Source organism: Empidonax traillii, unplaced genomic scaffold (assembly GCF_003031625.1).
Source record: "Empidonax traillii isolate 1590-97213 ecotype Southwest subspecies unplaced genomic scaffold, ASM303162v1 scaffold56:size2478089, whole genome shotgun sequence".
NCBI lineage: Eukaryota > Metazoa > Chordata > Aves > Passeriformes > Tyrannidae > Empidonax > Empidonax traillii.
The window spans coordinates 2,055,870-2,307,700 of NW_020955249.1; the positions used below are offsets into that span (position 1 = coordinate 2,055,870).

The 251,831-nt window shown below is 44.0% G+C and overlaps 5 protein-coding genes and 2 long non-coding RNA genes across 25 annotated transcripts in view; 2 read left to right on the forward strand and 5 right to left on the reverse strand.

The window, feature by feature from the left end:
* SMOC1 (SPARC related modular calcium binding 1) overlaps window positions 1-38,988 on the reverse strand; it is a 135,837-nt gene extending 96,849 nt beyond the window's left edge. The window contains exons 1-2 of the mRNA XM_027879729.1: window positions 38,957-38,988; window positions 38,648-38,771 (exon numbers count right to left, since the gene is read on the reverse strand). Coding sequence (XP_027735530.1) covers window positions 38,648-38,771; window positions 38,957-38,988 — 156 coding nt within the window. The remainder of the gene's footprint in view (window positions 1-38,647; window positions 38,772-38,956) is intronic.
* Window positions 38,989-39,912: 924 nt separating this feature from the next.
* On the reverse strand, window positions 39,913-76,386 carry LOC114055494. 3 transcript variants are annotated; one of them, XR_003570741.1, is made up of 9 exons: window positions 76,231-76,386; window positions 73,409-73,552; window positions 71,842-72,356; window positions 71,119-71,279; window positions 68,724-68,842; window positions 62,112-62,309; window positions 52,086-52,219; window positions 41,076-41,176; window positions 39,913-40,180 (listed from the first exon to the last, which is right to left on the reverse strand). It is a non-coding gene; the product is annotated as an uncharacterized LOC114055494 (long non-coding RNA). The 3 variants fall into 3 exon arrangements; XR_003570739.1 differs by lacking the exons at window positions 73,409-73,552; window positions 76,231-76,386 and adding an exon at window positions 60,597-60,771 and having other exon boundaries at window positions 71,842-71,937; XR_003570740.1 differs by lacking the exons at window positions 73,409-73,552; window positions 76,231-76,386 and having other exon boundaries at window positions 62,112-62,207; window positions 71,842-71,936.
* Window positions 76,387-78,030: 1,644 nt separating this feature from the next.
* Window positions 78,031-82,667, reverse strand: SRSF5 (serine and arginine rich splicing factor 5). Of its 2 annotated transcripts, none has more exons than XM_027879697.1 (8): window positions 82,510-82,667; window positions 81,954-82,108; window positions 81,695-81,765; window positions 81,387-81,482; window positions 80,939-81,008; window positions 79,573-79,646; window positions 79,090-79,200; window positions 78,031-78,934 (listed from the first exon to the last, which is right to left on the reverse strand). In XM_027879697.1, exons 2-8 carry the CDS (start codon window positions 82,077-82,079, stop codon window positions 78,685-78,687), a joined length of 798 nt encoding a protein of 265 aa, XP_027735498.1. In that variant the 5' UTR covers window positions 82,080-82,108; window positions 82,510-82,667; the 3' UTR covers window positions 78,031-78,684. The 2 variants fall into 2 exon arrangements, with proteins under 2 accessions (XP_027735498.1, XP_027735497.1); XM_027879696.1 differs by having other exon boundaries at window positions 81,954-82,111; window positions 82,510-82,625.
* Window positions 82,668-97,567: 14,900 nt separating this feature from the next.
* On the reverse strand, window positions 97,568-210,056 carry SUSD6 (sushi domain containing 6). 10 transcript variants are annotated; one of them, XM_027879709.1, is made up of 9 exons: window positions 209,896-210,056; window positions 194,599-194,744; window positions 176,121-176,213; window positions 147,292-147,473; window positions 142,757-142,786; window positions 109,506-109,703; window positions 106,469-106,607; window positions 104,880-105,301; window positions 97,568-103,079 (listed from the first exon to the last, which is right to left on the reverse strand). In XM_027879709.1, the coding sequence occupies exons 4-9, from the start codon at window positions 147,410-147,412 to the stop codon at window positions 103,054-103,056; spliced, it is 936 nt and encodes a 311-aa protein (XP_027735510.1). In that variant the 5' UTR covers window positions 147,413-147,473; window positions 176,121-176,213; window positions 194,599-194,744; window positions 209,896-210,056; the 3' UTR covers window positions 97,568-103,053. The 10 variants fall into 10 exon arrangements, with proteins under 10 accessions (XP_027735510.1, XP_027735511.1, XP_027735507.1 ...); XM_027879710.1 differs by lacking the exon at window positions 209,896-210,056 and adding an exon at window positions 196,562-196,580; XM_027879706.1 differs by lacking the exon at window positions 209,896-210,056 and adding an exon at window positions 196,425-196,531.
* LOC114055500 lies at window positions 116,981-120,694 on the forward strand. Its single transcript, XR_003570745.1, has 3 exons — window positions 116,981-117,157; window positions 119,357-119,485; window positions 119,670-120,694. It is a non-coding gene; the product is annotated as an uncharacterized LOC114055500 (long non-coding RNA).
* CCDC177 (coiled-coil domain containing 177) lies at window positions 195,795-211,413 on the forward strand. 4 transcript variants are annotated; one of them, XR_003570742.1, is made up of 3 exons: window positions 196,418-198,970; window positions 207,322-207,414; window positions 211,000-211,413. XR_003570742.1 is itself a non-coding variant. In XM_027879698.1 (2 exons), exon 2 carries the CDS (start codon window positions 196,457-196,459, stop codon window positions 198,359-198,361), a length of 1,905 nt encoding a protein of 634 aa, XP_027735499.1. In that variant the 5' UTR covers window positions 195,795-195,809; window positions 196,449-196,456; the 3' UTR covers window positions 198,362-200,333. The 4 variants fall into 4 exon arrangements, 1 of the variants encoding a protein (XP_027735499.1); XR_003570743.1 differs by lacking the exon at window positions 211,000-211,413 and adding an exon at window positions 209,798-209,815; XR_003570744.1 differs by lacking the exon at window positions 211,000-211,413 and adding an exon at window positions 208,062-208,079.
* Window positions 211,414-220,255: 8,842 nt separating this feature from the next.
* On the reverse strand, window positions 220,256-249,717 carry PLEKHD1 (pleckstrin homology and coiled-coil domain containing D1). Of its 4 annotated transcripts, none has more exons than XM_027879699.1 (14): window positions 248,391-249,717; window positions 247,642-248,281; window positions 239,913-240,006; window positions 238,900-238,989; window positions 238,296-238,372; window positions 233,724-233,815; window positions 230,865-230,917; window positions 228,696-228,790; window positions 227,678-227,771; window positions 227,072-227,250; window positions 226,211-226,343; window positions 224,107-224,251; window positions 221,993-222,142; window positions 220,256-221,400 (listed from the first exon to the last, which is right to left on the reverse strand). In XM_027879699.1, the coding sequence occupies exons 2-14, from the start codon at window positions 247,788-247,790 to the stop codon at window positions 221,240-221,242; spliced, it is 1,512 nt and encodes a 503-aa protein (XP_027735500.1). In that variant the 5' UTR covers window positions 247,791-248,281; window positions 248,391-249,717; the 3' UTR covers window positions 220,256-221,239. The 4 variants fall into 4 exon arrangements, with proteins under 4 accessions (XP_027735500.1, XP_027735501.1, XP_027735502.1 ...); XM_027879700.1 differs by having other exon boundaries at window positions 247,642-247,739; window positions 248,132-249,717; XM_027879701.1 differs by having other exon boundaries at window positions 247,642-247,770; window positions 248,132-249,717.
* Between the last annotated feature and the right edge of the window lie 2,114 nt (window positions 249,718-251,831).

Genomic DNA, 251,831 nt, shown 5'->3' on the forward strand with positions numbered 1-251,831 from the left:
CCCCTGCCCTAAAGAGCTTCCAGTTCAATGCAGCCCTCAGAGCATCCTTTTAATGTCAAGTGTTCTATCTGTATAAGGACACAAACCTTCTCCTTTAGCAAATACATTTACACAGGTGCTTGCAGAAACCACTTTCCAAACTGCTTTCTGCTTCTTCAGACTTGAAAAGAAAACGGAAAGATAAGAGGTCAGAATGAAGTTAACTTTGCCAACAAAGCATATCTGTTCTTTTTCTCCACACCTCAACACCACTGCTGACAAACAACAAACACTGATTAAAGGGTTTTTAATGCCTGTGAAAGAAAGCAGACTCCCTGCAGCTGCACAGCAGCTGGGAACACTTGTGTTATTTAGCAGAGAAAGGTCTGACCCCACAAGTGAAAATGAGCTTGGTGGTCACTCATTCTATTCACCATCTGGGTACATTATAAGCACAAACAGAACAGCACAGCCCTTTGTGACGGAGGTAACAAGAAAGGGCCAAGGCATTGTAGTACCACAGTAACATGCTTTAGCAAGGCTTCAGGGAAAAGAGGGAGGAAGGGACACAAATGACATGAACGTGAGAAAGTGGAAGTCTATTGAGAAACAAATCTAGAAGAAAAGAGTTCACTACAGATCAAAACAGAGGTGCCTCTGCTATTTAGCAGCTTTGCTTCCGATTAGTACTGAAGAGTTCTGCTGCCTAACAAAACTGAGACAGAGAAAACAGCCCATGTTTTACTCCTGGTTTGGCAGACTTCAAGTTTACAGACCCTTAGAATACATCTTGGGAAAGAGTGATTGATCTAGGTATAATCATATGGCACAGATCACCGACTCTGACTCTAAGCACTCATACTGGTCTGACTTAAGTACAAATGAGCAAGTCCTTCCCAGGGAGAATTCCCCAGGAATACCATACCACTTTATACATTAATGAAAAGTATAAACCTCTAGACATTTTTGTTGCTGTTGCAAAGAAGCATTTAACATTTTTATGCCGTAATTTCAGGCTCCAAACTGGTGCAACCAGCCATTCTGGAGGCAGAGGTGGAGCCAAGTCCCAGTTTTAATCACGTCTAGATTCTCAGCCCAATGGCAGGTTGCCCACAGGGCACAAGGACTTCAACTTTAACCATTGGTTTTGGACTTCAGCCAAGTTTCCTGCCACAGAACCATAAGCCTAGCAGGCCTCACAGTGTCAAGGATTCTGTTCTGAGCTAGAGACCCAAAACACCTGGCTTCTAGGAATACAAAGAAGACAATTTGATATCCTTAAAAACTCTGTCAGAGAAAGGACTGTAAGGGCTTGCAGTCTCACATGTACACAAAGGTATCAACCAGCCAGAGTCACAACTTGAACATCTGACCAGGCTGTGCAGCCTCTGTCCTGGAAGTGCCCACACAGCTTCAGAATCCATCAATTAAAAAAAAGGCTTTTGAAGTGAGCTTCCTGGGAACTCTTCATGTGTTTTGGGGAAGGGGAGGAAGAGATTGATCTATTTTAATATACCCTTTTTTGGAAATGCTCACAAGTTTGTACTTCATTGGCATCTGGATTACTTTGTCTTAAAATCACATTCTTAAACTAAAGTTTCTTGAAGTCCTGCATCTTAACAGGTTCCAGTCCTTGTGGGTTCTTCTAGCATCCTACAGTTTCACACTGAGACTTAAGGCATTTCCAATAGATTTTAGATGGGCACAGCACTTTTCCCAGGCAGAAGGTGCTTACAAGAACAATATTGTATGTAGTACTTTGATTCCTTCATTCATCCCTCCTGCAAATTGAGGGATCTAGCCTAAGTTAAAGCACCACATATGTTTCAACCCCAGGCCCCAGCTGTGCAAGTAAGAATGAGTTTGAAGTACACGGCCTGTGCTTGAGAATGGTAAAGACTGGGCAAACATACGGGATCGTACTGCAAAGCCAGCAAACTCTACCTTCATTTGCATTAGTTGAATTCAAGACAGCTTTGCTCTTATAGGCTAGAAACCTCATTTTTCTACCCCACACTATCCTCCCTCGATCTTTGCTTTGTGCAAGCCACTTGTATTGGGTCTGCCTGAGCTAGAGTTCATTTCCCCACAGTAACCCTCACAGTGCTATGCTTTGCATTGGTAGCTAAAAGGGTGTTGATAACATACCAGTGTTTTGGCTACTGCTGAGCACAGCAGCAACACTATAATATTCCTTCCCCAGTCAAGGGCAAGATCTTGGGAGGGGACACAGGTAGGCCAGCTGACCCAAACTGATCAAAGGGATATTCCATACCATATGACATCAGCTCAGATATAAAAGCTGAGGCAAGGAACAGAAAGGCAGGCATTCACTGTCTCCAATGGCTGCCTGCTGAGGAACCGTCACACATGCTGAAGCCCTGCTCCTCGGGAGTGGCCAGAGGTCATGGGAAGTAGAGAATAAACCGTGTTATCTTTCACTTTTGTGCGCACAAGCTTCCACTTTGCTTTTCTTTTAAATAAACTGCCTTATCCCAACCCACAAGTTGTTTTTCCACCTTACTCCCTCGCGTGTCTGGCCTGGAAGGGGAGTGATAGAGCAGCTGGGTTGGCATCTGGCATCCACCACACCACTACAGTGAAGGACAGCATTAAAGTATTGTGCTTCATCCATTAGATGACTTCTAGCTAAGAAATAATGCTTTGGTTTTCTCCGCAATCTGATCCCCCAATATGATGCAGCAGCTGTGCTCTGCTTTTAGAAGATGAGGTACTTGATCTAGAGAAGCTGCCTAATGGAATATTTGAAATGCCCACCAAGGGTTAGGAGAAACCCTTACATTTGGACCTCATCCTAGAGCAGCTCTCTGGGCTTTTTGTTGCTGTGATTTTGTTTTTCATAGGGAAAAAAAAAAAAAAGGTGTTGCAGTGAGGAAGTAAACTTTTAAAATTTTATCTTTTTGCTTTTGAGGTGCAAGTTTATGCAAGTCATTAACTACAGTTGACTTATGGGGCAGAAAATGCCAGAGACATCAAGAAAAAGAAGTTAATTTTATATTTTAAAATAATCTCTCTTCCACACAATTTTTATCCACATGCCTGTGTCACCTTTATAAAATGTAACTTCAATTTTGTAAATCTTAAGTTTAAGCATTTCATAAGTTGCACCACAGATCGGTATACCAATCATCTGAACAGAGAAGGAAACCTAAACTCAAACACAAAACTGAAATTTCATCTTAAATCTCACATTTCTAACATACAACTTCTAAACCTTTGTAGTAATTTTGGTGGTATTAAGGTAAATACTGATTTAATTACTTTGAAATAATTACTTCAGCTTCTGTCAAAGCTCACTCTCCTACTCAGATTGTTCATGCAGCCAAAGTGGCATGTAAGCCTAGAACAAACTTGAGATTAAATTTAATTTGTCAAACACATTGACAAGACAAAGAATGTTTAACTTGGACGATTTTTTCTCTTCACCTTTGCTACTATACATGTTGAACCAGATAGAAAGTCCAAATGTTAGAGCAGAGAGGCAATGAACTTCTCCCCAAGAAAAATTCCATTGATACATGTAGTAGGTCGACCTTGGCTGGACACTAAGTGCCAGTGTTGGTGCTGTGCTCAGCATTAGCCAAAACACCGGTGTGTTATCAACACCCTTCTAGCTGCCAATGCAAAGCACAGCACTGTGAGGGCTATATGGGGAAATGAACTCCAGCTCAGGTAGACTCAATGCAATACAAAATGTGGAACCTCATCTTGAATAAATTGTATTGTTTAATAACATGATCTGGTTTAAGGAGTCCTGTGATTATTCAGCATAACTCAAAAAACAAACTCAAAACATCCATCTGTATAATTTATGCAAAGGTAATCTCTGAGTAACCATAACCCCCACTTTATTTTGTTAAAATAATTGAGGTTGTGGATCTCCCCTGGCAAATTTAGCAGGATTACAACTTTGTGCTGTCACTAGGTGAGAAGTCAGCTATTCCATTGTAATGGGATATGTTTTCTCAAATGAAGCTCTTAGAAAAGCAGAAGGGTTGAAGTAATACCAGGTGTATACTTCAACAAAGGAGAGTATCTCAAGCAGGATTTCCAGAAATAGCCATCCCTGTGTTTACACAAGTGTTAGCATACTAAATGCTTTAAACCATTGCATTTTAACCCATTGCACACTATTAGCTCCAATTCTCTTGAATCATGAAGGAGACTGAAGTACATACTTTCTTACGCTCCACTCCATAAACCACAAAAAGTCATGGGAAGTCTAGTCACTTACAGAAAGTGGCTATGAAATAATACTTTCTTAAGCCTATTTTTCCCCTTGTACTACTTTTAGTAGGACTGGCTATGCAGTCAGCCTAGGAAACCTTCTTCCCCATTTACAAGAGCTTGGAGTACTGCAGACACAATGGGTAAGCTGTGGGGCCGTCACTTCTGAGCTCCTGTAGTATTGGAAGATGGAAGTTTACCTAATTAGATCTGGCTGTGTAATTCACAGTAATCATAGAACGGCTTGAGTTGAAAGGGACCTTAAAGAACCTCTAGCTCCCACTCCCCTGCCATGGGCAAGGGCACCTTGCACTAAACCAAGTTGCTCCAAGCCCCACTCAACCTGGTCCTAAACACTTCCAGAATGGGACATCCACAACTTCTATGGAAAACCTGTTCCAGTGTCTCATCACTCTCACAGTAAAAAACTTCTTCCTAATATCTAATCAAAACCTACTCTCAATTTGGATCCATTCCCCCTTGTCCTGTCACTGCATGCTCTTGTAAATAGTCTCTTCTCCCCATCTTTCTTGTAGGCTCTTTTCCACCTATATTTAGTTTCCCCTCCACCTGTATTTAGTTTCTTCCTAGTAATTCCACTAAAACCTTTCTGCAGCCTGTCTTAAATTTGTCTTAAAATTTCTACTAGTGCAAGTTTGCCAATATTGCAGTAATACTGTTCATTATGCTGTAATGAACAGTGTAACACTCCCTTGTTCCAAAGGGCAGAAGAGTCTTGATATAAGCTTTCACATGAGTCTTTGCTATGTACTGTGGGGATGCACATAAACTGTAAGCATGTCTGATGACAACCAAGTTTTGCTGAAGTATTCTTAAGTGAGTAATCTGTTTGATGAAGTATAAATTCTGTTGATTTTCCATCACTAGCCTGAGAGGTATGAAGTGCTTCCTTTTAAATCCAAACCCCCTAAAATCTGTCATCATCACCTGACATCAATTCATTCAGACCTCCTTCTCATGTTGACTTTCAAGAATTCAAACATTTGCTCTTTATTTCCACAGCATTACGCTGAAGAGCTCCTACTTTAAATGGAGCTTCCAAGTCAGTTGATAAGCTTTCCAAACACCCCAAATCGACAAGATGAAACCCACATCTTCTCCCCCATCACTCATTCTTCACAATAAGACAAAACTTCCTATACATGCCAGAGATTGCCCACCGCAAAAATGGGTATCAAGTCTTACTAAAAGCAGCCTTGTGAAAGAAACATTGTCTCTTAGGTAAGTACCATTCCCTTTAGCATGCACACAAAGCACACACAGCACAACAGTTACAACTGAGCTCACCTCAAGCCAGACACCGTTTCCCCACTTTCTAGCTAACATCACCACCAGTGTCTCCCTTCAGTCACAGCCATATATATTAGACATTATTACTGTAAGTAAAGCAGGTGCATGAAGAAGACTACCATCTCTGGAACTGCTCTATTCTGCTAGGAGAGAATTTTGTAAGGAAACATGATGATTGAACACAGCTTACAAACACAGTTTGGCCACCACACCTTCAACTTCAATGGAAATAAACCTGTACAAAGGCACTTCTCACATCACAAATGTTTTTTCCTTGTAGATCTTCCAGGATGGAGAATACCACCCATTATAACTGAATAGCTCTGCAAGTTTCAATCCTTAAATCAATTCCTTTAAAATGCTGACAGGGGCATTGAAATTGAAGCTGGCATCCAGCCTTCATTATGATTGGTGTTTCTGCTGCCAACAGCAGAACCAAGAAGTAGATATTAGAAGCAGCTGAACTCATTAGCTCAAAACCCAGCAAGGGCTGGATGCCTAATCAGTAGATGCATACTATATGAATGCAAAGTCAAATTCCATTGTGCAGGAGGGATATTAAAAACAGAGGTACTAACAACAGTCAACAGTCCTCTTTCCTTAACTGTATTTTTACCCCTACATGCTCCAAAGATAACAATTAACCAAAGATAACTCTCAGGGGAAGATGGCTACATCAGGAGCTTCTCCCCATTTAATTTGACTTTACATGTTCTATCATCAGCACTTCGCTGTCAAAGTTTCTGAAGAACTGTTATTACTTCTATCTGGGGACACAACTTTCTTGACATGTCTCCTATAGGCCTACCTTGCAATCTCCAGAGAGATGTTCAGAGTTGGGTTCTGGACCCAGCAGCTACACAGAGTAAAAGGGAGGTTGCTGCTATTATTCTGTTACTCCTCTGAAGTGTTAGAGACAGTGAAACTAAAGAAAATACTGGAATTGCACCTTGTTTAAACATATCATGTACTCTCATTAAATATAGAGTAGATCCTGTTGCAAATATCATGACAGTAGCAGCTGTCTTATATTTATTACTAATATTATTCCAATGCTGTTAACAAGAAAGGCCTTTTTCTAATACCATAGAGGATGTGTTATCTCTGAACTTCTAGTCTATAGATTAAGAGGCAATAATAAAGACACCTTCTCATTAGCAGAAGAGTATTAACTGTTCAGTTAAAATCTATGAGGTACCATTTGCTCCCTCCACAAATCACTTCAGTAGTCATGTCTATCTACCAATACATACAGTTATTTGACATGAAGATCACATGTATCTCATCTGCAGACAGGTAGTTTCAGAAAATCAACTTTAAACAAGTCAGATGATAACATACATAAACACCATTTAGAAATATGAACTCTTGCTTTAGCAGGCCAGCAGAGACTCTTCTGAATAGTCCTCCATTAGGGTGCTGTTGTCATCATACGGATCCCAGGCCTGGCTGCATAAGACTCACTGCTTCAAGTGCCAAATCCACCTTGGTCAATTGCACAGTGACCCAAACAGATACATTAAATACAAGGCAAGGTTTAATTTCAGAAGCAAATAACCCAGTCCTGCTAAGAAAAACGTGCCAGTCAGGAATTTAGACCAAGAAGGAAAGAATTGGAAAGAATGTACAAAATAGAGTGAAACTCCTGTCAAAAGCCAGAAAAAAATAAACTTTTCATATCAACTCCCTCTTTCTACTTACAGTTAAAACAAATGCTTCCCTCTGTTCTGTAGGGGTAACCAGTCAGAGTTTAATCCTCTGTTCGAAGTAAGTACTGGGCAATGTTTTCTGAGATTGTCAGGCAATTATAGCCTTCAGAGACAGCGCAGGTAGTAGCACAGAAGCTTTCCCCATCACCAGAGTCTTCCTGGATCACAAATTGAAGAAGCTGCTGCAAACAGAAGGCTCAGGAAAGAAACTTCAGTTCTGCTGGTATGAAACTAATTCTTTCCTGCTGGCACCTCATAAAAAGTCACTTAATATGACTATCTAAATATATGACAAAAATCTTTCCATAACAGACAAGACATATGCATTGGTTGCTTCATGAGTTGGAAGAGCTACAGAGGCAGCTCTAAGATAAGATGTTCGGGTGAGCCAGGAACGAAGGATCCTTGTTAGCGGCACCATGGTCAGCTCTAATGCCATCATCTGCTGTCAGACTACATTCAGAAGAGTAAATATACTTTCCCATTTCTGCAGACAGGATTTGTTTATAGTACTTACTTGTCTTTCTTCAAAACTGTACCAGTAACCTAGCTGCTAATTGCTGAACTTGGAGGGAAAATAAAAACAGGTCAAGCATCTCTACAGCATTAAAGAGTCAAACTATGCGACACCACTTCAAACTAGCAAGTTGATAGCAAGTTGTTAGTGTGCAAGGTTTTCTAGCCTATCCAAGTACAGTTCACATACCTTCCAATATCTTGGGGGTGAGATGTTGCATTTTATCACTTGCTGAATTACTCAGCAATATTAGTAGTAGTGGCCAGTCTTCGCGAACGAAGATCCAGAGACGGTCTTTGTACCTTCCAGCCTGCGCATTGGATTTTTTTTTTTTAGGTGAAACACAGTGTGCACGGAACTGAGCCCACCCTTTAATCCTGAGGTTCATCTGCCGGGGCCAAGCACGCTTGGACAGTGGCAGCGAGGTCCTCAGGACGTAGATGGATTGCCTTACAGGGCTAACGAGCTCCATCTGCCCGGGGAGTGGCCCTGACTGGGAATCGAACCCAGGCCTCAGCGGTGACAGCGCCGCATCCTTAACCACTAGACCACCAGGGGCTCCCAGCAATATTAGTATAAGCTAGAATGAAAACCTATTTTAGCCTGAAAACCTGTTTACACAGGTAAGACATATTGAATTGACAGATGTGGTTTGTATGATGTTCCCAACAGCATTCCTCCTGCTGAGATCTACAACGAAACATAGAACAGAATAATTTATTTTGGAAAAGACCTCTAAGATAAAGTCCAACCATTAACCCAGCACTACCATGGTCACCACTAAAACATGCCCCTAAGTGCCGCATCTATGCACCTTTTAAATGCCTCTAGGGATGGGGACTCAATGACTTTCTTAGGCAGTCTGTTCCAATTCTTGACAACTATTTCAGTGAATAAATTTTTCCCAATATCCAATCTAAACTTCCCTGGTGCAACTTTAAGCCATTTCCTTTTGTCCTGTCTCCTGCTATATGGGAGAAGAGGCTGACCCCACCTAACTATGACCTCCTTTCAAGTAGCTGTAGAGAGCAATAAGGTCTTATCTGAGCCTCCTTTTCTCTAGGCTAAACAAACCCAGCTCCCTCAGCTGCTCCTCAAAACTTGTGCTCTAGATCCCTCCCCAGTTTCATTGCCCTTCTCTGGACACAATTCAGCCCTTCAATGTCTTTCTTGTAGCAAGGGGAAACATCTCTAAGCTGTCAAGTTGCTGCTATGAGATCTGCAGTTTTTAATATGTGGAATGGGAAGCAAGGACAGAAATGTCTTCAAAAGAAGAAACGTTTAAAGGTATACCTTGATGCTGCCCCAGATTATTGGTATGAGCTTCCCCAACAAGATACAAAATCCCTTTCCCGTCAAAGCTCTTTGCTTCCTCTCCACTATGTTATACATACATTTATCCCCCACATCCAGGCAGAAAGGTGTTAGTGACTGATCTTCATACAGGCTGTTCACTCTTTCAGGTTGACAGCTTTTTCACAACATTTTGTATTATAGAACTGTTTATTTTAGTGTGTTTATTTTTGACTTGCAGAAAGGATAGTTCCAGCTACAGTGAACTATTTTTCACACTTTCAGTGAGGAGCTGCAGAATACTCATGCTGCTTTCTTGTTGCTAGAAGCAGATATGCTTTCCTTATTTTCCATGGAAATAAGCTTCAGAACATTCCCAGTTCTATGGTATTTCACCTTGAACACAAGTGAAGTTAACTTTCATTGTCACCAAGACCCTTGCAGTTAAAAGCTATGATATCTTTGGTTATCTTGGATATCTTTTTTGGTATCTTCATACATGAACTGTTCTGTCTAGGACTGACATCTTTCCATACAAGTAGCCATCTCCAGTCCAAATTCACACAGCACTCTCTAAGTTAGCCTTCCTCCAGTTGCATTCACTGGGGTTCTAGCAATGTTCAATTTTGTGCTGCCATTTCTATGTGTCTCTCTAGTAGAACTTCAAAACTTTCTAATATACATATCAGTCTATTTTTTGCTGTCTGCCTCCCTGAAGGGAGCCGGGTATGTCTTAATATAAGCAAATCCAAGACCTTTGCACAATAAATCTTTGACACAGATAATTGGCAAGACTATTGCAGTCTCTCATCTTCCTTTTCAGGGCATGTTATTGAGAAAGCTATGGCAAAACATCTGTGGCTTTATCTGGATTCCTCAGATTTTCTGGATCTTTTTCCATTTGGTCTAAGACCTGGCCTCAGTACAAGCACATACTCAGGCTCACTGGTCAGACTTTTCACAGTGGACAAAGACTAAACTAACATTTTTAGTTGATAGAAAGCACCTTCCACATACAGCTTTGTGACTGATTCAGGCTGTGAAGAGTAAATAGTACTTATACCACTACCACATCTAGAACAGTACAGTGAGCTTCTGCACAGGGTTAAGTAGTTTTCTTTCTTCATGCCTTCTATAGCTTAAGAGGCTACCATGGCTGATCTTATTCGAAGGAGTTTTCTGACCCAAATAATCGAGGTTCATCTTCTGACTGGAGAATACTGCCCACCTTAAAGCAGCCTGGACTATGGCCAATAAGAAAGTGATCCCAGATAGAAGTGACACCAGTAGAAAGGATCAGAGGAAGCAAGACTTCCTTTATCACTGAATAGCATAACTGAAGGGTAGGCTGCTTATTGCTCATGTGATACTATACTGCTTGAGGGGACAGCAGGCAAGCCAATGCATTGGTAGGGAATAAGGGAGATGAAGCATCAGCAGTCACTTCTCCCCATCCACCTGCAGCCACCCATGCGAGAATCACAGCACGCATTTTTCCTCATCCAAACAAGACAACAACAGTAAATTAAATACACTCACCCTGCTCAAATGCAAACCTCAGGAGAGCTCTAGTTACTATAGAGTGCTGCAGACCCCAGTTCAGGATTATTTAAAAACAGGTAGGTAGATAGCAGTGATGAAGGCCTCAACTATGGTGGTTGGCATGCACACCCAAAAAAGCACTATATAATATATAATATTAGCACTATATAAATATTAGCAAGACTAGCAACAGCAGCAGCCAGGGCAATCAGTTCTCAGTGGGCTTCTGGCTGAGGAAGAGCCTGTTCTGGTGCAAAAGGCCCTTCTTCCTCTTCCCTTCCCTGAGTTTAGCAACCTTTTCTAGGCTGAAGAGTTACCCCAGGCACTAGCTGTCTTAGCAGACATTGCTAAATCCTACTTTCACCAAAAAAAAAAAAATCTTGACATGCTGAATCTCATATCATTCCACTTCTTACAAGCCTTTTGGTCTATATCAGGAGGCAAGAGATAATTAGAGGGGTAATCTATTCTCAGAAATCTAAGGAAATTCAGTCTTACAAATAGGGAAGGAAGAGTTAGGAAACAATTATTTTATGTTCTCTCATAGGTCTCCAGCAGTTACTAACTCAGTTTAGGTCAACTGTGACCCAAAAGAAAAATATCTGTTTTTAAGAAACTGGTGTGACAGTTTAATTAAAATTGGTTTAGTAGGTGCACAACAAATGGCTGTGTGTTTGGCCTAGCTATAAGGTTTCATGGACTTTATAGCCACCAGTGGCCACCAGTAAAGATTCCAGCCTCATTCTATCTGAATCAGGTTGCTTATCCTTGTCAGTCCTGATTTTGGCATAACTGTTTGCCCCATATATTTCTCTATTGAAGTGTCCTTGTAACCAGACATTCCCAGTTTTTTCGTTCTTACCTGCTCACTCTTTGTCTTTGCTCGTTTTTAATTCCAATCCTTTTAAGATTCAGACAGGTCCTACACATTTAATCTGCTCTCTTTCAGTGCCTAATTGGAAAACAATAAAACTTTTGAGAAAAGTATTAAAGTCAAGAAGAGCCGTGTCTGCTCCTCACAGCTGAAGTTTGCCAGCTCTTTCACACAGAAAGACGACTCTGTAATTGACTTTGAAAGACATTTTTCCCTCAGCAATTACATTACCATCTTACATATACAAATATTGTTACCAGCTCCTGCACCAGGCATTTTCTCACATGCCAGGCTGCTGGTTCATTTCCGTCCTTCATCACTGTTCCAGCTCCTCCACATCCATTCTGAACTTGTCCATCTTCCTAGGCCTTTTCTGTCTTCCCAGTTAGTTACAAACCTGAACAATTTCACTAGCCATCTTCTCATTTAGGATTAAAGTAGAAGGAGGAAGTTATTAACTAGACTTTGAAAACCCCTATTATACTCAGTAATTCAGCTCTATCAGTGGATACTATTTCAATTCCCAATCCTCTGTTACTGGTTACAGCTCAAGTACCAGCATATTTCTTTGTCTTCACAGGACTCCCGACTCCAGGCTACAGAGAAATAAGTCAGTTCAGTGTTACCCTGTTTTTGCTCAATCAAGCCAGATGACAAGTTTTGTATCTTGAAATTTGATGTTTTATTCCTATCAGTTTTCAGCAACAGAGCAAGATAAGCATATCCTAGTTTCCTATCACTAACAAATCCCTGGATAACACATAGTTGTTGGCCACAGGACAGTGAGTCAGTAGCTTCGTTTCCTGCAAATACTTTTTAGAAGCACCTGGGTATCAAGACAGCACCGAGAAAGCATTAGCATTACCTAAAATAAAAGCAGAACAGAGAAGTGCATGAAAAAAATGCAAACTCAAATTATCCCTAAGAAAATACAAACCATTTGAAAACAATATTAAGTTATCCTGCAGAGACTCCACTCTCTGGATTCAGCTACCTTCCCCATGGGTCATCAGAGCCTGCTAAAAGCATAAGTATGTTAAGGCTCACACAGGACTAGGACTCATTGCAATTCTCAAGTCTTGCTGTGAAGACTCTGCCAAGGAGCTTCCTCCTTCCCCCTCTCTCCCCTCACTGGAATTTCCTCATTAGTAAGCAGAGCCCAACTCAAACTTATTAGAAAAAAGTTTGCAAGGAAATTTAGTCATCATTAACCCCTAGGTAAAAGGGAGGGAACACTTCCGTAGGTAAAACCAGAGCCAGACTCTGAACACCTGTGAGTAGGAAGTCTGAAGTTTGCACGCAAAGAGGTTGACAGCAGCATTTGCCTCCAACTGCCTCCCTTGTTTATTTCACCATTCTCCACACTCATACGCAGAAGTTGATTCTATTACAGACTATGAGGACTGCTCCAACAAGAGGCTGAGCACTGTTCTTAAAAACGGAATCACTTAAAGTCCTCTAAATGACATGAACCCTGGGTTTGAAATCAACTAATGGACAACTACTACATGGTAACTTTCATGAAAAAAACCTTGAAGCAGGACCTGCACATATTCCTGAGCATGGAAAGAGGTTTCTTCAGAAGTGCCAGAATATAAGTATGGATCCTTAAAAACCTGTCACTGAATGAATTGCTAAAGAGCAAAAAACAAAGCTGGAGTGCCTGGTCTCCCCAAATCACTGGATACTCTAATAACATTTACCCCAAACATTTTTCTTGAGGACAGTTCCCTGAACTAGCACACTCTAAAGGATGTGTAATGCTTTAGGTGATTAAGTATTCATAAAAAGAGGCTTGGTTTGATCAAACCAAAGAATGAAAACAGCATCCTGACGGAAACTCAGCATAATGTGAATTTAGAGACAAGATTTTTGTTAGAAGATTATTACTGTTGCTTTCCCAGGAAAGTTCAAGTCCACTGACCTCTTCAGCTTACTAAGCTTAAGTTCTCCTTAAGAACTCAAGGAGAGTGAAGTATTGCCTGAGAAAGACAAGTTATTTAGTCTTAATGAAATTACTCTTAATAAATCAGAAACACCTGAGAAATCCTGTAACTTTTTACTGTCCTAAGAACTGTACATGGTGATAATACATGGCACCAGCTTGGTATCCTGCCCTACATCAGGTAGGAGCTATAACTCCGCATTTAAGGAGAAAGTATGATATCTGCAATAATTTTCAATAAATAAATAACAGTGAAACATCAGAAATGCAGGTTTTGACAGGAAATTTTCAATTTACTTCAGCATAAATAGCTTATGATGTGTTTAAGAATTATCTCAAATGGTTTGCTGGAATATTAAAAAAACAAACAGCAAAGCCACATAGCACACCAGGACCATCTGCAAGGAAAACATGCAGCAAACCCAAACTGAACATCAGGAAAGATAAAGAACTTTAAGGGACAGCAGGCAGAATGGCAAAGGAAAGGATCAAATGTAAGGTCAGTACAAAAGTCACAGAATTCAACTGTGAAGATCATTCCAAAGATTATACGAGGTTTTTCCAAACAATGTCCGCCACAAAGGTTGTTTTAACAACTCATCTCTAGCCAGCCCAAATATGGTTTATCAAGAATGATCTCTATCTGTTTGAGCCTTTCAGTCCAAGACCCTTCTCCGCAGTCTTTAAAGATTTAGCTCCTTACATTTTACAATAAAGAGGAAACAATGCCAAAAATAAGCCTTTTTCCTTCTGAGATGTTTTAGAAACAGTGAAGACAGCACATCCAGTGCCAAGGCAGCTCATAGATAGTATCATTCTTCTAGCTCTTACCTCCTTCCTTCCCTAAGAATTCCAACATAGCAAGAATGTCCTTCTGCAGCAAATCAATACAGCAATTAGCATGAACTCCGTTTCAGGCACATAATGTCTATAAGTATATAGCCCAAAATAACTGAGGATTACAGAAAACAGTGAGAGACTACTGCCATCTCAGGCATTCTTAGACAACTTAGATAACTTCAGCTGGCAGCCTACAAGCTGCATCTAGTCCCAAGACAGCCAAGTAATCTCTTGCTACCCAGCACCTACTCCTTGCAATGGGGCTCTGGGGTGCAGAAACAGTGTTGAGAGGAAGGGCAAGTTCTACAGTATTAGCCTGCCCCTTGAGTTATCAGCACCTCTGAGCATTGTTGTATACTAATGCAATGGAAATACTGTTACCAGTAACACCATCCAGAAGAAAAGGGCAGAGACATCTATGCTTCCATCCCAAGGCATTGCTATTTCAGAGGCTGCAAAGCAGCCTCAAGGCACCAGGGTGGGAACTGCCTGTAGGCAATCAAAGCCTTATGGACCAGATATGCTCTCCTCCTCATTCTTTTCACCCTGTGAGAAGCCTGTCTTGATTGATGAAATGCACACCATTTCCTAATGGCCAGTGGCTTCATTAGATATTAATCCTCCAATTCTCTCACAGATGCTGGCCTTCACACCCCCTGCCATTGTTTCCAGCCTGTCCAGGCCAAAATCTTTATTTTTCTCTCTGAATTACATAGGACCATGTTTATATCAGCATCTTTATCAAGTTCAGATGTATTAGAAAGCATGAGATGCTTCTGCGATTCTGTGGAGGAACAGTCTTTTCCTATTTGAGACATTCTTGCTCTTAAATTTGAAGTGAAGACAAACAAATCTAGTGTATCCAGTTCCAAGTTTTACCAGACTGCAGGAATGAGATTGGAAGAGTTTCTTCTCTGCAGTTCCCAAGCCGACACAGACACAAAAACGTCCCAGACATTCTTTGCTCTTATTTGAGTTTTCATGCAGGAATTCTCTTAGGTGCTGTGCAACACATGAACAAGATAATTTGGTGTCTTTTTTAAGAACAGAAATGACCAGGATCCCATCAAATGCAGCAGGATACATACTTGACTGCTTCATATGAAATAAAGAAGACTTGTTTAAAAAAAATCAGTCTTAAACATCCCTCATTAACTGGAAATTGCACTAGACATTGCCAAACAGCTGTTTAATGGGGATATATTATAAGCATGCTGTGCAGCTTCAGAGGTTTTGCACTTCTAAGATTTCTTTTATCTGTGGACTACAGCGTATTTACTAGGAAAAAGGCTCTGACACATACCTGCAAGGCAGGCATTATCCCACTCTAGGTGAAAAGCTTTAGAGACGGTAACTCACTCAAATTGACAAAACAAGCCAACAGAGAAGATAAAAGAGAGCAAAAGCTACCACCGTTCTTCAGGCATTTAAAGCCTGGAAAACTATTCTCCCCCAGCCTCTGGCCATGTTCATAGATACTCATTAAAAGTACATGCCAGAAAAACAGTACAATAATGCATCACTGTGGTCAGATATAGCTCGCAGTTAACTCCTCATACGTCAGAGCTCTTTCCTGTTACCTCTGAACAATTACAGCTGTGGCTTCACTTCCATGCAGCGCTTGAACTAGAGGGAGGCTCTTGCTGATGTAGCCTGAGTATTTAACATAGGAAATGGATGAATAATGCTGGACAGCAGTGCTACTGCTTTAACCTAAACAGTACAGTGAAAACCCTTCCACAGAGAAGAGTTAAGCAAGAAGCTATCACTTATACCACTGCATGAGTACTGCATGAAGGGACAAGACAGATTACCAATATGTACTGTCCTAGATCTTTTATGTGTCAAGGAAAGGTTAATTAGAAATGTGCAAAAAAGGTAGTACCAAAGCTAGAATCAGTCCAGCTGAATGAACACTTTGCAGGCTTATTGTGGAGTTACTTGACCTGTTGAGCTTTTAAAGAGTTTACATATATAATAATCTAAGCCCAAGAGTTAAGTGGAATTTGAGACTTGGATCCATGCAGTTTAAGAATAACATGCCAATTTTCCTTATAAAACTAAGTCATAACTTAATTAGTAGCTTACTCAAAACCATAAGAGACTAACCCTCAGTAGCAAAGGGGCAAGTTATTCCTTTATTGGGCTGCAACAGCCTGCTTCCCCCTCCAACACCAGCTGGTACCTTTCTTGTCAAAGGAGACTGGTCAAAACAGTAGAAATTTGACACCATCCTGATGCTCCAAGTTTGACAAAGACTTGCAGCATCCATGTAAGACTCTGGAGCTTTCCATCATATTTGACATATTTACTCATTGTTTGAAAGACTTGAAAATCCTCCTAAGTTACCTAATCACATTCTGTAGCAAGCTGAATACTTGACATTCCTCCCTTCCCTTTCCCCACCTTTGGCGTAAACTAAGTGTAAACATGGCACCAACCTAACTACAGCAGAGCCAAGTACCATGTAGGATGTCAAAGGAGCACCCTTTAAGGTTAGCACAACAGAAGGTCCAGGCACTGTCCCTTCCCATCACCTAACTAGCCTGTGGGATAGAAAGTACTGGGAGAGGCAGTGAAGGATGAGTTTGTTTTCTGTTGCAGTATTGGCACTTCCTCTCAGCTCTAAGTCTAGAAACACATGGCAATTCCTCTGTAAAAGGAAAAAAATAAACACTCATCCACCCAACTAGGAACAGAAATAGGGTAAGGCACTGCAAAACAAGCAAGGGGGAATCACACGCAAAAAGGCAGATACCTCTTTCAAAGTCTCAATTTGGAAGGGGCAGACAAGAAGAGACACAAGAAGTACCACATCTGATGCAGCCTTTAATTCTCAAGATGGCTCCCAGCTTGCATAGATTCCTTCTGAAAATTTCAAGGGCAATTCCTTTGGATTGTCCCCACTCTGCAAATCTGTGGCAGAATATACATGCTGCTGTCAATCCAGTTTAGTAGACTTATGATAGAAGATTAAGTAGGACTACTGTTAACATCATTTCCTTTCACAGAGTAACCCGCTCAGATGCTGAGAAGCCCAAAGTTAAAAATATCACATCACAGGCATGTACCTTTGTGGGAGACCAACAGCTATATGCTTTGGCAAATGCACCCAACCCAACTGCTCAAAGAGCTACAGGAGTTGCATGACTGTTTTAGGAACTGTTTTGCCATCTCAGTATTGCTCCTCCCAGTCCAGCACAGGAATGTCCACCAAGTTCAGTGTCAAACAGGATTGAGTGGATAAATGCAGCAGCACAACTGTAATCAACTGTAGTATCCATGATAAAAATTAGAAACTGAAGAGTCTAATTCAACACTTAATTATTGGAGCAAAAATCTGCTGAAAGAGTGGTTGAGAGCCCTAAAGGGTCATCTTACCTCCTAAATAATGATTCAGTTTCTTAACCGGAACAGAAGCCTGACTAGTTTCTATCTTCACCTATTTCTTATTTGGACAAGCCTATATGGTACAAACTGAAGCGGTAGTTGTCATCTGTTTAACTCCTCTGTGCAGAACTACTACATGGCAAGATAAGTTTAGATACTTTGCAACTAGGAAATACAAAGCTGTAATAGGCTTGATAGGAAAGAGACACCACAGTGAGTTTGTCCAGCAGCTTTATTGTTTCACTACTGAAGCAAACAAACTCCTTCACTGAAAAAACAGCCCTCAGGCAAGTATTTTGGCAAATATATATCCGCTGTATTAGTATAGGACAAGGTATCTTTAAAACAAAGTTCTTACCAAGCCTGTGATTTACTTCATTGAATCCTAAATCTAGTGAATTTAAGTCTTTCAACTCTTGGTACAAAGCCTTAATACACTGGGGGAGCATCACTTCACAGAACACAATCTGAAGAGAAAATACAAGTCTTATTGCATTTCAGGCTAATTTTTTTACTGTGTTGAAGCTATTTAGGAGTTGTCCAACTTAAAACAACTTGAACAAGTTACCAGAACAGAGATTTTTCAATCCACAAGCACACTCAGATGAGACTCTCTTCAAAAGCCAGATGCATTCTGTTCATTCAGTACTATAGTCTAACTACAGCTTCCACTGTTTTTTTTTTTTAGTTGCTTCCAGAGGTAATTGCTCAATTTCCAGTTCAAAGCACTTCATAACTAAGCATGCAAGAAAGCCATCTCTGAGACACCTTATCAGTAGGCTGCACACCAGTGCATACACCTCTAAATGACACAAACAGTCAATTAATTAATTACTGGTTAGGCAGACTATTCAAGTGGAATTAAAGCATCTAATTAACTTTCACCAACAACATACTGAATGAATGTTGAACTAATACATCATTATTAGAAGCCACAGTAAATGTAAAGATTAGATTTAAAGGCAGAGTCTTGCAAGCAGTTTTGATCCTGGAAACTCAAGGTATATGCCACTTTTCCTTCTTGGCAGTAAGCAATTACAGACATCCAATTATGCAACCAAACACCTTTCAACCTTCTACAGCCACACAAACACAGAGCATCCTAGGTTTTACTCCTCAAAAGAAAATAAACAGGGTTAGAGAGTACACATACAACAACATTCAAAGCTAAGCAATTCCTTTAGGAGATTGACCTAACTATTAGGAGGCACACACATGTACAGATCTCCAACTGCTCCAAGTTATCAAGCCTGTACAGTCTTCCATAGCTCTTACATGGTCAATAAAGTGCTGTGTATTTTATCTACATGGTTTTAACTAAAACAGGTTTTACCACAGTGCTGATGCAGTTCTGCACTGTGCAATTCTGAAAGTCTGTCTTGGCTAGCTTTCAATTTTATCATTCAGGTATCTGACTCTGCTCAAAAACCCAGAAGGGAATGCTGCAACTCTTCCACAGTTGGGTCCTCTCACAAAGGGTTTATTCTCAGCCTAAAAAGGTGTAAGTACCAGATGTCAGTTCTGGAATGCTTGGCATTCCATAATATTTAAATAATTCCAGTCAGGAAGTATTTCCTGGATGTTTTCCACTGTTCCTCCTCACAGCCTTAGAGCATAGCTGTGTGCTACCCAAGGTAGGTAACAAGGCCGTCGTTCCCTGTGCAGCCAGAGCCACGAGAGGGCAGGATTCCATACAAGGGACAGGCCTTGCCCTCCATTTTATAGGGAACCCAGATTTAAGTACGAGCTTGTTTGCTCTGTTCAAAGTTTTCTCTCCACAGGAATCACATCACCACTTGGATGCTCACTCCTACAGCCACATGAAAAGCATCCCATGCTTACCGTAACTGCCTCAATGCAAGATTTTAGCATTTAGCTTACATCAGCCAATTCACCAAATCAATCCACAAATCACATCAACTCATATTTCCACCCTGGCACATCACTTTTTACATTAGTCAACTTTTGCCATCTAATTTCAATGCTTTTGGTAATTTAGACAAAAGAAAGGATTTCTAAGCATTCTCTGCTCCATCTGTAGACAGCAGTACTCTCTTCTTCCCTTCCAGGCTAAGTTCAACATTGCTACAAATTCCAGGCCTCCTTCCCTCATTCCCATCAAGTACCTTGTTCACACTTGCAGACAATGTTTTAACATATTATGTTTACAGACACTCATGGCAGATTTCCACTTTCACAGACTGCAAACCTAAACAGGAACTAAAGGCAACTGACAATCCTTCATTCAGATTTAACAAGCAACAGATGAATAGAGAAGTCCTGCACTCACCTGAATCATCTCACTGTTCTATTTCAAGCAAGTAAATATTTGAAAATGGAGAATAAAAAGCAGCTGTCAAGCGCTTTGTACAGGTTGGCCATAGGACTTAATAGCAGAAAGAATTAGATGTTAAAAGCCTAAATTAATAGCATGCCCTAGCTAGGCTAAATTTAGTTCATCACACCCATACTCGAGGGCACAGAGCTTCCTCAGCCTATTCAGAGAAAGACCATTCAGGGTATACATATGGTCAAAGCCATCCACCAAAACTTCTTGAAAATTCAGTTTTAATGAACTGCAGGTAACTTTTCCATGTTCTGAGGAGCCACATCATCCCCTCTAGTGCTGCTCTCCTTGAAACCAGCTTTGAAAGCAGCTTGCCCAGGGCATCACACAGAAGTGTCATAACCAGTGTGATACAATCATTTCATTGCAGGGGTTACTTCTTGCCATTGTGCACTTCAGTAAGTGGAAGTACAACACAAACAGGTATGCCAGTTTAGAGCATCTCCAGGGCATCAACCCTGCTCCATGAAGTCCAGGCAGTACTCTTATCAGATCACAGGCATGTCTTCTACAGCTGTTGGCAAAGGTAGGCATCCTTGCAGAGTTCAAAAGTACACGCAAACAATTTGGATCTACCCATCAACCACTACACTAGATGTGCAGGGAATGCTTTCAAACAAGTGGCCAGAGAAAACTAATTATAATGCCAAGATTGGGACATACAAGTCACCCCAGATCTCTTCTGGAGAGATGTATAGTTTTCTTTTAGCAGATGAACTCTTGCAGATAGCTCAGACGAATCCAGTATTCAATTATACCTAAACTAGGTGTAGAGTAGATAGAAAGCTCTGCCAGCACAGGATACCTGCAGAGTGTGCCTGTGATAAAAGTAGAGACATTTGCTTTCAACTAAAGTTAGCCCAGACACCCTTAACTAGGCTCACATTGAACTGGTCTTCCTCATTTCATATTAGCAAATAAATAATCTACTATTGATTTGAGATATAGACCCTAATCAAGGTGGGGGGAATAAAACCACTCCATTCACCAAGTTCTATGCAAAACCCTAGCCTACTCTAAAAGGCTGAAGAAATGGTTTGTCTTACACTTCCTTGGAAGTAAAGTTACTTCTCATGCATGTAACACTTGACTGGAACATCAAATCAGAACACTGCAACTCTCAAATCTGAGTAGACTAGGGGTCTCCTATGATTTTAGTAGACATTAAGACTTGTTCCTGTTCTCAGCTATCAATGTAGAGTGAGTACACACAAGCACACAAGCTCTGCTTTTGCTAAGGAGATAGCATGAAGAACTTTCCATTATGAACAGTTCAAATAAAATAAAAAAAAAAAAAAAAAAAAAAAAAAAAAAAAAAAAAAAAAAAAAAAAAAAAAAAAAAAAAAGAGGGACTCCTGATACTCTGAACAGAGAGTAGGAAACGTAACTAAGTTAGTATAGCTCCTGAGTATACAAGAAAGCTGAGTATACAGGAAAGCAATGTTTTATCTTTAATTTGTAGCAGAGCCTCAGAGCTATAACTCCTTTTTTCACAGGGGTTATATAATGGGACAGCATTAAAGCTCATAACTACCACTTCCAGACCTTGTCTGGCTCTTTTAAGTACAACTCTAGAATTTACAGCACATTGCGTGCCTACACAATGTTCATAAGTCATGCCATTGCCTCTTGCTCAGAGCTAAATAACAGATACTATCACTGCACCAACATCCAGTGATGTGCAAGCATATGGATGGTGGGATGAGTTAATAAACTAGTCTTTGAGAATATGGCTTCTAAAATAGAAGAAATGCACCAACTGTTACTAAGTTGAGCATCCACTCTCCAAAAGATGACAGTTGCAAGCAGCCATGGATTTTTTAACTACTGTGCTTTTCGAAGCTATTTCAAAATTTAACTTGACTTAATTCACTGGTATGTGGCAGAAAAGAAACAGCTGATGCACTTGCAATTGTCTTAAGTTGTCTGATAACTAGAAGTGTTAAGTCAACAGAGCCCATCTTCATCATGGTCCATCCCTACAGACAGGGCAGGCTGGCTAGCAGGAACTGAAGTACCAAAATAAGAGCTCGTGTAGACTAAAAGCTGTTCAACTTCCACAACATGTCAGCACTTTAACCAGGAGGCCAGAGTTGTCTAGACGGCCTTCAGTAGCTGTCCTTCATCCAGACTTGACCACCAACACAAGTGACTAAGTCCAGCTCCAGCCATACAACTAGTAGACAAAATTTGTCAGTCCAGCCACAGGAGCTGTCTGGCTGTAGCTCACAGTAGGCCAAACCAACACATTCAACACATAGCCAGGGATCAGAAAACACACTCAGACGTGAGCCTGGAAACACAGACCACAGGATGCAGCATAAATGATTGATTGTGGCGCAAAAACTGACTGGAAACAGAAAGCTGTTATAGCTCACAAGTACCAAACTAAGCTTGTCTGTTGCCCTTAACTGCCAACAATCTTAACTCAAGCAGTGATTCTTGTACAGCTAGGATAGACCTTTTTTTATCAAATTATTATATTCTCTTAAAGCTTGTACTTTCAACAAAATCCTGCCAAAAGGAAGCAAGCAATGCAAGGAAAGTAATACAGCTTTATTACTGCTTTGAAAGTGTAAGGTCAACAAGTGCTTATGAATTGCTACAGTGGCATAGTCTTCATGAGGCTTTGAGAAAGAATTTGGTAAAGGCCTAAACCCTCAGATTAAAATGCTAGAGAAGTTGTCAGATTCTGGAAGCTTAAAAAGATATATTTCTATCCTGTTTGGAGATAGTTTGTGACCAAAATTGCCAGCTGTTTGCTGTCTAGCTAAAGACAAAATTTAAAGACATCAGAAAAAAGTTTTAGCCTCAAGCAACAGTAAAGAAACTTTAAGTCAAGTTTTGATCTTTGGCATACAGCCTATTTTCAGCAGTATCCCTACAATCAGCACAGGTTGGCTATAGGGAACTGCAGTATCATAAGGAAAGCTTGTGTACTGTAAAAGCTGCTCAACTTCCACAATATGTCAGCATACAGAGTATTTAAGTAGACAACTTCAGTATTTGAACAGTAGCTTTTCTCTAAAGTCAAACGTATTTTCATCAGGGTATCAAAGCCTTGGACCTTGTCCACACACAAGGGTGCAGACCACCAGATCCGGATATTACACAGATGCTCCTGTAAGTTTCCCGAGTCAAAGCTTGCCAGGAGGTACAATAACTGGCAGTCCTTTTTCAGAATTATTCAGTACCAAGACCAGTAATGGCTTATCATTAACTGTGTGCTCTCTTCCCCTTCCAAAACGGGAAGATGAAAAGCCAGTCCCTAGGTTTGGGTGTGACAGCCCCACAGTGCCATGTCAAAATTTTTAGAGGCTCCTCATGGAGCCAGACCATACAGAAATTAATAGCCTGTAGATACTTGAATTCATGCGGGATTTAGCACTCAACTCACTGCCAAAGAACCTGCATCAATATGCCATGATCTGAAGCACCAGAAGCGTGTAAAAGCTAGAATTGCCAGAGAACTTCAAGGTGATCGGGCTTTCCCTTTCCTGACTATGGAAGTCACTTACTCCCTGTAAGTCACGGACGTGCCTGCAAAGCAGCTGTTTACAAACTGTACAGAACTGCAGTACTGCAAAAGTAAGGGTACTCGTGTGGAAAAAACAGTACACAATCAACACTGAAATCTATATTCACATGGGAACAACTTGAAAGTTACTCAGTTGATTTGAGGCTACATCTTAAAAAAATTAAATGCACAGAGCAGGATATATGTTAGACTTCATCTTCTGTGATATTGCTGAAGTGCACTGGCACCTTTTGCAGTAAAAGCCATATGCAATCTCTGTGAGACATCTACGCTGCCTTGAAAGGTATTGTAGCAGGTGACTTCAAGGCACAACCAGTTTGACTGACACATGAACTTCATGTTGGTGGTACTTCCACAGAAGTAGAGGAGAACCGTTGTTGACTCTGCTGGGAGATTCACAACTCAAGGCATCACTGCAGAAGAAGCAATGCTGACCAACAGTATAGAACCTGGTCTGACCACCTGAATTGGGTTTACACGGTAAGGAAACACGGTAGCAGCATGGTGCAGTCTCTGTGACAAGTCAGGGGCTGCCCTGTGCTGGACACGTGGCTCCACAGAACACCCACTGCAGAGCAAAAACATGCCAAAATATACTTAAAAGCCAAAATGTCACATGGTGTGGGTAGCAGGGCAGGAAGTGAGAAGCCATGGCATGATCAAGATGAGTGAAAGAGGTGCTCCAGATACCAAAGTAGAGATTCCTCTGCAGCTCACAAGAGACCACAGAGGAGCAGGTATTGCCCTGTAGCCCATGGAGAGGATGCCAGAGCAGAGATGTTGGACATTTCCTGACGAAAGCTGCAGCCCATGGAGAACCCATGATAGAGCAGATTTTTTCTGGAAGATTGCAGTCCATAAGAACAACCCATGCTGGAACAGGGGAAAGAGTGAGGAGGGGTCTGGCAGCTGGGCAAGGTCAACCAACCACACAAGAAAAGACAAAAGCAGAACCCTTTCCAGTCTGCAGATTCGAGGCATAATCCTCACACTCCACTCAAGAGCTGCCCTTGCTGCTTGGTCCTTAGGATAACTTAGTGCCAGCTTGCTTATCATAAGTGAGACTTAAGAAATACAGGGATAGCCCAAAATCTAGAACGAAAGCTTTCCCTGGCATAAGTGAATAAATCAGCAAATAATTCCCTCTTCCTTCCCTTCGTTGATTTAAGTGAATGCAAGTGATTAATTACAGTTCTGTTTAATTTTGTCACATTGTCTGACACCAAATCCATTTCTGAGCTCTCCTGTCTTTCCAGAATTGTTGACCTTTTGGACTGATAAAGAAACATCTGCCTTTTTTATTCCCTTTTCTAGCCAAAGAGCTTATATTGCAATTACTAAAATGGAATACAAGCTTCAACTGAGACAGACACTTCCCAGATACTCATTCAGCTCTCCACAACTGCCTTGTAGCTTGTAGTGTCTGTTGAATCACTGCCATTTGAGCTTTAAAGTGAGATGACTTTATAATCTTACTCTATTTCCACAAAAAATTTCCCCAAAGGGGAATCACACTTAAAGGGAAGCTTCCTACAAAGTCAAGCTCACTGTCTGAAAGCAGTAGGTCCAACTAAAACTGTTCAAGCTGAGCAGACTGAATACAGCACTAGATATAACATAGATGCTGCCCTATATCTAGAGAGATTCTCAAGAGCCAGCTGTACATTCCAATAACCACCAACTGAGAACAAGATGACACCGGGTACCATCAGCTTCCTCCCCAAAAAATACCTAAGAAAGAGGCATGTCTCTCCCTAAAGTAAGGGGAAACTTCCTGGTGCTTTCCCTTCACTTCAGGGATCTGAAGCTCTAAGGCAAGTGTTCAAGATCAATAAGAAACCAGGATAGCAGCTTGACAGGAGTTTCAATTCAAAAGATGCTGCAGCAGCTGCTTTATCAGGAAAAAAAGAAAATGGCAGAGCTAGGGGAAGTAGAAGAAAGTAATCCCTGCTCTCTGGGTAAGAAATGCTTCCTCAAACTCTGTCCCTTGCCTATTTTAAGAGGTTTCCTCTATTCAAAGCCATCATATTCTGGTTTCAATTTAGTATAGGCCATTAACTAAACAAAGCTTCATCAGTGTCAGCGTTTATAAATGCTGTCTTCAGTTAGTATCTTGTTGAATCCAGTAGTGACTTCATTAAGATGCTTTGTGTAAACAATGCCTAGCACTGGTGTCAATCACCTCACAACAAAACAGATGCCAAGAGAATCTTGTATTTTTACATCCGCATCTGCTAGTGAAATTAAAGCCACTAGCAAGTCCCAGTAAAGCAATTTTAGGTAAATATTGTTCTACCCATCTGAACACTGGCATGAGATTTAACAAGATTATCTCCTCTCATTTGATCCTAATTGGTTGCCTTAGGAAATGCATGGATATGCATGAACAGTCTACCATACATAGAAGAATTGACAAGCTTGGCTTAGGTTGTTTGTGGTAATCCCTAGGTTTGCTTTCTAATAAATACTAACCAGAGACAGGCCAAAGATAACACCCTGTTTTGTCCTCTTAATCAGAGGTGACCTCATCATGTCTATCATCAGCCTTCTGGCACTTCCTGAATACAACTGCCTGTATTCTCCACAGTTTCATGCAAGGTGAAGACAAGGAAAGAGAAGTGAAAGTGATCTTTAGCTTTTGCTCCGACATGCTGCACTTAATCATTGTTCTGAAAGGCTGGTTATATTTCTACACGTTTATCAATGCTGAACAAACTGAAGCAAAATATGTCAGGTGGAATATAGATGTACAGTTTTACTTTATTTACTTGCCCTGATGATTTCCAAAGAAAAGCATGAATTACTGAGACTGGGCACACCTTTACCAGAAGGAAAGCTTCATGCAGGGTTCATCAAAAACTATCAAGTTCAGAACTGTTCTCCCACTCCCATTGTCATGTCTGAACAAAGGCACACTAAGAGAGTATGTATCTTGGAGGGAATGAAGCAGATTTTGACAGGAGTCTAGAGACAAAGAAAAAGCTAGTCAGAAGCTTTTCTTTTATAGCTATTCTGAAGGTGGCACTATTAGTGGTCAGGTTAACTTGGAAGTAATTACAGGAGAGGTTTTCCACTTGAGGTCAGATGTGGAAATTTTCTTAAGAAAAGCAATAACGACCTAAAACACAGCATGGGTTACCCAAGAAGGAATCAAGTTTAACAGGAAGAACAGTTACTATGATGAGATACCTACCTTTTTAAACATGGCAGGATTGGGGGGGTGAGGGTGCAGAAAGATGCATTTGTAACTCAATATTCTTTGCTACAGAGAAAAGCTTGCTGAAAACTGAACTTACACTTTCTTTTTGGGACTGTCATTCACTCAGCCGCATAGTGTTGCTTGGGGGTTTTTTTTAAAGTTTCAAGTAATGTTTTTTTTAAAGTTTCTCTTTTCAAATTGCCTGGGATTTTACTACTGAACTCTTCTAATCTGTTCTGGGTCTTCAACAGGGGACAAAGGGAGAAGTCCCTGCATTACATGAAGCAATTGTGGAAGCATTTTTGGTTTTATTTACCAGCAGAACTCAAAGTAAAACTTGAAGATTTTTAGGTAAATTCTTAGAGTTCCAACAGGAAACCTAAAAACTTAGTTTACTTCTGACACCAGCTATTCAAGCTAGATCAGAGTCTCAAATCTTTGGGCTCAAAGTGTACTTTGTATGACAATAGGGCCAGATCCAGAAATGTTGGAGGACAGGTTTTAAGAATGCTCAAATTTACTCACTATGGTAGACTTTTCCCCCCCCCCTCAGACTCAGCTTCAGCACCAAAAAATCCTAGTGTTCTAGAAGACTGCATTTTTCTGAAGTTCACTCTACAGGCAAAACTCAATTTGGAAGTTGGGACTGATTTTTTTTTTTTAATTACTTTCATGCAAGAACCACATACACATGAACCAGGATAGCTTCATCCTCCTAGGATAAAAGCTAAGAGCTATACATTATACCTGTTTACACACCAACAGATTTTACAAAACAGTGCAGATGAGTTAAGGTGCTTTGTCCTATGGGTGCTTTTATATCCAGATTAGAAATCTGCAAAACATACACTGCAGTATGTTGATGAGCAACAGCTAATTTCAGCTCCAATACTGCTGCCAAAGTGCTTCAGGTGAAGAAGCACTTTTGTGGTAAAGCACAGCGCAACTTCTGTTCGCAATCCAGCTAGTTTGGAACTCCTTTAGGTACTTACTGTTCACAACAGAAATCCTGAAATTTAGATAGCCTCATTGACAACTGAGGTCAAAGACAAGAAAAGCATTAGCAGCCATACTATCACGCTGATTGCTTTTCACTCTGCATCCTATTTGCCCTCAAGAGACACATATTCCAGTGACAACATGGCAAAAGTTTAACTTTTCTAGTTATTTAAAGATCTATTAGGCACATTAAATGTAATCCTGTTTTTTCAGAGTGTACATAACTGATATGTGAGCTGTGAAGTTCAAGGGGAGTTCCTACAGTTAGATTTTAACAACTCTGCAAGTTTTAAGAAGGGTAGTAGTTTAGGTCCTTAATTTAGAACACCATCGCCAAGTTGGAGCATAAAGCACTTTTGGAGTTTGCTGTAAAGAGAACATTCAGCTCCCTGGAAGTTTCTGAAGATAAGCATCCAAAACAAAAAAAATTGGGCTGACATACTTCCCCATACTTCCAGACAATGGGTTTAACAATCATTAATATACTACCACCAGCAAAGTATGTTTATGTCCATTTTGTAATCTGTAGATATTGAAACTACTACTCCTTCTACAGTTCAAGCTTAAACTGGGAAGGTAAGTAGTTGCAAGATGAGTTACTGCCACTGAGAGAACATCCTGTCTCTGTGAAGCAGAATGTCACTGGCTCTACAGAGCACCTAACAAGCTAAAGACAGATGTGACTTTCAACCTTGGACCTAAAGGTATGGATTCCTGCTCCTAGAAATACTGTCTATACCTGTGCAATACTGTCTATACCTGTGCAATAAGGAAAGAAAGCCCACAGACACTGACAAAGTCAGAGGAATGCTGGTGTAGCAACCCTGATAAAAAAATCATAGCAAAATTCTTCAGTGCTTGCCCCCTTTATGGAAAGCATAAGACACGTGTCAGGTAGCACAGCCACCACTGAAATAGTTTATTCCACTATTAGGTATTGCCTATCCAGTTAAGCAATATTGCTTTGTCATCACTTCAGATTTTTACCCACAAAACTGCAGGACAGCATCTCTAGAATAACCTGAGGCCTTTAGGTACAGCAGCCAGAAGAACCATTCTTTTACAGTCAAGAAGTAAATCCCTGGACTCCTACATATGTGCAGTGCATTTAAGAAATCCTACCTCATGGCAACTGCTTTCAAAAGTTAAAGCTCTAGTAGAACAGATTTCTCCATCTAGCATAATTTTCAGGAATATTTCAGATGATTACAGCTAATTGAGGGCAAATAACACCACCAGCAGCAGCACTGAAAATCCAACTGGCTACAGTTGGCTACAACAGAAAGACGTGGCAGCATTTACACCCAATCCCTTACCAGACAGAACTCCAAAGCCTTGGCAGTAGATACTGGTATTGTTTTTAAGTTAAAAGGGTGGTTCAAGTTCTTCTACATTTACATACTTTTAGGTTAAAACACAGAAAGGGAAATAAGTCAAGTTAATCTCTAGAACTGTGTAGCAGAACAACAGTGTAGCAAAAAAGTCATTGCATGAACACCTCCATTCATTTTACACATACCAGTCTTACAGATTTCTACGTTAGAAGTAGTTTCCTTCCACTAAGCCTGAGAAGTGTACACATTAAAGCTCACATCTCCCTATAAGCTTTGAGTAGATAATCCTCTAGTGTTCCAGATGCATACATATTTTTAAAAGCTGCTTTTGCACACAGCTTATCTACTTTTGCAACACTTGTCTGCTCACTTTTAAGAGTAGAGGAATAAGCCAAATGCAGAAGCCAATGAGAGTTACCACCATTCGATATGGAAACTAGACCCACATCAGAAGCTGCTTCTTGGCTCAGACAAAAACCCCTTTATCTGGCTAGTATCCACAAACTCCAACTCATTTAATATCCTCCACTTGGAAATTACACCCAAGAGCTTCTGGCTTTTTAGTTCTTAACTTGCACCTAATTCTACCACATATTTGTTTAAGCCTAAGTGTAGACTGCATGTAAATCTGCTTCAAAGAAATGGGAAGGGAAATGGTTTGATGTACCAGCTAGAGTAGGTTCTTTAATCTTCATGCTACTCAAGGGAGTCTCTGCTGCAACAAATGATTACTATTCTATCTGCTTCTGACTAGAACGTGTATGGTACACACAAAAGCAAGATTTAGAGATAGTGTACATCTGGACATCTCTCCTAGGCATCTGTCCCCATATGTTGTATTTTAAAGGATGCCACTACCTTTACCAGGTGTTTTCATATGAGGATGCTTCCTTACCTATTTGATTCCTGGTTCACTCCCCCTCCATACCATAGGTGGTCACACTACTGCTTCTGCAAGCCATGGTAGCCACAGAACATAGGATAGTTACCTTGATATTAAGGCTGTATTGGATTGTTTTAATTTGCTGAAGTGTTAAACCCCAAAGTATTAGAATTACAACTGAAGGATCACACAATTTCAGGTTCTCTATACAACCAAAGAAGAAGTTCTCAACCAAGTGTTCTGGAACTCTATGAGATCATAGAACAAGCAGTATTCCATGCATCACAATCCTAAGTATAGCAGCTAAGTTAGTGGACTTTCTTAATCAGAAGGTAGAGCATTGCTTTCCTACGCAACTTAAGTGAATAATCTCTGTCATGGAAGAGAACAGGGATGGACAACATTTTCCACATTCCTTCTAGTCTGTGACCCAAGCAGTGGTAACAGAGGACTGGTGGCCAAGAGAAACTGAAACAAAATCTGCCCACTAAGTGTTTGGAACCCCTCATCCCTATTTGAGGATCAGCACTTCCCTCTGGATATGATTCCAACTATCATTAACTGGACCAGTGGCCAAGAAAAGCCTTAGAGAAGCAAGTTATTTCCTCTGTCCTATTTCCCCATCTTTCTTATCCCTACACTAAGATTCCTTCTATCAGGGGCTCTCCCATGGGAAAGCCCTCAGCTTTATCAGCCCCTCAATCCCAGTTTTAATCAGTAACTCAGTGGCACAGAAACAGCAGGCTTCTTCCACTCTGAACAGGATGGAATTACATTCTTTCACTTTGCCATGAGACTGAGAATAGAGAAAAATTATATTACACCAATGCTCTTACAGCAGTGAATCAAATTTAATTTCAGACCGACAAGGGCTGTCATGTAGCTTACAGAAGGAGTTTCAGTAGATTCATATAATAGAATCTCGATAGTCTATACCTTGCACAGAAATAATGGTGTGTGCAAACAGTCTGCTTCTTTTCCCTTAGCTATTCCAAGTCAAAGGCAAAACAACCCAGCTTACAGACCCCAGCACATGGTCTGCATCTATACTCAGGTACTGAGCACTGTGGTACTCTGCAGTGGTTACTCAGGTACTACTATCCTGCTCACACTCATCCATCTTCTTCATTCAGAGGCAGCAGTTGTTCCTTCACAACTCCAGCTCCAGCCTAGAAGGGGAGTCTGGGTGCCCATGGCAGAGTAAGTTATCTGCCTACGCACACCAGTTTCTGTATGACTTCCTCCACCTGCACGGAAGAATCTGCCAATAGCACCGGTGGGTAGCTCGTCTAGGCTTTGCTGCCAGACTCTACATGCCAAAACCCTGAGCCAACCTTTAATGATGCAGCCTCTGTTCCTATAGTAGCCAGTGTTATTTTCCTATCTCTAGGCACAGACCTTGGGGGGAAGTACCTAAGTTTGCTCTCATTTCACACCTACCACTCAGTTCCCCACTGCATAGCTACGTGCCACTCCAAATGAAAACACCTGTCAGTGCGCCCTTAAAAGCAGCTGGCTCAGCCACAAGCCAGTGGGAGGCAAAAATGCACAAACCCGATATGTAGGCATATCCTGCTGAGCAGGCTACAGCTGGAAGACCACCAGCAAAGAGTTTGACAGTGCAGGCAGCTGGAGGCTTACGGGGGTTTCTAGGCTACTGCTCTGAGGACAGAAGCACAGCAGAAACATCTGACAGAATCACAGAGTGGGTAAGGTTGGAAAGGATGACAGTGAGGTCACCTGGTCCAACCTCTCTGCTCAGGCAGGGTTATCCTAGAGCACATTGCACAGGATTGTGTCCAGACATTTCTTGAATGTCTCCAGTGAGAGAGATGGGACACTCTTCCAGCAAGGGTGTTATCCCAGGCTACTGCTGGCACCTTAGCATCATACAGTCAGTCCCAGGCCAGTCTTAAGACTGCCCTGAAAGTGTCACACAGATTAGAATAAATCCCTTCATAAGCCAAAGCCAGTTTGCTCCAACACCACTCCTGACACTATAGGGACTGCATTTCCGGCACGGAGGCCTTTCTCCTCAGATAGCATAGCCAGGCCCTCTATAGGAGGCAATGTTTGCTTCACCAAATAAGCAGATGACTTCTCTAAGCCATCTGCTTATTTGGTGAAGCAAACATTGCCTCCTATAGAGGCAACGTTGCCAACACTATATACATTGTTACTGCAGCATCCAACAGGAGCCTAAGTTGCATCACAAGGCTACTGTGATAGGGAAAAAAAACATCCAGGACATGGGACCAGAGCCTGATTTCAAGGTAAGGCCTCATCCTGAAGAAGCTGACCGTTCTCAGGCTTAAGAGCTGCTGATAGCCTACATGAAGCCAAATACAAAGAGCTCCTTTATAGGGTGTCTGGTTCTCACTGCTCTGTGCAAACTTTAAAGCCTAGTGTAACTAGCTACATTTTCCTATTTTTACTCTCCTATAGCTACAATGCTTCCTTCAACCCCAAAAAGGTGGGGGGGAAGGGGGGAGGGAAGAGAGCAGAGTTGTATTCTTGGTCAGGATTTTGATGCCAGAATACTCCCTTCTCATGCTTATAAGCAGTAAAGTCATCACACACAGAAACTTTCATATGGCTCACATGAAAGCTGCCGAACACAAGCTGTAACTGCTCACGTGAGCCAGTTAGAAGAGGGAGACAGTTACATACCACTTTCATCACGTCCTGGTAGTTTCTCTGTGTAAGCAAACAGCTCACAGTGACCTCACACCTGACCACACACAGAAAGGTCCAGTGTGGAGGCAATATAACCACAACAACGGCAGCCTTCACTGTTGGGGCAAGAACTTCACAAACAGAAGAGCTTCTCACAAACAAGTATAGGAAGCTTAAAGTCCTACCAATGCAATGACAATACTTAAGCTTGTAACATCACAAAAGAGTCGGCTTCATAGTTTAAGTCACAACAGGTGCTACTCTGCCAGAACATCACTTGAAGACCAAAGCAGTAAAATATTCCCACTGCACACCAAGCCTGACTGAAGGTTTGCTGTGACACAAAGTTCCCTGGATTAGCACCAGAGACTTCATGGCAGGTGCTGGGGGACTCCAACAGGAAGCCATCACACAGTCACACAGGACACTAAGCGTGACAGTCAGCACAGCAGCCTTGAGGGATTAGCTTCAGTTTCACCTGTACTGTTTCCATGTTTAGCTTTTAATGTGAGCATAAAGTTTATTGTGTAACACTTAACTGTACTGTCAGATGTGCCAGCCCCAGAAGAACTGGGATTCAGCAGCCAAGTAAGAGACAAATGGGGTTTTGTTTGGGTTTTTTTTGACATAGTAATGTCGCAATTAGTTTGAGATGGCAGGATAAGAACATCTAAGATATTTAAATAGCAGTATTAATATTTCAGAGCTACTGTACTACTGAAATGAGTTTACAGTCATCTTACCAATTGCTTCAGGCCATCTGGAAATGCAAGAAGCCAAGACAGCATCTGCTCCTCACTGTGAAGACTACCTTAGTACATGACTAGTGCTACAAACTGGAAAACTAGTCCAAGAGGTTATCATTGTAGGTGTTCCACCAGCTACAGAGTTTGCTGCCACCACTAGCAAAAACATATGAGCAGTTCCTTTTTCTGTACCAAAGCTTTTGGTAGCCAGAAATTTTTCATTAACAGCACAGCTCATTTACATGAGTGGAAATAGTTTTGTAGCCAACTCTGAAGCTCAAGCAGTTAAAACACCAACTCTAAGACTACACAGAACAAGTCAGATCCTACAATGTTTTTCTGTTTAGAACAGGACCTGATGTTCCAATACTAAAGTATTGGAACATAATGTTTTAATAGTTCTCTACACAACAGTTAAATCTTGTTCTTCAAAACACTTGCATAGTGTTTTAAAAAACAAGCCAGATCAGTTTCTTTGGTACATATCAAGGAATTCAGCTAACATTAAAGGTCTAAATAGGAGGAAAAAGAGGGAGAAATAATTAGTATAGCTCTATATACAATTAGAGCTTCCCCTTTGGTTAAAAATATCTCTCACCCGACCAAAATAGAGTATCTGTACTCAAAAGCTGTTTGCCATAGAGTAATAAACTTGTCCTATTAGGGGATGATTTACTAAAGGCTTGCCTTTGAGTACTTGTTTCTTCATTAAATGAATCTCTCCAACTGTAAAGAAATCTAAAACATTAAAGTGCTTCAGTTGTTATCAGTGTAGACCTTTGTAATGCAGAGTGTTGATTAAGCTCAACCAAGAAACAAAATTCAGTCACTGAAAGCCTATCTAAGTTTCACTCTTCTATTCTAGATCTCCTTTGAATGAAGCCTCTGCTTTCCATTTTTATCACATGTGCTTTTGTAACTTCTTCCCACCATAAAAAAATATAGTCTCCTTAATTTTGGTAGGGCATGTGTAAAGACATCTGCTTTGTGGAACCCTCCAGGTAGGGCCGCAGTGAACACACACCAGAACACACTCCTTGTGCTACTCCTTGGCACAAGCTGCAATGCTGCTTGCTTCTCCACAAGGAATGACAAAGCTGCGGGAGCCTTTTCAGCACTTTTTTCTTATTTGGTATTCCAACTAGTAGCCAGCTGCAGCAGGGAATTCCCATTGCTCTGTGGCACTCCAATTTATGAACTGGAATTTGTTGATATCTTCACAATTTTATTATTTACCGCCTTCCCTTTGCAATGGCACCGAACTGTAAGATCCCACCCACCATCTCCAACCAACATGCCTTTCAAGGGAGAATATGACATGTTTCCATGCATGAAGCTAGGAAGCAAGTTATAGTGACTACCTGCCCTCCCCTCCCATTTTTTAGTTCTCTGCCGTCACTGGAGGGGGTATAGATCCCCAGTCTTCCAGAAATCTAAGCCGGTTCATAGGACACCTTTTGACTGCTGCAGTCATATTCTGCACCTTCTGCAAGTTCATAATGGTCAGGAGTTATACTCAAAAAGCAGGAGGCCTATACAGATCTGTCTCTGAAGTAGAAAAAAAAAAAAGGTCACAATTAAGTGTCCAGATGAAAAAATACAGAGTTTAGTGTCACAATCTATTTAATCTGCAATGAAAGAATACTGCCTAAATGCACCACACAGTAGGAAATGTATGAGCCAGCCCAGTCAAGCTCCCCATCTATCACTTTGGAATCAAGGAGGGGGAAACAGCAAGACCTGGCTTGTCACACAACTCCAGATCTCATGCCAGCGAAGAGAAAGAGGCACACAGGAAGATATGATAGAAAGTAAAGCCTGATTATCTTTTTCCATCCTTCAGATGGACAACTTCCAAGTATAGTCAGTTGATCACATCCACAGTGTTCTTCTGCGCTATAAAAGTGACCAGGCAATTGTGTAACACAGCAGAAGCTTTTCTAGAGTCTGTCAAGTGAGGAAACAAGGGAAAGTGAGTCACACAGTAGCCTTGGGCTTCCAAGTTATTTCTAGGACAAGATGTTAGACTTAATATGGGGCTTCACTTGGGGCAGCTGCTAGTAAGTGTCAGTTGCCAACAGCATATGTGCAAAAGCCAGATGTTTCCTGCAAGTCACTGACACTTACGAAGTCTAAGAATTCATGTCACTAGCTCATAGTTTCACTATAACAAGAAACAGCAAGCTTCATACACCTTTTGAGAGCCAGAAGTTCCTCAGCAGACCTGTAGATACTAGCTGCACTTGTAATTTACCTTCATATTCAAGTAATTACCCTGAACTCACTTCATCTGAAAGTTTCATCCCTTACTGGCACAAGAGATGTAGATATACCTATTTCTCTTCAATACTCCTAGTTTTTCATCCTTTTCTGAAAACAGTAGCAAGCCATACTCTTCTGCTTATCTATTCAGTTACAATGCTGACTGCCTAGCTTAGAAGCAACACCACAGTAGCAAGAGGGAAAAGCAAGGAGGAAGATCTGGAACTTGCTTCAAGCTTTATTATTGGTCATTTAAATTCATTGAGAAGGATTAAAAAGCTGCTGTTAACTTTTAAAAGCATTTCACCTTGCAAATATTGTAGTTCTAGTGCTTACAATACAGAAAAGAAAATGTGAAAGGGTAAGTATCACTCCTAGCAACTGAACACCTACAGGGTTTGACCCCCAGAACTGCAACACTGACACCTCACCACCACCCACCCAGGGAGGTTTCCTGACAGGAATACACTCTTGATCACAAGTCAGCATGAGAAATACATACCAGTGTAACTTGGCAATAATCATTTAAGAATTAACAATAAAGAAATGTTTGCGTTCATTGGAATCTAAAGTATGGCACCCTTATGCTAATGACAACTGTACTAATCACTACAAGAGATGAAGCTCAGGGGCTTATATCAATCAACATTGCTGCAAACAAGTAAACCAAACTCCTCACCTTCACATGTACTTAATCATGCCACTTCAAAGGGCAAAAAGACAGACTTCATGAGTTAAACACCCTGGAAGTTCACAGCTTTCTATTTAAGAGCTCATAAGTTAAAACTTTAAGACACATCTTTCCCCAGAACTGTAATTGCTAGTGCTCATAATTGATATTCTCCCCCAGTCATGAAGGGAGAAATAGCAAAGTCAGTTCATTTACTTCAAGCAAAAAGTAAAGCAGGAGCCCTTTGTATTTGGTTTTCCACTCTCCTGAAGTAGCTCCCATTCCAAGAGACATAGCATAAGGAGCAATTAAACTGCCTTGTAAAGTACACTATATAAAAATGGCATATATGAAAACTGTTTGATATACAGGCTTACTATAAAATTATGCACTGCCATCAGGAATTTTTTATTTTGTTCTTTGTTTAAACTGATCTTCATTAAAGCATTAGATATCAATGCTGATGAAGGGCCCTAGTCGTCCAGTCAGACTCTTACTTATCACCTCAAAGCTCCTCTCTATTTGGAACCACTGCAATTTTGAGGCTTATGCTTGATATGGGGTAATACAGATATATGCATAAGCACCCCTGTGTTTCCTCATCTTTTAATGCAGGTCTCCAATAATGTATGGCATACACCAGTTCTGACTTAGTTCTGCTCACACTACTTCTAACAGTTGTTACACATCTGGCCATAAAAGAGGCTACACAGCACAGCTGAACACAAGGACATCAGTGCAGCCAGTAGTACACTTTCCATAGCTCAGAGAAGCACTTAGTAGCCATCATGGTCAAACAGCACTTCCATTTAAAAAACAAACAAACAAAAACAAAAAAATAACAAACCAACCAAACAAAAAAACCCCGCAGAACATTGCACTGAAGTCCCTTGTTACATTTCAGACGAGTAGGGATTCCAAAGACTCCTGGTCTTGCCTAACCATGATCTAAGTTAATTAAGTACTACATTTCACAGTATTTCAGACTGCTAGGTCAAGAATGCACATAGCCCAATGCATCCAGCATGCCTGCAGAGAGATAAGTCTTTCCACTTACCCACAGCGGTGCTTTCATTGCAGCATTGGCTGAAGAACAGCCACTGTTTTGCAGCTCTATAATTGAAAGCTCTCAGGCTACTCGGTAGTGGTGCTGCAATGGTAGCAGTCGCTCACTGGGAGAACCATATTTAGAAAAGACGTTGGGTTCTTCCCCAGAGCAATGTAATAGTTTGGTAAGTGAAATTAACAGCCCCAGTAAGAGTCAAACATTGTCAGATTAAAAAAAACAGAGCTAGACTCCTACAGGGAGAAGTCTGGGCTGAAGGCATCGAGCTTTATTGCAGGGATTCATTTAATCCCTACTCGGGAACATAAAAAAAAGTCCTAAAGCTATGTGCTAGGAACAGGGGCTACATTAAATGCAAGACAAGCAATATAAAAACACAGCCTGCCAACCTCCCCCCTCCCGTGTTTTCTGCAATAAATACCAAGAAGTTAATACCGGTGTATGAACTTCGCGCACGCAGCCGGCACCCGACTTTTAACAAGCGAGAGGGGAGGCCTTTGCGAGGGTCTGCGCCGGGGGGCGCTGCCCCGGCGGCAGAGGCTCCACCTGCGGCGCTGACAGGGCCCGGGGGCAGCGGGCCGGGGCCAGGGCAACCTGCCGCACTGGGGCGGCGGCTCACTTATTCACTTACCCGGGGCCCCGTGGCTCGGTGGCCGCGACCCTGCGGCAGATGCACCAGCAGCAGCGCCAGCAGGAACGGGCGAGCACCCGCGCTGCGACAGGCCCGCGGCACCATGGTCCCTGGGGGCGGCAGCTCTGGCAAGCGGCGGCGTGCCGGTGTCGGGCGGGTCGGCGGTGCGGAGCCGCCGCGGCAGGTTACGCGCTCCGGCCATGGGGATGCCGCTTATAAAGCCGCGGCGGGGCGGGGCCGGGCGGCACTGACCGCCCTGAGCACCAATAGCCGCGCGGCCGCCGCGGGCCGCAGCCAATGGGCGGGAGGCGGCACCGCCCGCCCCACCCCGCCCCGCGGCCCGGCGTGAGGCGGGCGGTGCAGGTTGGTCGCGGGCGGCGGCGCTGCCGGCGGGGCCCGCGGGGTGGTGGCGCCCCGGGCCCGCGGCACCCGGAGCCCTCGGCGGCACCCGGAGCCCTCGGCGGCACCTGGGCGGGTGTCAGGCAGCCCCAACGGGGCTGCGGGAGACAACCATCCGGCGCGGCTGGCGCTCTCCAGCCCAAAGCCCTGCAGGACATACCTGGCCCCATCCCCGGGCAGGGACAGCAACAGCTGAGCCGTGCAGTCAGGTCGGGCTGGTCACCAAGCAAATTTGGCGTAGGAAATCACCTCATGGTCCACAAGCCACGTTCCTTTGGTCTGGCGCTCTAGGGCGAAAACTGCTGTAGGCACAAGCTCATGTCTCAGGGTATCAGGTCCTCTTGTCACCTCCGTGCCGGGGCCCAGCGCATGGCTGACCCACAGCCACAGAGACTACCCGTCCCTGGAGATCTTTCCCCGCCTTTCCAACTGCACAAGTAGCCCTACAACCCATTTCTTTGCATTGCCCAGCCAATCCTGAAGACCTCGTTATGGAGGTGATGTGCTTGTGGTCCTTCCCTTGCACCTGGAAAACCATTCCAGCTTCAAGTTTGGTACCTCTTGAGACAACAAGCCCTTATTGACTGCATGAGCGTCCCAGTATGTACAAGCAGGCACTCAGTAATGGGAAGCTTGGGTAGAAAGTGAGCATTGTGTCATGCAACAGGAAAGTGAGTGCAGCTGTGGAGCAGAAGCAGGAGGGAAATGGAGATACGTCGACCATCAGAGCCCAGTCTCTGCAGGCATGTCTGTCTGATTATGAACTAAAGAGGGAGCAGTACCATGGCAGTGTAATGGAAGTAAGCTGTAGACTCTGAGCACTCGAGGCAGTCTAATGCCAAGCCTCTGTCTACGTGCTGACTGAGTGGTAGAGATATCTTGTGAACCAGACTGACTTGCTTTTACATTGAGTCCTTCATTTTCAAATTACCAGCATGAGTTTGATGGAGGGTATGTCAGGGCAGAGGCTCAACATTTTGAAAAATAATATGCACAGGAGGCTATTGCTATGCATGGAATACTGATAATTTTATGTAGCACTGTTTTGTGCTGCTCTTAAGGAAACATACAAGACATGATATTTCTTCATACGCTCTATTTAACTTTCTTTACTGGGTGACCTTACAAGAGGCAATGCTCACACTTGCGAAGATTCCCTACAGTGTATCCGCTAGGTATGGGGAGGGGCTGCTACGCCCACACGAAGAACCATGTTACACAGTAGAAGTCGTGTAATCCTGGCATCTTATCAGAGCAAAGCAGAGTGTTTAAGTATAGTGGTTGCTTTAATCTTTCTTAAAAAAAAAAAACAAAACAAAACAAAAAAAAAAACAACACAAGAACAACAACAAAAGCAACTAAATCCCCCCCACAAACAAAAATACACAACTGAACATATTTATTTTAAAAATGCCAGTATTTAACATTTTATCATTAGACTAGACAGGATAAGCCATTTGTTACTCACACGGAGCTCTGCAAGTGTTCATTATTTTTGGCCTCTGGGACTCCAAACACAGCACTCCATACAAGCCTACCTTAGTCCTAACCTTCACCACTCTGCCAGCTCTTCTCAAAATAAGGCCTGCAGTATCCTCTGATTTTCCATTTCAAAGTCTCTCTGATCCACACCTGAACTTATGCCATTACACATGACATGAGCAGAAAGACCTTGAGGGGAAGAGGAGGGGGAAAGCTGGGTAATCTGGATACAAGTGTCCTTGTGTACATCAGGATCAGCTCTGTTGAGTTTGGATGAGTTGTATCAGTGCACACCTGAATCTGTGAAAAGACAGGCAGAATCTAGCACAGTTTTGTTCAGGCAGTGATCCCACCACTGAAATACCACATCACCTCATAGTTAAAAGTCTTGATAAAATTCCAGTCCAGATAACAACATCACGCTTGCCTAAGTTCCCCTCTGCATCTGACATCTGCATCTGCATCTCCATTTTTGCATCTGACCTATTTCATGTGTGATGCCTTTATGTGTTCTTTATCACTTCTACTTTAAATATGAATTTCTTTCTTTGATGTATTTTTTCACAGACAAACCCATGGATATCAAGATCTCTGTGCTATATCAATGGTCATTACCACTATGAAAAAATAATTGTTTTCCTAATCCCTAAAAAGCAATACCAGCTACACGGAAAGCCTACCCTTCAATGCCTATGAGGCCCTGACACCAGCATCTGAACACCAAGTAAAAGTTCTAGAGAGGGTCAGAAATTCCCAATAACAGAACCCTTTGATCCCTTTATGGTCAAAGTTGTTCATAACCTTGCCACACATACTTCCAGTCTTGACCTATATTCCCATGGCCAGGTGTTTCTTTGTAGGAATGTACGCTTCCTTTGCAGAATCACAGAATATTCTGAATTGGAAGTGACCCACAAGGATAATCAAATCCAACTCTTTAAGTGAATGGCCTGTACAGGAATCAAATTAGTGCCTTAGTACAGAAGAGACTTCATAGCCTGGCCTATATATCACAAACATTAAATTCCACAGAGATGCTCCAAGCCCAAAAACCTTACCAAATCATCACTCAGGAGGGTGGAGGCCACCCAAGTTCATTTAAAGACACCATCAAGAGACAAAATACATAGTTTTTTTCCAGTTAATTTACAGTGGTAAATAATCCAGTTCTAGTTAATTTACAGTGGTAAATTACCTTCACAATTGAAAATGCATGCCAAACTCTTCAGCATAGTGGGCCTGGTGCTCCGGTTGGTACAGATGCACTTTCCTGGTCTGTCACCTTCAAAGGAAGATCTAGGTAAATAAAACAAACTGCTGAAACAGAAAGTTTTGTGCCACTAAATTGTCTTATTTCTCTCCAGATTGCTGGCAAGTGGGAAGTGCCTGCGCTGGGCACCAGTGGCCTTGCAGAGACGCTGATGAGCCAAGAGCAGGCTACTGACCAAATGTGAAAGGAACTGGGCTCCTAGCCTTCTCACTTGAGCTCTTCTGAAAATCCCTGCCATCACTCAGAGTGCCAAAGACTGTGCTGGCACAGTGCCACTCCAGTCACTGGTGTCTCACCAGCAAAGAAGTTGCCCAGGGTGTGTAACTGAAAACTACAAAGAGAGAGGGACACAGAACTGGAAGAGAAGTTGTTCTTCATGTCTAGGCATTTTTACACAAAGCCCAAAGTTTGGATCCTTCAGAGGAAGATGTAAACTCAGCTATAATTAATTCAACTATGCAATGCTGCTGGAAGTAGCACTGAAACTGGTACCGTTGGGGCTTGTTGTGTATACCAGATCAGCCTACGACTTGCACCTCAGAAGACTTACCCCAACATGTGCCTGTCCGTGTTGATGATTAATATCTTGTTGCTATGGTGCATGCATATCACGTGCACTACCACAAACTCATGGCACAGAACGTATATATTGGTGGTCCTGACAACTGTTCAGGGAGAACTGTTTGATTGCTCTGATTATTTGCCCCTGCATCTACTTATCTTGTCCTCAAACAAGTTTCAGAGGATCTCTGTCCTCTTTCAAACAGTACTGGCCTCCACAACAGAACCGTCATGGGATCTGTCTGCCACAGCTTCCATCAGGGCAAGTATCCCCTCTTGCACACATTTAGTAGAAATGTTTACTGACACTTTCAATACAGAATAATCTGCTGCCTCCAAATATGAGTTAATTGCTTTAGGGACCAATTTACTGTTAGAGGTCCTTTTTTAAGTCAATGGATGCTACAGTTGCTCCTGCAACAAGTTTAGATTTCACTTTTTGTCACAAAAAGAGTAAAGAATAAGATGGGGAATTTGCTAAAAGATTGGTTGTTGTAGGTTGTAACAATGCAGAAATTTGAGCTATTTTTTTTTATCATCGTGCTTATTGAATCACTTGGATCATTTTAATCAGAGAATTATCCATTGCTGCCAGGCCTTAATTGCTGAGAACCTGCAGAAGTGAAAGAGCCTTTTATACTATGCTGGCATCCCTAAATCTCCATCTAAGGTGAGTTCAGGGCAGCCCAGAATAAAGACTGGAAAGCCACAATTGAGCACACTCACGACCCAGTGCAGTTTGGAAGAGCAATGAGAGAATCTGTGCAGTCACCCTAAACTGAGATAGAATACAATTTCCCCAGCTTCCCAGACATAGGTAGAATGTGCGGGAGTGGGGAGGAGTAAATTTGACTCAGTGATTATGAAAGTAGAAATAAGGAATCATTGGGTTTGAAAGGATTCATGTCACAGCAAACAGCAATTTTACAGTGTCATCCCACTGCCAGCACAATTGCTGCTGTGTGCAAAGTATTCACACTTATTAAGCAGAGACACATTGCTATTTTGGGGTGTATTTGCTGGATTATGTCAACAAAAAGGAGTCTCAGCTTTTTATGAAAGCTAATTATATATATGCCTGAATAAAACAGAACGCCCATTAGCAATAGGAAGTGTCCTATTGGGCTTTTCATCCTGGAAGCTCTTTGAAGAATATTCACTTACACTTGAACAAAAAGCTTTGTCAAAAATATTATAGGATTTCTAGTCTTTTCCCATGAAATCCATCTAGAGTCTGCCACTTCATTCATTATACTTCATACAGAAATTCTGTGCAGACTTTTTCTCTAGATAGTATATTAAATTGTGTTGGTCCTGGCTGAACTACTTTGGTTTTCCAAAATGTTGCTAGTAGTCCTGGTTAGTTCCCATCACTGCCAAACCTTCAGCTCTCACTAGTGTCCATCTGACTCTACTACTCAATTGTACCTTCATGGTCCTGTGTTATTCCACCACAGGCCATATATGCTGGCCATACACCTTTGTTATTAGAAAACAAAACCAAAAAAAGGAATGTAGTGAAGTGCAAGATGTCGTAAAGAGGCAGTAATGCCCATTTGATCTTCAACATGTTTTTACGTGGTGCTGCGGCACGTACCTATTTTTAAGGATGGAACCTCTACAATGACATGGCTGATGTTAGTTGGTAATCTGTCAGCTCCTTGAAAACAAGGGTATTCTCCTTTTTTGCTTTTTTACTCTTACTTATATTTTGCAGATTCTAGGGTATAATGTTAAGAATCAGTATGAAGCCCAGTGCAGTGAGGATGAATGATGGGTATTTATGTGGCACTGGAAAATTAAATGACTCTTCCGAGTATCTATCTAATAGATTTCCAATGCTAATTGTACGCTCTTTTTAATTCTGCGAAGTAAATATAACATCACTCCAGGCTCTAAAAAGAATGCCAATCTACCATATCTTTAACCTTTACAATCTTTAAAAGTACTTAGGGACTTGCCAATTCTTTTTTTTTTTTTTTTTTTGAGTCAGCTATGAGTTTGAAGTTGGGTAGGACTCCATATGGACTCCAGAAAAGAGGAGCTCTGTTCCAATCTCATTTATCAATCTCATCAAGGCAAGGATTCTTTCTGCTCATACTGTCTACCTGGGTGGGATAGATGGAAAGTAGGTGGGGAAACAACTACCTCTGCACTGAAATTTTGAGAACTTGGTACTCTGGGCTGCAAATGTGAAGGAGAGCCAGTGGTGAATCTCCTATATATGAGAACTTTCTGCCCATGCGGAGTGGGCTTACCACTGAAAGCGCAAAAGAAGTGTGCATGTGTGGGAATCATGCCAGTGCACATGAAAAGCAGGGTCTCCTGCCTGATCTCCACTCCATGTGATCCTCTACTGGCACAGAAAACAGCAAAAAGGAGGAGGAAGCAGCTGGGGACCAGGCTCTATGAGCTCAACAATTCATGACATTGGGATTATATTTTGTTGCTTGAGCCCATTTACCATTTACTTTGTCTCAGAGAGATGCTCAGATGAATGCAATAAAGTATTTTGTCTCACAGGTTGGCACCCACCTCATCTGCCTCTCTCCATCAGCAGTCCATATCCTCAGGAAACTCAGAATTAGAATTGTGTTCTAAACAGCATAAAAGAGCTCATAAACATACTCCAGCAAAGAAACCCTGGCATCGTATTAGACACTCCTTGTTTTCTGAGATGGGGAGGCAAAATGATGACAAAGCAACAGACTACAAATTCTAAGGTGCCCTGACCCTGCAATTTTTCATCAGGACCAAGAGTAACACTTGATATCAGACAGGCAATATTTTTTTTTCATCCCTACTAGTTTCTTAGCACTGATTTAGGTTACACACTGACAACAGCGAAACAGCACTTAAATCACAGCCCTGAGAACCAGCTACACGTATCCAAAGCTGAGCAGAGTTCAAACCTCAGCCCTGTGCTGATACAGAGTCTTTTCTGTTTTAAATTGCCCACCCACTCACTATTCCCAGCTGCCGAGCCACATAACGTTCAAAGACCACACACAAGGTGCAAGAGCAATAGGGGCCTGTTGAAAATTAAAATGCAACAGCTTAGTCAAGAGGATAGACTCCAGCATTGCTGCCTAAAAAATGGGGACAAGGAGGAATAAGGAGAAAAGGGCAAACAGGACCATGGGAGATCCAGATGGAAAGTGATGGGAATCTACACTGGAGTGTATTTTACAGAAATCCCCTACCCTCAGCTCACAGGGACGCACAAAGCTTCCCATATGAAGGCAGGCAAGAACCAGATCAGAAAAAGGATAGCCGTTTTCCAGAAGCTAGACATGATACTAGGGTCCCAGGGTTTGTTCTCAGCTTGGCTGGAAGCACCTGGAGCAGGCCAAAAAAAGGTCTCCGTGCCTTGTTTCTTGGGCAAGTGTCAAGAAGTATAAGAGCCTCACACAAATGTTTTGCTATCTCCCACAGCCCCCAACAAACAAAAATCCTTGTTTCTTCTCTCCTGTTGAAAGGACCTTGCTCTGAAGTGCACTCGTTTGAATGCCATATAGTAGTGTCACTTACTCCTCTTCATCCCATTTAAAGAGCATGTTGCTACTGAAAACTAGAGAATGTTGCGATACCGCTCAGTGGTGACACAAAGGCAGAAGTGGGTCAGCACCATTACACATCACAGTGTGGGACACATGTCACAGCACCCCCACTTCTAGAAAAGAGTGTGATACCTTGCTGACTCCTAGACTGGGACTCTCAGGGTCTGAGGCAAACTGGTGACAATGGACATTATCCCGGACGTATCTGCTCAGTCGGCCGAGTTTGGTAAGAGTTTTTCACAGACTGTTCACCTAAAAATGTTTTTTAAACATTCTTAAGTTTTGTCCAGTTGCTTCTATACATAAAGAATGTGTATTTATATGTTTATACATCCAGATTTTGTGCTTCATCGCTAACCAAGGCTGAATATTTCAAGGCTGAGTCAAACTACTCTAAATATGGGCTATTTTATGCATCACTAAATGAACGGCTTTACTGCTGAGACAAGGCAATGTTGTAACAGCACACGGCACAACCCAGCAGTCGGAACAAGAAACAACGAAGGTGATTTCTAACAGAAAGCGCTCAGGGTGTTTGAAGAGGCAGACTGCCAGGGCTCTAGAGGTGTCATCCTACTCCCTAGTCCTCAGCTGAGACAGCAGCTCAGGAGAGATGAAAGGAGGAAAGATGAAACACAACATACCGTGAACTTTCTCACTGCAACTCTGATTACTGCTAGCAAAAGAAAGCAAGCTAAGGAGGCACTGGAAAGAAAGGCTCAGTCAAGTACCCCATACCAAATACTCTGAGATGGTGGTTTGAACCCAGAACCACGTGGTAGCATGTGTGCCTGTAAAGATCTAAACTGGAAGCACAGACACAAAAGTGCTTGCAGCGTTGTCAGTCCCTAATTTGGACTTCAAAACATGTGCAACAATGAACAGAGCAAAAGGTACTGAGACTAGAATTTTGGTAGTTAAAACTCTTGCTCTATTAGCTTCACTACCTTCTTTAAAAAAAAAAACGGAAAATGTAATAAAACATAGGTGAACATGCACACCATTTCATTCTTCTGACTTGGTGCAGAAAAAAACCTTCCAACATACAATTGTTTGCATCCAGCTTTTTGAAATATCCCACTGTGATATGTATCAACCTTTTCCTTTTGATTGATAGACTTTGCTAGGGAAACACAGCAGAACAGATGTGAGTGCATGGGTGCCATCAAATTAATTTTAACACTCTTTTTTGCTGCTCCCCCCTCCCACCCACAGGCTTATAAAGTTATTCTGAAAGACATAAGAATCTTAAATACTGGGGGAAGGGAGAGTGGGGATTAAGGGACATCTGAAGAAAGCAGTATAAAATTGCACTGAAAGCAAAAATCCTCCCACCATAACCTACTCTTGTCCACTCCTGTGTCAACAAATATGCAACCAATTAATGTAATTGCAGAGTTATTTATGGCACACAGGAAAGTGTAGTCAGGGACCCTGAGAAACAAGGTTGTAGGGATAGGAACGTCTGGGTTTCCCCCTCGCCCCCTCCTTTGCAGATGTTTAAGTTGACTTGTGGTGTCCATGTGTCTCGTAACCAACAGCCTGTCTACTTTGCAGGTGTTGCTTGCTGCATGGGGGTGGGTAAAGTGGATGAAAGGAGACCCGGAAAAAAGTTGGGGTCTTCTGATTTCAAACTGTGACCAAAAGATATTGATTGGGTTTAGATATCCCCCTACACACTTTGCAGCCTACAAAAGCCCCATACCTAATCCCTTCAGATGACCCTTTCGACAGCAGCAACAACATTTGAACACAACAGGGGAAAAAAAATTTCTTAGCTCCATGATTTGATTGTTCGTGGTGACAGTTTTGTTACTGTTCAGTGCTCTGCACAAGAGAGGTTTTAATTAGAGCTATTGAGTGGTTTGAATTGGCACAATTAGGGTCAGCATTAATGATTGCTGCATGTGTTCTTTTGAACAGTAAGGGCTTTTTTTTTGGCCCATGGACAGGAGGGGGTAGCAGCTAATGAACTAGGAGAGTGCAAATTATCTCTGCAAAGCTGGGGCAAGTGTAATACACACTGGGGATGAAGTGGAGAGCAGGAAGAGAGACTGCAGCATATGGGGCTCGTCCAGAAGACTTCCCACCAGAATGCTGAGCACCATCGATCCCCACTGCTTGTCCTTTTCTTCCTTAGGTGCTGAGGCTGTATAAAGCACTGACAGAGATGCATTTATTGTATCACAAGGGAACACCTTAGAGAGGCAAAGTATATGCAGTATTTTCATACCAAAAAAATACAAAAGGAGATAGAAAAAAGGCTGCAGTCTGCTGAGAACAGTAGTCTACCTCAAAACAAGGGCATGCTCATGCAAATTGGTACTCTCATGAGTAGGCTTGTAGGCTTTACCCACCTCTTATTCAATTCAGTGGGATATTGGATCAGTTCAAAGAAACACAGCCACATGAGAGAGAGAGAGAGAGAGAGATTTGTGTACAAGCACCTCTTCTGTGTGTGTGTAGAGATGCCTCCCAAATACACAGACCTGCCTTAACTGCACTGCAGGTGGGTGCCAGAGCCCAATGCATATGGCATCTCTGCCATAGGCTGCTCCCACTCCTGCTGAGAAAACTAGAGTCCTCACAGCACATGCCACTTGACTTAAAGAGAAGACCTCCTGGGGGACATACCTATGGTCTCCTCAGAACTTGCAAATCTCTTGAAATGTGTTCATCACATAGTCTTTTCCTGACCCATACAGTCCGTGAAGCACTGCAGAAATGCTCTTGGATTGCAGGAGGAATACGCTCCCCTGCCACTCCAGCAGAGCCAGAGGGGTCTCTCTTCCACATAGCTACTTATTGGGGAAGGTGCAAGTAGATGACAATGACAACAACCATGTGGGTACAGGGACTGACTGGGGCACAGGGCCTGCCCCACTCCTATGAAGAACTTCCGTTGCTTCTGAGCCATGCACATCCTCCCCAAAGCATGAGATATTTTTGCCTCAGGTCTGAAATAAAGCTTTCTGAGTGCTCTCAATTTACTAAAACAAGCTTTTGGTCAGGCATTATATTAGAACCACAGGCCTCTCTGCAACCTTCAGGGTATAAAAGGAGTTTGTTCATGTGCTAACTGCCCAGCAGTGGAGCTTCCCTCCACTGCAAGCAGCAAGAGACAGCCATGCCCCACTTGCATGTGCAACATATACCTTTTTACTAATGGTAGGGTGACCCTTTTATACCTGAATCAGCCTAGAAGTCCCTTCTGGGCTCCAAAATGCCTAGATAGGGCATCACTGGCAGGGGTAACTGTAGGGTTGTCTCAGGTCTGGGAGTGCCAGTTGAGTCAAATACTGGCGTTGGTCTCTTGGTGGGGCCCCTGAATATCTGTGCAAGTCATCAGGCCTGCTGTAAAATACCCTCTCTCTAACTGTCTGTAGTAGTCATGTCTCCTGAATATGACTCAAAGAATGTTGTCAGGCACCATTTGTCTAAGGAAAGGTTGATTCTTCATTAAGTTTAGTTGGTAGATTAGAAGAGAATGGCATGTATGGCATGTATGCATGTTTTCGGAAAACATTTTCAGCCAAACTTTCTGCAGCCATTCCAGAGTGTGGCCACCAACACCTAATCACTTAAATTTTTGAGGCCGAGCATTAGCACCAGCCAAGGCTGCACAGCTCACCAGTGCCTTCATTGACAAAGCAGGTAAAACTGCATGCGCAGCTGGAGCAGAGAAGCTAGGTGGAATCATGGGTGTGCAATCTCAGTTGGGAACTAGCCAAATACTTCACCTTTCATATATGCAAAGGAAGACAAAGGTGCCCAAAACATGGAGAGAATGAGACTCTTTAGTGTGGTTAAACAGAGGTTTCTGTGTATTTCTGTTAGTAGATATTTTCAGATATTTCAGTGTCTCACTCTCTCTATAAACATTATCTTCTCAAAAAAAAAAAAAATCCAATTTATCTGGCTTTTTTAATTAGGTAATATAAATTATGCTCTTCTTACTTAGGATACACAGAAGCCCAGCACATTTGGTAAATAATTACAGGCGAAAATCTTGCCATGCAAACAGAGGTCAAACAGTTTGTGCCCAAAGAGCTCTTACTCTCTAATAGGCCCAAACCAGAAGGAGTTTAGTCTGCAACATGAAGAATTAAGAAGTCATGCTGCCGCAATCCAGTTGGGGCCTATGGATCAATACAAATCCAATGGGTGTTCACAGCTAGGATAGTCTCATTTAGTTCTCAAGGTAGAAAAGAGTAGCCTAAGGTAGACCCATTATCCTCAGGTGTGGGTTACTACTCATTTGTTACATCCTTGGCCTCACAACAAGTTCTTTACCTTATTACAACTTTCTGTGGTGCTCATGCCCAAGATTCATGAAATCCCATCTAGTAAAGGATCTTTACCCAGGTGTGCCAACCTCCAGGGCACAAAGAGCCCAGCAGTGCCAGGCAGAGCTCTGCTGCTGCCAGTAGGAGCTGGAATTGAGCAGGTGGGTGGCAGGAGGGTGAGAGCAGAGCTGCAGCAGTGTGGCCCTCTTGGGAGAGAGCAGCACGGCTGCAGGTATCTTCATTTCACCCAGCACCCCTGAACAGAGAAGACATCCCCCTGCCCTCAGCTGTGGAACTGATTCCACTGGGGCTCAGCAGAGGTGCAAAACTGAAGTGCTGAGGGAAGGGCAGAGACACAGGGAACACCTCATGGCTGCTTTGACCTCCTCCCCCCAAGTCTCTCTCATAAGGACTTCAACTGTTCCCACGGCCAGTGATATGGTTTGGGCAAGCATCCAGCATTGCTTAGCAGATCCAAAATGACACCTCACACATTCTTGAAGGTGTGAAAGAAACAACCAGGCTGAATCGTTTTACCACCCTCACGGTACTAGAGGTGATACCATAGACTTGCCAAGGAACATAGAAGGACATCCACAAACATTTCACGACCACCTTCTTTGAGCCTGCTTTGTTACTGAAAAGCCATGGGTTTTGGCATTAGCTGGAAAACCGAACATACAACTGCTCAGACAGGCACTCTGCCTTGACTTTCTTATCATATATCCTCAAAAAGGTAAGACTTTTCAGTAATGATTTATATTTATGTCGTCTAATAAATATATTAATAGTCTTCATATGGATCATTTGCAAGCAAATAATAATGCCGCAGGCTGGAAGATGGGGATGGGGTAGCACTGCAGGCACCAACCTGCCAGCTGGGCCCCGGCCTGAGGTTAAGCTACCTGGAAAGAGTCTGGAAGCTAGCAGACAAGAGAGTGAATGTGACATGTGGAAAGCTGAATGTGAGAGGGAATATTGTGAGAAGCTGGCAAAAACTACAGGTGGTGCTGTGAAGGCTGGCTGGATCCCTCATGTGGTTAAGGGGAATGTGTGTGAGCAACAGCCGAACCACACAGCAGGAGTGGAGCACTGGGGACATTCTGGGAAATAGGACCAGTGAGCCTGGTAACCATACCCATAATAGCACATAAGTCTGAGATAACCTGGCTAGCAGTGTCAGAAATAACAAGTTTGGGTTAGGACTAAAGAGGGAAAAGTAATTAGGTGCAGGTTGTCTCTCTTGATTGAGGAATGGAAATGAAGACACAGGGTGGCAAAAAGAGACATCAAGAAACACAGAAATTATTATTAAGATGTGTAATTTCATTTGTCTGGGCATAATGGTCAAGCAGCCCTAACACTTGACCATCGCAGCTGGAGCCAGACAATGAACCAAACCATGCTTTGGGGCCATACCAGCAGAATCAGACCTGCTTCCACCCTAGGCAGAGGTCAGGGGTTGGCAGTGCAGTCAAGTAAACATTTGGACAGACAGATTGAACATCCCAGTATAACCACTTTGGTAACTATTCCAGATCAGATGGCATTAGCAACTGCCCACCAATGTGTAACAGATAGGATTTCAGATTTTGTTTTGGTTTGGTTTTAATTCATTTAATGCAGATAAACTACTGGCACCGAAGAAGGTGCCTTGTTTACTTTTCAAACATGGTCTACAGTCAAGGGTCTTCCAGGAAAATAATTTGCACTGAGAAATCAGCATTGCATCTCCCCTGCCTTAGTGCAGCCACTAATTAGGAAATACAAAATATTTTCTTTGAAGTGATAGTTAGCAGTTCTGCAAGCACACCAAGCAGAAGATATAAATGCAGATTTCAAAAACTTGTCAGGAAAAAGCAAGTTACTCAGAATTGATTTCATCTGAGATTTGGCTGAAGGCTTGATACTGACTTATTATACTGAAATTAGTCATCCCATCCTTAACTTAAGAGAAATATATTTTGTCTTCAAGCTCTACAACATTTCATTCACTGTACCTCAGATCACCCACTAACCAGCAACTTCTAAACTTTCCAGAGTCCTTTCTTGCTCTGATTTCTCATCAGGACTGAGAACCTCCGCACTAATTGGAGATCCTTACAAGAAAGAGCAATTTGTCACCACAGGAGCATATTTTGTGTGCAATAGCAATTTAGCATGGTATGAAGATTCTCTAGAAATTGGAGCTAGAGCTATGGTATTAAGTTTAGCACAACTGACTGGAACCCACATCCTCACCTTCTTCAGCTGTCTCATTTTCACTGCCTGCAAATTTCTTACCTTCCCTTAGCCCCATCTCCTCCATTCTTGAACTAACACAATTCAACAACGCCTTTTTTGGTTCTATAGCAGCTAGTGGCTTAAATACAGTACAAGTGAAGATCCAGTGATCCAACTGTAAGTACAAATGAAGAACAGTTGTTGGGTCCTCTGACTGAGGAGGTATTGCAGCCTTACTGAGAAGCTAGTCTTTTTAGGTCAGTTAGGGTACAGTTAGCTCCTAGTGTAGGATACAGAGAGCTTACCTGGAGACAGTCCTGCAATAGTCCCGAGATCAGGTGTTTGTGGAGCTGATCTCTTTGGCTCCTGCATCCCTCTCCCTTCCAGTGGATAAATTACCAGCTGTGTAACTGGTGAGATTTCTAGCACGTTATTCTTCCTTGAAAACCAAAATTGGAAAGCTGATCAAATATCTTTCAAAAAAATGATTAAAAAAAAAACACAAACAAAAAAAGACTTTAAAAGGATGAGCAGCAGTTGGCCCTGAGAAACAGCCATATTGCAGCAAATGCAACACCCTTTCCTGACAACTGTAGAAAGCCATTATCCTGGAATTTGTCTGGGGCAATAAGGCTAACTCACCCTGCTGGAAAACATCACATTCATCTTGGCAAGAACAGCCATTACAGAATTAACTTATTTCTGATGGTTTTAAAAAGAACTGCCTTGTACAGTTCATAGGAAGGAAGTCTTTTCAGCATGCAGTTTCCCAAGGGTAGCTGCATTCTGAGAAGGCAGATAACTTGGTGTGGGAAGGCAGGAACATTTGATGGGGGAGCAGACCAGGGGAAGAAATTCTAGTAGCACCGATCATCATTTTTGGAAACAGCAGCAGTCAAGCAGATGGCAATGAAACAACTGTTGTTCATCCCTGCTGATGGCATGTCAGATAAGTGAGGTGATGAACCCTCTAGACTCTCAGAGAGAATTGAGATGAATGGCTTCAGCTGGGTGTCCAGCTCTTGGGAAACTTGTTATGCAGGGAGACTCCCATCTCAAGAGCTGCAGGATTGCACTGCAAAAAGCCTGTTTCATTATTTCTTGTTTCTTATGAATCTAGATATCACTGGGCTTAACAGGAAACAAATTTTGCCCTTCTGCCAACATTTTAACTGAGCATACAACCTTTCCCACATAGTCATTGCTGTGATTTACCAGAGAAATCATCTACAATTGCCACAATCAGGACAAAAGGCATAACTTCCACTGCCAAAGCATGGAAATTCCCTGTGAGACCTCAGCCCCTCAATACCCCTTGTTGGCAGTGATAGCCATCATCAGACTTTCCTCAAAAGGATGCTGAACTAGTCTGTGACATATGTGTGGGCTAGTGAGCAAAATAAGTAGCTAATTTTCCAACAGTGACTAAGTGCAACTCTGAATTTGAGGTTGGATTTCTCCTGCATATACTGGCCTTCACAGTTTCTGTAATGATATTTCGTGTCCCCTTCTCACCACATATTTAATCTCTCCAAGCAGAAACAGCCTAGGAAGGGGCTGGTCCATCCTGCCTCCCACACAGATGTCTGCACTGCCAAAGCAGCACCGACAGCAATACCCTTTTTCATCACCAGGCCAGCAAGAATGCAACCTCACCTTCACATCCATAGGTATGTTTGCAGTTAGAATAACTTTTATTTTTGTTATATTACATGAAGTCCAAGCCTTTGGGCTGCAGTGGTCTAGGGACTGCAAAGCTAAGAATCTCCGCAGGCACCTACACAGCATCCCTGCCATGCTGCCCAAGTCACAAGACAGGCAGGGAAAGGATTTCCAGCAAAGAAGAAAGAGCATGACAGAGTCCAGCAGAGGCACAGGTATTCATGGTAGTCCTCATCAAGTTCTGTCCTTCCCCTTGCATCATTCTCCTGAGTGGGAAAAGACATCAGTAACCTTGTCTATTCTGCACATAACTCCCCTGTTTGGATGCAGAGGGCCAGGCTGGCACAGGGAACATAATTTAAGAGCGTCTAACCTTATGTTTGGTAAATTGGGCCCATTATACAACCCTCTATCTGTATCACTGTACATAGAGTACATATTGATGAAGTAGGATTTTGCGTGCTGAATAACATCCGTACGGTACGCAGGAGATATTTCCTGTTCTCAGTGCTGCTCTGTCATTACCTTTCCTGCTTGTTTTGACTGTTTATCTCTGAAGCTGAAGCGTCTAGAGCTGTGAAAACCACAGCTAAGAAAAAGTCATTAATACAAGCATCACTAATATTTATGACAGACACCTAGACAAAAATATTCCATGGTGCATTGCCTTGTTTTCCACATAGCTCAGTAAGGACTAGGGTGCCTTGGAGTTCTATTCTGCTTCAGCTCTCTTCCATTTTCCTCCAAGCAGCAAGGGCACCTCAGAGCAATGGAGATTTTCTGGCCCTTTAACAATACCCTTCTCTGCCAGACTTCCTCCTTTCATAGCCCCCAAGCGCTCCCTCCCCTCTCCCCCAGGGCTAGTTAATATGTGCCAAATCCTGACACCCTGAATGGTTTCCCAACGCCGACACTAATCACGTTTTCGGGAGCAGGTCAGCAGTGAAGGAGCTGAAATTCGTGTGAAAAAGTCCCCGGGATGGCCCCGGTGCCTCACACCTGCATGCCCTATTCATCTGCACTGTTTACACATTGTCATCCACAATTAATTCTTTCCAGGGACGCTCCACTGCCTGCCCTCCCGTTGCACAGGGACCCCATTCTGAGCTGTTGTGTCTGTTAAATTGAGCATGGGGTGCTGCGATTAAATTAAGTTTTGTGGCGCTCTCGCTCTCTCCCTCCCTCCCCTTCCCTTTTCTCTCTGTTAATAACGATGCCTGATGGAAGATTGCTGGCACTGGAGTAAAGAGGTAATTACAGGCACTAAAAGTAGGGAAAGAAAAATTTCTATGTGGAAATGTGAATGGGGACATCTTTTCTGGTTAGCCCTCAGTGCGAGGCGGGAACCGCAGCCCCATGCAATGTCCAGGGTACAAGGAGGAGAGGAGGGCACGGGGGTGCACACGAGGATCTCCCACAGAGCAAACGGGCAAAATTCGGAACTGTGACAGTCCTTACCCACTGGCCTGAATACGGGCTTTCTTCAGCAAGTGACGTTCTCACTTTCTATTACAGCCATGTTTGTGCATATATAGCATACACCATCCAGGCTACTCTTCTCCCAAGATACCATTCCCAAACACACCAGGAGAAATTCTCTGGCCTAAAGGGCTAGCAAGTCTCCTCATGTTGGCACACTTCTGCACTCTTGAGTAAAACATGGAATGAGAATCGCTCACTGGAGGTGAGGAGGAAAAGAAGAGAAAAGGACAGGAATTCGACCAGCTTCTGCAAAACCTCAAGGCAGCAGCTTTTTTTTTCCAAGTGTTTTGCTTGTGCATGAAGTGGACAACTGGTTTTTATTACTCAGATGTCTTCAAAGTCAACGAGCCATTTTTACTGAGAACATGCAGCTTTCTAAGCGAGAGAATTTGGGTGGATTTGGCTTTATGCCTTTTTTCAGCCATTCGCAAGACTCACTACCACAAGCAAGAAGGGCACTGCCACGGTAAGGAGGGCAGAGCTCAGACCCTTCCAGCCAACAGCCTGGACTAGAGCTACAACCAAGCTAAAGAACAGCGTCTGTTTGCTCATGTCAGACACAGAAAAAAAAAAAAAAAAAGACATGAGAGTTGCCTGAAGTCCTGAGGCCCCAATATCCAAGACACACATAACACATAACAAAATTAATTGACTACAAGCGTAGTCTTTTATGTCTTGGCAAACAGTAGCCTCTCTGATTTTTATCCTGTGCAAGAAAATTGCCCCTGCAAGACAAAAATCTTCATGTTGGCAATTATAGAAAGAGCCTTCTCATAAACACCACTGTAAAATATTGTTGCATGCATGTATGAAATGTGCTGGAAAGCACATGCTACATCCCCCTCTAGTGCTGAACTACTACAGAGTAACAACCTAATCCTGCTACTGCTTTCTTCAGGTGGAGCAGAGACTTTTCTGCAACAATCCATATTTAAAACCCAGAAACAAACCTCAAGGGTGGCTGCCACATGTAAAGGCATCTTTATGGGATGATTTTGCTCTAGAAGATGGATTCACAGGGGCTAAGAAGTCCAAGAGTCCTTAAATTGAACAAGCTTTAATACCTCCTAAATACCAGCGTGCATCCAGAGTAGATTTGTTTTGTTTTGCAAGTCTCCTTGTTCATTTTGTGCTTCCTCTTAAAAACTAGGCAGCTGCACACATCACACACCTAATCAACACCCATCCCATTGCATCACAGGTCTTTAGTGCTTCATAACAAGCATTACCTGGGGAAAGCAGCCTCTCTAAGAGCACCAGCTATAGTTATTACCCTCCCAGTCATCCACCATCGCAGCAGCCGTGGTCTTGCAGTCCTTACTCAGGTAAGGAGCCTGGCCAAGTCAGGCAGGGAGCACCAGCTTTTATCAGCTGCTTGTATCCTATTGCATTGTCCTGTCTTGCTTCCTGCACCTACAAGGACAGTCAGGCCTGACACCGAGGTCATGGCAGCCTTATGATTCTGCCAAGTGCATGACAGCTCACAGCAAAGGCATTCCGACTGCAAGCCTCAGTTCTCAAGCATGCGTGGCAGTGTGTGTTGCATGTCACGGACTCTCCCCGTGCTTGGTGACGTAGAGCACTTCAGGTGGTCAGTCTGCATTTACCTCGCATCCCACTGTGGGAAAGTCTCAGCTTATTAGGCTTAGGAGAGGAAGGAAGCCAGAGAGCAGTCAGGCACCAGGGAAAGTCAGACCCAAAGAAGGTACTGGTGAGGTTGAAGAGAGCAAAGACAGGCTTGCTTCAGCAGCTTACCTGGGTCAGGCTGGGCAGAGATCAGGATTTACAACCAGCAAATGTTGGTCTAGCTGGCATCCTCAACTGGACATGGGAACAAGGCAGCACACACAACACCAGCACCATGCTCCTCCTTCCACCCTTCCTCACCCAGACAACAGACCCTGCTTATACAGTCCTTCCAGCCTGGTGCTACGGGCACAAAGCACATAAACTTTAGCAAAAGCCTCCAAGGCCTCCTAACAAAGCCACAGTCACTCAGCAGAGAAGAGCAGCTAAGCCAGGAGGCTCCCTGTACCAACAAGCCATGCTGCACCACCAGCTGCAAGCACTCTCTGCCTCCTGTCTGTATTCAGCCTCAAGGAGAAGTAAGCTCAAACCTTTCCAGATGGGTAAAACCTGCCAAAAATCAGCTGAACATAGGTCTTTACAATGGAGGCATTTGAGTAACTTCAGTGGCAGGTGTTGGGAGCAGCCCTGCCTATGAAACGTGAAGTAAAGGCTCATACTTGAATTATTTCCCTGAAGCAGAATTACTAGTACTCTTAGTAATGTAACTATCACAAAACCTGCAAGCTGCCTACCGACTTCTCCTCCCACTGAAAACAATGAGAGTGGAGGATGTTCAGCAGATTATACCACTTGCCCAGTTAATAAACTATTCATAAAATTATGCACTGTTTTGAAGTGCTCTATAAACATATATTAATCAATCATTAAATAATTAAGATAACTCTCTGTTCTTTTTCTCTGGCACTCCCAAGTTGATGGATGTTCCTATAGCAACGAAGGAGCAGGACTGAGGGCAGGGGGAATGCAGGGCTCAGGAGGCGATGCTAGCACAGGACCTTTGCTCTCCAGCCCTCCAAAAGTCATGCAGGGCAAGCGGAAGGGGGCTGCGAGAGGTGACATGCAGGAAGGAGGCTTTCAATTTTAATGGAGATTCTTACGATGACAGTCTATGCAAATAGGTACATGAAAGAGGAGAGGAAACAGACTGGGGGAAGGGGGAGAGAAATTAACCCTGGTTCAGATTTCAAAGCAAAGCCAGGAATAATTTTTGGAGCTAAGAATAAGTTGCAATGCACCTTATTCTCCCTGGGCTTGAGCCCTGCATAATCCTTAGACTCAGAGTCTGAAATTACAGCCGGGAGGGGGAGGGAGGCCAGGCTGCACAGTCCAGGAAACGCGGCTGTCCCGGCTGCAGCTTCATCACCTTTATGGTTCTTTTGTGTCACCAAAAGGCACTATTTAACAAAGGAGCTGTCCTTTTGCTTTTGCAGGGCCATTGCAGTTGTTTTGCAAATGAGATTGCTTGATTGCTGAGCAAAATCAGAGATCTTTTGAAGCTGTTGCCCAGGAAAGGGGGAGGGCAAGGGAGTCAATTATCCCTCACAGAAAGTAGTAGGACCTGCCTGGTCCTATAGAGAGGTGTTGAGAATGAGCCAGAGCAACTTTTGAATTTACTTTTAGCTAAAATTCATGAGAAATCCCAGGAAGACCCTACAGCCACTTCCAGAAAAGAGAGGAGTCTGCCGAATTCCCAAGAGAAACTCCTGTCCCTACTGCAGCCCACTCACCTCCCTCGGGGACAGCCAAGCCATAGGCTGCCTCAGCCCCAGCCAGCCCCCAAGAGGATTAGTGGGGATCCTTAGCTGGTCGGGAAATCTGCCCAACCGACACTTAGGGGCAGCTCTGTTGCTAAGTCCAGGGGGCCAGTCTGCAAACTCCTGGGAGCTTATTGGTGTAGATCGCAACAAAATCTATGCAGGTACTCACTGGGGACCTTTCAAATCAGAGCACAGCTTCTGCAACACAAAAAGCGCCTCCAGGAATTCAGGGTTGCTGCTGACAAGAAATGGTGTTTTGTGGAGGTGATCTGGAACAGAGCGCTTTTCTTCAACTGTCCCAAAATTTTTCATTTCAATTGAGTTTAGCGTTGAAATGAATTTTCCCCAAAAGGCCTCTCTTCTTTCCTGTGCATGGGGCTTGCGGCTGAGCTGCATTCACTGAAAACAACATGGACCTGGCCCAAGCTTCATGGGAGCTGGGCAGAGCTCCCAGGGAGCACAGCCCAGAGGAGAGAATGGGACCCAAACCCAAGGAAAGGCACTGCCTACTTTAATGTTAAGCAGACTTGAAACTAAATGTTTCATGTCAGTTCAACAAATTGAAACAAAACATTCCTACCTCACAAATGTCAAAATGCTTCACTTTGATCCAAAAAATGTCAAAATGGAACATGGAAACATTTCTGAACATGACTGTTTTAATTCCAGGAAACAATTTTTCCTGTTTTTTGCCGCGGTTTGCTCTGTTCTGAAAAACAGAAATTCAAAATTTCACAAAGCTCCACTTAGAGCCATTTATCGCAGGAGGGAACAATATTAGATATACACGTTTGTGTGTGTGAACACTCTCATTTGCACACACAGCACATCCACTCTGCCTTTCCCCTGTGGCACTCCAGGACTCTCTCTGGGCTGATTTCACCACCCATATAGCTGCTAGGCCTCCAGCCCCATGACCTGAGGATGCCCTTCAGGACCTATAGGAGGTCCCACGTGCCTGGGAATACCCAGTACAACTGCACTGTCAAACACAGGCAGTGAATATCCACAAGATACCCTAAAAACAGGATGTTTAGGGCTGGCACAGCCATCGCTACCATCACCACAGGGTTCGCACACAACCCAGGTCCTTTAGAGTCCTCCTACTCTCAACCAGGGCAGACATAGGCTTTGGTCTAACTTGTTTCAGACCTCATAGTTTGGTGATGATGTGACTAACAAGAAACTGGTTTGAATAATCTCCTCATTTGAGAAGCAATGTTAAAACCAGCACTGACTTAGAGAAAAGAGGGAAGGGTTTAGAAAGTTCACAACTTTAGTATAATTTGACCAGTGATGTTAATTTACACTCTGATGATCCTGTCCACTGAGCATGGTTAAAAACATGCTAATAGGGAGAAAGGTGACATGCTCCTAATCAGGTACTGCATGCCCAAGATGGATCCACGTGTCTGTTTTTGCTTCAGTAGGTGAGATCCTAATGCTGCATCCAGTAACAGTTTGATGACTTTGTATGGACACTACGTTCAGTGTTCTTGCTATGCAGCTCAAGGCTACAAACACAGCTGGCTGTGTCACTGGCCCCTTGGAAAAAGTTCTCCCATTTTCTGTGCCAAGGAACAGCTAAACCAGGAAATAAAGTCTTCCCCTGTGCTCTCCCCATGCCTACCAAAGCTTTCTAGCTGTTCTGTTTACCCGTTTGCTTAGGATATTCCTCTTCTTTCAAAAAGCTAAAAGATATCCTAAAACATCTTTTTCCACTTATTTTTCACAGTCTTTCAGTGTTGATTTCATCTCCACCATGTGCCTCCAAAGAGGGTTCCTTGGTGCCAGGTCCTATCTTGTTTCTACAGGTGAAATGTCCGCATAGGGGTACACTATGGCTCTCTTGCACTGATGGGATAGCTGACAGGAAAAGATTAGCCACATACACACTAGCCTTCCAAACCAAACTGGCCAGGAATGTGACTTCACATTCGTCTCCTGTCAGACTCTCAGCACCTCCTGCCTAGGTTTCCCTGCTACAGACCAGTCTTTCCCTGGTACTTCCATACTGGGGAACTTTTCTGTATCTTGGTCTCTTCCTTATTGGGGGAAAAAAATCTTCTTTTAAATATTTCCCCACCAGCATTTCTGCAAAAAGCACCTTTCATCATCCCTGAACACACAATGTTGTACCAGGAGATATGTTACTCTCATTTTATATAAATAACCAATAATAATTCATTCTGCTAATTCTCAGATTCTCTCCAACTCTTCCAAACTTATTCACCCTCTAAGTATGTAAAAATAAACTGCAGGAACAATTCATATTGCATCTACAGCTAAATGCTCTCTTGGGTTCCACTGTTGCCCAAACAGTACCCTTCAGACTCATTCCGTGTGGGTTGGCAGTAGCTCAGGGCTTGCAGGCTCTCTGAGGATTGGATCTCATGCAAAATCAATCTTCTCGCTGAGACCTTACAGTTTGTTCACAAGGCTTTTGCAAAAACCTAAAAGAACATCCAGAAGACCTTACCCATCACTGGGCTGTCCTGGGCTATGAGAGAAGAGTGGATCTGAGATAGGCTCTCTTCCAGGTGATGGTTGTTGCCACCTCCTGGAAACAGCTTGCATCAGCCTTGCCAATTGCTGGGTTCATCCCTAAATATAGGAAGGCTCCAGGCTTTAAAATGTGATGCAGATGAGTAAGAGATCTTCCTTTTAGGGATACAAGTGTAGTGACACTTCGTGGAAGTAGTATATCACCTTTGAAAACCAAGGCATGCATTGTTTTAAAAATAGAAGATAATAAGATAAAATAAAGAATAACCACAGGAACAGAGAAAATCGGTGTGTGGGTTATGTTCTAAAAGACTCCCCAGTGAAGCTTCAGAAGTGCTCTGTTGCCATCATCCCCTCTGAAGATTATTTCAAGGCGATACTAATATGTGGATCTTGAGTGCAGCTGTTACCATGGGCACATATCTAATCAAAGGGGCCTAATTATGTATATTACCCAATTTGACACTTAGGGAGCACTTCAATGATGATTCTTCTGCTTGTCTGACAAATAACATGATTATTCAGTAAGCTGCATGTGTTTTAATGTTGAATTTTTGTTCTTTCATAAGTAACTGTCTAGCTAACCAAAAGTGCTTTTCGCTTGCAAAGTCATAGCCAATATTAGCAACCAGATTCAATTAATTATGTCTAATTAGCTAATAAATATATTCAAGATTCTTTGTGCTATGCTCAGTCACCTTTAGAAAACATTTCATCATTAGTCACCAAAAAATGAAGTGTTCTGTTTTTTCAAGGATGAGAGCACTTTAAAAACTTCAGTTTAACATTATAAATTAAATGCAATTTGCTTTAAAAATAGATTTTAAAATTTATGCTTGTCTTTAGCTTTAAGACTGAAAACAGATTCTCTATATATGTCTCAGATTTATGGGAGAAGCAAGGAATTTTTCAGGAATATGTCAAAAATAAGTTGGTGGTGCTCATTCTTGGGCCTCACTATGTTAAAAATGTGTAGAAGACTGCTGCTTCTCCCACCCTGCTACAATGCTCCCCGGCACAAGCAGAAAGCAAGGTTTTTCCTGTGACATCTAAAGAATGAAGGAGGCTGCCAGCAGAAGGACAGTGGGGTGGGTAGTGATGAAGGTTGCAGAGCTGAGCCATGCTTTAAAACTGTCATCTGTGACAATGGGCTGGGAGACAAGACAGGAGCCTGACAGACTTGGGTCAGGTCTCAGGGAGATGAGCAATCCTACCTGTGCATACAACAATGTGCTTTTCTTCTCTGTCTTTCTGGGTAACTTTGCTCATCTATTGTTCTCATAGGTATATTCAGAAAAAGGACTGAGAAAGGGCCCTCTAGAATTGTTGTTTTACCTTCCATCCCCATCACACCCACACAGCTGCCAGAAGGACACGTGGTTGGGAGAACCTGCCAGTTTGAGCAGCCTTTTCCTTCCTCTTGTCCATGCACTGAAAGGATAATGTGAGAAGAAAGAGACCTTGTAAGTCATCAGGTGACCAGAAGCACATCACCTTCTGTGCTTTTCTTCCCGTGACAAGGATTCCTCAAGTCTGCAAGAGAGAAATATGAGACGCATGGAGTTGGGTACAGGAATGAAGCAAACTCTCGAGCTGCAGGGGAACAGGAAACCACCCAAATTGTGAGGTGTCTAGGCAAGACTAGCAATAAAAAAGTGTCTCTACCAGAGTCAGTGATGAGTAGGTAGGACCAAGGCAAGAGGACTGAGGAAGTACTCGACAGGCTGAATTGTGTGGTGTCCAGATGAGAGATTACTGATACCAGCACAGCTTGTGGTCTATTGCCTTTGGCAAAATTTTTTTGGAAACTCATTGGCAAAACCAGCCGCTGATCGGAAGAAAAACAAGGACCCTCTTTTCCAGACCCAGTGTGGACACGTGAAAGACCCTCAAGTCAGCACCAGTTGCCCACTGTCATCAGCACAAGTACCCTGCCTCAGCCACCAAAGAGGGGGGTCTGCAAGGGCGCAACTTTGCTGGTGCTGTTTTGAGTGGTCCTGCTCCAGCTGGTCACCTAACAAGTGAGTGAGCTGATATAACTGCAGTTTGTATGGATGTCAGTATAACCCAAATATTAGATGCCCTTTATGTAAAATTGAAGCATTAATAATAAACCACATAATAGGAACTGGAATACAGGTATCCTAGTAAAAGATGGGAGTGTATCATTCAATAGTCCCCATATTGGTTGTCGTCTGATTCAACCAGCAGTCTCTGTGCAAATCAATCCTCAAGTTCCCAGCTTCAGTCACTCTGTGATACCAGGCCTCCTCTCCCTCCCCTAGCACCCCACATCATTAAAAGTAATTAAACTCTTGTCCTGTGTCCAGGTGTCACAAGACACCTGGTAAGTCTCACCTTTAACCAGACACTTGGAAGTGCTGAAATAGCACTGCAGATGCTGCCTCTGGGGCTCAGCCTGCTCCCACCAAAGCACTAGGCGAGCTGCTGGCAGGGCACCCGCAGCTCTGCTTGGCTTCCCAGGGCACAGTAGGGAGCTGCAAATTAATCAGCAGTGCCCCACTGCAGGTCAACACACCCAGCTATCTGTGTTTTCCCTTGTTTGTCAATTTCCATCAGCCTTCATTTTCCTCTAAATCTCTTTGGGGTACCAATTAATCCAGAGGGTTTTCATTTACTCTGGCTGTCCAAATCAGCAACACACGAATACCCCCCACAATCACTGCCAACAGCTCGTAATACATTTTAACTGCTCCTTGGCCTTTGATGTGTTAGCCTTCTGGGCAACATTATCATTACCCTTTATATAGCTCTGTATGTGAATGCAGCACTGCACAGCCACTTGCACGTGCTATGAGTGACTAGAGTTCGCTTGTGTCTGAAATAAAGCACACTGGCCTAAGAACCATGCAAGAATTTTGCCCTCTTTGCTAGCAAAACCCTGAACCAGCCTAAAATAAACACCAGTAATATCCCAGGTTAAGGAGTATTTATTTTCAAAGTGAATGAGCAAATACAGGTAGGAACAGGACAAACCAAAAGAGTTGTTTACCTAGGGAGAAGCCTTAGTGGGAAAAAGGAGTCAAGGTTGAGTCTGGAAGTGTGGACACCATATCAGGATAAGCAGATAGTGTGCCTTCCACACATGCTGGAAGTAAGAACACCATTCTAGCTGAAAGATCGGATAGAGCCAAACTCGCGAAAATGTAATGGGCAAAGTTTAGTGAGCCGGGCTCATTTCAGTTCCAGGCTGGGACATTCTTCACAACTTTGAAGACATTTATGGTTTCGAGGGCTCCCGTAATTGAAATAGTTACAATTGCATTTCTCAGGGAACATGAATCTGCACGGAGGGCATCGGGCTCACGGTTTGGAAGGGCGCTCAGCCCAGCTAGGAAAATGTGAAAACACTCAGAGCCCTGCATGATTAGTTGGACATGGCACAGGTTAGCTAAGGATGGTTTCAGAGGGCCCACACAATCCAGGGGTTCTTACAACAGGGGGGTGGAGAAACAAACTCCCTGTAGTAAGTATTTTTGTGGGAAATGATGGGTATACAATCTTAATATGGGTGTGCCATATTAACACACAGAGTCCCCAAGCCCAGACAGTGAGGGAGGAGATCGTGGATAGTGAGGGAAGAGATCTGGACTTTGCCCAGCCACTCTGTAGCCTCTGAAGTTTTCTACTGGTCCTGCTGTCTTCTCTGACCAAAGGTGATAAATGGCTCCCCACATCACCATGGTCATCCTCTAGCTCTGAATCAAAGTTCTGATCACTGTTGCCCTCCTCTATCCAGAGGACTGATATTTCACTTTTTATAAATTCAAATCTTTGACTGACGAGGCCAAAGCATAATTTCCCTATTGCAGGCATCATTCTGCAAAGATGCATTGGGCTGTGCCCTTGTAGAACAGAGCTTGGTGTAGCAACCATGGCCAGTCTCCAGACACTCCAGTTCTGCAAGGGACTTGTGCTGAATTAAACTAGGACTACCCCATAAAACTGTGAGGAAGGCAGAAAAAGGGGCTGCTTGCAGCACATTGCTGCATCTGTCCCTAAAATAGGAATGAGCCTAATGACACCAAACAATAGCTGCCATTTTGAAGCAGCTAGAGCTCAGGGTGCTCTTGACGATGTGGTAGAAAACACTATCGCAGGGTATGACCCTTGCTTGTGAAATAAATGGGCCCCTGAGAGTTCACTGTGCAATGGCTGCTGACGTGCAAATTCAGGGTTGAAAAATATCAACTGTGCTTTCTAAAAATATGAAAGAGCAATGCCCAAGGGAGGGCAGCTTGGGAAGGAAGAAGCAGAGAGAAGAGCCCAATGCTGTTCCTGCCTCCCTGCAGAATTTCTGGGAAGGCACCATGCCTTTCCATGCCCTTCAGACAGCAGGGTCACACTCGGGGCCTCGCTTGCAGCAGTCACCACACCATGCAAACAAGCACCTGAAGGAAAGAGCCTTTTCCCTTCTTGAGCCTTCAGGGAAGATTACATCCCTACAGCAAGCTTTGCCCACTGGAGACAATCCTCCAAGCCAAGCTATTGGCTTGCAAAGGAGGAGCCACGCACTTGGCTGCAACTGAGAGGGAAACAAGAGGTGCTGCTGTCCCAGGTGATCTCCCCGGGATCCTCCTCACCAGGAGAGCAGGTTTTAAGACCTTGGAAAGGCTTTGCTACCCAGCAAGTCTGAACCACGTGGCCAGATGCACCCATGCAGGGCAGCCTCTGGGATGATCCTGACCCCTGCCACTATCTCTATCTGCCCTTCCAAGTCCCCAGAGAGATGGAAAAGGCTTCTCATGTGCAGGAGAGGCCAGCCAAGAAAAAGGTGCAGAAACAGTTAAAGTAGCTGGTAAATAAAATTCCCAGCAGAAAAAAACATGATCAGGGCAGAGAAAAGCATCCTTTCCAGCACTGCCAACCCCACATACTCAAAAATTATGCATCAGGCTCCAAAGAATCACAGCTTTAAAATTGCAAGGGGTTTTGTTCTGTTTTTTAGAGAAAATTATAAATATTTGAGTTTTTCCTAATTGCAGTCTGGTTTCCTGAAGTTTATGGTCACATTTTCAAACTTTTCTGCAAATCCCTGAGGGCTATGAACTTCTTCTTTATTTTTTTTTTTTTTTAAATAAAATAAAATAAAATTGAGGAGCTCACCTAATGCCCATAGCTTTGGGGCAAACAGCAAAGATCAAAAGACATACTAAAATGAGGAGTATAGGAAACACTGGAGATCTCAGGAATGAACACCCTCTAGTATATGTCTCGTCATTTTTATCCAGTGTTGCACAAAAACACTTTTAGAAGATATTTTGCTGTTTTAACAAACATCACATTGCTTAAGTACTTTATTTGCCAGTATGAAGAGCAAGTCTTCAGTGGCATTTTGCTTCCAAGATAATCTTGTTTGCAGCCAAGGCCTGCAGAAAAGTTAAAACTGAGGCTGCTGTCTCTGGCTGAGGGGACCAGAGAAGCACAGTTTCCAGGAACATGTTGTGTGCTCAAGGTTGCTGCTGTTCACAGAGCAGGAAAGGTGGTGAAACATTATTCAGGGTGAAACCCAGACCGGACTTTCCATCTTTAGCCTGATCCATACAGAAATATGTTGCCCAAAAGGGGCAGGTAGCTGCCATCAACCTACTTTCTTCGTCTCCAAACTGCCACATATCTTAAAGGGACACCTGCATTACAGGGCAGATAGACTGTGGGACATATATCAGCCAGTAAAGACCTCAGTGATTCTGCAAGATTAGAGGCTGATCTGAGTGCAAGCTTGCTATCATGCCTCTTGAAAGGATTTGGCATGTAACAGCCTGATTATTGATTGCTGTCCTTAAGAGAATGTGATCCTCTTTTTGCTCTGATCCTGTTAGCTTTATTTACCATAGCACGTGTTGAAACATCCTCTTGTAGAGATAATGGCCTCCTTTGGTTGCTGTCAGAACAAACAAATGGAAACAAAAACAATGCTGCTAATAATTATGTCCTACTCTAATTAAAACAAGACAAAAACACTGCACTGCTGGGTTTGGTTTGCCATGGCCTGGGTGCTTGGACAAGCCCTGGACACAAGGGCTGACCACAGGAATGCCAATAACCAAAACACAGCAGTGCCTAATGCATGAGTGGAACTCAAAACCATGAAGCTTCCACCAGCCCAGAAACTCAGCAAAAACATTCATGAAGACAAGGAATACATTTGGTACCCAAACTGGGATCCAGCTACCCCGGAGGCTGCTCCTCTAGGCAGAGCTCAGCCCATAGGAGCTTAAGGAGCTGCCAGAGGGGTAAAGTACACAAATTACCAAAGGTTTTTTGACAGTCCCCTTGAACTTTTCATGACACCATGCAGAATAGCTCAGTTCAGGCAGAAGGCAACAGCTTTAGCAGGATGGTTGAAGAGAGGCAGAAATTGGCTTGTCTGTGTCCTACAGCAGGACATCAAGCAAGGAAATAGGTCCAGCTCCCTTCTCCTGTAAGTGAATACCATAAGCTCTGCACATGCTGCCTCTTCAGTCTGAATCAGGGTCCAGTCACAACAGGTGCAAATTGAAGAATAAGGGAACAAACTAAGTGGGGAAATAAAAGGAACAAATGCCTCCACAAATCCAAACTGAAAAGCAGTGGCACAGGCACACCACTGAGCACTCACAGAGCTTGCCCTGTAAACAAACAGCATCCAAGTACTGCTGTACACCCAAATATTTATTTAGTATTACTGCACTGATGGATTGTGAATAACAAGAGCTTGACCAATACTCCAGGATTACCCAGGGATGACCAGAATTCAAACATCCCTTGGAATATGGTTTCAGGTGCCTCACCTCAGCTATGGTGCTGACTTGTGAATTCCTGCCGTCCCCCATGCCCTCAGGCTGGCACACTTGGGACACTCCACTGGCCTGTGGGAGTCAGGCTTTCACACCAGCCTTTCTGTGGATGCTGAAAACAGAACCAGACTTAAAAGAAAACTATAGCAAAAACATGCTATGCTTATCATTTATTAAGGTCAAATTGCTTCTCCTTGTGCTTTTCCCACAAAGGAGATGGCTATAGAGCAGGACCAAGATCGAGACTGATCCAAGCCATCCCCTCAATTGCTTTTTTGATCCTCATGAAAAAGTGCAATGTGGCTGCAGCCACTTCTGCCTCTCAGGGAGCTCTTTGCTGCTAAGCAAACTAACATGTCCCCTTTTTAAAACTCCTAATACCCACAGGAGAAAGAGAAGTCTGACCTTCTAATACACACAGTCTACAGCTTCCCTGTAAAGTCCATGAGTAATCACCAGTGTAAGAAAGGAGAGAGACAAGGTCATTTCGAGGCACCAAAGTCAGTGATTCAAGGATGCTGAAGGAGCGGACAAGGACCAGGCAAAGCCAGGGGCTCCACAGTGACAGCACCATTTTACTCCTTATTAGCCCTGTAACTCTAAAAGGTCAGCTTGGTCCTACAAGGTCAGGCATGCACTTAAACATAGATCTGTTTTGGACTGGATTACTTAAATCATTTCTTCTTTTTGTTCTCCAAAAAAGATATTTTTCCACCTCATGCTTTTTAGAAGTCTTTCACACTGCCACCTGGGGACTTTTTAAGATTAACCGTGGTGGTAGTTCCAAGGCTTTTTCCTGGACATGGAAATTTCTCTCACTTTGGCTGCCCTTCATATGGGAGCCCGGGGAGCAGCAGGAGGCGAAAAACTGGGTGATTAGTCACCATTGTCATAGACCTCCTGGTTCTCCCTGAAAGTTTATATAATGGTCTTGGACTCTTTCATTAATCCTTGGTGATTCCTGATCACCTTATTTCACTTTCCACTTTCTTAACCTTTACTAAATCTTCCTATTCATTATGTAGGAAGGAGGGCTAGTTCATGTCACTAACAGAACAGTTTAAAGGTACGACATCAGAACTTGAGCACAATCTATCCAAAGAAATTATTTAAAATATAAGCTTTGATATAAACAAAGCACACTCACCTCAGCTGAAGGTGCAATTGCCCTTTGTAGATGTACAGCACCCACAGCTGGAAGCTAGGCAAGGGACAGGGCAACCTTCAGCTGCCCAGATCAGCTCTCCCAAGCTCACGTCAAAGAGTCTTCTCATGTAACCCGGAGAAAACACATCATTCTCTGTAATCACCCCACAAAGGTCAAAAGAACAGTAGACAAGGTTCATTCCTCCCATGAAGCTCAGAGCAATGGTTAGGGCTATACATATTGGAGACAGGCTTAAGGAATGCCCTGCTGTCCTCCTGACAGCATTTTATCAAAGTTGCAAGAAAAGTTAAGCTATCAGATTTTTCTGAAGCTGTCTTTGACATCTGGTCCCTTAGGAAATGAAACAGTCAAGATTAACTAGACCCACTAAATACATAGTTAACAAGTAACTACACTAGACAATAAAAAATATCTCTTTTCCTACAGAAAAAAATAAGCATCACAGACATGAACACACGTCCTTCTATAGAAATTCCTCTCAAAAAAATCTGCCTTTAAGGTGATTCTGCTCCAACACCATGCTGACACCCTTCCTGTGGCAGAAGCAGCAAAAACAGAAACACCCTCTGTATCTGGGAATATGGGGTGCCCCCAGTGCTCCCCTCAACACATCAGAGGAGGGTTTCTGCCCCAGACCTGCAGCCTGCTTCCCACCAAGGAAAAATAGAGTCTTTCCCACGTAACACGACATTGTCTGCTGCTACAGGATCCTTAGGGAAACAGAGAATGTACCACAGCAGCCAGAAATCCATGGCAACCTGTGTTTGCCTACCATAAAAATCACCCTTCTCCAGAAGCAGAGCTCTCTGTCTGGAGCAAATCCCTTAGGGGATTAACACCACTGAAAGGATGGGGCAGGACCCTTCCCTCCCGCCGAGGCCCTTTGGCAGTTTCCAGTGCTGATGGAAAGCCTCACTCTAGAAATTCTGAGGAAGATTGAGTGCACTGCTGTAATAGCGGCATTTCTTTCTCCAGAGCTTCCCGCACTGCTTGAGGTATAAACAACGCCCATCTGGCCAGGAAACTCAAATTTAAAACACCCTCCCTAACACAGAGAAGAGGCATCAGAGTAAGCTTGTTTTTCACTGCTGACCAAATGGAGTATGCTCCAGCAGACACTACTGAGTCCTCTCTGGGTCTCTGTCTGGAATGAAGCCATCAGTAAAATTACACAGGGTGCAGCATCTCCACCTCTGACTGTTTAAAATAAATGTCACTAAACCAGGCAGATGCTGGCATTGTGTCCCAGCAGGTACTAATTTAGCCCATACAGAGTGCTCTTACATCATTTGTTCTGGGCACAGCTTAATTGCTGAATTAATTACTTTCCTGTGAAACAAGATTGTACAAGAGGTAATCATGTGATTTTTAAGCCTGATGGATGCTAAATGGGATTTGAATAAATAAAAACAACTTTGACTCCTATCTACGCTCAGGATTGCTGAGAGTAGCACCACCTAGGTAGGGAGCCAGCAAGTGCCTAGCAGAGGGGAACAGAGCAAGGCTGCCACCAGGAAGGCACGGCTGCGAAGTCCCAGCCACCCTGGCATTGGGTGCCAGATGGAGCCACCATCTGTGCCAAAATGCTGCAGCAGACACAGCTGGGCAGTGAACTGCGGGTCACAGTGCTGCCCATTCCTGGTACTTCCCAGTAGCTGCAGGAAGTCTCTAGGGTATGCTCCTGGTATCATGACAGGACCTTCAGCCTTGCTGCAGGGAGCCCTGTAGGACCATCCAGAGCTGGGGGAGCCTCTCCAGCCCACCCTCCATATGTGCCCCTTCCTTGTGACATGCCAGATAGTCCCTCTCATCATGGAGCTGGTGTGGCAACACACTAGCACCCAGCATGGGGATGAGGAGAGAGGGGAGTGTGGCCATCACCATGTCATCAGGCTACAGCTGACCTTGGCCAGTGCTGCACAGCAGCTTCTGCCCAGAGTGCTCCATGTTAGGTGGTGAATGATTTGCATCTCAAGACCAGCCCATTCAACTTGTTTTCATGACTCACCCTTTTGCAGGGGGCTCAGACACCACCACTCCAAACACAGAACTTTTCCTGGGACAGGACAGAACAGACCAGGATTTTAACTGGAAGACTTCCTATTTAAATGAGACGCATCCTCAGGTGATGACAGAAGTGGAAAAAATATGGAGAAAATTGTGGTGGGAGGGAGACACAGCTGGAACAAATCATGACAAATCATGACGATCTCTGAAGAAGCTCCTTGTTCCATTCCCTGACAGTTTCTCCAGCATAGTGCCCACATGTGGGCAGGGCTGTGGTGGGCAAATTTACTCAAAATCACACCGAAATGAGCAAATTGATTATCCAAGCACATAACTGTACAGTTCTCACTGTTTTCTCAAACCTTACCTGAGCAAAATATGGACATAAGATGTTGAAGTCGTGCCTGGTATTGTGGGCCAACAGAGCGTGGAATCTGACATAAATCAAACACCACTGCTCCTGTCAGGCACATCTGATGGAACGGAGCCTCTGGGCAACCACAGGACTGAGCTCAAGTTATACAGGTTCTGTAAAAACATAGAAGAGACAATGATCGCAGCCGTAAACTAGAAAATTGGGCTTCAGCTCCCCACCACTGAAAGAAGCACATAAGCCATTTTGTATTTACCAGATTATTTTATAAAGCTGCATTGTGAAAGCATGAACCACTAACTCCTTTTTAAAAAAAGAAAGTCCACAACACAGCCTCATTTTGAGCTCCAACAGGAAGCCTGCAAACTTGTATACGTTTTCTTGTTCATTCTTTAAATACCTCCTTTAATGCCTCCGGTTTATTAAGTGGCCTGTTGTATTAAGTGCCTGTTGTATTAGGCCATTTCTCTGAATTTGGGACTATCTGACCTCATAAAGGCGCCCTAAGGAATCTAGGGTGAGACTGTTGTTTTGGGAGGTCCGTTCCCCTCGCGGAGGTTCGGGGCGCTGGGCATGCGGCCACTGCCCTCCAGCGGCAGGAGCCGGGCAGGACCCTCCGCGCAGAGCAGAGCCCTTGCGCCGGGGGCTGGCCGCTGGAGCACAGAGGAGTTGAGAGAGAAGAAGCGGACAGCGCCTGAAGAACAGCTGGAAGTTTACCTTTTAGGAACTGAGACCTTCCAGGAAGCGGCTGAAGGAAGGAAAAGGCTTGCTTTGCCTAGGGATGAAACAGGCAGCTTCTCCGAGGCCAAAGCCTCCTCTGAGCAGAGGTAGGTCAGCAGCAGCCCTGGCAGGCTACCAGCAGTATGCCCACGCAACACCCAGGCCCACTGCATGGGAGAATGCTCCTTTCTCCAGCCATGCCCTTCAGCCATCCCACCTCCCACATTGCACCAAAGGGAGCAGCAGCTCTAGAGCCGAAATCCAACTCTCTTGGCCATACCTGAATGCAAACCCCCAGCTCCAATGCCCATGTGAAACAATTGGATGTCCCAGGATGGGGCCAGGGTGAAACAATGATATTAATTTATTCTGCTTCTCTTTGCCAGTTTCTCCCTTGGCTCCCGTGGCGTTTCCTCCATTAACTACAGGGAAGCAGCAGGAATGCTTGAACAATAAACAACTAGCAGGCATTTTTTTAACTATCAGGGTAGTGGAAATATTTTTCTACAGCCCTGCAAAGACAAAGGTGAGAGCATTAGAACATTGTAATTTTTAAAAACCTGAGCTGCAGGGAGGAAGGGGCTCCGGGTGCTGCTGAGGCAGTGGGCAGTGACACTTAGTTGCTTGTCTTGACCCTTTCCTCAGCTCTTACAATACTGGGTGCACAGCTAAAAGGCAAATACAGTGAAAACCAAATAATTTCCTTAGGAAGGCTGGGGATTTGCAGGAAAGAAAAACCTGAAGGGAGGAGTATAAGGAGATAAGGAATTGCTGTGGCCTTTGCTCCCACATTTTCTCTTAATTCCTATGGTTCTTGCTCATATGCTACTTTGGCAGCCCTTGCTTATGTATAGAAATCTTGCAGATGCCCAAGGAAAAATGAAACATACAGTGCTGTAGGCGACCTCCTCCTGCTTGCTCAGCCAGGGCCCAGCAACGAGGTCAGGCAGTAGTCAGTGACACAGAAGTCTCGAGACAAAACCAGTGATTTACGGGGAAGGGCCCTTGTCTCCAAGCACGGCAGTGTGGTACTCACAAAGGTGTAGGAAAAGCCTTGGGCATGGATGTGCAGAGCTGCTGGGAGCTGCAGGCACTGCTCCTCTCCGCCTGATGAGGGATGCCGTCCTGGGCTCCTGAGCTGTTGCTGGGGCTTTTCTAGCCTGGCTGCCAGCCTGGAAAACAAAGTTCCCAACCAAAGCAAGACTGAGTGGGGAGGAACAGGGAGACCAGCTCCAACATTCCTTCCTGCTGCCAGCAGTGTTTCCAGAGCAATAGGGCTGGAGAAGCTGAGCCTACTGAGCTCCCAGATGAATAGGAGCAATGGACATGCTACTGCAGCATTATAATGCCCTTCAACAAAGGGATTAGAACTTAGCCATAGGGCAGCAAACCTCCCTGATTAAAATCCCTTCCCCAGTACTGTAACACAACTATCCTATAACAACTTCCCTATCTGTGAGGCTCTTTTAGACCCAGGTTTTATACTCTGCAAGCAGAGGACAAGATTTTACCAAAGGGGAAACTTTTTCTTGATGCAGAAGGACTGAAGAGTGCTATCACTCACCAACTTCAATCAGGAAGGGATGGAGTAGTGGGTGATTTGACTGAAGCCTCCTACAGCTGCATCCACAGGCATGTGAGGTAATGGCATTCACTTTTCTCTAGTCTAATGTGTTCAGCTCTCTGTTTTTTGAGTCTCTCCCTGGACCTAGAGACAATTTGAAGGCAATAAATGTCTTAAATGAAGGCAAAATCCGGAGGAAGAGATCAGGAAGCAGGGCACCTAAGGAGAGGGCAGGCAATGTGCCATTCCCTAGCATGGCAGGCATAGGGAAGCACATCTCCTGTGCAGCCAGGGGTGGAGCAGCAGCAGGATGATCAGCAGTCACCCTTGCAGCAGCTAGAGGATCAACTACCTTTCTAGTCCCTCTTCCTTCCTCAGCATCAGCTGCCCAGCTCCTGCTTCCCTCCATGCCAGAGCATGGAGTGCATGTCGTGCCATGCAGCCCTGTACTGATAGCACAATGCAGGTACCGCTCAGGGGTGGGTAAAAGCTGCCTATTTGGATTTGCTTGAAGAACTCAGGTGATGTCTGGAGCCCCAGCTGCATCATGATGCTGAAGGCACCATGTGCCTCAGAAAGCACTGCTGTGCCCACTGAGCACAGCCCTGCACTGCAGAGGTCAGTTGAGGCTCCTGCTATGCAGAACGTCCCCTCGTTGCTAAAGACAGAATAGTATTTTGGATATTAAGGCTTGCAGAATTAATTCCTATATACAACCAAAAAATTTCTAGACAGTGTCCGGCTTAGCACATCAGGAAAAGAGACATAAAGGCCCCTAAGAATTTACTAGAGAAATGACTCACCTGTGGAAGCAGTTTCTTCCCAGACTTCCTATCAAGATACTGATTTATGGCCAGAGGAATAAGTATTTTATAACCCTCATTAAAAACAAAGTAGTACCCTGGATGCATCATGTTTTTAAGCACTGGCCTTACCAATATCTCGTGGACAAGAGTTCTGGTTCGTTTTCCTTTGTATGAAGTGTCCATCTTCATAACTTCTGAACAGGTCTCCCTCTTGCTCCCACCAGCTATGTTCTCATTCTCATTGTGAGGGTGGTCGCCGGAGGAGGTGGGAGACCAGAGCAAAAGCTACACAAACTGCACAGCATATTTCTCAAGTGAATGGAGTTCATGGCTGATTGCTTTAAATATGTATTTGTTTCAACAGCTGCTGAATGGTAAGAGCAGTGTCCTGAGAGCTCATGTTTCCCTTGAATTAATTGGGTATTATTTGCACTTCTAGCCTTCCTTCACTTTCCCAGCCACTTACAGAAGAACGGACCTCTAAACCCTTTAGTAGAGTGAACAAAACTGAGGGAGCTTTTGAGAGCTCAGTTTTGGAGCCTGGATCGTGTGCAAAGAACCTCATCGACCAGTATGGCACCACTGTTTGCATTTGGCCAGCAGGCCACGGACAAAGCCCTGAATGCAATCCTTGTCATGGTCCTCTTCATCATCATGGTGTCTCTGAGATTTCAATGGAGATAGCTAATTAACATGTGTGAACTTTATAAGTAGTGAACATGTAAGACATTTACTGAATATGTAAGCCGAGAATGGGACACGCACAATTAGAGGAGCTATCATCCTGTGTGTCCAGTGCTGATAATAAAGGAATGCCTGCCTGCTAATGCTCACAAATTGAGTTTTAGGGGTTTCTTATTTGCTGATTTACAGAAACAAGTCTCTGAATGGTGTCACTTTTGGAGTGGGGAGAGGAAGAAGAGGACAGAAGTGCCAAGTATTGCAGCTGAAGGAAGGAAACATTTGGATCTTTTGCTAGAGAAGTACATAAAGAGCTCAAAACTTAATTTAAAAATATATACAATATTGGTATAAATGTAAGGTAGACTCTTCTCCAACTTCAGCAGGTCCATAATACCAAAGCTCAGCTGTCTATGTGCAACGATGGCTGAAAAATGCACTGCCTAATGAGATCCTCTACCAGTCACCCCTCTGATGTTTCCAGTCCAGCTTTCTGCAGTCCCTGGGAACAAGGAAGCAGCAGAGTAGCTGCTACAGAGCTGCTGCAGGATCACTTTACCACATTTCATAGCTATGCGGAAGGGTAACTGCCAATGGGGAAAAAAACCTACCCTCACTTGGATCCTCAGGTACGCCTTCAGTGCAAAGCAGTTGACGTTCAAAACAGCCGTGCAGGTGGTTATGAGACTACGATTAAAAAATAGTGGCTTTCTAGGCTCTGAATCATAAATCACTGGAAAACAACATGGCTTCAGTCTTCTGGATGGAGTTCTAAGTTCCTTCCTCTTGCTTTACATCACCCAGCAGTACCAACTGTAGCTGTGTCACAATCTTTCCATAACCTGGTTTCAGAACTGCTTATTCTCACATTTTTCTCTTTCTTCAGATGCAGCGTAAGTGATCTCTGCAGGTGTGGACACAGTTATTGCTCAAGAAACAAAACCATGTCAAGACCCTACAGAAACAGTGGGAAACCAGGGAAACAATAGATGGATTCTGCAGCAGCAGATGTTATCACAACCCTCTGAGCTCCACCTTCTGCAGCCAGCTCACAGGTCTCCAACAGTTCTGTGTAGGACTTTGATCTATATGCTCATTTTACACCAGATAAAGAGATTGCCACAGAGCTAACTGCACCCACCTTATTGTTTTCTGAGAACCTTGCTCCAGACTAAGCCTCTTCCTGCCAGACCAGAAAGGAGACATTCAGTGACTTCCAAGTTATTCTGACAACTCTTTGAGACAGTTTAGGGCCATGCTCCCAAGTGACTGCCCCTCATTTTGCCTCTATGAAAATCACTGCCCTTACCAGTTCCCTTTTTTAATTTCACTTACCTGTAACTGTCCCTCTGGCACACGCTGGAAGGGGCTGCTGAAGACATCACTGAAGATTAATGTATTTTCTCTGACAAAAAGACCCAAAACGAAGTGTGAAAGTTTCTCCGTGCAGAAACCAGCAAGATTCAGTGCACAGCCGTGCAGCCTGTGGACTGCTGGTCACTCCCATCTTCCAAACTCCACGCAGCAGAGGCCACAAAAACCATGACCATGGATGGCTGCTTTAGGGTGTTGAGTCAATGCCCAGCAAGCCGAACCTCTGAGAACAAATGACCCTTGAATGGACCTCTTTTTAACAGACTCAGTGCACTCAACACCCCGCCTGATGACACCACCACCCAGCTATGGTCACACTACACACAGCAACGCTCCTGAAGATTGGCACTAACACCTGCAATGCCCAAAGTACACATTGTAAACTCAAGTAATCCGTATAAACAGGCTCATGCCAAGAACCTACACTATATAACACAGAATCATTTCTGGCCAGAAGTCAACATAATTCCCCATAATGCAGAGCCTGTTTTAAACTGCAGAGTTTGTTTTAAAATGGAAGCTCCTCATCACAACAGCCAGCTCCCCAGGGAAAATGCAAAAATCTGCTCACACCACTTGCAAGGCAAGTAAGCAGTGCAGTTTAGAAAACAGAATTCAGAACTATTTATAGAGAAGACAGCATTTCATGTTTAGCCTGAGTGTGACATCCACCCCTTTCCCATTATCAGGTGCCTTCAGCTACTTGGGTTCCAGTTGAAACCAAGTCCCACTTGGATACAGATGCCCATCATCAACCCAAGTAAGCAGGATCAACTCACTTAAGGTCTCAACACAGCTAACCTTCCATCCCCATGTCAACACTGCCTTTATCCCCAGAAGTTAAAACCCTTTTCTTCCATACCTCTTGAGGTGATCCAGCATCTGATCGCAAGCCTCTGAGAACGAAGCCTCCCATTCTCCAAAGCTGACTAGTAACAATCCACTTAAGTATGGATCTAAGCCCCGCTCTGTGCCTGCTCCCAGCAGTCGCTGGAACACCTTAATAGATCGATCTGCAAGGCACATAAACTCCTCCCTCCATTACCTCAGTACACAAAAGACTGTGACAGCATGGAGAGAAGGTAGCAGGGCTGCAGAAGCAAGAACGCGTTCTGAAAGGAATCCCCTTGCATTTCCTATGATCGATCCAAATCCCAGCCTAGGCTACAAGGATATTTTTAAAGGCTTCAGCAGATTACTAGAATACCTTCGTAAAGCACTTTTCTATAAAGAAAACATTATTTTTAACATTACATTCTAAAGCTCTCTTGTGGGTGAGGGCTTGAGAACAGCAGGGAGTGCAGAGAACTGCTGCCCCCGAGAAGGCACAAACACTACAGTGCAAATCCTCAGGGTACCACTGCTGTACTCCCACCCCCCAACTTAAAAATGCCTCTTGCCCCAGAATGAGGACTAATGCCTAAAAATACGGTTTATCTCAATGTTCTCTTAAGCATCTGCATACATACACTAATGAAGTATGCTGCCCACATCCATCTTTAACATTCCACGCTTATTCTCCAAAGTGATTAAAAGCTAAATGACTCATCTGTTCCACTTCTAGCCATGAGCAGCGACAGCATAATTATTCTTCAGAACACAGAGACATCCAAGGACATCAAATGATGTATTTCAAAGGACACCACTTCTCCCCCACGCCCGAAACAGTCATCACTTTGCCACAGACCCATCTTTAAGAAACATTTTAGTAATGCAAGTACAAACACTTTATTAACACTAAGAACAAACCAGACACAGAAATGTTTCTTTATATTTTATTTGAGCTATTTCATTCTTAGGTATCAAGAATTAGAGTGCTTCATAGAATATTATTACCACAGGGCAGTGAAATGGGCTTTTTCTTAGTGTAGTGCAAGTCATAATAAATGAAAATATTTTAAAATAAAAGTTTTATTACCAGTACCAACCAGCACTTATCTGCTGACCTATAACTGAAACATCTCAAAAGCACAAAAAAATACCTTCTGAAATAAAGCTTTATGTACAGCACATATAGAGCTCTTGGATGCCTAAAGCTATTAGTTTAATTTGATAATTAAACTAATATTTTTGAGTTGCTATTCACAGTTGAATATACTGAGAATTGAGCGTTCAGATGACTTTTCTTGAGTACAAAAAAATTTGTCTGCTTTAGTTTTATATAAAGAGCTCTGCCAATATACACAAACTATACACTTCAGACATTCACAAAAAATGTGAGCAAGAAAAGGGTTATGAAAAAACATTTAATACAATTAGTCAATAACCCTTCCCACCATGGTCCACATCTACAAAGTTCTCCCATCCCTCCCCCCCTCCCCATCCAAACCCTTCCCTACAGAAAGTCACATACTTACCACAAGTTTTAGCAAGTATGGTTTAAAAAAGAGCCCCCAAGGCAAGTTACTTAATAGTTCAGTTGCCACTGTCAACAGATCTGGACCTTGATCTAGACCTCTGCCGATCCACAGATGATGGAGATTTTGATCTGCTGGAAGAATGACGTTTCTGGCTCTTGTCTGGCATTGGAGATCTACTAACTGACCGAGACTTGCTATGGCTCCTGCTCCGTGACCTGCTGTAAGACTTGCGGCTGCGCGAACGAGAACGGCTACGAGAGCCCGATGAGCTCCTGCTGTGCGACCGCGACCTGCTTCTAGACCTACTGAGGAAACGAAGAGAACAGTGTGAGCAACGAAACCCCACGGACCACGGCAATAACCAGGCAATTCACTGGGCTCCAGTTCGACTGCCTGGTCACTGACTTCAAATATTCTCCATGAATATATAAGCGTTATTTAAGAGAACAGAAATCCATACCTGTGCCTTTTGCTGCCTTCAATTAGTTTGATTTTCCTTCCATTAATTTCTTTACCAGAAAGCTTTTCAATAGCATTCTTTAAATCACTGTAAGAGGCGAATTCAACCACCCTACAGAAAACAGAAAAAAAAATTCCCAAACACAAAGATCACTATTATAAGTTGTATTTATAACTTATATTATAAATAAACTTGTATTTATTTATAAACCCAGGCACAATTTACAACGGTGAAAAAGCAGGGAAAGAAAAATGAACAAAAACCCAAAACCAAACGGCAAAACACACCGCTCAGTGTAAGTATCCCTTATCATCACTGAAGCATGAAAAAGTCCACTCCCTAAACACTGAATGCATTTTCAAAGGGTAGTGAAATTAAACCATGAACAGCTGCTGACACTGAAAGTAGCCACCTTCCCTCCCCCAAATATTACACATACAGGGATTACTCTACAGCTTTCAAGAGGTGACTGGAGAAGCTTACCCTTCATTTAACTTAGGTCTATGTGCATCTGCAAAGGTTACTTCCCCGGCTTGTCTCATGAAGTCTTTGAGATCCTAACACAAGATCACTTATGTTATGCACTGAAGTGAAATTATTACTTATCTATACAAAAGTAGTTTAAAACAAACAAAAGAATCTTATGACTACTGAAAGAGAAGATGTTAGGTAAATCACAAACATGGCAACTGCCATACTTGTATTCTATCAATATTGAATTATCTATATCAGGGCACGAAATAAATGAAAAAAAGCATATTGCTTTAAGCAAAATGCTAGTAAAGTGTTTTAACATTAAGGTAAATATTAGTCTACAGTGATTTTACAGATTAAGTAACAAAGAAAGAGAAAGAGAGAGAGAGAAAGAAATAGAAGAGCACATTTGTATACATACGGGACTGAGTGTGAAATACTACCCATATATTTTTGGACTATTTCAGTCTCCATTTACATTACAAATCTTATACAAATATAGAATTACATTTACATAACACCAATTATTTTGTGCCCCATATGTCATTAAAAATATAGTTTACTTTACCTTCATTAACAATTCCCTAGGCTAGCCAAGCAGCAAACTGCATTAAGCGACCGGAGATACCGTCATGACATATGCCCGACTGGCTCTTCGCCACCCACTTGACGAACACTACCCAGTCGATGGAAGCCATTAATCGCACTGCCCTCCCTATCAGGAGACTATGGATGGATCCAGACATTCTCTACGCTCGATGTCACCAAGGACCACTTTACTGCGATCAGGATTCCAACGACCACCTAATTTCGTATCTTTCAACTCTTTTCGACCAGGACCTCGTTATTCGGAAGCGTTACAGGAAGAACAGCTCTCAACTTAGGAATCAGATCTCGTTAACGCTCTGGGATCGCTGCAATGTGGCACTTTAAGGAGTGCATCGATTACGTCTAGACCGGCAAACACAGATCTAGAGGTGGCCAAGTGACATTGTAGGAGCTGACTGGAAAGTCAACCAGGCCCGACCAAGAGTGACCAAGACAGAACGATTAGGATAACCCACAGGCACTCCTCGTCATAAGGCCAACGACACAGATAGGCTGGCAAATAAAGGGTTTAATATGTGGTTAAAATGGATTTTAAAAACAAGAAAAAAGTAAATATATATCCTCAAATATATAAATTTATTATTATTATAAATTTAAATTAACTATTTTTCATTCAAAATATTTATATTACATTAAAAAATCACATTAATTACATAAACATTTTAATAAGTTAGATTTAATTTTAATTAATTATTTTACAAAGAAACTACATTACATAATATATCCTTTAAATGAAATCAAAATAGTTAATCGTGTTTCAACAAACCTGCCAGCTGACTCGGGAAGACAAATTTTCCACTATGAGACGATTTTCTGTTCTTAAAGGCGGGGCATTTCTGTTTGGAAATGAACAACTCAATATAAACAAACAACACACTGTTTGCCTTTATCAGTAAACAATATATAACCGCTTTAATATTAACTGAGGCTGCACCAAGAGCCGGTATCTGCATATCATTATTAGCACTGCAAGATGAACTACGTAATGCCCCGAGCAATCTAGGACAGGCAATAGGTACTTTCGGGAGGGAGCATAAAGATGACAAGCATACGTGAGCAATTTCGTAATATTTCACCTCCTACTGCCACATCAAATGACTGACTAAAAAGAGAAATAACACCTTTGAATAGCTCATTCCACCTCAAGTTCTTGGATGGGATGGGTCCACAGCGTGCCTATTTTTGAAACCGCCTCAGTTCAAAGCTACACGTACCTCCTGTCACTGCGTGGCCGGCGGCTACTGAAACGGTCAGAGTACCTCCCTCTGCCTCTGCCCCTCGAGCGGGCTCTGGCATGCTCAATTGTCACCCTGCGAAAAGAAAAACATGGAAAACCACGTGTTTACATTTTTTTCTTCTTACAATAATTCTTCTGTTACAGTAATTGGAGGAGCGGATGACACACGGACCAAACAAACACAAAATGGTTTGAACAGTACTGATTACACAACACAAGCTAAAATTGACTTACTGGTTATTTTCGATATACAAGATGGCACATCCATGAAATAGGATACCTCACCTCTCACTGCAAAGCTCTTTTCCGTCCAATTCATAGACAGCATCGTCTGCATCCCTTGGATCCTCAAATTCCTGCAAATCCACAACAAAAGTGTGAATGAATAGATGCTTATTTGTCACGAAGCATGGCTCCCCGGGCGCGTTAACGGTTTTTTTTTTTTTTTTAGAAGTAGCGTCGTGCCCATCAAATGCGAGTGAGCACCGAGGGCAAGAGACCCTACAGGGCTGGGGAAGGGGGAGGAGAAGGTGGGTGCACTTACCACAAACCCGAACCCCCTCTTCAGGTCGATGTCGCGGATACGGCCGTATCCTTTGAAGAACCTCTCCACATCTTTCTCCCTGGCGGCCGGGTTCAGCCTCCCGATGAAGACACGGCAGCCGCTCATGGCTGTCTGCGGTCGGTGTGTGCGCGGCGCTGCTGCGGGCAGAGAGCGTCAAACGCCGCCGGTGACTCAGCACCGCCCGCCGCTGCCGCACTGCGTCGCGCGCCGTCGCCGCCCCCGCCGCGGGCCAATGGGAGCGCGCTGGGTGGGCACCGCCTCAGCCCGCGCCAATGGGAGCGCGGAGCACCACGCGCGGCCCCGCCCCCGCCGAGCCGGGGAAGAAAAGGGAACGCCATCGCTCAGCCACAAAATGGCGGCCGTGCCGCACCCGGCTGCGCCATCCACCGCGCCGCAGCCCGCACCGAGCGAAACGGCGCGGAGAGAACGCCATGCGCCGGCCGGGCAGGCGGCAGAAGCGCCCTGCGCCGCACCCCACCCGCTGAGCTCCTCTGGCGTCCCGCTCCGCAGGGAAGCCGCAGGGGCTGTCACGAACCTGGGCTGCGGGGTCTCGGTGCGGACCAAGCCGGGCGGGTACGAGGCGCGGTGTGGTTTGGTGCGGTGCGGCGGGCGCTGGGCGGTGCGTCCTCCCTGTGCGGCGGTCAGCTCCGACTGCTGCGCAACACCGGCGCTGCGCCGGGAAATGGAGGCGGCCCCGCGCGTCACCGCCGCCCCGCGCCGCCATTGGCCCAGGCGGCGGCCACGCCCCGCGGGGAATCCAGGGCAGGGCGGGGCCGGGCCCTGCGTCACTGCGCGGGAGCCATTTTGGGTGCAGGGAAGGCACAAACAGTCCCCAGGCTGCGGTGAAGGGTAGCACGGCGCTGTCATAGAGCTGAGTTGGTGGGTTAAATACCACCATCGGGGCTCTTTTAGTCATACGGTACACAACAGTAAAAAGCTGTGCTGCGCTAGTATGCCACGTGGATGCGAGAGTAGGCGAGGTCTTGCAGAAACAGGCCCTGATGAGCAAAGAACGAGGAGAAAAATATGTGAGGTGCTCCTGATTTGCTTGCATCCTCATTTGGAACCAAGTGTGTAATCAGAAGGTAAATAGCTGAGCTTCATCTCGGTTTTACATAACTCTACAGAATTGTATCACAGCTTGGCTTCTAGGTGATTGCAGTAAAGACAGTGGATTATGCCAAGGGCTATTTGAAATGCTGAAGACAGCTGGAAGTTGAAGATAACACTTATTAGTTTTCCAATACAGACAGAGGTCTAATAGGTTGGCTCTGTGACTCTCCTTGCCAGATTTGTCAGTGGATCAGCTGCCTTTACACAAAGAGCCAGCAGTTGTAGCTGCATCGGGCTGCCCCTTTTGGTGCCTTCAGATGATGATAGTATGATCCTTTTGATAGCATTTCCTTGATTTGGCACCTGGAATCCCACGCTACCTGGAGTCCCATGCTGCCCCTAACCTTATCACCTGCCCCTTCCCGTTGTGGATCATCTTTGTTACACCCAGGGTCTGTTATTAATGACCTCTGTGAGGTGAATTTCTCTTTTTCATGCTTAGTCACGGATGCAAATTTCCCTGGAACAATATTGCATGTGATGCCGCTGACATCATAGCTTTACATGACTGCCCCCACACTCACTCCTGAAACTGCAACAGCATGCAGAGTCCCTGAACTGGGAAAGTGATTTTTGCTGCACACAGACAATGATGAGAAAGGCTACTGTGTTTGGCAAGGGCAACCGTCAGTATTGCCCATATTTCTCTTGTGTTAGAAAGATGTGTATTCCCATCCTGCAGAGCAGCTGCATCCATGAGAAAAAACAGGGTGATAATACACACACAAGAGAATCTGCAGTACAGGGAGGACTCTGAGCAATGAAAGACAATGCTTGTGATTATCCTTGTGGATCATAGCCTTTGCCTGCCGAGGAAGATACATTCAAATGTGCTGTCTAACATTCAACACTGGTAATTTCATAATAAGTTACAGTGCTTTAAGAAGTGCCACCCTGGAAACATGCAGCTCTGTTCCCGTCAACACTGATGTTCTCCCGTCTGCATGGTGAGCTTGTGCACAAAGCTAAACCAGCAAAAACTAGTACTGGAAAAGACAGCAAGCAGATTTCTGAAGGTTTAACTCCCAGCTTGTAGAGGGATGAAAATAAGGTTAGCACTGAACAGAGAGAACAGGAGGGGGCAGGGACCGCCCTTTTAAGGAAAAGCTGTTAATTTTAGTAGTGCAAAACTGCAGCCTAAGAGGCCTTATTCTTGTTACTGCAGAGCAGGAATTTCCTCTCCGCATGTCATTATCTGAACACTGGGAGAAAAGAAGCAAAATCAGGAGGGGATCCAGGACACAAATATCTCTCTCTAAAACATTCCTGTGTTACCTAAGTCTGTTATGACATAAAGGTCACACTCTTTTACTCACATGGGCTTCTCACGTGAGGGTCATGAGCAAGCACATCTCATTCCTACCTAGTTTCTCTGAGATTTATGTAAAGAGGGAGGGGTATTTCTGCCTTTGGCTTGAGGTTGTTTGAAGACCACTTAGGACTTGTTAATGTTATTGCTCCTGGCTAGCCCACTATCCACACTCCTACCTTCCCTGCAATTCTGGTTTTTTGAGAGCCACAAAAGCAGGCTAAAATCCTCTTACTTAATTCATCAAGGTAACTAGGTAAATACAGTTGCTCTTTGGAAGTGAAAAGGTCATGAGGCAGCAGAAGACTAAATGAAAGTTGAAACAAAAGTCCTACCCAGACACTATTAATGTCTGGTACTGCTTGTGGAAAACAGTTGATAGGGATTAACTCTTTGCTGTCTCTTACCAAAAAGAAAAAAAGGTCATCAACTTAAACTAATGAAGTCCAAGTCAAAACATGTAAAAGGAGGTGGTTCTTCACTTCCTGGTAGTACACCTCTGGCATAACTTGCTGGAGGATGCTCTGGAGACAAGAAGTTTCTATGGTCTCACCCTACAGAAAGCTTTAAACCGGGGAGGAGGAGAAAACAGGAAAAAAAAAAAAGAGTGAGAGAGTTCAAAAGAGGGGTTCCAATTCAGAGATTCTACCTGCCATTGCTGAAGACCCTCTGCAAAGAACTACCATCCCTCAGATCCACAGTGAAGTTGCTAGATAGGCCATGGAGCCAAAGATTCAGCCCTTGCCCAGTTCTGCAGGAGGTCAATGAATGGAAGCAGAAATGTAGATTGCATCCTCTCCTGCCAGTGAATATATTTGTTACTACTTTCACAAAGGTTATCCATTTTAATTTCCTCTACCTTTACTTTCTCCTTTACTGTACACCTACTCTATCCTTTTATTCCATGACTAAACTAACATATTTCTGTTACTGCTGGATTAAGTGTAGCTCTCTTAAAAGTGGCAGCAATGAGGCCTCAAGAGCTGCTTTGCAAAAGTCTCAAAGAGATGGCAAAAATAAATAGATAATTTAATCTTTGAGCACCAACTGCTTTTCTTCAAAATATTTGGAAAAAGAAAATTGAAATTTACCTAGAAATAATTAGAATAACAGACATTCAGAAATACGTTTGTTGGTGGTGTTTTTTTTCTATTTTTCCACCTTTCAGGAAAGCTAAGCTTTTCTAATTACTCAAATCTAAAAATACAGATTTCTTTTATCTGGTGTCAGGCTGAGAGCCCTTGCCCACCACTCAGAAATATATTTAGCAGTAGATCCCTTTTTTCACCAGTGTGTAATTCCGCATGAAATATGCTGCACTGAGCAGTCAGGAGAGTTAGGGAGCATGACTGAGGTCTACTCTTCCACAATCCAAACAGATCCTCCCTGCCAAACCAGCCTCGTTTGAGCTGGCTCCTGCCACAACTCCTTACATACAGTTCCTCACACTCATCCTTCCTAGCCATACATAAAAAATAACATCCTGTTAATTGTACCTCAGCAGCAATATTTAGTTAGTCCTGGAGTTACCTTAGGTACAGAGGGATCTGCAGCTCATCACTGAAGTTTCAGACCTTACCTTTGAGTTCAGGTGAGTTCAGGGCTGTGCTAATGGCTGTGGCTCAGGAAAAAGCAATAGAGGCAGGAACTGATCACCCCCTCTAGGATGAGGAGCAGGCATTGTCTGTGACTCTGCAGTTTGCCACTGTGTGAAGCAGTTAAGGCAGATTGACATCAGAATGTGCATCATCACATCAGATCACATCCCGGTAGAAATTTGACAATGATAAGACATTACCCACCAACACATATTTTACATTATCTAATAAGTGCAACGAAGTTTAGTTTAGCTTTTATGCAGAACTTATGCCAGCTGCAGACGGACAGCTGGAACCTGGTCTAACATGAAGATTACAGGTCCAAAGGGGAGAAGATTAATTTTTTTCCTCCTTGGGTTAATATTTGAATGATCAGAACAAGTTTACACTGGCTCAGTGTGTTTAGACACTGAATGTGAACACGTGAGGAAATCTCACAACACTGTGAGAGCGAGCTGTAGACTGCTACAAAAACACCTTATGGGGTCAAAGATATTTATAAATCTTCAGAGGGTAACAGGAGATCTTCTGCAGGATCATGTGTCCTTCCTCTCCTGGCTCTTTCAGACTTTTCCTGAAAGCCACCTGAGCCCCTTTCTGATTTAACTTAATGTTAGATATACCCCAAACATGACCACTGCACTCATGACCATGGTCTGCCATTACATTTCCATGCAGCTTAAAGCATACTATGTGTCTGTTTGGAACAAACCGTCCTGTTTGTTTACACAGACCCAGGGACTAACATTGGTAACAGTTTTTGTTTTTGATTGCAGATCATGTCATGTCATCTTTACCTTTTGCTTAACTGAGACAGTATTCAACTTAAAAAGAGTGTGAAGAACATAGGTCATTATAGGGGAAAAATAGATTTAAGAAAATTCACATTTTCTCAAGCAGACAGCACTTTTAATCCTTAAACTAAGTAAGTAATAAACCATCTCAGAGATCTCTAGCACCATACCAAATGCCTAATTTCCTGTGGTGCACTGATTTTTTGATTGGCAAACTTCAAAGGTCAGAAAGGCAGTGGAACAAAAGATTAAATCATCAGTTTATACTTTCAGCAAACTGGTAAGCTGCTCATGCCAACAAAGCAGGCAGTCAAGAAAAAGCTGTTTCAAATGAATCCAATACCCCTTACTGGAATAACTAAACTATCAGGCAAGGGTTGGGGGGAAAGACAGAAGTGTTAAAGCTGACTATAATAAATATTTTAGTCCATTTTTTTAAGCAAATAGGAAAATGCCAAGCTGAAAGCACAACTTTTTCAGAGTTTGCATTCAAAATAGCTCCTTGACAAACCTGGGGACAATTCCTTCGGGGAATCAGGGATCACTTCTTAGCACAGGATATCATTCGACATCTGCATTAATACTTTAGAGTATGCAGTGTTAAAAATACGCAGAGGAATCAGCCTGGAAAGAGTTTCAAACACTCTGAAGACAAGAAGAAAAATTTGAAATGAGTCTCAGAAACCAAAGGAATGATTCAACAACAAGGGCAGACTGTGTCTGATACACCAGTACAAACTAGAAATGCCCATTTAGGAAGCAGCAGTGTCTATAAAGGCTTGAGGCTGCAATCTGAAAATAACTCAGTAAATGCACTGACATTGCAGAAACAGGTAAAGCCTATTTTGGGATGTAGCAACAGCAGGTGTGATATTTAAGGGTCAAGTTATGAAGTGAACAGCAGAACGGCAGTAAGGTAAGATTTAACGATAACCTCAGTTTCCTTACCTCACAAAGCCACACAGTTCATGAAGAGCAGTATATATCACTGTGCTATCTTTAAGGAGTAGAGGTCAAACCTTTGTGGAAGGCTGGAGTGTTACCAACGCTGTGTCTTGTCATGTTCATCTCACCTATTTTTCACATGCTTTTCAAGTCTAGGGAGGGTAGTACATGTCCCATCACTGGTGGTTTTCTTCCTTATTTTTAGGCAACTGTTATGCTAAGGAAGAACAACTTTAAAACATTATACCATATACTTGCACAGTCCAGGAAATAGATATCACATTACTGGTTAAAACACAAAGTAGAAAGGACAAGTCTTACATAGATGTATGACATCCTGGCTCCGCCAGCCTTCTGACAGATGTTGCTGAAAATCAAGCTGTTATTTCATGACTGTTGAACCATCCAGCAGTTATGGCTAGCTTGCATGGAGTTTTTTTGTTACTATAATTACTTTGAAAATGTGTATATAAGCATTATAACTCTTTGAAAGTACCCATACCAATACAGAGGTCTTTCTTTTCATATTGCCTAAAGATATAGGTATACATGGTCTTTCTATAGATATGATTTGATGCTGCAGTCAATGCAGTGACAGACTTGTTTCAGGAGGTTTCTGCTCCCAGCTTCTCACACTTTCTGCTCTTTACCAACTCAACTTTCAGGGCTACTGTAATAACAACTATTCTGTTTTTTTAAACTAGAACTATCATTCTTTCCCCTTGACAGGGCTCTGCTATCAGAGGGGTACTAACTAGATCCACATATCACCATATGCACATGAGAGAACTTACATCTGAAATGTTCTTTCCCTGCTGGGCACCATGCCACCGCGTAACGTCAGGACCTTGAGCTCTAAACCATACCACGATCTATGTGACAAGTATAACAACGTAAAGCTAGAATAATTAGTAAGGACACTGGAATTCACCCTTCCCCAAACTCGTAACACTAGCCAGCCAAGCCATCAAGATGACAATTCTCTGAATATTTCCTTTGCAGCCACAAGTACTGGAAAGGTTGTTTAAGTGTAAGAGAAGATTCGGCAGATATTGGCTTATATTATTCTGATACCTAGGCTCTTTTGCAAGAAGCACTCCATCAGCAAGGGAGTGTTTGGCACTACAAAGCACTCTCATCTGCAGGCATTAAGGAGTGATCGACATCAGCAAATATAGAGGCTGAGGTGGGACAGTCCCCAGAGTGCAACAGCTGAAAGGCTCAGAGGAAGACTTCACATGCATTTCCTAATTGTTAAGCATACGGATTTGTTTGAATTCTAATCTCTGCGTAGGGTCAGCTTGTACCAAGTTTAATCTCAGAGCCCTGACATCAGTGTGCAAAGCCGCAGTAACCCAAGGTCAGAGATGTCTCCAGCACTGCCTCCCCTTTTCAGTCACCTCAGTGGGCATCTGAGGGGTGGTTGTCACCCAGCTGGGGCCAGGGAAGCACAGGCAGCACACAGAGCTCGCCAGCATTATCAAACCTTTGCCTCCTTCAGCAGTGTACTAATATGGTTACTTAGATTGGACAGTAAGTTTTTAGCCAGGCACTAGGTTCACATAGAGTGGCTTGGTATCTCAGCCTGGTTCCCAGTCCCACATCTGTCCAGGTTAATTATCTACCATCCTGCTAAACTGGTGCCAGAACTTAATTAAACATTCAGTCTCTGAGGCAGGGCATTTCTCCAGCTCAGAGTTTGGGCACAAGGACCATCACAAGGCAGTGGCAGAGCTGCTGCCTGACTTGCCTGCTCCAGAGAAGGGGCAGCTTTTTTCCCCCAGATGCTTCACCAGCAGCACCTGCACTGCCCTGGGCTTGCCAGCACTACGTGCTGGAGCTGCCAGTGTGGCTTCTCCCTGCTGAGCCAGAGAGGAGCAGAACTTTCCTGCTTCAGCTTAGAAATCAAGTGCAGGTGCTGCAGGGTTGTTGGGACACTGCAGAGGACAAGGCCAGCAGTGCTGGTGTCTGGTCCTGCTAGTGAATCTGTTTGCGTTAACTCTGCTCCTTCCACAGCTCTTGGTCCAAAATGTCTGCTCTCCTGGCACAGGAACTGGCCTAATCTCCCATAAGGAAGTGTTGACTGTGCAGCTGCCTTCCCAAATGCTACACTCAGATCAGTGACTGTGCTACTATTTTCAGCACTGAGCTGAGGACATCCCTTCTGGTGTAGATAAATTCTTTGTTCTGACATTTTTTGGGCTTTGCTCACGAATGCAATGGCCAGAAAGGCTATTGTCTAAATCACATTTTAAATTGTTTTAGTAAGATTAGGTGCTTTGGGGAATAGGCACATTATCTCTTTGTTCTCCCCTCCCCCTCCGACCCCCCACATATGCATTCAAAAGCACATATTGCACCTCTTGCTCTACAATTAAGCGTTTGGCCACCACAGTGTCCTGACCGTGTGTCTGCCAGCAACAAAAGACATGATTGTGCAAATTTCTTTTCTATTTGGCCCCACTTCTGCAGCTCTGAAACATCCAAAGCATCTCTCATGCAGCCCCCTGAGCTGCACAGTGCAATAAATAAAGCCATGTCAGCTTTTCCAAGGGTCTTATACTGCTACATAACCCTCCAGCATCCCCAGTTTGCTAATTCCCAGCACATCCACAAGCAGGAGAGTTTTCTTTTGTTACTACTGAAGCGTTGAATGGCACATAGGATAGGTAACAGGCATGGGCAGAAAGCTGGAAAACAAAGAACCTGGCAGGTCAGTCCATTGTTCAGTACTTCCCCTGTCTCCTCACCACCACCTCCTGCCTTTCCTAAAGCACAGGAAAATACATCCCCTCCCCAGCATACAGACAAGCCAAGAGCCTGGGCTTCTGCTGCTCTTTGTGGGAAATTACTTCAATCTAACTAATGACATTACAAGGAATGGGGTTTTTTCTCTGTTTAAGCCATATTTACATTTCAAAATACCTCTTGTCACATTGAGTTACAAGCCCTTGAAGTAGACTAAATGGGGACTGTTCCCTTTCCATGGTAATATCATCCCTCCTTAGCTGTCCCTGCACAGCTGAGATACATGTATTTATCATTTCTCATCTCTTCTTGGAAGTCCTTCCAGTCTCTGATCATTTCATTGCTCTTGTGTGACCTTTCCTCTGTTTTTCCTGTGTCTTAGACTCAACTGCAATAACAGCTGATAAAAATTGTAACCGTCGCAATGCTTAAATATGTTGCTGCTCCCATGGGTGCCTCTCACCCCTCCTCCTCATCTGTTGGTAGGAGGGTGTCTCCTGACAACCCAGAGGACTTTTTGTCAAGCAGGGCTTAATTCATGTTACAAAGCTGGCTTTATCAGCCTCTGCTGCTCTGGGCTGCGCTGCTAAGAGAGGAAGGAAAATGAACTCCCTGTCTGGTAAAAGTGCTCTCCATGACCCCAGCTCAGCTGCCTGACTGAGATGGAAATACAGACATAAAGACTGGCTCTCCAAGTAGCTTCATAGCAGACAAGAATAGTGACTCAGGGAAAACACTGCCAAGCTCTGCACTTAAAGTGTAACATGCAGTGATCAAACTGTGTACAACAGTGTTCCAGACAACTGCACTGGGGCTTCATTTGGCTCTATTTTGGGTGGTTTCTTTATCCCAAAGCTTGAAAAATAAAAAAAAAGAAAAAGAGAAAATAAAGAAAATTACTTAAAAAAAAAAAAGTTACTCTCTATTTTTCAGGGTGGTTTTTTTTGTACCGAATTCCTTCACATTCAAGGGGAAAAAAGGTGTCTGTGTGCTCAAACTGTCAGACACCCCTTATTTCAAAGGTAAAAGTAGCCATGGCTACATAATAGCTAAATGCTTCATGATCTAGACTCCATGCTCTAGTACATAGGTAGGTACACAAACAAAAATTCAGGCAAGATCTGCCATGGGTGACTATGAAGCATCAGCCACAAGACAACATCATGCAGGTTTCTGCAAGAGGGAATAAGGACCCTCACCAAATGATTCTGCTCTATTTTTGTTAAGCATGTTTTTAACTTCAACAGCTAAGTAACATACTGGCTCACAGCTGCTTTATTTAAAGTTTCATTGATCTTATGCTATTGGCAACTTATAATGAATACCAGACTCCATATTCCTAATATTTTCTGCGGAGACAGGCAGAAGTAAAACATCTAAAACAAGGCAAGCTTTCTTTGAGAAGCAACAAAGGGAGGGAGTCCCCCTCAAGTAGTAATATCCCCCTGCTCCCTCACCAGACTAAAAAGGAGACATATAAAAGTTTTAAATAATTTCTTTTTCTCAGTCATGGAACCCAATAATTAAAAAAAAATATATTTGGGACTTTAAAAACCAAAAAATCAAATTTTGTGTTTTTCAGAATTTCAAAGGAAACTGCATAAATTGCCCAGGAGGGCATCATATCTGGAGAATTTATTTACCTCAGTCACTAGACTAGGTGGCAGAGCACCTCCCTATGCCCCGAAAGATCATGTTTGGGTTGCAGCATGTCACCCCTGACACTGCTGGAGGGAGACTGGAAAGACTGCTTTCCCTTTCCCATTTGCATCCCTTCCTTACCCCCTTGGCTTAGGGTTAGCAGTTAGATACTGCTGGGTGGGTCTGTGCTCCTTGGGAAGGGTCAAAATGCAATGTTTATTGGCATCCTCAAACACACCAAAAAGTAGTCACTGGACTAAAATGAAGACGACTTCATACAAACACAGAACAGGGGAAAAAGCGAAGAAAGAAATGTTTAGTCTCTTGGGATCTCTCATAATTGTCCTTGCCAATTGCAGGGGGAAACTACAAGGCATTAATCCTTGCTTCTCAACTCACAGAGACCAGGACCAGCCCAACAAATGATAAACCAACCAAAACAGCAATACGTTTCATTCCCTATTGGCACTAGTAAGCAAGAAAACCTTATTCCAGCACCTCAGAGGTATCCCAGCACCGCGTGCCCCTGCATCCAGAGCCCTCCCACACTCCATTAAATTGCATTTTTATCACCTTGTTCCGAAATTCCTAATTCTGCTGTGAAAAGACAGCAAAGAAGAAAGTGAGTCTCCCTGTACTCTCCCAGAGTCTCCACTGACCTTTCTTATGCTGGGAACAGCAGGGCCTCTATTTGATACCCCAGGGCACAGCTCTGACTGGTTTATCTCAAACCACTTAGCCGCAGGGCAGAATGAGATGAGAGTGATTATGTAGCAGGTGTTACCCTTGGCATTAGGCTTCCATAATGAGGAGAATCAATATCTCTGAATCACCACTGCAGTCATTCCCTTCAGGCACAGCCTGCCCTGGAATAAAGGGGCTCTCCCTCGGGGTGACAGCTGGATTTCCATGTGCAGAACAAAGAGAAGCTCACAGCTAAAGCAGAGGTCTTGGAAGAAGACGAGTCAAAGGTGTCATTAAGGGCATTTGTTTCCCCACCTGCAGCAGAGCCTCTGGTGTGACCTAGAGAAGGTTACTTCAGTTTTCTGTTTTTTTTCTGCTCCATCAACAGGGACAGTGTGGGGCTACCCACCAAGATGCCACAAGGATAAAATTCCCGGTTACTCGTAAGGCTGTTGAAAAAAAGCACTAGAAGAGTGTAAGAGAAATACTGAAGAGCTTCAGTAACAAATTAACTATTTTAAGGCTTCCGGGAGAAAGCAGTTATTTGGAGCCGGGTTACATTTAAGGGGAAAACAGAGACTGTAGGGTGGTAACAATTCTGCCTGCAGAGCTGAACCCAGGATCATAATAGTGAATGGGGTAATATCAGACTGCTGACCTGTCACTAGTGGGGTTCTGCAGGGTTCTGTCTTAGGCCCTGTGCTCTTCAACATCTTCATAAATGACTTGGACACAGAACTGGAAGGGATACTGAGCAAGTTTGCAGATGATACAAAACTGGGAGGAGCTGTTGACTACCTCGAAGGCAGGGAGGCCCCACAGAGAGACCTCAGCAAATTAGAGGACTGGGCAAACACCAACCACGTGAAGTTCAGTGGGGGAAAGTGCCAGATTCTGCACCTGGGATGGGGTAACCCCGGATGTTCGCACAGACTGGGGAATGAGAGGCTGGCAAGCAGTGCCACAGAAAGGGACCTGGGGGCCCTGGTCAGTGGCAAGTTAAATATGAGTAAGACGTGCCCTGGCAGCCAGGAGGGCCAACCGTGTCCTGGGGGCATCAGGCAAAGCATCACCAGCCGGTCGAGGGAGGGGATTGTCCTGCTCTGCTCTGCACTGGTGTGGCCTCACCTTGAATATTGTGTGCAGTTTTGGGCACCACAAAATAAGAAAGACATTAAACTCTTAGAGAGTGTCCAAAGGAGGGCAATGAAGATGGTGAAGGGCCTGGAGAGGACGCCGTATGAGGAAGAGCTGAGGTTACTTGGTTTGTTCAGCCTGGAGGAGACTGAAGGGAGACCTCATTGCAGTCTACAATTTCATTGTAAAGGGAAGAGGAGGGGCAGGCACTGATCTCTTCTCTGTGGTGACCAGTGACAGGACCTGAGGGAATGGCCTGAAGTTGAGTCAGGGGAAGTTTAGAAAGAGGTTCATCACCCAGAGGGTGGTTGGGTACTGGAACAGGCTCCCCAGGGAAGTGGTCACAGCACCAAATCTGACAGAGTTCAAGAGGTGTTTAGATGATACCCTCAGGCACATGGTGTGACTCTTGGAGATGGTTGTGTGTAGGACCAGGAGTTAGACTCTGTGATCCTTGTGGGTCCCTTCCACCTCCGCGTGTTCTGTGATTCTGCGATAAATCTCCTGGAAACAGCTGTTACAGGGATATTTCTGCCATGGAGGAAAGTTGTGCAAGATTGGAGTTCTCTCACAGGTAGCCCTACACTGCCCTGCAACACCCAGGGACACGAACATGAGATGCAAACCCAGCATCATCACTCCTTGAATATGAGGCTTCCCCTTTTGGCTCCCTAGAAAACTCTGCTATTCTCAAATCTGACCCCTGGCCTTTTCAACATGAGGAGAACTTAAACTTGGGTTTAAAGATGAACATTATGTACTTTCTAAATGTGGGTAGCATGTTAGCTCCTCTTAAGGGAGGATCTGCCTGATGGGCACAGCTGATGCAGAAGCATATCCCACTGTGCCAGCTGCAGCCAGCAGCCTTGCCCAGTCCAGCTTACAGCAACCCCCAGCTGCCACTGACCTGTAAGGAAGGTCATGAACCATCACTGCCAGTTCTCCCACACATCCCTCTCCCCCCACCAACTGCCACTGAACCCAGTGAACAGGACATGTACCTGCTGCCAAAGTCTCCTTGGTGCTCTCCTGTATCCAGAGGATGCTCCAGGCCCCAGTGGCTCCCTCCTCCTTCCTTGAGAGCATCAGTCCTGCACCCAGTGGTGCCTGATCACCCCTGAGCTGCTAGGGGCTGCGGTTTGACACACATGGGGACAGGGAGACCCTGTCTGCTCCATGAAGTGGGTCCCCCAGCCTTAGGGGCCTGGAAGATAAATCCTGCATGCCAGACAGAGCTGCTAAACACAGTGTGGTCTCAAAACAAACCCTGAAAAGAACAGCCAGGAGACCTGAGCAGCATGTCTGGAGAAGCAGACAAGGAGACAAGGGTGTTTGTGCCTTGAATGCCATCATGCTGGCACCAGTCTGTTCCCTCTTGCCCCAAAGTCTGTCTTTTCTCCTGGATGTCACATGAAAAGCCTGAGCTGTGTCCCACAGATCCACCATGGGGATGGTGTGGGCCAGATGACAAAGAGCTGTCAAAGAACAACCACCTTATGCTGAGGTACACTCTGGGTGCTCAGCTCAGTCTGTGTCTCACTGAAGGTTAAGAGTTTGCTGGTAAACATCATCCTCCTGTAAAAGAGAAGAGGGAGAACTGGGAAGTCCATTGTGTGTGCTTCCCCTGCACCACTCTTGGTGCTGAGAGACCATTGTAGTTTTGCCCTGTGCCACAGCCGATGAGGGATGGAGATTGCAGTGTGTGCTGGCCAGATCCTGCTCTCCTCTCCCGTGGCAGCACTGTAAAGGGCCTCTGCATGGCCCTGGCAGGTGAGGAGAAGCACACAGACATTTGCTTTGTGAAGCACAGCGCTTGTTGGCGTGCAGCCTGCTGGCGTTCTCCTGCTTTTGGGAGAGCGAATCTGCATTTCACGGCACCCTTAAAAACAGGTCAGCGGCTGGGGGAGCTCTTAGTGCATGGGAGGGTCTCGGCAGGGGCAAATCCACTATACATCAAGGGATGATTTGATAAGGCAATCGTTCCACAAAGCTTTCCGATGGTGGCGCTGCATCACACGGCAAGGATCGATGAACTCCATCCTGTTAAAGGGTTAAACCACGTGGTTGTACTGGGGCTTTGTGTTCCTGGGAAATCCACCCTTTCAGAACATCCTGTTTGGGACTCGAGCAGTGTAGTTGCTCGGCTGGCAGGACACCTTGTGAAGGTAGAAGCCCATCTATGCCCTTTTCTGAAAAGTTTCTCAAAGCAGCATTGAGCGGGATCCTTTCTCGAAGTGGAGATGTTCCTGCGTGCCTCGGCCTTTTTGCCGTTCAGGCAAAAGGCCAACTGTTAGGGAAGACTGCCCAGACCACCCACCTCACGCTGCCTTCCCTCAGAGCTTGCCTTCCACAGTCATTTCTCATTGCCAGAGGTGACAGATCACTTCCAATGTGTCAAGAAGGGCACATTCCTGGCTGCCAGAATTGCTGTGGCGGGACACCATGGCTCAGTGAAAAACTAATAATTTAAAAACAATTCCCGAAGGCCAGTGACTCCCATGTGCATGCACAGGCCACAGAGCTCCAGCTTTGCTGTGGTAAAATTACAGTAAAATCAGCTTGTTGTGTAGGTATAATTTTAGGAACAAATGAAAAGGGGTAGGTGTCACTCCTTCCATTTTCTTTAACCTAGCTGTTCCTCCACAGAGGATAAAAATCATGTACCCGAGTATATAAAAATCTCACATCTTTAAGGACTGTACTTTGAGCAAGTCGGCCAAAAGGACATCGTCTCACCTCCCCTCCCCTATTAACACTACCAACAGATTTCCTTAAAAGAGAGGAACATTCATTACTACACTTGCCTAAAAGAGCAACATTACCATAGGTCTTTGAAGCAAAGCAAACATTAATGACAGTAACCAATAGCAATGGACCGTATATCGCACTAATAGAACAATGGGTGTCTGTTCCTCTGCAGTTTCTGCTTCTGCCATCCTCCCAGTGCAGCACAACTAAACAGAAAAGAGCACAGCCTGCACCCAGCCTCAGCTCTGCATTCAGACGAGCACTGTCTACGCCCATGTATTTGTAAGATCTCTCTAATGTCTCCTATACTGTCCTGCTACCCACTTGGGATTATTATTTCACCAGTGAGAGCTATCTGCCCTCAAAAAATAGCATTCTCTTCCAATACATACTGTTCTTACATAGACTCCAATGTTATTAGCCATTTATATTTACCCCTTCTTCTTCTGAAATCCATCAATACTATACATGATGTCTTTAAACCTTTTCCCATTGTTAACAACTTGGCCGGTCTCCCTTGTCTTACTGTTCCCAAGGGCCCCACCCATGACAAGACAACAGGTCCAGGTGGCACTCGAGTGACCACAGCCCTCCCAGAACAGCCCTTGAACCTTGGACCTGGCTTCATTCCTTATACAGTTCTCCATGCAAGCACACCCAGGGCAGCCTTTGCTTCCGAATTTGGAAACAGATGATCCTTCTCAGACTGCACCCACTCTGTACCTCCCTTCCCCAAGCCATTTGAGCATCCCTAGCTTTACCTTCATCCTGATCTTCCCATGGAAGGCATTGTAATATATTGATTAATGGTCTGAAAGATTTCCAGTCCACAAGGCTTAAACAGCTAAAAAAAAGAAAACCACAAAAAATTATAGCTTCACTTCAAAAGAATTTTTTTTTAATTTAGAAATGCAGTTATATACATAGAACAATTAAATTAAACTTTGTACAAATATTAAAATACTATCTTCACACCCACTGCAATGTACAGGATACCAGAAAATACATATAAAATAAAGCAAAATAAAATCGAGTGACATCCTGCACAGCATCAATTATGGTTTAAAGTTCCACATATATATGGAGTACCATTCTGCAAATAATTCCATAGTGGTGCAATTCAGATAAAAAGAAAACACACAGGAGAGAAGAAAGGATTAATGCACAAAGGCAATCAAGCTCCCCTTGCACTTGCATCAGCAACTACCAGCAACCTACCCACCGCATCATAGGACATCTGCTTCACAGACAACTTCACTTTGTTTTCTTTTTGGAAGAAAGCAAATTTGAGAATCTGAACATTTTCCAGCACAACTCAGTTGCCTCTGTCCTTGCTCACTCAAGGACAGAAGCAAAAGCAAAGCTTGTGAAAAGCATATGCAGAGCATCAGTAGAACATGTTCTGGTGGGTACACAGATTTGAACATCTTCTGCAGAGGGTCGAATTTGGAAGCAGCGCTGATCACAGGTCCCTGAAGTGTGGGAAGTGGCTTGCTCTGTCCTGGTATGGTAGGACTGGAAAAAGGCTTATTTCCTGTATAAAAATACATCTTAAAATGAAGCCTGCTCTTTGCACTTTCATAGCATATCATAGAGAATAAACGTTTTCTAGCAAAGTCCTTCTGCAAACAAAGGTTTTCACAAAGAGCAAATTCGATCTGCCGTTCCCTGGTAAGGGCTGAAGGGTGAGGATGGGGTGAGGCAGGATGTGCAAAACAAATGGGATTTATTGCCTTTATATACAAAAAAACAAAGTGAAATTTATTTAAATAGTTATCTGGATAGAGTAATAAGGCAGGTTTTTTTTTTAAAACTGCTATCAGAACAGTAAAACATTTTGCAAATACGTTCTAAAAAGGTCAGCAAGGACATCTCAGAGTGTCCAAACAGTTGAACATTACTTTTTCTTATAAAGCAAGCGTGCTGGTGTATGCTAAATTATCTAACATAAGCACAAGCTTCCTTAGAACCTGGTCGTGATTGCATTAGCTCATTAGCCTGCAGCATACCTCTGTTTTCAGTACAGCTCTTCCTTAGACCCCTCCTTGCATTCCCTTTTCTGTGCTGCAAATGACTTAACCATACCAGATGATTTCCAATGGCTGAGCCTGTTGCTCTCTTAACCTCACTCCTCAGTAACGACCCAAGTCACCAACCTCCGGGAGCACCTTAGGATGTTTCCTCCCAAAACGTGTGGAACAGTTCTTCCTAACACACCTGAGTTCTCCACACACTGAAAGACCAAATAAAGGCTGTAGATGCATTAAACTATTTACCACACCAGAGCTGAAAGGCCAAGGAGAAACCGCCAGGGAGATGTCCAAGGGGTGAAAAGCAGCCTGCTTGCTGAGTAAGCATTCTGCTACACAGCTCCTTCCCTGGTGGTTAAAGATAAAAATGCATTAAGCTCTTTCCCTCTTTAACTCCTGAAGTTTTAACTCGGCAACAACTCCACAGGCTCACATGCTGCAGCACATCTCTCCTCCTGACTTCATTTTTACCTCTTCTGCAGTTACGGGTGGGGAGACGCAAGCTATTCAAAACCACAAACACCCCTCTCTCTCACCAGTGCCACTGGCACTCTTCAAGGTGACAGGAGGCTCTGACAATTCTAGCTGTCTCATCCTTTCAGGTAAGCTTCATGATGCAGATCCTGACAGGAGACTGTCCCACTTCCCCACAGATCACTGCCAGCTTCACTTTCTGGCCCTCTCAGGCTGGTCCAGTTCTGCAACACTTGGGCTGTAAGCACTGCGGTAGGTTGCATTTATTTTTTCCAAAAACTATGCAACTGAAAGGGAGCAAGAAGGTTTTCTATTGCACATAATATCCTGAATTTCTGAAATGCCCTTTTTCCCCCAACCTATCAGACTCCAAAAACAACAGAAACCTTTAAAATAAGTGCTATTTTTATTTTTCCCAATAAAATTAAATCGTTTCAACGTTCTTGAATATCACAGGATCCAGCATGTATGACAGAGCATGAGATGATTATGTTGGGAGTGTTAAGTAAGTAAAAATGCCTCCCTTTGAAATGTTTTGTCAGATGTGGGTGGGGAACAAAGGGTGCAGAGACTGTGGCCCCATCAAAAAGAAAAAAGAAAAGAAAAAAAAAGAAAAATAATTTACTGTGTTACATCTTGCAAGGCTGAGCCCCTGTGCTCCCCATCCACCACACTGAGATCCAGGCTGCATCTACCTTTGGCAAAATCCAAAGAGAACACATTCTTTGCTCAGAGATAATTAACACTCCTGAGACAGAGTGAAGTTCACGTCTGAGGGATCTTTAAGCTTCAGCGCTTGCTCCCATAAGTAAAGACAGGACTGTGCAATGTAGGTTTTCCTGTATCCTGTATCTCTGCCCAAAAGACTTCCCAATCCTTCAGCTTCTGCAGAATTAAACAAACATGAATAAGTAATGATCACTTGATTATCAGTAAAGTGAGGCCTTGCTCTCCTATGGCCTTGAAAAACCTGTCAGACATCTCTTGGGTTCCTCCCCAGCTGTTTTACCTCATTTTATATGAAGCTGAGGACGTGGGCAACAGCAACGTGATGCCCCCAAACTGTTTTCCATGTTCTGGCTTGCACAGGTCCATGGGACCTGTTCCCACAAGTGTCAGTGCAGGGGACAGAGCTCTTCTGCAGAAGCTGGAATCTTCTTATGGTGTTACCAAGCAGCACAGCACAGACTGGCCTGGGAGCTGCTGGTTTACCCTCGACAAGCCATCAGAAGCTGCCTGTTTATGCCTGATCACAAGAGTTACACTTGCATATTTGCCTCCACCTCCGCATTTCCCCTGCTCCTTAGAAAAGCCATTTCCAACAATTTTTATAAATTAAACAAAATTGAAGCGCTCCCTCTTTGTGCAGCTTGCTTCCTTTTCTTCCCCACCCAAAACTGAATTTTCTCTCCCAAGCTGGGAGCTTTGCTTTACAACAGCAGAGAGGACGCAGGACCACACAGTATGTGTTTTCTGCTGGTGGTGCAGATGCTTGTCCAGATCAAGGCCAGGCCTTGGGATCAGCTTCCACCTTCTCCCACCAACCTAATGCTAACACTGGGTTAAAGCACTGCCCCTTGCAGAAAGGCAGCACATTCCCAACTTCTACACCTTGAATTGCTGAGAGTCACTTTGAGCAGACAGGACCTTAAATGCATAAACAACAACCCCTGCTGAGCTGGCTAGGCAGCAGGAGAGAAGTCACATAGTCTTTCCTCCACACTCCCTTACCACTACTCTAGCTCAATCCTTCCATCTGCCCTGATAAACCAATGAATGAGAATTTGCTCAAGATTAGACCATTTCTAACATGAGAGTAAAAAAACTAAATACAATCATTCCCATGCTTATTTTCTAAAATTCCAATAGCAGATGTGTAAACAACATTTGACCTCTACAGTGCTTGAAGCTCAGCCCACTGTAAAATGACATGGGATTTTCACCATCCAAATGGAATAAAAAACACCTAAATCACCCAAATGGGATTTATCAAATCCTTGTATTAATGCAAGGTAACATGAGCCATAGGGAAGGAAGTTTAAAATGCTGTATTTTTAAATTAACATCTCTCTATAACAAGGATAGGGAAAAAGGATTCTTTCATCCAAAAGCACACACTGTCCCACGTATCCTGGGATATAAAAGCTATTTGGGAAGAGGAACAGCAGACACATAGCTGGATACTATGGCCAATCCCCATTTCCAGGAACTGAAGCTAAGCCACAGTAACTTTATAGGTAAAGATGTTGTGTCACTTTTGTCAAGTGCTGTAATGGTTTGTTTCTGTAGCAACAATGATGAGGATGGTAAGGATCGTAAACCAAAATCAAAGTAGCAAAGACAACATCCCTATTTACCTGTATATTACCACATGATGTGTAAGGCCATGACATTTTGCTCCTTCAACTCAAAAATTTAGCAGCTTGTCACAGGGCAAACACTTCCCTGGTTACTTCAAGACAATTATGACAAGGTACATGCATCTAAGAAGCCAACTCTTCTTGCTGAAACCAATCCCATGGAACAGTGTTCAGACCTCCCCAGTGAAGAACCTCACAACCACCCTGATGTTTCTGTGATTGGACTACATATCCCAGACAAATGTGGCTTCAAGCAGAAACAGAGTCTTCTTAACAGCAACCAGGATATTCTGACCTGCTGCATATAACTGAGGGAAGGTGGGGTTGGGGTGGCAGAGGTATACATATTTTTGAATTTTCTTTTCCCTACTACCAGAACTTGAAAACAATCCTTAAAATTTAGGTTCAGGAATAAGCTATGGTGTTTTCTAGCACTACTGTTAACACAGTCAACCCTCCCTCACACCAACTGGCTGGCACTATATTTAGGAGAGACTTTACAAATGCTGCTTACCCCCAGCCACAAGGAAGGAGCCCTTCCCTGGGCCCACTGGAGCCCTACAGGATAAAACAGCAGACCCTTGCTGTACAAAGCTAGGAAGATACACTAGCCTCTGAGATGGCAACTACCATCTCAAGTACCAAAGTACCTACTGTGGCTGCAAAGGGAATTTGGGATTATACCAATGGCACTAGGTATTTGCTACCTATAGGCATTTTTAACATTTTCAAAGACCTGAACTGCTCCCAGTGTGCTACACCTGTAGAGAAGGAAGGAGGAGACAAAAGTAATTTTCAGAAATGGACTTCTGCAGAGATGGGGACAGAGGGTATTCCTACATGTTGGACTTCTCAGCCTTCAGCGCTCTAGCAATTCTCAGTGAACTGTTACTGCACGGCTAAGTTGTCACACAGCCCATCTCATTTGAGGCGCTTCTACACATGACAACTTGCCCCTTAACTGGGATCCCTCCCAAGCCTCATTTCAGTCCCAGTGAGGCATTTTGTCCTCCCCTGTCACAAAGAGGATGCTGGAAGAAGAGCCTATATAACATATATATGTATATTTAAACTGTGTCTGCACCCAGCGAGCAAGCGGGTTTAGCCCCTGCTCTCTGGGCAGCAGAAGGGCTAGAAAGGCTGCTAAGCTGCAACAAGCCGGTGTGAGAAGGAGAAAGGCACAAGAGAAGAGCAGCTCTTCAGAGACTGCTGTCAAACATCTGGCTGGGGAAGAAGAGAAGAGAGCTCAAATGCACTCTGTTCCTTGAGCCCCTGATGCTGATGGAATGGGGAAGCCAGCACTGCACCAACTTCACTGGTGCATCCAGGAGGCAACCTGGCGACATCCTTTGGATCTTCAGCTGAGGGCATCTCTTCTTGGAGGTATCCAGGGTACGGCTCGCGAGGACAGGGAAGACCGCACAGAGTGCTTCTGTCCCAAAGGCAGGGGCAGGGGAAGAAATCCAAGATGGAGAAGGCTAGACAAACACAGCAGACCTCATGCTTCCTTTAATAACGGAATATCTGAATGGTAGGGAGAAAAAAAAAAAAAAAAGAAGAAAAAAGTCAAAGTTCTGCAGTTTTAACACATACCAGAAAAACTACTGTTGAAAGCAAGATAGGCTCCCACTTCCATAACATGATAATGCACTGGTCTCCCTGTCATCACCACGCAGAAGTAGGGAACTATGGAGGACTCTGCTTCAAGCTGCCCCCGCAAGTGGGACCATCACCAGCTCCAGCCTGGAGAAACTGTAAGGACAGAGACTCCATCACCACGCTGGGTGTCTATCTGGTCCTGCATTACCCTACTGCACAAAATATTTTCTTAATACCAAATGTGAATCTGTCAAGTTATAGTTTGTGGCCATTGCCCCATGTTATATCATCTGCCTGATAAGAGCTTAGCTCCACAGTCTTTCCAACTCTCCATTAAGTAACTGTAACTAATTGTTGGTTTGGCCCTCAGATGCTTCTTCACTAGATGAAATAAGCCCATTTCCCTCAGTCACTCCCCACAAGCCCCTTGCTATCTTGGCAGGCTTCCAACACAGCCAGCCCAATTTCTTCACATATCTCTTGAACTGAGGGTTCCCACAACAAGATACAATATCCCCAGTAAAGCCTCATCACATTACTTAAGGGAAGGTAGTAACTTTCCTTAAGAACGACAGTTTCTCTCTTTCCCATGACCTTATCAATCTTACAGTCCTTAAAATGCCAAAGATATGTTTTTCACTCTGACAAGGATGGTTGGAAATAGAAGGATCACACCTGCCCTTATCTAACTTGAGGAAATGCAAACTTCTCCAGCAGCTGCAGCTTTCTCACCTCTGAGCCATAAGCACAAGTTTTACAGTGGTCTGCTGGAAGGGGCAATCTGCTACTGCAGAAAAAGCCTTAGAAGCAATACATGTTTCCAAGATAAAAATGACATAGTGACACAGGAAACATCCTTTAGTTTCTACATGGCAGACAGTTTTTGTTAAGCTTCACAGTTGGATTTCTGCTGCTTATGCACTTGAGGTTTAATGCCCATCTTGGGATATGTTGTTATTTCTGCACTTAGGCAGAAATACCCTTAAACTGGTTTTACTGCCAGAGTTCCAGATGGCATTACTATGGCTGTAGGGCTTGACACCATGGAAAAGGGAAATTCTGCCCTGAGCTATCTACAAGCCATTTACATTTCTTGCCTAAGACACAGCAGTGTCTGCAGAAGCTACACCTTCACATCAGCTCTGGCAGTGCAGAGCCACTCCTTCGTGGCAGCATGGAAGTGAGGAAAGTAGGATGTACTGACCATTTAACACACTCGCCCCTCAGCCCTGTACAGTAAGTACAAGCACATCCCTTTTAGCTCTTCTTTCTTGCTAAGGCTATAGCACTGTATGCACTGTGGCATGAAGCTGCTTACTAAAACAGGCCAAAAAAGGAAGCCCAAACATCACAAAGGGTTTGTATTCTAAGCGTGTCCTCCCACTCCCACCAACTTAGTTTCTATACAGTTATTTTACTGCTTTTGCACTATGATGCTGGAGGCTGGATTTCTCTGCAAAACCTTTGCTAAAACAAGAGTGAGCAGTAGACAATCTTTCTGAGACTACTCTGGTCTCCCAGTCTGAGAACACTGAATTCTTCAAAGGAAGATAATAAATACTGCTTATATGCCTAAGTTGTGAAATATGCCATGGAGACTGGGACACTTCTTTTCAAAAGCTGCTCCAGTGGCAGATGCATATAGGGTCATTCCTAGGTACTCAACTGCAGAACCTACTCTTAAAAGTAAACACTCATTTAGTGTCTCTTGCTCAAGTCACATACCATCTGTGTATTCCTCAGAGGAAGTGAGTGATAAAAGGCTCTGTATGTCACTGCTTTCTGAATCTTGGACCTCTTTGTGTACAGGTCCACTACCAGCCATGCCAGCTACCCAGGAAGAGGTAGCAGCCTGATGCACAAGAACAGTTTCAGAGCGCTGAGAGCTACTGGCTTCACAGAGTCCAGAACGTCCAGGGGCTTCATCTTCTCTTCCAAAGCTATTGCGAGCCCCTTGGTCCGGCTGCTGCATCTCTCCGGGTCCATTCTGTCCAGCTCCCTCTGAGAGCACAATCTGCACCCGGGAGTCCGAGTGTGGAATGCAGTTCCCTGTGCTGCCATACACTGCTTCTTCATAGGATGGCAAGGCCACTTGGACGCCATCCACCATGATAGATACCTGATCTCCAGACACACCTTGGTCTCGCCTCAAAAAAAGAAACAAAGAGGGAGGAGGAGAAAAAAAAATAAATTAAGTTGAGCATTTATATTATTATATATGTGTTAACAAGTAACTTTGTTAACAAGTTACCTACAGTTACGTGCCACAGCAGAACTCTAATTCTCAGCATTGACTTATTGAGGGGAGAGCAGACAAATATGAATGGTGGTTTAACAAGGTCAAGCAAGTATAGTCTTGCAGGCCTGCTGTGAATTGACATTAAAAACAAGCAGGGGCTGTGATTCACAGCACCTGATGGATTTAGCAGCAAGAGCTAAAAAGGTTACAATGCTTCCACCCTCACCTACCTTCATAGCTGAATTTGACAAAGGTCATGAGTCAGAGCCTTGTGCTGTTGGCAAAGTGCTCTGACCACGGCTGATTTCAGCTTGATACACTGCTTTATTCCACAATACCCAGCACTGTCTGTTCTGCCGCCTCTGTTGCTGGCAAGATAATGTCTGGCAGGGTGGGGAAGACAGCTCTAGCACAGCGTGAATCACCAAACCTCATGAGGCAGAGGCCTGAGAGTACGTTTCTTTTTTCCAGTGATATGGACTTTTCCAGAAAAGGGCAGACTCCAGGGCCCCACCTCTCAACCTCCCCACTGCTGGAGTGTCCGCAGTGGCTTTGCTGACCTCAGCTGTCAGCAGTGTTATGGCTGCATCCCTCCTCTCATCCACAAACCCAGGCCTGGAGGGTTCTCCTCCCACAGAAGGGAAGGATGGCAGACTTGCATGTGTATCTAATGAGCAGTACTGCCTAAATTCAGGTCCATAGGACCTCCAACAGACTGGGGGAGACGCAGATATGTATACCCAGACACATACTTCAGTAGCTATGCAAAGCTAGAAGAGGCAGCAGACTGATCTATAGCCAGGCTAATAAGGATCATAACTGTTTCCACTCAGAATCAAGGGAAAAACACAAGGAAGCCACACCTTGGGTGGAATATAAGAATGGGTACTGGAGGTGACTATCGCAGACCAGCATTTCAGACTACTGCTGGACTAGCAGTATGGTAAAGTAAGTCAAGTAGGATGGGGCAGAGATGTCACTGAGACAATTAAAATAGGAACAAAGAAGCAAGAGGGGAGTTTCTGCTGCAAAGAAGCAGGTGCTCTGAGGCCCTCCAAACCCCAGCTACACTTACCTGCTATGATGGAACGACTTCAGCTTTGGCTGTAGCAAAACAAACAGCACAACTAAGAGCAGAATCAGGGCAACAGAGCTCGCTGTGGAGGCTACTATGGATAGCGTGGGTACTCCAATTGTCGGAGGAGAGTCCTTTTCTACAAAACCAAAGGGAACACAAGGTAAAACAATCCACTTCCTTAAATAACTGCCACAGAGAAGGAAAAACATCCACATTGCCTGCTCTCAGGAGTTACACCTGGGTGCCCATGTGAGGAGCCCAAGTTTCCTATATAGTCAAGGTACACCAGCTATCTCAGTTCACATCTCCAGCTGACACCTCTCTGTAAAGGGAACCTAAAAAAAAACATGCACATGTTTTACCCTTGGAAAGATGGCAAACAGAAAAGCAGTGCAAGCAGGCCATGGAAACTGACAGATGGTGCTAAGGGTCACGTTATATATAGATCTGGCTGAGCAAAAGCTAAAAAAAAGGTGTCCATGTCACCAGCAAGGCAAATAATTGTTTAACACAATAAGAAGGATATTTTAGGCTGAATAACAGAAAAAAAATCTCCAAATAACAGTTTTTCTTGACTAATGTAACAGCCTCACAAAGCAGGGTAAAAGTCACCTGGCTGGGTATAATTAAGACACAGCAAGTATTCACTTTCTCTCTCACACAAACATATGCAAGAGAACAGAGAGGGAAGGCAGATGTTACTTCAGGATGCCAAGATTTCAGTGTTAGACACATGTGCCCTGTTCACATTACTCCCTCCTACCCTTCTGCAGCTGTACTGGGGTGACAGAGAGAATGGCCTGGTGGTATTGCTGAGCACTGCATGTCATGCCCAGAATGCTACACTAGTCCCTTCACCTCCCTAGAGAAAATAAATGTCTGTATGTGTTGCTTCTGTCCCTAATTTATGTTTTTGGTAGAAATCTGAAAAGCCTCACCTACTCATCAGCAAATACTATTGTCCATTTCACATTCAGGACATTCTCATTTATGCAATTCCTCTTTTCTATATTCAACACATTCTTCAGGAGCACAGGTCTCAAACTGCAGAGGGAATTCAAGACCCATGCAAGGAGGAATGAGGGAAAGAGCAACAGGTAAACAGAAAGAAAAAAAAAAAAAAGCTGGAAAACCATTGTTTTTAAGCCTACAGCCTGAAATCTATGCCCAAACCAGGCATTTAAGCTGGAAAGCCAGTGTGAAATTTTTTGCATCATCCCTTGGGGTGAAACCTACTGGCTTCATTGTTTTGAACTTATTTCTCTGAAATTTTTTAAAAGTAGCTTGACCAGGGAAAAAACCCCAGTGACTGGCACATTTTTCCCTATAGCAAATAGGGTTGAGTAAGGATTTTAATTTTCAGCATTACACAGGATACTTTGAGTATGCTAACAGGAATGAGGGTATGCAAATAGAGATGCTCCATTTTCAGCATCAGTACATGATGCTGTCAAATTGCTTACTACCCAGGGTACACTCCAGAGCATTCAGCATCTCATGTGCTGAAAAGATGCTCACTAACCCATTTAATAATCTGCCAAAAGGCTATGGGACTGACAGGCTCAGAGCTACACAAAAACATGTGATTACTGTTCTATATGGAGCAGGTAGAATCTCACCTTACCATTACCAATCTCTTTAAGACCTACAGTCTTTCTCTCTAGTGTCTCCCACCTCCTTCTCCTTTTAGCCCTGTGAATGATACCCACTCTCTGACCCTTACCAGTTGATTCAGAACTTGTATTGTGAAAGCAATGGCTTTTTCACTGAGTCAGATGTTTGATGCATCATATTTTTGGTAAGGCCACTGGACCTTCAAGATGCTAAAGAAATCTGAGGGATTTCTTCTCATCATAACACAATTCTTCAGCTAGACCAAGTGCCACCATGCAGGAGTGCTACCCAGGGAATACTACCTGCAATAGCACAGCTTTGTTCTCCAGCCTGGGTTTAGCAAGGGGAAGGGGGAATCACTGTGGAAAGGAAGCTTATGTTGAATTTGAAAAGCCTCTTTAGTATCTAATTGCTGCCAGGTAAACTCCCAGATCCCTTCCTTACACATCATACCAAGGGGCTATTGCGGTGGCTGTGGCAGAGACACTGAGGAGACAGTGTCTTTGGGACAGGATATTCCAGAGATCAGATATGCAGTGAGCTCCATAAAGAGCCTGAAGAAAGTACTTTTCTGTTTCCTTCCAATTAAGCTAACACATTTTGCTTTATGTATTATGAGACTTAATTCCAGAGTGTACATCTTGCTGACTCAGGATGGTTGAGAAGTAAGGCTCTATGAACAAGCCAAATCTGAAGAGGGGAGGGAGTTCCCCCTTTACCCAGTATACCCACTTTTAAAACCAAAAGGGTCATAGCAAAATTAAGAGTGGTATGATGAACGTTATGAACATTTTCCTGCAAAACTTTTTGCTTTCCTGCTTTGATGGAGGAATTCCTGTTCAGCTTTGAGAGAAACACAAAACAAAAGCTGTCCACTTCCATCTGGAGAGAAGCAGAAATCATTTGCCAGCAATGTCCTTTCCTGCCAGTACAGTGAAAAGGAGCACCATCGAGCTCTTTGCCACAAGAAGCCAACAGTTACTTAACCTGTTTGCACAGAAGACCGACTCCACATACTCACACGCACATGTGGACAGATGGCTACACCACTGAGGGAGACGTATCATCAAACCCATCAAGCAAAACCAGACAGCATGGAAAATGCTTCAATCAGGGCTTCCCCCCTTTCTGGGACAACAGCCATCAAAATAAGAGGCTCCACATAAATTACAAGTTGCCTCCTTTGTACTCCTTTCCATGGGTTGTTTCCTTGTATTAGGGACTCTAAGTCTGCATCTGATGGGCTGTTACTGAAGAGATATTTTCAATGACGAGCTGTGACTGTGAGCTGCGAAAATTGTTGAAATTGTTGGAGCAACATGAGACAGCAACATGGACTTCCTCGGTGTCACACTGACTAAGTATTTAGGGATAATCTGAAGTCAGTGCAAGGACAGTTCTAGAATCAGGGAGCACTCACCTGGGCTGAGCCTGCAGCTGACTTCCATGGCTGGGTTCCACTCTCCATTCTTGCACGTCAAGTATTTATAATCTCCTTTCAGCATGTAGCCTTCAACGCACAGATATTCTATGACACTGCCTGAAGTCAGAGGGTTGTTGCAGGGGCTAGGGTGGCATTTATAGCCTCCATTCTCAGGTTGTGGTGGCTGGGGACAATCTGGAAAAAAAGAAAGCATCATGAAGGACATGTCAGAGGAAGACACCTGTTACAAAATATACATGACACATAGGCAGACTTCTACCAATGAACACCAAATAAATTAAACTACTTAAACCAAGGAGAAAAACTGTTGCACAGTGACAGAGAACATTGCTCAGTTTCACCTCTGACATGTCTTCCGTGATTGCTAGATACTGCTTGTTATCTCGGTAGTACAATATAGTTGGCAGGCACCACTCTGGTGATACTTTTGAACGGTGACACAGAGATTCCATGAGAGAGGCCCAGAAAATCATTGGTGCTATCTTTTCCCCACAGCACTTTCACTGAAGACTGGGGAAACCTTATAACCAGGCTTTCCTACTAGCCTGACATGGAAAATGCATGAGACTTCCTACTGAAATGAATGAAGAATGCAAAAATCCCTCTATGGGATTTTTACTATGGGTACACTGTTAAGATACAGAGCTACCCCACCACAAGACACCTTGGAAGCCTGTAAACGCACACTGATTCTGGCTATTTTACAGAGATATACCAGAAACAATATGGGGAACAGAGCTTTTCTGCAGTAGGAAGAATTTAATCGCTGAAAGGGTGGTCAGGCATTGGAATGGGTTGCCCAGGTAAGAGTGGAGTCATCACAATTCCTAGAAGTGTTCAAGAAATGACTGGGCATGGCACTTAGTGCTATGACTTAGCTACATGGTGTTGTTCAGTCAAAGGCTGGATTCGATGATTTCAAGAGGTCTTTTCTAGCCTTAGTGATTCTATGATTCTATTTGAAGACAAATATTCCAGTCCACTTTTAAAAAGGAATTAATTATATTACAAAAACATTTCTAAAAGACCTCTGTTTACCTATGTGAACTCTGGAATGCTGAAGGCACTTCACATTCCTCCTTGCACCTCCACTATCCTGACTAGTGGGTGTAGACATAGCACATGCCAGAAATTTTCATGTAGAATTTTCAATAGCCATTCAAATAAAAACAACAAATCAAAAAAGAAGAAACTGCACCGAAAATAGAGTATTTGTATTGCTCAGAACTTCCTCTCTCCTGGCAGGTCACAGTGACCCTGCAGAACAGTGCCAATACCTCCTCCCACTGATGATATGCATCTGCCTGACTGAAAGATGGAGAATCCAGATTTTTCCCTTTAAGTCCACATAAGCTTCTTAAACTGCATAAAAAAAAAAAATAAATAAATCATAGATCCCTCTCGAGATCTTCTGGGGCATGGAACACCAGCCAACTCACTCACCATGTTCCATCACAGCATGTTGACTGAAGCCTGCCCTTAAACCCCAGAGCATGAATTCCCATGTTCTGCATCTAAATGTCCCATTTACTGCAGGACAAAACCATGAGAAACAGATGGGCAAAGTTCAAATAACTAGATTCTGGGCAAGACTTAAGAAGCAAAAGAAAACTTGAGATTCATTCACTGTGGAAAAATTTGCTACATTGCTGCAGTGCAAGTGACCCTGGAACCTAGTCACACGTGAATGCAGCATAGGTAGTGCCTTGTAAATGCCAATAAACCCCAATATGAAGTGCTGAGCAAAGCCAAAAACCCTCTGGTGTGAGTTCTGCCAGTTTTATAACTGCAATTCAATTTACTTCTTGAGAAAAGGTTAACAGGGGTCTAAGCAGTAGATTTTCAAGAAGACTTTGTTCTTGGGGAGATTTATTCTTAAATAAGCTTCAGAGAAGCCATTGCCCTATGCCTCATAAGTATTAACTATTACCTCTTCTATGTTTCTTTATCTTTTTTTTTCTGCAATAATTTTGTAGCCAATTTTTAACCCTTCACCATGAGGCTAAAACTTGCTTACACTTTAAGCCTCTCCAGCACTTAGGAGTAGTTGAGATCAGCCAAAGCAACAGATTAATGGCACACTTCACCTTCAGGCACAAATGCCCTGATTCATCTGCAGCCCAGCAAAGAGGTTTCTTCTAAAGTGCAAGCACCCATTTGAGCACCAGAGACATTGTTAACAGTTTAACATGTACCTCTCTAGACAATGGTAGAGAGCTGTGGATAAAAGCCACTGTTGCCACAGCAGTTGCCAAAACTCAAGAGCAGAGAGGACAACTTCCCTACACCTTTTTATACCACGGTAGGTATCTGGAATTGCTTGGGAGCCACAAACAGCATCTTTCTGCTAACCGATTGCAGCAAACAGCTCATTCCCTCTGTTCCCCCTTCTCCTGAGCTGCACCCATGTGTGAGCCTGGCCACTGTGCCAGGAGCCCTTTTGCACATGGTAGCAGCTCATTGTTCAGTTCCCCTTCTATCATAAAGTGCCACCTTCACTGATGGGGTTTCTGAGTTATGTTCAAAAAATCAGCACCCAACAAGAAACAGGCACTCATTTATATTGCAGTAGCACTCTCAAAGGCTTGGAAATACCAAAACATCAGGCCCTTGCAGAACCCTAACTTGGCCTCCTTACGCAAGGGCTTCAGGCCATGCACAGCTATGCAACTGCAAACTGGTTCCCTCCTCACCCCCACAGGCCACTTGGCACATAAAAGGAGAGAAGCAGCTGATAGGTGTGTTCAGGCACTTGTCCTTGACTTGTTCTCTTAACAGGGAAAAGAATTAGTCACCTCTTCTTCCCCCTCCTCCAACCTTCACTTGCCATCACAGCATCCAAGAGTGATGTATTTTAAAATGTCACCTGGACTGTGACAGAAGAACACTGTTTATGTGCTGAGGAAACAGATAAAAAAGGTCTGGATGAGGTAGCCAGAACATAAACACCTTCCATCCTCAACATGATTGAGCTGATCCTGAACTGTCCTTTGCAGGGCAGCCTCAGGGGAACAAAGCATTTCAGAGCCTGCAGCTTTGGGAAGGTCTACTAGACAGTGCTGATGGAATTAAAAATTGCTGAAGCTGACCCAGGCAAGGCTTGGGTGGGTATGATGGACTGGTGGTGCCTGAAAAACTGAGAAAGTCAAACACCTCTGCTTCCTGTTGGATCTAGCATCTCTGACAGAACACAGCACCTTTACAAATCAGTGCCCAGTACAGCAACACAGGCACCCAGAATGCTTGGGAAAGACAATGCAGGTTTCCACTAGAGTCACCTGTTCCTACAGTAAGTAGCCTCAGCTTTCACATGCTCCATGATGCATTTCTTCAATTGCCTCTGTATGTGCACTCCAAACTGGAGCTAATAGAAGAAAAGGTACGAGTCTGATTCTGCACAACCCTTTGTATCACCAGCAGCAAAGCTTATGCCTCAATTTTGCAGCACTGGTATATCCACAGCAATACAGAACCGGGCAGAGCATCCCATTTACTGCTTTCCACAGAATAAATTACTGACACAAGGGGTAAAAAAAGCTGGGTGCCAACTGCTACCAGAAAGCATGTCCAGAGCAGCCCACTCCTGGCTAAGTCTGCAGCCAGAAGGCGTGGACAGATAGGAATAGCTGCCTGTGTGAACTGTTTATTACCACTCCAGAGCATGGCTGTGCCATAATGGTTCAGTACTGGGTTTGGGAGTAGCCTGACCCAGCTCTCCTTTGATCTCATGCTTCCCAGTGGGCTACTCACATTCAACCCTCAGCAGCATTGCTGTTTGAATATTACCTTGGTGCGCTGACACTTTTTGAGACACATGAACTAAACCCTGGAGGATGTTTTTTCATTATTTCAGCCCCAGCTAAAGTTTGACAGGTTTCACAGGACACAGCAAAACTGTGACATCCTCCCTCCCTCCTGTCCCTTCACAACCCCCCCCTCACCCCGGGATTTACCCCTCCCAAGTTTCAAGGGGGTGACACACAGTGGATACAGTAAACCTTCCCACAAGGTTACAAAAATTCCTTTAAATCTGTGGGACACTAAGTACATATATTGTAACAATCACCTCCTTGCCAATAGTATCAGCCTAGACTCACAGTGCACTGGCATATTTGAAATAGAAACACACAGGAATTTCATGAACTCCCACTCTGAAACACATGTTCTTGGAAGTATCCCAGGGTTTGTAAGACATCTTAAAACAAATGTTCATGCCAGGCAGGGAAGAGTAAGAGAGCCAAGTTAGAGAAGTTACTAACTTCCTAATGGGTTCCTGACATTCTAGGCTTGCAAAGCTGTTGCCAGCATCTTGATTCATCAAGCTTTGAGGATGCACAGAAGGGGTTTTTAAACATTGCTGTGCAAAGGGGGCAAAACTCAACTCTACTCCCAAAGGCCTCTAAGTGGTACTGAAGCTCATGACATCTCTGGAGGGAGAGCTGATTCTATGTCAGCATACACTGCTGGAAAACAGGAAGGAGATAACAACTGGATAGAGGTCCCAACACTTTGAACATCGCTGAACTCTGTTCTGAGGTAAAGAAACAGTCATTTTGAGATCGACAGGCAGAAATTAAAGTTATACACTGGAGTTTCTGCAAATGCCATTCCAAACCACAAGGTATTTACCATATAGATAGACTTTTTAATACACAAACGAAAAAATACTAAGCCAGTATGCACCTCCACCCAGTTTCCCACCAAATCACCTTCAATCACTTCAAGGAATGTTATATGGTCCCTATGTTCTTTGAATAGCTGTTATCAACTTGACAAGAATCACCACAACACTAAGGAATCTATTTTTTACTGCAGGGACAGCATCGTCACATTGTACCTTCACCAGCTCCCTTTTCCATGATTCTGCTAATAGCACTAAGCTCCACTTGCTTCCTTGTCCACCAGATTCACAGACAGCTGTGAGAGGTTGGAACCTAGCTTTAGACACAGTAAGAGATGCCTGTTGGTCAAAATGATCAACCTAATCACCAAAGAATGAAATGGACCTTCCATGTCTGGGCTGAGGTGAAACAGCCTAGGTCCTCACTGCTGACCTGATGTAGAATTATGAAGCATTTCTAACATAATGTAATAAAGACACAAATCCAAGGCAGGGTCATATACATGGCCACAGATGGAAGCACATCGTATGTTGTGTGCTGACACTAAAGTGAAGAGTTTAGATACTCAGAACATAAACCCCAGGAGCACAGCTGACCTCCATCACCAAGAGTGAAATTCACAGGTAAGCAGATGATTTCCAAAGCTCAAGCAGGATTAGCCTATTGTGGTAAGGATCAAGCACAATACACCCTACTTATACGAACACTGAAAGATTAAAATATACTTTAATCTGACTGGGTAATTGCTACGGAATTCTAAAAGCTCCCCAGCACTAACCTTCTTTGGCCAGGCACACCACCAATCAGGAGTCTGAGACCTCTCTACAATCTTTGCTTGTCACTGTGTCTTTTTTCAACTAGTAAGATTCATGGACCCTGTCTGGGCTCTTACACCCTTTTTTCTGCACCAAGCAACTGAACTGTACTTTGGTCACTCACCTGTTTTGCTGGGCAGTCTGACCACACAGAAGTGAAAACAAAATCCTCCTTAACAAAATGCATTCTTAAAAGAGAAAAAGAACAAAACCCCACAAACAAACAAACAACAACAAAAACCACAACAGGACAATTTCTAATCATAATCGCTAGAATGCCTAACTGGAGGTTTGTAACTAAGGGAGAACAAATCATGGCATTGCTCACCTCACATGGGCAGACAATTGGGTACAGCATTGCTTAACAAAGGGATGTTTTGCACTGAACATCCAGTAACGTTTCTTGTTCTTCACAGCAGGGCATAAAGGTCACTAAAGCTAGGTCAGGAACAGTTTTGACAAATTATAGTTACTCTTTATATGAGTCAGGTCCAAATCCCAGCAATTCCAAGAGGAAGTTGGACTGAGCCTCAGGTAAATTCCTCACTGACTACACAAGTGCTCTAGCAGGTTTAACCATCCTCAGAGGAACCTTACATGTCATCACTGAAGCACTTTGAAAACCATTTGGGTTTACAACTGCTCTCTGGATGCTCTGAACATGTGCCCCGTTTGGATGTTATTAAAATCTCCAGCCTTTTAGACATATCACAACTTTTGTGGGATGTGAAGACTGGAAATGGAAGATCCTAAACTCAGTACTTCTCTTTCTTCATCCACAAGATTTAATCCATTTAACAGATACTATCAAGACTCACAGAGGAAAAACATGCTATAAACAAAACCCACCCTCCTGATCAAGCTAAACATGTCCCCACCTAGTCTGGTTCAACTTGCCATGATTGTCTCATGCCAGCATGACCTACCTGGTGATTGAACACCTTTGTGAAGCAGAACACATAAGCACCCAGTTAAACTGTCCCAGTGCTAGAGGCCATGCCATTTCTTTCATGCTGTTTCCTCTGAAGCCTCATCATAACTTTTTTGCTCCACCTTGACTGCCCTTCTATACAGGAGGTTAGAAAAAGTTGGCTTGCCTCAAACTATATCCTTTTGTCTCTTCTCATATCTCCTTTCACATACAAAAGTTTCCTTCTGGTCACAATCATTGCCTTTGCCTATTCACTCTGTTTCCAAGTTGTGCTTTAGCACATTCCACAGTGGCAAGGAGCACTTCTCTGTCCAAGCCAGTTCTCCAAAAGATTGCCACCATTATTCATCCGGCAGGACTACGAGTCTTAGAAACAGCACATTCAAAAAAGCATCCAAAATAAATGCAAGATATCCCCATTTTCCAGTTACTTGTCCCTGCTACAGATACTTTTCAGCTTGGATAATTCATGTGTGCATCACTTCAGTACAGCAAAGGGAACTGCAAAACCTATTACTACATTACTTCTGGCAAGGACTTTAGAACCAGCCCCAAACTCTCTAGGACACCCTTGAGAGTAATCCTCCCTCTCTACTCCCACCTTCAATGTGGGTCCTATCACAGCTAAATGGGTGGTCTAAAACACCAGCTGCATCTGGAGCCACACAATGGTTTTTCCACAATAAAAACCTCACAGCCTGATGCAGTCAGCAGGCTAGAAGTGCAAGTCAGAGAGAACAAGAATGCCCACTTCAGCTTCTATAGGGTCTGGCAATTCTAGCAGAGTGCTGCCCATGGATCCCACTCAGGGCTGATACGGAACATTAGTTTAACTTGGGAAGCAATTGAATAAATTTGCTCGCAAGAGCTCTGGCCAAATTTGCTAATAGGAGAAGAGACATTGTTTTCTCTCCTTGCAGAGTTTCAGTTCTTGAGACCTGTTCACTCAACCTCTCCACTAATCTCTTGGTTATTTAGTAAGCCAATAAGGAAAGAATTTACCCCTTCCTTTGCCCAGTTCTTGGATATACTCCCAACCTCTGTCTCTGGTACTCAGAGAAGCATGAATGTGACCCAAACAGATAACAGAGTCACTACCGTCCTTACCCACAGCAGCAGGGTAGTCAGCCACAGTGCCAAGCTGACTGAGCAGCTTCTTGAGCAATAACAAAGGCAACACATGAGCCTCCAAGTGCTGCAGACAAACTACAGTGCCTCAGCTCACACCTAAAAGAACACATTGTTCAAGTTTTCATGCAAGTAACTACCTTACTTGTTTGTCTGGGGGCTTTTTGGGGTCTGTTTTGGTCTGGTGGTTTTGTGGGTGTGTTGTGTTTTTTTTTTTTTTTTGGTGGGTTTTTGTTGCTGTTTTGGGGGTTTTGTTTGTTTGTTTGTTTAACTTAGCTTTTCCTTCTAGAGAAGGGCTTGTCTCAAACCCTTCCACGTGTCTAGGGTAGGACAGATCCCTAGCTAGCATATGATGAACTCAAACTCCACTACCTACTGAGAGAAAACAACCTGAAAAGTAACGCCATAACTAAAGGCACACATACAACTGGCACACATACCATTTTCAACAATAAGCACTTATTTTATAAACCCTTCCTAACTAGCAGACAGGAAATACCCTGTCCAAGGTAACTGGTTTTCTCATGTCAACTTCACTTCATCCTCTATACTCTGAAGAGTCTCGGCTAAAGGTAGTTTGCCGCCTTGAAAAGAAAAAAGATTAAAAAAAATATACATCTATTTAATTCAAACAACATGCAGCTATCTGTCATGTCCCTGTAACCCAAACCTCCTGCTGTGTCATTCTCTGGGGGAACAGGGGAAAAACACCATGGCTGCAGTGACACTGTGACTGCAGAAAAAAAAATTCCACAAGCTTCTCTTCCAGTCAGGAATTTTTCTCCTTAAACCAGAGCCTTCAGTCACACAAGATTTTCTTCTGCCTGAGGCAGGACTGGTGTTTGGTTCCACGAGTTTTCTGCAGTGGGGGATGATGACTAGACAGCTTTGCTTTCAGTGTGAAATCCAGACAGGCAACATCCTTGATTTTCCTCTTGTGCACACAAACCAGCCTATAAACAGCAGAAGACGCTTTTGGCAGCTCCTCCCTCAGCAGCAATTTGGTTTTAGTAAGAAGCAAGTCTGTTACCATTTCATACCCTTTTAGACTGGTTTCCTCAACTAAAGACCATCTTTTACGAAAGCAAAAACCACTTCCGAAACAGTTGGTCTGCGGAGAAAAAGCACCTTGATAAGTTTTGATCAACAGCACTGCTGCTCCCCACCCACACCTTCCTTCCTGTTGAGAAAGCAATGACAGGGGGATGTGCTTTAGTGGTAGATAGAAAAGCAGTCACCTCCACCCACATTCCCCAGCATGACTGCCAGCTCCATTTCTGAGTGCTAAATACCTTCAGGTTTCCAACTAACCATGTTTGCCTGGATACACCCAAAAGCTTTCAGCACAGCAGCTTCTCCACTAGGCACCCTCTGCTCCTGCATTGTCCTCCCATGCAGACATTAGGAATTAATATTAGGCTAGGAAATGGCTCATCAAGTATTTCAGGGACAAAGAGTTACTGCTCGTAACAGCAGGTTTGTGCTGAACACAAAGGGCCACATGCTTTAGACCGGAATTTCACTTGGCAGGCTGGCTCTGTGAAGCACAACAATGACACACCCTGGGAATAATATTCGAGATTTTACCCTCTTCCAGCATCTTGGGGACATTTTTTAGCCCATGGAACGGAATTCCAACACAAATGCCTCCCAAAGTCATTAGAAAGGCTTTTCCCTAGAGGACAAGTGGGTCACTCCTGGCTGAGGTAAAGCACACTTTGCTCCCCTTTCAGGTAGCTTAAGGTGTTGGTGCGGGGTTTTTGTTTATTGCCCAGAAGTGTGCTAACCTTTGTATTTTAACTATACAAATACAGTAGCTGCAGGTACAACATATAAAAAGGGACCCAGACTGAAGCTGTCCTCTGCCAGCTGGCTACAGTTGAGAATTTGGTGTGTTTCTAGCTGGAGACAGCATTCACTTCATAGAAGACATATTAACAGATGCCCAGGTTTTCCACTGGTCTGTAATTTCTGGGGTGGAGATGGGGACTGGAAACAGGAGAACAGATTTTGAACCTTTTCCTTTTCAGCACTTTGGCTTTCTCTAGCACATGAGCAGATGGATCATTTCCCAGAGGGATCCAGCAGCTGCTGGCGGGGCCCAGTCCCAACAGCTGAGGCTAAAGGACCTCTTTATATTTAACTTACAGAAGACAGAAATCACTAAAAGGCCTCCATTGTGAGCGCACACACTTCTCACCGACCCTGCCCCTAAAATATTTTAAGCCTCCCTAAAAACACACTGCAAAACATAACCCTCTTTGGGCTCTGTGTATTAAGCAGAGGCCAAAGTCCACTGAAAAACAAGCTCTCTGTCTTTACTGGCTCCAGATACTGCTTACTCTGAAGTCCACGACAGAAGAGCAAACTGAGCAGGACTGGAGTCTTCACAGGGAAATTGCAGTTTCCCCAGCAAGGGCAGACTCTGAAGAGGAGGCTTATTTTTCTTTATGTCGTAATGTGAGTAAATGAGAAGAACAAAAGCAAAGAGATTTGTATATACAATCATATAGCTCTGCATTTATATAATTAGACACAAGCATTTATAATGTGTACAGTAACAGGCACCCCTCTCAGCCATCCCATACAAACCAAAGCTGCCTTTCTCCCCCCCCCCCCCCCCCCCCCCTTTTTTTTTCCTTAGGGCAAGGGAAGAAAAAGCAAGGAAGAAAAGACTCTAATTGCAGCCTTCCACCAATGCAGTCGCCATCTGGTAACTCAAGAGACACATGGAGCTGAATTATCTTAATTAACGTGTTACAACAGTATTTAAAAAAACTCTATGCTTATTAACACTCAGCTGTGATTAGCCAACCATGGAGGAAGCCTGCTAGTGCAACATTAATTATGGGTCTTGTCTGTCTATTAGAAATATGATTTTTTCCCCAGTAGTTTATCTCTCTCCTAAAAAGAAAACCATTAGCATCAAAACTTGCTCTAAAATGCAAATTATATTTACATTTTATAAGAGTCAAAATGTTTAGGCTATATGTAGCTGCCACTGGGGCTTCTACAGTGCTACAGATTGTCTGGATATAAAATGTACTTCTCTCTGCCCCTTAGAAAGTCTTGCTTCAGTTAGGCAACTCCCACTCCCACCGAAATTTTAGCAGAAAAATACATTTTACACCTTTCTTTCCCCCTCCAAAACAGGACAGACTTTGCTGTATGCTAGGCAGTTGAAAAACCAAGACACAAATTCCAGTTCTAACAAAAACCACAAGTGCGAAAGGAAGGTTTCTGCGATGGAAAGCAGCAACCAAAACACAACTGCACTCCAGCAGCAGATCTGTCTCCCCAGAAGAATGCTACTCACTATGACAACTGTATTATTTTCCCTGCAACAGGCCCACCTGTAATGTGCTCCCCTCAGATACATTCCCAAATGATTCAGTCTGACAGGCCCTGAGACTAACATTGCCAAGTTTTTCAGACTTGGTTCTGTGTTATGTTTGTACAGGGCTGGCTGCAGCAGGGCTCTCATCCACACCAGGCATCCTGAACATCAGCACACTACCAAATTATAAGACAAAAACCTAGTGGTTTTAAACAAAGCCAGGATTGATAAATTAATTCCAGAAACATTAACAAGGAGGAGGAAACAAACCAGGAACAACTGCAGAAGTACTTTTAAGATCTTCTGATGAAGTAATCTTATTACTGCACATACACACAAATAAATTAAAATTGTTGTTGATGTATGTGGAAGTTCACAAAGCTGGCTCAGGTCCAGTAAAGATGAAGACCAAGTGACCAGTACTTTACAGCATCCCACACTGCCAGGCCAGCATAAATAATTTGCATCTGGGCTGCAGTTGAGTCAGCAATACAGTGGCTCCAGAAAAGCCAATGTGATACAGAAACCTGCTCTCACCTGTGGGCACAGCACAGCTTTCCAAATGGCCCACATTTCATTTGCTTTTGTCTTCCAAGGCTGCTTCCAGCCTCTCTGTGCCTTCTTCCAACCCCCCTCCATAATTACTTCCACATGTTCCAAGAAGGAAATAAGCAAGTGCTGTAACAACACTCTGAAACCCAAAGCCCACTGCTGTAAGTAGCCTTGTGGATTCCTCCCCCTTCAAAAGTTTGATTGGATGGTCTCTCTAGAAAGTTGCATATGGGTTTTTGTTTGAAATTCTGATTATCAAGAAATACAAAGGGTCCAAAAGTGTTTGCCACATGGGGCAAAGGCAGCTAACACCCACTGGGGCCTCTCTTCCTCTCACTGACAGCTTTTCAATTCTAAATCTTACTTTATATTGCAACAAGGAGAAGAATATTTAAAAATATTAAGAACTGTCAAAATAATTTGATGGTCTTACAAAAAAGGAACAGACAGCTGTTCAGGAACTTACATCACACAGCTTTGATTTGTCATCTTGTCCTGATCACTTGTTCCCAAAATCCTACAAAACAAAAAATGGGTGCCAGGGCACATATGCCCTGTTGTTTCTTTGTCTGTTCCTAGGAGGGTTTTCAATTTGAACACAGTAATACATCAAGGGTGGGTTTTTTAGGATAAAAGTCTGACACACACTATGGGGCTCTGCTATCATCAAAAACATCTGACTCTTAAGAAAAACAATGAGACAGTACAGTTAAAAACATAACTATGTTGTTCAGCATAACATGATGTTCATGCTGATTTTGGACACCAGGTTTTGATACCACAGAGATGACTGATCTGTGTTGACTGGTCTGTTAAGGGCCGACTGAAACAAATATAGCCCCTCTATTGATGTTAGGAGAGGACATACCTTCAGGACACAGAAGAGCAAAACTCGTCTCTACCAGCGAGTGACAGGAGGCCTTCAATTTAGCAGTGCCTCAGGAGGCTTAACTTGCTTGTGGATTTCCATATGACTATAAAACACTTCCACTCCTGAAACTTCAGCCTAGTACAGCAGTTAGGTTCCTTTCTTCAGTAAGGCCTTAGAAGTTCTTGCTACAGCAGTTTCCCGAAATATGTCTCTGTTGTGGACTCCAGCATGGCCAGTCAAGCTCTGGATAGCACAAATCACCTGGCTGGTAACACTAATAGCAGTAGTGTTCTACACTGCTTCCCTTCCACTGTGAGGTGGAACTCAGGCAGACACCACCAACCAGCAGAACAACAGGCTCCCTCTTACCCAAGAGGCCAGCCCATGCCCACCTTCTAACCCCAGTTCTGCTATGGTTTATTCTGAGACTTGACACAGATCATTGCACAGTCATGAATCTGTTCAAGAGGCAGTCCTAAATTCCAAAGGGACATGGGAATCTCTGAAGTAAGAATTTTTGAGTTTAGATACACTAGGCAAGTCACTTTAAAGCTCTGACCTGGTAGGCCCCCTTCGTTCACTAATGAGCCTTTTGCAGCTGATTCATTTTTCATCCTTTCAGCACCAGCAGCTGTTGCCTCTGACTTAGCCTATCCAAAAAGTACTAATTTGGAAGTTTGGCCAAAGCTGATCTAGTAATGGCATGCACGTAGGAGATCACTGTGCGCTAAATGCTGTTCCACTTTCATCTGTGTGGAAACTGAACTGGGAAGCTCAGAGCCCTGGGTTACTTTAAGCTTCCCTCTGCAGTAAGTCTAGTGACAGCTTCACTAGGGAAAGGTTGGTGAGGACAGCGATCCTGAAACCTCAATCTGATACATCGACAAACGGGAGAATACTTTTTTATCCTGCCATGCTGCATCTCCTCTGGCTTTTGGCTCTGCTCAGGACCATTGAACACAACAGCATCTAATATCTGGGCAGATTTTTGTTATCCTTTAAGAATGACTCATCTGTGCCATGGGACTTGTCAGAACAAGCACTCAGTTAATTTACCACTGGCTGGGCAGAACTGCAGAGACTTATTAGCCCTGTCTCGCTGGAAAGCCTCTCTTAAGCACACTTCGTATTTTCACTCTAGATGTGGTTAGGTTAGCTGAAAGTATTGTCATCTTTTTTACCAGCTTTAGAGGATCTCAGCACCACAAACAACTTTTCTGCAGAGTCCGGCGGGAAAAAAACAGGAAAAAACAAAACTAACCACTTGATCACTCTTCAAGTCATCCTGTCCTACACAGTGACAGAAGTACTCCTCATGACAAACTTAGCTTTTCCAGAGACCTCAAAGTGTTACAGACTCACACTTATGCAAGTTCAATCATTCTGAGCTACACCTGCTTGAACCAAGTAGCCGATACAGACTCAATCCGGAATCTAGTAACTAAAGAGCTATAAGACACACAGAGTGAAGCTGAAGAACTAATCTTCAAAGAAAAGTAAGGAGTTTCTTCTACTGAGAAGAGCTAGCTATGATACACCTTTCTAAATTGCCTAACACTTTTAAGAGTGTTAGGTAATTTAGGAGCTAGCAAGGTGGTAGTAGGAAAAGTGTCAGACCCTCATAACCCACATTGAAACTTAACACCTACTCAGTAAGTGGTCTTCTCTATTTACTAGCAATACAAGTAACTAAGAGGGTGTTTTCTGGTAAGAAGGGAGGAAACCTAGTCAAGCTATCAGTAAGCTTGCTTTGTGACTAGAGCATGACTAGCAAGAGGCATCAAGGTCTGGTGGGATGCTGCTGCTACTTTGATTTACCAGTCAAAGAAGATACCATCAGCTCTGGCAGAACAGGCAAAGTCCCACACATTCCACCCACTCAGAGTCTGCTGGGGATCAAATGGCACACAGAAAGTAAATGGCAACTTAGTATTACGCATACAAATGCAGTGAATAGAAAAATTCAGATTTTTCAGCCACCTTCATTTAGAAGACTGTACTGCTATACAGATGTCCTTACTTCGAAGTTTGGTTTTGTATCTCTATCTTCCCAGTTCCTATCAACAGCTCTAAGCTGTTGTATCAATGGATATGACACAGCAAATTGTCAAAAGCATACCTAGCAGCAAACATGAATTCTTGCTTTCTGTCTTTCTAGCTCCTCATCCCAAATACCCATAGGGTAAACATAGCTGAACTGAAAAAAAAAAAAAAAAAAAAAAGCCAGGATTGATTAACTGTTCAAAAAACAAGCTCCTTCCATGGCTGGCAAGAAAAGTGTTCAAAAAAGATGTGTAGAAAAAGTTCTTGCCCTCTTGCCTTCCTTTGACACTTTCACTATGGCCACTGGAATCAAACCAAAAGCACGTCAAAATATTCAGCTTGAAGAAGCACGTAATAAAAAGAAATCCAGCTTATTAAAACATGTAATAAAAAAAAAAAAAGAGTCAAGGACAGCAACTGCCAATACAGAACCCATCTGTAGCCCTCAAAGCCTGACAAAAACATAAGAAAAGATCCAATGCCACTCCTTCCATTTGACATAAAAAGAAGTTATAAAACATACAACCCAAATCCCTACAGTGTAACTATTTTCCAAACAAAATCTTCAGGAAATAGATCTCCTCAAGGATTGTTAAACTTCTGTCTTGTTTCTCTGCACTTCTCTGTTTTTATGCAACAAGACTGTATATAGTCTTTGCTTCTTATTTATATTCCCTGGTAACCTAGACAGGTTCTTTGTTCTGTAACAAAATGCCAAGTTAAAGCCACAAAGATGACTGGGTGTCTGGAGCATCTCTCTTAAGAAGAGACTGTAGGAGCTGAGCCTCTTTTGCCTACTCTTCAAGACTGAGAGGGGATCTCATCAATACATATGAATATCTCAAAGGCGGGTGCCAAGAGGTGGTGCCCAGCTACAGGGCAAGGAGTAATGGCCATAAACTGAAACATAAGTTTCACCTCAACATGAGGAAGAACTTCTTTACACTGAGGGTGGCACAGCACTGGAACAGGCTGCCCAGGAAGGTCAAGGAGTCTCTCTGGAGACATTCAAAACCCACCTGGGCATGTTCCTCTGTAACCTGCACTGGGTGACCCTGCCTTGGCAGGGGTCTTGGACAATGTGATCTCCAGAGATCCCTTCCAACCCTAACTATTCTGTGATTCTGGGGAAAAAAAAAAAATATTCTCATAATGCTTTATTATAGGGTCACTTTTCACAGAATCATAGAATGGTTTGGGTTAGAAGGGACTTTAGAGATCATCTAGTTCCAACTGTCCTGCTACAGGCAGGGACACCTTCCACTAGACCAGCTCAGAGCTCCATCCAACCTGGCCTTGAACACTTCCAGGAATGGGATATCCTCTACTCTGGGTAACCTGTTCAAGTGCCTCACCATCTTCACAGTAAAGGATTTCTTCCTAATATCTAGTCTAAATCTACTCTTTCAGTTTAAAGCTACTTATCACTGCATGTCCTTGTAAAAAGTTCCTCTCTAGCTCTCTTGTAGCCCCCTTTAGGTACTGGAAGGCTGCAATGAGGTCTCCTCACAATCTCTTCTCCAGGCTGACATTTTCAAGTGGGAGATGCTGCAGCTTAATGGCTGGAACTAAGGCCTAGGCACAAGGGGCCTAGGCCTAGAGACATGCACCACTGATAATGAAAGCTGAGGTTTTGCCTCCCTGCCTCAACATGCCCCTTCAGAGGGATTTCCTGTCTGCCCTTGTGCATATATGGTTCCAGTTCGTTTGGAGCACTTGATGTGATGATCTAAGGGTTCTTGTCAGTCATGTAATTATTTTCAGTTACAGAGATTTATAGATTAATTTAACTGTTTTAATATTCATGTCTTCCTTTTCTATACCAAGAAAGCCAACCCAGAAGGCAGGATTTCACAGTTCAGTAGTCTTTCCACACAGGTCCCTCTGGCCAGGAATATACTTCAACCTATACTGTTATAAATAGGACTATCACATGGCTAAAGATCCCTGTGCTGAATTACCATCTTGCAGTGCTATCGGCTGTTTTCTTCTCTTCTGCTTCTTGTATGCCAACTGGGGATTTTTTATATTATTTGTGACATTTCATTAAGTTTCATTTATTGTTCTGAGGTGCTTATTTGCTCAGCATTGTCAAGTGGCTTCCTTCAGCTACATATTATCTATACAGCATCGCCAGTCATGTCAGAGTAGTTCTTGCTAAACCAGCATGAGTATTTCTCAGGGCAGTGTAACTTAACAGGATAACAACAGTGCAAAAATGTTAGATTGAATTTTGGTTACAGAAAGTACCAAGAGTCACACCTCAATGACTGCATTTTGCCTGGATCATTCCTGTCTCTACAGACCAAGCCTGATTGATACTATATCATTTCCTGCCAGCCAGACCTTGGGGTCTAGGACAGGGCCCTATTAAAAAGAAGAGACTGTTGCAGCCCAGGTTCTTCCAGACAATTCAGTTGATTGACAAATGCTGTTACAAGACTGTTTCCTTGAATACCACAAGAACCAAAACAACAACACAAAACTGTTTTCCTTATTCTCAAGTTACTCCTGAGCTTCTTACAGCTTTTTCTCCCCCATTCTAAAGCTCCTTCTCACAGCCATCCTCCATCAAATATGTACGAGAAAATTCCTGCTCAGCTGCAGCATTCCCTTGCGTCAGACAATAATTTCAACTCCCTAGCTCCATCAGAGAGAGTGTGGTTACCTGGGGCTTGGGGGGAGGTGTTTTGGTTTTGTTTGGCATAGGTGTTTCAGGTTATGGGTTTTTTTGGACTTTTTAAAGATTTATCTACAAGGACAGTTTTTGTACATTTCAGCAACATTTAAGTAAAAATGTTAGTGGATAATAATAGTATCCACTATATCACTACTTACGCCTTTTTGTCTACATTGTCAATCCAGCAGGACAACGTTTTAAATTGGATTTCAAGAGCTGCAGAACCATCTTATCTTCAGAGAGGCTTATGGGAACGAAATGCTGATTTTACATTATAAAATGTCATTATAATAGCTCAATCCTGTGATATTCTGAGAAAGAGGATGAGGTGGGAGGGCCAGATTATTCAAAAAAACCCCAAGTAACTAAAGGATTTATTTACAAGTTCATGATTCCTTAGAGCACAAAATCCCTTCCACTACCCTGATCAACACAGAATACATATGTATAGACATTGATCTAGCAGACAAATTTCACAACCACCACCTGACTCAGGTTTTGGAAGGAAAACAGTAAGCAAAAGCAACCAAGACAGTAGAGGTTATAGCCTGCCAGCTAAAAACAACACCACAATCTTTCCCAAATCATGCAAGAACAAAGCAGTTTCAAGTTCCTTAACAGAAAAAAAAAAAAAAAAAAAAAAGAGTATTTCAGATGCTCCCCGGGGAAGAATGCAGTAGAGGAAGCTGTTGCAGCATGCCTGAATGCCACAGGAAGTGCTCTGCTGAACACAAAAGGGGAAAATTCTTGAATGTTCCCAGCTTCCTCAGAGCTGGGGCCAGAGCTCAGAGGAACGCTGAGACCACCATCCTGGGGAATCCTCACACTCACAGTTGGACCCAGATCTGCCTCCCACATCATCACATGAATATACAATGGTAGAACGGTAGGAAGCAAGCATCCAAATCCCAGCTCTTCCCCAGTATCAGCGCTCCCATCTAATACTCCCTCAGCCAAGGGGAAAAAAAAGAAAATCCAACCAAAAAAAAAAAACCCTGGATCTTTTTTTTTCCTCCCTTAAGAGTACTTATATGACAAAAGCTTATGGGGGAAGGCAGAGGTTATGCTCCCTTGTTCTACAGACCCAGTTGCTGAGCATGCCTTACACACACCTTCCTGGTCCTCACTTGGCTTCTGCCAATCAGACCTGACATGAGGCAGCTACAGGCCCTGGCCACCGACTCAGCAAGCCCCATATCTGCAAGGAGGCAGCTCACAAAGCAGATGGACACTTTCAAGAAAAACACAAGGTCCCTGAACACATGGGGCAGCCCACATCCTAACAGCTGACCTCATGCATGTTCCCATGTCACATTTTCAGGGAGCTGAAAGCCTCTCCTGCCCGAGACTCCCCAGAAAGGTAGTTGAAGTGTAGGCCACATGTGAGGCCACTGACTTCAGACCACTCTCAGTCACCATGCCTACATCTGAACACTTCCCATGCCAACTAATGCAACAACCCTACTGCCATTCCCAGATCATCATTGAGCCCTACCTCCATGTGCCCTATGAAATTCAGGGCTTCTCTACATTCCATGAATTGTCTGAACTAAGAAGTCTCTCCTCATTTAAATATTCATCAGTTAATGCAGTTTTTCTTTCTCCCTCCAGTGGATGTTCAAATTTCTCCCATCACACCCTTCTGGATTATAATTCAGTAGAGAGGCAAAAAAACCACCAAATGTTATTATGGCCAGATGGAGTTTACCACTTGGCAAAAATGAAGACCCCAGACACAGTGAAAATAAACAGTACACAGAGTGGCCCTACACCAATTGTTTCTAAGACGTAGTAATTCTATGCTAGGCTGATGTCCCTTCAGCAGCTCAGGGTAGCTCAGTCTACCAGAAAGTTTTGTAAAAATGCTCAGACAGCACTTATAGCTTTCTTGGTAGGGGAGTGAAAGCTTCTCATGTAACTTTGAGATCCATTTACTGTATGGTTCAACCTCTTTCCAGTTTATAAAGTTTCTCACAAAAAGGAAATGAAGGACTCAAAGAAATCATGCTAAAAATAGCAAAAATGCTGCCCCCCAGAGAGACACACTTGGGAATTCTCCCAACTGTGTATGCAGACGCCTTGAGTACAACATCTTATGCCTGAGAACTAGGCGGGAAAAATAGCTTGGAGGGAAGTTATTTTGATGCTGATAAATTAACATCCAGACCATAAAATACAGTTCCAGAGAAAAACCAGGAGTCCAATTACTAAACCTATCAGTTACTGTTCTGTAACGGATTTCTTTTTCATACTGATACAGAAGATTTCAGAGAATAGCATATGCATTTAATCAGAGAGAATAAGCATTATAGGCGAACAACATAAACAGAAATCTGAGAGCTCCTTTACCCAGAGCTTTCCTTGTTTTTATTCATTTGTTTCCCCAGCTCTTCTATGTGGGAAAATTATATTTGAAGTCTTTTAGGGGAAGGAAATAACACAAAACCCGCTGTATTAGTAGTAACGCAACAGGCACTACAGAATCACGTTCAGCAGGCAGCAGGGAGCTCGGACAAAAGGCAGTAAAAATGCCGCAAACCCTTCTTAGAAACTTCTGGTAATTTTCCTTTCTTCCAATCTCCTCTACCCCCATACAATTTGCTCAGCACACAGGAGTTACTCTTTCTTCCCAGATATATCACACACTGTCAGAACTTTCTTCCTCTTGCCAACATTACTATAGTCAGACTGTCCAAAGGCTGTTGCATTCACTTTCACAGAGCTGACCAGGTTAGACAGCCTGCAGAACCATCCTTTATTCTGCCCCTCGTCCATCCCGTCTTTTCTATTAACTTTTTAGAAAAGGCTACTTTAGCCACTCTCAGCATGAAATGCTACTCACAAGAACAGCCATATTCTGACAGTTGACATGGAGAGCAGAGGACAATGCTCCTAGGAGACAGCTCAGCTTCTGCGGAAAGTAACTCAGGTTTGGAAAAGAAGGGAGAAGTGCTAAAAGTTCTTGCTTCCCAACTGGACTTCCTCATAGTAATCTGTATCTTTCATTAGGGTATTAATGAAATACTTAACAGCACAACCTAAACATACAAGGGTCTCTCCTCCCAAATCACTGTTTACTGGTCGGAGCACTCAACTGGAGTTTGACAACACGTTCCCCAGCTAATACCACATTCTTTCTGTGCATGCACACAAGAACCTTCTAAAATCTCACAAGAGACATGCTAGTACCAAAGTAGGAAAAGCCCTTTTCCAAAACCTCTGGATTACATCTTTTCACCAAGGACCCAGGCGTTTCAAAGTTACTATTTCTAAAACACATGATCAAGACCTGGCACAGTCAAGATACAGATTTTCTTCTCTCATAGTCACCCAGCAACAAACCTGAAAATCAGTTCTTAGTTCTTAACCTGATGCTGCAATTGTGCAATGGCCATTTTGTGGCCATTTTGTGCAAACACCATTATACTGTGTCAACTCTCAGAGAAGTAAAAGTGATTTCCTTAGAAACAGAATTCGAAGTCTGGAAAACTAGAGTTTTCCTCAGAAGATAAACCCACTGTTCTTCTCCATTCTCTTTTTCTTTGGATCTTGCCCAAGGACAAAGAGGGCAAGAGCCTCTCAAGCATTGGGATAAGTCACTCAGATTATGACACTGGATTTCCCCCCCACCCCGTTTTTCTTTCCAGTTGGTATGCCTTTATTAATAAGGAGGGTGGAGGTGTCTGCTTATATTAAATGCCATGCTCTACTTTCGTAGCCCTGCCCCCACGAGCATCAGAACTTAAAGCCATGAATGCAAATCAAAGCAACCTAGTTACTGCACATCAAAGCTGTCACTGTCACTCTTATTCTCAGGATAGAAGAGACAACCAGACAGCTGACATTTACTCTTTAGCTCACAGGGTAAACAGAAACCAAATCACAATATCTTTGCTGCTGCTCTGGAAGGACACTGATCCCACACTACCCTGCAAAAACCATACTGCCGGGCCTAGATTCCTTTCTGCAGTAACTCCACAGGGAAGAGTCAGCTACCAACTGTATCAGTGTTTTCCTCTTAACAGCTGAGCTTTTTCAAGTTGTTCTCTCTTTCTGCTCTTTTTAAACCCCTCCTCAGCAATGAAAGTTATCACAGTGTGTAGAACACACTCCAACAAGAGCATTCCCCTGTAACAGAGGCAGTTTATGATCATATACCTTCTTGTTCAGGGGCACATACCTCTGCCAGTTACAGAAACTGCTTGCACTGAAAAGCAAAAACACATTCAAAGCTTTACTTTAACACAATTAAAGCAGTTTCACAGTAAGAAGCTGTCGTCATGTGGCAGGCAAAACAACATGGACTATTACTATGTGTTCTGAAGACCACTGCTTGGAAACATCTAGTCCCTGTCTGGCACATTTATTGGCAACAGATTTTCAGTCCGGACTCCAAAAAAAGCTCCTAGAAAAGTAGTTTTCCCATAATGCTCCACTCTGAGACACGGTCATGTGGCTGCACGCACAAAATTTGGACATACTATGTGACTTGCACTCCTCAATAAAAATGGTCAAAACCAAGGTTCATGGGAATGGGAACATAACATGGAAATCCTCTTGAAGAATCACGTCTACTAGACTGTAGTGAGTTCCTGCCTAGAAGTGCAAAATACCTGCAAAATCAGAGCTATACTGCAGTCAAGGAGATCTCCAGGGCTGCAGTGACCCACAGGAACAGGAAGGATGGATTTACAAGAGGCGCTCCTTGGTCAAGAACGAACAGCTACATCTGTCCTATGGCATCTGTATCACCTCCAGTCAGGGGCCATGCTTGTTCCATGGCTGATCACCTGATGAGACTAACCAAACATGTTGCTTTCAAACACTACTCTTGATGACTTGACAAAAGGGATTGCTTAGAAAACCACAAGAAAGAATCTCACCATTGCTGCATAAAACTGCATATTATTTTCTGATAAATCATGCCCTGGGGAACACTCACACTGGGGCTCATGATAATGCTGAAGACAATAGAAGAGCCTGTTGCTACTGGGAAAACTGGGAACACAGAAGATCTTTCCAAGCAGAGCTGCAGCTGAAGAATTAAGCTTCCCTCCATCACTATTCAGGTCCTAGCCAGGTCTGGCAACATGCCTTTTCTTGCCACAGCGTTGGACAAAACGGTAATATGAAGCTCTCTTGTACTGCTGGTAGACTTTCAGTACTGATATTAGTCTTGTCTGGGGGTATATACCCATGAAGAGGAAAAGGCATTTGGTACTACCTTGCCTTCCTGAAACAACTCAGAACAGGCTGCCACCACTGCAATTTTCTTAACCGAATGGATTTCAGTCTTCTTCCAAAAGTTCCCTCAATCTGCTTACAGTCAAGTAACCTTTTGAAAAAAACAGCTTCAGTGTCTCTTGATGGATATCCAGATGTTACTCAGTTCTTCTGCTACTCGGAGTTATCTCATGTTACTTAGTTTTCATGGGAACTTTGCAGCTCTCCTTCAGTAATATATTGCTTATAAATTTAAGCAGCAGAATACTAAATCCCTCTTTCAAACTGTAAACACATTAGGAAAAATTTTCAGCAGTGTTTGCATGACTTGAAACATCCTCTCCCAACTGACTACCAGTGGAACATAAGCACTTTGGAAAATTTCATTTGATGGTAAATGCACTCGACAGAGCCATCCCACCAGATACCTTCCTAATTTAAAGATGCAGTGCTATTTTTCTTCACTATTCACTTGCTTAGCTGCTATATCATTTTATAAGGACTTGTTCAACTAACAATGTAGTGGAGTCTAAACTGTACCATTTAGAAGTGAGGAATTTCTGACACAAAGTTTTATTGTAGAAAGATCCTTTTCTGGCATTCTGCCCTATCTCCTTTCTCCCACCTCATGTGCTCTTGCTGCTTGTTATACAGAATCCCATTATTCTGTGCAGCTATTTCCTTTCCATATTTGTCTCTATTTTATGCTGACAGGAACAAAAGAAAGAACAACTTTATTATAAGGATCTATTTGAAAGTCAGTATCTCACTTGCTTCCCCGCACTTAGAATTGCATCTTATTGCCCTGGTTTCTCCCCTCTCAATATATCAGAGGCATATTAATTCAGTTCTCAACATCTACTGACACAAGGCACTTGCAATGAGGGATTTAGCAGTTAAGGTCTTATGTCTCCAATTATTTTTACTGAATTGCCTCTTCTTCTAAAATTTGCAGTCTTGTTAAAAGTACATTTGAAAAAAAGCCACAAGTTTGCTACTAGCTATTTCCAAGTAATTAAATTCATTAATCCAAACAGGGACCAAGGGAAATAAAACTACTTTCTCCTTCAAGCTTTTTCCCCTCCTCTTACTCCATAATAATTATAAATGCTCTTAACCCACTAAATATTACAACCAGCAGTTATTAATTCTGCTTTTTGCTGTCCCTACCTTTCTCTTGCAAGCCTTAAAACAGTAATAGCCCTGAAACTGGAAAAAATGAAAGAGGGTTCCCCCCACAATAAATATAAAACTTGATCAGCTCCTCAAAAAACAAGCTGTTTGTTTTTTCCTGCATTTTTAGTTCTCAGATTTTTAGTTCACAGCATTCAGATTTACAGTTTTACTTTTTCTCCAGCCTGCTTCTATCATAATACTGAATATTTCATTTCTATCATCACTACCGGAAAACGTGTTTTGAAAAGAAGATGCAGAAACTCACACATCCCAAAACCAGCCACACACAGATGCACAGTAGCTAAGTTTAACTGCAAATTCAAAAGCCTGTGTAACTAGAGCTGGTTGCACAGCAACTTGGTGACTAACTTCCTAAGGAGACAGCTGGCAGATTTGCATAGCTGTGTCTGCTGATGCATTTGCAGAGACAGAAAAAAGGAGAAGACAAGACACAGTGACCGCAGCGACTTGAGGCTCTGTCACCCTGTGCTTTCTGTCCAGCACAGGGCACTCAGATGTCCCACCTTCACTAAGTGCAGGTTCAATTGAACATCTAATGTTTAAGATACTCCATCCTCGTTGTAGTTTATAGACAGATGTCTGCTCTACAGAAATAAGCAGATTAGAACAGGCCTGGATACTGGCAGAGTTAGAAATGTACTGAATGAGCAGATACACACCTCGTCAACAGCCTCAACACTCATAAAAGGAGTTGTGTACTAACACAGTGAAGTTAAGTGCCTCCCTTTCTCAGCACACCAAATACCCTGTACTGTGTATACAGAGTAAGCTACTTTTGCTCCTCCCTGATGCCCAGTGGGACAGATTATCTATGGCGCAGGCTGCAACTATAGCAGTTTTTCCAGCCAGGCTCTGCCTGTTTGTCCCCATGCAAGAGCTGTGAGTCACAGGAAAAGGCCCAGCTCCCAGCAGCACCCAGAGCAAGGGACATCTATGACTCCATCAGCACTGCTTTGCAGAACCACTTGGGGAGCTATGTCCTATGCGAGCATGCAAGAGAAATCCTCGTGGGCACACACAAAGATTAAGGCCTGTGAACACTCCAACCTACACAAATAGTAACGTCCTCAAAACACACCTTTCCCTTCCTATTCAATACAATACACACAGCACTGGCAGTACAACCGTAGACACGGCTCCAGGCAACCACCAGCATTTTCTGCTGCACATCCTCTAACTGAGCTCAGTCAAGTCAAGGGGCTCCTGTTATGGACACTGCGGGCCTGTTAATAATTTTATGGCCCATACGTGGTTGGAGAGGTTGCACCAAATACTCTTGCCTCTCACTGATAGGCAAACAAGACAAATCCCTTTGTTCTCTTGCCCCCCAGGGACCACACAACCAATCTGCCTGGCATGACCTGTCATTTCTACATCTAGTGGAACTGGAGAGAAGATAGCAAACATAAGGATTTTCCACTACAGCCCAGTACACCTAAAGCCTTAACACAAGTTTCCAGCACAAGTAGCATCAGAAAGGGAAAGTGAACTTAATGAAAAATGATGAACTGAATCGTAATCAGAGGTGAGGGTAATAAAACAGAGTTGCCAGAGTCAGGAGTTAAGTTTCATTACAGAATTTTTGTTGCTAAACAAAACCTTGTAAGAATACAACAATTTTTCCCAAGGAACCACCCTGAAATTCTGTGTCTGGGCACAGAAAGGGTTTTTTGGCACCACAAGAGGTGTGGAAGGCAGATGATGAATAGGATGCATGTGCTCCCCATTTCCCTTGATTGAAATACACTAGACAAACGAGTATAACAACCATACCTCCTTCCTGTAAACATGACTTCAGGATACTTCTCTAGCATACAGCTGTGATCTCAACACAGACCCTTTAACTCTTCCATCAGGAAATTCTCAGGCAGTCACTTCCAATCAGCAAGAAAGAATGCTATCAGCGACAACTTCATATCTGCCAGCCCACATTAAGGCCAATAAACAACTAGTTTCCTCTCAACAACAACAACAACCCCCTTTTGTCATAGGGTGGATACCTTCACCAACCCTTCAGGATCCACTGCAGGGGGAAAAATAAGCAGAGATAACCAGAAAGTAGCTTTTCAAGCCAAAATACCCTCCCCTCAGAACCTGGGGGTTGTGGTAATCCCCTTTTTGAAATGCTAATGTCATTACAACCATAGCACCAGAAGACAAGTGGTGGGGCCTGGAGGGGCCTGGGTGACAGAGCCTCTGCTGTGCCCTTACACAGATGATTTAAACTGGGCCTTTTGTAACCCTCCTCCCCAAAGCTCCTTGCCCGGCATCATGCTTGACAGGAGCTGCAGCTGCCATCCGACCCTCCCGAGGAGCAGGGGTGCAAAGATCAACCTGATGAATTCATGCGTGCAGGGCTGGGGCTGGCGGCTGCAGCCTTGTGTTCTCAGAACGAGTATGCCAGGACAAAGATGGGCTCAGGGAAGACTTGAAAAAAGACAAAGCTGTTCTCTTGCTACTGCTAAAAAATAATTGCACAATAGTAAAAATCATTATAACTGGTCATTAAACTGGGCACAACAGATATGGGTATAGGAGAGGCACAGCTCAAAGAAACTAATCAAGATAAATACATCTATCCTTAGCACAACAGAAAGCAGCTCAGCCTCAGGAAGGAATCTCTGTCATGGAGAAAGCTACTCCAAAGGGACAGAGAACAGTCAACTTCCCTGGCAAAAGCAACTGGAACTAGCTACTGTGGGGAGATGAGAGACCAGACCGGGCACCACAAGTTTTATCCTGCTACCACATGCTATGTAAGAACTGACAGATGGTTTCCAGAGGGCTTTCATTTTGTTTTCAATTCAGTGTTCAGTTTTCATTACCTCCGATACCAGTCAGGGAATCAACAGGGAAAACCAAGTAATGATTCTGTTGTAAATACTACAGACTTTACTCCAGTAGTGTTTCCTGCAACTTACCATTTCCCACGGAACCTCCCACTACAAGAAAAAAAGGATACCATCAGCGCAATGGCTGAGAAGTAAATCAAGCTAAGTTTTACATCAGGTGAAATACAGCTTAACTGGAAAAGCAAACTACAGACTGAAACATGTGCCATTCACAAACACTGCTGCATTTACAGCAATTCCCACTTCACCATGAGATGGGCTGAAGCTACTCTAACACCACAGTCAAAGCCAGTCAAAGAAGGTGATTGTCCTGCTCTGCTCTCCACTGGTGTGGCCTCACCTTGAGTACTGTGTGCAGTTTTGGGCATCACAATATAAAGAAGACACCAAGCTATTAGAGAGCATCCAAAGGAGGGCAGCAAGGATGGTGAAGAGTCTGGAAGGGAAGCTTATGAGGAGCAGCTGAGGTCACTCAATCTGTTCAGCCTGGAGAAGACTGAGGGGAGACCTCATGAGGTCACCATCCCCACGAGGGGAAGCATAGGGGCAAGTACCAATCTCTTCACTCTCAGGAGTGACAGGACTTAAAGAAATGGCATGAAGCTGAGTTAGGGGAGATTTAGGTAGTATATCGAAAAGTTTTTTCACCCAGAGGGGTGGTTGGGCACTGGAACAGGCTCCCTGGGGAAGTGATCACAGCACCAAGCCTGTCTGAGTTCAAGAAGTGTTTGGACAATGCTCTCAGGCACATGGTGTGACTCCTGGGGTGTCCTGTGCAGGGCTAGGAGTTGAACTTAATGATCTTGATGGGTCCCTCCAAACTCAGCATATTCTACGATTCCATGAAATAATATATAAGAGCCCCATATCTCCCTGCCAGAAAAGAAACCTTAAAAGTTCAGTCATCCCATTTCTGCATCAGTGTTAGAACTCCTACCTATAGAGGAGTAGCTGCATTTAATGAGGAGGACAGCCTCTATTGCCATAGAAAGAAGAAAGGTGACAGACCACTCTGGAAAAAGAGATGTGTTTGATTTCATTTGTGCAGGGTGCACACCGGCAAGCAGCTTTGAAATGCTGGTTTCAGTGGCAACATTTTAAAAAGAAAATCACAAAAGCTCCTGTTCTGCCAACACTCTCCCTCGGTGCTACTAGCTAACCAAAGTCAGGAGAAAAATTTCCTCCATCTGAAGCAACTAATTAAGTCAAGAGTTCAGCGGATGGAAACAGACTTAATGATAAGATGCTTCCCTGCTGTCAGAGGATGTAGAACAGACATTCATTTTCATCCTCTCAAATCTCTCCACGGCAGCTGATGCAGGCAAGCATGAAATACTCCTGACCTGCCACAGACAAGTAGCAAGTAGCCAGAGGTATGCAGTAAAATAGTTACAGATTTGCTCACCTTGACTGCAATCAGAGAATTAATCTTGTCACAATATCCTAATCAGCAGCTTACCTCAGTTCCTTTTTGTTTTACTAACAGCAAGAATCAAGGATGTTAAAAGCAGCCCTACCTGTGTACGACATGACATGCTGCAATGTCCCATTTCCCCCACACTGTCACACCACTGCCTACCCAAGGACTCAACTCATGCACAGGATCACCTCGTGACTGAAAAGACCTGGTTAAAATGGAACCAAATGTGACCAAGGTCATACTGATAGAAAAAATAAATTTAAAAAAAAAAAAGAAAAAAGGAAAAAACAAAACACAAAAACAGTGCTCTGAAAAGGTGCTCAACCCTGAGAAGTCTCCACAGCTGGAGGCATGTGCCAAGAGGCAGTCAGTTCTCCAGAGTGCTAAGAGGGGGCAGAACTCACAGGAGCTAACCTCTTTCAGCACAGCACCCACACTGAACTTGCAGTGTTTACACCCATCAGAGGCATGGCCTAACGCCAGCAGACAGGGGCCTGGCCCCACTGCACACACCTCCTCTCCCACACATCGGAAGTGCAGCGACACTGCATGACTGCCAGTCTTGTCATCTGCCTCTATTTGTTTCATTACTGCTCCAGTGACAAAACTGTACAAGAATCATGTACCAATAGAGAACTCAGCTCTCCCACCACTGTGTATCTTCTCCAAGCATTCCAAAAGAGGAGTCTAGCTTACTAAATGCTATGGAAGAAACAGTCACCATCAAAGCTTTAAGTTGACAACTGTCAACTTAAAGATAACATTCTGAGAAGTAAATGCAAATAAAGAGACAAAGTGGGAAGGCTCAAAGGTCAACCCTACTTTGGGCTAATGGCAATAACATTTGCAGCAAGACTAGTTTGTTGGGAACAGCAAACAAGCAGAAGACTAAAACAATAAAATTGGAAAAACAAATTTGCCACCTTCACGGGTTTCACTAAGACTTGTACTCAAAGGCAAAGTCATCACAGTTTGTGACTACATCCAGATTTTTCAGCTTATATACCAAAAATTAATTGTTTCCTCCTTTGAGAGAAAAGTGACAGTTGAACCTAAACACTCATATCATAAAACTTTTATGTTTTCTTAGTATCTTATAAACTAAGCAAACACCCAAGAAAGTGTTTACAATGAAACCTGAAGATTGTTCTCCAGAAGTATTCAGCTGTTACTTTTGCTACAGGAAAGCAAAAGGAGTGACAAAATGGAAGTACTAACTTTAGGATAACATATAGCATTACAGTTACTTTACATACTTCGCCTGTGTGAAAGAGAAGATGTGCTGCAGCATAGTGTGCGGCTCAGCACAACTCTTACAGTACTGGTCCTCTTCAAGAAGCACATCAGAAGACCTAAAACTTGAACTAATGGAGACAGGTTACACAACAGGGGCATCCCTGGGGCTCCGGGTTTCAAAGATAGTTCTTCTGAAGATACAAGTGGAGTGGGCCCATAGAAACTGCTGTATCAGTAGCTGTGAGTTTTGTATGACACACCAGAAGCACATTCCTAAAGGCCTCTGCAGCATCAGCTACGTTTCCCAGAGATAAATGTTAGTGGTCCAGAATAAAGGCAGCACCAGAATTCCCTAACCCACTCTAACATATTTTCATTCCACACATACAGTGACACACAGACCCCACCACCAGCAAGAAGTGTCGACAAGGGTCAGGCAGCTTTAATAGGCTTATCTTCTTTACTAAAAGGGTTCTCTACAGTGGGTGAAATAGACAAATGCAGGATGGAGAGAAGAGCAAAGCAGCTTTTAACTATAAAACCAAATACAAACTAAGAAAAGCTGAACTTTGAGAAAGTCAGATACCACTCTACACATGGCAGCAATTTCCACTTAAAATTCCTCCCTGTATCTTCCTTCAAACACAGCTGCTATATGGTCTTCCACAGTTTCTCACTCCTCAGACCACCATCCATGACATTAGAGCACTTATAGACAGGCACAGCCAGTGCTCCAGTAACTGGCATCTTCACCCTGTTCTGCTTCTGCCTTCAGATTTCTGCATTGAAGCGTCAGGTCCTGGAAGGAACGCACACTTTTTAACCCTCTAGTTCTTAAACTCTCTGTCAGTGTCTCACTAGTCAGTCCTCTAGCATATAGAAAAGCCTCAAACCCTTGATGTTGTAAAGGCATCCTCCTGCATTAAGATACTCTTACCTAACCCTTAAAAAATAAACACACATATATAGATATTTTACTAGAGTCCTCCCTCCCAGGGCCATACTATTCTCAACCATTGTAATCTGCTTGCATAACTAAAACACTACTTTCTTTTAGGATTTGCACTTAACCACCAAGCCACTAATTTGCTTTTTGAACCACTGGGATATTTTCCACAACTCCACCCTCCTGCTCTACTGCACTCCTGTCTCTCTGCTCTCCTTCCTAGAATATTATTCTCTACCGATCCTCATTCACCTTCAATCTATTCTACCATCTTCCTACAAATCTCCATTTGCATCTAGTCCTTTTGTATGCCTACAGAGTCTCTAGACAAATCCATTTCCTTTGAAATATTCTAGTTTTACCTAAAACAGATAAACTTTATCTGTTGTCTCATCAGCTGACATCTCTGCTGAAAAAGCAGAAGGAAAAAAAGTTGCCTAAACAACATAATTGATAAGATCACAAAACAGTTTTATTCTCTTTCTGATGGACATTTTTATGAGTGCCTATGGGTATGTCTGATACAACATTCTTTATACACCTTGTTAATCTTTCTCAGGACATAGAAAATATTCTTTCTAGCCAGAAAAGCAGCAACAGCCTCTGACTTTCCAGTTATGACCCTGCATATGTCAAGGCTTACCCTGTTCCTTCCCTGACTGTGACTGCAGCTGAGAACTCAAAACAGCATCCACTAGAGGTGCTTATCTCACTACACAGCAAGGTAACATTTTTCAAACAATACATACTTCTCACTTTACTGACAAATAAAGTATGTATCTCAAAAGCAGCAGCAGTGTTTGTTTCTGCTCTCAAACAAGAAAGCTTTTTCCCAATTGAATTAAGATGACTGGCTAGACCTAAAATGCTGAGCCCACAGGATTTCAAGATGCTCTTTTGTTACCCTACTGTTCAATTCTTTGGCTTCTGCTGCCACTGAAATGCTTCTTACTATGCCAAGGGGATAAACACACCCTTACAATCACAGCATGGTCCTACAAAGAAGGAACACAGGAGGCATCTCCATCTAGACCAGCCACGTCAAAGTACACAAACAATGAGGGACCACCCCCACAACCTCTAGAGACTAGGCAGTCTTCTCAGCACAGGAACTCCAGAAGTTCCTCTCCCCCTTACATAATAAAAATATCACTGTACTAGGCTGGGCCGAAAGCTCATTTTATTCTTCAACAGTTTAGCAACAAGCCCCCTCTAGCCCAATCCACCTAGCACATCCTATAACTCATCTAAACAATCCCATACCTAAGGGGTTACTTGAAATCCCTTCAACAACATTTGGAAGCAAGCAATTCAACAGTCCTCAAACTCCAGTAAAACACTTTGCAGAGGCAGAGCCTCAGGGGGATTCCTGTTTGCAAATGAAGACGAACACTCCCCAGAGGTTTCAGTTTATTAAAAAGAAAATGTGTTTTTAGATGCAGATCAGCACAAACAGATAAGCAGGTACAACCCCTTGAGACAAAGCCATAATCTTGTCACTGGTTTCCAATTACTCTCACAAAGGTACAAAAATTTCTGAGCTTGCTGTTCAAGTACCTTTAGAATCCTATCTTTACTCCTGACAGTCAGCAGCTTATTATGAACAGTGTTTTAGCAATCCTCATGTAGACACAGATTGATGGGTTTAACACAGAGCCTTGACAGATTCAGCAACAAAAGCTGAAGACTCAACAGCCTACAGCTTTCTACCTTACCCTACCACTTGTTTCTTCCTTATCACCCATGTCAGCATGTTGAGGACATATCCACAGTTTTACACACCACACACCAGCTATTCCAGCAGTATTCACCCCAGGCTGAAGTTTGCCACAGTTCCAGAGCAGATTGACTTCTTGCTCTACCATCGCCACTGCAGAGTCAGTAACAGCTGGCAGCATAAACACCACACTGTTTGTGGTGCTACAGCTTAACATAAGGGCTGAAGAAGCAATGGCAGACATGGGTTAGACAGACGAGAAACATTCCACATATCCTAAAAACACAATGTCTCAGTTGCAACGATAACCAATGTAAGATTCAAAAGAGGCAGAAATAGGAAAGGAATTGTCAAATGGCACAAGGTGATAGCAAGCAAACTTTCTTCTATCCCACTACCAAGACTTTTCCCATGATACAACAAACAAACTCAAACTCTTCCCAAACAGTTGGCTCAAGCAGATAAAGAAGGACTCAGTGATAGAAGGAAGTTGTATAAGAAGATAGAGAAGTCTGCATCTTCAACCTTGTAGGCAGCAGTCAAAGCACACCAGGACAGTGATGAGTAAGAACCTGCACTGTAGTTCACAAGTAATTTCTCTTGAGGAACAAATGCTGTTCAGCACCCCTCCTGCTTCCCTCTACAACAAAGTTCCTACTAGTTTCCATCATTCTCATTCTAAACCAAGAAGCTAGGGTGAATTGGACCAGATAACTCTTGAGGTTTTTCCAGAAACAGCTACTTTCCTGCTAGCAACTGTGGCTAAGAATTGAAAGCCCCTTAATACTATGTGTGCGTGATCATCTTCTCAGGAGTAAAATTCAGACATTGGATAAAAATTGATGATTCAGAGGATTCCATCAGCTCTTAACTCTCACTTTCTAAAAAGCAAAATTTCATAGGTGGTAAAATTTCCCTCCCACACCTTTAAATTCCTCATTATGAATCCATTCCCCTCAGACTTTGTTCCAGTATTCGTCTTTTTTTTTTTTTTTTTTTTTTTGAGAAGGAAAAAGTTCAGACTGAGCAGATCAAATTTCAGAGTTTAACAAAGATCTACAGAAAATTTTATATATTTGGTACAGATAAGGAAGCCAAATAAGCTTCCCAGCTTCTTCCAAAGTTGCATTCATCCATAACATGTATACCGGAAAGATTTTAGACTTTTTCTGAGCACATGAAACAACAAGCAGGAGTATCCAATGGAAAAGATCAAGACTCGTGGCCTGTGATTAGATGTTCACCTTTCTTGATTAAAGGAAAAAAAAAAAAAAGATTTTTTTGCCTCAGCCTGTCCTGCCTTGTCCTCTCAATACTCTGTTGGCCTCAAAACTCTCACAAGCAGCATCTCTCTCTCCATTTTAATGAAGTATTTATTCTGATTTCTTATTTTCTTGAGTCACTTAGAAGGCACAGGGATCCCTTCAAGTACAACGAAACAGATGAAACTGATCTTCCTCTCAAACTGAGGGCAGCTATCTTTCCCAAATACAAGGGTCAAAAATGGCAATGGGACATTGCCATTGCTAAGATGAATCTTAGCCTATCCAACACAACAAGAATTATAATGAGAATCCTAGCTCATAGGTGCTTATATTAACCAGTAAAATACCACACTCATTTCTCACAGTACAGCAGTGAATATAAGTTTACTCACATCCAGGTCCTTTGGATTTTCTGAGAAAATCTAGGATAGACAAAAGGAGAATTCAGGATTATTATTAAGCTATCATGGTTTGAACCAGCAGTTAGTTAAAAAAGCTTTAATTCATCCTTCAGCCACTAGAACTGGTTAAAATTAAACAAGTTATATGGCTTCTTGAGATCCCTATTACTCCCTTCAAGGCAGTTACTTAAATAACACTGCATGGATCAGTGTGGTAGCAGTGTGAATATTATTATTTGAATAGTTCAATTCTAGACCTGTCTGCATCTGCTTCCTAGCCACTTTTGTGGCCTGGTCCTTATTCTGCAGCTCCTTACCATGCTCTTCCATACCCCTCTGTTCTTATTAAGTTCTCCAAAGGGACTGGAAAGAGGAATTGCACCTGAAAATGCTCTCCTTCCCTCCAAGGAGAACACCACACTGCTTTGGGATGACCCTATAATTTCTCAAAACCTACACTTACGTGAAGCATACAGGTTCGAATCAGGATCCCCTGTTCATGCATGACACCTCCCCACATTTCTGTCTGGCCATCCAATGCTATAGTGTCCTTGTTTTCATGACCGCTGAATTCACCCCTAACTATACTAATGCCTTCCTTTCAGCTGCATAATCAGCAACAAAGAAAACCTCTGCTTTGCACAGATTCCCAGAGAATAGGAACAAGTCTGAATCTGCTCAAAGACTGGAGTGCACTCTAACAAGCTGTTCTAAGCAATGCAAACAAATACCAGCAGTATCCAAGAGCTTCTGTGCAGAATAACCTTGGCACTGAAAAGACCTTACAACAGCAAGCAGCAGATTGCCTGCATTTGCGTCAGAGACAACACACAGGAATGAAGTTGTTTCACTTTAATCAAGCTCAGTTTATGACTTCTACAGCAATCTTAAAAATTAAAGAGCTAACTTTATACCATTTCACATGTGCAGTCAACAAAAATGAGGCTGTGTCTAAATCTAAATGGACTTAAGATTTACTGAGCCTGCATTATCGTTAATTTTTAAAGGTTAATGTTTAAACTCTCTCCTTTATGGGTATTGATATTTGCTTAATTCAGGATGTTTAATACTTTTACCAACACATTTACTTGCATTTCCCAGGACCAGGTGATGCTATTGTCAATAATGAAAAGCCCAACCTATGTTTTGATAGGTTTCTGACAGAGCTAGTTATGCATCCAAGAAAGATTACACCATTTAGAACATAAATCATAGGAAGCTTTCAGAGTATTTTACAGACTACATGTTAAAATTTAATGAACAATTTATTCTGATCCACTGTCATTCTTCCAAAAATAACCCGGCCACACATTCATCTCATTGTGAATGAGGTATAAACACAAGGCCTTCAAGAGCGTGCGGATAACCTTAAGGAACAGAAACAGGAGGAAGGGGGTGGGGGGATTAAAACAAAAAATAAAAAAATCACAGCAAAAAAGAAAGAATGGAGAAGTGTTATCTGTAGAAATGCAGAGAGAAAGGTTGCCATTGCTCCTCTCCAACACTTAAAAATTCCCCATCTCTATCTACTAAGCATCCTGGCTGTTAGCTTCATTCCAGATGAACCCTCAAAGAAAACAGAAGAGAGAGACAAAGATCTAAACCTCAGTATTACTGACGAGCTTTCCATGTCTCCTAGCCTTGTAATTCCATTATTTCCCCCAAATAATCTTGGGGAACTTGCCAGATAGGGAAAAAAGGTACAACGGTGATAAAGCTAAAATAATATTTCTGAACAACACTCAAATTTCCATAAATTCTCTTCTGGCATAGCTTCACTGCTTGCCCATCACCAAGTGCTGCATTTGTTTTGTATTAAAATATGTGCATCGGTTATTTTTATATTCATGGATATCTTCCCACGAAGAGGGAGCAGTTTCCCCAAATTCTGCAGTGTGCTTCGTGACTAAGCAACTTATCATATTTGTCTCATGGCACTAGAGGATATTAGGATAGATTGCCTGAGACAAAGTGTTGAGGATTTTTCTTAAAAATCCATACATAAATAAAATCAAATCATTACTAGAGGACAGAGCAGATGCTTGCTGACTGAAAATGAGTCTGCCCTCTGCATTAACCACATGACAAAGAGAACACATTCCTGTCCAAATCATGAGTATACCTCTAAGCTTCCTGGAACTCAAGCAAAATTACTGCAATACAATATACCTCATACGGTTTTATACATAAAACCCACAAGCTCTGCTTTCTCACTCAGAGCTGAGCCAGCCATTGTCTCCATGCTTATATATCTTTTTATGAGAACATTCTTCAGCTTTTGTAGCAATTGTGAGCATGCCACACTGGCCCCACATTCAAGATACTGTATTAAATCTCTTGGCAGTAATGCTTATCTTGCTTCATGTTAACATCGCTTTGCTCTGCTTGCTCTGAATGACTTCGCTATGTAAAGTAATAAAGTGAGGATGGCAAGGTGGTTGGGGGACAAAGACGAGGGAAAGATGATTTTCCAAGCACCTCAACAGTACTCTTTGTTTCTCCATCTGGCTCTGCGCTCCTCAGCTGACTTGCTCATTAATGTTACTCAAGGCCAACGTGCTGCTGCAGGTGCAGCTCCCTGGGCCCATGACGCATCGCTGAGCACCCCCGTCCCTCCCAGCATCTGGCAGCTGGGTTGCTACCTCCCAGTCTCAGAAAACCCGTATGTGGAAGCACTCCTTAGCAGGCCCTTCCCCAGGACTTTTGACCCTGCATTTCTTGCCCTCTGCTATGATCCTGGCCCCCCTCCAGTTTCTCACTTCCCCTACAGGAAGTGGTTCATGCCTAGCTACTATAATCCTATTTAGCCGATGATCTGCCTTCATCAGCTCACCACAGCTTGCCGCAGATTCTGAAGCAAAAAGAACAGAGAAAGGGAAACACAATGAAGGACCACTCTTGGGTCTTCTGACATGCTTAACTAGTGCTTTTGTGATGTTACTGGATGCCTCAAAAATGATATTGAAAAGGCTTGCCAGCATTGTGGCAGCTTTTCCCTATCCAGCAGCTGCGTGCAGCACATGGCATTTGCATACTGATTACAGACTCAACTGAAGGTGCTGCAGTATGTAATGGGAGCTTCAGATGGGGAAGGTGCCTGTCTCCAGACCCAGGCTGGGAGGCATATCTGATAGGCCTACATCTAAAATGAGGCAGTGACACTATCACCAACAGCAGCAAGGCTAAAAAAAAAAAAAAAAAAACAAAACAAAGACAAACCAGATACGAAAAGGCCTTGTGCCTTTGCTGCTCTCAGTAACTGTTCATGCCAATTTGTCACTCTCAGGTGTGCCACCCCCACCCTGCATTACCTACAAAACCAAAATCAGACAAAGTAAGACATATAGGTCTGGAATACCTGATTTCAGCAGCCTTTCCCTTCCAACTCAAAGAGCCAGAAATACTAAAAGGAAATCAACAACTTATCCAGCAGTTTTCAGCACCAGCAGGCTTTTCCATACAAGATCACCTCAACTGTGAGTGCATCTGGCAGCTGGCATTTATTCTGCTCTACCACACGGAGGCCTGTCTTCACTGATGCTGAGGAGCGTTGGTCATGCAACCTTTTCAGGTGCCACAATATGTCAGATAAATAGAACTTTAAAAAGTTATGTCAAGAACTGAGGTTTTCTTTTACAAAGCAAGCTATTATTCCACATTGCAACAGCTGTGGAAGTCAAACCTATGTGCCTTTTTGGGACTAACCTCCTTCAAAGCTCTGTGCAAAAGCACACAAAGTTATTCCTTCCATCTCATGCCACCTATGACCAGGCATCTCTCTACAGACAAAGAATATATCATGGCTGGTCTGAGGAAAAAAAGACATGCTTCAGGGTATGGTGGGTAAACAAGCACATACTTCATATCACGTACTACCTTCCAAGCATTCAGTATATTTTCTTCTTTCACTCATTTCTAAAAGGCAGATCCCTCATCTCTGATGACATATCATCCCATTCCAGTGCTATTTACACTATTCACAACATTTAACCATCACGGAAACATCAAGAAAGAGGGAAAACTTAAGCTGAAAAGAGGATCCAACAGAGGGATGCAAGTAGCAGGTACTGAGCTGTCAGAAGACAGCACACAAGGCAACACTGAACAGATTCACAAGCTGTGCAAAGAGCTGAAGACAGTCTCTGCTTCTATTACTTCACGTGAACAGTTGCTATAGGGCACACAGATAACACTGTCTACACTAGAATCTCATTCAACCAAAATATGGCCCATTCTCTTGAGATGGCCCAAGTGCCCCCAGCTGCAGTGAAGGGATGAGAATAGCAGGGGAAAAAACCAGCAGGAATCAAAACTACAGGATGAAGGACAAGCACTTCTTTACTAATATGCAAGACTCGTTCAGTTCAGACACTGCAGGCTGCTTAACAAGTAATGGAATTTTTTCCTGTGAGTACTGAGAGGTGTATACAAATGCATCAACCCTCACTAGCCTTCTCATAACAATATAAGGCCACCCCCATACTTATACACCCCGTCCCTGAAGCATATATAAAGGTTTCACTTACCCGTGGCCTCTGCTTCCAAAATAAAGGAGCCAAAGATAATTAGCAGACGAAACAACCCATGGTTAGTCAAGGCAAGGTACGATCCTGTGTTGCTCTTTGGTGCTACCATTCCATGGCACATCTTTTACCCACCAAAGTTTCTTTAAAAAAAAAATCTGAAGGATCTGGTTGATCACGAGCACCTTGGTCTACAAAAAACAAAGACAAGGCAAGAAACAGTAAGTGTTGAGCCAAACACCCACAACCCTGGAGAGGGAAAGGGGAAATTTAGAAACAAAAAGCAACCTTTTACATGTTCTAGCACTTAGGAATTTTACCAAGTATTCACAGTTCACAAGGTAACATGAGCAGAAAAGGCAATCTTCTACACAGGAAATACTAAAAGGAGCTGCATTATAGATACAAGACCATAACTTTTCACTTACCTGCTAATGTTTCAGATGTGAAGACTGCCTACCCCACAATCAGTTTTAGCTTTTCCTTTCAAGACAGCCCCAGAGGACACACCATCTGGAGGACTTAAAATATCTTCAAGAGATCCAGTCTCGCACCACTTTTCAGAAGGTCTTCAGAACAAAGCAAACTGTACTAGACAGCTAGGATAAATATATCAAATGCTTCTTCAGCCACCTGGAGAGGCACAGCAAACCTGACAGCCAGCCAGCAGGAAAACACACACTTAGGAGGAGGAATGTAAAACAACTGGCAAACCTCAGGTATAATGTTCTGACAGTACAGAGCACAGCAATTAAAAATGCAGGATATGACACTGCTCATACCTGAGGACTGAGGGATTCACCAATAGCCTAGCAGACACTGTCACAGCAAAAACACTCGTACACAAACAAAGCACAGCTAGGAAATACAGCAAGCACAAAGCTGAAGCCTTATTATTAATTAAGACCCAGTCGAACACATATTCCACCAACCTACGGTTTTAACCTGCATGACCTCCAATGATAACTTTGGATCTGGATGAATAACAGTGTCATGCATAAATACAAAACTAATGAAAGAAAGTTGAGACTAACAATCTGTGTGTACTGAAGGGGAGCACTGGTATAAAGACAACTGTGTGAACGATGGAATAAGAAACCAACCAAATAAAAAACTCAACCAAACAAAAAACACCCTGGAAAAAACTAAATCAACCAATAAAATAAAACCAACTATAAAAACCTCACTTGAAGACATTTCAACACTTTATCATGCTATTGCTTTCTAATATAAGGCTCCCAGGTGGAAACAAAAATTTCAGAAATTAATGGTTCTTTTACACTTAACAAGAATAATTAAGTTTTGAGGGGAAACTCCATTCAGCCACAGTTTCTTCACATAAATGAATATTCATACTGAAGAGGGATTAGTGTTTTTTTCCTTTGGCCAAGTTTCCCAAAGAAATTCAAAACTGCTGGATAACTCCAAATAGATTTGAGAAGTGCAGAGGTGGGTATTCTACAGTTTTGTACCCTGTAAGAATGGATGGGACACCTGCATTGACATTCCTGCTAGGGGGGAAGGCAGTATGACTTTCAGATCCTTAGGTACCTCTGAGATGAAAGCAATACACCAGCACTGACCAGAGAAACACATACTTAAAGAGACATAACTCACATTTCCAATTACTCAGGCAAAACAGTAGCTGCATTATGGGAGGGAATATGCAGACTTGCTGTTAAACCTGGTAGTGAAAAGAGGGTTTTTCCTTAGTTCCATGTCACTACTATGCTCGTATTTACTTCATGAAATTCTTCTTTCTATCAAAGAAGAATTCTTTCTCTGTGTACATCCTGCCTGGAAATGTCACTTCAAGATGATATTTAAAGTGTCATGAGGCAAGTCTGGAGCTACTGCTACAATAAACTCTGTGTCTACCCCTTTTGTTTCTTGCTTCATTTGCAGGGGGAAGGAGAGAAGTGAATCTATCCCACTACACCTGTAGCACAGCCTATAGATTGCTCATGTCTTCCACAGATAAGGAGCCAATGCTTTATTCAGCAAACTCTCACTATGCAGAAAGGAATAACAATGCTTTCACTTATGTGCTAGGATTTCTTTGGCAACAATTAGACCGTGGAATGAAGAAATACTCCGTGGGAAGAAAGCTAAGACAGTTAATCTGTACATCTGCCCCCTCCCCTCAAGTCAGATCTCTCACATGGAATTTAAGTTCATATTCATCTGGAAGAAGCCAGCATCTGGCCTATACTCCAGGTCAGCAGAGGGGTGCTTATTTCCAAGAGTCACTGCTCAACACAGAATCACAGTTCTGACAAAGCAATGCACCATCTTCAACAAATGCTCTTCTGATTAGATCAAGACAGGTCTGTCCTCCCCATTCCAATTTAACAAAGCCTCATTAATGTAACAAACACTGAAAGTCTTGCTAAGGTATCTTTTAGAGGTGGCCCTCCCTGCCCCTGGAACAGTGCATGCCAGGTGACATATCAGGGGCCAGAAGGAGAGGTAGGGAAGAGGGCATGCAATTGTCACAGAATTTACTGAGCCACCTGAGGTGTCCTACTTTGCCCCAGAGATGTTCTCCTCTCCCAAAGACTGCACCTGGAAGTCAGCAGTCCAGTTCTGGTCTCTGAACAGCAAACAAGTTAGAGATAACTAAAACAAGAATATCTTTTGAGGGAATCAGTTATTGCTTATTCTTGAATCACTAACAGATTGCCCCAAAGCATAGCACTGCTCCTCTCCTTTCTTCTAAAATCAGCCATGGTTTCCCCATCTCTTTTCAGCTACCAAATCATTCAAATCCCAGGTTATCAGGGATCCTGTCTGCCAGAAGCCTGGGGCCACCCCACCAGGAATGCTGTAAATTGCTGCTGCTATGTCTATAGCAACATCCCACTAAGCTGATTTAATTCAGTGTGGGATTTGAAGGAGACACAAGGGTAGCTGGCCCATTCAGTGGACAAAAGCGTGGACAAACCCCTCAGAATTGTTATGAGACAAAGGGCACAGGTACTGCTTTTAAGGATCCTCCCTTAGGTTTCAGCCAAGTTACAGAACTTGTTCCCAGCCTTAACTGATCCTTGGGAAAATTAGAAGATGAAAGAGATTCTGACTAGATAAAGTATCTTTTCTTCCCAGAGAAGAGCTGCTGGTTTGGAAGCTATTTAGACAGACATTCAATTCTCTGAAAATTGACTGTTGTTTTAGCACATTCCTTATACCTACAGCTCAGAGGGAAGCAGCTTCCATAACAACTTTCCAGGCCTCCACCGCCTGAAGTTAACTGGAGTGCACTGTAGAGCACACACATTATCAGAGACATACTCTGGGGGATAGAGCTTAACAATTCATGGGCTCATGAATCAAAGCGATTCCCTGTGTACACACACCATTAAGGAATGGGCTAGTTTCTGCAAGAAACAATGAGGCAGAAGCTGAGAGTAAGCAGCACAAATATGCAGAGCAAGAATATTTCAGACCCATTTCACATGCCGCAGCCTGGACTGAAGGGTTATTCGAGGATTAAGTTTAAACAGAGATGTTTTCAAAGATAATATTTAGTATAGCCAGCAATTCCCATAAATAGAGTAAGGAGGGGAAAAGAAATTCTTCTCTGTTAAAAGTACATTAACTAATAAAGGTGGTGGTTTTTTTGCTTTCTTTTTAATGTGAACCTTGAAAAACACCTACAATATATGGATAAGACAATAAACCATCCTCTATATCCACACAGTCAACAGCCACACCCCCGAGAGCAGTAGATGTTATGAATGAGGAAAAAAGTACCCATTGATCCCAGGTTACAGCCATCCCCAGCTCATTCTTTCCTTTAAGTCTTGACATCAAGGAAATTTCCCAATGATGCTTCAGCATGAGTCCCCCCTTGCTGCACCGCCAGTTCTGCTTGCACATCAAACAGTAATTCGCTTCTACATGAAGTCCCTGAAACAGGAATCAGCTCCCACTGAAGCCATGCAGGCCAGACTTTTTGCTCACTCTTAAACCACAATCAGCCCTTTCCAAAGATGACACACTCATATATGGCAGGAGCTTCCTCTAAGCTAAGCTGTTGGAGACCTTTGCCATTTTTCTCATTTCTCATTTATCTTTATCTAGAGAAGAGTAACCAGGCTGATGAAGGGACTTGAACACAAGCCCTATGAGGAGAGGCTGAGGGAGCTGGGGTTGTTTAGCCTGGAGAAGAGGAGGCTCGGGGAGACCTCATCACTCTCTACAACTACTTGAAAGGAGGTTGTAGCCAGGTGGGGGTTGGTCTCTTCTCCCAGGCAACCAGCAGTAGGACAGGACAGCACAGTCTTAAATTGTGCCAGGTTTAGGTTGGATATTAGGAAGAAATTCTTTACAGAGAGGGTAATCAGGCATTGGAACAGGCTGCCCAGAAAAGCAGTGGATTCTCTGTTCCTGGAGGTTTTTAAGACAAGACTGGATGTGGCACTGAGTGCCATGGTTTAGAAACTGCAGTGGTAGTGGATCAAGGGTTGGACTTGATGAACTCAGAGGTTCTTTCCAACCCGGTTGATTCTATGATTCTATGATCTTCCAGACTTTCAGAAGCTGCCAGTCATAATATCCCTTGATTCAAGATCCCTTTGTAAGCATGCATAAGTTTTCACAGGATTATGACAATTTTCCATTTCGTCAGAGTAGGACTCCAAGGTCCCCATGAAAAAGCACTCTTTGGAAGTCATATTCTCAGGACATGAAAGAGAATCAGAAACTGGTCAGTCTGAGGCTCTCTAGTACTCAAGATTCCTGGCACAGCTATGTCCTGTGTCACTGTTGCTGGAAAACAGGTCTTCGACCTGAATTCTTCAAAGTTTATTTAGGGAAGTGTTCAGTATGCTTGGAATGCCACTGCCTTGCTTCTAAATACCATACTTGGAACTTACCAGGAGAAAATTAGCTATCCTCATGCACAGCAGAAATCTTTATTTTATCCACATAGTTTTTCCCCTCACAGAATTATACTCAGGAATTGTTTGTTAACTCTTGAATGCACGCAGCAAAGATCAGTGGCATGAGTGATGTGTGTGCACAGCACATCTTTTGAAATGCTAAGCCTTGTTCTTGCCTCATGGTCCGGTTGAAAGTGGAATCTAATGTAAGCAATGCGGTTCAGAGGATTTAACCTTCATCCTTAGTTGCTGGTTGTGTTGTATCCTTATTTTGTTTGCTTTCAAAGAGTAGTCAAGCTTTAAAACAAAAAAGTCAGCTTCTTGGCTGCTAAATAAAAAAAATCCAGAAAAATCAACTCCAACTGCCAGCAGAGGAAAGAAATCCCTAATTCTACTTACTTTCTGTAGTTAAACCAGTTTAATTGAAAGCTTTTAAAAACAGAATTGTATTTTTAACATTTTTGGTTAGTGTCACAGTTCAATTACACTGTTCAGTTAAACTAGGCAGAAAGATTAAAACCAAAGCCCTTGAAGTAACCTGCAAGCAGTTCAGAACAATCTTAATAATCTGACTTTTCAGCACAGCCAACTCTCAATTATTCACGATAATTGGAAAAGGTGGAAGAGGAAAAGAGGAAATAAGAAAAGCCAAATAACATGTAAGACTTCGCACACCCTGTCCAGTAACCAGATGATGTGCTTAGTAGCTTTATTTTATACCTTCATATTTGAATTACACAAAGGCAGATTTCTGCATAGCACAGCCACAGCATAAAACAAATACTAAACTGCAAGTATTTCCTGCTACAGGGAAGAATCACTAGGAAAGACTGAGCTGCTTATTCTGGACATTGGAATCAGCACATGCTCCTGAAAATTACCTCACTGCAATATGAAGTGAACCTGAATATTTGGGTTTCCCTCCTCACTCCCCAACTGTGCCAAGGGTTTCGCCTATGACCTGCAAAATCAGCTCTTTCTTTCTCATGTCTTGCTTTAGCTTTTACCTCCTCTCTCACATGAAGGTTTCTACAATGCTTCCTTAAAAGTAAACAAACAAACACCCACAAAAAAAAAAAAAAAAACACTCAGAACTAATCCAAGAATTGTTGGTGATAAAGAACTCCCGTTTTCAGGAAGGAACATTAGAGTTTGCTCAGAAAGAAGCTTGGTGGAGAGGCTAAAATCTGAAATTTCATTTTAATCTCTGATAAATGGCACGTACCTAACTCTCCACAGCCTCACCAAGGCATACTCAAGCTTTAAGCCAGGGAACTGCATTCTTCCCTACTGGATAACCAGTCCCTTACACCTAGGAAAGACACACCAACATTCCTACCTCAAGTGAATAAACCTGCAAGATCCACCAATCAGCATAGCTTATTATCCAGCTTCCTCCTCTCTATCCTTCCATCACTGTCTAAAGTCCTGTTTGCACCCAGATCATGCTTTTGCACCTCTCCCTTGATTGCCTCCTTATATCACTTGATGCTTCTCAGAAACTCATCCTGAGGTTAGCCAAGCATATTTTTTCTGTGGGCTAAAGGCAGGGAGCGCTTCCTTCCTCCATTTATTCCTCTTCCATGCTAGCAGCTGGGGGCAAGCCTTATCTGAGCTTCTTCCCTGCTGCAGCCCACAGAGTTATGGACAGCAGGCTCATAGGTATTCCTGAGCAGACCAAACAAGCTTCAACTCCAACAGTTACCAGGTAAGTAAGAAGGAAGGAACAGGCTTCTCAAGGTGTGCAAGGAAGAGGTGCAAGGTTGCCAAGGGGAAAAGGGTGGTATTCAGTGCCTTTCTCTGTCCACTGCAGGATGGAAACGCTCAGCTCAGTTGTGGATTAACAAACTGACAAGCAGGGCTCATCACTCATACTTTTAGAAACAGAATAAGAGGCAAGTCTCAGTCTTGTAATGATCCTTCCCCATTTCTACATACTGTGGTTGTCATGCCAGGTCTGACACAGTCACAGAGGATTTGAATTTTATGACTTAAAAAAAAAGGTCAATTTTCCTTGTCTTAGTAAGCCCAAGAGAAAGCCCTAAATACCATTAGTTTCCCAGATTTCAAGAAGTTTCCTTTAAATTCACAGATTTTCACCAGAAACTTATCTTCCTCTTCCCAAGTAAAACAGAAAAAGAGATCAAAATCCAACTGTCCTTCCAAATAAGGAAGGAGAAGCTAGTTATGGGCAGGCTGTGAACTTCCAAGAAAAAGGAAGAAGAAAAACAGAGCTGCAGAGAAGTAGTGGGGAAAGTTAGACAGGTTAATGCACACAACTCCAACGCACAGTAGATTTCTGTACTATTACAAAAACGCCTAATAGCAGCAGGGTCATGTCACCAGTAAATGAAGAAAAAACAGTTATTAAAAAAACCTGCTGGATCTGCTTTAAAGCATTTTTTTATTTTAAACACACTGTCATTTATGCAATCTATGGAAGAAAGAGACTGGGGTATTGTGGAGAATACATCTCACAATCTTTTGGGTGAGTTTTCGTTGTTTGGGGTTTTTTTTAAATATCTTTATTTGGAAAAGTATTCCCTTTGGAAACTATTGTTTCAGCATTTTCCTCCTGCCACACTGCATCAGAAAAGCTAGGTTTCATACTTTCAGCTTTAATGAGTACAACAGCACATTTACAGAGGACCATATGCACAAAATGTTCCAGAATGCTTTCCAAAAATAATAAGTCCTGAAAAAGAAAACTCACAGTAATGTGAAACTGCTTCAGAGAAGGAGCATAAGGAAAAGCCGTGCAAAGGCACAACCTTGTGAAACCACATCCAAGCTTGAAATGTTACTTTCAGTAACAGGGTTCACAAAGCAGCATTAGATTGGTAAGGTCATTTGAATATCTAGGATGCTATTCTCCTTTATGCAGCTGTGTTCACCTGGCTCAGGGTATGCCCCACAAGGTCCATGTATAGTAAAGGCTTATTTTATAATCTCTCACTACTAGAACACACTTCTGCCCATCCTTACCATTTGTTGTGCTTTCATTTCAACTAATGTGGCTAAAAGCATCAATCTGCTATACGTGCAGCTGCAACGCCACCAGGCAGCACAGCCATTTGAAGAGGACATCCACTTGGAAGTCATCTTCCTATCAAAGCCTTTTAAAAATAAACTTCAATGAACCAGTCTGACATTTAAATAAGGAACTATACTAGAAGATGGAGGAACTCTTACATTTATTCCTAAAAGCACAGATGTGAGATACAACTCTAGTTTAAAATTATCACACTTCCTAGATAGTAAAATATCTACTCACCCACTTTCAAGAAACTACAAAAAACGTAGTACAGTATTTCTTACTTGAATCCCAGCTTATATAGGAAGTTCTTCACAAGAGATATGTTGTAATATCAGAGCATTCCAGGGTAACAAACCCTTGATGTCTGAATGCCCGTTGGCACAAAGGTCTTTACAAAGGTCTTTACAAAGATAAACCCATAACACAAAAAACTCTGAAAAGTAAGACTGTCTCTTAAGTCCTCTAAAAATTTCATCTTCCAACAACATAGATCATTGACCAAACTGAGAAAGTTAAAAAGCACGGTTTCAAATTCTGGTTCTGACTTTAAGATTGCATTTGGGATTCTTACACAGCAGAGAATTACTTCAATAGATGTCAATTAGAGGGGAATAAAAAGGCAGGTCTTCAAAAGGTCTCAGCAACATGGTTTAGTTTTGTATCTATTAGCTCACTATTTTCCTTTACTTTTGTCTTTTAGTAGCTGCAAAGTTGTTAGATTTTATTTTTGCTTTTTCTACTTAGGATGCACTGTGCTAAAGGCAAGAATGCACAAACACTCATGGTGGCAGAGACCCATCACAGTGGCAGTGGGCACGTTTCACTCCACAGAGCCATATCCCTCTTGCGAGTATACAACTGCGAAAGAAAAATTTTTGTATCCCCATTTAACCCCCTTGCAGTTGAAGCTGCAGCACGACTAGCACACTGCCTGCACGCAGACCTGCTCCCATGGGGCCACGGTGCAGGGCAGCCGCAGAAGGTGTCCCAGGCAGATTCCCCAACTGGGCACCCTTATCAGCAGCAGGCATGCCAGCACTCAACCTGAGGATTTCAGACTTCAGGCAAGGTGACAAAAATTAATCTCAAAAGTCCATACTCCAGGGCCAAGAAAAGAAGGGGTGGGGAACAGGAGCCCAAAGAGTTTGCTTTCTATTAAATCACTCTCGCAATTACCAGCTCACAGAGAGCACATATCATCCTCACAGCCTTTTTTCCCTCTAACTGGCTTCCCTCAACAGGTTATGCCTAATTTCATTTTCTAACAAGGGATCAGTTACAATTATATTCTGATTTGAGCAGCACAAGCTAGAAGCATCAAGCTAGAGACACTCTACGAAGGATGGTGGCTCACTATGTGTCACAAGGGGACATACGCACCATGAAGAGGCCAAATGCTCCAAGCAGAATCCCCAGGATGGGTCCGTTTCTAACAGATTGGCAAACCATCTTCCCAAGACCTACAACCACCATTCAAAGATGGTGTGTTAAAGATTTAGACTGTGTGCTAAAGAATTCCAGTATTAAGTTGGAGTGGGAGAGAAGGATGCCAGAAATAAGTGTAACAGAAGTAAGAGTTTACAGAATAAAATCTGTCATAAAACATCTAAGTTGTATCTCAATAGAAGGTCAATGTGAAGCTTCAGCTTCTCTCTACCCTGACTCAGTGACATTTAGACTTTACAAAGGGTGGCTATTAGTGGGAAAAATATTTTAAAAAAAATTAATCACTACTAGGGTAGCCCAGAGGTGGGAGCCAGGATGCTTAGACCTGCAGCAGGAGGGAGAGCACAGCCTATCTTCTGCACCCACCCTGCAAGCGTCAGAGGGATTCCCACTCCTTTGCTCCCCAAGGAGGTGCCTCTGCCTAGCTGTCACTAAACAAACTCAAACAATGTAAAGCAAAGTGTCCTGAGGCAGGCGAGGAGGAATGCCTGATAGTAACTGCTCAAGCAGCAGCTCTCAGCACCTTGTTTATATAGTATCAATGGTTCCTCAGCCTTTACTGACTTATGCTCTAGTCTACCTCTTGTACATCAGCATCTCCACATTGCAGAGCTGGCTGGGGTTGAGGCCTGCCCCTCTACCATCCAAGCACTTAGAGGTTGTGCTGCTACCTTGGCTGAAGGATGACTCCTTGCTCCTGGCTGACTAGACACCACAATAGCGCTGCTCCCACACCCACTCCATAGCTAACCATCCCCTACACAATGCTAATGCATCTTTCAGGAGCTTCCTGGGGAGATTGAGTCCTTGCACCAGGACAGCTCTGGGGCCAGCAGAAGGAACAGCTGGGGAGAGGTAACAAACTCCCACCTGAGTTTTGCTGCCAAAGCTCCATGTGTGCAAAACCCCTCTCTGACTCAAGTGAGCAGCCTAATGTGCTGGACTCAAGAAGCTACACAAGCTTCTTGCTCCTAAAACCGGCTCCATTTTCAATGCACATTAAAGTGTGGAAGAAATAATGTACTATGCATAAAGATGCTCTAGATTGAAACCCTTCCCCTAAGTCATGGCTCCAGTATTCTGGTTTCCATGCAGATTAAAAGCCAAAAAGCCATGTGAGAGTGCTCCACAATAGCCAAAGGTAACACAGGCTTGCTTAGTTAGAGGAAGTCAAATGAAAACAAAGCCAAAAGAGGGGGAAAAGTTACACAAAGCAGAACAGTGAAAGTTAGCACATAGCTCTGGCAGTAAATCCTACAGTTCTGTGCAACAGTGAGACTATAAAGGGGTGATGCACCAGGCAAGAATCACACAAATGCCAACGCTAGCTCAGAAGGAAATATACCCAGAAGTCAGAGCATACAGGTTATTAACCTTCTACCTCACACTTTAGCTTTTTTGCTAGACCACCCAGGACTGCAGAAGCTCAGCTAGCCTTTGTCCAATCTGCCTCAAAACTCTAAGGAAAACCCTTTCAAAGATCAGATTCCCTTCCGATACTCACACGCGCAAAGACAAACCCTGGAAAAGGGCACAGGCAATGCCTCTTTACCACTGGGTCCAGAACCCAGAGGTAAAGTACCCTGTTAGCAACCTGGGCAGTTGCCTGCCTGCCTGTTGTCCCTCAGCCAAGCGTACCACTCCTAGGTGCTACCTCTCTCCTGGCTCTAGTCATAGTTCTCCACCCCTGAATGGGCCAGGTGCCAGGCAAGCAATCATGAAACACAAGCAAGAAGGGGAATAAAGTGTCTTCACTGGATTTCTGCAGGGTTTTTTTTTAAATTGTCCATACTTGTATGGGCATACATGTATTCAAATGTCAACAGGCTGGGCACATGACTGTAAAAGATACCACACATGCTTCCCCAGACACCTCTTTTCCATGTTCCTCTTACATACACAGAGCTGAAAAGTGGAAGATCCCTCCCCATTCCCTCTAAAAAGTGCATTTTAGAGCAGGCATATATAACTCTAGTATCTGAGGGTAGGAAATAAGTATGTCAAGCCACTAGCAGCTAAGTGAACAGTATATCCACTTGGGAAACAGGTCACTGTTTTTCTTGGGGGTTTGATGTTCTCCAAGCACCCTGCATGAGTACACTTAAGCCATAAAACTATTTGTCAAGAAAAAACATTCTAACACAGAATTCCGAGTGACCTCTGCTCGCTCTCATGGGAAAAGCACAGCCACTCCAGTTTCAACTGCCTTTAAAGGAAGACTGATTCTATTATTATTTTTTTCCAGACATCTTGCAAATAAGTATGAACGTCCTGCGACAGCCAGTAATCCTCAAGCAATTTCCTGTCTCTGGAAACAAGGTTCCCTCAGACTGAATTGATTAAATAAAAGTTATTAGAATTAGTATAAAGCAAGCTAGTTTAAAAGTCATCCTCTTCATGTTTTCACTTGTAACACAGTGCTCCAAGTAGTAGCCCAAAGATCAGCTACAAGACCTTAAGAGGGTAAGGAAATTAATATGCAAGACCCACCAAACAGCAAGAAGATCATTTAAAACTACTTTCAACAGCAGAGGATTTTCATGTTTGTTTAATCTATTTTCAAGTGAGTTTCTCAAAGAGAATGCATGCTTTTTTACTGTACTCTTAAGATTAGATTTGTTTTCCCCATTTTGTCAATCTGACATGCAATTTAGCCGTTCAAGAGTCAGCAGTGGTTCCCACCAAGGCTGTTTTCCTTTTGCCTCTGCAGTTTAAGATTTTGCTGCAAAACAACTTGGTAAATCCATCTGCACCATCTTTCAGTGTTACCAATTTCCTTTTCCTCTAAAGCCAAACATTTTAAATAAAAACCATACAGAGAGAAGTTAGTTCCTACAAATGCTACATGTATGTGGAGGAACGCTAACAGCCAGATGTCAGAATGAGAAACTTGCTCAACAATTCCCTGTCATCTCTTGACCAGACAAGGAAGTAACAGGAAAATAATTACACTGGTGCAACTGTTTAAAGACACAGAGCAACCATTTAAACTAAGGCATGCTTTACAAATAAAAAAGCCTGTATATTGCAGAAAGGTCTAAACATGAACATCAGACTAGCAACTATCTCATATGCTGAGATAGTTGCACATTAACTGAGCTTCTCACTCTGAGTGAGAAACTGAGTGCACACATTAACTGAGCTTCTCACTCTTATTCATAAGGAAAAAAAAACCCACATTATACAGAGTTTTCTGAAAGGGTGCCTGCATAGGAACTGACAAAGAATTTTTCCAAATAATTTCTCTTCACTAAATGCAGGGAAACAACTGTTAAAAAAAAGCCACCAGATATAATCTGTAGCTCCACCTATAAAGTTCAGGGCAAGATTGTATTATGAGTGTTACATACAGTGGCTGTAACCAGAGGAGTTGGTGGTCTGTCACTTGCAGCAATCCAGACTTCTATCAGGATTTTTAAAAAGCCACTTACGAGCTTCATTTCATGAAAAGTATACCCTCTGCTTGCTTTTATACACATTCTAACTCACCTAAGACTGCTTTTCTGGGTAAGCTGAACATGACATTTAACAGACGTAAGCAACAGTTGGCTCTGGACAACAAACTACTGCCTCCCTTTGTGCTTCAGGATCTGCACTCCTCCTGAAGCAAGAGTCACTCTTTCACAAGCAGAAAGTGGGGCGAGGACAAAGAGAAGCCTGCATTGTGGAACATCACTAGTTCCAGTAAGGCTCCACAGGACTCTACAGGGCACATTTTGAGGAAACCACCCTCCTTATAGCATGCTATGGAGCACAGTAGCTATCAGAAACCCTTTCTCCAACATTCACATCCCCCTTCCCTGGTCTCCAGCAAGAGAGTCATAGCCTCCACCTCCTTTTCCAGCCTCCCCACCACCTGAGTTCCACTCCTCAGAAGCGCTAGAGTGCAGCTGCTGGAAATCACTGCAAAGGCTGCTTCACACCACCCCTGCAAATGGAAAGAAACTCCAGTGAAATGCTACTATAAGCCCTTTTGAAAGGTAGGACCATCTGCTGGTAAAGACAAACCAACAATGTACTCCTGAGAGACCAAGGTTAAGTTTCATCATCTCTGCCAAGCAAAGCCATACTATTTACAAAGGTATCAACAGTCTTCACAAGTTCCTTGCAGACAAATCCAATATTAAAAACTTAATTATACTTTGGCTGCATTTGCTATGAAACAGGTGTAATAGGGCAGGACTTTCAGTTCTTTGAAGATGAATTGCCATTGATAAATTTTTATTTCTGACCAAAGAAAATGTTGGGTTTTGTCACTAGACCAACAGCAAGTTTCAATCTCAGAAATCATGACATAAAAAGTTACTCTTCTCAAAAGACAAAGGCTCTCAAGAGAACTTTCTGGTACACCCTCAACACCACCACCATGAGGGGAACACTTCCTTGCAAATACTGCAAGTACTTCCACCTGCAAGGAGAAACACACAGGAAGTGGTGGTCTGAAGCATCAACAGTCACATGATGCCCAACTCAAAATTTTTGCTTGCTTTCTTTTCTAGGGAAATAACCTTGACTTCCTCACTGCAAGAAGGTCTCCTGATTTGATGGGTACGAAGAAATGCAGAAGGAGGAAAGAACCAGCCTTGTGAGGGCTGTATCATTTTAGTGCACAGCGACACTCAATCCCCACAGCACATTACCTAGAGCAGCTTTAGAGCTCACCTACAAACCAGCTTTAAAGAAACGACAACATGCAGAGGAATTCCAGTTCACTTCTACTACAAGTGTTCACACAGGCCTACATACAAAATGCAAAAGGTTCGGGACTGGTGAATTAAGATCAATCATAGTAACATGAAAGACACTGCAACAAAAGAAAGATGCACAACCTAAAATGAGACTCAGTTTGCAGAAGCCCCCAAAAAAGCTGAGACTGGAACAGGGGACACCCTACATCACTGCCTTCATTTCATCAATACTGGGAAGGTCTGGCTCATGGAATTAGCTGAAGTTAAGGGTTGAAACTAATTTTTAGATATTAAGAAGATTAACCCAAGGTCTGCAAACACCTTCATTTCGAGGCACAAATCCTCTGCTTCTTTAGCCAATAAATTATTAAATCCCCATTTACTAGATAGAAAGTTTATTTCTTCCACTATTGTAAGTTCAGAATATGTATGAGAGAAAAGAGGGTATAAGGAATGAACCAATCTTGAAGAACTTCAGAGAAGTGATTAACATAATCAACACTTCTTTTTAAAACCACACCTGAACTGTAGGTGGCTTTATACAGGTTACTTGCATAAGAAATCATTTACCAACAATCAAACCAAAGCTTTATAAGCCTTCTGGAAGGGTGTTGGCTTACCATCAACTGGATAATCCAAATATTTTGGCTTGAGAAATGTCAGGCCTGTCCCCAGCAATGTTTGTCGTAGTCTCCTTAGCTACAAGTAGCCAGTAGACTTTAGGCAAGCCAAACCTGCTATTTCACTAGAATCAAGATGAAGACTAGTCTTTAAATAGCATAAACGTGGGCAATAAAGGCTGCAGCTACCACAGGTCTATCTGGTCTCTTTTCCTACGGTTGAACACTGACACATTTTCTGAAATAAATGACAGCCACATGGTTCCTTACAGCAGGCTCTCATTGCCTTACATGGGAAACATTTCTTGTCAGACACACAGGAAGCAAAGGTTAGATCAGATTTTAGTTGTGGGATCTTTTCATGCTGTGCAATATAAAGTCAACTGATCTCATGCTGCTTCCTCCTCCGCTGAATTCTCCTTCCTCGTCCCCCTCACTCAATGTAAGCCTCTTGGCTGAAACGTCATTTCTCATCCCTTCTCTTTAGCACATGCTTTTTACATCCTTTTTCACATATAACAGCTAGTTGTTTGACTCACTACAGAAGTCATGCAAGGGAAAATATGCAGACAGGAAACCTGGGGCACACGCCAAGGGATAAACTTTTGCTTCAGACAGGTATGTGACTAGGCAGAGGGGGTGAAAAAAAAAAAAAAAAGCCATTCACAAGCACTTATTGCCTCATTAGCACTAGCAAGGCAAAGAGAGGCAGAAATCAGAGCCTACAAATCAAACCATGCTGTGCTAGGTGCTGTATAAACACAGAGCAAAACAAGACCACTGCTACAGGGATATCACGAGCTACCGCAATATGGAGAGAAAACACCTCTTTAATCTGAACCACCACTGGCGTTCTCAGTGATCTTTTTCTCATAGAAGATTCTTGCCACATCACACCCAGAGAACTCCAGATCTCCTCTCTCCAGGTCTACTGCAAACATGCAATAAAATCTGCACCACGCCTGTTCTTAATGCTTTCTTTGTTCATTACAGTAGATTCAGAAGATTGAAAAGGAAATTAAAAGGTCACACAGATATATGAGCTGTCCCAAACAGGCCAATAATTTAGCTCAGAGGCAAGAATCAAAGGGCAAAACTGCTTGGAAACATGTTTCCCTCAAATTCTTATCAGTAAATATTTAACCCCTTTTTTATTTTTGTAGCTACAGTCCCTGACACAAGTTTGATACTTATGAAAGGAGTAAAGACTGACTTTCTCTGCCAGCAAGTACACTCTCCAGCTTCCAGCTCTTTCCCTTTGTTCTGAAGTCTTAACACTGCCTCACCCCTGCTTTCATTTCTCTTTCATTCCTTCTTAAAATTACTACCACACCTCCTTAACCTCTTTGCACATTCTAGTTGACGCTTCACACGCAGGACCGAGTCTTCCCTCTCCCACATTTCCCTGTGCTATTTCCTCAGCTGAACTCATTAACAGTGTCTCCAGGACTTCCCATGACTGACAAAAATCGCCCCGGGCAAATAGGAACGAGTTTGCGAGGTTTTGAGGGCAGTTACTTTGTGCATTTTGTAAAGGTCCAGTGCGGCTGCAGCAGCAATTTAGCGCTACTTGTACGGGCACACCACCCCCTCAGCAAGGGCTGAGCAAGTACTCTTACTTTTTGGAGCTCAGCAAAGCGATGAAATGCATTCTGATGTTGGGGGCCATGTTCCTTAGTGCAAGGGGTTAGCACCACCCTACAGATACCTGCAAAAGGCTTCCCTAAACAACCACAATTGGGAACACAGGAATCTCCTGCTCCAGGCAAAAGAGCCAACTGTCTCCTCTCCCATGCCACATGTACTTTCAGAAAGTGTGCATGTTTTGTGGTAGGGAGACTGGTTTGGGGTGGGTGGAAGGGATGGGAGTGGAGTGTGGAGGGTTTTTCACTTTGTAATTTTTTTTTTAACTGCTCCCAGTTTAGTCATGCCTCCTTAAGAGAGAGAACCTATTCACAAGCATACCACCCCCTCATTGGCTGAGATCATGAGCCGCTGCTGAGCATATCTTTCAGAGCTTGATACTAAGCCAAAGCATTTCTGCAGCCTGGACCATGGGGCGCTGCAATGGCAGTGCAGAGTAAACCACTGAGAGCAGTGGGACAGAGAACACAGGTTTGCTACATAACTTCTCCAGTCATCCAGAACATTGTTGCTTAAGATTCTTTTTTGTTGTTGTTGCTTATAGCATGCACATTCTGGCAGCACCTCAAAAACTGTAGTAACTTCTGTAAATACAAATGAGACTACTATGAAGAAATCTGTCTCTTCGTGATGTCTTAGTATTTATCTAGCCTTTCCTTGCACTTTATCACCCCCCCAGTGCAGCTGGTCCTGTTCTGATTCCAGATAAAGATGAAAACACTGCTTCCTTGCATCCTTGTAAGTGGGCCCAGTGGGATTCTCAGGGAACCTGACTCTGCTCCCAAACACAGCTATCAGCAGGTTTCAATCTTGTGGTTTTGTCTTCTACTAAGAACAGCATGAAAGTTTTAGAGCCGTCTATCATAACTGAGTAACCCTACCATTAATCCCACCATCCTCAAACATACTCTCCCTCTCACTTAGAGTACTCTAGGTTTCAGTCTCCTTCACAAGCAGATGCTTAAAACAGAGTGGCTTGTTGACTGGCTCTGTCAAGGGACCGCACTAATTTTGGAGATACCTGCAAGTGACGGTATTTTGCAACTACAGCTGCCTACGAGATCACTTGTCTCACTGAATGTAGCAACTACAAGCTCTCACATGCTAAGCAGAGTTTACAAATACATCATCACAAGTGACTTACACCATCAAACAGAAAACAACAAGACCAAGAGCACCCAGACACAAGTCTTCCAGAAAGGACCTAGTGATTTCTGAACAAAGACAGGAAGGGCATTTCCACACCACAGGTTTCTTCAGTGCATGGTCTGAGGCAAACCCTGGGGCCCTGAGATAAGCACCTGCCGACCTGTTTCCTTTACCAGAGGACAGAATCCCTCCTCTAGAGGTTCATGCTTTCCCCAAAGGAGAATCGACCCATATCACTGCCATAAGCCTTACAAAGTAAAGAAAGAGACAACATACCAATGGACTGGTCACAAGACCTGTGCTAGTGCCTCTTCTCAGTAAGGTATTAATCACAGAGCACAACCAACCAGATACACACTTTGAATTGTTCTACAGTTGCTATCTGCATTCTCTCAAAAGGTAAAGACAAAGCTAGCAATTGCTTCATCTTAAGCAATCTCATCACCTCACTGAACCATGGACAAATTTTTACTGCTAAATCATGACAGCTTCCTTGATATTAACAGCAAATCCTCCTTCTCACTCCACAAATCTGAAAAAAAAATCTACCACCATATTCTTCTTTGTTTGACACCCTTCTTAGTAAATATGACACATAAATCTTAGCCAAACTGACATGTGCTTATCTTTGCACAGAAAACCAGCAGGCAGGGTCCCTGAAAAGGGAAAAGAAAGAAATTTTGACCATGGCTAAATTTACAGGGAAAGGGGAAGAAGCTGCTTTCAACCATGCCCACATAAATAGCCTACAGAAGAGCTCAGTTCATAACCATGCCTGTTTCAGCCGCATGTGTGATAGACTGCAGGTCAGCATGGCAACGCAGGCTCAGCCAGCCTCAGACACTGCCTTAGGGCAACAGATCTCCAGTGGCAAAATGATGTGCCCCTTCCCATATGAGGATTCCTAAGAATACAGTGCAATCAACAACATCTGTCACCAGAAAGGACTGAGGTTAGAGTGTTTTGTCAAGTGCTTCATACTCCATGCAAACAAAGACACAACAGAGGACAACTGTTTATGGGTTCAATCCTTAAATTCCTGCATCCAGACTGTGGAATGCCATGGTCTCCCTGGCACTCACAGACATTTGTCTGCTGCAGTCCACCTCCATATGCCTACTATTCCTTAGTAAACTGGAACAGCAGCTCATGAGTACGCACGAGGACGAACTACACTGGCAGGGAGAACATCGAAAAGAACCACTTATGAGCAAAAATATCCCCATTCTCCCACGCTGCTCTTGGATACAAAGTGATGCAGATTTGCAAAGAAACTGCATTCACTAGCAAACCCAAACCAAATTACCACAAAGAAGGTGGGGTGGAACATTCTGTTTTATGCTGAAGAACAAAGTGCAGAGGCCACAAGTAACAGCAAAACAGAAGGAGAAACTATTCAGCTGAGCATACTGAACCAGAACACAGGGTTCAGTTACCACCTATACACACAGACACATCAGATCCACCACCCAAGCAACATTTCATGCAATCCCTGACTTATTTGTAAATGCATATTAAGAAATTCAGGGCAATAATCTGATACACTGAAGATGAACAATATCACAGCCCACTGCAGACAGGATAGAAAGAAAACAAAGAGAATTTGTGTAACAAAGCAAAACACAGCAGGAGAGGAACATCTGCTGCTTTTACCAGGAATAACATATGGTCAGTATCTGAAGAAAGGAGAATGAGTTCATTCATATTTAAAAGCAAAGGTAATAGGTCGTTCCTTCCAAGTTAAGAGGCAAAATGCCTGTTCCCCTTTCCCTGTTACAGCCCCATCATTTGCAGTCTAGATCTGGCTTTCCAAGGAACTGGTGCAGTCAGTATTCTGGCCCGGACAGTCAAGCTCAGGGCACTTTTCATGTTAAGATGCCAGATAGAGAAGGATGAGAGGAGGATGAGAATACTCATGTAGGAGTTTTGCTTAGTCCTAACATAAGCCTGGTTTATCCACAGCCCAGTCAGAGTGGCAACACAAAGACCAGTTTTGTCACCAGCAGATCACAGTTACACTCTGGAGCTGCAAGGCATTTGGCAGCAGTAAGCATGGTTAACACAGTAAATCTCAACTGCTATCGTGGAGCCATTTTCAATCCCTGAAAGCACTGCTCAGAATTGCAACCGACACAGTCGGTTCCAATCAGAGCACCCAGAAATACATCTTTCTTCAACAAATGCGAGGCCAGATGCATGACAGCAATGTTTTCTAACATCCTGCAGAACACTTGCATGATAGCTGAGAAAGCTGCTACTTCTGCAGTGCTATCCCACACATAGGTCTGCCATGCAAAGTTACAAGGCAAGAGGGACAATCTTAATGCATCCTCATTTTCTCTTAAAAAAACCCAAACCATCAGATTAATATGGTCTTTTTCTGTTTGAACACCTGTTGCTGGGTACCATTTAGTTGTGAAAGCAGAAAAGACCACTGGTACTAGCAAAGGTCCTCAACAGCTGTCAAGATATAGCACACAAGTTAATTCACCTCTCTAAGAGTCCCTCCCTCCCAGCAAGATCTTGCCATATTTGCTGGTTCTTCCTGAATCCACACTTGCTCTCTGGAATTCAAGAATTCATTCTGTCAATAGGAGTTTTCATTGCAAGAGACAGCAAAAAGGATTAGAAGGATTTTGCAGCAGTGCTGAGCAGTCTAAGCCCCAAAGAGAACACAGTATAAAAGCCTACTCTGACAATCAAGTGCCAGGAGTAAATAAAATGAAAAATGACAGGCCAGATTAACTACTGCCAGCATTACTTCCCAGACCCATTCAGGTCACAGTATTTTCCAGCCTCCCCTCTCCATCCCTTTAAAACACTCCAGTTTGAGTCCAGATATATTACTGCCCTAACCCACATATCTCACTTTTTATTTGCCCTCTGCCTGTGGAAGGGAATTCAGGCAAGCAAGCCAGAGATGAACATTCCTACACAGAGTAATCCAAAAGTGTCTCTAGCAGAGTTAAGCATCTGCTTACAGGAAGACGAAGAGGCAGTCTCCCAGGTACCCAATGTACAGCTCTCATGTAGAGTTCAAGGCTTCTTCAGACTGTGCCCAAGCAGTAAGTGGAAAAACCAATGCAGCACAGAGGAGACGCAAACAGCAACTATCTAGCTAACAGCTGCACAGCCAGAAAGTGCCAGAGGCAAAAATAAATGCAGTATCAGAATTTTAGCTATTGCTAGACTAAGTATATACCCCCTAAATTTTTTCATAATCTTATACAAATATTTGAAAAAAAATTTCAAAGATAGGAATTTCCAGTTGACCAAGTCCCTTTATGTAGTTACTGCTCACAAGTCATTAAGAAACCTCAGAGCAATAGGATTCTTTTGTTTTCGGAACACCAAGTATTTCAGCAATCCTGCCCAATGAAGCCTGGCGAGGAAGTGCTTCTGTTTGATGCAAAAGGAGGTAAGGTCTAGCTCAGGAAGAGATCAAACTCACCTTCCTCCAGAAGAAAGACAAGTACAACCTCTTGGGCACTTGTCCTGCACTTGGGTCACAACATGAAGTGCTACAGGCTTGGAGAAAGTGGCTGGAAAGCTGCCCAGAGGAAAAGAACCCGGGAGTGTTGGTCAACAGCTGACTGAACACAAGCTAGCAGTGTGCCCAGGTGGCCAAGAGGGCCAATGGCATCCTGGCCTGTATCAGAAATAGTGTGGCCAGCAGGACCAGGGAGCTGATCATCCCCCTGTACTCAGCACTGGTGAGGCCGCACCTTGAATCCTGGATTCAGTTTTGGGCACCTCACTTCAAGAGAGATATTGAGGTGCTGAAGCATGTCCAGAAAAGGGCAAAGAAGCTGGATCTGGAGCATTAGGAACAGCTGAAGGATTTGGGGTTGTTTAGTCTGGAGAAAAGGAGGCTCAGGGGAGACCTTATTGCCCTCTACAACTACCTGAAAGGAGGGTGTAGTAAGGTGGGATTCAGTCTCTTCCAAGTAACAAGCGGTAAGACAAAAGGAAAGGGCCTCAAGTTGCATCAAGGAAGGTTTAACCCGGCTATTAGGAAAATTTCTACACAAGAAGGTTTGTCAAACATTGTAACAGGTTGCCCAGGGAAGTGGTGGAGTCATCATTCCTGGAAGTGTTCAAAAGATGCACAGATGTGGCACACAGGAACATGGTTTAGTGGTGGACTTAGCAGTGCTAGGTTAATGGTTGGACTCTATCTCAGATGTCTTTTCCAACCTAAATAATTTTATGATTTAGTATCTCAAGCCAAAAATAGAGGACAAAGTATCTTGGGGTTTTGTTCAGCAGAGAATCATACAAATGTAGTATAGCTATCACTGCACATTTGCATTCTGGATAAACTGTGTGATTTATTTAATGCCCACTACAGCAAAATGTGCACCTACACGGCCTGACCACCAGGAGCATGGCACTCCAGAGACTACCACTGACAGAGAAGCAGAGACCCCCTCTATGCTTCTTTCTACCTTAACATTTTCCATCTGAAAACTACATTTCTACATCAAGATTTTGTTTTTCATTCCAGGTGGCAGCCATGTATTCCCAAGTTTGGTACCTTACCTAGAAGTGAACGACTAAATGAGTAACAGCTTCTGTGTCCAGCTACAGTAATGCCAATGCCTGCCACCCTGCCCCACGTAGTACCTAAACTCTTTTCCTCCCTGTGGCCACCCATGCCCTGCACACCTACAAGGTCACCACCTCCCTTGTGCCAGGTGTGGCTGGCACATCCCTACACCACCAGCTAAAAGCCTGGCAACCTTACAACCACACATTGGGAAAACCACAACATAATGAAGTTGCACATCACAGTACAAGACGTGCAGCAGCCCCACATTATACCCCATTACACTGTAAACAGTCATTAATTATGGAAGTGAATCCACAAATAATTTTTACTCAGTGAGCTTTTGCTTCTGTACTTTAGATATTTTAGCTCTTCTTGCTCCAGAAGACATCAAAAAAGCTCATCTTTAGTTACAGAGAGTTACCTATAGAACACTGACAAGTTACTAAGTGCAAGTTTCACCTCCCCAGCAATGTCTTCTTCACAGAAAGACCAAGAAGAAAGAATGGGAGTTAAGCTTTTAATACCAATACAAAGCTAACTGGATTGAATTTGGGATGTACCTAAAACTTTTTGTGCCAAACACAGCCTAAAGGCAAAAACCTATGGCCAAATAATTCTTCCTCACAGAAGCTAAGCAACAGTCTCATTTCAAGAACTAATTCCTGGACACCAGGAGACTGGTAGATTGTTTCAAGATCTGTCTTCCCAAATATACTCAGGTCATCAACTTCTAAAGAGTAACTTCACATAAAAGAAACAGTCTAGTTCAATTTTAATTAATTACATTTTTATGTGCTTCCCACACACACACATATTCCTCCATGGCATGTTACTGGCCTCTGACTGCAGTTTGTGTATTCACCTGGGAGTACCATCTTGCACACTACAGATTCCATCTCAGTTACAGACAAATGCATACTGAGAAAACTGATCCACTCTCAAAAATTGCACGCATACTGGTGTGCAAGAATTCACAGGTGATCAAAACAAGCTCATCTAGTTTACTGCACCATTTCCTGCAGATGCTTTGATAGGCAGGAAGCTCGCAGAGAAGCCTGGGCAACAACTACACAACATTCACGGTACTATACAAAGCTTACATTAATGCTGCCTACACTGATCAACTTTCTCAACCTCCTGTTTTTTTTTCCTGAGAGGTTAATAGAACCCCAGCCTCCAGAGCTGTCAGTCTCTGTTCTCACAGGCAGTGCAAGTCAAACACCTTTCTCAGTATCCAATTCATGGGTAGCAGACAAGTATGACACTCGTCAAGGGATTCCACACACTCTGGGTGCAATATTCTTCTTTTCCCTCCCTTTGTCAAAAAGGGGAGAGGATCTCTGCAGTAGTCTTTTGGACATCAGGTACAGAGAGTGTAACAGCAATCACCCTTACAAGTGCAAGTCTGAAGTGACTCTACTGAATTCATAGGATCATCACAGTATACTAGTACTCTAAGCAGGCTTTTTTAAGCTGGCTTAATACATCTTATTGGCTCCTCCCGAACCTCACCTACATCCAAAAGTTTTTTTAAATTTGAGAAACAGTCTGCCTTCTACACTTAAGAGAAAATTCTACCATTATCATGTACATTTTTGGCTCCATATCCAAGAGGGTGACAGAGAAGAACTTAGACAAGCAAGACTAAGATAATTGTGAGTCCTAGAAGAAAAAATATCTAGATAAAATTTACTGATTTTACACTTAATATTTATCTTCATGGCGTAAAAGACAAAAACCTGCCACTGTTACTGTACTCATGCAATAAAGTTTACCACTCATGGGGATTAAACAAATTGAATAGTCAGTAGGAGGTGCCAAAAGTAGAAAGAGGGTGCAAAACTCCCCTATGCACCGGGAGCCTGTTAAACAATTGCCACGAGAAACCAAAATCAATGTTGGCATAAAAAACCAAAATCAATGTATGCCTGACACAGCAGGAATCAGTTATGCTGCAACTAAATGCACAATGCAGGAGGAATATAAAACACCAGCTTGCTTTACCAAGTACAGTTGCTTGTCACCAAGTGCCTCAGAGAAAAAAAAAAAAAAATCTTATCACGTCTCAAATTCAGCTATGTTTGTCTGGAGCAACGCTTGGAGAGGCTGCAGCCTGCTCATCATTCTGTAAAAAGCAGTATTTCTGACTCAAGTCCTCACTTTGCCAGCACCAACCAACATACCAGTACACAGCTGGAGATGGTGGAACAGGTACACATGTCAACCAGGGTAACAGAGATCAACTTACAATGGGTAACCAGGACTATTTTCTCAGCCATACTGCCAGAGGTCAGAAATCTATTGATACCAACTCTTAACATTCAGTCACTCAAATGCTTCCATTTTTTCCAACTTCATTATTGAGACCCTTCCAAAACTCCTAAAAATACAATACACATATCCTTTCCCAACTTCCTGTGCTGCCTCACACTTCATGAAAGGCAGCCTGTTTCTAGCTTAAAACAAACAAACAAACAAACAACAAAAAAAAAACACCAACAAACACAAATCGTTCTTAAAAATCTAGATGCTTTCTGTGAATCATTTAAAACTTAAAGAAGTACTGACAGATTCCAACAAGGCTATCTTCAGGTGATATACCTCTCAAACAGTAGATCTGATGAAGCAAATTCCTTTTCAGATGAATATTTCATATTGATGGGTTCAACCCAGGCTCTCGCTGTCATAAAACTGCCACTCTACCAACACACAAAGTCCCTGCCCCAGAACTAAGTTACCTATCAACAGTCCTAATACCTACCACAAATAGATGCCTTTTCTTGCTACTCTTAAACCAGATTTGTTTAACTAGAGAAGACTACTTTCTGTCATAAACTGCAGAGTCCTTCCTGTTAGAAAGGCAAAGAGAAGACTTCAGCAAATGTGATAGCATACCAGTTATACTGCCAATTTCCTTAAACAGACACTGTTTGCCAAGAACATAGGCAACACCCTTTCCCTCAAGCATGCCTTCATTTTCATCTGAAGGGTTCATTGTTGTAAAGAAGAAATACCTCAGTCTATACATTCCAATTGAACTCAGCTTGGGTCACTGGAACTTATGTTTTAGGAGCATATGGTCAGTGCCTGATCCTCTACTACAGTCACAGGGAAAATAACACTCAAGTAGTGCTGGATTCTAACCGGCCCTCCAAGGTTAGGTGAGATATCTGATCACCAACTAGTCTGACACAAGCACTCCCCAAGATGCTCAAGTCTACCTGTAAATACAACTGGCTGTTAAGGTAACCGAGTCAGAGGGGAATCAGCCACAGTGCACAAGGCTATGTGGTGGGAGGGGGGAAGGGAGGGAGCTCTTCCCCTCACACACAGCAAGTGGTTTGTCACGCCAAAAGTCAAAGAGCTTTTTTGCAACATGTTAGTTGATGACTAAGCTATGCTAATTAAAACTCTGTCTTCATAATAAGGGATAAATACAAATGAAAAATTAAAATCAACAAGTGTCCATTCCACAAAATGTTGGGGGGGAGGTGGGAAGAACTGATTGTCATCACTTAAATGAAACAATATATTATCTCCAGGACATGGTGGCTGCTGAAAACCTATATTCCTTCCTCTCTACCAGAGATTAAACGAAAGACTCACAAGAGCTAAGCTGGTCTACAAGTTACTTTAAAAGAAACACCAAAAATCCCCACTAAAAACCCAAACTACTGTCAAACCACAACACCTCAGGTCACACACAAAGAAACAGGCAGAAGTTGTTCCATCCGGCCTCCTACCAGTGGACAAGAAAGAAAGTATTTGCAGAGAAAAAAAAATCCACTTTGAATATTCTAAACAATTTCCTTTATTTTTAATATCAAAAGTGACATATGTCTCTGGAGTTTGAAAAGGATATACCACCCTGGACCAAAAAAAAACCCCAAACCCAAAAAACCACTACAAAACTAAGAAAGTAAAAACATACGATATATGTGAAGGGATGCAGGTAAATGCTGGCTAACCCCAGAGCAGATACCACTGTTACAAGCACTTGGGGTTTAGGCCTTCCACGCTGCAAATGGTTCAATCAGACAAGCGAAAAGAGCATTCAAAGCTTTATGAGGAAGCTTTGCACAGGAGCCATTCAGAAATGCTCCTGCCATCTTCCTTCTATTTTCACTTCGCAGGATTAAAATAACAGGGGAGAGGAATCCCATGTTCTCTACTGCTACTTGCTGCAGGCTCTCTCACACACACATTTCGCTATGATTGTTCCAAACCACAGAAGATGACTAGGAGGTTGAAAAGCGATAGAATATGATAACTAAGTACAGGGCACCCGTTTGCAGGAAATGCCCCACATAATCAAATTAAGGGTAGAGAACAGATAAAACCAACACCACTTACGTCTTTCTGTTTTTATTTTCAGGTCATAAGAGCAATTTTTACTCTGAAAATGAGCATTTCTGGGATTTAACATTTGTTGGGTTAATAGTGCTAGGCAAAGGCACTTATGCCTAGCCCATAATTTTACCCACATAAAATGTGTCACATTGCATCTGGTAGTGATGTCTTTTCAGGATATTGTCAACAGAATCAACCTTGAAAAACACAGGAACTATTAGGAAGTGCTGATAAATCCCTTCCTACAGCTAATGTTTTCACACAGGTTCACACCAAGAAGGCACACTGGATTACCTTCGAAATGCACACTCCCCATCTGTGCACAGTCACTAGCTAAAAGAACTTCCAGTCAGTCTCCTCAGATGAGCATCTTCTGATGGAGCCTTACTCTCTCCACACCTTTCTGCATACATTTTTGAGCTCAGTTTATCTAGACATTCTAAATGTTTACATAGGCAAAAATTGTGTTGTTTGCAAAGAGATCAGCTTTTTATATCACCCCTGTAGGACTTTTCCAATTCTGCATTAGGAAAAAACACTCTCCATCAAAAAGAAACATGAGAGCACTGTGCCAATACATATATGCTAGCTGTAGAGACACAGTCTCTGTCTTCTAGGGAAGATCTTTAAGTTGTCTAAATCTCTCCTATCCCTCTATTCTGCACTGATACCAAAGAGGGACTCAAACCACCCTGCAGAGAGAACAGCCCTTAATGAAAGACAGCAAACTCCTTACAAATTCACCAGAAGACCAGCTCAGCCAGACCCAGGACAGATTATCCACAGGAGATTGCCACCATCTATCCTTAGAGAGCCCACTATCACAAACCACACTGCTATATTAGCACACCTGCTTTTAGAAGGACAAGGATGAGCTTCTCATCAGCTTCTTACTGCTAAGGAAAGGCTAAAGAGTCTAACTCAGAACATTTCTTCTTTTCTCTTCTTGATCTGCATGACATTTTTTAAAAGCTTTGTCTGATGCAAGCATTTCACATCAGACCTAATCATATTTTCACCACCACCCTTTCCCCACAGTCACACAAGATGTAGTGAAGAGGCACTATTTTTTGTTATATCACATGCAGAGTCATATTTCACTACACACCTAAGCTTCAAGCTCGTCTCCCTGCTGCTGTGCAGATTATCTTTATACTGAGAACACATCATCCGCATAAATCAAAACAATATGTAGGTTGCACACACCCTAGGAAATTTACAGAGCTCTTTGGGCTACTGATCAGAAGTTGGTCTCTTAAGGAGTTCTCAAAAGCATCTGAGATGCAATATTTCTTTGCTTTGGTAAAGAAGAGAATGAAAAATCACTTCTAATTTTCAGTGACATGTCCCAACATGTACCAAAAGATGCCACTATATTCAAGTCCAACGTGTCTTGCATCAACAGAAAATTGGGGGTTTTATGTAATGATACAAAAAATAAACACACACAGAGCCACCAAGATATCTATTAAACTGAAGTGTACAAATACCACCCAGGAGCACTCAAAAAAAAAATAAAACTCAAAATATTTAAATGATCATTCCTAATGAGACCCTCTTAAAATTAGAGCCTTTGCACTCAAGGTAGCAGTTACAGAAAACAAGGACAATAGGCAGGCACAGGAAAAAGAGAGGTAGCAAAGGAGCATAATGCCTTATCACTGCTAGAGGGATCTGAGGGGAACAGGGCATAGTCAGAAGAATTGTCCCTATCTTGATTAGCATCAGAACAAAGGCTCACATTAGTTTGTCAGCACTAGGACTCTCCCAGAGCAGTGGATAATAACTTCATTTAAAGCATTAAAGGGATTTCCTCCCCACTTCACTCCCCTCCAATCTACATCCCTTCTCTAAAGGAGGATGAGGTCCAAAACTACTTCTGTTTAATTCTCTGAAAAACATATCCGGGTTTGGTTTGGGTTTTTTTTTCTCACAACTAAAATGTAAAATACACAAGTAAGATCCCTCTGTGGTAGGTTTTAAAAGGTAACATTTGGGAGCAGGTATGGGGGAAAAAAAAAATCAAATCAAAACAAAAACTATTTTCTGTTCAAGAGAAAAGGTCAGATAGTACAGGTAACTTATCATGCATGCTTAACTCTGGAAGGCAGGAAGGACTTCAACAGTTTCTACAACTAAACCAGGGAGATGTAAGGGAGTGAAGAATACAAGGAAAAAACCCACAACTTGTGGTATCTGAACACCACAAAACCCAGGCTAACAGAGGTGTCAGGAAAAATACTTACACATGGCTAAGAAGGAGTCAGACCCTTAGTCCATTTTAGAATACTTCCTGTTTCAAAAGCTAGTGATGCTAACAAGTAGTTGTCTCGCTGTAGGAGAACAAGGAAGGCAGCACATTTTGACACTAGTTTACAGAAGAGTCATGGCGTTTGGACAAAATGCAGGTTTAAAAAGCAAAGACTCAGGAAAAACAAAGTAACAGATCAGCTTTCATCTTACCTGGTGTTGACACAAGCTGGCATCCAATGGTTGTCAAGTTAGCATGATTAAACTGATGATTCAGTGAGGATAGGTTGATTCACACACCTAGGACTGCACAAAAAGAGTAAGTATTAGCTGTGAATATATGGGGGTGAGAATGGCACTCTCACGTAAAAGAACAGGAGGCTTGAGGGGTAGAAGTAGTTCTACTGTTTTTAGGACACAGGCACACAGCTGTGCTTCAGGTACAGACATTACCCACGAAATTCAGACCTGGGTCTGAGATATACTGCACAAGTTACTCAGAATCAAAGAATATGCAAACTACTCTCACATATTCCATTTAAAACTCTCAAGTATAAGAGAACAGTTTCAAGCATAGCAGAGAGTGTTACCAAAATAATTTTTCAGCAGCACTCAGGCTTTGTTGTTGGGTTTTTTTACAACGGGACAGAAATTCTCCAAAAGTTACCTAAAATACACACATTAACACCACATAAAGCCCAGCCATCAGATACACACACATAGAGATTGCAATACTGCATACTTCCCAAATAAGTACAGGAGGAAGGAAATTTATTTCAACAGTGCCAAAATTCATGGGTATATTTTATTGTCTTATCACCTCACACATCCTCTTGATTCAGCATTAGTACTAAAAATTACAGTACTTAAAAAGTACTCAATAAGGTATCCTCCTCCATTTCAGAAAGTACAGCAAACTGAAAACTGGGCAAACGGGTCACCCAAGTGAAAGTAAAAGCCATGCAGCTGAAAGGAATTTTTGTCTAGCCTGCTTAAAGATATCCTTTGTTGCTAAACATTTCATTGCCACATTTAAATGTCAGCGTTTAAAGTCTCAGACCCGTGCAAGCCCTGCAAGACAGGAAACCAGAAACAGACTTGAGATGGAGGTTCTCACAGAAATGAAATGAAAAGTAAACCTAGCAAACTGCTCTTCGTATCTCTCACATGCTTACCCAAAGACACAACCCCTTACCTTACAACCTTGCTCTCCATATCCATGAAATGTTTAACAGATCCCTGTTAGTAAGCCTGTATAGTTTTGTAGTTTACTCATATACCAGGGCAAAGCCTGCAATGAGTCTCCAGCACACTTTCATTGCACATCACAGAACCAGTCTTCAGCATTTCAGGATCACACAGCTCTTTGCAATAATGCTTTAGCTTTATAAAGACACTACTCAATTTTCCTAAGGGGAAAACAGGAGCCTCCTTCTCCTGAAGCAAGCAGCATGCCCTTTTCGGGCTTCCAAAAGGAGCAAGGGGCCCTTGGAGAGAAGCTGACTTTAAAGCTTTCAGGATGATCACACATATGGCCACTGGCTCACCAGCGGCATATGCGGCAGCAGATGGAAAAGTGAAGGTTTCATACCCTCTGAGCAATGCTCTGCAATTTTGACACTTCTCTTGAAAAGCAGAGATGTCAATCACCCTTCCAGGCTGGTGTTTTGGCACAGAAGGGATTCTCCTCAATCTGAGTACCAACACCAAAGGTTAACCTATACAGGCTATTTTGGAAGCAGCTTCTGGTTTAGCCTTCAAATGTAATGAATCCACATACAGCAGAGAGTGATCAATTACTGTTAAGTTTTCTTCACTGCAAATCAGCTAGCTTTTGGTTCATCAGAGAGCAACACACATCCAGTATGCATCCTTTCCCTTAAAGGGGGCAGCAGGGAAGGTGTTTTAATTAATATCACAACACCTTACTAGGTCTAACAAATAAAATGCCTTTTGAAAGTCATCAGCACAAATGGGCTCTAACATCCAAAGGAGATTCTGGCACATCCCCCAGTATAATTGTATTAGTGTGAGCTGCTCTAATATATCATCCTTGAAGACTTTTAGAAAGTTACATACAGAGAAGAAAAAACCCAAACAGCTTAAATAGGTCAGAGACATCCAAACAATTCACTAATTTATATGTCTAACACTACACATACAAACTACAGGTCCCCTCAAAGCAGCCTCTAACAGCTACTGTTACAATTCAATTCGTGAGTTTAGATATTGAAAGATCAGTATTTTTACATAGAGCAAGAACATAATCCTCAAGCTCACTTACAGAAGTTGGGGGTTTGGGAAGGGTGTTGTTTGGTTGTTTTTGAAAGCTTGATTTATCAACAGGATTTCTCTCTTAAAACTTATGCTCCCCTAAAATTCCTGCAAAAAGAGATTCCAATATGTCAACATAACTTCTTTTTTATCTTCATTCCCAAGTAAGATGAAAATTTGGTTTTGATCAGAGATTCTTTCAATTCTCTCTAATTTTATTACAAAATCCCATTAAATCAATGCAGAGGAAAAAAAAAAAAAAACAGGAACAGCAGCAAACCACAGCAACATTTAATTATAAGCCAGAAGGAAAATCAGTTGAGGAAAAATGTAAACAGCTTTAAAGTTTTCAAAATGGTTCTGGAGCTTTTAAAGAGTAAGCTAAGAAAGTTATGGACAGAGACACAGAGTATTGAAACTGGTTGGCTGCTGAGCCTGAGGTAAAATGGTGTGCATTTCAGCCCTGTAAAGTTCAACCATCTACAAGGAAGTCATTCCTATGACAAGTGTACACTGCAAGAATGAAACCCTCTCTAGTTTATAGCACAAATATGATGCAGTGCTTCATTTGCCACATAAAAGTGATTCCAGAAGCCAGTTTCCCTTTACCCTGCTCTACCAGCTACAAAACCTGTGCTTTACCTTGCTCACAAGGTTACTGCGGCAGGGGTGATGACCAACTCATTCCACTCAACACTCACTTATACCAGGAAGCAAATTTACTGCTGGTGGGCTGGTTGCCAGGATCGCAGTTCCCCTCAGGGAATCACTAGAGTGACATGAGACACATCAATCCTTTGCACTGCAGAGAAGGTTCTCAATGTGTGCTCCACTTTCAGAGCCTGCCCACTGTTCAACACAGAGAGAAGGACAGAAGGTGGGGGGAAAGGGACAACTCAGGTAGTAGAAGGGAAGTAGGGCCTTTATATCTCTAACTTCTCATCCTGCAGCTCTTCAGTCTGAACTTTCTCAAAAAACTGTCTTTAATTACCACACACAAATATCATCAGTTTAAAACAAATAAGCAAACAATAGGCCGTTTTTTCACTGGTCCCTTATTAGCATCACCAGGCTTAGTCTGAAAATACACTTTGCAGACTGCATCACATTGCAAGCCATGCGACAGCACTAAGCTTCCTGTGAGAGAGCAGTAGCTGCCACTACTCAGCAACAAAACAGCCAACATACAAATGGCAGGTGAAAACATTTTTTGCTACATACAGAAGCTCACTTCCTGACTTTTACAGGAAGCATTTCTACTGGTTAAGCTTAAAATCAATTTTTGCAGTTGCTTAAACACGACTTCTAGCAGAGTCAAGGAAAATATCATCTGCATAAACACACAATAGCAAAGCCAGATGACTTCCACAGATGGACTTACAAAGACATAGTGCTTCACTGAAGTCATCTACCTGTTCCTAGCTAGTAAGCTCTGTGCTGAGGGTTAAATTGTTGCATCTGAAGTAATTCCATTTCTACCCAGAATAGCTTCATGACAGAGATTAACCATGTATGATTGCACTTCTAAGGATACAACACTTGTGATGACAACTAGATAAACGTAATTATAGACTACTGTATTTTTGGCAAAAGAAATCTGCTATAACCAATACCACAACATGAGCACCTTTGCTATGTATGGGTTAATTTCTCCCTCTTACTGCTTTTGGAAACGCCTTTATGTTTCTATTTACATACTCCTAAAGCAGAATTGAACCTCTGCTGCCTCTCCTCCCTTCCTCCCAGCCTTTCAGGCAAGTGGGTTGTAGAACCAACTCTGCCAGTAAAAGATGCCTCTCTCGCAGCTAAGCCTGATCAGCTGGGATCAGCTGGTTATAGAAGCCAACAAGTGGCTCAGAGGGCAGGGGAGCTGCGGGGAGTCCCTGTACCAAGTAGAGTGCACAACACAACACAGTCAGGGGAACTCTGAAGCAGGGCTTTCAAGCTACTGACCTTTCATGCAGTTATTGGTAGATAACGAACTTCTCCAGATGCATCTCAGAGTAGAAATAAGAGATGCAACTTCCAAAAGGGAAAAAAAAAAAAAAAAAAAAAAAAAAAAAAAAAAAAAAAAAAAAAAAAAAAAAAAAAAAAAAAGAAAAAAAAGGAGAAGACAGCACTGGCCTAACACAGACTCCCAGGATAGAGTCAAACCTTCCTGGACTGACAGAGGCCAGCAACTTACATCTGTCTGCTCAGGAAAGCAAAACAAGGAAGAGACCTATACGTGGGTGGTACAGCAGTAGATGGCTGTGGTGTGAGCAAGTACACTGATAAAAAGCAGAAGTGATGCAACAGGAACAGCCACAGACACCCAAATCTGCAGCTATGAGGTTGCACAGCTGAGGTTAAGACCATTGCAGGCTGTTCTTACTGAGAGCTGAAACAATTTTCCAGGGAGGAGTAAAGGAGCTGAAAACAACCACGATCATAGGACAGAACTAATTTCATCAAAACCACTATACTACGGGAGGACACACATTTAGTGTCTTCAGTAACCATTGCTCGCTGACTGCCCAGGCAGCTCGTGAGTTCAAGCAGCCATTTCAAGCAGTCCACCTTCACAGGCTGCACTAAATATAAACTGCTGATAACTGCGTGGAAATTGTTTCAGTAGAGACAGAGTGCACTGCACAACTCAAGGACATTGGATCCTCCTCAGACTACAGGAGGTCAATTTGCATGACAACCAGAGAGGGAAGGGAACAGAACCAAAGTCTCTGCTACACTTGTGGTTGGGAAATTTCTGTCCCGAGATCATTACTGTCCCATACCCATACTTCACTGAATCATCTGTGTATTAAAAAAACTCCAAAACCTTTAACGGGGGACTATGCAGACGTGGGTTTTGACTACGACTTGTCTAACAGGAGGTTATGGCTCCCTTATCATGTGCTACTCTGCCCTATAGTGATCTTCCATTTTAAAATCTAATTAGATTAGGCTGCACGTCTTTCAGGCACATTTCCCTCACCCAGTGGCCCTTAAAGAAACATACCTTCCTACTTTCAGATAGTACTTTCTTCTCTAGTGGTTCATAAAACACTCATTTAAATAACAGGACATACTAATGTAAGAGAGATGAAACTCAAAACAAATAAACGAAAAAAAAAAGGAAGTTTTCTTCTCCAAGTTTCCTTACAGAATCACTACCAGAAACAACATGTAAGTTACAAAAAGACAGAAGTGTGATCTGTAAAGTTGCCAGTGCCACAACTGGCCACCAGATTACAATACTAGAAAGAAGTATTCTCTTTGCATTGAAATGTACCCCCAAAAAATAGCATGGTTCGAAAAGAAGAAAAGGAGGCAGACTTGCAAAGAGATTTCTGGCAGACATCTTGAAGAGGTGGATGAAATCGATGATAAATTGCAGACACTAAAGACCAGATCCTTAAGAGCACTAGCATTTATTATGTAAATTGCCCCTCTGCTTAGGCATTTTGCCTCCCTTTGATGTATACTGACAAGTTGAAACTAGAAATGAGAACTGGGAGAGTCCCTTTTCCCCATTATCTCAAATACTTTTCTTTTCTAAGCAACAATTAAGTTTCTATCACTTTTGCTTCAGTTCAGAGGGGGAAAAAAACCCACCAAACAAAAACCCCCGAAGTATAAAAAATATTATTAAAGGAGAATGTCAATGTTTTCCCAGCTCTGATGCAGGATGTAAGCAAACTGGTGCCCGACAGCTATAGTGCAGCAAAGGAGAAGAGAAAGACAAGCTGAACAACAAACAGAGGACAGTAAAGACAATCTGGAAGAGATCCAGACATGTTGAGCTTAGTCCCATCACATGAAAAATTAAAGAGGTTAAAACCTCCTCTTAAGAACTTTTCTTCCCATTGTTCTGACCACGACTTTCCTGAACAAACTGCATTGCTCCAGAAACCTCAGGAATTGCGGTGACAATAGATTCCTGCCAAGAGAAGCACCATTACATAATAGAGTTTATGGGAACACGCACAAAAAGCCACTAGGAAGCGCAAACAGACAAGTGCAAAATCCTCTCTGCCCATCAGCTCAGTTTAGCCCTTGACCATTCCAAAGACTACTTCAGGATATTTTTAATTTATACATTTACTTCCTCTGATATCCTTCCACTCAACAAACTGCATTACAGTAACTACTACACTGAGATCAAGTCCACAATAACGTAACCCCCTGGAGAATATGTCCACTGGAAACCACTGTATTTGCATTAATATATTTGAAAGAATACTATGAAGATGAAAAATTGTGTCACTATTTCCATTAGTATATTAGAAATAAGAACTATTTATTATGGTAATCTTTCATACTTTACCCAATTTTAGGAATACTTGGAACGATTATTGCTTTTCAGTTCTGAGAAGCCTAGCGTGCCTAGTTTTGAGTTCCAGGTCCTCCACAGGGGATTTACCATAGCTTTGTTATACGCAGACGTACAGGCTCAGCCTAAGCACTGCACACGTGTAAAAGGCAGCTGCTTGGGAAGCGCTAACCTCTGGACACTGCTAAAGCACCGTATAGAAAAAATAAACGATGAAATCTTAATAAACACAAAGTTTCTCACGTTAAATCGTCCGCGGCAGTGTCTCCACTAACACCTTCATCTCAGATACTACTTTCCCTGTGTCTCTCTATGCTCCCATAAGCTCTGCTAAAGAAAAGAGAGAAAACAGCCGTGAACGCTTATCCGCTGTTACTCTCGGGATTTTTAAACCCTAGAGGTTCACCCCGCGCCAAGAGAATCCACACGTCTCAATATACACTTCAAGACCGCTGACCTCACAGAAAGCCCAGCTCTGCCGTCACCACCGCCCCGCCGCTGCCGTGACACGAGGGAGCCGCAGACACCGCAGGTGACATTATGTAAGGGAGCGGGCCCGGGAAGGGCTCCCGCCGCAGCCCCGAGCGCCGTGCGGGGCCACCGGGCCAGGTTCCCCTCGCTCCCCACCCGCCGCCGCCGCCGCCACCTTCCGCCCCTGCCGGGGCCGAACCCGCCGCCCGCCCCCGGCCCCCGCCCCGCACACACTCCCCGCTCCCCGGCGGCGGGCTCGGCTCCGCGCCCCGCCGCAGCCAGCCCGCTGCCCCCGCCCCGCCGGTCCCTCGGCGGCGTAGCCCCCGACACGGTGCTGCGCGCCGTCCCTCGCTGCTGCTTACCGTGCGGGTGACTCGGCGGGCGGGCTCGGCGGGGCGGCGCTGCCCAGGGGTGCCGGTGGTGCCCTCAGCTCGGCGGCCGCGCGCCCCGGCCGCCCCGGCGTCTCACCCGCCCAACGCCCCGGCCGCCGCCGCGCGACAGGCCCCGCCCCACCCCGCGCGCCGCCGGGCCGAGCGCTGTGGGAGGGGCGGCCCTTAAAGGGGCCACGCGAGCGGTGCGGCCGGCGGGGGGCGCTGCGGGCCGGCCTCGTGCCGCCCGCAGAGGGCGAGCGGGGCGGGGCGGGGCGGGGCGGGGCAGGGCAGGCCCGGCCCGAGGCCCCGCCCGAGGCCGCGCGTCTGCCCTCGCTGCCGCTGGTGACTGACGAACGGCAGCGGAGGAGAGGAATCCTCGCCGCAAACAGCGACGGTCGCTGTCAGAAGCCGGCGGGAGCACCGCGAGCCCCCTCCCCTCCCCGCGGGGCGGCGCGGGCGCACGAACACGTGGCGCTCGCTGCCGGCCCCGCACCGGGGAACAGCGGCGGTGAGCCGAGCTGGAGTGCCCCGTCCGAGCTTCTGCCGCTCTGTGCCGGAGCAGGAGCGCCTCCGCAGCAACAGGGGAGGAGGGCGCTGCACAGCCCGGGCTATTCATTCTCTCTTTGCTGTCAGCCCTTCATCCCCGGTCGCGGGTGCGGCACACGGTGCGGTGCCCGGTGCCTCCGCCCTGCCGCGGAGCGCATCGGAGCTCGGCCGGCGGAGAGGCTCGGCCATCGGCGCTCTGCCGCGGACACACCACAGAAGCCTTGCCAATGCTCCTGCAGCACCTGCCAGCCCGTCCCTGCTCCTATCCCCCCAGCTCACCTGCTTGGCAGACCCTCGTTTCCCCTCCCGGCCGGACCTCGCCGGTGGCAGGCCTGTGGGAGCACAAGCCGCAGCGGGCTCAGTCCTGCTGTACAGCACCAGCAGAGCCAGGATGTTGGCTGGAAGGTCTAAGGCTGGGCTGTTGCAGGAGGTTGCACGCTCACAGGGCTTTAGTACACGCAGGTGTAGGGGGATGTTCTACACCTTCTTGCCGCCTCCTCTCTCTTCATCTGCTATTTATAGCCTCTCTTAAGACAACACTTCTGTATCCAACAGTGCACTCAGGGAATCAAGAGGGATTCCTTTCTTAGCTTTCGTTTCTATTCTTTGAATTAATACTTAACCTTCTATAGATCTGCTACATTATTCATATTTTGCTGTGGAAAGTGAGCTGTGCTCCCTCTTATATGGAGAAGGAAGCCTACGTAGCTTTACTGGAGAGGTGGAAGGAAGTTTACTTTTCCTACTTTTCTGGAATAGCACAGTGATCATTCATAATAAAAGCCCATAATAGGTTAAAGCTTACCAATGGCTTACCATTACTTCATCAGATGTAGGAGATGAATATGGTACATCACAAAACATTCCCTATAAATATTGCCCTTGTAAGCACTTCAAAACTAAAAAGCAGGAAAAAACAACATCATCATCCGGAAAACATGCCTGAAGGCAGGAAGGAAGAGAGTGGGAGCTAGAGCTGCACACAAACCTGCTGATTCATACAGCTGTTCTTTTTGTGAAATCTCGGATGCAGGCCAGTATTTTCACTCTGTTCCTTCCACCTTTGCATTTTGTTGTGGTTTGTTAGTGCAGATGTCCTGGACCTGGAGAAAAAGTTCAGAAACCTTTGTACTTCTGAAAGAAAAGAGCTGCAAGGAGGCTGCCACACTGCTCATGTCATTAAATGAATACAGAAAGGTGCAACTCCTTGCAAATTCTCACTAAAATGACCTCCCACTGAGGGCTGGTTCATCAAATTTTTAGGTTCAACTGGCTAATGTTTTTAAAAATTTAGAGGTTTGATTTCTGTACTTCCTTAATTCTCGTTCATACATATTTCTTTGTATAACTATATCAAACCATAATTAAAAATGCTCTATGCTCTTCTTTGAGGCTTCAGATACACTAATTCAGATACACTTGTTTTGTTTTTTTTTTAATCACAGAATCACAGAAATCAGCATTTACAGACTATCTTTTATGTCCAAAGTATCACACGGACATTAACTACTGCCTTTTACGCGGGATTTGGCATACTGCATCAGACTACCAGCCTGTCTAATCCTGTTACCAGCGATAGCCAACTGCCAATGCTTCAGAGAAAGCAAATGCCACTAACTGCCCGCAAAACAGGTACAACTCTCTTTCAGCCCAGTGCTTATGACCTACTGATTCCATTCTTGTCAGGCTCCAGGTTCTGGACAGGGAGGTGATACGTTTTATATACACATTTTTTTACACATGTCAATAAAGGAAGATCAGGAGCTGCCACCATCAGAGCGCCTCTCCCCAAGGCACAAAGCATAAGGTCTCAACCCAAGGTATTTTGGCACAGTTTTCCTGATGTTCACTTTCAGGTTGCTTGAATAGAAATTAAAATATCAATTGAAACATTTCACTTTGGGTAGTAGAAATTTTAAAGCATGAAAGCTGCCAGAATGCACTAGAAGGTCAAAGCATGCTTATTTTGTGCAGCCCCATCTGATTAAACAATTAGTTTCTCATCTGATGGTTACAGATGTTACTTTTACTCCACAGAAGAAGTATTACTATCACATAATCTTAGCCCATCAATACACTTCTTCATGGTGGAGACACTGATGGGATTTGGTCAGACTCACCGGCATGGGGCTGGGGAAAAGGGCAGCTCATCTATGGGTGCACTGAGACACCCCACAACACATGGGGTGTCTTGCCCTTGTTCCTTTGGCAGACCTAGCAGTGGAGGCTGGGCTGGAGAACACATTTTACAGCAACATAAAGCATTTCTCATAGTTTTGCAAATGCACAGTGTTCTGCACACCTTGATAGACCCCACAGGGATAGTTGCTGCCTTCCAGATCCACACCTGCCACTGGATTATTCAGATAAAAAAACACATATTTTTAATCCCAGACATGAAATTTTTATCTTGTCCTTCAAACTGCTGGAAGCACTTCACATTCTGTGAAAACAAATGGTACCTTTCACCCTCCTGCACACACCTGTCCACCCCTTCCATCCCATGATGAACTTTACAGGTTATCTGTAAAGTTCAGGATAAAGTTACAGGATGTCTGTTCAGGACATATCTCACATGACCCCAATTTCAAGGTAACTTCACTCCTGAGAAAAGCCACAGATAAAATACGATTCCTGATGGTAGTGCTCAGCTGGAAAAGGTCTCATGACAGTCCAAGCACTATCAGAGGAGAAAAAACATAGCCTAAGATATAATGTTACCTCAGGCTGTCACACAACCCATCCTTGGCCATGAGCCCTGGCAATGTTACCATGCTGTGCTACGTCCTCCTCCCCAGCACTATGTGCTCCTGCACACAAGGAGGGAGTGCTGTGCCTGCCCCGTGTCATTTGCTCCCTCCTCCACATTGCTGCCCAGCCAGCAAACCAAAAGACTGAGACAGTTTCACTCTAAGGACAAGCTGCTACACAGACCCTTCAGCTCCCAGCTCAGTCACTAAAGACTTTTTGGCTTCAGAGGACTCTCTCACAAATGTTTTCTTCTCAGGGAGTGAGTTCTTACTGTTAAAATGCAGGAGAGCTACTCACATTTGGCTTCTTCCATTGATGCCCCAATCCCACCGGACCCCATCCTTCTCCTGGCCCTGGAAAGCTGGTAGCTTCACACCAGAGGTAGGAATCACACCAGAGCAGGTGGCATCACACCTTTTGTTCCTCAGAGCTGGCAGCATGCCAGGCGTGATTCTAGCAAACAGCATCTTCCACTGGGGCATATGTGACAGCCATGCACGCTATTGCTCCTTTGCCTTCTTGCTGATAACACCTCTGTAACCTATTCATTGACAACTTGCTAGAAATGGGGTTTGTGCAGGAGTAAATCAATTTTTAAATGCTTCCAAAATCCCCTCAGCCCATTAGCCTAGCGTTGAGTTTATCTCTCCTGTTTTGCTTTGTTTTTTTTCCCATTTCCTTCCAGACACATCTCCTGTTCTGCTAACCCTTGGTTACACTTCCAGGATCATACACTGGAACCCATGCACATTTTTCATGTTTAGCAGGGCATTACTCATTTATTAATATTCAGAGTAGATGTAAATAGAGCAGCTCATCTCCAAAAGACTGCTGAAGCAACATGGGGAAAACAACAACAAAAGAGAAATCCTGGCACACCATCCACCCTCCTACCTTGCTGGAGCTTTCAAGTCCATAGTCTGCTGCTGAAGGACAGGTAAGGCTAAACCAGGCTATGAGCATCATCCTTGCCATGACATTTCTCAGAGTACCGCAAATATTCACTGCACTAGTAGACTTTTCCTTCCTGTGACTTGAAATGCAACATGCAGTTGAGGAGCAGCTGCCAGGGCTCTCATGCCATCATGGGAGCCAAAAGACTCAGCTCACAACTTGGAGTTTATGGGGATTTGGGGCTTGAAGCTGTGCAACATTTGTTCTGTACTTATAGGCCTGTACCAGAGAAGCTCAAAAAAAATCATCTCCTGGAAACTACCCAGAGCTTTTCTCTCTCAGGGAAACAAATGAGGCCTTAATTAATTTTCTTTCAAATACAGCAAATTGACTTCTGCTCCAGTTGTGCTAGCTTCAAGCCACACAGCACAATGGTATTAATTCCACTTCACTTAAGGGCTAAATATTCAGAGCAAGGAAAAGGGAGTTTCCTGTAGGTCTTCTCATGTTGAAGTCAACAACCAAACCACCCTGGTTTTCACAGGACTGGTTTCTTCACTGTCTACATTTCTGAGGTTGACTGTGACATGCCCCTGGATTAGCACACAAAATGCAGGATATATGAAAGGCACCAGCTAGGCAAGTTGCCTGGTCCTTTGCATATTTTTAAAGGTCTGCCACATCCTGCCTCAAATTTCATTTCATAGGCTCAAAGACAGAAGCACTGTTAGTGTCCTGTCCTAAGGCTACCTTACTGGTTTGCTGATCATCCTAACTAGCCCTGCTGTCTCAATCTCAGTCTAATCTTTCTTAACACCAGAGTTTTGCCTGCAGGATTTCCCAACACTGTAATAATTAACAGTGTTCTAGGCAGGGTCTCCTTAGTACCTTGTGGTTGCACTCCCTCACCTCTCCCAGAGATACTCTGCCCAATAATCCGGATCACATTTGCTTTCTTAGCATTTGCTTCATTTGGGTAGCTCAGAGCTGCCCTACAATCAGCATTTACTCCATGTCCAAGAGAATTGCATCCAATCCTAGCAGAACAATTTGCCTGGGCACAGTGACACTGTGCAGCAGACATCCTGCACAGGTATCTCACCATGGTGTTCTTCGGTGCCATGGACCTGTACTAGCATCAGCTCATGAATCTCATCCCTATGCTCTGCTAAAAAACATGAGAGTTGGAAAGAAAAAAATGTACAACAAAACCCAAATCACTGAGTCCAGTGAGACTGTTAGTTCAAGCAGAGAACCTGCAGGACCTGACCTGTATATACATATACAGGAAATACTAATTCTACAAAACTTATTGTTATGGGAAACTATCCATCCTGCCCCCTTTAGTATGTTCAGTGACACAGTAGCTGTATCATGGCCTATGTGCTACAGTAAAGAGGTACAGGGGACCCCCTCTAGCTTATCTGTGGGACTCTGTTTCAAAGAAGATGAAGGACAAGATCTCTTTCATCATAAAATCCTGTGATCAATTTAAATTACTTTCCAACCATCTTGAGATCCTCCTGCTGCCCAGTTTTTCTAATATATTCAATATACTGCTTCATTATCACATTGGCTATGCATTGCTTAGGGGGGGTGCTATTGTTCCTCTTCACAGACGGAAGCGGGAGTCACAGATCCCATAGATATCCACTCATATAATTTATTTAGTAACAAAGTGACAGAGCAAAGAACTGAAACTGTTCCTGTCTAACACCCATTGTACTCAGCCCTTCTTTCTCTCCAACGACAATTTCATGTTCCAGGATTTCCCAAAAAGCAGATTGATTTAGTCGCAGCTTCTCCTCTGTCAACTCTGAAAATTAAATTAAGAGTAAGGCATCTCTTGATTTATTCTTCAACATTAAGGTATCTCCAGAAGTCTTTCTATTACACAGTAGGTTTTTGTTATAGGGCATTTGTTAACTTCTCGGATTTTCATTTGTTCTTTCCACATGATTTTGTATTGTTTGGCTACACACAGTGACTCTGTACACCTCAAGGAAGCTGCAAAACTTCATTTTCTTTCCTTTATATAAAACTCAGCCCTCTGCAAGTTGCAAAGCTGTATATTAAAACTACTGTTTGCTGACTTTCATATTTTCTGAGGCAACATCTGGCATAAAAACCGATTGCAAATATGATCAGAGTTAGCAAGATTTTCTTCCAGCAGTCTTCCACCTGGCTTTATTCCCAGATATCAGCCCAATGGAAAAGAAAAATCTACTTGGCAGTGTCTCCAGTTGCAGTTTTTCATTCTTCAGGTAGAACAGTTTCCAGTCCTGGGGAGCTTTTGTGGAATTCAGATGATGGAGTCTGAACTGCACTGGGACTGATATGGCCTCTGGGGTTCTGGACAGATTCTCTCTGATGCCTAAATAATTCAGAATCCCAGCTCATGCTGTAGAAGAATAATAGAGTTTATCCCCTCCAAAGTCTAGGTATAATTCGAGGAATACAAATGTAATCCTGTCATTATGAGTAGTAGGCTTCATCTTCAGACATTCACCCATAATTAAGCAGAATTATTCATAAGGGGCTGTAGCTGCAGTTAAGGCAGAGTTGGTCACTCAGGTTGTTAAACCATTCAAACAGCAGGGGCAACTCAGCCTTGGGCAACCGCCTTGCTGGACTTAATGTGGGTGAGTGATGTGACTCTGCCCATGTACGTTCAGTCTGCCTCCCAGAGTGGGATATCTGTCTTTCAGTTCTCCTGAATTCAGGAAGCAGGCAGGTTTAACACCTCTCTGCCTTTCTCCTCAGGCCATGATAGACGCCAGTGCAGGCTGAGTGCAAAGCTCACACATAGCTCTTATACACTCCATAAGGATGGGTGTACGGATAACAAAACAAGGGTTCAACTCCGATTCCTGACTCCTCTCTCAATGCTCCCTACTGCGTGTCACTCCCAGATGACAGCAGAAGCAAACAGCAAATCTCTTCCTTCTGTCTGCCAGCTCCTTGGCATAGCACCACCAGGCAAAACCAAGTACAATCTAGGAAAGGAAAAGTAGCTCATATTTAGACCGAACCATTAAATACTATATCCTATAATGTTATGTTCTGATGTGTCTTCCGGCAGGGGAAGGAAGAGTGATGTGAGATTTTTGCTGTTCTAAAAATACCTAACTTATAAAATCCAAGCAATGGTGAAGGTAGAAATCATACAAAAAGAATCTTAGTATTCAACTAATAAACACCTCAGATTAGTTAAAACTAAAATAATTTAAAATCTCCAGTCTTAATCTGACAGTTTGTTCTGTTTGATTGCACTTTGCATTTTACTTCCCCTGAAGAGCATCACCAGCAATGTCATATTTCCCACTGTTCTTCAATAGCTTCATGTTGTGATTTCCAGGCTGTGCTAGAATAAATAGCACAGCTTGGAAACTGAAGCAGCATGCAAGACTGATCATTTGCTCAAAACCAACAGTTTCCAAGTAAATGAATGGAATGTAATTGCATTTCAGCTTCAGCTTGAAAATGTAACCAGTATTAGGATGTAATCTTCCTGTTGAGTTTACATTCCATGGCACTTGCTTATTAGAGACTTTTCTGGGTCACTGCACTATTTGTATATGGATGGGAGTTCACGGACATGTAGTTTGTAGTCCTGCATGGATCACCCCATTGGTGTACTCTGACCTTTCATACAACAAAGGCATCCTCGTACTAATTTCAGGTATTCATTTACCTCATCTTAAGTTTGCACTATGCCCTTGGAGCCAAATCTATCACCATGCGCAAGGACTCCGTAACTCCCTCACGACCCATGAGCTCTCTATAAAAAGCCAAGCCTGACCAGAAGAACTGAGTGCATCAGGCTCAACAGCCACATCTGAGGTTTGGGTCAAAATATGCCAGTATTCTAATTTCTCCAGAAATAACCACTGGCAACAGAATATCCCCAGAAGCAGATTAAATCTTCTCTCACATCTATACTTGTTTCCATGGAAATATGCAGTGACAAGGTTTTTCCCCTCATGTTCTCTGCCAGCCTACCATATTTTTTTTTTCAAACAGCCTTGGTAACTGAATAGGTTTTCCCAAATACAAGAGAGCTGTTCAGTCTGACCCCAAGAGAGCACCATGCAGCAACACTGCTTCCAGTCCTTAATACAGAGAGACAACTCTTTGCAAATCCTTTCAACTAGGGACCAGCAAAACCTTTTCATTACTGAAGACTAACTGGTTTTGATGAGACAGTAAACACCATACACTATGGTGTTACCCAGTAAGACAAACACAAATAACAACTCACTGTCAGCACACTGGCTCTAGACTCCAGCTTTATATTAGAGTGAAGGATATAGCATTTGTACTGCAAGTCTATTCCCAGTAGCTGCGAAACATTTGGCTTCTGGCAGCAGCCCTCTGCACTGCCCCTCACCATATGTCACCATCCCCAGCTACTTCCTCATATCTCCTCTCTTCTCTGCTTCCCTGCTCTGTGCATCTGCCCCAGCCAGAAGCTCTATTTCCCTAGAGACTCACATGAAGTGGCTGAAGCCCAGCCACAGATGACACATTCAGCAGAGCCTCTGGGCTGTGAGCAGTGGGGACGGTGCCTTGGCTTTGGGCAGTTACTTTGAAGTTGCTCAGGGTGCTCTTCCTTCACTGCACAGGAGCAGCCCGGACAGGGGCTGCAGAACAGCACCTATGACACAGGGGAGGAGGAAGGCCTTGCCTGCATCTCCCCAACAGGCAGCCTGCGGCAGCAGGAGAGAAAATGCCCATCCTGACACCCATGGAGGAAGGGAAAGCCAGGCAGTGCTAGGAGTGCAGGCAGAGAAGAAACACAGAGTGACAAAGATCAAAGTCAAAGATGTATAAAAGGAGGCAACAGTGAAATCTCACAGAGGAGAACTTTGGCTTTTGTCAGGCTGTTACAGTGACCTCGTGGCAGCCTAGGTTTTGGACCTTGGCCATCAGGCAAGCCCAGTGTGTAAAGTCTCATGGAACTTCATATTCGGCATTATCACTTAGCAGGCTGCATAGTCACTCAGGTGGATGGGCTGCAGGCCTGTAAATAAAGGATTATGGCATGTGACAAGTGGCTGTTCAGAGGGAAGGGACCAAGGGTATAATGGCAATAGGAATCAGTAAGACCTTAGATTGAGTGCCTCAATAAAGTTTTAAACTAGTGCTTAAAACCATCCAGCTGGCAGAAGGTTGTGCTGGAGAGGCTCTGGTGTGTGCTGGGAGAGGTGCAGGAGCTGCATCTGGGCAGGGAAGGGACATGTTTGGGTAGATGCTTGGTGCCTGTACCCCAGCAGCAGCTAGGAAGAGAAGGACACTACGCCTAGGAGACACCAGCAAAAGCTATGTCAGAGGGCTCCTTACTCTCCTCTCCCCAAGGCTGTCACTTTCCCCCTATTCTCAGGGCTCAGGAAGGTGCAGGAATATTCTGGTGCAAAACCAGGAAGAGTCTAAACAAGAGAGAGTAGGCTGAGAGCTTGAGCAGCTAGGTCAGGATCCTCCCAACGACGGTGTAAACACAGCCTGAGACAGAGAGTAGAAAATGCAAATTAGATGAAGGAAGGATTCGACCTGGAAAACAAAAGCTATTTAGCAAGGAGTAACAACTCACTAACTAATGTTCCTCTTGGCAGAGGGGACAAGAGTTCTGGAAAGTCAAATTATGTTAATCTAACCTTAGGAGAGCTAGAAAATTAGAGAAGGGGACACAAAGAGATTAGTTAGAGAGGAGAAAGGCAACACACAAGCACCAGGACTGTGCACACAGCTACCATGCCAAAGGCAGCACAGAGGGAAGTGCTGGGCAGGAGCCCACTGCTCTGTTCAGGGCTGTGGCTACCATGAGAGCCTGACACACTGGGAGGAGATAAGAAAGGTGATAGCTCCTTGTGCAACTACAAGGCATTGATTTGTGATGACAGTGTGAGTTCCTTGTCTCTGAGGAGATATGGAAACAGTTTACAAACGTTTGTAAGGCATATGCCCAAGCAGGAGGGAATGCAAATTACTTACTAGAGAAGATAAAACAAAGAGTGGGAAAACCAAAGCAGAAAGTGACTTACAAGATTTTACCAATGAGCTGCAAAAGGTTATGAAATAGCTCTCACAAGAACAGCAGGGAAGAATCCAGGTATGGGCAATTTTAAATCTGGATGGGAAGAAAGTAATTAATACATGAGCAATGAAAGGTATACAGAAGAATTTGTTGAAGTGATAAAAATATTTCCACCTGCACAATCTGTACTCCCAATTTTCCACTGCCCTGCATTTCTTGCTATCATTAGCAGCAATTTAGAGCAGGAAAATGTTTACTAAAGCAGGAACATAACCTTATAGCACTGCTCCACCTGAGCATAGATTTCTAGACACACCTAGCCAACAGAGAATTAGGTTTTATAATTGTGTCTGGGAAAATGACTCAGTAGCAGTGATCCTCTTCAACTCACCCAGTCATATCCTCCTGCCCCATCCCAAATCTCCTTTACTCTTCATGAGGTAGGGATATGATTCCATGTTTGGATAGTGTGTGTTAATGTCTTCTAAAGACATATCCTGCTGCTTCTAAAAATCTCCTGATTAATCCCTTTTTAATTGCATTTGGGAGACCAACTCCTTATGAGGCTCCCAAAGATTCACAAGGAAACCTGAAAAGATCAAAGCCCAAACACAGTCCCAATGAAGGTTGAAATAGCCACCTGCTAAAAATTTGGAGAAGTTCACACCTTACATGGTATATATGCTTACCAGTTTAATATTTTCCATGAGGAGAGAGCATAGCCATGGCTACAGTGCTACAGCAAGTATGAATGGTTAGCCTCATCAGCCAGCAAGCTGGACTCTTCAGACAGCAGAGAGCTGTTCCCTAGATTGAGGATGTTTCATGTAACTAATTACCAAGCTTTATAACCGTCCCCTGCAGACTATCATGCTGATGAATGAATGAGATCAGAATAGTCCATATGGTTTATTGTTAGAGTTTGGCCACTCGCTGTAGATGCATCATTACTCTGTGCATTCATCAGCATGGGGATGAGCACAATTCAAAGTCTTTGCCCATACAATATGGGCAACAACCCACACAATCACAACCAACCTGCAGCTCTTCAGCTTTATCCCAAGAACTCCCCAGGCCTTTTTCGTGTCCTTCTGTTCCTCTGTATCCTTGTCCTGGGCCATCCTGCAAGTCCTTTGGTGAATGCCATATCCTTCCTTATTAAAGTAAAGCATAGTAAGCTGCACCTGTAGAAGTTAAACAAGAAATTGCTGAAAAACTTTGAATTCATAACACAGTGGCTAATGGTGCATTGAATACTCTTGTCCTCTGCCTGACAAAATCAGAGTTGCTCCACTGTGTGGCACAGATGCTCTGCAGCTCCACAAGCAGCAATGATCCTCTTTCTGCTGAATGATATTTCCAGAGCAGAGCATTTCTCAACTCCACTGAGGCTGTTAAGCCCAGGAACCATGTAGAAACAGGGGATATTTCAAAGTAACTGCAAGCACCATGTTCAGAGTAGGTACCCAAAAAGGTGTACTGGATTGCCTGACACATCCCTGCATCAAGCAATACCTTGCATTAGCACTAAAGGGAATAGGGTTTCATGGATGGAAACTGCTTTGAGCTGAAATCTGAGAGCTGTACCATTCTTTTCCAGCTCTGGCGTGAATTCCCTAGGCGGTCCAAGGCAGGCACCTTCATCTCCCTGTGGCTCAGTTTGCCATCTGTAAAACTGGGTTAGCATCCCCTCCTCCTTCTTACACCACTTTTATCCTTGTCTATATCAACGGTAAATACAGACGGGCTTGTTTGCGTGCGGGCACAGTACAAAACGTAGGGCACGACCGTGAAAGTCCCGCTTCTGTGGGGAAAGTCTGCAGGGAAAGATGCGCGCTCGCAGGGGCAGGTGCAGAGCAGGACGCACGGATGCAGGGATGCGCACACGGGGAGGGGGGACGCCTGCAGGGAACGACACATGCGAGGCGGGCCGGGCGCTTGCCCGCCGCCCGAGCCAGCCCCACGCCGCGCCCACCGCAGCGCTGCCCCCGGCCCGGCCCGGCGCCGCCGCGGGGCTGCGGGGCGGGCTCCCCCCGCGCCCGCCTCCGCCCGCCCCCCGCGCGGGGCCGCAGCGGGCAGCGCGGGGCGCCGCAGCCTGCGGGCGGCCGTGCCCGCTGCCGCCGCCGCCCCGCAGGTGGGGGCGCCGCGCGGGGCCTGGGGTGCCATGGAGGAGCCGCCGCCGCCGCCCGCCTGATCCCCGAGGCCGCCGGCACCGAGACAAAGCGCGGGGCTGCGGCCGCGCCCGCCCGGTGAGTGCCGCGGGGGGCCCGGGAGGGCGGGAGGCTCCGTCTCGCGCCGCGGGCATCGGGCCGGGGGGAGGTCCCGGTCCCGCAGCCAGCCCTGCCTGATAGCCCCGAACATCCCCTTCCTCATTCACGCCCAGACACCCCCGTCTGCCGCTTCGCCGAGCCCAGCGCACCGCAAGCATCCTCAGCCTACCCTCAGCCCAAACTGCCCTCCCGGCCCAGTCACACTCCGTGCACCCCCAGCAGCCCTGCTCGTTGCCGAACGAGCCGGCGCCCACTGCCCAAAACTGCCGCAGGGGCTCTGAACGCCTCCCACGTCACCCCAAACACCCCCGTCACCCCAAACGCCCCCACGCACACCGCTGTGCACAGCCCGCGCATCCTAAAGACTCCCCCCTCACGCCCCCGTTCCCGAGCAGGCGCTCCCACCACCCCGCCCAAACAACAGCTCCCGCCCCGGACACTCCCCGCCACCGGACACTGCCCCGCAGAGCCCAACACCTCCCGCAACCTGCCCCCTCCCTGCACAAACACAGCCCTGCCCAGCCACTCGCGGTACAGACCCCGCCGCCCCCCGCCCCTGCACGGGGACACAAAGGGGTCCTCCCGCCCGCTCACCCGCCGCCGCTCTCTGCCCCGCAGGCCGAGCCATGGTGGAGCCGCCGGCCGAGCCTCCCCCGCAGCCCTGCCCGGCGCCCGGGGGGGCGGTGGGGGGAGAGCCGGCCCGTCCTGGAGAGCAGTCGCCGCTGCTGCACCTGGATCTGTACAACTTCGACTGCGCGGCGGCGGAGGGCAGCCGGTACGTGCTGACCAGCCCGCGGTCGCTGGAGGCCTGCGCCCGCTGCGCCGTGCGACCCGTGGAGCTGCTGCCGCGGGCGCTGGGGGACCTGCTGCGAGAGGCGCCCGGGCGCTCCATGCGGGTGGCCGCCGGCCTCTACGAGGCCTACGAACGGGAGCGCCGCCGCAAGCTGCAGCAGTGCCGGGAGGAGCGGGAGAGGATTATCCGGGAGGAGAAGAGGCGGATCCTCGCGCCCCTCGGCAGCCTGCCGCCCTCGCCCGCCGCCCGCGTCGCCTCCCGCGCTGCTGCCGCCGCCGCTGCTGCCGTTGCGCCCCGGACCCATGGCGGGGGGAAGGCCAGGGCGTCGAGGGGTGCCAAGGGCAAGAGCCACTCCCTGGACTCGCTGCAGAAGCGTCGTGAGGGCAGCTGGGGCAAGACCTCCTCGGAGTCGGGGGCCTCGTCCTCCTACAGCGGGGAGAGCTTGCGGGAACGGGGGGGCAAGGTGGGTGGCCGGGGCCGGGGGGCAGCCGCTGCCAACGGGTCCTTTCTGGGGCGCAGCTTCAGCTTGGGTGACCTCAGCCACTCACCACAGACTGCCCAGAGGGTCGAGAGGATCGTCAGGGAGGTGAAGAGGAAGAAGGGCCTCTCGGAGGTGCCTGAGAGGGACAAGAAGATTGCGGCACTGATGATTGCCAAGCACCAGGAGGCCAACATCCTGCGGGAACAGCGGCAGGTGGCCCATCTTCAGTGGGACAGTCAGCGGCGCCTGGCTGAGCAGCGTAAGGAGCAGGAGGAGAAGGAGAAGCAGAGGGCCCTCCTGCAGGGTCAGCGGATGTGGGAAAGCCAGGTGGAGAAGCGTCGTGGGAGGCTGAACCAGGAGCAGGAGGAAGCTGCCCTGATGAAGCAGAGGCAGCGCCTCATGTGTGAGGAGAGGTGGCGGGAGCAAGCGGAGAAGCAGGAGCGGCTGCGGAGGGAGAGGCTGGAGAGGGCCATCCAGGAGGACAAGCAGAAGAAGCTCCATCAAGAGCTCAACCTGAAGGCAAAGGAGGAGGTCAAGAAGGAGCACCAGGAGCGAGAGGAGCAGCTCCTGCAAGAGAAGCTGTCCATGGCTGCACAGAAGAGGCTGAAGAAGGAGGTGCAGCTGCAGAAGGAGAAGAGACTGTTTAACCAAGCAGAGAAGCTGAAGCACGAGGCCTTGCTCAAGGAATTGGCCAAGCAAGAGGCAGAAGAGAAGGAAATGCTGAAGGCCTCCCTGAAGATGAGTTTGACAAAGGCTCAGGAGAACTATGAGCAGCTAGTGGAGAAGAGAAACCAGGAGCTGAGGGAGAAGGCCAGGCGTGAGGACATGCAGATCCAGAGAGCTAAACTGGCAGCAGAGAAGAAGGAAAGAGAGCAGAAGGAGCACTTGGAGGCACTGGCTAGAGAAACAGAGAGGAAGCTCCAGCATGCTGCCCAGGTGGCCGAAGAGGCCGTTCAAGAGAAAGCCCGCAAGGTGGTCTTGAGTCGTCTGGAGAAGGAAAAAGTGCAGAAGATGAATAAGCAAAAGGTGGAACAGTATGAAGACTTACGGCGCAGGGAAATTCTCCTCTCTATAGAGAAGAAGCTGGAGAGAAGCGAGCAGATCTTCAAGGAGAAGAAGACTGTCTTAGAAAATGCCAGGTCCGTCGCTAGGGCGTCCTTCCATGTCCGGGAAAAAGTACGGGAGGAAACAAACATGCGCACCTTTGACAAGATGGCCTTTGAAGCAGAACTGCATGCTCACCTTAACAAGAAATGAAAGATCTTGTCATGAACGAGTGGGGATGCACCACCGGTTGTCTATCATAATGCACAGAAAGCTCCTCCACATGAACATTTGAAAAACAACAACAACCAACATCCACCCTAATTTCTTATTCTGGGGGAGCAGGGTACCGCACAAAAATGTGGCAGCTATTTCACATACTGTTTTAAATACATTTTTTGTTCTGGGTGTGTTTTAAGGACTGACCTCAGTCATCTTTCCGGAGGGGAAGCAAGTTTTTATGCCCTCCACCCCATGAGCACACACATTTTTTCAGAGAGGGCTACAGAAGAAGTCTGCTTGAAGCCTGTGAGTAGTGATGGGTTGTTTACTGTGGAGATGACTACAGCCGGTCTCTTCAGTTTGCAATGCAGACAACAGAGGCAACTAACTATTAGAGCCTACTGAGTAAGAACCAAAACCATCTGAGCTGATTCTGCCTTGAGTGACAGACAGTTTGGTTTAAGTTATGGGACTGCATTTTCCAAGCTGCTGCACTCCCATGCTGAAGATGAGGAAGGCTGGAGTACAGAATTCCATATGCCCTGTGTGCCCCTTGTCCACTGCTGGTACCAAGTTGGCGAAAGCACAGATCAAGGCCACGTAAGTAGACATTATGATCAGAGCTGGGCAGAGGCTGTTAGTGCTCACAAACACAGTTTTGTTTTTGCTGTTTGTAACTGTTGCCCCTCCCAACTATCCCCAGCTCTCCTCTTCCTTTTCAAGTTTCTCTTGCAAACATCTGTAGAATTTCTTCTTTTCTTTTGGAAGAGGGAGAGAAGGAGGGAAATCTGTGGGCAAGTCACAAACTGATGGGCACCCACACAGCACAGTTTTTCATTGTGGTGTAAAAATTAGTGAACCCGTGGAATCTGTACTTTGGGGAAATATGAGGATCAATTGTAAATGGAACTCTGCAAGCAGATTGCATAGAAAAATCACCCTCGGGAATTCTTAAAATTCAAGGGGACTCTCAGCTCCTTAACCAACTGTGCCTGCCTTGAGCACAGGGTTGGACCAGATGTCCTCCAGAGTCCTATTCCAATGTATTTGTTCTATGAGTTGCATACAGTGAGACTTTCACCCAGCTCTTATCATTGTCTACTGAACAGAGGAGCATTTCTCTGTCCACTGGTGCTAACAGTTGTCTTCTCATATAGGGCACAAGAAAGAGTAGATGCAGAAAATGAGGTACATTACAGATTCTTTTAGATGAGGACCATGTCTTTTTTATGACTATTAACTTAATACTGTTTTGAGGAACTGAGTCCTTCTGCCATTAAATGCACTGGAAATGTGAAAAGCCTACCTATAAGAGTGTTCAAGTAAGACAGTGTTTCAAGCTGCGGATTTCCACATTTACTCTCTGTTGGGTTGGAGTTCCAAGCACAAATTCAAAGCAGGCACTTTCTGCTGTTTTTTTTCTGGCTCCTGGCAGCATCAGCTCTCTGTTCCACCATCCGTGACGCCGTGCTGGGTTGCTCTGGTGATGGAAGCCAGACCTGGAAGAGAAGCAGCAAGAAAAGACAGGATCTCGTTTCCTTGTGGATGTCTCTTACATACCATACAGTGGAGGAGAAAACCAGGAGAAGGTTGACATGTGGAACAGACATGCAGTCCTGCATGCTTAGATTGCTTACCAGAATTGCCCAGGTGACAGCAGGTTAAAACCCTCTTAGAAGACTTTAAGGAAGGTGTTAAATGAACAGCAACAACAACAATAGACCAAGCACACCCTGGTGCCCTGCAAGGCTGGAGACATTATACGAACAGTGTTGAAAGAGGAGCAAGTAGGGATTTATTTTTCTTTATTTTAATCAAGCTTGCTCTTCTTTGAATCATGGTGTTAATTGGAGGTGTTAAGGGCAGGCAGCATGAAAGTAGGAATTAGGGCACCTGAGTGATGTTTGCTTTGTCAGCCATTGGCTCATTGTGTAACACCAGGCAAGTCCTCAGGGACTGGGATTTGCAGGAAATAGTAACACTTGGCTTGGAAAAGCACTTCAAAGACTTTGGACAACTGATGCTAACAAAGCACAAAGATTTATTTATTTATTTATTTAGCTATTTATTTATTTATTTATTTGAATGGTTACTAAAGTAAAACTTCCCTTGGTGAAAAGCACTAATTAACACCAAAATCTCGTAGCTTTGGAAAGGACAGCTGCATTACTGTTCCCAGCAAGGATTCTGTCCCCTCATCCTCAAAGCAGCAGTTTGAACAGTGAAACAAATCCTGTTGTAACACTGGACAAGGTCCTTGAAAAAAAACAGTCTTCTCCACATGTTGTTCATATTGCAGTGATCTACGTGTGCCCTTGTAGCTGCAAAGACCTAGAAAAGAGATGACCAGTGGCCCAAATCTAGCCAGCACATTTCCCTTGCTCCCTGGCAGCACTAGAGTTGGGATAAAACCTGCAATGACTTCAGCACAGCCCCTGTTTCATCTGATTAGAAGCCTTTGGGGATTCAGAAAGAGCCTGCCAATACAGATGTGAGAACTATTGCTTTCCTGTGTCGTTGCACTGTGGTTGAAATTCACTGCTTGGTCCATTTAGAAGGAAAATAGGGAAAGCTAGGAAACAGTGGAGAGAAGGCAAAATGTGGTGGACAAATGAGCAGACAGCCTCTAATTGGAATAGCATTTTCCCCCTAAAGGTCTACTCCAATCTACCTGAAGACTTTGTCCAAACCTCCCTCTGACAGGGCATTTCCAGTGCAGACTGAGAACCTTCTATATCCTAGGAGACATGTCTTGGCCACTGACTGTAATTACACCTAGGGTCAATCTCCTGCTGCTGACTGAGTTTGACACCTTGGGGCTGCAGCCAAACTAATCAAAACAAACCTACATGATGGTAATTGGACTGGCAAACTACTGTTCCTATACTGTGCAGTGTACAGTTCGAGTTTTGAATGTGCAGTCTAAGAAAAATATTTTTTTTTCAAAAGACAATAATCTGTGTATGGATATTTTTTATTTCTCTATTGGTTTCAGTTCAAAGTCTGTGAAATTCACTGGAGTTCATGAGTTTAAAATTGCAGCATGGAAAATATAAGTCAGCAAGTTGGGTAGAGGCATGAGAGGTTATTTCTTGGGTCTGCTTATGCTTCCATTTATTTAAGAAGGAGTTTTACTGCTTGATTTCTGTAGGGACAGAAATTAAATCCTGGGACACATGTAAAAAGTATGACCCTTTTAGATGAGGATTGTTTGGTATTTTTGCTATTGAGCTGCAGGCTAAGGAGAACTAAAAGCAAGCAACATGTTATCTAACAGCTCAGAAGTAGATTGTGGCTTATTTAGAGCAGAGAAGCAGCTGATGCCATTTGTTAAGGTCCTGCAGAAAGCTAACTTATTTGGGTCCTGTCCTGGGATTAGAAAACACATTTTAGGCTACTGCAGTATTATAATCATAAGGTTATAATAAAGACTTTGCTTCTAGGCCATTTGCCTGCATGCCACATAATGACCACTAAGCCTTGAAATACCTGCGCTTAAAAAGCAACAACAAAAGGACAGTTACCAGGAAACTTCTGTGACTGGTAACATATCTTAGATCCAGCTAGCAGCAAATTCCTAGTTTTCAATTCCTAAACAGTTGGGAGTCTAGATGTAGTTTCACATTGGATCCCATAGATTTAATGGGACAACCCCAAATCTGAAGCTAGTGCCACTAAACATTCAGTTCTAGTGCCAAACACTGACACGTGAATGCAGCTCTAACACAACTTGAAAACCACTGCACTGCTTACTGCTGCTCATTGACTAGGACTAGTGCTTGAAGCTGACCTGCTAGAAACCACTCAGAGCGTTTACAGGGTTTCTGAAGCTGAGATCTTAAAGCACAGGGGAAAAGAAAGACTCCAGTATCATTTAAATATTCTAAAAAGAATAACAGGACCAAGTCCTTGGATTCTTTGGCAGGCAAAACTCCTATCATTTTATACTGATGTTTTGTAGTGAGAGAACATGATCAAGCGCACAGTATCAGAAAAGAAGAGTCTGTCACGCTGATGACTACAGCAGAATAGGCACATAATTTCAGAGGCCTCAGAACAGCGCAGTCTGGTTTCCTTGGGCGGCTGCCCCGTGAGTCTCACTTTAGTGAAACCGTGGCTGCAGGATGAATTCGTCTTGTATTACACATCAGAGAACTCACAGATGAGGGAGAAGCATTGGCTAAAGAGCTCTTTTACCTGAGCTCTAGATGAGTTTTGGAACACTATGGAGCGCATTTTGCATGTTCACAAACTATCCTGTTTTTGTGGGTTGTCTACTTTTTAACTGCATCCGGGCTAAAACTGGAGCCTTTCAGTGGCATAGAGAGTGCCAACAGTCTCATCTGCATGCTTCCTCTTCACACAAAATTTATCACTAAAACATGATCTCTCTGTCAAGGTTGAATTTTGCAGATACGTTCAAAAGCTATTAGAAGGAGCAGCTGCACCACCACTAGTTAATATTTTACAAGGTAATTTTTAAGCCAGTTTATAATAAGTTCTTTCATCACATACATAAGGGGGGTGTGAGGATTAGATTTCTCGCCTTGGTTACCTACTATGTTTCTCCTATGATGCTTACAGAGCTCCAGGCTCATTCTGTGCTAAAATTTCACTTGATGCCTGGGGATTTCTGTTCACTAAACAAATGCTGAATATGCAGTGCACACAGGTTTGGAAGGGGACTTAGTTTGGTGTGCATGTCTTTATTAAGCCAAACCTGGACAGGGAGACATGGGAGACACAGAATTTGCAATACGAATTCCATCAACCACTAGTTTTCTAAAAGTTCAGTTAAGAACAGTCCCAGAGCCACCTCTGCTGGCTCTGATTGGGAAAGTGACACCCTTTGCTCTCTTAGTGACCTCAGAGAAAGCCAGGCTGATCATATCCTACCTGAGGACAGCTCATCGCTTCAGTTGTTACATTAAAGATTTGCTTTCAGCTGTGGGTATTCTTCCTCTGCTGGTAAAGACAAAGCATGCAAATGTAAACTCCAATGCTTCGCTGTGTCAAGGTCCTAGGGAGTTTAGTTTGTTAGGACTGAACTTAGCTTTCATAGTTGTAAATGAAGGCTGTCATGGGCAAAGAGGAAGATACTGGTTTAGCCCAGTCCCTCTGGAAATCAGCCCTGTGACATTTACTTTGCAGTGCAGTACAGGCATATTCTAGTGTGAAACAATGGAGCCCTAATACAACTACTTTGGGAGTGCAGCCCCACAAGTCTTTGGCAAGCAAGTGGCACCCCTGTAAAGAGCCAGTACTGAGACATCGTAAGAAAATCATAATGCTTCTGCTTCTAGGCAGGCGGCAGCTCTGCCCTTCCTTTTGGTGAGGTATTACTAGGTGATGTTTTGAAGAGAAAACACTGGGAAGAAAAAAAAAAAAGCAAAACTGTTCCACACAAGACACCTGAAAACACATTCGCTATTTATGGAGAGCAACCAGCACTCTGGGGATGCCAGTCTTCAGAGCCTTCGTAATGGAATAGGCCCCACATCCCACATGCCTCTTAAAGCTACAGCTTGAAAAAAATTAAGTTCTAGGTCTGACTTCTCTGTCCTTAGATCATTCTTTGAGCATGGCTTCTTGCTGGAGGCTCATGAGCTGTTATCATAAGATTCTAGTCTGAAAAGATCCAAAGCATTCTCTGGCAACTTTGCACTCATCTCCTAAGTCCCTGCCATTCAGCAAGAAATCCTCTGCATTACAGAACCACTCTGGCAGTAAGAATTATCCTGTAGTACAAAACAAAACTGCCAGTGCTATTTTATTCTTATGTGATTTACCCAGCTCCCCGCATGCAATCTCAGGACCTGGCTGTGAGGTAAACTAGTTATCGCCCCCAGCCTAAGTACAAGCAAACTGAAGCAGAAAGAACTGATGTGATTTGCCTTGGGCCATGCTGGCCTCCCTGATCTAGCTGGAGCTCTCATTCAAGTCCTCCCTAATCCCCATGCAGCCCTCTAATTAACCTGTCCTGGTTGCAATGGATATCCCTGTGTCCCTGCCGTGGCAGCTCCTCTGCCTCCTTTTTTGCAGCTGGTGCTTCATGGAGGATGAAGGTTTTGAGCCATCAGCTGCCACTCCTGGGCATTGCCCCCAAAACTTGAAACAGTTCTTAATTGGGGCCTGAAGGTGAGATAGGGCTGCACTGGGAGCCTGTATTAGAGACACAGTGAGAAGATATGTCAGCTGAAATGGGCAGGAACTACAGATGGAAATGTTAAATGAAAGAGTACTCATGGACTGAGTATCTTTATACCATCCTGGCTAGCTAGAATCACTTTTATCTCTGACAACATACAGTAACACTTTCTTTCAGCACATTAAACTTACAGGGCCCAGTTCATCCCATTAGTTACCTCTCTTGGGCCAGCAGAGTTGTTCCAGGAATAAATACAACCTTTTATTATTTATGCAAATCACAGCGGCTTGGGATAGCTTATGCTTCCAAGAGCTTGGAGGAAATTTCCCCGTGCCTGAACAATACCCAGGCAATGGGATGGGAGGTCACATAGCAGTTGGTATTTTTAGACTGGGTGACAAATTTGTCAATACCCTGGTGCTGGTCGCTGTGTTCCTGGGTGTTTACAAAGCAATGTCTGCTTTAGCAGCTCAGTGCAGCTGAGGGGAAGAACAGCTGGCACAGAAGTATCTTGTCAGACAGCAAGCTAAACAGTGGGGAGTAAGAGATTTGGCTCTGTATCTGTTGGGTTCTACTGGGAATGTTTGGGTTGGAAGAGGGTGATGGAATAATTTCTTTTCTTTTTTAATCACTTCCAAAATAGTCTGCGCTATTTTTGACAATTATTTAATGATTTATAAGAGATGGGAAAATAAATGAGAAAGGGAACTCAAAACACAAATGTGTAGGTAAAGGAGAAAGGCATTTTCCTTTTCCTCCTGAATAAAACCTGTGAGCATTGTGCCAGCAGGTGAGAGTTTTGTTAAGTGCCAGGTTGCATGCAATTTCTTAGACCCTAGGAGGGGGAGCGCTATGTTCACAAGCTTTTCTACCTGTGCACTTGTCTCCTGTACGTGCTGACAAGACAGGCTTTATGTTTACCTCCCAGTAACAGTTATTTCCTCGGATTTCAAGGAATAGGTAAGATCCATGAACAGAAAGAAACTACTTTCACTGTAGAGGGACAGCACAGCCATCCTGGCTGGACTCATTCCATATCTGAGATGAACCCTGATGGTAGAGTGATACTTTGCTCTCATCAAATTTTAGCAACCCTCAGCCAGACACTGTTTCGGAGCCTCTGCACCACTTTCAGCTCCCACCTGATTCAAGCTGTCCTTGTTTCCTAGCCAGTTTAATCCTGAGGCTCCTGCTCCCATTGCCTGCAGCAAGGTACCTGGGGAGCTGACCACAGGGTACAGCCAAGTCTCCACTTATCTACAGAGGCTTCAACCAAACTAATTTGCCTTGCTCTTCCTCAAACTGGAGCATGTCTGTGCATGAGCAACTACAGGAACTGTCTGAATCTGGGCTTTGAGTGGTGTAGATTGAATGTCTAGAGAAGGACTTGGGTGTTGCAGCATAGCAAAGGGATGCTGCTGTTTTATTTTTGATTATCAAATACCACTGCTAATTTGCTTCCCCTGCAGTGCTTTCTCAGACAGTGTACCATGAACAGGTCGAGCATTAGCAGCCCCAGAAATGCTTAAGTGTTGCCTTCCACACTTAGACCAGCGCTTGGCGTGGGAAGCAGGTGTCCCTTCTTACATGAGAGGGAAGCTTTCCTTTCTGCAGTCATCATCATATCATGCACAGATGCTTTGGGGACAGGCTAGCATCCTAAGATACATCTGTCCTATCACCAGTTTCTCCTTATGACCTGAATTCTACCAGTAAACTCATAGTTAGCTTATATAGGCCTGCATGACCTGTCATGACAGGAATTTTAGATACAATGCAACATCTGAGTCATGACATTGCTTTTTCTGCTATTAGTTTCACTTGCTGCTGCTCAGCAGGAAGTAAAGCAAGGGAGGATTGTTTCAATAAACCAGAGGTGACCTGCCTGCTTTCAGAAAATGCTAGGCAGGTAGGCAAGCTGAGAGCTTCAGGGCTTTATGCAACAGTAGAGCACCTGACATCTTAGGTTAGCTGTAGGTACACTACATATCACTTTGCACGGTAGCTGTCACTCCAGCTTACATCTCTTGGGTGCTGTGAGTCCTAATATCTTCCAGGCAGAAGGCACTCTGTCTTGTAACAGAAGTCTTTTCTGATTCCTACAGTATTTCAAAGAACCTGCATGTATCTCTTTGCAGAATCAGATACTTCAGTACCTTTTATTTATGGTTCCATCAAAAAATCGTAGAAGTAGAGATTCCTGAAGGCAATGATGTTCACACCTAGAGCTACTGTACTCTCTGAGTGTCTCTGATAAGACTACACTATGCTACTCTAGAGATTTCTTGCAGCTCCTGCAGTCTCAGGGAACCTGCAGATCCCTCCCTGCAAACACACTGTACTATAATGCGGATGCCACGTGATTCAGTCACAGCCTGCAAGTCCCCAAATGCACAGAAATTTACTGTAAGCTACCAGGGGAATTTCTGCAGAGTCTCCTGGAATTCACAGGGGCCATTCCTGTCTGTCCTGATGCCACTGCTGTATAAACTCTAATGCTGTACAGTACCTGCTGACCTAGTAATACTGTCTGAGTCCTCTCCATGACAACACACCGCAATGTCCTCAGGTACAGGGAGGCATCCTGCAATCAGGCAAGGCTGGCCAGGGAATCCATGTATCAGATGTATAGAGTATAATTTAAGCATAAGTATTTTCTGTTGGGAAGTTGGAGACACAAATGCAAAGGGGAAGAATTAATCCCCAGAGAAAAGGAAATAATTGCTGAATGTGAATGGGAAGAAAGAAATTACAAAATGAGACCTTTAAATAACCTTAAAATCATAAGAGACCTGGTTTACAGGTTTCGTGTAACAGATGTACATGGCCAAACAGCTTAACACATTTTGGATACTCTCAGAGAACGAAGAATGGTGGGAAGTATCGAAGACCTCAGGTAAGAAAGGAAGAGTGTTTTCCAACAAGGGTTGGGGTTGGCTGGAATGCAGAACTGTAGAAAAGCTGTTCAAGACATCTCCAACTATGATGGCACTACAGCAAAGAAACATAGTCCAGTTCTCTTTAGGGAACTGGATTGATGGCTGGTGGTGTTGCACAAAGACAATACAGGGCTTTATTTGTAAGCAACCATTTCGATTCAGTCACCAGACCACGGGATTGGGTTTGAGCCTGTTAAGGTCAATTGCCCAAAGGCAAGCACATGGTGACAATTAGCACATTCCTGCATCCAACAGAGATGACACCACAGCCAGAGGAAAACTGAGGCTGGGGCTATTTCCAAAGAGGGTAGAGACCTTCTGAAAGGGAAAAGCCAGATTAAAGGGAAATCATAATCCTTAACCATTCAGTGACAGCCTGGGAAGAAAGGATTGCTCAAAAAAAACACAAGGGCCCTCTCTCAAGAAAGATAGTGTTTCCTCGGCTGGCAAGCTGGTTGTGGGCTCATGTCCTCATCTTCTCCTCTGGCAGGAGCAAGAGACAGAATTTCAGCAAAAAGAGGGGGAAAGAATTCTGTCTGGGAGAATGAAACCTCTTAGGTCAGACCTTGTCAGTCAAAGCTCTTCACTCTGATTTCACCTGCAGACAGGACCCTAAACATCCCTGGGAGACCGGGCTTCAACCATCAACTTGTACAACCTGAAATCTGGTCATGCATCCGTGCTCTGATGCGTTTGCTGCACTTGCTTGGACATTAAGGCAGGTTTTCAGGGCTTTCCAGCATGCCAGCTGCATGCTTCACAGCCATATCCCAGCCACAACTTTGAAGCAGCAGAGGAAAGATTGTATCTCATTCTTCCCGAGTTCAGAGCAGGATTAGTTGCTTATTCAGAGTCCCTTCCCCCACTGACAAAGCGGAGGAAAAATAATTATCAACCTTCTTTTTATATACGCCAGCTAGCAGACAGGATCAATACGCAAAGGGACTCCCTGATTTCTGACATGCCTAAGCCCTCAGACAACTGTGGGGTTTTTGCACCATATGGCTCTATCACTTGATAAAATAGTGCCCTAGATATACTGGATGTTTTCCAGTCTGCCACCAAATGAACTTAGGAGGATGGGCACATACAGCCACAGTTTCTGTAGCATTGTCACCGTTTCTGAGCTCTCCAGACCTATCACAAGCCGCTGTATTTTTGCAGCCCCTCCTGCCCCCCTCCCCCGGGACCAGCTACCAAAGGGATTAAACACGGCATGCTATCTACTGCAGTGGCTTAATCACTAAGCAAAGCACTCATCCCCTGACCACAAGGTCAAGGAATTATCTTCCCGACAGATAATGCAGCCAAGGCTTGGAACAAAATGAGGAGCTGAACTGTCATTGCAAGCCCACAGGCCACAGCTTTATTGCTGTTTCCGGGGGGAGTAATGCTGCTAAGATGCAATGAAAGTGTAGCATGACTTTTCCCACATACTCCAAGATGCCTCTTGGTGGCAGAGGAAGATAAACGCAGGAAAAATAGTATTCAGTTTTGTGTACACACATGCCCCTCCCATAAACACCCCCTTTGCCAAATCTGTCCCTCTGAGAGCAAAAGGTTTTGATGGTTGGATGTATTTGGCACTGTGTACTAAAGAGATTGGGAATAACTAACTGAGCACTAAGCCAGGGCCAAAAGAGAATTGACCTCGGGGGAAATATATTTATCCAGAAATATGGTTTCAGAAGGCATAGATCCTATGCTTCAGTTTCAGCGGAAGGGGGGAAGTCCCGTTCCCACATAAGCCAGCCTGCTGGGGCAGAGCTGCAAGGACCGCCAGTCCCACAGCTCAGTGCACAGCTGCCAGAGGGCAACTCAAGCCAGTGGGGGAAAAACTCTTTATTTGAGATTTAAATATAAAGAGTCCAGATCTGCTACCACCATAAAAGAGTGGGGAAAACTCCTGACACAGAGAGCTATGAAAGCAGGTTCTTACGAGGGACTAGCACAGGGCATCAGCTCCTGCAGCTGCGAGCACATCAAGACCCTCTGCACACAGCCAGGAAGAATGAGCCACGATCTCTTGCCTGGTGGCAGCTGGAGATCAGTCCCTTTTCATAGAAGGAGAAGGCATAAGCTGAGGTTACAGGAAAAGGCTGCGAAGGTGAGGCTCTCTACCCAAAGCTGGGCCATACAAATAGCTTACAGCTCTCCAGGTGACTCCTTCGCAGTCACATATATAGCAGTAACTACAGAGGAGGAATCCTCATCTCTCCGCTTTAATCAAGAGGCCAGGTCCCTGAGACTCTGGTTGAAATTACACGCATGCTAAATCTTTCCTGTTGTACCTTTCAAAAGCAGCTAAGCAATCAAATGACATTTTCTCACCTCCCTCAGCGAATCTCACCTTCTGCTGTCCAGCTGCTCCCTAAAGGCCATAGCTGTTATCGTTTGTCTGTGAAACATTCACACCTTGCCAAGTCTCTGTTCCTTACCTGGGGACAACAAGGGTTACACTGTAGCCAGAGGCGCTGCTCTCCTCCATCTTTCCAGAATGCGATGCTCCTGGTAGCATTGGTGTGGGATGTGAGAGAATAGCTCCCAGCTCAAAGCAAAATATTAACTCTGAGCCTGCTTAGCAAATTCCACTGTTCTTCAGCTATAAATAAAAAATAAAATGTTTTTATTACTTTCAGATGGAAACAGGAAGGGTCTGATCATCTTTGAGATCTCTATCTCTGTTAAGCTTGGTGGACAGAGGTCACAACTGTGGGGAGATGGGAGAGAGTGAACAACTGCCAACACCTCTTTTTTGTAGGAAAACAAGCTAGATAGACAGACTGTAGTTGAAGCTTTTTGAGCTGAGTGCATTGCATCTGAAGAGCGTGTGTCACCCAGAGAAGGACTCACTGAGGTTATGTGTGTGCTGGTCATTCTCGTGGGACAGGGCACAGACATCAGTGCCCTTTCCATACACCCACCTCCAACCTAACAGCGAAGGCACAGCAGAGACACTGGCAGGACTGGCAGGTGGAGTAAGGAACCTGCCTGCCCTGCAAGGGGCCTGGATGAGCTAGCTACATATAAAGGTCCTTTTTCCCCAGCTCTTATCTTAGGTGAAGGAGACAAAACCCCACAGTACTCCAAGTGGAAAACAGAGCACTAATAAAGCTTTAGATTTTCCACTTGACTGCTGCTCTTCAACTCCCCTCCCTTTCCCACCTGCATTTCTGTTGCCTTTGGGGAAATCTGACATTACGTATCTTTCTATATTCTTAATTAGGAAAAAAAAAATCCCTCCCTCCGTTAAGTGACTCTCAAGAACAAAGACGGGGGAGCATACATTGAGAACTGTTTGCCTTACAGTCTGCCAGGGGCCCTCTCCCCAGTGTCTCTCCCGTGACCACTGTCCCTGCAGCTCCAGGATCTGCAGCCACCACAACCCAAGTCTCAATGTCACTTTGTCCATAGCAGAAAGCTGGATAACCCCTTCACAAAAACCATATCTCTGCTCTAGAGCACATATAGGAAAGGACTCCTTTTAACCACATATAAATCAAGCACTGCTCTACCTGTCCTGTATGTGTTTCTCTCCATAGGGATGTGGCTGTGCATTGCACCCCAAAACTTGTTCTGGCCAAGCTATAGGCTGCTCCTCAAGAAGGCAAATGGCTACACAAGTTCACCAGGTCAGCTGGGGGATGGCATGAGCTCCCTTCTCTTCCCAGAGAGCTCTAGTTACTAATCTTCCCATTTCACTGAGCTTTACCTCCTCCCTACAAGTAGACTTTATTTGTGAGTTCTCTACATTTCCACTATGCTCTAGATGACAGCATGGCCACCAAGAACAGAATCATCTCTTACAGAGGATACACTGTCCCTCAGCCTCCAAAGGCTACAGCAACTAGAATGGATAACAATTCATCTTCCCCCAAAAAATGGTCCACATATGTTTAGATAAAAACAGCTCTTGGAAAATGTATATAATTAAATATAGTCCCTCCAGCAGAGAGTGTAAGAACCTGGGTCAGCCACTGCTTTCCTTCTTTTCCCTATTAATAGTGCTAGCTCCATGAAAAATGGTGTGGCCTCAAGATTCTTCTTGCTGTGTGAGACAGGCTCTCTCCCACCAAGCACCCTGATTCCTCTCCTTCCCCTTGCTCTGGTGCTGCCAGCTGTGTTTGCCAGGTTTCCCTTGGGAACTCCTCTGCCTTCCAGCTATCCGTGCACAGCCAAACCATAGAGGCTTGCCAGCCCACGTGCTCCCCAGCCAGCTGCTGCTCCTGAATACCTCCTGGAGGGTCTGTGCTGGGATGTGTGTAGGTCCAGGCAGCATTTAACACAGGTGGGGAAATCCCTAGTAAGTGCCAGAGATGACATGCTACAGATCTTTTCCCAAGCCTTTTTTGCCATAAATTAAGAATGACACTAAAATTCACCCAATGGTAAGCAGGTAAAATGCCTGTGGCAGGCAGGAGAAGAGATTAGGTCTTTTGAATAAATCTCTGAAGATTAAGGAGAAAGCAGATTCCATAAAGTAAAATCTGATTTGTGGTTGGCACAGCTGTCCATCCAAAGATAAGTATCCACATCCAACTTCTGTAAAATTCACATTTCTCCACATGCAGTCTCCAGAAAATGAACTGAAGTAATGACTTTACTACTATAATTAGAATCCATAATGTAGCAGGATGGGATATCAGGGCTGTGGGGATGGCAAATAGCAACCTATTTCTCCTTAGAAAGAGGCAGGATTCATTTCATGTTACTTCAGGAACTCACACCTTACCACAGCAAACATTAGATAGACAGGCAAAGAAAAAGCAGAATATAGCCCTGTCTGTCCTACTGTCTCCTGACCTTATACAACACAGCCACCTTCTTCCATAATTCATGTCTCCTACTGCAGAAGCAGCCACAGCTTCTGATTCTCTGGCTATCCGATTACAGCAGTACTAAGTGCAAGCCAATTATTCTGCAAAACAATTCAAATTAATTCAGTGCCTTGAAACAGGAAATCTTTCTTTATAATACCACATCTTCTTTGCTGCACTGCAGCTATAAGAACTCAACAGTTCTGTCCCTCCACCTTCCCCATGAGCCCACTGTCTTAGGCACACACACCACCGCCTCCAAGGAAACCGTGTCTTGTTTTCTTTTCGGTGACATTCAGAGATACTTAAAACATCCCTGATGCACGTAAGGGGAATGCTTTTCCAGGGCTCTTAGGATACTTAGTTGCAGTTTGTTAAATCATGCAGAGAGGAAAATGTTGAGGAAATTTCTGGCACACCAGCTGTCTGACCTGACTTATTTATGTGGTACTAGAGCTAGAAAATGCACTAGTTTTATAGCTCTTGTGTTCTGAGACTGTCTATCCAGAGAAAGGCAGTAGCAAGGAAAAGGGCACATCAGGCTCCCTGTGTGCTGGCTTCAAAACCCGTGTCAGCCCCAAGCCTCATGCCCCAGCCCCTGTTCTGGGACAAGCTGCTTGTCCCTTTCTCCAGAATTGCTCTGCACATTGGAGCTGTGTGCCTGGCCATGATGGCAGGGAGCTGCCACCACCAGTGACCCTCATGCAGGGCAGCTGGAAAAATGCTCAGCTGTCTGTCTTGAGCAGGTTGCTGAAAGACCTGGAAAAGCTGAGGCCACAGGTGACCTGGCTGCTGCAAGGTGAAGGCACAGAAGTGTCCCTAATGCAGGATTAACAGGCTGTTGTCCTTACCAGGGCTGTTTGCCCACACATGGCTTTCTCTGTAAGTCTGGCAATGGCAGCTACAGTAGAGAGACAGCCTTCAGGGTCACCTTTAGTTACAAAGCACACCAAGCTTCATCTGAGGGTAAAACTTTCCAGTCTTCTCTCTGCCTATAAGGAAAAATCAGAAATTACTTTTGGACAAATTATTTTCGGGCAAATTATTTTCAGGGAAAACAAGAAAAATAAAAAGAAAAGCCTCACTATGAAGTATTTCTTTAGATAGATAACATACATTTGAGATACGCATTTCATACGCCTCTTCAATGTATGTGTGTGTGTGTATCTATATATGCACTCATGTGCACATATATATGTGTATGTATGGTGGGGAGAGGTGAGTGGGATTCACTGCTCATTAGCAGCCCACAAGGGACATGAGACACCAGCCAGCTCACTAAGAACAGGCCCTCTGAGCCTCCCAGTGAAAGCTCAGGCTGGTTTGGTGGAGCCCTGGTTCCTCAGCCTGCCTCTTGCCCCTGTGAAACACACTGGGACAGAACCCAGCGCACAGACCCCAAAAGGGCCTACGCTGCAGGTCTGAGGTGAGGGGACACCAGGCACCACCTTGCCCAGCTCTGCACTCAAAGGCTTGGCCCAGAACCATGTGTGAGGTAGGCTGTGAACCAGGGAAGGAAAATGCCTGGTTAAGAGCCTGGGGTGTTCACTATCCATCACTGTGCATTTTCTGCATGAAATGCTCAAGTCTGAAAGACTTTGGAGTAGGACGAATAATATTTCTAGACAGGAAGCCAGTGTTACAAAAAAAGCATGAGCAGCTTTGAGGCCGTGTCTCACCTCCTTTGCTCTCTTCAAGGAGAGCAGCCCTGCCAGCTCCACCACGGCAGGGTGGGCTTCCTCTCTGTTTGGGGCAGAACTGTCCTGTGGCTCCTGAGTGCTGCAAAGCCCATCAAGGTGATGCTAATTTCCACCTCGGGGACATAGAGTTAGCCACAGTTAGCCAAAGAACAAACAGAAAGCTGAGGGAGCAGGCTGGAGGGGAAGGCAAGGAGAAGCCAGCTTGCCCATCAAAATCCTGCTCAAAGCTAGGGAGAGTTGGAAAAGTAGGGAAGAGAGTACATTCACTGTGTAAAGCAGTTTTTGTTTGCTAATTTTGTGACCCTTCTTAAGTACAGACAGGACTGAAACTCCTGGTTTGGGGAAGGCACCAGAACCAAGGCTCAGAAACATGTTCCAGGTCTGCAAACTCCTGTCTGGACAAGAAGAAAATTACCAAGACACTTCATTCCTTTACAAGGTGCTATCCACAATAGCTATTCTTTCCTTCCCTACTATGTCTGCTCTTTCTTTCCCATTCATCTGGAAAGCCCTGGAGTGAAGCAGAGCTAACATGCAGCTCCTGTGACATCCAGCCTCTGGATCCTCCCTGCACTGCACTTAGGAGCCAACCTGGATGCTTATAGCAGAGCACAATAGAAGTAGGGAATCAGGAGATGCTCTTCTCTCTTCAGGAAAAGAACGGAATAGCTCCCACCCCTCAGTCCCAGTGGCCTTTTGTAAGGCTGCCTTGTTAAGTATCCTCCTTCCATTCTGCTGCTAAAAGCTCAGTGGCAGGGTCTGCCCTGTTGTGCTGGAATCCAACAGGTCAGAGGCACTGGGAGGCTGAGATGCAGAAGCAGCTCTACCAGTGGCCATGGGGCTCTCTGCTCCTGGGTTGCAGCACTGAGCTGCAAGCTGAGCTCAGGCCCACTTGCAAGGAGAAGCCAAAGACTCCCCCGGTGTTGAGCCACTGTGAATTTAGTTGGGAGAGGTGTCATGCACATCCTTTGGGGCATACAGGTCTGTGGGTGCTCCCTGGAGCCACAACCACCACGACTGCTTTTGAACAAGGCTGTAATGCAGCAGCAGATGGTCACAGCTGGAGGGATTTTCTGCGTAGTGAGCAGCCATCAAATCTAATTCCACGCCGGCAGCAGGAGCCAGCCACACACTAGAAATGAACTTAGTGTGCACCTTCTCTTCTAGCTCCTTCAGCATCAGCCAAAGCAAGGGACTAAAACATCTCCAAACAAACTGATTTTCCCTTACTGCAGTCTGGTTTCAATCTTCAAGTACAGTGGGTCTCACTACTCCCCCTCATCCAAGCTTGATATATGTGATAAGCACACTTATTTTACCCATCTGTGGTACCTTTGAATGGATGAGAATTTTCTGTCCTTATTTTGGAGCCCACATTCCCCCTACACAGGAAAGAAAAAGTAGCTCTGCCTGCACATTCTTTCTCTTAATTTAAAATAAGTTGCACATTAAACCACACTTGATCTGTATTTGTATAAGGGAGGAAACTATAAGAGAATTTTAAGAGAAGGAGCAGAAGCAGAAAGAAAACAGAATGTCTGCTTTTACTGCTAATCCCTGTATCGCTTCATGGGTTGCAGCATCTCTCTGACGTACTACACGCTTGATCAGAGAGGGATCTAGAGGGCTGCTGCTCCAGGCTAGAGGAGTTTCTGAAAATCCAAATCTACTGAGAGCTACAGCAATATCCAACCTCTTCCAGTCGATGTTGAGATACCCAAAAGCTTTCCAGAACCAAAAGATTGACTTTTCCCCCGCCTTAGCTGCCTCTCCATACACACAGCTACCCACAAAGAACAACAGTAAGCCACATCCCTGCACCAACCATCTGGGCCATGGGGAGAGGAAAAAAGGGCCTTAGCTGCAGGCCCCTTTTCTCTGAGCACCTAGGGCTACATTCCTCAGTTGGGACCCAAAGTGGGTTTTGCTTACTGAGAAATAGAACAGCTATATTTTGGTTATTGAAATGCACTTGCCACAGCACAAACTTTGTTTATTTTTTAAACACACCAACTCACTATCAGCAGCGCTCTAGTTTTCAGTCACACCTGCTGCACTCCTACCTTTCAGTATCATTCCTCTTGAAGCCTCCTCACCTTTCCCTGGCCCTCAGCAAGCACACATGTTGTACCTCTGGCAGAGTCAGGAAAAGAAGGGAGAAATTAAAACAGTGGCTCCTCCCAAGCAAGCTGTAATCCAATCAATCTTTGCCAATATTTGCAGTAGGCCTGCTTCTCTACTTTGCTACAAAAGCCACAGCATTCCCACCTTCTTCCTGTTTTGTTTTGATTGCTGCTGAAATGAGTGCACCTAAGAGCATAGCTTACCTGTGTCACCCAAGGACCTTGAGTGCTTGTGAACCGTCCCAAAGACAGAGCTCTGCCAAACATGCTATAGCCCTGTTCATGGCTGTGCTTCCAGCAGTGACTAACAAAAGCCTTCAGCCAGACACCCACCATAAACAGCTTGTTTTAGCATCTCCATTAAAATGGAGACGCTAAAAATATTTATTCCTGTTTTGCAGAACTTAGAAAAAAAAAAAAACACAACAAGAAACAACCTGCTTTTCCTCATGTCAGAGGAGCAGGAGCTGCATCTCCTGCAGGCAGGCACTGATGTATGGAGGAACAGGAAAACAGGAACTCCCTCCTGCACCAGAATTAATGATGAAGAAAGAAATGGGAGCAGCAGCTCTAGGAGAAGACGTTCTTCTCTTCTTGGGTGGTTTCCACAGGGAGGTTTGAGGCAGAGGTGCAGTCAAGAAGAACTGAAGGGTAATCAAAGTTCACTTACTATTTTAAGCAATGCAAAGTTTGCACTTTTCAGAATACAGTAAAATAAGGACACATGATCCTGCTGAGTTATTTATTGCAACACCTCTGAGTTAGCAAAAGGTGTCTTTGTTACCCCCACAAAATGGCCCTTATAATTTTTTTTCCTCTGAAGTGCCAGATCTGCCAACACTGGAAAAACAAACAACCAAAAACATGCATTTTCGTTCCAAACCTTACAGCTTATCCTGCAAGGAGCAGAAAGGACTCAGAGACCTGACTGAGTACTCAGTCAGATCTTTCTGCATTTTGGCTACAGAGCTATGCCTGTGGTAAGAAATAAATGTTACTTAATATAGAAAAAGGAATTTTATCTCAGGGCACAGAAAGACACTGCAGGTTGTTCAACAAACCACAAGTGGTAGCCAAGCTCACGGTGACCTATCACCCCAACAATCCACCTCAGACCCAACTCTCGGGTGAGCAATTCCTTTGGCTTGATCATTTCTCCCATTCAAGGCTATGCTCAGACTAGATGGGTAAAAAATTGTACATGCTCTAGGTGAAAAACTGCAGAATTGTCCTTATGCCAAGTGCACCAGATAGAAGATGCTAGAAATAATACACCCTTCACAGGCACACCAGGTGAGAACAAAGAGCACTAATCATCCAAAACCCCAGCCTTGGTCAAGACTTTGGAAGCATGGCCACTTTCCTGGAAGCAAACTTCTTCTTACTAGACACAACAAGAGCCATCTTCTGTCCCTCTACTGACCACAAAAGGTGACTGTGCTGAAGACCATTCAAAACAGACTCTTTCCATGGAAAACTATCATCTTATTTCCATATTGCCAATATTACACTAAGTCCTAAGCAGAAAGCCTGCCTACTATCTGGAGCTAAAAAAAAAAAAAAACAAAACCAAAAAACAAAAGCCATACTCTGCAGCTGAAAACTGCTACCAGCCTGTGTCACTTCTGTGCCATGCACAGCAACGCATAACACGCACCAGCAACCATTTATCCTTTGTTATTGACTTCTGACCCCGAGGGCAATTTCCATTTCTTATCCACTTTCTCTGCTTTAGAAGCAGCACAGATGGTGGGCAACAGGGCTGTGGTTGCCTTCCTTTCTCTACCATTTGCTTCTGTGCAAGAGTAAAACCTTGGGGCAGTGGGCACCAGGTGAGCTGCCAAAGCCCTGGCCTTCAGCAGGAACCACTCTTCCTCCTTAGGGACTGAAAGAGCCTGTGTGTCTTACAGGAAGTATGAAATTAACCCTTAAATTGGTTAATTAAACCTTAATGGGAACCACTCTTCACACTGTGAAAAGCAGGCAAGACAATGCAGAGAAGAATTAGCAGGCTTCACATTTGGCAGAGGCCACAAATTTTAAAGTGTCTCTGAAAAGGACAACAGGGGAGATAGAAGTTCCCAGATGTTAGCCAGAAAGTGGAGATGGTGGAAGAATGGCCACAATCTAGCAGTTCTGCAACTTCAGAAGTGAAACCTTAGAGGAGCAAACCGTCCTACATTTTCTCTTATCCTCAGACAAGAAAACAATTTAGACAACTCTCCCAGTGGAGGAAGTTCTCATCTCATTCCCAGGTTTCCCAGGAGGAGGAAGCAATGTAACCCAGGATTAGTAGTGGAAGTTGTTTGAACAGAGGTGGGGTGCTTCCTAAGCCATCTTCCTGTTACTGCATTGCATTAAAAATACATGGATAGCACTGAAATTAATAATTTCTGTGTCCTTTCAAACAGAATAAGGAGAGAGTCACTTAATTAAGATGCTATGGTGCACAGACCCACCTCCATGCTGACTCTGCCAGGGAGCTTAGAGCTTACAGGGTAGTAGATTCCTCTGCAGCAAAGAATGACTGATGGCAAGCACCTCGTCACAGGTGGCTTAGGGCATGCCTTGCTGGTTACACAGAGAGATGGCTGTTGCTTTAACTTTTTGCACATTTAAAAGTGGAAGTGGGTAGCAAGGGTGAAAGCTTTTTACATACACCACGGAACACAACAACTCAGTGAAGCAGAGGAATTGCACTGGCAATAAATAAATGTGTCACAATTTGTTTGGACTCTTGCAGAGACAATTTAACATCATTTCAGTGACAGTGTATCAAAAACACACAGGAATTCATTCTAGTGTCAGCATAACTTTTATTTATTTATTGCTGTCAATATGCACAGTAAAGGAAGACCTGATGTGGCTACCTCCTGCATACAATACTTCTGCAAAGTCTGGTATTGTGGCTTTGATGGCAATAGAACAAAGGTGCTGCATTCCAACCCACAAGACGATTTTCCTAGCTGCCTAAATTACAGATACATTCCCTGGCTATCCTTTATTCCATCCCTTCCAGCATCATGTAATATAGATCTTGCAATTGGGAAATAGCTAGAGATGATGTGAGAACAGCATAAATGGGGAAACCAGCTCTGTACTGTTTTCTCACAGCCCTTCAGCCTTGTAGGAGCCAGAATTCATTTGTGGCTTTCTAGCGTGCAAGTGGAAAAAACACAGAAGGATCAGGTATGCCAAGGAAGGACAGAAATTCTCTTCCCCTATCACATCACCTATTAATCATCACAAAAATGCCAGCCTTCAGTGCTGGATCCTCTGATTATATAAAACCTCCCATTGCCTGGCAGAAGGATACTGGTCAGTGACTGACTGAAATGGAAAGCACAGGCTGTGCTTTCAGTGCTTTTCCTCTGGGCACACCAGAGTGTCTCCATTCACACCCTGACAGCATGCTCCTCCACCTAGCATCAACCCTTCTCCTCTGGCTGGGAAGCCAGAGCCCCCTTCCCAATCTCATCCTCAGCTTCTCCCTAGAAACAGCTCTAAATTGGTAGGGAATGACTTAGCTGGCCATAAGACAAAGGCTGTGAGTGGACACTGTCACGGTCTGATTGGGACAGGCAAGTAACTACCTGTGTTTCACCAGACATATGTAGTTCCCAGGGGTACTGATGCCCTGCAAGCCCCTGTAAATCTGCACTTAAGACCCCCTGAGCCCTTACTGTACTTCTGCTGCTAACTTTATTCACCTTTGTGTTGTTTATTTCTGTGTTTCCCAGTTAATATCCTGAAGAAAACAGAGCACCACTCTGAGTGTGCTTGCCCTGTGCTCTGTAAGCACCAGGCAGTGCTGCTGCTGCAGCAAAGTTAATTACTTGCCAGTGGCTTGTTTAAAATAGGTGGGAGAGGCTGCAAGGGTTCCACAACAAAGTGATTCTAGTCCTGTAACACAGAAGATGACCACCTGCAGGGCAAATTGTCCCCTTCGATAACCACACGGCGAGCACTTGTGAGAGCAGAGACAAGCAAGAAGCCCACCTCTGAACAGGCTGTTCACAGCACTGCTCCCAATCCAGCTTTGACTTGCCAGAGGTCCCAGTTTGATTGAGACAGCCTGGATAGCAATTAAGAGGACTGGCAGAGAGCAGTACAAAGCCTTGACCACAGGCTATTCACTGCAGCATATACCGAGGTGACTTTCCCCACCTCCACAGCCCTGAGAGCTTGCTGCTGACAATGTTTAATTCTTGAAGTGATAGTGGGGTTTGTTGCTGGACAGTCCTCGTTCTTTTGCCCTCCAACTTGTTTTACAGAGGTGTTGATGAAGCCATCAGGACTGAGTCAAGGGCTTCTCTACACTGATGCTGCCTATAGATAACACCTTCTGCAGCACATGTTCCTGTTCTGACATAGATGTCCCAGTGCAAAAAATATGCAAGGGTGGCCCCAGAATGTTTTGCCCACAGTCAACATAACACAACCCTCCCTCCAGCTTGCATCCATGCCACTGAGTTACCTATGAGCTCTTCTCTGTACACGATCCTCCTTGAAGCCAAATCCACAGCATCCTCGGTTGTCTTCACCTTGTGGTGCTGCTCTTTGCATGAAATGATGTAGCATCAAGACAAAAAGTTGCCCTGGGTTTGACATTTTTGCCTGTGCTTGGGACACTGGGACTGCTGCAGTTTTTAGCCTGTGCCCCATGGAAGTGCTGACTGACTGGGGGTGTGGAGTGAGCCATTTGCTACACAGGATCAGGGAGAAAGGGGTAAGCTGTGTCCAGCTGGGGAGGTTACACTAGCTGGAACACAGGCTGATAAAGGATTTTCTCAGAAGCACATGTGTTTGGCAGATAGACTAGACAGGAAAGGAAAGGAGAGGCCCTTCTTAACCTATGGTCTGTGGTTCACTTTAACACTGACTGTGGCATCTTGGCAAAACATGCCTTAATGTAAGCAGCTGAAGCAAACAGGTCTGGAGCGATCAGCAGAGAAGGTCTGCCAGGCTACAAGGAGCATTCAAACTAAAGCAAAGCCACTAACTGAGGGGATTGCCTACACACAACCTTACCCCACTTTCCCCACCAAAGGGCAAATCTCCCTTCTGACCCTAGTGCCCAAGGGCATAACGTTTGCGGAGCTGAATGGCAAGTTGAGCTCAGAAGCCCCCTTCCAAGAAGAGTCACTTTTTGTCCCCTGAAGCAGAATCCTTTTGTGACCTCATGATTTGATAGATAGTTTTCCTGAAGCGCTGGTCCCGGCTCAGTCTTTTGGCTGCTTCTTTCAGCTCCTCAATGTTTTCAGCTTCTGCATGGGAGAAGACAAAGGACTGGGACTGCTTCACTGAAACAAGAGCAGCACAGAAAGGTCAGCGCTCTCCATCAGGGACACAAAATGAAGATAAAGCTTCACTAGAGCACACAAGCCATGTGATCACCTGGCAGGGGATGAGCTAACTATTTTGCTCTAACAGCTTTACCTCACTGTGTTCAGAGGAGGAAAATGGTGATGGCATGGAAACACACTTTTCTTTACAGCTACCTCTGATTTAAGATGCTACACAGAACCTGATCTAACCTTGCAAGTAGCCACTCTGAGCACCAGATTGGATTGGACAATGTCCAGGTGTTCCTTCCAACTTAACTTAGTCTGTGATTAAGCATTCCAATGAAGTCATATTTAAGCATGTTTTTGGGGAGGGGGCCCAGAACCATCACAGCAGCTAGCTTTAAACATAAATAAAGAAACAGGCAACAAGCATGCAGGGTCAGTGCCTGCTCTCTAGGAAAGGAAGCTCCAGGTAGCACTGTAGCTCCATTCTATCACTAAGGAATATGAAATATGGACAACCTTTGAAGACTTTACTGCTCTGTCAGGCCCATCTGCATGAATCTGCTCTTGCAGAATACAGATTAAAAAGCTGCTTGATACCTACTGTCATTCCATGAAGTACTGGTTCTCCGGCAGCGGAAGCGGCAGCTCTTTATGCGGCGAGTGGCAGCCTTGTGGATGTACACGGAGTTCTTCATGATCACAGGCATCTTGGCCTCCAGCTCGGCATTGCGGATGCACTCTTCAAAGAACTCTGAGAAAAAGACACCACTGTAAGAGTGATGGGACAGACACTCCAAGCAATGAACCAGTCACAAGGGACTGCACTCATTGATGGGCTAAGCCAGATAATGATTATCTTCACAAACAACAATCTATGAAGCTCTCGAACAACATCAAAATGAGCATTTTCAGTGACAAAAACCTATGGTTCCCAAAAAACGTGTACTCAAATTTTAGAAAGAACTGCAGAACACTCCACATCATTCACACAGCTGCTCCTGATTCAACTGACGAAAGCCTCTGATACTGTAATAAAACTTCTCAGCTCTTGCAACAGAGGGTATGAAGCTTCACTCATCATACTTTCTTTGGCAGACTTCTAAAACCAGTCAAGTCTAACTGGGAAAGGGAGGTTTTGGCAACACTGGCATGGGCACATACCTCCAGGCCATACATGGCCAGGAATTTCCTAAAAGCATAGTACAGAGATACATTATAGGCTTCAAACAAAGCCCCACGTCCAAACTCTGACAATGTTATTCTGTCCTGATCTGCCACACAAGCTGCTTTTCCTGGCCTATATCCTCTCCTATGGTCTAACCAGCATCTCTTCTGCCATTCTAGTCTTGCTGTCCTCCTGCCTGTCGCTGGCCCCTTGCTGTGCAAAGGCATCATGTGCTAATGTGCCCAAACTTTTATATGAAAGGGAAGGGCAGGGCAGGGCAGGGCAGGACAGAGCAGCAGGAACCACTTGGAAGGACTAAAGCAATCTGTGCTGAGACCAAAGTTAAGGAAAACATTGGTGGTCCCTCATTTTCTCTAGTGCTCTGCTCATCAATACATTTTTACTTTTTTAAAGAAAACATCCCCCACAATCTAAGGTTGGAAATGCCGTGAAACATTCAATACCAGAGGTTACTCGCTTATACCCTGGTTAGGTAGCTCAGCTCTATAGAATGCTGAACTCAACACATCCACCTTAGCTCTGTTTTCTTAATATAGCTCTTGGACAGTGGGATGAAGTTCCAAATCATGTTAGTTTTCCTCAGTTTAGAAATCTTATGAAGAAACTACTGAATAATATTTATTTTATTTAAATATATAAAAAGTATAAATATGTAAATAGATATAAAACTATTAATACATGTATTTATTCTTTTCTTCTTATTATTCTTTTTATGTAAACAGTGCTCAGAAGGCCAAAGGACTTTTTGACTTTTCTGTATTGGTCCAGTACATCCATCCTTCACTGAAATGAAGCATTAACTGTACAAATACAGCATCTTCATAACCTTTTCCCCCTGAACTATACTTGAGGATGGAAAACAAGCAAGACTTCACACAACTGAAGCTGCTAATGTCAGTTCCCAAACCTGACTCAAGCCAAATGCTAGGGTAATGTCCCTTCAAAATACCCCAAAATTTCCAACCCAAATAAACACAAAAAGGACAAGGAAACAAGGTTAACCTGTGAGGGACATGAGTTTTACACCTGACCGGTGGACTGTAGCTGTCTCGGCACAGCAGTGCTGATGCTGTGATTCAGGTCCAAGTAAGGGTCCAAACTTCACCTGCTGGGTCACCTACCAGCATGTTGCTACAGCAACCACAGTCCTCCTTAAACTGATGTTGCTGCAACCAAGGCTGAGAAAATAATGTCTTGAGGGGAATCAGAAGACTCTATAACTCAGACCTAGTCAGTCCTTATAGCTCTGCCACAGCTTCCCTTTGACATTTTGGAAAGCATTTGATCATTTCCACCTTTAGGTTTGTCTTGCACCCAACAAAGAAAGCTGGGATAATTTTAACCCTCCTTTGAGGGTGAAATACCATAGCACATTATGGCTCCTCAAACGGGCAGTGTGGTGGAGGTACAAGAATTTGGGGAGCACATTATGTGCACTGAGGATCTTCTCTGTGCATCTGGAAAGATGGAAAAAATATTTCCTCTCTCAGACTTTGCTCATCAGCAGAGAGGATGGATGATGGACTTACTTCTCAAGTTACTGACATCTGCTTTCATCTTTTCCTCTTTCTCCTTGTTGCAATGCAGAGAATTTAAGCCTTGCTCCAAGCTCTGCAATGCTTCCTCAGCTTCTCTGAGTCTCTTCTCCAGATCCATGCGTACCTTCACCTCAGCCTGAGGAAAAGAACAAGAGTTGCTGAAAACTGGCTTGTGTCTCAGTAATCATCCTGGTAACTCATAAGGGTCTGTGAGGGACTCACCATGGATGAGAACAAAAAGACAATAGTGACAAAAATCCTTAGAAATACTGTAAGACAATATAAAAGTTGTTCCTCATGTCTTTAGACAGAATCTGAAGTCCAGACTATTTTAGTAATTCTCCTTTACTCTGACTTGCATTTTTCAGAGTTTTTCTCCCATTGCATAAACCATATAGAATCAGAGATGGTACTTCAACACATGAATTTGTGCTAATGCAAGTATTTGCAGATGCGCAGGAACGGGAAGGCATAATTCCAGCTCAGATGGACTTGAGATAAAGGCAGTCAGTTACCACAAAGGGGTGTACAGTACTGAGTTTCAGAAACAAAACATAAGAAAATTTAGAACTAAAGTAATAGCTTAGCAAATCAGAATGACTAATACAGCTTTGTTCAACTTAGCTTCTGTTTGGCCATGTGGAAGGTTACAGGATAAAAAAAAATATTGGAAGTGCAGGAAAAAGAAGAACTGGGGTTTATTTGGACAAAATATTTGTATAAGGAGATTAAGTGTCAAACAGTTAATAATAAACATAACCTTTATGTTATTTAGATTTAAATAACAGTTGCAAGTGTGTAGTATTAAACATATAAACATATGAAATGACAATGAATGTAGATGAAACTTCACTACATTTAAAAGAAAGAAAAGTAAACACAACAGTTACAAGAACCACTTTCTCCAATATCTAAAATATAAAGTATGTCAAACTACGTCTAGATAGCTCAAAAACATATCATTAAGCTATGCAAAGGTAATTGGGCAAAGTATCTTCTGTTACAAAGGAGGGCTGATACCTCAGCTGCATTCCTCTGCTTTTCAACTCAAGCTCTTGCAGGTTACTGAAGATCTTAAGACTGATTTTCTGAGCACAAGTGAGGAGGGAAGATATCTGCTCAGTTCTGCAATGTCCATGTTAACATTTCTTTGAAATAATCTTTATTCTTTTTCTTGCGTGGTTTACTCTTTTACTTTTTTTCTTCCCTTCATCTTTAGATGATGATTTCACAGTAGCAAACTAAAAGACTTGCACTAAACAGGTTAATCAGGCTTCAGAATGAGAAAATAAATAGTAGTGCTGCATAGATACAATGTGGCAACTTCATATGTTACATGAGTGTCATAGAGTGTTTTGGATTGGAAGGGACCTTAAAGGTCATCTAGTTTCAACCCCTCTGCTGTGGACAGTGACAGCTTTCATTAGACCACACTGTTCAGGACCATACAACCTGGTCCTGAACATTTCCAGGGATGGGGCATCCACAGCTTCCCTCGGCAACCTGTTCCAGTGCCTCACCACCCTCACAGCAAAGAATTTCTTCCTAATATCTAATCAAAACCTCTCCTCTTTCAGTTTTAAGCCAATTCCCCTTGTCCTACCACTACATATCCTTGTAAAAATTCCCCCTCCAGCTCTCTTGTAGCCCCCTTGAGGTACTGGAAGGCGCTGTAAGATCTCCTTCTCAGAGCCTTCTCTTATCCAGGCTGAACAACCCAAGCTCTCTCAGCTTGTCTTCGTAGGAGAGGCGCTCCAGTCCTTTGATGATCTTTGTGGTCCTCCTCTGGACTCACTGCAACACGTCTATGTCCTTCCTGGGCTGAGGACCCCAGAACTGGATGCAGTATTCCAGGTGGGGTCTCACAAGGGCAGAGTAGAGGGGCAGAATCACCTCCCTCAACCTGCTGGTCTCAATGCTTTTGATGCAGCCCAGGATATGGTTGGCAACATGAAGCACAGCAAATGAAGATTTGTGACCACAACATGAAAACAAAATAAAACAAAGAGTTTGACTTGATGGGGGATGAACTGAGAGGGAAAATGAGAGCACTTTGGGCCCAGGAACAGCAATATACAACATTTGCAGGGAATACCTTGAGGTCCCTCTCTGCCTGCTGTTTCTCTGCAGTCAGTTCCGAGAGTGAGTTCTGCAGTGCTTGCGACTGGGAAGAGTAAAATTCCCGCTCCTCCTCCAGTGCTCGGGACCGCTCCTCATTCTCCTTCATCCTGGTGCATGGCACAGCAAAGAAAGATGACCATTCCCACCCCAGCACAACTGACAGGAAGGAAAGAGGCTCAGTATCACGATTGGGAAGGCTTAACTATCTGGCTGTCCTGAGCAAAGAGGCACTAACAAGAGCACTGTCTGTGTTTCACTCCAATAATACAGGATTGCTGGAGAAAGCCAGGTGGACAGTCCTTGAAACAGAACAGTCTCAACCCCCAGATGAGGCCCAGAAGCATCAAACACTCCTTAGGGACAGGCCATGAACACCGTCACATGCCCAAATCCTAGTTTGAAAGGACAAGGCCCAAACAGCAGAAAGAAGTTCAGCAGCCCTGCCTCACTCTGTCTCCTTTGAAGTGTTTGTACCCTAAACTCCTCCCATGGGAACCAGACAAGCTTCCAGACTTGTCTTGTGCTGGCAATCAAAAAGCAAGTCAGCAGACAGTCATGTCATTTGGCATCTGTAAGCCTGAGCAGGGCAGAAAAGTCGTCTTCCCTTTATCACACCCAAGAAAGGAAATTATAAAGGATCTTGGCTCTCTGCAGGTCTCAGGATAAACAGGGAAACTGTTTTGAAGTGATATCACTTGAAGCTTGCAAATCTTTTGCCACATCCCTGTGCCTCCCACCTTCAAGGGACAAAACTACCTCTTTTCACACCCCCCTCCTCACACTGGATCACGTCTCATCTCTGATACCACCTCAAGAACCCCTGTCCCCACTTCACCTCTTCTCTGCCAGGAGTTTCTCCTGCAGAAGTTGCTGCATCTTCTCTTCAATCTGTCGCAGGCTGCAGTGCAGTCCCCAGATGGGGCTTTGCTCTTTGTTGGGGCTCGTTGGAGGTGGGACCTGGCTCTCATTTTCTTCCAGCATCTCCAGCATTTGCTGCTTTTCCAGGGAGAGCTCCTTGAAGAAGGACAGAGATTGTGAGTATCAGCCAAGTCTAATGTTGCTGCTCCTGTTCCTGACTGGCTCTTCCCTATTGAGTCCCCCCACCCTTACATGCCTCATTCTGGTTAAAAACATGAATAACAAAATTAGGTTTTCATTTCGTACCTGCCTCATGAGGAGCAAGCCTCCACCACAGCCTTTGCTATGAAGGCAGAGAGAACCTGCAGGCTATACTACCATCAGATCACCTGGTATGACCGAGAAAACTTTGCTTCAGCTGGGCTCTGTATCACTGCTCATCCATTTCTGTGGGGGATTTTGTCATTCATCCCAGCCACCAAATGAACCTGTTCATCTGTACAGGACTTAACCCTGGAGCTAGCAGTATTAGATTCATTCCAAGGCACACCAAAATGCCTAGAGGTGAGAAGTGGTCACTCACCTCTAGGGTGTTCTGTAAGGACTGTGTCAGGCTTCGCAACTCTTTCTTTTCTTCCTCCACTCCTTTAAGGGATCGGGCTGTGAGCTCCAGCTCCCTAAAGAAGCAAAAAGGGGGAACAGCTATTGTAGCGGAACACTAGCCCCCCAGACCACACTCAGACTTCACAGGCTGTGGATCTCTTGGTGAAGGCAGTCCCAGAGAGTCAGGAGCTTGCCAGGAAGCATCACATCCTGCCTTGAACACACTATGGGCATTCAGGAACTTTACTGTGCCTCTTGATCATCAAACCAAACCCAACTGTCAGTGTGCTTCTCTAGCAAGGGCAGGGCCATGGTTGCAACTGGAAGAGTTCAGACAGCACAGTCATATTTAAGCAGAAGTAGGACTATGAAAACAAAAATGGTTTGCAAAATCATACTGAGGTGTTATTTAGGGAGAGAAAAAGAAAAAAAAAAAAAGAGGGCAATGGCTAAACAGCCCTTTCAACACTCAGGGCAAAGCATTTTTATCCTTCCCTTTCTAAATACATTTTCCACTTACATTTTGCATAGTGTAATTCTTAAAATGACAAAACTCATCTTGGTGAGGCAACATTATCATCCACCCATTGTCATTGAGCTGATGGTGGAAAACCAGATCCATATGTTTGGACCCCACAGGGCTGGTTAGCCAACCAAAGTAGTTGCCTCTCTTTGAAATCCTCTCTAGCACCTCCGTTGTCACTCTACCCCAACCAATCTGGGGTTTGCTCATGTCCCAGACCTTTGAAAATAAATTGCTGGAGCCCTGAATGCAAAATTAAACTAAGCTGTATTCTACTGGTCACACAAGCAACAGCAAACGCAGCCAAACAGTCCACAACCATTCCTGTTTTGGTCAATATAGCATCTATTCTCCTTCCTACATGCACAAAAATAGTTGGATTTTACAAACTGTTTTGATTCACTGCCACAGTGGTGCTTTTGCCCAGTGTGGGAGCTGGTGACCTTTTCCTGCCCTGCTCAGTCTGCTGCCTTACCGTCTGATCTCTTCCTGCTCCAGCCGCAGCTCCCGCACCACCTCTTCAAACTGCTGCTTCTCTGCTTCCAGGATCTGGTTCAGACGCTCGAGTTCCTGGAACAGAAAAGAAGACAGGAATGTACTCTGCCTACACGGTTAGGAAAGGTATCCCTGTTAACAATGCCTGGGACTTTAAACCCGTCATTTAACCCAAACTGTGCAGAGCCATGAAGTTTCTGATCACAACACACTTTTGTCCAGGGGCAATTAGAAGGGATTTGAAGTTAGCTGAGGATTTTCAGACATCCAGATGCCCCAGTCAGGTTACTAAGCACACAGAGATCCCAGACATGCTCTCCGCAGAGGTCAGCTCTGATGCATATATACAGAAGGTCCAAAACTCCCTGGGAATGCTGGACTCCACATGTATGTACCATTTCCAGGCACCCACATGTGCAAGTACAGATAGTCCTGACAGGAGTGTGACAGCCCCAGAATTGCTGTGCCTGACGTGTAATTTTTCTACTCGCTCTGCCTTGCTCTCCACCCCCACTGGGGCAGGAAAACACAAACCGTTCGGTTACACCTTTACACAGTTTAATCAGCCTGTCACTATCTTCGTGCTGATAAAACCACGCTTAAAGAGCACCAAATATTACAAGCTGTCCTCAAGCAGCGAAACAGCCTCTTCCCCTAATCTACAGGAAGCAGTTGTACTGAGACCTACTGCAGATGGAGGAAGACAGGGACAAAATACAGCAAGGGTCCCTCTCCTGGACAGGTCCCTTTGCAGCTACAGCTGCTCAGCAGAACTGCTGCGGGCCCAGGCTACTCACAAAACAGCACTGACACTGGATAAATTAATATTAAGAGTCTTGCTCCATGGTGCAGATACGTGGTTTGAGCTTCTTTCCCAACATACTTCTCTGAAGCCTTCAGGCTCTCAGCAGGTCAGACTGCCACAGATCAGTGAGATCTACATTCAGTTCTTCACAGTACCAAACTCCTTCAAACTAACCTGGCCCCATCTGCTCTTTGTGGGCAATGGGGTTACTGTGCATGGCTTTTTAAGAGCAGAGATTTGTTCCAGGATCTTCAGACAAGGGCATTTCCCTCCCCATGGCTGTGGGCTGTGCAGCAGGCTACTTCACCAGAAGGGGATGTCTCTCTGCAAAGGCAGAAGCAGCTTAGCCCTAAAGGAGAGTCCAAGCCACCTTTGGATTTTATCTCTCCGGAAATGTATGCAAGAAAAATATAGGCCTGAGAAGCCAAGGTCAGCATTGCCATCTTCTCCTAAAGAGGGGCAATGGTCGTTTTGGATGAACTGGAATAGAACATGAGGCACTTTGCAAGGTTGTAACATGGTATTCTACATCCAAGCAGACTTCTCTACTGTGTAGTAGGACAATCCTTTTGCACTTGCCATGACTTTATGATGGTGCTATAAAAATCAGTATGGTTTTGCTGTAAATGTGAGAATGAGCTACTCTTACTATATTAAGCAAATATAAGTTAGGAATAGTTTGGAAAACAATTAAAAACTTGGCAAAGCAACCTGGTTTAGTGAAAGATGTCCCTGGTCATGGCAGAGAGGCTGGAACTAGGTGATCTTTAAGGCCCCTTCCAACCCAGACCATTCTATGATTCTCAGATAAATTAAGGTATAATTGTCGCCTCTAAGGGAGTGCTCTCATGATTTTTCTCTAGTGCAATATTTATTATTTTCCCCATCTCTGGTGTGTCAAAAAAACAAACCACATTGCTTTTCCTGCTCCTTGTTTTTCTACACTAGAGAAACTACGCTAGAACCATGTCTGTTTACTTGCTTTCTAACTGTGGAGACAGGTCTTGATTGCCACAGTCTTCACTGCCAAATAACAATTGTGTAATTCAAACCAGTGAATATGAATTTCATTCCATTTTCCTCCCTGATCCTCTTGGAGATGTAATCACAAGCACACTGCGTGGAAAGTAACACAGAAAGGGAGCAGGGATACACCTCCAAGACCCATCTCATGACAGGTCTTATTTCTCTCTTCATCCACAGGATCTAGAGCTTGGCTGGAGACCCTTGTGGCTCCACAAGCCTCTGTCCCTTAACCCTGTCATGCCTTCCAACCAACGACTCTCAGAATCCCAGGCCTGCCATATGGAAGTTAAAGGAAATAGGCTTGGCATGAACACTCACCTCTTTTTGCTCCCTTTGCAGACATAGCTCTTCTGTTTCCTCCATTAGCTTATCTGCAAGCACACAAACAAAGGCCAAGCATAGAGAAAAGCATTTTATATCCTGGGGATATTTACAAACACGAAATACTGACTTTCTGAAGCATTCCCTATTCCTTTGTGTGCATCTGTCTGGGAGGCTCCCAAGTCTAAGACGGCACTTAATGGGATGTTCTGTAACTTCCCTCCTGCCAAACAACTGAATAAACTAAACAACCACATTGAGAAGAAACCTTAGAAGGAGCACACAGCAATGTTCTTGAAGAACATTAATTCACTAACCTCCACTGTCCTCTAGCTGAGTCAGGAAAATATTCTTATCTCTGTTTCACAGATGAGGAAACAAAGGCAGAGAAGGGTTAAGTGAGTGCACAGGGTCACACACCATGTACCAGCAGTCAGTTCTCCTGCAGCTCAGTGCCTCATCCCCACCTGCCTGCCTAGCACATCATCCTCTCCTTACTCCTTAGCCCTCTGGGCATCACTGCCAGCTCCCTATTGTCACTTTGGGGTGTCCCAGCCAAGCCCAGAAATCAGTCTCCTAAACCTAGCCACAAAATCTTTGCTGTACCGAGCAGTTCCCCTCAACATCAGTTGCGCTTGTCTACCGAAGACACACACCCACCAGAGGCCCTGCTCTGCTCCTTACCCTGCAGCCTGACGCTGTGCAATGCCCTGACCTCAGAGGCTCTCCCTCAGGCAGCTCTCGGCCACACTTCCAGGAAGATAGACAGAAACACACTCCTCACAGTTAAGCCTAAGGTTTAGCTCTCAGCTCTGCCACCAAGCTGCCCTGTGAGCAGGGCACATTCACTGTAGCACTTTTACATTAAGTTTTCCGCATATCAGGTGAGTGGGACGCTACTGGTTTCCCTGGTACTAGATACCTGATGACTGCTACTGCTGGCAGGATTACTACTGCTAGGAGGAACGCAGACTTCACCTCCTGCCCACAGCAGGACTCTTGCTGCCAGAGAAATAGTGTTACATTACTAGAGCTCTGCTGAGCACCACTGCCGCCTTTTCTTTCCCCTCTTGACCTCTTTCTCCTGGCCAGGACCCAGCACAGATTCACTGTAATTACACAGAGGCTCTTCCACAACCCCCCTTCTGCCCCTCCTGGGGGACCCAACCCCTGGACTTGATGGCCCTCTATAAAGTCCATGTCTGAGAGTGAAACCTGGATCCTAACTAGGTGGGAAGAAGGTGGGATCCACTCAGTGTGGATTCAGGGAATTCCCTCAAGCAGTGTTTACTTCCTCCAAAGAACCTTGATCTGCTGCCAGGAACAGTGTCTGACCTCAAAGTTTAACTACAGGATGGACACAGATCACTGAAGGTAAGGCTAATGAGGCAGAAGCCTCAGCAGTTATATAGAAATAGACAGTTGCTGTCAAAAGAAAGTAACCAGTTGTGACAATTGACCAGCTCTGAATGTTCCTGTCACGGACCAAAGAACCCAGTGAAATATATATTTTATATTCCAAATATCTCCTGTTTGCCACAGAATGTGTATTCTTCTATTCCTCCATCACCTTTTATCGTACTAAGGATCTCTTCAGTCTTTTAGGCTCTTTAGTCTGCTCTGGTGATTGTAAAATAACGTTTTGACAAAGTTTTCCTGTTTCTAATCTTCCTCCTGTTCCTGTCCCTCCAGGTCCTCCTTTCAGCACTCCCCATTATCCCTTTGTCAGATGTGGAGCCCCTTCTCCCTCCCTGCCTCACATATGAGCCCATCCATCACCTAACATGTGTGAATGGAGCTTAGATGGCCAGAATGAATATCCCTTGACACTTGAATTATGATCACTGTTGCATGTGAGACCATCTACTGAGATCACCCCTGATCATCATGGATGCAAAAGTACAAAAAGCTCTTCAAGATTCCTTTGGTAGCTTGGTGATTAGGAGTAGACACTATGAGCCCCTGCTCAAGGCATCACTTACCTGAAGCACTCAAATTGCTGCCAGCTTGTTTAAAGCAGATGACTGTCCAGACAACTCACTGGGCCCACACATGTGACCAGCAGCCCTCAGATCAGAAGGGCTCTTAGAATGCTCTGACATGGAGGGCATCTGGGTTAAAACGGCGACTCCCTTGACTCTTGCTATAGGTGATGCAGCAAAGAGACAGTTGGACCTCCCAAGGCAGTCAGAGCATCCAAGGTATTGCCATCCAGAGTCTGGAAGGGGATTGGACTAGACAACCTACAGAAGTGCCTTTCCACCTAAACTGTTCTGTGTTCATCTGGACAAACTGTTCTCTCTCCACTGTCCATGGAGAGAGCACTGACAAATTATCCACTGCCATCAGACACCTCAAACAAGCCCATGTAAATGCTCCCACTTCCAACACGAACAGTGTGAGCAAACACAAAGTTCAAATAGAGTAAGACCAAAAATCCTCCAGCTAGTTGAAGAAAACTCATGCATGAAAAGCTGTGATCAACCTCAGAAGTATCAGTCCTGTGTGATTTAGGGAGACAGGCTGTTTGCCTGGTAAGCAGCTGAAACCAACACATCCAAATATCTCAGTAAACACTTGTATAGACCAGCCATGAGACCAGCCAGGACTGCAGCATGTTGGCCAAAGCACATTCTTGTTTTCACACTCCAAACAGATGTCCAAATCCTACCTTAACCTTTGCATGTTTTGACTCCCTTCAAACCTGAGTTTCAGCTGCTGACTACTCAAAAGTTTCACCCAGTAACAGTCAACAGTAAAAATCTGTAGCTGCTTGGCTTGACCACGCTGTCAACTCTAGAAAAAGCAAAGTAGCTATTTTGGGGTTTATGGCTTTTGGAAGTAAGAGTTTCTTACCTAAATACTCCTGTTTCTCCTTGGCCAGCTGCAGTCCTTGGGCTTCCAGGCTCTCAATCATAGCCTCTCCCAGCTGGGCATTCTTCCAAGTCCTAGGGAAAGCAGACACAAAACAGGCAATGTAAAGGAGCTAAGGGTCCTACAGACCGAGACAGGGGTCCCAGCCTAGCTAACTACCAAGCAATTTAAACATGCAGACTTTCATCATTTGAGACAGTGATTCTTTAAATTTTTCTCCACAAATGAAATGGAGAAATTTCCCTGACACTGAGTGATATTTTTTTCTTTTTTAATACATAAGCTGTATGTTAACACCTCACAACTATTCAAATGTTATTTTCCAGTCTTTTAGAGATTTCTACACTGATCTTAAGCTTAAGGACTCTCCAGACCAATTCAGCACATCCACAGCCTCCAACTGAAACAGGATGTATCTGGAACCCTTTAAAATGATCCTGACAGACTTTAGGACCAGATTTTAGCTTTTAACTCAAATAACTTCCCCCTGCTAACAACATTGTCTTCTACAATCTTTCCAGTATTTTGCTGTTATAGTTACTCTTCCCCTTCAAACATTAACCATTTATTGAATTCTTCCCATAGCCTTCTATCTTCAGTCTTTCCAATATCCACCATCCACCCTGGAACCAACCAATCCCTCCTCTGCTACTTATAAGCCACTAGGACTTGGTGTCTGGCCCTACACTGTGAGTTAAGTGCCTCTTCCCGTGAAAACAAAGAAGAACCAGAGATAAAAGCCAGACTAGATGCTGGCAAGTAGGGAACGTTAAAGGAAGCAAGCATATTCAAAGAGCACCTTGTGTTACTGTAGGACCACTGGCCGGAGGATCTCAAGTCACTTAAAGACTTTATGAAACTAAGCTACAAGAAAGGCCTGTGGAGCAGATGCCCATTACTGACTGAGTTGATGGACTGGATAGGCTTTAACACAGATATTAAATACCAAGGAGAAACAAATCAAAAACAGAACCAGCAATGGAGCTTGCTGCTCACTTCTATTGGTGTTTCATTAGGAAAAAAAAAATCAACACACATAAAATGCATAACATTAAAACATATTTCAAATTGATTCTAATATATTTATATAGATGTACATACAGGAACAGCAATTGCTGCCCAGAAATTCTGCCATCTTTATTAAATCCTGAGGGAGCTTATTAATATTAAATATCTGTGAGCCTTCCTGTACCAAGCCTCTTTGTGAACCATTTGGAATTGTAGCTTTTTGGAAACCATTAAGTTGGCAATCTTTTATAAAACAATTTCAAGGCAACCTGTACTTTGTCTCTTACAAAAAACAGACAAATAAATTAAACACGCGCCACCCCAGGGACCAGGCAGCTCACGGCTCCAGCAGCCCACGCACTGCCTTGTGCTCCTTGCAGATAGCTGTGCCTCTTTTCAGCTAATGAGGATCATTCTAAAGTGCAGAGGAAATTAGAACACTAATTAAAAAGGTGCTGTTTTGCCCACAGGTAGACATCTTCACCTTGAGTGAGAACGTGTGGGTGTGAATGTGTTTTTTCACTAACCTTCTCTCACACAGAATCAATCTCATCCCAGAGAAGCCAACAGCAAAACAGCTCAAGAGGGGAGTGGGGGGGACAGCAGAGTTTATCATATGATTACATGGAGGGTTTCAAAACAGCTGTAGCCTTTAAGGTGTCTATTTATTAGATTCATGTTTCCAGGGCCCCTTCCCTTCCCCAGCCTAACAAGATGTGTCTCTGTCTGTAACTCAAAGGTTACTAAGAGAAAAAAACCCCGAAGCTGTATAGTTATCTGCATTTATTATACACCTCAATCACTGTCTGTTCCAGTCCTTTTGCAGCACTGGGAACACCTCTCTAGTTTTGCCTGCATTTTACCTTTCTTGGGAGCAGCCACAACCAGTTTTTGGAGACACTTAGCACTTCATGGTCCACAGGACATATGTTCCATGTTACTTTTGCTGCCTCCATTGCCCACAAAGTTTACTTTTAACAAATTCAGGAAATGCTCAGTGGAGTGAGCTGTGGAGAGAGAGAGTGTTACGTGCACCTCTCTCCCTAACTAGCAGAAGAAAAAGCCTCTTTGGGTGGGAAGAGAGCCTGGTGGTCTAGGAGTCAGGGCTTTGTGCATTTCCAAAAAGCTTTCGAGATCTGGCAAGTGTGGTAAGTCCAAGCCACAACACGTTAGAAGGGTGGAGAGACCATCAGTTCTTCTCTGCACTGAATAAGCCATTTCCCTATCAAACTATGAGGCTTGGAAAGGAATGAAGAGCTGAAGATTTCACTGAGCAGACTACGACAGTGGAGGCAATAAGCAGTTGTGCAGGTACACACCCCCCCACCCAACCAAGATGTAAAGAGACAGCAGACAAATCTGACACAAAGGAGAGAGGATAGAAAACATTTCCAGATTGGGTTTCTTTCTTCCTATTTTCCCTATTTCTGTATCTCACTCTACGTAATCTGTTTTAGGGATTTTTTTGAGGATGTTTGTGCGAGGTTTTTTTGTTCCTTTAGTTGGTTTTAAATAATAAGGGAGACTACAGGATGATTACAACTAAGTGCTGCAGTGCCACCGGCAGTGCAATCTCCGTCTAGGAACAACATGGCACTATAACAGGTTGTCTAGAATATTTGATCTGTATCCTTTTGGCTTTCCTGTTCATTGCAGATCAATTTACTGGCCCATGCTGGCCTTTCTGGCTGCCGCTTGACCCTGCTAGCATAAGCCACATAACCTGTGCTTTTCGTGACATGCAGGCTATCCTCAGCACAGGTGAAGCTGGCACTGGAGCTGCACTGCTCTCCTCTGATACAAGAACAGAAGCAGAGAGGGGAGGGAAGAAGGTGTCTGATGCAGATTTTCAGCTAGGTGCGGGTAGTCTGCTACATGATAGCAGCCACTATCTGGCTTCTGTTTTAAACACTACTGCTGGAATATCGAAGCAAGGAATAGAGAAAAGGCTGGGTCTCCGACATATGCAGCCGTGCAGGGCTTGCTTGTAAGCATGCCTCTGGAGCTCTGTTGCCACGCTCCTTCCCTCCCGTACACACCTGAAACACGAATTGCCCTTGGCAATTAACATTGAAGGGAAATGCAGGCCTGTGCTAACTGAATAACAAACTCCAGATTGCTTAAGGGCTAAATCTGTGCCTCTTCTTCCCTGCAGTGGCCAAGTCTGCTAGTGCTGAGTGGGTGACAGACTTCTGCCTTGGGTCTTATGTCCTATGGGACTCCTACTCCCAGGAAACTAATGGACAGCTTTGTGTTGCAGTTCATACACTACTATCGAGGTAACAGCTTGCCCCAGCACCCAAGCCAGGCACACTGCAGCAGTACAGAGCTTGGCTTGTGCTGATCCACCATAACACTGGGTTCCCCAATAATTACAAACTAATATTTTGAGCCTCACAACATTGAAATTAACTGAGACACTGCCTTTACCATGTACACACTGGCATTACAAATAGAACATCTTTTGTCCCTATAGTGACAAGACATCACATACACACGTCGTAATGCAGCCAGGAAGGGCAGAGCAAAGTGCTCATTGCTTTAAGCCTCATGGGTGAGGAGTAGGCTCTGCTCTACAGACTCGAGAAGTTTCCATACCTGGTTTGGGAAAGTCAAATCCCTGTTTCAGTGTTACATCTTCTGCACCCGCTGAGATTTAGAAGGAGCCTGCTCTGGTTTTGCAAGACAGCTGCTCCTTGCACTGCCAAGCTCCTGGGTGCTGAGGGATTGCAGAAATGGAGGCCCACAACCTGCAAATCTCTCTCCAGCATTCTCAGCAGACTGTGAGCTCAGTACTGTATGCATATAGCAGTCAAACCCTCTCACCCCTGTAGGCGGGTTGGAAATGCTTTGCTAACACCTCCTCTCCTGGGACTTAACCTGCCTCTGCATTTCAGAATTAAACTGTCTTGTGAGGCCAAATGCTGCTGCTGTGTGGCCTGAGCACCCTGAGATCTGAGCAGAACGGATGCACACCCTAAGGACACACAATTTCTTCAGGGCTGTTACTGACACCTTGTCATGACCAGTACTGTGCTGGTGAGGTCCTTGCCCCTAGCAGGATGTAGAGCCACATGGACAGCTGCTCACAAGCTTCATGCCTTTCCTATTCTGCTCTTACTCTACCTCAAATTCTTACAGAGAGGTTTTCTGACCCCCACCTTTGTCACACGCTCAGACCCTGCTACGCACACAGAATGGACTAGGAGGGCTCCCATTCAGCCCAGGTTCCACCTTTCAGAGGTGAGGGAGAGAGAGGGACAGCAGAGGGCACTCAGCACCTCAGCATTTGCCAGATGACAGCCTGGGGCTGGGAGCAAAGAGCCATACTGTACACCACACTGCATACCAAGGTGGGAAGCTTTGTGTCAGTTTTAGAGCATTCCCATTTAGGGAAAGAATAGGTCCAGGAGACAAGTGAAGCTCTTACTGGTTTTGAGGAGCTTGTCTGACTTCCCATAGCCCTTCTAGTCAGGCTTCTTCCTCTTTCTCCTTTACACATCTACAGAGCAGATCAAACTGAACAAGGAATTGAAAGAAGCTTACACTTTTCCAGACTCCTGTAGCATCTCCAGCCACTGAGCCTGCTCAAACTCTGATTCAGCTGCTAGAACAATGTTACCCTGGAAGAGGGGAGGGGAGGGGAGAAAAAACCCAGATTAGAGAGGCTGGTGCCTTATGCACCTCTGTGCACTCAGGGCATGAACTGAACACAGCCAGCACCGCAGTGGAGGGAGGAAAGCCCACCACAGTCTTCCACCTCCATAGGAAGCATCGCATGGTAGCAAATATGACCCAGGTCTGCCACACGTTGGAAAGTGTGCATAGGGCAAACAGTCATGATAGGAAGAAAATTAAAGGGGAACAAGAGCTCTAGGGCTCCCAAGTATCTGTCTACTGGTCTGCTAGTACCATCAAACCTGGTGTCAAAAAGTGCAAGTTTTCTTGTTGGTTGTGAAAGTGGCAGCAATAAAAACTTGAGGGGACTTGGGATGCTAAGCCACCCTCTCTCTCAAGATAGTCTGCCCAGAGAGGGGGGGGGGGCATATCTTGGTGGGGATGGAAAAGACTGCCAGTCCAGCTCTGCTCATCAGCATTAACATGTTTTGTGGTGTCTGGGGTTTTTTTAGAAGAAAAGAAATCTACTTACATGGAAGTCTTCATGAGAGATTTTTATGGCATAAGGCATGTTGGCCTCTTCTTTGGGCTCCACGATGCAGCCTCCCAGGGGTATGACGCCCTAGGATAAACCAGAGCACTCCGATCAGTCAGTAGAATCAAGTATAACTACTAACTAACCAGGAGCTGAACTTTCACCCTTGGTCACTTGGGAGGCCCTGCCCTTCCTTGGCTACTCCTGGAAGGGCAACACACACAGTTCCTGAAAAGCAGAGGGACTCCCACCACCACAAGGAAACCCCCCAGCTGGTATCTGAAAGGGGGTAAAGATGGCAGTCCTGCATTCGTCACAGAGAGAAGGCTGCTAGCAAGAACATGGAAGCAGGAACTCTGCTATCAAGGAGGAGGGGATCTCCAGTAGAGGTGAATGTTGCAGGTTCACAGTGGGGTATCATGAGAGAGGCTGTGCATCCATTACAGCCACCACCAGTAGGTCAACATCCCACACATGCTGTGTGTGGGTGGATGGGCAGCTGGCTGCTACTAACCAGGATGAGTGAAATCAGCACCTGTGGAAGCATGTGTGCCTCATCAGCCTCCAGTGACTACACAGGACAAAAGCAGACTCAGAGCACAGCATCCCTGTGTGAGATCTCCGGGTAGTGGAGCTGTGGAGGCCACTCCTAAGAACTGAAGACGTGTGGGTGATCAGATGCTAATGAGTGCAAGTATAGGTTAGGAACAAGCAGCAAACAAAGCTGTCAGCTTTTGGCAGTATTTTTACAGCCAGAAGATTAGTTGTTTAGGAGATCATGAAAATGAGAGGGTACATCTACTGTTAGGTAAAAAATACCTTAAAGTCATGTAACTGCTGAATCATTAAGTATCTTGAAAAGTCAATGACATGATTCTTTCTTTTTTGAGGCTTACCTTGATCTGTGAGAAGTCTGTGACTTACCTATTCTTCACGTTCTGGACCCATGGAGGAAGGAGAGGGGGGAGACAGAAACAGAATAACCCCTTCCCTGTGCAAACACTGCTCACCTTGGGGTGGATATTGAAGTATTTATTGCTTTCAAAACTCTTCTTCTCACTCTCAGCATAGTAAAGCAGAAAACTTTCCTTAATTATGAAGAATCTTTAAGACAGAGAAAGGAAATAAATTTTGCTAGAACAGAGGTTGTGGTTCACAGAATGAGAAAATCTCCATCTAATTAAGCTGCTTTCTGAGCAGAACAGTTAACTAGTTCCATCTGAGTCTAAGGTGAGGTGCCTCACTAGTGCTCATAGTCAAGAACACCAAGCATCACCAAGCTTAACACCAAGTGTCAAGTTTAAGTCCTTTGTGCTTACAGTTTACCACCACAGCACACGCACACCAGTGTTGAAGGCAAATCATAGCACCATTTACTCACAACACTCTTTGTCCAAGACAGGACCAAAGACCTTTGGCACCTCTAGCTGTTTGCGCTCTATCTAGCCCATGTAGGTTGGATTCAACCTACTGGAAGAGAGCTGCTCTTTTTTTTTTTTTAAGGGTCTCACACATGGGCTAAGACCAACTAAATGGTTATTTTTGCAATCTGCTCCCTGCCACCCTCTTTCCTCCCATCTGCTAATAAGACAGAAGGGAAGTGTTTCCACTCTAAGACTGAGTCATATGGCAGGGAAAGTCACGGGCTAACATCTACAAGCGACTCTTAAGGCAAAAAAATGGCCACCAGAGCACTCAGGACCAGAAATAAATTTTAGAGATATTTTGAAGCAGAGCTCCTGGCAAAGTCTTCTGTCATTGACCTTCATGACTACAAAGGAAATGGAATTTTTTTCTCCTATGTGTAATGTTAAAATATGCCCTGTTCTGCTCGATTAGCCAATATGCCTTGCTCTGCTCAGTTAGCCTTAGGTATGCTCTGATGATCACTGTGTAGTAGCCACAAAATATCATAACTTCTATAAACTGAGCCTCTAATTTACTGGAGCATGCCCTCAAAATTATGATTAAAGGAGTGCCACTTTTAACTTCTTTGGATTTTCAAAATGCCCCTGGGAGAGTCCCTCCTCTCTTCAAAAATTGAGGTTGCATTTACTCTGCAGGCAGTGGTACAGGTGAGAGATATATGACTTAGTTTCAATTTGGTCTAAATCTCTGCAGCACTCAAAAATTCCAAAGAGCAGCTGAATAAAAAAATGAGGAAAAGTTTAGTAGGGAGGTTTCAAAAGAGTAAATGACAAAGAAAATGTGTTGCATTGTTCTGTACATATTTTCTGACATGAGAAAGAGGGAACTGAGAAGAAAGCGAAAGGCAGTAAGTTGAAAATTATTAAAGAATGCCCTTTTACACTGCACATGGACAGTTCTAATGCCTACACACTCCCATCCCATCCCAGTCCTCTCCTGAAGTGGATGGGCTGTCTGATGAAGCCAAGCACTGCCTACAGCACAGATAAGCACAGCAATGGTTTAGCAGTTTAGCTCCTAAAACTAAAGAAGTCAAAGCTGGTAGATAATGATAATAATATTATATATATAATTATTAACAATAATTATCATGGTTATACTTGGTCGAAAGCTTTACCTCTTCCATCAGCTTCTATCTCTTGCTCTTCTGCTGTGGCTCTGGCAACACAGATGAAATTGCCAAATGCCATGGAAATATGAGTGCATGGGGCTCTCAGAGCAACCAAAAAACTCAGAACAAAGCTAAACTTCTGAATGCCTGTAGCAAACTCAAGCCCTGGACCTACTTTGTAAGTTCTCCAAAATGTTTTAAAGTGACAGTCACTGAACATATTTACACCCAGAAATCTTCAGAACATACAAACATACACCAGCAGCAGTTACTGCGTCCCAGATTTTTTCTTCTCCTTGCTCACTCATCTATACCTGTTCATGTTGGCATCAGAGGTGGGGAGAAGCAGCCAGCTTGCTTCCTCAGCAGGACACTGTCTCCTTGTTTGATGCTTTGGGAACATCATGGTTGACTGCCCAACCTCACCTCTTGTTCCTGACCACAGCCTGGTAAAACTACTTTAAGCGGGACAGCACAACTCAGTGCAAAAATCACTCTTCTGCACTGAGCTTATTTAGCTGGTAGAGGACTGAAAAGTTGCTCGTTCACAGTGCAGCCTGTCCAGCAGGTGATCTGAGTAGGAGCAATTACTACTCACCTTTCACCTGGGTGACCATCTCCCTTCCAGCCCGAACTGGTGCATGTTCCAGTGCAACTCCCAGAAAAGCTGCATCTAACATTCCCTCAGCTGGGAAAGCCAGGTGTGCCCCTTCCTGTGGTGGCTGTCCACACAACTCTGAGATATCAGTCTGTTTAGCAGATGCATTGGGTGTATCTCTGGGGGATACATTACTGATAGAGTGGGTTCATCAAGGTCTCACCTCTATGTGAAACAGGGACTGGCATTTTCAGATATATTTGCAAAGGCAGCCATGATCTCTGCAGCGGGCTCAGAGCTGACCCTGGACAAGGCAGACATCAGAGGAACTTCCACAGAGCACACAAGGCTTGTTTTTGGTTCCTCCTGTCCATGTCACTTCTGTGAACAGCAGCCTTGTGCCTTCCTGATTCATTTTTCCTTCCACCTCTGGTCATTAGTTCTATAAGAAAGTTTTCTTATGTGTAGCTGCATCTTCATGTTTTGTCTCTAGTGCTTAGTTCAAGGAGAATTTGATCTTTTTAGAGGGCAATATTACCTTATGTGCACAATAAATACAGAAATAACATCTTAAAAGAACAATCCTGCCTGGCCAGTGCTCCTGTGCTTGGTCCAGTGAGTCAGAGGGAATCAGCTACTTTTTTGCAGAAATATGAACCTAAGGAATAAAAGTCAACACCACATATGAAATGGAGAAAGTCTACTCATCTCTTTCAACACTTTTCAGTCCGAATAACCTCAAGAAACATTGGCAAGACAGTTAAAGACACTGATCTTTAACTCCATGATTTTTAATCTAAATTTTAACCCCCAGTTAAAGCAAGGCTTTAGTTTGATACATACTTTTTGTTGCTCAGTGCTGCTAATCCTCATAATATAGATTATGCTCTAGTGGAAACCAAAATCAAAACAAAAACAAGAACAAAACACAGCACAAATCTCTGAGAATTGATATGTCTCTCCCAGATTAATGAACTTTTAGATCCCTGACCTCACAGATGGGGAAATTTGGAATGAAAATATACAAAAGAAGGGTTTAAAAAGTAATAAGAACAAAGTAACAAGAACAAAGTGCAAGTAATGAAGGTAAACACTGAAAATCTGGTTAGTTTGTGAACATAATGAGAGTTCAGATCATATTCATATTCCCTCATCTATCCTTACCTGGAAGGCAACACCTAAGCAACCAAGTTCATCACTTAAACTGACCTTCAGGACAAAGTCTCCATACAACAATACAGGGATAACTGATGCAGCACAGTGAAAAGAGGGATGAAGTAAAGAATCAGGGAAGAGAGTTATAAGATTCAAGAGCAAGCTGAAGACTAAGCAGCAGCTAGGTGAGCAAGAGCAGAAAGGGGAAAGATGGCCAAGGGAGGATGGGGAGAGACACCCAGTTAGGACTGTGACTGGGAGACTGGAGACACTGAACAGACATCTAAAGCAGGCACAGATATGGCAGCATAAGAACACAAGAAAAGGGAGTGCTGGAAAGGCAGGGGAAGATTTTGAATACAAACAAGAAACCAAAAAGAGGAAGTGACTTAAAAACAGAGCAGAGCCTGGAGAACAAGCAGGTAAGAGTGGCGAGATGACAGGCAGGTAAGAGTCCTGAGACAGCCACCCACACTCCACATGCAGCACAAGTAATACAAGAGCCGTTCACATGACATCAGCTGCTTTGGGGCCCCCATCCCTGCCACTGGGTCCTGCACTAAGAAACCACCGAAACCACAATTAAATTCCAGTAATTAAACTGGAATAGCAGAGGAACAGTAACAGTCGGAGTAACTTGGATGTAAAGCCAGAGCTATGATCTGACTAGGATTAGAAACAACAGCTCAATATTGGACAAGTAGAGATACCTGATCTCTGAGAATAAAGTGCTCTCTTTGTGTCACAGAGGGCTAATGAGATTAATTAGCTAATCTCTGTAAAAGTTTTTGATGTGACAATGGCCCGCATGAAGTATTTACACTATAAAACTGCAGCAGTCTCCTTTGTCCTTCATTCCAATGGTGTTTTTCTGGGCACCAGTCCAGGAGCATAGACAGTGAATCCCAGTTGCTAGATCAGCTCAGTTCTGTATCCCTAGGGACAGCTCAGGAAACCGACGGGAAAACGTTCTTTATTAGCATATCAGCTCGGAGTTCCGCAGTATGTGTCCCTCACTCTTCCTCTCCCGGGAACTTTACGCTTTCTTACCTGTCTCCTGCCCCAGCGCCCAGCAGCACTGGAGCAACGTCCAGCCGGAGAGGGAGCGGGAAGAGGTGTATGCTTCCTGACAGCAAGCAGCCAAGTGGGAAGTTTACAAGGACGAGAGGGAACCACATGGTCTGCTTTACTCGCAGCCGCGCTGTCTCGGCAGCTCCTGCTGCCCCTGTGCTGCATACGCACACTTCCCGGCGGCTGAGTGTTTTCCAAGGTTTTTTGTTGTTGTTGTTGTTTGGTTGGTTGGGGGTTTTTTTGAGCAGAAAGCACTCCTAAACAATTATCCTTTCCATCTGTTCCACGACCACATGCAGTGACTGTTGGTAGCCACTGTGCAAAATAAGATTACGTGCATGCTTTGCAATGCCACAGACAGGACTGGTTCAAGAGAAAATAAAATCTCTCTGTTAACTGTGCTATGCTTCCCTCCTTCCAGCAGCAACCTGTCATCCCTGATGGATTTACGCAGAAATATAGGAATATTTTGTGTTTTGTTCTCTCCTGTTTTCAATTTCTCACGTTCCACTGCTTTTCTGATTATTCACCAAGCAGATGCCCCTTCCTGGAACTGTCCCACTGAGCCCCCAAGTCTCCCACCTGCATGGTGACAGACAGTTTAGAGCCTGACGTTTCTAGATGGGACTGGGATTATTCATAGTAGAGAAGAATGTGCCACTTCCTTCCTGGAAAGCTACAGCTCCCTATTCATGTCACATCCAGGGCAGGTACACACATTGTACATTTCACTCCAGTTTCCACACCAGGCTGATGTCGTTACCAGTTTTGTAATTACAACTGTTGTAGTAGGAGAAAATAAATTGCTTGCTATTCATTGGAAGAAAGAATTGAGTGCAGTTTGGTAGGAAGAGGCCCATACGTCAAGGGCTAAGAATACGATTTTCCAAAGCCACTCCAGCAATAAGCCAAGCTTAGACTGGTCAAAACCATCAGTAAACTGAGAAGATAGTTGCTTTTCTGTTGGAAGGATATTACTTTACAGGGAAAGAAAATTCACATTAGGGATAGAATTTCTTATCTTGGAGAGATAGGCACTAGGACGGTGCTAATGGCATCTCAAAATCAAGCCCTGGAAGGCAGCACGCTCAGATGACCGCCCTGGCAGATAAACACAGGCACACCCACCCAGTGGCAGAAGCACTAAGCCTGCTCTAGGACAGTACCTGCTGTGACAGGCACACAAATACTTAGGCTTCAGAACAGACCATTGTGTGAGCAAAGGAAAGGACAGAAAAGGCTCCAGACAGCTGCCTCATGTCAAGTTGTGCTGTCCTAACAGGTGCCATTTGACTAAAATAAGACTCTGCTACACCTCCCTTTTCCCAGCATAACCTCTACTGCTGCAAAATTCCCAGCCTTGGGATTTCAATCACCAAAGCCCTGCACACCATGCCAGGATCTTTTTACCTTGATCCATAATCTAGTCAGACTCCATCTTTCCCTCAAACACATGATTTTCTTCTCAGTGTCTGCAGAAGCATTGCTGCTACAGCCAAATGAATGGGATCAAGCCAGCAAACTTCATGCATCTCCCAACAGCCACGTAAACCTGTCTTCATGGCTGATGGCCTGATGAGATCCATCCTCCCCTTACAAGCTGGTTTACCTCCCATATCTTGGAAAGATTTTCCTCGGGACCAAGACTGTTGTCCAGTCCAAGATGTCAGGGCAAAACCTACATTGCTCAGAGATCAGATCCTCAGCTACATCAAGCAATAGTCAATTTTTTTTTCCTTATTTAACTGGAGTGGGAAACATTTCTTCTCCTTAATAATAAAAAAAAAAAGCCCTTGACCAGCTATGTGTTGCTGGGAATGGGGGGATAAGTAGGGAGAATGGTGAGTTGCTCCTTATCCCCACATAATGATTGACTTCTAATAACATGCAAGGGTACTTCACTTAAAAGCAAGTCTCTCCCATGATAAAAAAACACCCGACCATATTGTGCCTACTGTCCCAGTCTTTTAACTCCAGAACCCACTTCCTTCCAAACCCCACAGATTCCCTGTGTTCACCTCTCACTGACCCCCAGGACCCTCTGCTGCTGTGCTTGCAACTTATCTTCCATATCATCCCTGTCACCTCCCCATCTCTTCCCACTTGCTAGTACTGAAATATTTACCACTTGCCAAAGATGGGGGTGACTTCTAGGAATAGAGCAGCACTAAATAAATAATGACAGAGAGAGCAGAAATGGGCCATTTGCCTGCAAGAAAGTTTTATTAGGAAGAAAGCCCTTTAAGAATGTCTCCTCCATGGCAAATTACATTCCCCTCCGTAATTCTGTCTGCCTCTTTTCCGTAACACAGACACTTTAGTTTCCAGACATAATTCATTTAAATATCAATATTTGGGAACTGAGTAGGGAGCATCAGCACAAATTCATTCCTGGATGAAAATAGGCCACTGGGGGGAGGAAAGGAAGGGAATAGAACCTGCACACAGGTCAAAGATGGCTACAAACATAAAACTGCTTCCCAAGGACTGTTTAACTATTTTCTAGGCTATGCCATCTTCACAGGTTTAGATTGGACAGCAGTGTGGTTACTACACAGAGCAAAACCAGAAAAATTTGCTTTAGAAATGGATTGTTGTGTCCACACTACAGACTGCAGCAAAGAGTAAGTACTTACCCACAAAAGGTAAGTACCAGAGATTCAGTGATTTGCACAGAGAAATACACCAACTCTAAACTTAAAAACTGACCTATCACTTCAGTATTATAAAAGATAATTCTGTCCTTGGTAAAAGGTTATAGCAAATGCTTTCCAGCTTCAAACTTCCTGGCTGCTGACAGACAACACATAGGAGCTTACAACTCTCTAACACCATATGGAGGAAACTTCAGTGCCACTTTCTCCCCAGGGAAAAGTGTTCATGTGCTGTTCCAAGTGTGCCATCACTATCAGGCAGCACAGCAGTTCTGATGCTGGTCCACAAACCCCTGCAGACCACACACACACACATACAGACTCACAGGCACTGTTAGTTCAGCCTAGCCATCTCACACCCAAAGGACTCAGAGCTTTAATGAGTGCTAAAGAACAAAGGCAAGCAGTTTCGGGGCAAAATATATGAGCGGACTCTTCCTCTTTTGTGCAACTATCATAAGATAATTATCCAGAGGAGGCAGCTAGTCCCTGTTCCCTGAAGTGCACACAGCACAAGGTCTGGACAGATAAAGAAAGGAGAACAATGGGGTGCCATGTGTGTAAAGCCGACTCAGAACAGGAGGGAAGCTATGCCCACAGTTTTACCCCTAGCCTCTGCCTGGCTAGCTGCACTTGAAGAGACAAGCACTCAGGCTCTAACTTATCCCAGAACCCTTAGGCTTAGTATTTCACCCGAGCATCCCTCAGCAACTGTGGCTTACCTCCTGGACCATTTGGCCGACTGCCTCCCGAAGGGTCTCTTCCAGAGCACGCCATACAGCTGCACTTTGGTGCTGATGTCCAGAGCATCTGAATCAGCCTGTTCCATGGATGGAGAAGGGGATACCGAACTGGATTTTGAAGAGAACATTATAGATGGATCTGCTTCTAACTCTCCCCTTCTGTGTGGCAGCTGAGGGAATCCGATTAAACGCAATGAACCAGAAGGACGTAACCAGCCCAGCAGACAGAGAGACTGGGCTTTGGTTTGAATCAATAACTTGACTGCTCAGCACTCAGTCAGTAATTCTCTCCCTGATGCACAGATGATGAGAGTTTCCTCATTGCGTATTACTTCCTGATGCATTACAAACAGCACACATCCCAGCCCAAGGGAAAAAAAGAGTGAAGAGAGTCAGACATCAGAAGCACAGAGAGGCAGAAAGAGCTCATCAGAAAGAAAGCTCTCAGCAATAACATAAGCCAAAATACCTCTGCACCAGAGCCAGCCTGGAAGGTTATTTCACTCGACATTGCAGCACTTCACGTAGAAATTAGGGCAAGACGGATGTTTTACTGTCAGGCATCTCTGACACATATTCCCAAAATCTTGCACTTGGAGACAGGTTCTTCTCATTTGTCCTGAGGAAAATGAGGGCAGAGTGAGTGGGAGCCAGCAAGTTCAATCAGAATCCCTCTGCCATCGGGGCAGGGGAGGGAGGTTTTGCTGTGGCAGCCTGGCACTGCCCACCTGGGGAGAGTTCACGTGGCTGCTGGGTTTGGACTGGGCAGTGTCCATGCTGCATGCCTTGCTCAGCCTTAAAGAGCCATTGCTGACCAAAGTTAGAACACAAAATTCTGTTTGCCTCCATGCCTTGCTGCATCGTGGAGATGTGGCAAGCACAGTCTCTGCTCTGTCTCTTAGGTGCCAGCTCCTTCTTGGCCACAACACAGAGAAATACGTCACACAGCTCGGGTGAGTCTACATTCATCTCCTGTTTAGTACTCCCACAATAAGCTTTTTAATCTGGTTCCTTCGTCATTATTCCTCCCTTGAAACCCTTCCTCCTTGCATAGATACAAAGTCCTCTGAAAGAACCCCTGTATTTTGTAACATCCACAGGAAAGCACATTAGCATCATATTGGTCCTTCCTGCGTCCTGCCTCCCCTCCAGGATTAGGATTTGTGGAAGAATCATAGCTGCTAAAGCATTTGGGTTTTTGGTGCATCATATAACCAGTACAGACACATGCATGCTGTATGGCATGTGTGCTACAGATGCTGAGGCATCTGCTCCTGTTTTAACCTGTGCCGTCCTCCGTGTATCGATTTTGAAGCTGTAATTGCTGGATGTCAGCCCTTCCCAATACAGCTATTCAGAAGTGACACAGTGCAGACACATGCTCCTCTCTCATCCCCAGGGATCAGAAACTTGGGACATAGTGTAGGCTAGATCACATCACCAGACACAGGTTCACTTAACTTTATATGGTCAGAGGCACTTGGAAGGATCTTAAATAGAGGAAATGCAGACAGCCTGCCTCAGGCTCACAGACTGCATTCAGTATCAGAGAAATTAGAGATGCAGGTCCCTGATAAAAGTCACTATTGATCACTAGATGAGAGAGTCAGCAAACTCAGTGCTTTGTTACTTTCTCTCACCCTGGCTTTGACTGAACTTTTGGTCCCAGACAGGACATGTCCTGAGCAGCAGCAAAGCCCATCTCTGAGGGATACTAAGGCAGAGGGTGGAAAAGAGGGGAGAACAGCAGATACTGCCTCTGTCCCACCTCAGTTCCAACTCCTGATTAAAACACTGCATTGCAGAAGAGAAGTATTAATGCTGTAGACACCATTCCACACACTGCACCAAGAAGGAAATATTACTCATGAAGAGTAGAGGGAAAAGTTGCCCTGGAATTACGTTATGCAAAGAGTAAAAAGGATTCTGGCCCCAATGGCATCACTTCAAGAGTGTAGTGAAAAGCCAGAGTTCCCATGTAAGGGTGATCCAGTGCCCCTGCTATTGTACTGCACCAGTGATGCAAAAATCTGGCAACAGTAACCTACAGTGAGAAAAAGCAGATTTTCATCCTTTACTTCTTTACTTATTTTTACTTTACACAGACCAAGAGAGTAAAGAGGTTTTTAGCTTTGAACATCAAAAAAATGAGATAAATTTCCTCTGGGGGGAAAGGGAATGGGTTTACTACTCAGCAAGGGACTGAGTAGTTACGGCAAGTTCTTTAAACTCAGCGGTCTGAGGGAAGGAAAGTGCAAGTTGCTTTTGTCAAGTGACCAAGAGTTAAACACAGGCAGGAGGCAGCAATGCTAGGGCAGTAGATAGCAGCAAGGTGCATTTTGTAACTGCTGGTGTCTGGACACTGTAATCTGTACTAACAGTCATTCTGTTAACATTTCCTTTATGTCTGTACTAATCTAATGAAGATGGGGGCCTGTCTAAAGGAGAGTAGAGAACAATAGAACAGGTCTAAGCAACCCGCCTCACAAACAGGAGTGATGTCCTAAGGGTCAGCTTAAAGGTTCTTTAGTGTTACTTCTGACAGATGCAAAACCTACTTATTCTGGTCAGAAATTTTGGGATCAAGAAAACAGTGTCATAAAACCCAGATGGTCACAGGTATAGCTAACCCACAGTATGACAGGAGACTGAAAGGACTTCACTTGTTCAAATGAGAGCAAAAGGGGAATTTTGACTCCTGTCTAATTTTGGGCATTATTTCCCCTCTAATGTATTGGTAAAGGTTGATGCTTGCAAGAAAACAAATTGGCCTAAATTGGTCATGAAAAAATGAGAAAGTAATTAATTGCTGGAAGAGGATTGTGGAATTGCCATGCAAGGAGAACACCAGAGGCAGAAAGCCATTACTTGGTGGGGTCCACTGCATACACAGTACCTTCCAGGGATACAGACTGGGCTCACACACTTTCTCTGAAATATTTTTGTTTCAGAATAATAAAGATTTTAGATGGCTGTTTCACTCTTGATGGTTCACAGGGGAAAGAAACACAGCTGTACATCTTAGAGAGAAAGCACTGGAGCTTTAATTAGAAGGCCTTTCTGTGGAGTTACAGGTTGCACCGGTATAGGAATTTTTTGCTAATATGTTGTCTCTATTTTCCCGACACATCAAGCCAATAAAATTTTGCTAAAAATAAAACCTTTGAAGCAGACACCAGTGCAAGCTATACAGAAGTAACACTTCTTCACAGAATATTCTGAGTTGGAAGGGATCTACAAGGATCATTGAGTCCAAATCCTAGCCCTGCACAGGACATCCCCAAAAATCACACCATGTGCCTTCATCACAGGCCACCCTCCAGCTGGAAGATGCTCCCTTTCAATTTAAGGATACACATACTGGCTAACTGCAGCTGCTGAGGAGGCTTGTATTTATTTTTTCAAGTGAAAACTTACACCTTCATGTTCTGGGCAGCCTTACAATAGCACATTGTGCAGAAAAGAACAAACTATTTATTGGGTTGTGGCTAGTAAGTTAAGATTTGGATCAGAGCTGCTGTGGAGTTGGAAAGATTCAGATCTTGCCTTACAGTATGGATTCCTTTTTCTCTTACAGGTTCTGAGAGGTTCCATAACCATTTTCAATTCAGAGAACCATCAGAAATTATGGGAGGTATTAGCAAGTACCTGGAACAACATGGAGAAATTAAGTCCAGCTCAAGTTTCATTTATGATACATCATTCTTGCGAAGACAAAATGCCACGTGTATTCCTCAAAGTGATGCTCTAGCTTCCCAGATGCCCAGCTGTGTGCAGAGGATATTTTTAATAGAACAAAAGCAACCACCATCAATCCACTTCCAGTGTGAAACACTGGCAGAGCATGTTTCTTTTGCATATGATTGAATTTTCAGTGTCAGATGGGAAGCCAGAGCTATCCTGCAGAGCTCAAAGAAAAGAGTTACTCAGCAAGCAGGCACTAAAGTCAAGTGCCTCTGTAGATTTGCAGCCTCATCTGACATCACCCTTACAGATGTATAACCCAATTTGACATCATCCCTTGGTAAGAATTACTTGGTCTTAGTCACCTTTTCCAGCCAAAGCCCTTCACTGGTCCCAGCCTTTCAGACCCACACAGATCCATGTTGGATAGCCCAGGAGTCATATTAATCCAGCTGTTAGCTGTGGATATAGCACCACTTCAGGAA

What these genes read in the sequence shown, in the direction of transcription:
- SUSD6 (XM_027879709.1), bottom strand. Translation starts at nt 147,412, where the DNA reads ATGTGCCATGGAATGGTAGCACCAAAGAGCAACACAGGATCGTACCTT. An exon ending in CAGCTGCAGGCTCAGCCCAG is followed by an intron (nt 106,608 to 109,505) that starts GTGAGTGCTCCC and finishes TTGGTTTTGTAG; the next exon opens with AAAAGGACTCTCCTCCGACA. An exon ending in AAGTCGTTCCATCATAGCAG is followed by an intron (nt 105,302 to 106,468) that starts GTAAGTGTAGCT and finishes TCTTTTTTTGAG; the next exon opens with GCGAGACCAAGGTGTGTCTG.
- PLEKHD1 (XM_027879699.1), bottom strand. Translation starts at nt 247,790, where the DNA reads ATGTTCTCTTCAAAATCCAGTTCGGTATCCCCTTCTCCATCCATGGAA. An exon ending in TGCAAAGGGAGCAAAAAGAG is followed by an intron (nt 228,791 to 230,864) that starts GTGAGTGTTCAT and finishes TTTCTGTTCCAG; the next exon opens with GAACTCGAGCGTCTGAACCA. An exon ending in AAACTCCTGGCAGAGAAGAG is followed by an intron (nt 226,344 to 227,071) that starts GTGAAGTGGGGA and finishes GCCATGCACCAG; the next exon opens with GATGAAGGAGAATGAGGAGC.
- CCDC177 (XM_027879698.1), top strand. Translation starts at nt 196,457, where the DNA reads ATGGTGGAGCCGCCGGCCGAGCCTCCCCCGCAGCCCTGCCCGGCGCCC.
- SRSF5 (XM_027879697.1), bottom strand. Translation starts at nt 82,079, where the DNA reads ATGAGCGGCTGCCGTGTCTTCATCGGGAGGCTGAACCCGGCCGCCAGG. An exon ending in AAAGAGCTTTGCAGTGAGAG is followed by an intron (nt 81,483 to 81,694) that starts GTGAGGTATCCT and finishes TTCTTTTCGCAG; the next exon opens with GGTGACAATTGAGCATGCCA. An exon ending in AGACCTAAGTTAAATGAAGG is followed by an intron (nt 79,201 to 79,572) that starts GTAAGCTTCTCC and finishes TGTTTTCTGTAG; the next exon opens with GGTGGTTGAATTCGCCTCTT.